Source organism: Chiloscyllium plagiosum, unplaced genomic scaffold, assembly GCF_037043375.1.
Source record: "Chiloscyllium plagiosum isolate Xiang-an unplaced genomic scaffold, Cpla_swu_hap1 HiC_scaffold_10, whole genome shotgun sequence".
NCBI lineage: Eukaryota > Metazoa > Chordata > Chondrichthyes > Orectolobiformes > Hemiscylliidae > Chiloscyllium > Chiloscyllium plagiosum.
In genome coordinates, this window is record NW_028270148.1 from 77,187,222 (window position 1) to 77,422,195 (window position 234,974).

Consider the following 234,974-nt stretch of genomic DNA (forward strand, 5'->3'; position numbering starts at 1 on the left):
TGGCAGGAAGCCTAGGGGTGATTTGTGTTTGGAAGATTTATCCAGTGCAAAGGAACTTTCCCCTTTTTGGAGGGATCAACAACCAGGATTTCAGATTTAAGGTAAATCTGGAATGTGAGGAAAAGCTTTCCACCTAGTGGATATTGTGACAGACTCGGTCTGTCTGTAAAGGTGCTCGAGGCAGGAACCCTCAAACATTCCAGTATTTCAATTGGTGTGTTTATGAAGCTAACGCATACAAGGTAATAGGCCATATGCTGGTAAATAGGATTTAAATAATTAGGTGGCTGAGTCTGCTGTGGTCAAAGGATTCTGAGACAGGATTTGGAAAGCATAGCTTGATTAGAGATAGCATAGATTCGTGAGCAGCAGGTCGTACCTCAAGTCTTATTGAATTCTTTGAGGATTCTTTGTGGCACGGTGGCTCAGTGGTTAGCACTGCTGCCTCACAGCTCCAGGGACCCAGGTTCGATCCTTGCCTTGGGTAACTGACTGGCTGTGTGGAGTTTGCACATTCTCCCCATGTCTGCATGGGTTTCCTCCAACAATCCAAAGATGTGCAGATTAGGTGAATTGGTCATGCTAAATTTTGTCCATAATCAGGGGTGAATATGGGGAATTGGTCTGGGTGGGCCATTCTTTGGAGGGTCGGTATGGACTTGTTGGGCCGAAAGGCCTGTTTCCATATTGTAGCTAATTTAATCTAATCGATGTGACAAAACACATTAAAGAGAGAGCAGTGTATGTGGACTTTAGCAAGATTCCCCCTGATATGCCTCCTTACTTTCTGAATGAGCCTGGGATACAGGGGAAATTTGGTTGTCTGGATACAGAATTGGCTGTCCACAGAAGACAGGGTAGTAAAAAGATTCAGCCTGGAGTTTGTTGACCAGTGGTATTCTGCAGGGATCGAGTTTGGGATCTCTACTTTATGACTTTTATAAATGACTTGGATGAGGATATGGAAGGGTGGGTTAGTAAGTTTGCCGATGACCTGAAGATTGGTGGAGTTGTGAATAGTGTGGAGGACTATTGTAGGTTGCAACAGGACATTGACAGGATGCAGTTTTTGGTTTGGAATGAGTCTGGTAAGGTGAATTGGGAAAATGGGAGCAGAGCCAATCTTGACACAGGGCATCTAGGTGAATCAAACCTGAGATGGTATTTAGTATTTGGGCAGGGAGGTGGGCAATAGGGGAGAAGCTGGCCTTAGTTTCCCGTGTAAATCAATGTTATAAAATTTGAAGATTTGAGTAAACTTAAGAGTTTCCCTCTCGTCCACTATCATTAATGCTGCTTTTCAATTCCTGTTCCCTTACAACAGACAAAGTGGAGAAATCCAGGAGAGGAAATTGTGTAATATTGAATATAATATAAAGAAGGCTAATCTGACCTTTTAAAAATACACACAGCAATTTGCAACATCGCCTTAAGTTACATTTTTTAAAATTCCTTTGTATAGCTTAATCCCTGGGTGATCTTCAGCCACCAGCCCTGTGGTTAACAGGGCAACATGCTGACCCACTGCATTACAGAAACTGATGCATTAGTCCACTGTAGAATTATAGAGGCCCAATGGAGCAGGAAAGGCTATTCAGACCATTGCACCCTCTGAAGAGCATCCCATAATATCCATATAACCCCACATTTACTTTGGCTTGCAATTTAGTAGAGCAATCCATCCACCCACCCTGCATACATTTGGACTGTGGGAGGAAACCGGATCAACCAATAGAAACTCTCACAGGCAGTCATCCAAAGCTGAAAGTGAATCCGAGGCAGCAGAGCTAACTACTGTGCAACCATGCTGCCATGTAGATTCATATAAATCAAAAAGGCAGATATGATGATGATGTGTTATCTCAGCACTGATCACAAACTGAAATATTTAGAATTCAATTAACCCTTGGAAAAACAATGGATCCCTTTACACATAGTCATAGAGGCTTCCCATAAACCTGAGGTACATCTGATCTGGTCCTGGGGATTTATCCACCTTTATGCATTTCAAGACGCCCAGCACCACATCCTTTGTAACATGGACACTTCTCAAGATATCACTATTTACTTCCCAAATTTCTCTTGTTTCCATAACCTTTTTGTGCAGTAAACACTTGTAAAATACTTGTTTGGTATATCCCCAATCTTATCCTGTTTCATATGTAGATTTCCTTGCTGATCTTTAAGGGTCCTTATTGTCTCCTTTGTTACTCTTTTTTTTCCTTAATGTATTTGTAGAATCTCTTGGATTTTTCTTAACCCCACTTGCAAAGCTTTATCATGTCCCCCTTTTGACCTCCTGATTTCCCTCTTGATGATACTTCTACCAGCCTTATAGTCTTCTCAGGAATCACTCAACCTCTGCTGTCTATACCTGACATATACTTTTTTCATGACCAGAGCCTCAATTTCTCTAGTCATCCAGCATTCCCTACACCTACCAGCCTTGCCCTTCTCTCTAATGGGACCATCGTGTCTCTAGTTTATTTCATTTTTGAAGGCTTTATCTGCAGTTTTTCTACTTGCCTGAAACTGTCATTGTAAAGGTAGCCCATGCTTGAAAGACATAAAATGGCTGACAGGGGTTAAAGAGAATAAGGTAGCCTGCTCCGGCATTAAGACTCAAAATGGCTAACAAGATAAAGAATAAACAGCCTGCTCTAACATTTAAGTGAAACATTATGGTACCTTTTGAACAGGGCCACTCCAAGGTGCAAGAAAGGCCCTACAGGCAATCATCCAAGAGTGTGTTAAGAGGATGTCTAAAGATAGACAAGTGATTGATCTCAGCCTCATTAATGAAAGGATATTGCACTAGTAAGTGAACTGCACTAGTTAGAACAAGGAGTGTAAATCTCAGTCCATGAATCAGCCAACCTAACTCATCAAGTATCTGTGAAAGTAACAGGTAAAGTTATTTTGTAGTAATTGGTTGTTTCTTTGAAGTTATTCATAATATTAAGAAATAGGTTCTAGTTAATGATTCTTCAGATAATCGTAGAGATAGATTTCAACATAAGCACGGACATAATCAAAGTGTAATAGAAGCATTAGGGGAAAACAATTTAAACATACAATCTGTTCTGCTATAACAAACTTGTTGCATTCTTGTGTGACCTTGTGTTGTAGAAAGTTGCACAAGAGAAATAATGAGGCCTCTGGGGAAAATCAGAGTTCAGGGCAAACCACCAAAAATAATAGGTTAAAAACCGAAACAAAATAACAGTTAGCCTAACACAAACAATAGCACAGTTTAAGTAAATGTCAAAGTTAAATTTCAATGAATAATACTTTAAGGGGTTTCAGAGTTTGCTGAGTTACAATACTGTGTTAAGACATGGACTGAGGGTTACCATCAATGTCATCATTACTTTCAAGTGCAGCTCTGGGTGCAGAGTTGCAACAAAAGAAAATGTTTAGTCCAGAAATGCGTGGTGTGGTTCATTTTCCTCAGACTGTTTCTTGGGGTTTGATTAAAAAAAGGCATTTAGTTTTTGCTGCTTTGCCATCTTTCTTCTATCATGAAGAAGCTGTTCATAGGCTGCCAGATAAGACTTTATGCCATAAACTGCTCTCCTGCTGCATTCTTCATTGTAGTCATTGCCTTCTAAGAGCTGCAACTGTTTGTGGACTTGCCTCAGGTCATTTTTATAAATGACCTGGAAGAGGGGTTAGAAGGTTGGGTGAGCAAGTTTGCGGATGATACGAAAGTCGGAGTTGTTGACAGTGAGGAAGGATGTGGCAGGTTACAGCAGGATATAGAGAAGCTGCAGAGCTGGGCAGAAAGGTGGCAAATGGAATTCAATGTAGCTAAGTGTGAGGTGATTCACTTTGGGAAGAATAACAAAAAGATGGGGTACTGGGCTAATGGTCGGATACTTGGTAGTGTGGATGAGCAGAGGGATCTTGGTGTCCATGTACACAGATCTCTGAAAGTTGCCACCCAGGTAAATAGTGCGGTGAGGAAGGCATATGGCGTACTGGCTTTTATTGGTAGAGGAATTGAGTTCCGGAGTCCTGAGGTCATGATGCAGTTGTATAAGACTCTGGTGCGGCCGCATCTGGAATATTGTGTGCAGTTTTGGTCGCCATACTATAGGAAGGACGTGGAGGCACTGGAACGGGTGCAGGGGATGTTGCCTGGTATGGAAGGAAGATCGTATGAGGAAAGACTGAGGCACTTGGGGCTGTTTTCATTAGAGAAAAGAAGGTTTAGGGGTGACTTGATTGAGGTGTACAAGATGATTAGGGGGTTAGATAGGGTTGACAGTGTGAACCTTTTCCCGCGTATGGAGTCGGGTATTACAAGGGGGCATAGCTTTAAATTAAGGGGGGGTAGATATAGGACTGAAGTTAGGGGTAGGTTCTTCACTCAGCGAGTCGTAAGTTCATGGAATGCCCTGCCAGTAGCAGTGGTGGACTCTCCCTCTTTATGGGCATTTAAGTGGGCATTGGATAGGTATATGGAGGATAGTGGGTTAGTATAGGTTAGGTGGGCTTGGATCGGCGCAACATCGAGGGCCAAAGGGCCTGTACTGCGCTGTATTCTTCTATGTTCTATGTTCTAAGACAAAAGAGAAATGGAATGTTCTCGTGGTGCTGCATCCTGGACTTCATCGTCTTCAGCTCGAGCTTCAATTTCCCCCACAACAACAAGGTGTAGATCGGTCTCCACTTCAAATCCAACCTGATTTCCAAGAGCAACATAATGTTCTTTGATTACTGGAAGCTCCACAGTTCAACACCTTTAAAAACGTGAAAAAAAATTGGGAGAAGCTTCTGCCAACCTCAGCCTCCAAAATGATGTCAATCGCATTTTTAATGTTAAAGCTCTTCCAAAATTAAAGATCACTGCCCACATTATCCTGCTCAGTAGCTGCCATCAGCTTCCTGAATGTGCGCCTAAATAATAAGCTTTAAGAGCTGCTATTGCATTCTGGTCCTTGGGTTCAATGACAGAGATTGTGTTCAGAGGTAGAAATAGCACTGTGGTGAACTTTGTGAAAATACGAATGGTGGGAGGATGGCTTGGTGCATTATCCAGAATGAGGAGAATTTTGAAATCCAGTTATATTCTTCTGCAATAACTTCTAAAAACATTCTCAAAAACATCAACAGTAAGGTCAAAAGAAAATTGCCATGTCATCCAACTTCTTTTGTGTGACCTGAAGTAAACACCTAGAGTGGTCTTAAGGTAACCAGGGATGGAATTGCATACAACCAGGGGGAATTCATGTTTTAAAAAGATCATTCTCCTATTCACCAATTGTGTTACAGTCAAATTGCATTGACAAAACACACGTTATAGGAGAATGACCTGGAGATATGCAAATTAATTAGTCTCAGGTAATGTTTTCCCCACCTCTAAAAAAAGATACTTGGTATGACCTGAATGAAATAGATTGGTCACAACTTATTAATCAAAAATGCTAACAGTAGAACTTTACACTTTATAAATAACTTTATAACAGAAATTAATATGAATCTTACAGTAGTTAGTTAAAAATCAACAGTCTTTTGTATTTTCTATATATGTAGTTTGAACAGTGGAAAATACAATGAATAACAGAATTTGAGCAATCCAAAGAGATAACAAGTCTGGGACAAACCAGAGGGAGTATAACCAGTAACTTTAAAATGCTAATTAGCAGGATGCATAGAAAGATCCCAAGGCCTGGGGATCACAATGTCTGTTAAACACCATGAGATCATGGGAATCTGAGGCTGCTCATAGGAATGCCCTTCATTGATTATGTGTTTCGTGGGTGTACTGAATAAGAGAAAGGAGGTAGTAACTGTATGGGATCATTGTAGCACACAATCACAAGTGTGATGAAAGAAGGTGCCTGGCATGAGACAGCACAAGATGAAGAGAGACCAAGTTAGTATCAGACATGAGAAAGCGCGAGACGAAGAGAGAATGGGAGAATCTCGGGTGTGAGAGTGCATGAAGAAGAGCGAGGCATAGACCTCAGGCATGAAAGGGTTGTGGGACAAAAAGATTAATACAAAGTTGAAAACCCTTGGGCAAAAGAAAAGTAATAACAACAGTATTAGAAGCAGCAGACAGTGTCAGAAGGAAGCCTGAGAAAATGGTAGAGAAGGACTGGAATAAAAACCCACGGTCCAGACCAATCCATTCTGCAGACAGTATTAAAAAGAAAGCTTTAATTAAGGATATGGAAAGCAATAGACAAATAATGAGGACTCTGAGTCAAAACAGAAAGCCTGGTGGCCAGGTTGGAAGAAAGGAAAGAGAAAAAAGGTGGCACAGTGGCTCAGTGTTTAGGACTGTTGCCAAACAGCGGCAGGGACCTGAGCTTGATTCCCGCTGTGTGGAGCTTGCACATTCTCCCCATATCTGTGTGGGTTTCCTCTTGAGCTCTGGTTTCCTCCCACAATCCAAAGATGTGCAGATTAAGTGAATTGGCCTTGCTAAATTGCCCATAGTGTTCAGGGATGTGTAAATTAGGTGAATTGGCCATGCTAAATTACCCATGGTGTTCAGGGATGTATAGATTAGGTGCATTAGTCTGGGGTAAAGTAGAAGGGAAATGGGTCCAGGTGGGTTACTCTTCGGAGGGTCAGTGTAGACTTGTTGGGCCTAAGGGCCTGTTTCCCACAATGTAGGAATTCTATATTCTGTTTAAACAGAATGCCAAAGGCACCAAAACCAGCTAAAACAGCTGCAGTGTTCAAAAGTAAAAAAAAGACAGAGAGGAATTCTGAAGTTCTGCACAGCGCTTGCTCAGTGAACCTTGTGGAAAGGTTAACTCTTTGTGGTCTGGTTTGAATGCATCTTTGTTTGGTTGCTAAATGCTGTCTTGTGCAATTTGTGTATTTTTGATCCCTGGAGCTCAAGATCTGGGGATATTCTGAAGTTAGTTTACATTTTGGGAATGTATGGTGATTTAAAAGTATGCTGTGCCTGTGTAAGTATAAGACATGTAGGTTAATATAATGGCTGCTTAAGAAACTATCAGTGGTTGTGCAAAGCAGAGGTCTATGACAAAATATCGATTTAAAAGGTTGGTTTGTAAAGTTTCGTAAAAATCCATTCTGCTTGATTTGGAATGGACACTTTCTTTAGAAATTGAGTTCATCTATGAAGTTATCTTACTGCTACTGGATGAAATAATCTGTAGATAGAGAACTGGAGGATTAACAAAACACAAATTATGGAAGTGTTCAATTGGGCTACTAAGGCAGAAAATAACCAGGGGAATATTTATGAAACTATCAGCAGTTGTTACAAGGAACACACACAGTTGGCTAAAGGGTGGGTGGGGTAGCTCAGAAGATGGAATGGGGATCTGAATTGGTGATGACCTTTGTCAAAATTAAACAGACACATGACTCTGTACCAGCATTAGGAGTCCTTGACCTGAAAAAGCCCTTTCACTTCTTTTGCACCTTGATACAACTCGGGAAGGCGATATTACACTCCCCACATGTATAGTCGAGTTCTTGGAAGCTGGCAAACTGAAAAAGTTTCAGACAGTCAGCAAGCCAAATGGGAAGCCACAGTGTTGGTAGGAGACAAGAATGTCAAAGTGGTTAAAGATAATTGAGAACCAACAAGCTATGTTAATCAGGAAGGAGAGACACATGATTGTATCCCCTTCTTGGAGGAAGAAGAAGAAAGACAGAGTAGAGTTAAGGAAGAGCCATTAGAGGGGCCAGATGTGAAATGCATGTTTGTAGATGGAGTGCAGAAGCATTATGATGGTGAGGCCTGGACAGGGTGGGCTGTAGTTAATTGGAAAGGAGAGCTTTTAGCAGGAGAAAGGATAGGAGGATGTCATTCTGCCCAGGTTGCCGAACTAAAACCTTTTACTGCTGCCTAGCAGTCAGGGAGAGGACAAAGGGTTAACATCTATACAGACTATAAGTATACCTTTAGTGTAGTCCATGACTATCTGATGGCATGGGCAAGGCGAGGCTATGTTACTTCAAGTGGTAATGTAATTCAGCATGAGACCCTAGTCAACAACTTTGTGGCTGCAGCTATTGAACCGAAGGAAGCAGAAGTAATTGAAGTAACAGCACACAAAAAGGTTTAGACACCAAAGCAGAGAGGGAGCAATTACATAGATAGTGCAGCAAAAGCAATGTTAGATCAAGAAGTGATAACGATAGCAGCTGTGAGACAGCAAGCAGTCAAAGATGATGAATGGAACATGATAAATTTACAAGCAGCAGCTAGATTAGATGAAAAAGCAGGATGGATTAAAGATGGAGCAGCATTAGGAGCAGATGATATTTAGAGAAAAGATGATAAGGTGGTAGCTCCCACATTCTGCCAACAGACCTTAAGCAATGTTTACCGCGGATTAGACCATGTAGGTAGGGATAAAATGATACATAAGACCATAAGACATAGGAGTGGAAGTAAGGCCATTCGGCCCATCGAGTCCACTCCGCCATTCAATCATGGCTGATGCGCATTTCAGCTCCACTTACCAGCGTTCTCCCCGTAGCCCTTAATTCCTCGAGACAACAAGAATCTATCAATCTCGGCCTTGAAGACATTTAGCGTCCCGGCTTCCACTGCACTCCGTGGCAATGAATTCCACAGGCCCACCATTCTCTGGCTGAAGAAATGTCTCCGCATTTCTGTTCTGAAATGACCCCCTCTAATTCTAAGGCTGTGTCCACGGGTCCTAGTCTCCTCGTTTAACTGAAACAATTTCCTAGCATCCACCTTTTCCAAGCCATGTATTATTTTGTACTCTCTATTAAGTCTCCCCTTAATCTTCTAAACTCCAACGAATACAATCCCAGTATCCTCAGCCATTCCTCATATGTTAGACCTGTCATTCCAGGGATCATCCGTGTGAATCTCCGCTGGACACGTTCCAGTGCCAGTATGCCCTTCCTGAGGTGTGGGGACCAAAACTGGACACAGTACTCCAAATAGGGCCTAACCAGAGCTTTATAAAGTCTTAGTAGTACATCTCTGCTTTTATATTTCAACCCTCTTGAGATAAGAGACAACATTGCATTCGCTTTCTTAATCACGGACTCAACCTGCATGCTAATATCTAACTACTGGTGGTGGAAAACAATGGGAAGAGATATAGTTAGATTTTGCTAGTGATGTGCGCAGACAGAACCAGGACAGGAAATGAAAATTAATGAGCCATCAGCCTCACCCACAGTGACCATGGGAACACAATCAAATAGATTTCATAAGACCACTCCCACAGTCAGAATAAAAAACATTGTCTACTCATGGTAAACCTATTTACCAGATGAGTAGAAGCTTACAGAACATTTGTGGCAAAAATATTGGCAATTGAAATAATACCCCTGTGGGGAGGGGTTTCCCCTACAGCCAGACTCAGACGAAGGGACCCAATTCACAGACAGGTACCTAAAGGAAACATGTAAACTCTTGGGAATAACACAAAAGTATCACATCCCCTACCATCCACAGAGCTCAGGTATGGTGGAGGGGATCAATGGAATGACACCAATTTTGAGGGCAGACACAGAGCTAACTACCACCAATTTGGACAGAGTTCTGTTACCTGGGCTATGTGGTACCATTCATGTGTGACACATTGTCCCTCTTGAAGGAGGTGGTATCTCAGAAATCAAAAGGTTCTTTACCACATTGATACCCAGGTAAGTACTGCCAAACTAGCTAATATAGCTGCAGTCTTAGAACATGTGGCCAATGACACCTCACATGCCCGAGGCAAGTTATATGCAGAATTGGTCACCATATGAGTCATGGCACTGGAGAACCAACTTGTTCTAAACTTGATATTAGACAAGAAAGGGAGTAAGTGTGCACTCATTGGAAAGGAGTGCTGTATGTACATCCTTGATAACTCGGGAGTAAATTACTCATTTGGTTGAACAAAAGAAATGAACAAACTCTAACAATCTCATATTCAACCCAATGGAGTTGGGCAATGTGGTGTCTGGGATTTCTGGGGATGCCCATTGTCCAGGGAATAGTAATTTTTATTGTCATAGTATATCTATGTTATCTTATTTATGACTTCAAATGTTTCATCTCCACAATAACGAAGATGATGATCACCGAAGTGCAACGGACCGAGAATGTGGCCCTACTACGCACCACCAAGCCAACAGACTACTCGTGCAATGATGAAAGAAAATGACCAGCTCATCAAACAATGGGAAAAGGATCGTCGATGCGACAGCGCCGAAAGAAGACTACTCATGGACTCTGATTTGGACTGTTAGTGAATAATGTCCCTCTGGCTATAATCTGGCCTAGGGCCAAAGGGGGAATCTAGAAGGGCAGCCCATGTTTGAAAGACATAAAATAGCTGACAAGGGTTAGATAGAATGAGACAGTCTGCTCCAGCAATAAGACATGAAATGACTGACAATAGATAAACAGAATAAACAGTCTGTTTTAACATGTAAGCGAAACACAATGATACCTTTGAACAGGGGTACTCCAAGGTCAACGAGGGGCCCTGCAAGCAACCATTCAAGACAGTTTGATAAGAGGATGCCTAAGGATAATGAGGCTGATTTCAGCCTCATTAATGAAAGAATGTTGTCCCATTAAGTGAACAGCACTAGTTAGAAAAGAAATTGTAAATCTCAGCCCATGAATCAGCTGACTTAAATCATCAAGCAACAGTGATAACAACAGCTAAAGTTATTTTGTAGTAATTAATTGTTTCTTTGAAGTTATTAACAATATTAAGAAATAGGTTCTAGCTATTCAGATAATCATAGATTTAAAAATAAGCATACACATACAACCAAAGGATAATCAAAGTATTAGTGGAAAAACATTTATACATAGATTTGAAAGTTAATTAGTCTCAGGAAACCCTTTCTTCTATCTCTAAAACAGATGCCTGTGATGCCCTAAATGAAATAGATTGGTTGCACTTTGTTAATCGCAAAGTGTTAACAGTTGAATTAGCGGTATAAGACCAGAGACCATAGAATGTCTGCAGTGTGGAAACAGACCATTAGGCTCAACACATCGACACTGATCCTCCGAAGAGCATCCCACCCAGACCCAGTCCCCTACCCTATCCCTGCAGCTCTACATTTCCCATGGCTAATCCATCCAACCAACACACTCCTGGACACTATGAGCAATTTAGCATGGCCAATCCACCCAGCCTTACACTTAACAACCAACTTTATAACAGAAATTGATATTACAAATCTTACAGCAGTTAGTTAAAACCAATCGTCTTTTGTATATTTTATATATATAATTGGGACAGAGGAAAATATAATGAATAACAAAGTTCAAGGAGGCCTTAGAGATAAGCAAGTTGGGGACAGAAGAGAAGGAATATAATCAGTAACTTTGGAATGCTAATTGACAGGATGCTTAGAAAGATCCCAAGGCCTGCTGATTACAATGCCCATTAAACACCAGGAGGTCATGGAAACCTGGGGCTGTCCATAGGCAAACTCATCATTGATTACATATTTCACAGGATTGGGTGTACAGAATAAGAGAGAACATAGTGATCATGCTGCATGGGATCATTGTAATAGGAAATGTATAAAAATGCTGTATTTCTCTGTAAAAATCAGAGTGTGGGTGTGTCATTGATCTCTCTTCTGATCTGATCCAAAGATTAAGGGAATAATTGTATTCTCATGTCGAGGCCAGATTCAGGGAAGATCCTTTGGCCCTCTCCCTACATTAACTGGTTTTTGATTGAATAAAGAAGTCGACCACTTGCCTGAATCCTGCCTGCCTCCTAATCTTTGTGCCCGGTTGGGAGGGACACTCCTACCACCAGTCATTGCACCCCCGGCTCCTATAATTTCCTCATTGCCTCTAACTGCAGCTCAATCTGATCCATGACAGGATTCACAACCAAACACACCTCCTGCAGACATAATCATCAGAAACACTAAAATTCTCCCTCATCTCCCACATCTGCCAGGAAGAGCACATCACTCCACTAAAGGCCATCTATGCATTTTAACAATCTTCAGACTGAGAAAATAGCACAGTTTTCTTGCTCCAAAAACACTGCTTTAAGATAACTTAGTACCTTTGTTTTATATTTTTAAAAAGTTTAATCAAGAGACAGATCTCAATATAAACATACATTAAAAAGCAACATCCTACTCTGTTGCAATTTTGCAAAAAAAATTAAGATTTATGTTTTATGAAACGTAAAATAAAAAAGTTAGCTGATCCCCACCTGTAACTAGTTCCAATAATAGACAATAGACAATAGGTGCAGGAGTAGGCCATTCAGTCCTTCGAGCCTGCACCGCCATTCAATATAATCATGGCTGATCATTCCTAATCAGTATCCTGTTCCTGCCTTATCTCCATAACCCTTGATTCCACTATCTTTGAGAGCTCTATTCAACTCTTTCTTAAATGAATCCAGAGAGTGGGCCTCCACTGCCCTCTGGGGCAGAGCATTCCACACAGCCACCACTCTCTGGGTGAAGAAGTTTCTCCTGAGCACTATCCTAAATGGTCTACCCCGTATTTTTAAGCTGTGTCCTCTGGTTCGGCACTCACCCATCAGTGGAAATATGTTTCCTACTGCCAGAGTGTCCAATCCTTTCATAATCTCATACATCTCAATCAGATCCCCTCTCAATCTTCGAAACTCAAGGGTGTACAAGCCCAGTCGCTTCAGTCTTTCAGTGTACGGTAATCCTGCCATTCCAGGAATTGCCCTCGTGAACCTACGCTGCACTTCCTCAATAGCCAGAATGTCTTTTCTCAAATTTGGAGACCAGAACTGCACACAGTACTCCAGGTGTGGTCTCACCAGGGCCCTGTACAGCTGCAGAAGCACCTCTTTGCTTCTATACTCAATTCCTCTTGTTATGAAGGCCAGCATGCTATTAGCCTTCTTCACTACCTGCTGTACCTGCATGCTTGCCTTCATTGACTGGTGTACAAGAACACCCAGATCTCTCTGTACTGCCCCTTTACATAAATTGATTCCATTGAGGTAGTAGTCTGCCTTCCTGTTCTTGCTACCAAAGTGGATAACCATACATTTATCCACATTAAACTGCATCTGCCATGCATCTGCCCACTCACCTAACTTTTCCAGGTCACCCTGTAATCTCCTAACATCCTCATCACATTTCACCCTGCCACCCAGCTTTGTATCATCAGCAAATTTGCTAATGTTATTGCTGATACCATCTTCTATATCATTAACATATATTGTAAAAAGCTGCCGTCCCAGCACGGATCCCTGCGGTACCCCACTGGTCACTGCCTGCCATTCCAAAATGGAGCCGTTTATCACTACCCTTTGTTTCCTATTAGCCAACCAATTTTCAATCCAATCTAGTACTTTGCCCCCAATACCATGCGCCCTAATTTTACTCACTAACCTCCTGTGTGGGACTTTATCAAAAGCTTTCTGAAAGTCCAGGTACACTACATCTACTGGATTTCCCTCGTCCAACTTCATAGTTACATCCTCAAAAAATTCAAGAAGATTAGTCAAGCATGATTTCCCCTTCATAAATCCATGCTGACTCTGTCCTATCCTGTTACTACTATCCAGATGTGCAGTAATTTCATCCTTTATAATAGACTCCAGCATCTTTCCCACCACTGAGGTCAGACTAACTGGTCTATAATTTCCTGCTTTCTCTCGCCCACCTTTCTTAAAAAGTGGTATAACATTAGCCACCCTCCAATCGTCAGGAACCGACCCCGAATCTATTGAACTGTGGAAAATAATCACCAACGCATCCACGATTTCCCAAGCCACCTCCTTCAGTACCCTGGGATGCAGACCATCAGGCCCCGGAGACTTATCAACCTTCAGACCTAACAGTCTCTCCAACACCAAATCCTGGCAAATATAAATTCCCATAAGTTCAGGTCCTTCAGCCACTGTTACCTCAGGGAGATTGCTTGTGTCTTCCCCAGTGAACACAGATCTGAAGTACCCATTTAATTCCTCTGCCATTTCTTTGTTCCTAGTAATATATTCCCCTGTTTCTGTCTTCAAGGGCCCAATTTTTGTCCTAACCATTTTTTTGCCTTTCACATACCTAAAAAAGCTTTTACTATCCTCCTTAATATTCTTGGCCAGTTTACCTTCGTACCTCATTTTTCCTCTGCGTATTTCCTTCTTAGTAATCCTCTGTAGCTCTTTAAAAGCTTCCCAGTCCTCAGTTTTCCCACTTATCTTAGCTATGTTATACTTTTTCTCTTTTAACTTTATATGTTTCTTTACTTCCCTCGTCAGCCACAGCCGCCCATGGATCTTTCTTCCTTTTAGGAATGAACTGATCCTGCAACTTCTGCATTATATACAGAAATATCCGTCATTGTTCCTCAACGGTCATCCCTGCTAAGATATTGCACCATTGAACTTTGGCCAGCTCCTCCCTCATAGCTCCATTGTTCCCTTTATTCAACAGAAGTACTGTCATTTCCGACTGTACCCTCTCCCTCTCAAATTGCAGATTGAAGCTTATTGTATTATGGTCACTACTTCCCAATGGCTCCTTCACTTCGAGGTCTCTGACCAATTCTGGTTCGTTACACAATACCAGATCCAGAATTGCCTTCTCCCTGGTCGGCTCCAGCACCAGCTGCTCTAAGAGGCACTCCACAAAGTCTCTTTCTTGAGGCCCAATACCATCCTGATTCTCCCAGTCTACCTGCATGTTAAAATCCCCCATAACAACTGTAGTGACATCTTTGCGACAGGCCAATTTCAGCTCCTGATTTAACTTACATCCGACATCCAGACTACTGTTTGGGGGCCTGTAGATGACTCCCAAGAGGGTCTTTTTACCCTTAGTATTTTGAAGCTCTATCCACACTGACTCTACATCCCCTGACTCTAGGTCCCCCCGCGCAAGGGACTGAATATCGTCCCTTACCAACAAGGCCACCCCACCCCCTCTGCCCGTCAGTATGTCCTTACGATAGCACATGTATCCTTGAATATTCATTTCCCAGGCCCTGTCCACTTGAAGCCACGTCTCAGTTATCCCCACAATATCGTATCTGCCAATTTCCAAAAAGAGCCTCAAGCTCATCCAGCTTTGTGCATTCATGTATAGTATTTTTAATTTGTTACTGCTCTCACCCTTCCCATCAACCCTTATTTCACTCAACCTTACAGCATGATGCCTTTCCGAGTTTTCTGCCTCATTGATACAGTTGTCTTTCTTGACTTCTCTATAATAAGGGCTGTCCAAGGTTAGCTGTGAAATTTCACTCTTTGCTTAATTTCCTTGGATAGAACTCCAATATCCAGAGATGCTTGTAACTTCAGGTGTAAGAATTCAGAGCTTCTGATAGGAAAAATGACTGGAACAGCTTCATTAGTCAATTTCAGCACTATTCATTTTGCTTTATGGTACAATAAGATGGCTGCTATATTTTGATAAATTAAGTTTGATACGTATAAAACTCAGAGACACAATTTTAAACCAGAATTCCACAGGGCAGGCTCTAGGAAAACATCACGAGAAAGAGAAAGTTCTCTGCTAAAGTGTGGTCGAGGAACTGTTAGTTTTGCTGAAAGAATCTAAGCAATCTGTGATTGCAATACTAGTGAGAGAAAAGCAGCCTTCACTTTTGCCTTGTCTAACAAATTATTTTTTACCAACTGAGTCTACCCATAAAAAGCAAACCCCAACTATTCAACTACAAAAGCTATAACAGCTGCCCAATGCTAATTTGCATGTTTTCAATCACTTCACCTCAAAGAGAAATCTTCAAACTAATTACAGGCATGCGAGGATATTTGACAAATCTTATTCTCATTAGTATCTGTTATCTACTTTTGATCTCTGCATCTGTATTTCATCTAATACTTATCTCCTTACAACTAGTAACTTGCAGCAATAAATATAAAGCTTTCCTCATGTTATTTCTAAATTGGAACAGGAAAAGACCTGTAGGCAGCTAATGGAGCTATATAAACTCTCTCTCTTTAAATACCATTTTGCAAACATGCTGGGTGTGGTTATGACAATGACCCAGGAACTTAAATGACATATATCAAATATTACTCTGCTTTTTTTAATGTCTGGGAATTACTGATTAATTTTCCAGTTTGTTTTAGTCCTTCACGAGGTATGAGCATTCTTTGGCAACGGTAGCTTTTGATACTCATTCTTAATTTCCCTTTGAGAAATTGATGGTGCATTAAAATGAGGTCATATGGGAAAATAGTTTGTGAAACACTACTTCACTTTGCATAAAAAATCAGCAAGTTCTATTGTTGAATGCTGAAACACTGAATTTAGGGATTTTATGTCCACATTGGTCCACACTGTTGATGGTTGTACAAGGAAAACAAAAGTTGCTACCCACCTGAAGACTACAAATTCCACTAAGTTGAAGTGGCCTCCAAGCGTTTTAGAATCATATACGATAGAAGAGGTTTTTTTGGCCCATTGAGTCTGCACCAACACATGAGAAACACCCGACCTTCAACTAAATCTCATTTACCAGCACTTAACCCATAGCCGATGACATGCCAAGTGCTCATCCAAGTATGTTTTAAAGAATGTGTGACAATTTGCCTCTACCACCTTTCCGGACACACGTTACAGGCCAACACGTTTCCACTTGTGACTGAGATAAATGGATGCTCGTTATGGTCTTTGTCTATGCCCCTCGATCTTGTACACCTCAAATAGATCACCCTTTAGTCTTTTCTGCTCCAATCAAGCCGATCCAACCTTTCCTCACAAATTAATGTCCTCTATATTCCCTCCAGTCCAATCACATCCCTCCAGTAATATGGTGATCAGAACTGCACACAATACTCTAGCTATGGTCTCAAAGTTCTACACAATTCCAACATGACTTCTCTGTTTTTGTAATCAACACCTCGATTGCTAAAGGCAAGTGTCCCATATGCCTTGTTTCTCCACCTTCAGAGATCTATGGAGGAATACACCAAGGTCCCTTTATTCCACAGACTCTCCTTGTGTCATGCAGCTTATTGAATACTTTCTTGTCAAATTACTCTTTCCAAAGTGTGCCACCTCATACATTTTAAGATTAAATTGTATCTGCCCATTTGACTATCCCAATTATATCATCTTGCACTCAAGACACTCAATGTCACTGTTAACCACCCGATCAATCTTTGTTTCATGTGCTCACTTACTATAAAAATTAATTACACAGTCATTTGTGTCATTTATATAAATGACAAATAATAGAGGATCCAGCACAGACCTCTCTGGTATGCCACTGGACACTGGCTTCCAGTTACTCAAGCAGCCTTCTGTCATCATCCTCTGTTTCGTATAACAGACAATTTTAAATCAAAGTCTTTTCCCTGGGGTCAGGGAGTCCAGAACTAGAGGGCATAGGTTTAGAGCGCAAGGGGAAAGATATAAAAGAGATTTTCACACAGAGGGGTGGTACGTGTATGAAAAGAGCTGTCAGAGGAAGTGATGGAGGCTGGTACAATTGCAACATTTAAGAGGCATTTGGATGGATATATGAATAGGAAGGGTTTGGAGGGATATGGGCCGGGTGCTGGCAGGTGGGACTAGATTGGGTTGGGATATCTGGTCAGCATGGGTTGGACCAAAGGGTTTGTTTCCATGCTGTACATCTCTATGAGTCTATGACTCTAACTACATCAATTGCACTAACGTCATCCACATGCCTGGTCACCTCCTCAAAAATATTCAAGCAGATTTGTTAGGCATTCCCTTCCTCTGACAAAGCCATGCTGACTCCCTGATCAATCTTTGTTTCTCCAAGCAGAGCTAAATGTTCTCCTTCAGAAGTTTCTCCAATAGTTTCCCTACCACTGATGTGAGATTCATTAGTCTGTCGTCTTATCATGACAACCTTTCTTAAATATCGAAACCACATTAGCTGTTCTCCAGTCCTCTGGCATTAACCCCATGGTTAGAGAGGAATCAAATATTTGGGTCAATGCTGTTGCAATCTCCTCCTTTTCAGCTTGGATCACAATTTATCTCAATCTGGAGATCTGCTCACCTTTAAGCCTGCCAAACCCTCCAATACATTTTCCTTCCCTATAATTACTTGATAGTAGGCTTTATGTGAGCATTTGGGAGCAGGCACAGCCAGAGTGAGGTTTGCACAAGTTAGTTTTCTTTTTGTTCATTCATGAGACAAGGGTTTCATTAATTTAGGTCAGCATTTATTGCCCATCCCTAATTCCCCAGAGGGCAGTTAAGAGTCAACTTCCCTTTGGAAGGGGGCTGTGTCCTCGATGGACAGGTGGCAACTGCACCAGAATTGTAGGAAGGTTTCAAGTGCTTTTGGAGTGGGTTTAAACTAATTTTGCAGGGGTGTATGTCCGGAGGAAAGTTTCAACAGGGGTAATGTTAGCTAAAATTAGAAGAGGCAGCAATGAGTCAGGAAGGCATAGACATTATAGGTGCCAGTTAAGACACAAGGGAGTTTGGCAAGGTTGGATAGTATTTACTTTAATGCAAGAACATTGACAGATAAAACATGGGAGCATGATATCACTGCTGTTGCTGAGAAATGGTTGAGAGAAGGCCGAGATTGGCAGCTCACTATTCCAGCATACTGGGTTTTTAGGCAATAAAATGACAGAGACAAAGAGGATGAAGGGTTGCAATTTTGATCAGGGGATCTATTACATCATTAAGGATGATGACATCTTAGTAACTGTTCAGAGATTGAAAGAATTAGTGATAACTCTTTCTGGAATAAATTGTTTCCTGAGATAAAAGGGATAAGGACAACCTGTTACAAAGGAATTAAAAGCACCATAACAATTCTTCCTTGGGAAAAGCAACATAAACAAACCGTTTTCTGTAAGAGAGGAAGTAACAGCTGCTTGATAGTTGGCTATTATATGCCACAAGGACATAGGATTGCCCTGCAGAAGAATTTAAAGGAGTTAACAGCAGTAGTCTGTGTTTTGAACTGATGGCTAACACCAAATGTGACAAGGAACAGAGAAGCCACTCCTGATAAGACGGCAAGTGATAGACTCAGTTGAAATTGTAGCTAAATTACACCATTAATCGGTAACGGCTGAGCTGGGAAGTGCAGCTTAATTTACATACTTGAGGGAACTTATTTTGTTTTAAAGTTGAAATAATTGTGTCAGCATTTGATTGTACATGGGTTTTATTTTAATAAGTAGTTTAATTAAAGGTAGCTTGTGGTAGTTTATGCACAAAGCCCTGAGTAGAAAAAAGGCAAAAACCAAAAAGGAGCAATCACACTGCTGGGAGTGTACTATAGGCTCCATTACAGTCTGAGAGAAAAACAAGAGCAGATATGTCGGCAAACTTCAGGAAAGTTAAATGTAATAGGCTAATGATAATAGGGGATTTCAACCTTCCCAACATTAATGATGGTAGTCAGCGTGAGAAGGAGCAGAATTTTTAAAATGCATCAAGGACAGTGTTTTAAGTCAGTACATTGAAGGCCATGCAAGGCTGGGGGGGGGGATGTAGCTGGGCAAGTAGCTGAAACCTTACAGATTTACAGATTACAGATTACAGATTACATTACAGTGTGGAAACAGGCCCTTCGGCCCAACAAGTCCACACCGACCCGCCGAAGCGAACCCACCCATACCCCTACATTTGCCCCTTACCTAACACTACGGGTAATTTAGCATGGCCAATTCACCTGACCCTGCACATCTTTGGACTGTGGGAGGAAACCGGAGCACCCGGAGGAAACCCACGCAGACACGGGGAGAACGTGCAAACTCCACACAGTCAGTCGCCTGAGGCGGGAATTGAACCCGGATCTCTGGCGCTGTGAGGCAACAGTGCTAACCACTGTGCCACCGTGCCGCCCACTGCCACCGTGCCGCCCACTGCCACCGTGCCGCCCACAAGCAGTTTTCAGGCAGCATACATAATCCTGTTGGACTCAGCACTATTATGGAAAAAGACAAGGATGGACCTGAAATCAAAAGTTCTCAACCTCAAAGCTTATTTTAATAAGATTAGATGGGATTTAGCCAGAATACTCAGGCAGCAGATAATTTCAGGTAGATCTCAATCTCAGAACAGTGGGATGCATTCAAGAAGGAAATATAGACAGTACAGTGACAATATGTTTTAAGTGAACAAAAAGGGTGAGACCATCAAAATTCTATGAATGCTGGATATCAAGAGATATTCATAGTCATAGAGATGTACAGCATGGAAACAGACCCCTCGGTCCAACCCTTCCATCGACCAGATATCCCAACCCAATCAAGTCCCACCTGCCAGCACCCGGCCCATATCCCTCCAAACCCTTCCTATTCATCTACCCATCCAAATGCCTTTTAAATGTTGCAAATTGTACCAGCCTCCACTACTTCCTCTGGCAGCTCATTCCATACACGTATCACTCTCTGTGTGAAAAAGTTGCTCCTTAGGTCTCTTTTATATCTTTCCCCTCTCACCCTAAACCTATGCCCTCTAGTTCTGGACTCCCCCACTCAGGGAAAAGACTTTGTTTATTTATCCTATTCATACCCCTCATGATTTTATAAACCTCTATAAGGTCACCCCTCAGCCTCCAACACTCCAGGGAAAACAGCCCCAGCCTGTTCAGCCTGTCCTTATAACTCAAATCCTCAGTATTGGGTTAAGAGAAAAGAAAGGCTTATTAGAGCTCAAAACAACAGAATCCCTGGAGGAGTATAGATGTGCATGAGGGAATTTGAAAAAGAGAGTTAAAAGGGGCATGAAAAGATACTGTTAGCTCAAATTAAGAAAAATTCTAAGATGTTTTACAGGTACATTAAAAAGGATAAGAATGGGAACAGTTGGATCCATTATGGACCACACTGATAATTTGTTGGTAGAACCAGAGGATGTAGATAGAGTTATAAATGAATACTTTGTGTTGGTATTCACTCGTTGGAAGACCACAAAAAGATAAGACTATCATTAAGTTTGATCCACCGTCCTATTATGGCTAATATATTTCTCAATTCCGTTTTCCTGCCATCCCTCCATAACGTTTGATCCCATTACTAACCAAGAACTTAACTCTCTCTGTCCGAAAAACACTCAATGAATTGGCCTCCATGGCCTCCTGAGGTAATGAATTCCACAGATCCACCACCCTTCAGTTGAAGAAATTCCTCCTCATCTCCGGGTGGCACAGGTGGGTGGCACGGTGGCACAGTGGCACAGTGGTTAGCTGTGCTGCCTCACAGTGCCAGAGTCCTGGGTTCAATTCCTGCCTCTGACTGTGTGGAGTTTGCACATTCTCCCGGTGTCTGCATGGGTTTCCTCCAGGTGCTCCGGTTTCCTCCCACAGTCCAAAGATGTGCAGGTTAGATGAATTGGCCATGCTAAATTGCCTGTAGTGTTAGGTGCAGGGGTAAATGTAGGGGAATGGGTCTGGGTGGGTGCGCTTCGGCGGGTCGGTGTGGACTTGTTGGGCCGAAGGATTAGATTAGATTACTTACACTGTAAGTAATCTAATCTAATCTAATTATCTCAGTTCTAACAGGTCATCCCTTCACTCTGAGGCTCTGGCCTTAGGTTCTAGTCTATCCGAATGGAGACATCTTTTCCATGTCTATCCAGACCTCTCAGTACTCTGTTTCAATGAGAACATCCTAATCCTTCTAAACTCCATCAAATACAGACTCAGAAGCCTCTACTATTCCTCATAATAAGCCCTTCACTCTTGTCAACCGCCTCTGGACCCACTCCAATGCCAGTAGGTACTATCCTTTGTAAGGAAGATTGAGAATCCTGCATAGTATATTGCCTGCTCAGTGCCATGGTGTGTGACACCTCTGACTGGCTTGAGAAGGAGGGGCAGGATCCAGCTGTTGTGGTCCATGTTGGGACTAACATCATAGGTAAGGCTAGGAAGAAGGGATTATTCAGGAACTGGGAACCAAATTAAAGAACAGGTCCTCAAAAGGGTCATTACCTCTGGATTAATGCCTGAGCCACGTGCAAATTGGCATAGGACGTGAGAATAAGGGAAGTAAACATGTGGCTAAAAGAATGGTGCAGGAAAGATGCTAGTGTCCCATGTCCTTTTCATGGGACACTAGCATCAGTATTGGAGTGGGAGGGATCTGTACCATTGGAATGGTTTCTATCTGAACCAAGCTGGGGCCAGTGTTCTAGCAAAAGGGTAAATGGGGTGGTCAACAGTACTTTTAACTAGGAAGTGGGGGGAAGGAAAGGGTAAAACTCTGAGAAGTATAATAACCAATGGGAAGCAACACTGCAGGTTAACATTTGTGGGGGTGGATTCAACTGCAATAAAAAGCATGAAACAAATGAAAAGACAGGAGAACTCAGCAGAGGTTATTAAGTCTTCAGCACACAAAACAGAGTGTTTGTAAAAGGTTAGGAATCACACTTCAAACACACTGGATAAATGGATAACAATAAGAAGAGAGAAGGTCTATACAGAATTGAAGGTATTGTATCTGAATGCGCACAGTGTACAAAATAAGGTAAATGAGCTTGTGGCGCAGATCAAAATTGGCAGGTAAGTTGTGGTGGGCATCATGGAGACGTGGTTGCAAGGAGATAAGGACTGGGAGTGAAATATCTAATGATATGCATCCTATCAAAAAGACAGGCAGAGGGGAAAGGGTTGCCTTGTTAGTAAAAAATTAGATTAGATTACTTACAGTGTGGAAACAGGTCCTTCGACCCAACAAGTCCACACCGACCCTCCAAAGAGCAACCCACCCAGACCCATTTATCCTTTCACCTAACACTATGGGCAATTTAGCATGGTCAATTCACTTAACCTGCACATTTTTGGACTGTGGGAGGAAACCGGAGCACCCGGAGGAAACCCACGCAGACACGGGGAGAATGTGCAAATTACACACAGACAGTTGACTGAGGCGGGATATGAACCCGGGTCTCTGGCGCTGTGAGGCAGCAGTGCTAACCTCTGTGCCACTGTGCCGCCCCAATTAAATTAAATTAATAGCAATAAAAGAAGTAGGATCAGATAATGTGGAATCTGAGTGGGTAGAGTTGAGGAACAAGAATAGTAAAAAAACATAATGAGAGTTATCCATAGGCCTCCAAACAGTAGTCAAGATATGGGCCATAGGACACACCAAGAGCATAGACAGAGAGAAGGTTCTAAGTGGTGCGCATGCTTAAAAGTGGATACATTTCCAGGGCCAGATGTAATATAGCCCAGATTTTTGAGTGTGGCAAGGGCATAAATAGGGGTGCTTGCAAAATGGTTAATTTTTCTCTGGCCATAGGAGAGGTGACAAAGGACTGGAGGACAACCAATATGGTATCACTATTCAAGCTAGTAATTAAGAATGAGTGATAAATGCTGCAAGTGGAAGTCACCATTGTCCTAGAGGAACATATAGGTTACTCTCTCATTAGAGAGCAATGATTGATAGTGAGGTTAACCTGGGGGTCATTACACCTCAGGTGAGCATTGAGACGATAAGGCTGAGAGTGGGGCCTTCATGGTGATCTCTGCCGTTGTGAGAATTGATACACAGTGATTCATCCTGCTCACACCATTCCTGACACACAAGAAAAGAATCAATTGTGTATGGTTCACCACTACATATATCTTATTCGCAATACGTTGGAATAAATTCAGCACAATTCATACCATAATCACAATATATGGAAAGAAGGTTGATACTGAGAAATTTTCACTCTGAGTTGTGTGGCTGCACACAATGGTTCCTTTGAATTATTGTTGTTGCATACTACAAAAATTAAAACAAGTAAATTCAACAAATTTTCAGTAAATTCCAAAAATTGCTCATGCTTCATTCTAAATATAAGGAATGAATATATGGAACAGAGGTGGCAAATGGAGTTTAATGTGCAAAAGTGTGAGGTGATTTACTTTGAAAGGAGAAATGGGAATGCAGATTATTGGGCTAATGGTAAGATTCTTGGTGGTGTAGATGAGCAGAGAGATCTCGGTGTCCAGGTACATACCCAGGTTGATGGGGTTGTTAAGAAGGCATGAGGTGTGTTAGCTTTTATTGGTAGAGGGATTGAGTTTTGAAACCGAGATCATTCTGCAGCTGTACAAAACTCTGATGCGGCCACATTTGGAATATTGCGTACAGTGTCGTCACTGCATTATAGGAAGGATGTGAAAGTTTTGTAAAGGGTTCAGAGGAGATTTACTAGGATGTTGCCTGGTATGGAGGAAAGTTCTTATGAGGAAAGGCTGAGGGTCTTGAGGCTGTTCTCGTTAGAGAGAAGAAGGTTTAGAGGTGACTTAATTGAGACATATAAAGCAATCAGAGGGTTAGATAGGTTGGACAATAAGAACCTTTTTCTTCAGATGGCGATGGCTAACATGAGGGGATATAGCTTTGAATTGAAGGGTGATAGATATAGGACAGATGTCAGAGGTAGTTCCTTTACTCAGAGAGTAATGGGGCATGGAATGCACTGCCTGCACCAGTAGTAGACTCGCCAACTTTAAGGGCATTTGGATAGGCATATGAACGAGAATGGAAAAGTGTAGGTTAGATGGGTTTCAAATTGATTTCACAGGTCGGTGCAACATCAATGGGCGAAGGGCCTGTACTGCGCTGTAATGTTCTACGTTCTATATATGGGGTGAGATTGATACAGTGTACTTCAGCAATGTTCAAACTCCATTTCTAATTTGTCTGTGTGTGTTGGGGGGGGGGGGGGGGTTGGGGGGGGTGTGGTGGTAAGTCTTGTTGCCGTGTTATTGAGCATCAAAACCCAATCAAACTAAATGGGGGCAGATTGGCACAGTACAGTTAAGTGCTGCTGACACCACATGCCAATTACATGAGATTGATTGAATTTCTTTTAACAATACACACATCTCAATGTCAACACAATCGATGAAACTTGATGCAGTTTGATTCAAGACTGTTCATACTTCTTTACCAATATATGGGAGAATGCTTATGCTGTGGGACACCAAACTACTGACCTCATTCCAAATATATATGATGTTATGCCTCACTCGGGTAACACACTGGAAATCAAGCCCCATCATTCCCAAAATGACCAAAAAAGTTAAAGATGTTAAAAATGGTGCAAATTTCCCCAATATGCTTGATCTTTAGGTTTAGGGTGGTGGAATGCACGGACCAAGTTTCTATTCTTACCAAGAATAACTATTTATTAAAAATAAAAAGAGTCAAGTCACAGAATAAACAATTATGAACCATTGGCATGTAACTTTACGCATTAAAACTCTAATCCCCTTATAAATTTCCCCTTGCATGCACACAGAGATACAGACAAAAATAAGAAATAATGAGTGTTAGGCAGAGAGAAAAACTGGAAAAGCAATTCAGTAATCTCTGTTCAGAGGATAGTTGAGATGATTCTTGTGCTGATTAAAATGTTGTTTCCAGTTTTCCTTTGTCGGATGGTACACGGGAATGGATAACACTTATAAAAGGTCTTTGACTCATTAATTAAATTTCACACTTTACAGCAACTGGAGAAAGAATAAACTGGTTATCTACAGGCTTGAAGTAGATTCTGCTGCAAAGAACAGACATAGCCCGAGCAGGTGGATATCTTATTGTTTCCTTGCTATCTTTATAGCCTAAGCTGTTCAGCTGATAATGAAGGCCTTTGTCATCAATAACTGCTCACTTGTGCATGACCAATTAGACACTTTTTGCTGACTTAATCTCTATTTGTACACTCTTGGCTCCAGATCACCAGCACATTACACATCAAAGAGTTGTTGTGTAAGTAGCACATACAATGTGTGTCAGGTTACTTGCTTTCAAAAACTGCAGTAATCCTTCAGCAATCCTGGACTTGAAAACAATTCTTTCCCCATTTTAACCACAATTGAAAATATAGAAAAATAAAAAGACATGGTCTTTACAATAGCAAACTTGATAAAAGGAGATTAATTACTAAACATAACTCATTTCCAAAACATGAGAGAAAAAGATCTAAATTTATACAGTACTTCTCCCAACCACTAGATGTCTCAAAAGGCTTTACAGTCAGTGAAGTATCTGAATTATTATTACTGTTGCAGGAAAGGTGGCAACATGTTTGCATACAGAGAAGTACCAGTGTACCATTGTCTAAAATAATGCCATATGGTTGTTTGTATCCTTCCAGATGGGGCCTTGGTTTAACATATCATCTAAAAGACCTCCAAAGGTACAGCACTCCCCCAGAACTATGCTTGTGTGTCTGTCTCAGATACTGTTCTGGAGTGGGATTTGAACCCAGAACTTGTGATTCAGAGTTGAGAATGCTGCTAAGTGAGCCATAACAACAACATGTATGAGGTGAGGGATGCCATCGACGTCCCTGCCGATTACACTTGCAGGAAGTGCACCCATCTCCAGCTCCTCCAAGACCGTGTTAGGGAACTGGAGCTGGAGTTGGATGAACTTCGGATCATTCGGGAGGCAGAGGGGGTCATAGATCAGAGTTATAGGGAAGTAGTAACTCCAAAGATGGCAGATAGATGGGTGACAGTGAGGGGGACTGGGAGGAAGCAGCCAGTGCAGGGACCTCCTGCGGCCATTCCCCTCAAGAACAAGTATACCGTTTTGGATACTTGTGGGGGGGATGACTTACCAGGGGTAAGTAACGGGGCTCAGGTCTCTGGCACGGAGCCTGTCCCCGTTACTCAGAAGGGAAGGGTGAAGAAGAGCAGAGCAGTAGTAATTGGGGACTCGATAGTTCGTGGCACAGATAGGCGGTTTTGTGGGAACGAGAGAGACTCACGTTTGGTATGTTGCCTCCCAGGTGCAAGGTTACGTGATGTCTCTGATCGTGTTTTCCGGGTCCTGGAGGGGGAGGGGGAGCAACCCGAAGTCGTGGTCCACATTGGCACCAACGACATAGGTAGGAGGAGTGCTGAGGATGTTAGACAGGCTTTCAGGGAGCTAGGTTGGAAGCTTGGAGTTAGAACAAACAGAGTTGTTGTCTCTGGTTTGTTACCCGTGCCACGTGATAGAGATTCGAGGAATAGGGAGAGAGAACAATTAAATGCGTGGCTTCAGGGATGGTGCAGGAGGGAGGGGTTCCAGTTTTTGGATAACTGGGGTTCTTTCTGGGGACGGTGGGACCTCTATAAACAGGATGGTCTACACCTGAACCTGAGGGGAACCAGTATCCTTGGGGGGAGGTTTGCTAGTGCTCTTGGGGGGGGTTTAAACTAACTCGGCAGGGGCATGGGAACCCAGATTGTAGCTTCAGGGTGCAGGGCCTGGAGTGTAGGGAGGTGAGGAACATGGCATCAATTTCCAAGGAGGGTGCCTGTAAACAGGGAAGTGGCTTGAAGTGTGTATACTTCAATGCAAGAAGTATACGAAATAAGGTAGGTGAACTTGCAGCGTTGGTTGGTACCTGGGACTTCGATGTTGTGGCTATTACGGAGACATGGCTAGAACAGGGACAGGATTGGCTGTTGCAGGTTCCGGGATTTAAATGTTTTAGTAGGGTCAGAGGTGGGGGTAAAAGAGGGGGAGGTGTGGCATTGCTTGTCAAAGATAGTATTACAGCGGTGGAAAGGACGATGGATGAGGACTTGCCATCTGAGGTAGTTTGGGCTGAGGTTAGGAATAGGAAAGGTGAGGTCACCCTGTTAGGAGTCTTTTACAGGCCTCCTAATAGTCCTAGAATCATTGAAGAAAGGATTGGGAAGGTGATTCAGGAGATGAGTGACAGTAATAGGGTGGTTGTTATGGGGGACTTTAACTTTCCTGATATTGATTGGGAAAGCTATAGCTCAAGTTCGTTAGATGGGTCAGTGTTTGTTCAATGTGTGCAGGAGAGTTTCCTGACACAATATGTAGACAGGCCAACAAGAGGTGAGGCCATACTGGATTTGGTTCTGGGTAACGAACCAGGCCAGGTGTTAGAATTAGAGGTAGGTGAGCACTTTGGGGATAGTGACCATAATTCGGTGATTTTTACACTCGTGATGGAGAGGGATAAGTGTGTACTACAGGGCAAGAATTATAGCTGGGGTAAGGGAAATTATGATGCGGTGAGGCATAACTTAGGATGTGTGGCTTGGAAAAGTAGACTCCAAGGCAAGAGTGTAAATGATATGTGGAAATTGTTCAAGGGGCAACTATTGAGTGTCCTTGATAATTATGTACCTGTCAGGCAGGAAGGAAAGGGTCGTGCGAGGGAGCCGTGGTTTAATAAGGAATTGGAATCCCTTGTTAAATGGAAGAGGGCGGCCTATCTCAAGATGAGACGTGAAGGTTCAATTGGGGCGATTGAGAGTTATAGGGTAGCCAGGAAGGACCTGAAGAGAGAGCTAAAAGCAGCAAGGAGGGGACATGAAAGGTCCTTAGTAGATAGGATTAGGGAAAACCCTAAGGCTTTCTATAGGTATGTTAGGAATAAAAGAATGACTAGGGTAGGAATAGGTCCAGTCAAGGATAGTAGGGGGAAGTTGCGTGTGGAGGCGGAAGAGATTGGGGAGACACTGAATGAATACTTTTCTTCAGTATTCACTCAGGAACAGGGCATTGTTGTCGATGAGAATACTGAGGCACAAATAAGTAGAATGGATGGCTTTGAGGTATGTAGAGAAGAGGTGTTGGAAATCCTGGAAAAGGTGAAAATAGATAAGTCCCCTGGGCCTGATGGCATTTATCCTAGGATTCTCTGGGAAGCAAGGGAGGAGATTGCAGAGCCATTGGCCTTGATTTTTATGTCCTCTTTGTCTACAGGAGTAGTCCCAGAAGACTGGAGGATAGCAAATGTGGTTCCCTTGTTCAAAAAGGGGAGTAGGGATAGCCCTAGTAACTATAGGCCGGTGAGTCTCACTTCTGTTGTGGGCAAAGTCTTAGAGAGAATTGTAAGGGATAGGATTTATGCACATCTGGATAGGAATAATGTGATCAAGGATAGTCAGCATGGTTTTGTGAAGGGCAAGTCGTGCCTCACAAACCTTATTGAATTCTTTGAAAAGGTGACGAAGGAGGTTGATGAGGGGAAAGCGGTAGATGTGGTATATATGTATTTTAGTAAGGCGTTTGATAAGGTTCCCCATGGTAGGCTACTGCAGAAAATACGGAGATATGGCATTGAGGGTGAGTTGGAGGTTTGGATTAGGAATTGGCTGGATGGAAGAAGACAGAGGGTAGTAGTTGATGGCAAAGTTTCTTCATGGAGTGCCGTCACTAGCGGTGTTCCGCAAGGATCTGTTTTGGGACCATTGCTGTTTGTCATTTTTATAAATGACCTGGAAGAGGGGTTAGAAGGTTGGGTGAGCAAGTTTGCGGATGATACGAAAGTCGGAGGAGTTGTTGACAGTGAGGAAGCATGTGGCAGGTTACAGCAGGATATAGAGAAGCTGCAGAGCTGGGCAGAAAGGTGGCAGATGGAATTCAATGTAGCTAAGTGCGAGGTGATTCACTTTGGGAAGAATAACAAAAAGATGGGGTACTGGGCTAATGGTCGGATACTTGGTAGTGTGGATGAGCAGAGGGATCTTGGTGTCCATGTACACAGATCTCTGAAAGTTGCCACCCAGGTAAATAGTGCGGTGAGGAAGGCATATGGCGTACTGGCTTTTATTGGTAGAGGAATTGAGTTCCGGAGTCCTGAGGTCATGATGCAGTTGTATAAGACTCTGGTACGGCCGCATCTGGAATATTGTGTGCAGTTTTGGTCGCCATACTATAGGAAGGATGTGGAGGCATTGGAACGGGTGCAGAGGAGGTTTACCAGGATGTTGCCTGGTATGGAAGGAAAATCGTATGAGGAAAGACTGAGGCACTTGGGGCTGTTTTCACTAGAGAAAAGAAGGTTTAGGGGTGACTTGATTGAGGTGTACAAGATGATTAGGGGGTTAGATAGGGTCGACAGTATGAACCTTTTCCCGCGTATTGAGTCGGGTATTACAAGGGGGCATAGCTTTAAATTAAGGGGGGGTAGATATAGGACTGATGTTAGGGATAGGTTCTTCACTCAGCGAGTCGTTAGTTCATGGAATGCCCTGCCAGTAACAGTGGTGGACTCTCCCTCTTTATGGGCATTTAAGAGGGCATTGGATAGGTATATGGAGGATAGTGGGTTAGTGTAGTTTAGGTGGGCTTGGATCGGCGCAACATCGAGGGCCCAAGGGCCTGTACTGCGCTGTATTCTTCTATGTTCTATGTTCTATGTTCTAACTAATATTGCTCAATTCACCTCTCACATTTCATACCCATTACATGACAGACAGGACTGATTAGCTTGGATGGCTGGTTTGCAGTCTACAGTGAAGCCAACAGCAGGGGTTCAATTCCCACACTGGCTGAGGTTAGCAAAGAAAACTTTCCTCTCAAAGTCTCCCCTTACCTGAGGTGTGGTGATCTTCACGTTAGACCATCAGTTATCTTTCTCTTCAATGAGAGAGCAGCGCTGTGGTTTGATGAGACTATGGTGGCTACTTACATACCTGACAAAGAGTTGATACAGCAGGATTCAAGAAATCTCAGATCTTAGCCCCAACATATTTGGAATGAGTTGTGATTTAGTAATCTTTTCATGACAATAATAGTGCTACAACCACTGTAAAGCATTTATATAAGCATTTTACACTATGGATACATTAAATGCATGTTCTGATCCCTGTAAAAACTTCTAATAACTTTCAAAAATTCGATCCTTCAGTTAATAGCTGAATGGATAATGGAAGATTTCATATTTGAAGATGTGTACAGTAATAAACAGACTAAAAATATGACTAAATAGCACTTTTGTTGGCAATTCATATTTTAAACTGTAAACATAACTTTTAAATACAATTGAATTGATCTATGAAGTACACATTACACATTAAGTAAACATTCAAATCTCCTAGAATCAGTCCAAAATGATTCTTTGCACCTGAGGGTTCACTTCTGATCTTTTCCCTTAGCAGCCTGGAAATTTAATTTCCAGAAATGTCTTTCATGGTGCAGTTGTTCATGGAAATGGTTACTTCTACCTGAAGCTACATAATTCTTCTAGTCTGGCAGTATCTATGGAGAGAAAACAGAATTAATGCTTTGAGTTTAGTGATCCTTCTTCAGAACTGCAGTACTACATGGCAAACCACTTACATTTTTGGCATCTCCTGAACATTGGCAGACTAACCTTAGCTGTGGGTAATTGGGGTATCTTAGATCCTTCTTAACTCAAAACTCAACCTTCATGGTAATGTGCATAGTGTCAGCTTTGTATGCAGTGAAAACTGCTAACTACCGGTAGTTACCGGTGGAAAGCAAGGTATCAGAAAAGATGTTGAGAGATTGAATTTAAGGTTATTTGGAAAAACTTAGTTTGATTAAAGATAGTCAGCATGACTTTGTGAGGAGCAGGTCATGCCTCACAAACCTTATTGAATTCTTTGAGGACATGACGAGACAAGTTGACAAAGGTCGAGCAGTGCATGTGGTGTATATAGATTTCAGTAAGTTATTTAATAAGGTTCTCCATGGTAGGCTCATTCAGAGAACTTAAGAGATATGGGATACAGGGAAACTTGGCTATCTAGATACAGAATTGGCTGGCTGAAAGAAAGCAAATGGTAGTGGATGGAAAGTATTCTGCCTAGAGGTTGTTGACCAGTGGTGTCCCGCAGGGATCTGTTGTTGGGCCTCGGCTCTTTGTAGTTTTAATAAATAACTTGGATGAAGAAGTGGAAGGTTGGGTTAGTAGTTGGTTGATGACATGAAGGTTGGTGGTCTTGTAGATAGTGTTGAGGGCTGTTGCAGGCTACAACATGACATTGACAGGATGCAGAGCTGGGCTGAGAGTGGCAGATGGAGTTCAACACAGATAAATGCAAAGTGATTCAGTTTGGAAGGTCGAATTTGAATGCTGAATTCAGGGTTAAAGACAGGATTCTTGGCAGTGTGGAGGAACAGGAGGATCTTGGGATCCATGTACATAGATCCATCAAAGTTTCTACTCAATTTAATGGGGTTGTTAAGAAGGCACATGGTGTTTTGACTTTCAGTAACGGGGGATTGAATTTAAGAGCCATGAGGTTTTGCTAGAGCCCTATAAAACCCTGGTTAGACCACACTTGGAATATTGTGTCCAGTTCTGGTCGCCTCATTATAGAAAAGATGTAGATGCTTTAGAGAGGGTGCAGAGGAGATTTACCAGGATGCTGCCTGGATGTGTCTTATGAAGAGAGGTTGAGTGAGCTCAGGCTTTTCATTCTGGAGAAAAGAAGGAAGAGAGGTGACTTGAAAGAGGTGTACAAAGTAATGAGTGGCATAGATAGAATAGATAGTCAGAGACCTTTCCCCAGAGCAGAAATGGTTGTCACAAGGGGGAATAATTTTAAGGTGATTGGAGGAAGGTATAAGGGAGATGTCAGAGTTAGGTTCTTTACACACAGAGTAGTGGATGCGTGGAATGTACTGCCAGCGGTAGATGTAGAGTCAGAGACAGTAGGGACATTTAAGGAACTGCTGGACAAGCACATGGACAGCAGTAAATTGAGGAGGTGTGTAGGTTAGGTTGATTTTAAATTAAGATAAATGCTTTGCACAACATCGTGTACCAAAGGGCCTGTACCATGCTGTACTGTTTAATGTTCTTGTCTTTAAATCCCAACTTTCCTTTATCTTAGCAGCATGTGGACAATTTAAAGTACAACTGTTTGCAAAGTGACTTTATCAGAACCCTTCCAAGACTTTAAAGAATCTCAGTATATCCACTGTTAGCAAATGGTGCCAAGGCAGCAGTCATCCTCCCGGTAAAGTAATCTGAGCCATCTTTAATCTTTAAAAGCCAAACCAACCAGCCTTGTGTCCAGCTAAACTTCAAAGCAAGTCGTATAACTCCTGTCATTTCAGCTTAAAAATACAGTTCGAACAGTGGCATTCTTATAAATCTCATCATTGAACCATGAGAAAATTTTACCTTTCTGTTTAAAAACCTACATTTATAATACTGTGAGCAAAAATGTATGCACACATTATTCAAAGAAATTCAGGATCAAGCACTGTTATTACCTTATCTTGTAGGTGGTACCAGTTATATGACTGAGTGAAATTCTCTTCAAATTTCCAATCTCCAAAAGGAATCAGCAATTCCCCGAGAAACACTTTCCGTTTGAGCATTGTACAGTGCCAAACAGAGACTTGAAGTGTCCTTGAGTCCAACTGCGATCTTTCAATATTATACTATGGTATACAAAATATAATATAAAATTTAAAAATTAAACAACTTGGCTAACTTGCTTTATAATAGCTAGTGACATTGAGTTTGGTGGTTTACTAAGTGATGCACCTATGTAAATGAAAATTATAAGTTCCAAAGGTGCATTGATAGATTAAACAAATGAGCAAAGCTATGGCAGATGAAATTTAATGTTAGGAAATGTGAAGGCATTCGTTTTGGATCCATGAAATATAGATTATAATATTTTCTAAATGCCAATCTAAATGTTAATTCCTGATGCCCAACTACTGATTCTTGGGGTATACTGCTAAATGCAACCTGCCAACCTCAACACTACCTCTATCTTATGAATTCCAGATTTGTGTATTACTTCTTATGTGGCACCTTACTGAATGCATTTTGAAAAGGTTATGTTTACAGCCACCTTAATTACCCAGAAATTATTCCAACCTAATTGCAGTATCTATGACATTACGTTAGCAATGTACAGGTAATTGCTTGCATCAAAGAATAGGACCAATAAAAGGGTTTATTTTTAAATGTTTTAGATCATTTCAATTCAAATCCCGTGATCACAATATAAGTCAGCCTCACTCCTCACTGTCTCCCTCCAGCACAATGCCTTGTCCATCACTACTTACTGTTCCCACAAACAAGAAAGAGCAGTGTGGTGAATAGGAGGAGAGCAATGGTGAGGTAAAGACTGGGGAAGTCGCTCCCTGGAAGTAGCAAGTGGATGGTGACTAGAGTAGGGAGATCAAGTGTAGTGCAAGTATTCCTTGGGCATACAATCATCAGTGGCTCTATAGGCGGAATGGAGACTGATCTTCAGTTCCAGACATATATCAATGACATCAACAACATAGACTGTAAGACCAGAGAAATAGAAATAAGAGTAGAAGGTTCTGCCTCTCAAACTTGATGCACCATTCAATAGAATAATGATTGATCTATCATGCTTGACATTTGTGGGTGGCACGGTGGCACAGTGGTTAGCACTGCTGCCTCACAGCGCCAGAGACCCGGGTTCAATTCCCGCCTCAGGCGACTGACTGTGTGGAGTTTGCACGTTCTCCCCGTGTCTGCGTGGGTTTCCTCCGAGTGCTCCGGTTTCCTCCCACAGTCCAAAGATGTGCAGGGTCAGGTGAATTGGCCATACTAAATTGCCCGTAGTGTTAGGTAAGGGGTAAATGTAGGAGTATGGGTGGGTTTCGCTTCGGCGGGTCGGTGTGCACTTGTTGGGCCGAAGGGCATGTTTCCACACTGTAATGTAATCTAATCTAACCTAATCTAATCCACTTCCAACACTCTATGGCAAGGAGTTCCAAAAACTCACAACTCTCAAAGAGAAAAAATTCCTTTACATCCCAGTCTTAAATTGGCTGAGATGATGCTCTCTGGTCGTAGACTCTCCTACGAGGGGGAACATCGTCTTACCATTTACACTGTGAAGACTGTTAAGAATTCTATACGTTTCAATGAGATCACCTTTCATTCTTCTAAACTCCAATGAATAAAGTCACAACCTGTTTAATGTTTGCTCATGTGGCAATCCCTCCATACTGGGGATTATACCTACCTTAAACAAGGTAGGCTGCTATCAATACTCCAGATGTGGTCTCACCAGTACCTTGTACAGTTGCAATCAGACTTTCCAACTCATACATTCTAACAGGCATGAAGTAAGAACCGACATTCATTATCTTTCCTGATTACCTGCTGTGCCTCTGTGTTGTTTTTTTGTGTTTCATACCCAAGTACTGTGTTGCAGCTTTCTGCTGTTTTTTTTCCTCCATTTAATTCTGTTCTTTTGTTCTCCCTTCCAAAGTGAACAATTTCACATTTTCCTACATTATAGTCCATTTGAAAACTTTTTGTTAGCTTACTTAACCTATCAATATCTCTCTGTAAACTCTGTATTCCTCTTGCAACCTACCTTTCTACTCATTTTTGTGTCATCAGCAAACTTAACTACAATACATTACATTCACTTCCTTTCTCCACATCATTAATATATAATAGTAAATAGCACTGATCCCTGTAGAACCCCACCGGTCACAGGTGACCAACCTAAAAATGAGCCTCTTATCCCCACTCACTTTTCCTGCCCATTCTCTAACCATGCCATTACCGCCAACACCACGGGTCTTATCTTATGACTTAACCTTTTGTGGAAGTCCCTAATACAACACAACTATTGGTTTTCCACCATCCACACTTGTTGAGACTTACTCAATAAACTCTAAAAAAAAAATTAGTCAGATATGATTTCCCTTTCATGAAGCCATGCTGACTGGTTGATGAGATTGATTTTCCAACTATTCATCTATTATTTCCTTAATAATTGATGCCAATACTTTTCCAACAATAGATGTTAAGCTAAATCAGCCCACAGTTACCTGCTTTCTGTCTCCCTCTCTTTTTGAAGTGTTGCAATGACAGTTTTCCAATCCTCTGTATTTCTGCAGAATCCATGATCTTTGGAAAATTACAACTAACGCATCCACTATCTCAGTAGCTACTCATTTAGGATCCTAGAATGCCAGTCATTAGCGTCAGGCAACTTAAGTGCGTTTAGCTCCATTAGTTTGTCTAATACTACTTCACTAATTCCTCTTCTGCATTCTTTAGTGTTCATGAGTGATGGAAAATATTTATTTAACTCTTCTGCCATTTCCTTGCTCCCCATATATGTCTCCCGAGATTCATTTTCTAAGGGGCCTACGCTCACTTTGACCACGCTCTCTTTCGTTTTATTTATTTAAAGAAACTCTTAATATCAGCTTTCATATTCCTCTCCAGTTTATCTCCTAGTTTATTTTCTCTGTCTTAGTCCTATTTTGCGAGATTCTTAATTTATCCTAGCCTTCGTGGTGATTATTGAGTTTTGCTATCTTATACACTTTCTTCATCAGCTTAATAGTCTCATTAACTTCCTTGGTTTTGGAATCAAGCAGGAGAGAGGATTTAAGAAACAATCCAGGTACCATTAAACTACTGGCTACATTCCACATTGTTAGAAAGAAGATAGCAGAGGAAATTTAAAGGGAAAATAGTGAAAAGTGCTCTGCTATGGACTGCTAACAATGGGGACTTTGATTACCCAAATAATGACTTAGGTCGGAACAATGTAAAGGATATCGCATGAAAGTGTGAAGAGCTTTTGAAAAGTGTACGGGAGAGGATTCTTGATCAGTTCTAAACTCCTCACCCCTCCAAACATTATAAATATAGGGTTCCCCTTTACTCACTTTCCACCCCACTAGCCTCCACATCAAACATATTACCCTCAAACACTACCACCAACTTCAATTAGACCCCAGCACCAAGAACATCTTCCCCTCCCAACTCCTCCCTGCCTTCCACAAGGACCATTCCCTTTGCCACTCCCTGGTTTGTGCCACACTCCCCACCAACATACCCCAATCCCCTGGTACCTACCCGTGTAAGTGAAAAAGATGCAACATCTGCCCCTACACCACTTCCCTCACCTCACAGAACATAGAACAGAACAACACAGTACAAGCCCTTCAGCCCTGGATGTTGTGCCAACCTTTTATCCTACTCTGAGATCAGACTAACCTACATACCTTTCATTGTACTATCTTCCATGTGGCTATCCAAGAGTTGCTTAAATGTCCCTAATGTATCTAACGCTACTGCCATTGTTGGCATTGCATTCCATGCACCCACCATTTAAAGAATTTAAATGGTTTAAGGAACCTACCTCTGACATCTCTCCTGAACCTTCCTCCAATCACCTTAAAATTATGCCCCCTCATGATAGCCATTTCTGCCACGGGAAAAAAGTCTCTGGCTCTCTATCCAGGGCCCCAAACAGTCCTTCCAGCTGAGACAGAGGTTCACCTGCATCTCCTCCAGCCTAGTCTACTGCATCCAGTGCTCCCAATGTGGTCTTCTCTACATCGGTGAGACCCAATGTAGATCGTTTTGCAGAGCATCCTCGCCAGGCCTGAAATGGCCAGCCTGACCTCCCAGTCACTGCCCATTTCTATTCCCCCTCCCATTCTACCTCCAACATGTCCATCCTCAGCTTCCTCCACTGCACAGTGAATCTAACCACAAATTGGAGGAACACACTTAATCTTCCACCTGGTCAGCCTAGAGCCTGGAGAACTTAAATTGAGTTCATGAGTATCAAACAATCTTCCCACCATCTCCCAGCTTCCTTTCCAGCCCTGTCTCCTCCCTTCCATTCCACATCCTCACCCTTTCTTCCAGCTACCAACTGGATTCATCCCTCCCAACAACCTGAAGAAGGGCTTATGCCCGAAACGTCGATTCTCCTGTTCCCTGGATGCTGCCTGACCTGCTGCACTTTTCCAGCAACACATTTTCAGCTCTGATCTCCAGCATCTGCAGACCTCACTTTCTCCTCCCAACAACCAACCAGGTCATACCCCCTACTTGTGTTCACCTATCAGTACCTCACTATTCTGATACTCTCCCCAACTCCCACTTTGTCTGTAGCTCCTGTACCCCCACATCTAGTCCTGAAGAAAGGTTATACCCAAAACGTTGACATCTCCACCTCCTGATGCAGTCTGGCTTGCTGTGTTCTTCCAGCTCCTGCCTGTCTACTTTGGATTCCAACATCTGCAGTTTTTTGTCTCTATCCCATACACTTAGACTGTGACCCCTGGTCTGGACTCTCTAGTATTCAGAATCATCCTTCTTGTGTTTGCCCTGTCCAGTTCTGTTAAAACTTTATAGGTTCCTGTAAGAACTACCCTTCATTCTTATAAACTCAGGGAATATAGTCCTAACTGATCTAATCTCTCTTCATATATCAATCCGGCTATCCAAGGAATCAATCTGGTAAACCTTCATTACACTCCCCCCATAGTGCAATGGAAAGAAAACTGCTAACTGAAAATGTTTAAATGAAGGAATATCCTATTATCATCAAGAAATGAATTACCCTTAATATTTCATTAAAAACTGGATTCACCGAGTTCTTCTTCACTGTGCTCTTCAACTTACTCTGAGGTGATTTGTCAGGAAGCAAATAGGTCTTCACATACCTAAAACAAAGCTCAGAATCACAAAGATGTAGCTTCAACAACTACACAATGTTCTTTGTTCCAATTTTTGGATTTTATCATTAATTACATTATTTCAAGATAGTCAAGGTGGGGAAGGAATCAGTCCAGAGTAACTTGGTTTTAAAAACTATTGAAAACATTAGCAAAGGAGAGAAGTTACCACTAAACAAAAGGATGAGACAGAACTTGAGAAAGAATTTCAAACCTGAAAATCAAGACATAGAATCATTATGAGTACAGTGAAGAAATGGACAAGGACAGAAAACACTTTTGGATGTTAGAGGTCCCAACAACAGTAGTTACATTGTTTGACAAAATAACAGGCCAGCAAATGTGAAGTGAGAAAAACTTTTACACAGCAAATGGTTACAATATGCAGTGCACTGCTTGGAAGAGTGCTGGAATCAAAGATATGAGGGAAAGCAGGGCATTGGCAGGAGGTAGTGGTGCTCATTTGAAGAGCTGGTGTCACCATTGTGGCCTGTGTCATGGAACAAAGGTGATATAATACTTAAAATGCACTTTATTCAGCCTACAGATTTGAGAAGACAAACCAGTCTCGGTTTTAAAATATTTATGGAAATGAACAGGCCTGATCCACAAGGAAAATTTCTAAACTCGGGCAAATTCAATTGTAATGATATTAGACAGGAACTTTAAAAAAAATGATTGGGGGAGAGGGATGTCTGGCAAGTGAGAGGTTTCCAAAAGTGAGATAACGAGAATTCAGGGCCATCATGTCCCTGTTAGTCTGAAAGGCAAGGCTGGCAGGAGTGCGAAACAGTGTATGACTAGAGACATTGAGGCTCTGGTCAAGAATAAGGAGGTATATGTCAGGTATGGACAGCTGGGATCAAGTGAATCCCTTAAATTATACAAGTGTACACTTAAAAGGGAAATCAGAAGGGCAAAAAGGGGATGTGAAATAGCTTTGGCAGATAGGGTAAAGGAGAATCCAAAGAGATTCTATAAGTATATTAAGGGCAAAACAGTAACTAGGGAGACAAAAGACCCCTCTTAAAAGATCAATAAGGTCGTCCATGTGTGGAGACCAGGAGATGGATGAAATTCTAAACATATGTTTCTTGTCAGTATTTACTGTGGAGAAAGACATAGAAGCTCAGGAACTCAGGGAAATAAATAATGAAAAGAGTCCACATGAAATAAAAGAAGGTGCTGGGAGTCTTAAGGATCTGATCAAATATATCCCAGGACACGATGGGAAGTTATGAAAGAAATTGCAGGGCCCTAGCAGAGACATCTGCAATATTGAAAGCTACGGGCAAGGTGCTGAAAGACTGGAGGGTGGCTATTGTTGTGCCATTATCTAAGAAAGTCTGCAAGGAAAAACCAGGTAACTCCAGACCAGTAGACTCACATCAGTGGTGGCTAAGTTATTGGTGGGGATTTTGAGATACAGAATCTGCATGCATTTGGAAAGACAAGGACTGGTTAGGGAGAGGGTCAGCATGGCTTTGTGCACAGGAAATTATGTCTCACAATTTGGATTGAGGTTTTTGAAGAGGTGACCAAGAAGATAGATGAAGACAGAGCAGTAGATTTTGTCTTCGTGGATTTTAGCAAGACCTTCAATAAGGTACTGCATGTTAGATTGATTAGTAAAGTTACATTTCATGGAATCCAGGGAGGGCTAGCCAATTGGATACAACATTGGTTTGATGATAGGAAACAGAGAGTGGAGGTAGGTGGTTTTGTTCAGACTGGAGGCCTGTGACCAGCTGCAAGGTTTGGTGCTGGATTGTCATTTATATAAACAGTTTGGATGAGAGTATAGGAGGAATGGTTAGTAACTGAATGGTTAGTAAGTTTGCACATGACACCAAAATTGGTGCTATAGTGGACAGTGAAGGAGGTTATCTAAGAGTACAAGGTGTCTTGATCAACTGGGCCAGTGACTGATGAATGGCAGGTGAAGTTTAATTCAAACAAATGAAAGATGTTGCATTTTGGTAAGACAAGCTAGTGCGGGACTTAAATAGTTAATGGTTGGGCCCGGGGTGTGTTCTTGAACAGATAGACCTAGGGATGCAGGTATATAGTTCTTTGAAAGTGGTGTCACAGGTAGACAGGGTGATGAAGATGGCATTTGGCATGTTTGCCTTCATCAGTCAGAGCACTGAGTAAAGCAGTTAGGCTGTCATATTACAGCTGTACAAGACATTGGTAAAGCCACATTTGGAGTACTACATATAATTCTGGTTGCCCTGCTATAGGAAGGATGTAATTAAACTGGAGAGGGTACAAAAAAGATGTACAAGGATATTACCAATACTGGAAGAATTGAGCTATAAGGAAAGAACAAACAACAAAGAAAATTACAGCACAGGAACAGGCCCTTTGGCCCTCCATACCTGCACCGATCTAGATCTGCTATCTCCCCCTATATCATTGGTGCCTCTACGCACCACAAAAACTTTGCTGTTCACTCTTCCTCCCCTCAGAACGTCCTGCAGCCGATCTGAGACATCCCTGACCCGTGCACCTGAGAGGCAACATACCATTTGGGAGTTTCGTTTTTGACCACAGAACAGTTGAATCTCCTATGACTATAGCCCTTCCATTCTTTTTCCCACCTTCTATACAGCATGAACCTGGCTACTGCTGACTTCCCCGGTGAGCCACCTCCCTAAACAGTTTCCAATACAAGTACACCTACTTTGGAGGGAGGTGACCACAGGGGACACATGGACTGCCTTCCTGCTCTTTCTCTGCATTTTGGTCACCCATTCCCTTTCTCCCTCAGCAATCCTAATCTGCGATCTGACCAATTCGCTAAACGTGCCACCCACGACCTCCTCAGCATCGTGGATGCTCCAAGGTGAGTCCATCTGCAGCTTTGGAGCCATCATACGGTCTAACAAGAGCTGCACTGAACACACTTGCTGTACGTGAAGGAGTCAGGGACATCAGCCACGTCCCTGAACTCCCACATTGAGCAAAAGGAGCATAACACGGGTCTGGTATCTCCTGCCATTTTTACCCTTAAGCTTAACTTAGTCCAACTATAATAGCAAATAACAGATAAATGAAATTTTTAAAAATTACTAATCACACCACTTACCAGTACACAATAAAAAAGAGAAAGACAAACCTTTCCTTATCAACATAACACAGTCTTTTTTTGGTTAGAGGAGATGGGCGGGTGAGAGGCACTACACATGTAGTGTGTTGGGTTTAGCCACTACCCAAATATATCAGTTCCCAGAGCGCAATTCGACCACTCTCACTCAGCTCCTCACTCTCACCGCTCCTGCTGCTGCTGCAAAATGGAGGATGCTGATTCCACAAGGTAAGTATTTAAATGGGAAAATTGCCTTCCTGGCAGCCCCTCGGTCCTCGCTCTCACTGTTCCTACTGCTGCTGCACAATGAGAGGCTGGAACGACTTTCCCTAGAGCATAGGAGGCTGAGGCATAGGCTTATTGGGGTGTATAAAATCATGAGGGACATAGTTTCCCCATTGTAAAGGAGACCACATTGTGAGCAGTGAATGCAGTAGACTCGATTGTGAGAAGTGGAGGTAAAGCACTGCTTCACAAGGAAGGTAAGTTTGGGCACTTGGATACTAAGGATGGAGGAGGTAAATGAGCAAGTGTTACACCTTCAGCAATTGCAGGGGAAGATGCCGTGGGGCTGTGGAAGTGGGAGTGAAGAAAGTGTGTACCTGGATGTCCCAGAAGGAATGGTCCCTGAGGAAGGCAGACAAGGGGGGGACTATATGAGGTGATGGAAATGGCTGCTAATGATTTTCTGCTTATGGATGCCGGTGGGATGGTAGGTAAAGACAAGGGGAACCCCTATTGCTGTTGTGAGAACGAAAAGAAAGGGTAAAGTCCAAAGTGCGCAAGATACATCGGATGTGGTTGAGGGCCATGTCAACAATGGTGCTGAGGAATCCTCAGTTGAGAAAGAGGGTGGATATTTCAGAGGCTCCCTTGTCAAAGTTGGTATAATCAGAACATATGCAACAGAAACGGAAGAACTGGGAGAAAGGAACAGAAACTTTACAGGAAGCAGGATGTATAGTTCAGGTAATTGTGGGAGTTGGTGGGATTATAGTGAGTATTGGTGGCCAGTATATCCCCAGAAATAGCCTTGGGTGACTGCCTGTGTGGAGTTTGCACAATCTCCTTTTGTCTGTGTGGGTTACCTCTGGGTGTTCTGGTTTCCTCCCACAGTCCAAAGATGTGTAGGGCAGGTGAATTGCTCATGCTAAATTGCTCATAGTGTTAGGTGCATTAGTTAGAAGGAAATGGATCTGGGGGGGTTACTCTTCAGAGGGTCGGTGTGGACTAGTTGGGCTGAAGGCCCTGTTTCCACAGTGTAGGGAATCTAATTTAAAAAAAGTTGAAGGGCCCTGTAACTATAACCTGTTTCTCACATTTTCCTGTAGTTTGCTTACATATCTGCTCCTCTCTCTCTCTGTAGCACAATCCAGCAAGTTAATCACACTTTTTTTTTAAAATTTCCGAGTTCTACCCAGAGTGGCTTCATTTGAAGATCCTTCCATAATGTCCTCCCTCATTACTGCAGTGATAGCTTCCCTTATTAATAATGCAATGATCCCACCTCTCTTTATTCCCTGCCTGAAATCTTTATACCCTGGAAAGTTGAGCTGCCAGTCTTGTCCTTCCTTCAACCACATCTCAGCAATTGCAACAATATTATATTTCCACATGCAGATCAATGTTCTAAGTACATCTGCCTTACCAGTCAAGCTCCAGCAAGAAAATTCAATTTAGCTTTCCGGACCTTTCATGTGTCTTATCCTCTCAATGTCTTCTCCACCTATTGCACTCTCCTAGCATTCCTTCTACATCGGATTGGACCTTGCTCCTGACTTTCTATCAGATCTGTGCCCCATCTCCCTGCCAAATAAATTTATACCTCCCCAACAGCATGAGAACATCTCACAGTAAGCAAGGATATTGGATCTGCCTCATAGTCCACCCTCCTACCCAGCTTTGAGTGATCTGCAAACTTCGATCTACTACATTTTATGTTCTCATCCAAATCATTAATGCATTTGTGAATAGCTAGAGCTCTAGCACTGATCATTACAGCAACCCATTAATTATTGGCTACCACTTGGAAATAGACACATTTATTTCTACTCATTGATTCCTATCTGCCAGCCATTCTTTATCTATGTTAGTATACTACCCCAAAACCCATGTGCTTTAGTTTTATATTCTAACCTCTTATGTTGGACCTTCAAAAGTCTTCTGAAAGTCCAAGTAAACCACATGCACTGGGTCCCCCTTCACGACTTGAAAAATTCCAGTAGATTCTTCAAGTTTTTCAAATGCTCTGCTAATTAAGCTTTTGAACTCTAGCATTCTCCCCATTACCGATGTCAAGCTAACTGGTCTGTAATTCCCTATTTTCTCTTCATTTTCCTTTTTATAAATAGTGAAGTTACATTAGCTACCTTCCAATCCATAGAAACTGTTCCAGATTTGAAAGAATCTCGAAAGATGACTACCAATTTAATCACTATTCCTGAAGCCACTTCCTTAAATAGTCTGTAATATAGATTGTTGGGCTCTGGCAGAACTGTCACATGTTGGAATCTTGTCTAATATCATCGGTTTTGATTTTTGTCATGTTGGCGTTTAACATCTTCATCACCATAGGCTGTCAAATGTTTTATGTCTTACTTGGCACATGTATGTGTGTATTTGTATGTATTTACAAATGAGAGGGACCGTATTGTGTATTTACAAATGAGAGGGACCGTATTGTTGAAGAGGAGAGTGTGAAACGGACTGGTAAGCTAGAAAAGATATTTGTTAGGAAGGAAGATGTGTTGGGCATTTTGAAAACCTTGAGGATGGACAAGTCCCCCAGGCCTGACGGGATATATCCTAGGATTATGTGGGAAGCAAGAGAGGAAATTGCAGAGCCGTTGGCAATGATCTTTTTGTCTTCACTGTCAACAGGGTGGTACCAGGGGACTGGAGAGTGGTGAATGTTGCGCCCCTGTTCAAAAAAGGGAATAGGGATAACCCTGGGAATTACAGGCCAGTCAGTCTTACTTCTGTGGTAGGCAAAGTAATGGAAAGGGTACTGAGGGATAGGATTTATGAGTATCTGGAAAGACACTGCTTGATTAGGGACAGCCAGCACGGATTTGTGAGGGGTAGGTCTTGCCTTACAAGTCTTATTGAATTCTTTGAGGAGGTGACCAAGTATGTGGATGAGGGTAGAGCAGTGGATGTAGTGTACATGGATTTTAGTAAGGCATTTGATACGGTTCCCCATGGTAGGCTTATGCGGAAAGTCAGGAGGCATGGATTAGAGGGATATTTGGCCAGTTGGATAGAAAACTGGCTAACCGGTTGAGTCAGAGAGTGGTGGCAGATGGAAAATATTCAGCCTGGAGCCCAGTTACAACTGGAGTTCCACAGGGATCAGTTCTGGGTCCTCTGCTATTTGTAATTTTTATTAATGACTTGGATGAGGGAGTCGAAGGGTGGGTCAGTAAATTTGCAGATGATACAAAGATTGGTGGAGTTGTGGATAGTGAGGAGGGCTGTTGTCGGCTGCAAAGGGACTTAGATATGATGCAGAGCTGGGCTGAGGAATGGCAGATGGAGTTCAACCCTGTCAAGTGTGAGGTTGTCCATTTTGGAAGGACAAATAAGAATGCGGAATACAGGGTTAACGGTAGGGTTCTTAGTAAGGTGGAGGAGCAGAGGGATCTTGGGGTCCATGTTCATAGATCTTTGAAAGTTGCCACTCAGGTGGATAGAGCTTGTAAGAAGGCCTATGGTGTATTAGCGTTCATTAGCAGAGGGATTGAATTCAAGAATCGTGAAGTGATGTTGCAGCTGTACAGGACCTTGGTTAGGCCACATTTGGAGTACTGTGTGCAGTTATGGTCGCCTCACTTTAGGAAAGATGTGGAAGCTTTGGAGAGGGTGCAGAGAAGATTTACCAGGATGTTGCCTGGAATGAGAATAGGTCGTACGAGGATAGGTTGAGAGTGCTAGGCCTTTTCTCATTGGAACGGCGAAGGATAAGGGGTGACTTGATAGAGGTTTATAAGATGATCAGAGGAATAGATAGAGTACATAGAACATAGAACATAGAAGAATACAGCGCAGTACAGGCCCTTGGGCCCTCGATGTTGCGCCGATCCAAGCCCACCTAAACTACACTAACCCACTATCCTCCATATACCTATCCAATGCCCTCTTAAATGCCCATAAAGAGGGAGAGTCCACCACTGTTACTGGCAGGGCATTCCATGAACTAACGACTCGCTGAGTGAAGAACCTACCCCTAACATCAGTCCTATATCTACCCCCCCTTAATTTAAAGCTATGCCCCCTTGTAATACCCGACTCAATACGCGGGAAAAGGTTCATACTGTCGACCCTATCTAACCCCCTAATCATCTTGTACACCTCAATCAAGTCACCCCTAAACCTTCTTTTCTCTAGTGAAAACAGCCCCAAGTGCCTCAGTCTTTCCTCATACGATTTTCCTTCCATACCAGGCAACATCCTGGTAAACCTCCTCTGCACCCGTTCCAATGCCTCCACATCCTTCCTATAGTATGGCGACCAAAACTGCACACAATATTCCAGATGCGGCCGTACCAGAGTCTTATACAACTGCATCATGACCTCAGGACTCCGGAACTCAATTCCTCTACCAATAAAAGCCAGTACGCCATATGCCTTCCTCACCGCACTATTTACCTGGGTGGCAACTTTCAGAGATCTGTGTACATGGACACCAAGATCCCTCTGCTCATCCACACTACCAAGTATCCGACCATTAGCCCAGTACCCCATCTTTTTGTTATTCTTCCCAAAGTGAATCACCTCGCACTTAGCTACATTGAATTCCATCTGCCACCTTTCTGCCCAGCTCTGCAGCTTCTCTATATCCTGCTGTAACCTGCCACATGCTTCCTCACTGTCAACAACTCCTCCGACTTTCGTATCATCCGCAAACTTGCTCACCCAACCTTCTAACCCCTCTTCCAGGTCATTTATAAAAATGACAAACAGCAATGGTCCCAAAACAGATCCTTGCGGAACACCGCTAGTGACGGCACTCCATGAAGAAACTTTGCCATCAACTACTACCCTCTGTCTTCTTCCATCCAGCCAATTCCTAATCCAAACCTCCAACTCACCCTCAATGCCATATCTCCGTATTTTCTGCAGTAGCCTACCATGGGGAACCTTATCAAACGCCTTACTAAAATACATATATACCACATCTACCGCTTTCCCCTCATCAACCTCCTTCGTCACCTTTTCAAAGAATTCAATAAGGTTTGTGAGGCACGACTTGCCCTTCACAAAACCATGCTGACTATCCTTGATCACATTATTCCTATCCAGATGTGCATAAATCCTATCCCTTACAATTCTCTCTAAGACTTTGCCCACAACAGAAGTGAGACTCACCGGCCTATAGTTACTAGGGCTATCCCTACTCCCCTTTTTGAACAAGGGAACCACATTTGCTATCCTCCAGTCTTCTGGGACTACTCCTGTAGACAAAGAGGACATAAAAATCAAGGCCAATGGCTCTGCAATCTCCTCCCTTGCTTCCCAGAGAATCCTAGGATAAATGCCATCAGGCCCAGGGGACTTATCTATTTTCACCTTTTCCAGGATTTCCAACACCTCTTCTCTACATACCTCAAAGCCATCCATTCTACTTATTTGTGACTCAGTATTCTCATCGACAACAATGCCCTGTTCCTGAGTAAATACTGAAGAAAAGTATTCATTCAGTGTCTCCCCAATCTCTTCCGCCTCCACACGCAACTTCCCCCTACTATCCTTGACTGGACCTATTCCTACCCTAGTCATTCTTTTATTCCTAACATACCTATAGAAAGCCTTAGGGTTTTCCCTAATCCTATCTACTAAGGACCTTTCATGTCCCCTCCTTGCTGCTTTTAGCTCTCTCTTCAGGTCCTGCCTGGCTACCCTATAACTCTCAATCGCCCCAATTGAACCTTCACGTCTCATCTTGAGATAGGCCGCCCTCTTCCATTTAACAAGGGATTCCAATTCCTTATTAAACCACGGCTCCCTCGCACGACCCTTTCCTTCCTGCCTGACAGGTACATAATTATCAAGGACACTCAATAGTTGCCCCTTGAACAAGTTCCACATATCATTTACACTCTTGCCTTGGAGTCTACTTTTCCAAGCCACACATCCTAAGTCATGCCTCACCGCATCATAATTTCCCTTACCCCAGCTATAATTCTTGCCCTGTAGTACACACTTATCCCTCTCCATCACGAGTGTAAAAATCACCGAATTATGGTCACTATCCCCAAAGTGCTCACCTACCTCTAATTCTAACACCTGGCCTGGTTCGTTACCCAGAACCAAATCCAGTATGGCCTCACCTCTTGTTGGCCTGTCTACATATTGTGTCAGGAAACTCTCCTGCACACATTGAACAAACACTGACCCATCTAACAAACTTGAGCTATAGCTTTCCCAATCAATATCAGGAAAGTTAAAGTCCCCCATAACAACCACCCTATTACTGTCACTCATCTCCTGAATCACCTTCCCAATCCTTTCTTCAATGATTCTAGGACTATTAGGAGGCCTGTAAAAGACTCCTAACAGGGTGACCTCACCTTTCCTATTCCTAACCTCAGCCCAAACTACCTCAGATGGCAAGTCCTCATCCATTGTCCTTTCCACCGCTGTAATACTATCTTTGACAAGCAATGCCACACCTCCCCCTCTTTTACCCCCACCTCTGACCCTACTAAAACATTTAAATCCCGGAACCTGCAACAGTCAGAAAGTAGACAGTCAGAAACTTTTTCCCCGGGTACAACAGAGTGTTACAAGGGGACATAAATTTAAGGTGAAGGGTGGAAGGTATAGGGGAGATGTCAGGGGTGGGTTCTTTACCCAGAGAGTGGTGGGGGCATGGAATGCGCTGCCTGTGGGAGTGGTAGAGTCAGAATCTTTGGTGACCTTTAAGCGGCAATTGGATAGGCACATGGATGGGTGCTTAAGCTAGGACAAATGTTCGGCACAACATCGTGGGCTGAAGGGCCTGTTCTATGCTGTATTGTTCTATTTTCTATGTTCTATCTATATTGCAAATAGTTCTGTCTGTACATTATGACCCATTTTCAGATATGGTCTCTTCAGGTGCCCTGAATAGACAGAACATGGCATGCCTGAAGTGTGCTTTACCCATTTGATAATTGGAGATTTTGTAAAGTAGTGGGTAACTGAGAGAAAATCATTACCAAGTATGGACAATAAATCCATTACAGTTTTGGACTTATGAACTGATGGAATCTATTGAGTATATAATGGGTTTTTACGTTGGTGTTTTCATAGTAACTGTGGCATGTCATTTTTAATTCCTTTATCTGTCTAACTTCATTCTCTCTCTCTCTCTCTCCTGAATCCAGCTCTGCTTAACTGCTCACTCCTTCCTCCAACAGCTCTTGCTTTCAGTATATATGTAATCTTTTCCTAGCTACTATCAGTTCTGAAGAAGGGTCAATGGGCTCAAACCTCGCCCAGATCAGCAAGCAACATACCTAGTCCAATCCCAAATCTACAACATCCTGCTGCAATCCAACCACACGGTCTATTATACAACATATACTTCAAGGTAACAGACAGGATGGTAAAAGAAGGGGGAATCATGCTGGTAGATTTCATTTTGAAGAATTGCGAAGTTATGTTGTAGTTGTACAGGACATTGGTGAGGTCTAACTTGGAGTATTGCATTCAGCTTTGATCACCTTGCTATAGGATGATATTAAACTGGAAAGAGTCCAGAAGAAGTTTACAAGGATGTTGCCAGGACTCAGGGTGACACGGTGGCTCAGTGGTTAGCACTGCCGCCTCATAGTGCCAGGGACCAAGGTTTGATTCCAGCCTTGGCGACTGTCTGTGTGGAATTTGCACATTCTCCCCATGTCTGCATGCGTTTCATTACATTTTACATTACCTTACATTACAGTGTGGAAACAGGCCCTTCGGCCCAACAAGTCCACACCGACCCGCCAAAGTGCACCCATCCAGACCCATTCCCCTACATTTACCCCTGCACCTAACACTACAGGCAATTTAGCATGGCCAATTCACCTAACCTGCACATTTTTGGACTGTGGGAGGAAACCGGAACACCCGGAGGAAACCCACGCAGACACGGGGAGAACGTGCAAACTCCACACAATCAGTCGGGAATTGAACCCGGGTCTCTGGCGCTGTGAGGCAGCAATGCCAACCACTGTGCCACCGTGCCACCCTCCGGATGCTCTGGTTTCCTCCCATGATCCAAAGATGTGCAGGGTAGGTGAATTGGCCATGCTAAATTGCCCATAGTGTTAGGTGCATTAGTCAGAGGGAAATGGGTTTGGATAGATTACTCTTTGGAGGGTTGGTATGGACTTTTTGGGCTGAAGGGAAGGATGTCGTGGAAATGTGGAACTTTTTCAAGGAACAGATACAACGTGTCCTTGATATGTATGTACCTGTCAGGCAGGAAAGAAATGGTCGTGTGAGGGAACCTTGGTTGACGAGGGAGGTTGAATGTCTTGTAAAGAGGAAGAAGGAGGCTTACATAAGGTTGAGGAAACAGGGTACAGACAGAACAGTGGAGGGATACAGGATAGCCAGAAGGGACCTGAAGAAAAGGATTAGGAGAGCTGAGAGAGGGCATGAAAAATCTTTGGCAGATAGGATCAAGGATAACCCAAAGGCATTTTATGCATATGTGAGAAACATGAGAATGACGAGAACGAGGGTAGGTCCGATCAAGGACAGTAGTGGGAGACTGTGTATTGAGTCGGAAGAGATAGGAGAGGTCTCGAATGAGTACTTTTCTTCAGTATTTACGAATGAGAGGGACCGTATTGTTGAAGAGGAGAGTGTGAAACGGACTGGTAAGCTAGAGGAGATACTTGTTAGGAAGGAAGGTGTGTTGGACATTTTGAACAACTTGAGGATAGACAAGTCCCCCGGGCCTGACGGATTATGTGGGAAGCAAGAGAGGATCATTGCCAACGGTAGCTGGCAATGATCTTTTCGGCTTCACTGTCAACGGGGGTGGTACCAGGGGGCTGGAGAGTGGCGAATGTTGCGCCCCTGTTCAAAAAAGGGAATAGGGATAACCCCGGGAATTACAGGCCAGTTAGTCTTACTTCGGTGGTAGGCAAAGTAATGGAAAGGGTACTGAGGGATAGGATTTATGAGTATCTGGAAAGACACTGCTTGATTAGGGACAGCCAGCACGGATTTGTGAAGGGTAGGTCTTGCCTTACAAGTCTTATTGAATTCTTTGAGGAGGTGACCAAGCATGTGGATGAGGGTAGAGCAGTGGATGTAGTATACATGGATTTTAGTCAGGCATTTGATAAGGTTCCCCATGGTAGGCTTATGCGGAAAGTCAGGAGGCATGGGATAGACTGAAATTTGGCCAATTGGATAGAAAACTGGCTAACCGGTCGAAGTCAGAGAGTGGTGGAAGATGGTAAATATTCAGCCTGGAGCCCAGTTACAACTGGAGTTCCGTAGGGACAGTTCTGGGTCCTCTGCTGTTTATAATTTTTATTAATGACTTGGATGAGGGAGTCGAAGGGTGGGTCAGTAAATTTGCAGATGATACGAAGATTGGTGGAGTCGTGGATAGTGAGGAGGGCTGTTGTCGGCTGCAAAGGGACTTAGATATGATGCAGAGCTGGGCTGAGGAATGGCAGATGGAGTTCAACCCTGCTAAGTGTGAGGTTGTCCATTTTGGAAGGACAAATAAGAATGCGGAATACAGGGTTAACGGTAGGGTTCTTAGTGAGGTGGAGGAACAGAGGGATCTTGGGGTCTATATTCATAGATCTTTGAAAGTTGCCACTCAGGTGGATAGAGCTTGTAAGAAGGCCTATGGTGTATTAGCGTTCATTAGCAGAGGGATTGAATTCAAGTGTCGTGAAGTGATGTTGCAACTGTACAGGACTTTGGTTAAGCCACATTTGGAGTACTGTGTGCAGTTATGGTCGCCTCACTTTAGGAAAGATGTGGAAGCTTTGGAGAGGGTGCAGAGAAGATTTACCAGGATGTTGCCTGGAATGGAGAATAGGTCGTACGAGGATAGTTGAGAGTGCTAGGCCTTTTCTCGTTGGAACGGCAAAGGATAAGGGGTGACTTGATAGAGGTTTATAAGATGATCAGAGGAATAGATAGAGTAGACAGTCAGAAACCTTTTCCCCGGGTACAACAGAGTGTTACAAGGGGACATAAATTTAAGGTGAAGGGTGGAAGGTATAGGGGAGATGTCAGGGGTGGGTTCTTTACCCAGAGAGTGGTGGGGGCATGGAATGCGCTGCCTGTGGGAGTGGTAGAGTCAGAATCTTTGGTGACTTTTAAGCGGCAATTGGATAGGTACATAGATGGGTGCTTAAGCTAGGACAAATGTTCGGCACAACATAGTGGGCCGAAGGGCCTGTTCTGTGCTGTATTGTTCTATGTTCTATGTTCTATGTTCTAAGGGCCTGTTTCCTCACTGCAGGGAATCTAATGTAATCTGACTCAAGGGACTGTGTTATAGGGAGAAGTTTGACAAGCTAGGACTTTTTCTTTAGAAGGTAGAAGACTGAGGGGGGTCTTTTAGAAGTGTATAAGATCATGAGAGGTATGGATAGGATGAATGCACTCAGTCTTTTTCCCAGGAATCAAGGACCAGAGGCCATTAATTTAAGTTTGGAGGAGAAAGAATAAATGGAAACCTGAGGGGCAATGCTTTTACACAGAGGGTGGTAAACATATGGAATGAGCTGCCATCAGAAGTGATTGAGGTAGGTATATTAACAACATTTAAAATGCAGTTGGACAACTACACGGGTAGGAAAGGTTTAGAAGGATATGGGTCAAGTGCAGGGAAATGGGGTTAGCGTGGATGGATATTTTGGTTGGAATGGAGCAGTCTCAGCGTAAGGGCCTATCTTCATGCTGTCGGACACTATAACTCTATGAAGTGATTCTCTGGGAAGACTAATATATGAAAGAGCAAAAATAAAGTCAGGTTTAGGAAGTGTAGATTAACAGAAACATATAGATTTCCTTATTGCCAATTATATGCCACATACACAAAACATGCCCCATACACAAATCTTTAAGTATTCACAAGTGGCCTAATAAAGTATTTCAAGAAGAGCTTTGATAGACAAGATAGTGGTCATGTCACTGGACTAGTAATCCATCAATCCAGGTCATTGTTTTGGGAACATTGCATTAAAACCCATCATGGCAGCTGATAGAATTTAACACTCTATAATAAATCTGAAATTCTAAGTTATTATCAGTAACAGTGGTCTTGAAATTATCAATGTTTAATACACATCTGACTCATGACATTTACCTAGTTCACCCTAAATGTGATTCCTGACTAACGTTAAACCGCCCTTTGAAATAACCTAGTAACATTGTTAATTCAGGGGAAATTTGGGATAGGTAACAAATTCAGAGATTAGAACACAGAACATGGAACTGTATAGCACAGGAGCGGGTCCTTCAGTTCCTGATGTTGTGCCAAACATGACGCCAAATTAAACTAATCCCTTCTGCCTGTCCTTTGTCCAAATTTCTCCATTCCTTGCATATTCATGTGCTTATCTAAAAGTCCCTTAAATGTCTATATTGTATTTGCCTTCAAGACGATCCTTGGCAGCACATTCCAGACTCCTACCACACTTCATGTAAAAAGCTTGCCCGTCACAGCTCCTTCGAACTTATCCCCTCACCTTAAATGCATGCTCCCTAATATTAGACATTGCAACTCTGGGAAAAAGATTCTGACTGTGAACTCTATCTGCGCATCTCATCATTTTATAGATTTCTATCAAGTCTCCCCTCAACCTCCACTACTCCACAGAAAACAACCTGAGTTTTTCTAGTCTCTCTTTATAGCTCATACACTCGCAGGCAACATCCTGGTAAACCTCTTCTGCATACTCTCCTAAGCCTCCACATCCTTCCTGTAATGAGGCAATCAGAATTGAACACAATCCTCTAAGCGTGGCCTAACCAAAGTCTTACAAAGCTGTAACATGAACCACATTTTGATACGGATTAGTGGAAAAACAATAGAAAGAACATCCCATTAATAAGTTTAAAGGGAGTTATAAAGCAGGGATGTGAATATCAGCATGACCGCTCTTTCAATAAGACAAGGACATGCAAAGCCTTTCTTCTGTAACATTGGCTCCTATTAGAAAAGATTATCTGGTCATTACCACCTGGCAGTGTGTAGAACTTCAAAGTTTGGCCGTCACATTTCTGATACTATAAAAATGTTTACATTTGAAATTTACTTAATTGGCTGTGAGGTAGTTTTGGGCAACCCTGAAGTCACAAAGGTTCCTGTATATATCAAAGTATTTTCTTTTTAATAAAAATCTTGATCGAGAAACAAGTACGTACGGGTTACATCGTTTTTTTTTCTCATCTCCATAAGCTAGTTTTTTGCATCCTTTAATGTAGATTTCCAGTGCCACAGCCTGAAAATTGTACCGTATACATAGCTCAATTTCACCAGTAACATTCACATTGTCCAAAGTCTCTGGTTCTGTGCACGTGCTGTTGATGCTGTATATGCTATCCTATGGGAACAATGAAAAACACATTACAAATCATGCCTTACAAATGCTTTTCTTGTCCTCGGTTTTGATTCTGATTCCTTGTTTTATTTTGAACCAGTGTGCTCTTCCTTTACTTTAATGACAAGTTGCATATTTTGTTAACTTTAATAATTCTGCAAATATCACTTCCATTATATTACTTAGAAATTATGACAGTAGCTGGACTATTGACCCCAACTAGCCTGTATCTATGTTCCTCCTCCACATGAAGATCAGACCTATTCCCAGATTCCTATTGCTTCACTTCAATCACCAACTTGGGTACTGATTTCACAAAATTTCAACCTCTGATATTTGATTAAATATAAGAAATATTGTACAAGGTCCTCTCATGCTGGACACTTCAATTACTAGAAACAACAGATTTCTCCCTTTACCCATTCTGGATGCTATACTTTGGGAAAGACATGATGACATTAGACAGAGTTAGAAATGATTTAGGAGAATGGTTCCAGGGATGAGATACTTCAACTTACCTGGATAGATTGAAGAATTTAGGATGTTTTCCTTGGAGAAGAGAGGTTTGATAAAGTATTCAAAATCATGTAGAGCCTGAAGAGAGGAGATAGGGAGAAACTCTTCCCGCTCATGAAAGGATCATGAATGAGAGGGCACAGATTTAAAGAAACTGCAACAATCGCAATGGCATTATAAAGAAAAACCTTTTTATGCTGCAAATGATTAAGGTATGACAAACACTTGCTAGTGTGGTGCAAGCTGCTTCAATTGAAACATTCAAAAAGGAATTAGTTAACTGAAAAAGGACTACACAGGGAAGACGGGAAAATAGTAATAGATGAATTGCTTATTTGGACAGCTAGGAGAAAGTGAGGACTGCAGATGCTGGAAATCAGAGCTTAAAAATGTGTTGCTGGAAAAGCGCAGCAGGTCAGGCAGCATCAAAGGAGCAAGAGAATCGACAATTTGGACAGCTGGCAAGATTTGACGGGCTGAATGTCTGTCTGCATTGTGATAATGATGTGATTCTGTAAACCTGTTTCATTTTTTCACAATTATAAGCACATCTTTGAAATCACTTCTTAATTTGCTCTGTTCTGTTGAAAACAGCCAAAGCTATTCAGCCTTTGTTTATTTTTGCATAACCCTATATCGGGTGCTATCCTAGAAAAACCTAATGGAGTGCCAATTTCATTATTCAAAGTCCTTTTCCTTTGTGAATACAGATGATATATATTCATCTAAGACCTGACCCATACACTCTGGCTGCAAGCCCCTTTGATCTCTAATAGGCCCCACTCTTTCCCTGGTAATCTTACATTTAATGTACCTTGGGATTTTCCTTAATCCTACCTGCCCCTCTTTGTCAGCTAATTTATTTTTCAATCACTCCCGTACTCACTATTCTTTTGAAGGGCCTCCCCTGTTTTTAATCAGCACTGCTGCCTCACAGCGCCAGGGACCCGGGTTCAATTCCTGCCTCAGGCAACTGTCTGTGTGGAGTTTGCACATTCTCCCCGTGTCTGCGTGGGTTTGCTCCGGTTTTCTCCCACAGTCCAAAAATGTGCAAGTTAGGTGAATTGGCCATGCTAAATTGTCCGTAGTGTTAGCTGAAGGGGTAAACATAGGGGAATGGGTCTGGGTGGGTTGCTCTTTGGAGGGGCGGTGTGGACTTGTTGGGCTGAAGGGCCTGTTTCCACGCTGTAAGTAATCTAATCTAAAAACCTAACATATGCTTCCTTCTTAACCACAGAATATTTACAGTCATAGATTCCAATAGCACAGAGACAGGCTCATCGGCCCAAATTGGTCAATGCTAAACAAACTGTCCATCCACGCTAACCCCATTTCCCTGCACTTGGCCCATATCTTTCTTATTCAAGTATTTGTCCAAATGACTTCTAATGTTGTTAATGTACCCGCCTCAATCACTTTTGCTGGTAGCTCATTCCACATGCGTACCACCCTCTGTGTAAAAATGTCACCCCTCAGGTTCCCTTTTATCCTTTCCCCTCTAACCTTAAACTGATGCCCTCTCATCCTCAATTCCCCAACCCTGGGCAAAAGACTCAGCACATTCCCCCATTCCATTCCTCTCATGATCTTATACACTCTATGAGATGCCCCCGCCCCACCACCTTAATAGCCTATGGTCTGAGAAAAGTTCTAGCTTGTCCAACCTCTTCACTATAACTCAGACCTCAAGTCCTGGCAACTTCCTTGTAAATTTCTTCTGCACTCCTTCCAGTTCAATAACATCCTTCCTATAGCAAGGTGACAAACATTTCTTGACATTCAGGGTTCGCTGGACTTTCTGTCCTTGCCCTTCACTCTTATGGGAACATGCTGGCCCTGAATTCTCATTATACTATTTTTAAAATACTCTTACTTTACAAATGTAGAGTAAAGTGGCTGCTTACAGCCTATGTTTGCCAGATATTGAAATTGATCTGCCCTAATTTAGAACAACTTCTCCACTATCCTTATCTCTTTCCATATGACTTTAAAACTTACAAACTTATGGTCACTATCCCCAAAATGCTCACCTACTGACCCTTCAACCACATAGCTCACTTAATTTCCAAGGATTAGGTCTAGTACTGCCCCATCTCTAGTTGGACTATCTATGTACTGGCACAAAATGTTCACCTGGATGTACTTTAAAAATTGCATCATATTTAATCGTTTCACACTAAGGTGATAGAACATAGAACATAGAATGTTACAGCGCAGCACAGGCCCTTCGGCCCTCGATGTTGCGTCGATCTGTGAAAATAATCTGATGCCCATCTAACCTATACCATTCCATTATTATCCATATGTATGTCCAATGCCCATTTAAATGTCCTTAACTTCGGTGTGTCTGCTACTGTTGCAGACAGGCTGTTCCACGCCCGTACAACTCTCTGAGTAAAGAAACTACCCATGATATCTGTCCTAAATCTATCACCCCTCTGCATCTTATCTATGTCCCTATCTAACCCACAACATCCTTCAGCACTATCTACAACTCTGCCAACCTTAGTGTCATCTGCAAATTTACTATCCCATCCTTCTAAGCTCACATCCATATCATTTATAAAGATGACAAACAGCAGTGGCCCCAAAACAGATCCTTGTGGCATACTACTGATAACTGAGCTCCAGGATGAACTTTTCCATCAACCACTAACCTCTGTCTTCTTTCAGCTAGCCAATTTCTGATCCAAACCGCTAAATCAACTTCAATCCTGAAACTCCTTATTTTGTGCAATAGCCTACCGTGTGAAACCTTATCAAACACTTTACTGAAGTCCACATACACCACATCAACTGCTTTATGTTCATCCACCCGTTTTTTCACCTTCTCGAATAACTCAATAAACTTAGTTAGGCATGACCTACCCTTCACAAAACCATGTTGACTAACCCTAATCAAATTGTTCCTTTCTAGATGATTATAAATCCTATCACTTATAACCTTTTCCAACACTTTTCCCACAACCAAAGTAAGGCCCTCTGGTCCTGACTCCACTTCTTAAACAAGGGAAAAGCATTTGCTATCCTCCAGTCTTCTGGCACGACTCCTGTTGACAATGATGACATAAAGATCAAAGCCAAAGGCTCTGCCATCTCCTCCCTGGCTTCCCAGAGAATCAGAGGACAAATCCCATCCGGCCCAGGGTTCTTATCTATTTTTAGATCTTCCAAAATTGTTAAAACTTCCTCTTTGTCAACCACAATTCCATCTTATCTAATATTAGATTATTTCTGTATTTCCGTATTCTCACTAACATTGCACTTTTCCCATGTGACTACTGACAAAAAGTATCCATTAAGCACTTCTCCTCTGTCCTCAGATTCCACAGACAACTTCCCACTACTGTCTTTGATTGGCCCTAATCTTACTCTATTAATTTCTTTATTCCTGATATACCTATAGAAGGCCTTAGGGTTTTCCTTGATCCTATCCGCCAACAACTCATGTCCCCTCTAGGCTCTTCTTAGCTCTCTCTTTGGATCTTTTCTGGCTAACTTGTAACTCTCAAGCCCTCTAACTGAGCCTTCAAGCCTCATCCTCACATAAGCCTTCTTCTTTCTAAGTTTGTGCGAAGATTTGTAGCTCGGGTGCTCGTTGTTGTGGTTCTGTTCGCCGAGCTGGAAGTTTTTGTTGCAAACGCTTCGTCCCCTGGCTAGGCGACATCATCAGTGCTTGGGAGCCTCCAGCGAAGCGCTTCTTTGATGTTTCCTCCGGTGTTTATAGTGGTCTGTCCCTGCCGCTTCCGGTTGTCAGTTTCAGCTGTCCGCTGTAGTGGTTGGTATATTGGGTCCAGGTCGATGTGTTTGTTGATGGAGTTTGTGGATGAATGCCATGCCTCTAGGAATTCCCTGGCTGTTCTCTGTCTGGCTTGCCCTATGATAGTAGTGTTGTCCCAGTCGAATTCATGTTGCTTGTTGTCTGCGTGTGTGGCTACTAAGGATAGCTGGTCGTGTCGTTTCGTGGCTAGTTGATGTTCATGTATGCGGATTGTTAGCTGTCTTCCTGTTTGTCCTATATAGTGTTTTGTGCAGTCCTTGCATGGTATTTTGTACACTACATTCGTTTTGCTCATGTTGGGTATCGGGTCCTTCGTTCTGGTGAGTTGTTGTCTGAGCGTGGCTGTTGGTTTGTGTGCCGTTATGAGTCCTAGGGGTCGCAGTAGTCTGGCTGTCAGTTCCGAGATGCTCCTGATGTATGGTAGCGTGGCTAGTCCTTTTGGTTGTGGTATGTCCTCGTTCTGTGGTCTTTCTCTTAGGCATCTGTTGATGAAGTTGCGCGGGTATCCGTTTTTGGCGAATACCTTGTATAGGTGTTCCTCTTCTTCTTTCTGCAGTCCTGGTGTACTGCAGTGTGTTGTGGCCCTTCTGAATAGTGCTGCAGCTTTGTTTGTGTGTGTTGGGGTGGTTACTTTCATAGTTTAGGACTTGGTCTGTGTGTGTGGCTTTCCTGTGTACCCTTGTAGTGAATTCTCCGTTTGGTGTTCTCTGTACCATCACGTCTAGGAATGGGAGTTGGCTATCCTTTTCTTCTTCTCTCGTGAATCGGATTCCTGTGAGTGTGGCGTTGATGATCCGGTGTGTTTTTTTTATTTCCGTGTTTTTAATGATTATAAACGTGTCATCGACATATCTGACCCAGAGTTTGGGTTGAATTTGTGGTAGGACTGTTTGTTCTAACCTTTGCATAACTGCCTCTGCTATGAGTCCCGAGATTGGTGATCCCATGGGTGTTCCGTTGATTTGTTCGTATATCTGGTTGTTGAATGTGAAGTGTGTTGTGAGGCACAAGTCCAGTAGTTTAAGTATGCCGTCTTAAACTACGTCACAGAACGAGGACATACCACAACCAAAAGGACTAGCCACACTACCATACATCAAGAGCCTCTCGGAACTGACAGCCAGACTACTGCGACCCCTAGGACTCATAACGGCACACAAACCAACAGCCACGCTCAGACAACAACTCACCAGAACGAAGGACCCGATACCCAACATGAGCAAAACGAATGTAGTGTACAAAATACCATGCAAGGACTGCACAAAACACTATATAGGACAAACAGGAAGACAGCTAACAATCCGCATACATGAACATCAACTAGCCACGAAACGACACGACCAGCTATCCTTAGTAGCCACACACGCAGACAACAAGCAACATGAATTCGACTGGGACAACACTACTATCATAGGGCAAGCCAGACAGAGAACAGCCAGGGAATTCCTAGAGGCATGGCATTCATCCACAAACTCCATCAACAAACACATCGACCTGGACCCAACATACCAACCACTACAGCGGACAGCTGAAACTGACAACCGGAAGCGGCAGGGACAGACCACTATAAACACCGGAGGAAACATCAAAGAAGCGCTTCACAGGAGGCTCCCAAGCACTGATGATGTCGCCTAGCCAGGGGACGAAGCGTTTGCAACAAAAACTTCCAGCTCGGCGAACAGAACCACAACTTCTTCTTTCTCTTGACAAGAGCTTCAACTTCTTTAGTAAACCACAGCTGCCTCGGTTGAACACTTCTTCCCTGTCTGACAGGTACATACTTATCAAGGACCCATAGCAGCTGTTCCTTGAATAAGCTTCACATTTCAAGTGTGTCCATCCCCTGCAATTTCCATCCTATGCATCCTAAATGTTGCCTAATCGCATCATAATTGCCTTTCCCCCAGTTATAACTATTTCCCTATACAATATATATACCTATCCCTGCACATTGCTATTGTAAACATAATCAAATTGTGGTCACTATTCTAAAGTGCTCACTTACCTCCAAACTAACACCTGGCTGGGTTCATTTCCCAGTACCAAATCCAATGTGGCATCGCCCTTTGCTGGTTTGTCGGCATACTGTGTCAGGAAACCCTCCTGCACACCTTGGACAAAAACTGATCCATCTCAACGACTTGAACAATAGTATTCCCTGTCAATATAGGAGAAGTTAAAGTCCCCATAGCAACTACCTTGTTACTCTCACTCCTATTGAGAATCATCTTTGCTATCTTTCCTCTGCATCCCTGGAACAATTCGGAAGCCTAAAGAAAACTTCCAACAGGGTTTCCTTTCTTTTCCTGTTTCTAACCTCAGCCCAAACTACCTCAGTGGATGAGTCCTCAAATGTTATCTCAGCTGCTGTAATACTACCCTTGATTAACAATGCCACAGCGGCCCCCCTTTTACCATCTTCTCTGTTCTTACTGAAACATTTAAATCCCGGAATCTGCAACAACCATTCCTGTCCCTCCTCTAGCCATGTCTCTGAAATGGCCATAACATCAAAATCCAAGGTATCAACCCATGCTGCAAGTTCACCCACCTTGGTCTGGATGCTCCTGACATTGAAGTACACACATTTCAAACCAACATCTTGATTGGCAGTGTCCTCTTGCAACCTAGTAAACTTTTCCCTGACCTCACTGCCCTCAACCTCCTGTACACTGGAACTACAATTCAGGTTTCCATCCCCCGAGTGATCTTAGTCAATGTTTGCAAAGTTGAAATTCCCAACAATTATCACCCTATTTCTCTCTCATCTTTCCGTGATTTGCCTACATATCTGTTCCTCTATCCTCCTCTTACTGTTGGGAGGCCTCTAGTCTAATCCCAGCAAAATAATCACAGCCTTTCTTATTTCTAAGATATACTCAGATGGGCTCATTTGAAAACCCCCTGGGATATCTTTCCTCATTACTGCTAATGGTGGTTTCCTTTATCAATAATGCAATGGCCCTATCTCTCTTACAGCTTCCCAATTTATGCCTGAAACCTTCAAACCCTGGAATGTTGAGTGCCAGTTCTGTCCTTCCTTCAACCATATAGAATCCCTACAGTGTGGAAACAGGCCATTCAGCCCTACAATTCCACACTGATTCTCTGAAGAGCATCCCACTCAGATTCACCTTCACCCAATCCCTTCTTTTTCCATATCTAATTCACCTAACCTACACATCCATGGCCACTATGGGGCAATTTAGCATGGCCAATCCATCTAACCTGCACATCTTTGGATTGTGGGAGGAAACCGGAGCACCCGGGGGAAACCCACACAGGCACAGGGAGAACGTGCAAACATTCGCCCGAGGCTGTAATTAAACCCAGCTCCTGGCACTAGCAGTATTAACCACTGAACCACTATGCTGCCCCTCAGTGATTGCAACAATATAATTCCCACGTGCTGATCAACACTAAGTTCATCCGCAGTCACGTTCCTTGCATTAAAATAGATATAACTTAGCTTTCCAGGTGTATCTGTGTGCCTTATCAAGCCCATGTCTTCTACTCCTGCTGGACTGTCCTTGCTCCCGACTTTATATCTTCTCTGTGCTCTTGTCAAATTAGTTTGAAACCTCCCCAACAACACGAACAAACCTCCCAGCAAGGATACTGGATCCATTCCAGTTCAGGTGAAACCTGTCAAGCTTGTACATCACATCTACCCTAGAAATCGTCCAAATAATCCAAAAAACTAAAGTCCTCACTTCTACACCATCCCTTTTAGCTACACCTACATCTGACCTATCTTCTTATTCGTATACTCAGTACCATGAGTATAGATATCTATAGAATCCATTTACCAGTCAAGGAAAGGCTGCCAGCATTCTCAAAGATCCATCCCACCCTAGCAATGTTTTTCTACAAACTTGACCATTGGGCAGAAGGTACAGAAGCTTGAAAACATGCACCAGCTGGTTTCGATACACTTTCTACCCTACTGTTGTTAGAATACTGAATGGACTCACAAACTCTTAACATTCGCCTGTACCTGTGTTTTTATTTTTGCCACTGTTTACCTATTGTTTACTTATCTATGCTACTTAACTCTGTGATTTGCCTGTATTTTTTCGCTGTGCCTCAGTACACGTGAAATTAAATTCAATCCAATTCAATTCAATGTGGTACTGGAAATAATTGGGAAATTGCAATCACAGCAGTCTTCCTCTTCATTTTACTACCTGTCTAAATTCGAACTGCAGGATCTAATTTCTTTTTTTAATCCATGTCATTAGCACCAACATATACCATGACTGCTGGGTGTAGACCCTCCCCCTTCAGAAAGTTTGGTAGCTGCTCTGAGACATTCCCAATCATAGCACCAGGGATGTTGACACTTATTGACAGTTCTGGGAAAGTTGGGGTTTAGGAACCCTCCATAGTAACAATCCTAAAGAGCACCCACCTATCCAAAAAGGATCCCTAAGGCAACCCCCTATCTGCCCGAGAAGCACATTTTCAGGGGTATCACGGATCTCCAAAGCCTTATAGCTAGTTAAAAGAAGTGCACTGAGGTCAGACCTGTTTTACCTAGTCTAATCCACACAGTCTAGGTTTCAGACCAAGAGAGACTCCAAAATCTGATTTTAGTGGATGCAGCTCATCAGTTAAATGGTCAAGTGTCTCGATCAAATGCACATGCATAAATTATGGATTATCCCCAATCCTGCTCTCATGAAAATTAGAAATGCCAGGTTTCAGGGCATCACTTAGACCTCGTAACACTTTACCACCATTTTGTTATGACAGACAGGGTTTCTATCACATTGAAAACCTGGGCCTTAATATTTCATATCCATCATAAACGTAGACCTCTCTTTTCTTTCTCTACTATTTGTCTGCCTCTGCAATTGTTTTAAATTTGATATGTCTCAACTTTTCTCAGTTCATGGAAAAGTCAGTATCAACTCTCTTTATCTTTCCACAGACGATGGTCAATCTAAATACAAGCAGCAATTTCTGTTTTTATTCTAGGTTTTTGGCATATTTATGATTTTCTATTTGCTACTGATAGTATTAAGCCAGCCATAATGACAATGCCATCTTAGATCAACAATTCCATGTTGGAACTGGAGAGGGAAAACAAAATAAATTGACTCGTGGTGGTAGGATCTATTGCATGGAGGTTTCATTGATATGCTATTAAAAAGATACAAAGAGAAGGAATATTTCTACATAATACTCAGAAAATGCACTGGATACTGAGAAAACTATGAGGCCTGGCAATGTTATGGTGATAGTATTGAAGTTTGTACTCCAAAAGTAGCCACATGCCTAGTCAAGAACAGTTACAGAGCACTGAGGAAAAATAGCCAGCTATGACTTGCCCACAAAGAACAAAATAAATTCGATCTGGCCATTTACTTCCATATTAACCAACTTTTGGTAATTAATTGACAGTGTTATCAGCATCACTTGGACAGCAATAACGTGCACGTAATGCTCAGTTTGTGCTTTGCCAGAGCTCCTGTCTTCATTAGACACTTGATCCAAATATGGACAAAAGAGTTGAATTAAGTCATGTTGTGCAGGGGCTGGTGTTGGACTAGGGTGGGCAAAGTCAGAAGTCACACGACACCAGGTTATAATCCAATGGATTTATTTCAGATCACACAAGCTTTTGGAGCTCAACTCCTTTCATTGCACTGCATCTGATGAAAGGGCTGCACTCCGAAAGCTTGTGCAATTTCAATTAAACTTGCTAGGCTTTAACTTGTTGTCGTGTGACTTCTGACTTTGTCCGCCTGAGGGAAGTGAGAGTGAGTGCCCTCGACATCGAATCATTGAATCTCAGCAGTGTGTCTACAGATTATTTGGCCCATGAAATCCATACCGACCATCCAAAGAGCATCCTACCCAGACCCAGTCTGCTGCTCTATCCCTGTAACCCTACATTCCCCAAGGCTAATCCTCCTAGCCTCCACATCATTGGACAATATGGGCAATTTAGAATGGCCAAGCCATGTAACCTGCACATCTTTGGACTCTGGGAGGAAACCGGAGCATCAGAGGAAACCCAGCAGACTCAGGGAGAATGTGCAAACTCCACACTGACAGTCACTGAAGTCTGGAATCAAACCCATCCCCTAACCCTGTGAGACAGCAATGCTGATTAAATTACTTACAGTGTGGAAACAGGCCCTTCGGCCCAACAAGTCCACACCGACCCGCCGAAGCGCAACCCACCCAGACCCATTCCCCTACATTTACCCCTGCACTTCACACTACGGGCAATTTAGCATGGAAAATTCACCTGACCTGCACATCTTTGAACTGTGGGAGGAAACCGGAGCACCCGGAGGAAACCCACGCAGACACGGGGAGAATGTACAAGCTCCACACAGTCAGTCGCCTGAGGCAGGAATTGAACCCGGGTCTCTGGCGCTGTGAGGCAACAGTACTAACCACTGTGCCATTGTGTTGCTCTGACATCAAGGAATACTAGCAGAGGTTGATGAGGGGAAAGCGGTAGATGTGGTATATATGGATTTTAGTAAGGCGTTTGATAAGGTTCCCCATGGTAGGCTACTGCAGAAAATACGGAGATATGGCATTGAGGGTGAGTTGGAGGTTTGGATTAGGAATTGGCTGGATGGAAGAAGACAGAGGGTAGTAGTTGATGGCAAAGTTTCTTCATGGAGTGCCGTCACTAGCGGTGTTCCGCAAGGATCTGTTTTGGGACCATTGCTGTTTGTCATTTTTATAAATGACCTGGAAGAGGGGTTAGAAGGTTGGGTGAGCAAGTTTGCGGATGATACGAAAGTCGGAGGAGTTGTTGACAGTGAGGAAGGATGTGGCAGGTTACAGCAGGATATAGAGAAGCTGCAGAGCTGGGCAGAAAGGTGGCAAATGGAATTCAATGTAGCTAAGTGTGAGGTGATTCACTTTGGGAAGAATAACAAAAAGATGGGGTACTGGGCTAATGGTCGGATATTTGGTAGTGTGGATGAGCAGAGGGATCTTGGTGTCCATGTACACAGATCTCTGAAAGTTGCCACCCAGGTAAATAGTGCGGTGAGGAAGGCATATGGCGTACTGGCCTTTATTGGTAGAGGAATTGAGTTCCGGAGTCCTGAGGTCATGATGCAGTTGTATAAGACTCTGGTGCGGCCGCATCCGGAATATTGTGTGCAGTTTTGGTCGCCATACTATAGGAAGGATGTGGAGGCACTGGAAAGGGTGCAGAGGAGGTTTACCAGGATGTTGCCTGGTATGGAAGGAAGATCGTATGAGGAAAGACTGAGACACTTGGGGCTGTTTTCATTAGAGAAAAGAAGGTTTAGGGGTGACTTGATTGAGGTGTACAAGATGATTAGGGGGTTAGATAGGGTTGACAGTGTGAACCTTTTCCCGCGTATGGAGTCGGGTATTACAAGGGGGCATAGCTTTAAATTAAGGGGGGGTAGATATAGGACAGAAGTTAGGGGTAGGTTCTTCACTCAGCGAGTCGTAAGTTCATGGAATGCCCTGCCAGTAGCAGTGGTGGACTCTCCCTCTTTATGGGCATTTAAGCGGGCATTGGATAGGTATATGGAGGATAGTGGGTTAGTATAGGTTATGTGGGCTTGGATCGGCGCAACATCGAGGGCCAAAGGGCCTGTACTGCGCTGTATTCTTCTATGTTCTATGTTCTATGTTCTAATTGTAGTCAACAGGAGTTATAGGGGAAATTCTCTAATGGGTGGAGTTGTGCCTAGCACAAGAAAAGATAGCTGTGATTGTTGGAGGGGCATTATCTTAGAGACAGGACACTGCTGCAGAAATTCATCAAGGTAGCATCCTATACTAAAAGCCCAACCAACTTCAGCAGTTTCAACAATGACCTTCCTGCCTTCAGCCAATGGAAGACAACATTCAGCACCCTTTGTGATTCCTTCAATACCAAACCAGTCCATGTCCATATGCAGCATGATGTGGGCAACATTCAGGGTTGGACTGATAAATGGTAACTGACAATAAGGCCATACAAGTGCCAGGCATTGGCCATGTCAAACAAGGGAGAACTTAACTATATCCCCTTGCAATTCAATGTCATTATGATCAATGAATCTACTATCAACATTCTGGGGATTGTCACTGATCACCATATAAATGCTGTTAAACTAGGTTTTTGGCTGGAATTTTAGAGGCATGTAACTCACTCCTTACTCCTCAAAGCCTCAGTACTATTGTTATAAAATCAAAAGAGTGTATGATCACTTTAAGACAGAAAACACTTTTCTGAGCTGAATGATTCGCGTGTATCATGTCTAGCTAACAGGCACAGAGAGTGCAGAATTGATAATATGTAACAGTCAGCTTGGGATTGTGTTTTAATGTTAAGGCAACCTGATTTTAATTTAACCAATTAATTTAAATTATGTCCAGGATACTAAAACCCAATTGAATGTGAATTTATTGTATTGACAACATCGGACCAATGAGAGGATACGATGTTGGTAGTATAGAAAGGTAAAGCATTTTGAAAAGAGTCAGAACTAATTGCCCATTGAACCAGAGAGCATCTGAAAGGGGTTTTCAAAACTCTTAAGGCAACATCTATTAAAGGTACCAAGAAATTTTACACAAAGACACTAACAATAAAAAGTAATCATGATTCGGAGATGCCAGTGTTGGACTGGGGTATACAAAGTTAAAAATCACACAACACCAGGTTATAGTCCAACAGGTTTAATTAGAAGCACACTAGCTTTCGGAGCGATGCTCCTTCATCACCTGATGAAGGAGCGTCGCTCCGAAAGCTAGTGTGCTTCCAATTAAACCTGTTGGACTATAACCTGGTGTTGTGTGATTTTTAAATAAAAAGTAAGATGACCCAGGGAGAAGACAGCAGAATCGGAAGGATGGAAGGAAGCAATAGATTCAGAAGACTGGAAGGAAGACAACATAAGAGGCTGTATGGACTTTGAAAGATTAAGTTGATTTAATGTTTAATAATTGTGTTATTAGAGCAGCACTATTATAGAGTGGGGCCAGAAAGTGATTTAGTTCAGAAGAACAGGAGCTTGGATCTATTTGTTAATAGATTTTGTTTAGTGTTCACGATTAGAGTTAGGAAAATAAATTGTTATTTCTTTTCTTTAAACAGTGGCAATCAGGGATTTTCTTTCACTCACTCACACGTTTAGCAGATTACAAAGTGATGCAAGCTTTTATGGGGTGTTAGTTTTAATTAGCAAAAGGGTTTGACTTCTGCATCACAACACTACCTATAAGGCACAAATGAAGACGTGCATTGGAATACTTCCCTCATGGCTGGATTAGGACAGCTCCAATATCCTCCAAGAAGCTTGGCACAAGCCAAAACAATGCAGCCAGCTGATTGTCTCCCCCATTCTCTACTTTTAACATTTACTCCTTCTATCATAGGTGCACCAATAGAAGCACTGACTCAAGGGAATTTAGAGACACGCAACAAACAGTGGCCTAGCCAGAGATGCTTGAATGCCATGAAATAACAAAAAAATATTAAGCCCACGAAGACTGCTTATTTTCTAAACAAGACCCTGGAGCTTCCATTGATATTAGTGTAAATATAGAAACATAGAGACTAGGAGCGGGAGGTGGGGAGCAAGTCATTCAACCTTTCAAGCCTCCTCTGCCGTTCAATATGATCATGGCTGATCCTCTTTCTCAATGCCATATTCCATTTTTTTCTCCATACCCTTGAATGCTTTTGGCCTTCAAAGTCTTCTATAGTAGACAATTCCACATGTTTCTTACCAGTGGAGTGAAGTTGAACATTTTCCTCATCTCAGTCCTAAATGGTTACCCCATATCCTGAGACTGTGTACAGTCTGTTCTGCTACAATAGCGGGTAGTTGTGTTCTTGTGTGATAGGAAATTGTGCAATAGAAATAACGGGGCTTATGGGAAAAATAGGGTTACGGATGAACAAACAAAAGTATCAGTAAAAGCCAAATCAAAATTAACAGTTAGCCTAACACAAATGATAGCACGGTCTAAGGAAATGGTAAAATCATATATTTAAATGGAATAATACAATAAATTTAACACTTTAAGGGGTTTCTGAGTTTGCTGAATTACAGTAATGAATGAAGACGTGGGCTGAGGGTCATCAACAGCATCATTACTTTCAGGTGCAGTTCTGGGTGCAGGGTTATGACGAAAGAAATTACTTAGTCCAGAAATGGATGGCCGTATTTCATTGTCCTCAGGCTGTTTCTTTGGGGTTGGCTTAAAAAAGGCACCTCGTTTTTGATGCTTTGCCATCTTTCTTCTTTCATGAAGAAGCTGTTCATAGGGTGCCAGATAAGACTTTATGCCACAAACTGCTGTCCTGCTGCATTCTGCATTGTAGTCATTGCCTTCTAAGAGCTGCAACTGCTTCTCAACTTCCCTCAGGATAGAAGACAAAAAGGAAGTGGAATGTTCTCATGGTGCTGCATCCTGGACTTCATCGTCTTCAGCTCGAGCTTCAATTTCCCCCACAACAACAAGCTGTTGTAGATCAGACTCCACTTAGAGTCATAGAGTCATAGAGCACAGAAACAGACCTTTTGGTCAACCCGTCCATGCCGACCAGATATCCTAAACCAATCTAGTCCTACCTGACAGCATCCAGCCCACATCCCTCCAAACCTTTCCTATTCATATACCCATCCAGATGCCTTTTAAATGTTGCAATTGCACAAGCCTCCACCACATCCTCTGGCAGCTCATTCCATACACGTACCACCCTCTGCATGAAAAAGTTGCCCCTTAGGTCTCTTTTATATCTTTCCCCTCTCAACCTAAACCTATGCCCTCTAATTCTGGACTCCCCCACCCCAGGGAAGAAGACTTTGTCTATTTAACATACTCATGCCCCTCATGATTTTATAAATCACTGTAAGGTCAACCTCAGACATCCCATGGAAAACAGCCCCAGCCTGTTTAGCCTCTCCTTTAGCTCAAATCCTCCAACCCTGGCAACATCCTTGTAAATCTTTTCTGTACCCTTTCAAGTTTCACAACATCCTTCTGATAGGAAAAAGACCAGAATTGCGCACAATATTCCAACAGTGGCCTAACCAATGTCCTGTACAGCCGCAACATGACCTCCCAACTCCTATACTCAATACTCTGACCAATAAAAGAATGCATACCAAACACCTTCTTCACTATCCTATCTACCTGCAACTCCACTTTCAAGGAGCTATAAACCTGCACTCCAAGGTCTATTTGTTCAGCAACACTCCCTAGGACCTTACCATCAAGTCCTGCTAAAATTTGTTTCCCAAAATGCAGCACCTCAGATTTATCTAAATTAAACTCCATCTGCCACTTCTCGGCCCATTGGCCCGTCTGATCAAGATCCCATTGTAATCTGAGGTAACATTCTTTGCTGTCCACTACACCTCCAATTTTGCTCACCCTTTCTAGCCCTCTGATTATCTTATATGTCTCAATTAAGTCACCTCTCAACCTTCTTCTCTCTAACAAAAATGAGCTCAAGTTCCTCAGCCTTTCCTCATAAGACTTTCCCTCCATACCAGGCAACATCCGAGGAAAACTCCTCTGAACCCTTTCCAAAATTTCCACATTCTTCATATAATGCGGTGACCAGAATTATATGCAATACTCCAAGTGCAGCCGCACCAGAGTTTTGGAGCACTGCAACATGACCTCATGGGTCCAAAACTCAAACCTTCTACAAATAAAGGCTAACACACCTTATGCCTTCTTAACTACCTTATCAACCTGGGTGGCAACTTTCAGGGATTTATGGACATGAACACCGAGATCTCTCTGCTCATCTACACTACCAGGAATCTTACCACTAGCCCAGCGCTCTTTATTCCTGTTGCTCCGTCCGAAGTGAATCATCTCACACTTTTCCACATCAAATTCCATTTGCTACCTCTCTGCCCAGCTCTGCAGCTTATCTATGCCCCTCTGTGACCTGCGACATCCTTTGGCATTATCCACAACTCCACCAACCTTAGTCTCATCTGCAAATTTCCCAATAACTCATCTGTCTACGTCCTCATCCAGGTCATTTATAAAAATGACATACAGCAGTGGTTCTAAAACAGATCCTTGCAGTACACCACTAGTAACTGAACTCCAGGATAAGCATTTCCCATCAACCACCATCCTCTGTCTTCTTTCAGTTAGCTAATTTCTGATCCAAACCACTAAATTACCCTCAATCCAATGCCTCCATATTTTGTGCAATAGCCTACCATGGGGAACCATATCAAATGTCTTACTGAAATCCATACAAACTACATCAACCAGTTTACCCTCATCTACCTGTTTGGTCACCTTCTCAAAGGAGAAAGTGAGGTCTGCAGATGCTGGAGATCAAAGTTGAAACTTTATTGCTGGAACAGCACAGCAGGTCAGGCAGCATCCAGGGTACAGGAGATTCGACGTTTCGGGCACAGGCCCTTCTTCAGGAAGAAGGGCCTGTGCCCGAAACGTCGAATCTCCTGTACCCTGGATGCTGCCTGACCTGCTGTGCTGTTCCAGCAATAAAGTTTCAACCACCTTCTCAAAGAACTCAATAAGGTTTGTGAGGCACGACCTACCCTTCACAAAACCGTGTTGACTATCCCTAATCAACCTATTCCTTTTTTGATGATTATAAATCCTATCACTTATAACCTTTTCCAACACTTTACCCACAACCGAGGTAAGGCTCACTGGGTTTTCTCTACTCCCCTTCTTGAACAAGGGTACACCATTTGCTATCCTCCAGTCTTCTGGCACTATTCCTGTAGACAATGACGACATAAGGATCAAAGCCAAAGGCTCTGCAATCTTCTCCTTAATCTTACTCTAGTCATTCTTTTATTTCTGACATACCTATAGAAAGTTTTAGGGTTTTATTGATCCTATCTGCCAATGACTTGTCATGTCCCCTCTTGTCCTTCTTCGCGCTCTCTATAGGTCTTTCCTGGCTAACTGGTAACTCTCAAGCCCCCTAACTGAGCCTTCACATTTCATCCTAACATAAGCCTTCTTCTTCCTCTTGACAAGAGATTTAGCTTCTTTAGTAAACCACGGGTCCTTAGCTCAACCACTTCCTCCCTGCCTTACAGGTACATACTTATCAAGGATACGCAGAAGCTGTTCCTTGAATAAGCTCCACATTTCAATTGTGCACATTCCCTGCAGTTTCTTTCCCCATCCTATGCGTCCTAAATCTTGTCTACTCGCATCATAATTGCATTTCCCCAGCTATAACTCTTGCCCTGTGGTATATACCTAGCCCTTTCCATCGCTAAAGTAAACACAACCAAATTGTGGTCACAACCTCAAATCTAACACCTGGCTGGGTTCATTACACACTACCAAATCCAATGTGGCCTCACCCCTTGTTGTCTATCTACATACTGTGTCAGAAAACCCTCCTGCACATATTGGACAAAAACTGATCCATCTAAAGTACTCGAATGATAGTATTTCCAGTCAATATTTGGACAGTTAAAAAACCCCTGTTACTCTCACTCCTATCCAGAATCATCTTTGTTATCCTTTCCTCTACATCTCTGAACAGGGTGACGTCTCCTTTCCTGTTTCTAACCTCAGTCCATACTACCTCATTAGATGAGTCCTCAAACATCCATTCTGCCACTGTAACACTGTCCTTAATTAACAAGGCCACGCCTTCCCCTCTTTTATCATCCTCTCTGGGTTCTTATTGATTTATCTAAATCCCAGAACCTGCAACAACCAAAATGTCCCTCCAAAATGGTCACAATATTGAAGTCCCAGGTACCAACCCATGCTGCAAGTTCACCCAACTTATTCTTAACGGTCCTGGCATTCAAGACATACTCCAAATCACCTTCCTGCTTGCCGGTGTACTCTTGCAACTTTGAAACCTTATTTCTGACCTCACTACTCTCAACCTCCTGGACACTGAAGCTACATTTAGATTCCCAACCCGATGCTGAATTAGTTTAAACCCTTTCAAAGAGTATAAGCAAACCACCCTGCCCCGGCAAGGATATTGGCACCCCTCTGTTTCGGGTGAAGACTATCCTGTTTGTAGAGGTCCCACCTACCCCAGAATAAGCCCCAATTATCCAGGTATCTGAAACCCTCCCTCCTCCATCATCCCTGTAGCCACATGTTCAACTCCTCTCTCTCCCTATTCCTCACCTCACTAGCACGTGGCATGAGTAACAAACCAGAAATAACAACTCTGTTTGTTCTACCTCTAAGATTCCACCCTAGCTCCCTGGATTTCTGCCTTAAATCCCCATCCCTTTTCCTACCTATATCGTTAGTGCCTATGTGGACTACAACTTGGGGCTGCTCCCCCTCCTCCTCAAGGATCTTGAAAACACGATACGAGACATCACAAACCCTGGCATCTGGGAGGCAACACACCAATTGTGAGAATCTCTCATTCCCACAGAACCTACTATCTTTCTCCCTAACTATGGAGTCCCTAGTAACTAATGCTCTGCTCCTCTCCCCCTTCCCTTCTGAGCAACAGGGACAGACTCTGTAAGTCATCCTCCCCAACATTTTTGAGTGCGAGCAGCAGCTGAGTTTAAACGAACCCGGAAGGCTACAGCTAAGGTGAGACAGTTTGTTTTAAAATTACTTACCGGTAGCGGGCAGCGGTGTTTTTTTTTCTCTTCACAGAAAGAGTGGGAGCAGCAGGGGGAAGTGATGACGACCAGAGGGGCAGCTGGAAGCTGGTGTAGCACAAGCTTACCTGGGTAGGTTTTATTTCCTATAAAAGCGCGCAGGAGAGAAACCCGAGACACTACAGAGGTAGTGCCTCCCACCCTCCCTCCTCCTCTAACCTAATAATAAGGCCCGTTGTGGTAAGTAGGTAAGTGCTGCATTTTGCTTGTTCTATTCTTTAGACCTATTTTTTTTTTTAAAAGGTTACTTTTAGAGGGATGGCAGTGAAGGCAGTGCAATGTTCCTCTTGCAACATGTTTGAGGTGAGGGATGCCATGGACGTCCCTGCTGATTACACTTGCAGGAAGTGCACCCATCTCCAGCTCCTCCAAGACCGTGTTAGGGAACTGGAGCTGGAGTTGGATGAACTTAGGATCATTCGGGAGGCAGAGGGGGTCATAGATCGGAGCTTTAGGGAAGTAGTAACTCCAAAGATTGCAGACAGATGGGTGACAGTGAGGGGGATTGGGAGGAAGCAGCCAGTGCAGGGACCCCCTTCGGCCGTTCCCATCAAGAACAAGTATACCGTTTTGGATACTTGTGGGGGGGGGGACTTACCAGGGGTAAGTAACGGGGCTCAGGCCTCTGGCACGGAGCCTGTCCCCGTTGCTCAGAAGGGAAGGGTGGAGAAGAGCAGAGCAATAGTTATTGGGGACTCGATAGTTCGGGGCACAGATAGGCGGTTCTGTGGGGGCGAGAGAGACTCACGTTTGGTATGTTGCCTCCCAAGTGCAAGGGTACGTGACGTCTCTGATCGTGTTTTCCAGGTCCTTAAGGGGGAGGGGGAGCAGCCCGAAGTCGTGGTCCACATTGGCACCAACGACATAGGTAGGAGGAGGGCTGAGGATGTTAGACAGGCTTTCAGGGAGCTAGGTTGGAAGCTCAGAGTTAGAACAAACAGAGTTGTTGTCTCTGGTTTGTTACCGGTGCCACGTGATAGAGAGTCAAGGAATAGGGAGAGAGAACAGTTAAATGCGTGGCTACAGGGATGGTGCAGGAGGGAGCGATTCCGGTATCTGGATAACTGGGGTTCTTTCTGGGGAAGGTGGGACCTCTATAAACAGGATGGTCTACACCTGAACCTGAGGGGCACCAGTATCCTTGGGGGGAGGTTTGCTAGTGCTCTTGGGGGGGGTTTAAACTAACTCTGCAGGGTCATGGGAACCTAGACTGTAGCTTTAGGGTGCAGGACCTGGAGTGTAGGGAGGTTAGGAACATGGCAAAGGAGGGTGCCTGTAAACAGGAAAGTGGCTTGAAGTGTGTATACTTCAATGCAAGAAGTATACGAAATAAGGTGGGTGAACTTGCAGCGTGGGTTGGTACCTGGGATTTCGATGTTGTGGCTATTACGGAGACATTGGTAGAACAGGGACAGGATTGGCTGTTGCAGGTTCCAGGGTTTAAATGTTTTAGTAGGGTCAGAGGTGGGGGTAAAAGAGGGGGAGGTGTGGCATTGCTTGTCAAAGATAGTATTACAGCGGTGGAAAGGAGGATGGATGAAGACTCGCCATCTGAGGTAGTTTGGGCTGAGGTTAGGAATAGGAAAGGTGAGGTCACCCTGTTAGGAGTTTTCTACAGGCCTCCTAATAGTCCTAGAAATGTAGAAGAAAGGATTGCGAGGATGATTCAGGAGAAGAGTGAAAGTAATAGGGTGGTTGTTATGGGGGACTTTAACTTTCCAGATATTGACTGGGAAAGCTATAGTTCGAGTTCGTTAGATGGGTTGGTGTTTGTCCAATGTGTGCAGGAGGGTTTCCTGACACAATATGTAGACAGGCCAACAAGAGGTGAGGCCATATTGGATTTGGTTCTGGGTAACGAACCAGGCCAGGTGTTAGAATTGGAGGTAGGTGAGCACTTTGGGGACAGTGACCACAATTCGGTGACTTTTACTCTAGTGATGGAGAGGGACAAGTGTGCACTGCAGGGCAAGAGTTATAGCTGGGGGCAGGGAAATTATGATGCGGTGAGGCACGACCTAGGATGCGTGGCTTGGAAAAGTAGGCTTCAAGGCATGGGCACAATTGATATGTGGAGCAACTATTGAATGTCCTTGATAAGTATGTACCTGTCAGGCAGGGAGGAAAGGGTCATATGAGGGAGCCATGGTTTAATAAGGAATTGGAATCCCTTGTTAAATGGAAGAGGGTGGCCTATGTAAAGATGAGGCGTGAAGGTTTAATTGGGGCGATTGAGAGTTATAAGGTAGCCAGGAAGGATCTGAAGAGAGAGCTAAGAGCAGCAAGGAGGGAACATGAAAAGTCCTTAGTTGGTAGGAGTAGGGAAAACCCTAAGGCTTTCTATCGGTATGTCAGGAATAAAAGAATGATTAGGTCCAGTCAAGGATAGTAGTGGGATGTTGCATGTGGAGACTGAAGAGATTGGGGAGACACTGAATGAATACTTTTCATCAGTATTCACTCAGGAACAGGACATTGTTGCCGATGTGAATATTGAGTCACAATTAATTAGAATAGATGGCTTTGAGGTATGTAGGGAAGAGGTGTTGGAAATTCTGGAAAGGGTGAAAATAGATAAGTCCCCTGGGCCTGATGGCATTTATCCTAGGATTCTCTGGGAAGCAAGGGAGGAGATTGCAGAGCCATTGGCCTTGATTTTTATGTCCTCGTTGTCTACAGGAATAGTGCCAGTAGACTGGAGGATAGCAAATGTGGTTCCCTTGTTCAAGAAGGGGAGTAGGGATAACCCTAGTAACTATAGGCCAGTGAGTCTCACTTCTGCTGTGGGCAAAGTCTTAGAGAGAATTGTAAGGGATAGGATTTATGAACATCTGGATAGGAATAATGTGATCAAGGATAGTCAGTATGGTTTTGCGAAGGGCAGGTCGTGCCTCACAAATCTTATTGAATTCTTTGAGAAGGTGACTAAGGAGGTAGACGAGGGGAAAGCGGTAGATGTGGTGTATATGGATTTTAGTAAGGCGTTTGATAAGGGCGGCACGGTGGCACAGTGGTTAGCACTGCTGCCTCACAGCGCCAGAGACCCGGGTTCAATTCCCGACTCAGGCGACTGACTGTGTGGAGTTTGCACGTTCTCCCTGTGTCTGCGTGGGTTTCCTCCGGGTGCTCCGGTTTCCGTCCCACAATCCAAAAATGTGTGGGTCAGGTGAATTGGCCATGCTAAATTGCCCGTAGTGTTAGGTTAAAGGGGTAAATGTAGGGGTATGGGTGGGTTGCGCTTCGGCGGGTCGGTGTGGACTTGTTGGGCCGAAGGGCCTGTTTCCACACTGTAAGTAATCTAATCTAATCTAATCTAATAAGGTTCCCCATGGTAGGCTACTGCAAAAAATACGGAGGTATGGCATTGAGGGTGAGTTGGAGGTTTGGATTAGGAATTGGCTGGCTGGAAGAAGACAGAGGGTAGTAGTTGATGGTAAAGGTTCATCTTGGAGTGCAGTTACTAGCGGTGTTCCGCAAGGATCTGTTTTGGGACCATTGCTGTTTGTCATTTTTATAAATGACCTGGAGGAGGGGCTAGAAGGTTGGGTGAGCAAGTTTGCGGATGATACGAAAGTCGGAGGAGTTGTTGACAGTGAGGAAGGATGTGGCAGGTTACAGCGGGATACAAGTTTCAGAGCTGGGCAGAAAGGTGGCAAATGGAGTTCAATGTAGGTAAGTGTGAGGTGATTCACTTTGGTAAGAGTAACAAAAAGACAGGGTACTGGGCTAATGGTCGGATACTTGATAGTGTGGATGAGCAGAGGGATCTTGGTGTCCATGTACACAGATCTCTGAAAGTTGCCACCCAGGTAAATAGTACGGTGAAGAAGGCATTTGGCGTACTGGCTTTTATTGGTAGAGGAATTGAGTTCCGGAGCCCTGAGGTCATGTTGCAGTTGTATAAGACTCTGGTGCAGCCGCATCTGGAGTATTGTGTGCAGTTTTGGTCGCCATACTATAGGAAGGATGTGGAGGCACTGGAACGGGTGCAGAGGAGGTTTACCAGGATGTTGCCTGGTATGGTAGGAAGATCGTATGAGGAAAGGCTGAGGCACTTGGGGCTGTTTTCATTGGAGAAAAGAAGGTTTAGGGGTGACTTGATAGAGGTGTACAAGATGATTAGGGGTTTAGATAGGGTTGACCATGAGAACCTTTTTCCACATATGGAGTCAGCTATTACGAGGGGACATAGCTTTAAATTAAGGGGTGGTAGGTATAGGACAGATGTTAGGGGTAGATTCTTTACTCAGCGAGTCGTGAGTTCATGGAATGCCCTGCCAGTAGCAGTGGTGGACTCTCCATCTTTATGGGCATTTAAACGGGCATTGGATAGGCATATGGAGGATAGTGGGCTAGTGTAGGTTAGGTGGGCTTGGATCGGTGCAACATCGAGGGCCAAAGGGCCTGTACTGCGCTGTATTTTTCTGTTTCAATGTTCTATAACAGTATCCAAAATGGTATACTTGTTATTAAGGGAAACGGTCATAGGGGATCCCTGCACTGTCTGCCAGTTCCCTTTCCGTCCCCTGATTGTAACCCATCTGCCTTTTTCTTGTACCTGAAGTGTGACTATCTCCCTGTAACTCCTCTCAATAACCCCCTCTGCCTCCTGAATGATCCGAAGTTCACCCAGTTCCCTAGCATGGCTTTCGAGGAGCTGGAGTTGGGTACATTTCCCGCAGATGAAGTCAGCACGGACACTAGTGGTGACCCATACCTCTCACATTCTGCAAAAAGAACATTCAACTGCCCTAATCTCCATTTCCATTATTCTAAATCCCCAGAGATTACTGAAAAATAGAGAAAAAAAAACTAGTTACCTTACCAATCTGGCGCACAGCATCTTTTTTTCATTAGAGGAGGGGGATGGGTGGGAGACACCACCTACATTTAGAGGGATATGGGCTAAGTGCTGGCAAATGGGGCTAGATTAGGTTAGGATATCTGGTGGGCATCGATAAGTTGCATCAAAGGGTCTGTTTCCGTGCTGTATATCTCTATGACTCCAAGTAATTTCTCCTCATCTGTGTTTTAAATTTACAACCTCTTATCCTAGAATTAAATTTACTACCTCTTATCTCTCATTCTAGACTGCCCCGCAAGAAGACTCATCTTCTTTCTGTCTACTTTGTCAACCCTTTTAGCATCTTATATAAGTCAATTGCATCACATTTTATTTTTCAAAACTCTAGACTATAAAGGCTTAAACTGCTCAATCTTTCTTCATAAGCCAATTCCAACCCCTCTGGAATCAATCCAGTGAATCTGCCCTGAACTGCTGCCAAGCCCTCCTCAAGCAAAGTGATTAAATTACATGCAATACTCCATGTTCAGTCTCCCCAAAGCCTCACACAGTTGCAGCAACATTCCCTACTCTTACACTCTATTCCTTCAGCAATAAATGTTAAAATTCTATCTGCCTTCTTTATTACCAGCTGCATCGACGCTTTAATTTTCGGCGATTCACACATGAGAACACCAGGGTCCCTCTGCACCAAAGTATCCTGAAGTTTCTCCCCATTTTGATAAGAAATTGCCTTTTTATTCTTTCAACTAAAATCCATTATCCATGTTAAACACCACCTGCCAAATTTTGACCCATTTGCCTAACATTTGCAAATGTCTTACTTCTTCATTGCAACTTACTGACCCACTTAGTTTAGTGCTATTTGCAAATCTGGCCTTGGTACCTTCTACCCTGAATCCAAATCACTCACAGAGTATATATAGTTGGGGCCTGAGGACTGAACCCTGTAGCATGTCACTAGTTACATTTTGCCAACCAGAGAAAGATCCACTTATCTCAACTCTCTCTGCTTTCTGTTAGTCAGTTAATCCTTTATCCAAGCTAATAAATTAGCACTAAACTGATTTACTCTTACCTTGTAAATTTTGTGCAGCTCCTTATCAAATGCCTTCTATACTACATCTACCAGATCTCCATTATCCACTTGTTGCTTCGAAGAACTCCAGCAAATTAGTCAAACATGATATACCTTCACAAAACCATGCAGACCCTGAGTGTTGACTCTTCAACTGTCCTGCTATAACTTTCTTAATAACGGATTCTAACAATTTCCCAATAACAGTTAAACTAACTGGTCTGCTGTTTCCTACTTCCTGTTCCCCTCCCTTTTTGAATAACTATGTTAATTAGCTCAAATGATAGAGCACTTGCTTTGCATGCGAGAGGTAGTGGGATTGATGCCCACATTCTCCACAATAGTTTGGGGCAGCACAGTGGCTCGATGGTTAGCATTGCTACCTCACAGTGCCAGGGACCAGGTTCGATTCCAGCCTCAGGTGACTGTCCGTGTGGAGTTTGCACATTCTCCCTGTGTCTGCATGGGTTTCCTCCGGGTGCTCTGGTTTCCTCCCACAATCCAAAGATGTTTAAGTCAGGTGAATTGGCCATGCTAAATTGCCCGCAGTGTTAGGTGCATTAGTCAGGGGGAAATGGGTCTGGGTGGGTTACTCTTTGGAGGGCTGGTGTGGATATTTTAAGCTGAATGGCCTGTTTCCACACTGTAGGGATTCTAATCTTCTAATCATTAGCATTTTCCCAATCCATCAGAACCATTCCCACATGCAGGAAATTTTGAAACATCATAACCAGTGATTCACAGTCTTTGCTGCCATTTCCATTAAGACCTGAGGATCAGGCCCTGGGGACTTGTCTGCCTTCAAGGCCAACAGTCTGCTCAGTACTTTTTCCCTGGTGATGATGATGATTATAAGCTCCCCCCTTTCTACAATGTCTACACTGACCATGACACCATTTCTGGTTGTTGGAAAATCCATCTGGCTCGCTAATGTCCTTCAGGGAAGTAAATGTGCTTTTCTCACCTGGTCTGATATACATGACTTGGAGATGCTGGTGTTGGACTCAGGTGGACAAAGTTGTGATAACCACCTGATGGAGGAGCGGTGTTCCAAAAGCTAGTGCTTCCAAATAAACCTGTTGGACTATAACCTGGTGTTGTGTGAGTTTTAACTTGGTCTGATCCACATGTGAGTCCAGACCCACAGCAAGTTGGATGACATTGAACTGTCCTCTGAAATGGCGTAGCAAGCCATTCAGTTGTAATAATCATTATGAAATTTCAATAAAGTAATCAAACTGGATGGACCACCTATCATCAACCCTAAGCCTCAAAAAATACAACAGCAGAAACAGTCCTACTGACCTTCGAAGTCCTCTTTACTAACATCTGAGGACTAGTGCCAGAATTGGGACAGCTGCCTCATTAGTCAAGCAAAAGCCTGACATATTCATACTCACGAAATCACACCTGACAGACAAGGTCCCAGAAAGCACCATCCCGGAATATATTCTGTCCTACTGGTAGGACTGATGCAGCAGAAGTGGTGGCACATTGACTCCAGACCTCTCAACGGCTTCAGGTTAAACACTGAGCAAGGAAACCTCCTGCTGATTACCATATATCATCCTCCATCAGCTGTTGAATAAATATTCCTCCCTTGGAGGAAGCACTTAGGGTAGCAAGGGTGAAAAATGTACAGTGGGTGAGAATTTCAATATCCAACACTAAGAGTGGTTTGGCACTGGAGAATATCCTCTATCACCATGTTAAATAGGACAGACCTCAAACAGATCTAGCAACTCATGTCCAGGCATTCATGAAGTGCTGTGAACCACAACAGCAGCAGAAGCATTGTCGAGCACAATCTGCAACCTCATTGTCTGCCATACCCCTATTCAACCATTATCTTTATGCCATTGAATCAACCCTTGTCCAATGGAGACTGCAGGAGGGCATGCCAGGAGCAGCACTAGGCATACTGAAAATTGAGGTGTCAACCTGGTGAAGCCATCAAACAAGACTACGTACATGACAAACAGCATAAGCAGCAAACGATATAGAGAGTTAAGTGATCCCACAGCCAAGGGATCATATCTAAGCTCTACAGTCCTATCACATCCAGTCATGAATGTGGTGGGCAATTAAGCAACTCACTGGCGGAGGAGGAGGCTCCCTAAATATCCTCATCCTCAATGATGGAAGAGCCCAACACATCAGTGCAAAAGATAAAACTGAAGCATTCATAGCAATCTTCAGCCAGAAGTGCCAAGTGGATGATCCATCTCTTCCTTCTACATTGAACCCATAGAATTTTATATGATTACAGATCCCAGTCTTTAGCCAATTTGATTCACTCCATGTGAAGTTGGAGGCATTGGATACTGCAAAAGGCTTTGACAACATTCCAGCTATAGTATTAAAGACTTGTGCTCCAGAACTTGCTGCTCCACTAGCCAACCTCTTCCAATACAGTTATAATAATGGCAGCTACTTGACAATGTGGAGAAATTGTTCAATAGTATACAAAAGGCAGGGCAAATCCAACCCAGCCAATTACCATCTCATCACTCGACACTTGATCATCAGTAAAGTGGTGTAAAATGTCAGCAACAGTGTAATCAAGCTGCACCTGCTCAACAATAACCTGTTCAGTAACACCTAGCTGGGGTTCCACCTAGGGTAGTCAGCTCCTAACCTTATCACACCCTTGGTCCAAACATGGACAAAAGAGCTGAATGTCAGAGATGAGGTGAAAGTGTAGTCCTTAACATCAAGGTAGCATTCAACCATGTGAGGCATCAAGAAGCCTTAGCAAAACTGGAATCAATGGGTATCAGAGGGCAAATTCTCCACTGTTTTGAATCATACTTGGCACATAAGAACTTGGTTGTAGTTGTATGAAGTCAGTATTCTCAGCACCAGGATATCTCTGCAGGAATTCCTCAAAGTAGTGACCCAGACCCGAACATCTCCAGCTGCTTCATCAATGACCTTCCCTCGATTATAAGGTCAGAAGTAAGAATGTTTGTTAATGATTGCACCAAGTTTGCTAATGTTTGCTAATGATTGCACCATCATTCGCAACTCCTCAGATACTAAAGCATTGCATGTTCAAATGTAACATGATCTGGATATTATCCAGGCTTGGACTGGCAAGTAACATTTGTGGCACACAAACAGTAGACAATGGCCTTCAATAAGAGCCAATCAATTCTCTGCCCCTTGACATTCAATGGTGTTACCATCACCATCTCTTCCACTATCAACATCCATGGAGTGCCTATTGACCAGAAACTCAACTGGAATCACCACATAAACAGAGTGGCTACAAGAGAGGTCAGAGATGAAGAATATTGCAGCAAGTAAAGTCACTTGACTCCCTTACGCTTGTCTACCACCTACACAACACAAGTCAGGAGTATGATGGAATACATCCTGCTTGCCTGAATTGGGACAGCTCCAATACCATTCAACTAACTTGACACTATCCAGTACAAAGCGACCTGCTTGATTGGCATTACACCCACAAGCATCCAGTCCCTCCACCTCCAGCGCACAGTAACAACAATGTGTACTATCTATAAGATGCATTGTAGAAATTCACCAAAGATCCTTAGAAAGCACCTTCCAAACCCACAACCATTTCCACCTAGAAGGACAAGGACAATAGTTACATCAGAACACCATCACTTGCAAGTTCCCCTCCAAGCCACTTACCACTGTGATTTGGAAACATATTGCTGTTCCTTCATATCGCTGAAAATCTCAGGGTATTGTGGGTCAACCTATACCATCAGTGGTTCAAGAAAGCATCACACCATGACATTCTCAAGGGAAACTAATGAACAGGCAATAATTGCTAACCAGCCAATGAACCGCACGACCCATGAGTGACCAAAACCCAAACACTACCTGTTACTATTGAGATGGTACTAGTGTCCTCCACTGTAAAATCTCAGTCAAAACATTGATTTAGTGTGTCTGCCATTTCTGTGTTTCCCACTATTAATTACCCAGTCTCATCCTCCAATGGACCAACATTCACTTTAGCGCTCTCTTCCCTTTGACATACTGCCTAGAAGCTTTTGTGTTTTGTTTTTATATTTTTGTGTTAGTTTCATAAGAAACATTTATAAGAATGTTTCAGAAGAAACAGTGGCACAGTGGTGGGAAGCTACATTGCTGCCTTACTGCAACAGAGACCTGGGTGTGATTCCAACATTGAGTGACTGTTCATGTGAAGTTTGCATGATCTCCCTGTGTCTGCATGGTTTCCATGGGTGCTCTAGTTATTTCCCATAATTCAAAGATGTGCAGGTTAGGTAGATTAGCCATGCTAAATTGCCCTCTAGTGTCCAGGGATGTGTACACTAGGTGGATTAGCCGCGGATAATACAGGGTTTGGGTGGGATACTCTTTGGAGCAGTGGGCAGACTAAATGGACCGAATGGCCTCTGTAGGAATTCTATGATAATTTAACTTGGCTTATTTTATTACTTTTGCATTAACCCTTTGTTGATTTTTAAAAGTTTCCTAATCCTCCAGCCTGCCACTGGCCTTTGCAATATTTTTGGCTGTATGCTATCTTCAACTTCCTTCCATAGTCATGGATTTTTGTTCCATCTCTCAAACTCTTGTGATTGACTAAGCATTATTGTTTTGGTGCCTTGTTGAATGCTGGGTGCGATATCTAGTTCTTCAATGCCTTTTCAGACATGGTTTTGGGAAATCTGAGTGGTTTGCTGGGCTATTTCGGAGACTGGTTAAGAACCAACTGCATCATATGGCTTTGGAGTCACACGTACACCAGGGAAGGTAAGGATAGAGGACTTTATCCCCAAAAGAGAATGAATGAACTGGGTGGGTTTTTATAAAATCTTGTTGTTTCATTGCCATCATAATTGAGACCAGCTTTTTGTTTAACTTCAGTTATAAACTGAATTTAAATTCCATTATCTGCTTCAGTGGGATTTTAACTTGTGACCCCAGAACACACCTTATTAATTGTTTGCAATATTTGCATGACAACTTTCTGAATTCTGCATTAATAATTACATCCATGTTCCTCCAAACATCAACATTTAGAAATTCTAAGCATTTTAAGGATTATACAAATAATCTGCTTCTCATAGTTTGCATTCTCACTGAGATTTATAAAAACAATAAACTCAAATACATTACTACCTGTCTTTTAGTCTAAATGACTAATATAGATAGTTAAGTGGCTACGGTCCAGCGCTGATGTAGCAAATTTTCAAAGATTGATGTAAGGTTAACTAACTTGTATTTCCTTGATTTTTCTCCTCTTTCCCTGAGTGAATCAGATTGATCTTTATGACAATCGTGGAGGATATCCTTACCAGAACTGGGGCGAGCTATGTTTTCAATCCAAATCTATTAATTGAATTCAAATTCACTCATTGCCATGGCAGAATTTGATTGCTATTTAATCGGATTGTTACATTTATCAACATCTAATTTGCTTGGATCATTCTACAATCTAAGAACTTTTGGAAAATCATAGAGCACTTACCATTAGGGCAGCACAATGGCTCAGTGCTTAGCACTGCTACCTCACAGCACCAATTCTCACCTCGGGTGACCCTCTGCGTAGAGTTTGCATTTCTCCCTATGTCTGTGCAGGTTTCCTCCCACAGTCCAAAGATGTGCAGGTCAGGTGAACTGGCCATGCTAAATTGCCCATAGTGTCAGGCACATTAGTCAGAGGTAGGGTAGGGGAATGGGTCTCGGTGGGTTACTCTTTGGAGGGTCAGTGTGGACTGTTGGGCTTCATTGAAGTATTATAAACTTATTATTTTAATCCAACTTACTCAAGCTCCTTATTAAGTCACAGATAAGATTTTTGCTGAATTATATTTCTTATAGGAATTAATTTTTATTCCTTTAAAATTTTGAATTGTTTATTTTAAGATTTATCACTTTTTACTCCTCACAATACATTTTACTCTACTTACCCAATCAATCTTAGCCATCTTTCCTTTCACATCTATGTAATTGCCTACAGGTTTTAGATACTCAGAAGACAATAAGTAAGCCAGAAGAATATTAGAATAATATTCAGAAGGCATGTGTGTTTCAAGAGGTCACCCCCAAGTACTAACCCACTGTGGTGTTTCATGTCGAGTATAAACCAGGCTTCTTCTTTTTGCACAGAGTTGACTTGATATATAATTGACTTCCTCTGTCTGCTGCAAATCCATTTCATGTAACGTTCCTCCATCTTTTTCATCTTGCTTGTTGACTTTGAGGAGACTTGCTGAGGTTGACAGCTGTCACACAATTGGAAAGATCTTTTAGTAGTGAGTTGGTTGAAAAGTACCTACATTGCAAAAATCTAAGATGGTTGAGTCAAAGTTCTCTAAACATTACCTGAATGAAATTACCCTTCTCTCTTAATATTTGGGCAGGTAAGATCTAATTGCTTTATGCAGAGATGCTATTAACTGTGGGGGTGCCTTGCTCTATGTGTTATCAGCAAAATCATACACTACTTTATAGAGGGAACAGGAAGAATTATTATTTTCTTACATTTAAAACTTAGGGAAGAAGCCCATTTTCTCCTACCTTACAAGAATGTCTACAAGAACTTGGCAAGATTCAGAATTCTTAAGAGATCAAGAATTGTTACACATAATCGAGCAGAAAATATTGGAAATGCTCAGGAGATCTGGTAGTATCTGTGGATTGAGGAACAGGGTAACATTTCTGGTCAAAGACTTATTATCAGAACTTCACCTATACGTTTTCATCACAAAGAGACTAGTAAAGGGAAAGACAGCACATTATCGACCTGAAGAAGGGTCATCTGACTGAAACTGTTAACTCTGATTTCTCTCCACAAATGCTGCCAGCCATGCTGAGCTTTTCCAGCAATTTCTGTTTTTGTTTCTGTCATTATCACACTATTCTTCTAAATAATCAATTGAGGAGTATGGTCTAGCTTTTCTTTTAAATTTCCCAGCATTGTTAAATGTTGTCAATGAGCTAACGACATAATTTATCCTGTACTCAAAGGAGACATGTTGAAGCATTACTTTGGCACTGCACTTCCAGGAGTTTGGTGCAACAACCTTAAAAATGCTAATATAGTTAAGATGGTATATGGCCTGAAGTGAATCTTGCCCTCTCATGCTATTTCCCTTCTAGGTAGTGGAGGTAATGGGATTTGAAGATGTCGTTGAATAAGCCTAAGTGAATTGCTGCAGTGCATTTTGTAGATTCTATGCATACTGCCATCATGTGTTGATTATGGAGGAATTGAACATTGAAAGTATGAACAGTGGGCCAATCAAGCGAGATGCTTTGTCCTGAATGATATTGAGCTCCTGGAGTATTGTTGCAGCTGCACTCATCCAAAAAACTGGGGAGTTTTCTATCACAATCCTAACTTGTGCCTTGGAAATAAAAGGCAATGTTTTGATGAGTCAGGAGTTTCTCACTTCAAAATTCCTAGCCTCTTGCCTGCTCTTGTAGTCACAGTATTTATATAGCTGGCACAGTTCTGTTTCTTGTAAATGGTCACCATCAAAATATTCATAGTGAGGGTTTCAGTGATGATAATGCCATTGAATATCAAGGTGGAAGAAATGGTCAGATCCCTACTTGTTGGAGATAGTGTTGCCTGGCATTTGTGTATCATTAATGTGGTTTGCCACATATCAGTTCAAGGCTAGCTGTTGTCTTGGTCTCGCTAAATATGACCTGATGAATGGGCAGCGCTTTGAAAGCTTGTGATTGCAAATAAACCTGTTGGACTATAACCTGGTGTTGTGCTACTTGTGACCTTGTCCACCCCAGTCCAATACTGATGCCTCCACATCATCGCCAAATATGAATGCAGATTGCTTCAATATTTAAGGAGTCACGAATCATGCTGAACATTGTGCAGCTATCAACAAATATGGCCATCCACCCCCTTCAGACCTTATAGTGGAACATTGATGAAGAATCTGAGTGTTGAGCTCAGAATACAATACTGAGGAACTCCTACAATGGGTCTGACATGAATGACTGTGGGGTGTTCAGGAGGCCCAGAGTTTTCCAGAACCAATTTTATTTCCAGGGGAGGAGAAAGGCACAGTGCTATAAGTGCTGTAATACATCCTCTGTTTGTCTCAGGAACCAGTGACATAGTAACAATGTTCTTTGAAATCTGCACCAGGTCTGACAATCTGTCGACCTCCAGAAACAACCAATGACCCAACTGGATCTGACCCATCAGTGACGAGGAACTCCCGAAATGCCTGACGATGTGAACAGACGGGGCCTGACATCCGACACTGGGGCCGTGACAATGAAGCAGCCAACCACCTACCGGCATCGCCTACCGGCACTTAGTGACCCAACTTCATGAAGTGGACTTGCACTCTACCCAGCCTTGTGCAGTCCCATCATCGAGGTCTGACCAAACCAAACCAAGAATAAACTCCTAAGTTACTGCTTGGAGTCAGTGGACGGGTCTGCATTCAAGAATTCAGTGGCCAACCTAAATGAGCATGCTACTATCGTCACAGACTTCATCAGTAAGTTCCAAAGAAGTTAATCTGAGTGCTCTCCAACCGGAAACCAATGGATGAATCATCTGAGGTGTTCAAGTCTCTCTGAGCTTCACAGGAAATCTACGTTTATATTGCAAAGCCATTGGGGAAGACAAAAGACAATACCAGATCAAAATAGAGTCCCAAAATAGAGTCGACTGTAGCAAGGTCTACATGATATAATGGGCTACAATGTGAAGTCAGGTAGAATTACTAACAACAATGCATCCCATCCTAATGAGTTCAATTGGCTAGAATGCCATATTTGACAGAAGGTCAATGAAAGGATGTCACTTGCCCCGCAAGCCTCAGGTGCACATGTACTCATAGCTGCAGATATCAGATCAACCTTCTTGACAGTAAACTCACTGAAAGTGACTGACCATGATGGAGTCCTGGCCATACACTCAGATCATGTGTGGACCAGCTGGCAGGAGCATTTGCAGAATCTTAGAATGCCTAAAGCATGGAAGCAGGTCATTTGGCCCACTGAGTCAACACCTACCCTCCAAAGAGCATCCCACCCAGACCAACTCTATTCCTATAACCCTGCATTTACCATGGCGAATCCCCCTAGCTTGCACATCCCTGGACACTATGTGCAATTAAGTATAGTCATAGAGTCATAGAGATGTACAGCATGGAAACAGACCCTAGAGTCCAACCCATCCATGCCGAATAGATATCCCAACCCAATCTAGTCCCACCTGCCAGCACCCAGCCCATATCCCTCAAAACCCTCCCTATTCATATACCCATCCAAATGCCTCCTAAATGTTGCAATTGTACCAACCTCCACCACTTCCTCTGGGAGCTCATTCCATACACGTACCACCCTCTGCGTGAAAATGTTGCCCCTTAGGTCTCTTTTATATCTTTCCCCTCTCACCCTAAACCTATGCCCTCTAGTTCTGCACTCCCCAACCCCAGAGAAAAGACTTTGCCTATTTATCCTATCCATGCCCCTCATAATTTTGTAAACCTCTATAAGGTCACCCCCCAGCCTCCGACGCTCCAGAGAAAACAGCTTCAGCTTGTTCAGCCTCTCCCCATAGCTCAAATCCTCCAACTCTGACAACATCGTTGTAAATCTTTTCTAAACCCTTTCAAGTTTCGCAACATCTTTCCGATAGGAAGGAGACCAGGATTGCACGCAAAATTCCAAAAGTGGCCTAACCAATGTCCTGTACAGCCGCAACATGACCTCCCAACTCCTGTACTCAATACTCTGACCAATAAAAGAAAGCATACCAAAAACCTTCTTCACTATTCTGTCTACCTGCGACTCCACTTTCAAGGAGCTATAAACCTGCACTCCAAGGTCTCTTTATTCAGCAACACTCCCTGCGACCTCACAATTGTGTGTATAAGTCCTGCTAAGATTTGCTTTCTCAAAATGCAGTACCTCGCATTTATCTGAATTAAACTCCATCTGCCACACTCAGCCTATTGGCCCATCTGATCAAGATCCTGTTGTAATCTAAGATAACCTTCTTCGCTTTCCACTGCACCTCCAATTTTGTTGTCATCTGCGAACTTACTAACTATACCTCTTATGCCAAAAAGTAGAGGACCCAGCACCGATCCTTGTAGCACTCCACTGGTCACAGGCGTCCAGTCTGAAAAACAACCCTCCACTACCACCCTCTGTCTTCTACCTTTGAGCCAGTTCTGTATCCAAATGGCAAGTTCTCCCTGTAATCCGTGAGATCTAACCTTCTCCCATGGGGAAACTTGTCGAACGCCTTACTGAAGTCCATATAGATCACATTTACTGCTCTGCCCTCATCAATACTCTTTGTTACTTCTTCAAAAAACTCAATCAAGTTTATGAGATATGATTTCCCATGCACAAAGCCATGTTGACTATCCCTAATCAGTCCTTGCCTTTCCAAATACATGTATATCCTGTCCCTCAGGATTCTATCCAACAACTTGCCCACCGCCGACGTCAGGCACACTGGTCCACAGTTCCCTGCCTTGTCCCTACCACCCTTCTTAAACAGTGGCACCACGTTAGCCAACCTCCAGTCTTCCAGCACCTTGCCTCAGCAAGAGGCCCAGCAATCACTTCCCTAGCTTCCCACAGAGTTCTAGGGTACACCTGATCAGGTCCTGGGGAGTTCTCTACCTTTGTGCATTTCAAGACATCCAACATTTCCTCCTCTGTAATCTTGACATTTTGCAAGGTGTCACCATCCAATTAGTTACTTTCTATATCTTCCATATCCTTTTCCACAGTAAATACTGATGCAAAATACACATTTAGTATCTCCCCTATTTTCTGCGGCTCCACACAAAGGCCTCCTTACTGATCTTTGAGGGGCCCTATTCTCTCCCTAGTTACCCTTTTGTCCTTAATGTATTTGTAAAAACCCTTTAGATTCTCCTTAATTCTATTTGCCAAAGCTATCTCATGTCCCCTTTTTGCCCTCCTGATTTCCCTCTTAAGTATACTCCTACTTCCTTTATACTCTTCTAAGGATTCACTCGATCTGTCCTGTCTATACCAGACATATGCTTCCTTCTTTTTCTTAACCAAACCCTCAATTTCTTTAGTCATCCAGCATTCCCTATACCTACCAGCCTTTCCTTTCACCCTGACAGGAATATACTTTCTATGGATTCTCATTATCTCATTTCTGAAGGCTTTCCATTTTCCTGCCGTCCCTTTACCTGCGAACATCTGCCCCCAATCAGCTTTTGAAAGTTCTTGCCTAATACTGTCAAAATTGGCCTTTCTCCAATTTAGAACTTTAACTTTTCAATCTAGTCTATTCTTTTCCATCATTATTTTAAATCTAATGGAATTATGGTCACTGGCTCCAAAGTGCTCCCCCACTGACACTTCAGTCACCTGCCCTGCCTTATTTCCCAAGAGTAGGTCAAGTTTTGCACTTTCTCGAGTAGGTCCATCTACATAATCCACCTAACCAACATATCTTTGGACTGTGGGAAGAAACCATAGCACCCAAAGGAAACTCTTGCAGACATAGGGAGAAGGTATGAACTCCATATAGCCATCTTTAAAATCTCCTTACTACAATGTGAGGTTCCCAGTTGAAAACCACTATCATCCCGATGCCAAAGAACAATCAGGCAACATGCTTTAATGACTACTGTCTGGTAGGTCCGACATCCATCATTAGGAAATGCTTTGATAAATTAATAATGGCACACATCATCTCCAGTTTCCAACTAAAATTGGCTGACCGTCGCAATCTCCCTGGAACATCTGGATAACAAGCATACCTAAATCAGACTCCTATTAATTGACTTTAGCTCTGCCTTCAACAGCATGATTTCAACCAAACTCATCTCCAAGTGCCAAGACCTAGGGCTCTGCTCCCCTCTCTGAAACTGAATTTTCTACTGTCTGACCCACAAACCATAATCAATAACATCTCCTCCACAGTAATCTTCAACACTGGTGCCCAACAAGGCTGCCTATTTAGCCTCTTATTATACTCTTTATATACTCATGACTGTGTGGCCAAATTCAACTCTTTCTCCATTTATAAAGTTGCTGATAACACCACAGTACAGAGTCGGATTTCAAATAATGACGAGACAGAGGACAAGAAACAGATTAAACAGCTTAGTGTCCTGGTATAAAGACAATAATCTCTCCTTCAATGTCAACAAAATGAAGGAGTGGTCTTCAACTTCAGGATGTGGAGTGGAGGGCACGCCCCTGTCTGTGTCAATGGTGGTGAGATTAGATTAGATTAGATTAGATTACAGTGTGGAAACAGGCCCTTCGGCCCAACAAGTCCAATTTAGCATGGCCAATTCACCTAACCTGCACATCTTTGGACTGTGGGAGGAAACCGGAGCACCCGGAGGAAACCCACGCAGATACGGGGAGAACGTGCAAACTCCACACAGTCAGTCGACTGAGGCTGGAATTGAACCCGGGTCTCTGATGCTGTGAGGCAGCAGTGCTAACCACTGTGCCACCGTGCCTCCCGTGAGGTGGAGGTGCTCGAATGCTTAAGTTCCGAGGAGTATCACCAAAAATCTATTCTGCTCCATCCTCATTGATGCTGCAGTCAAGAAAGCACACCAATGCCTCGACTTGCTCAGGAGGCTAAGGTAATTCAGCACATCCGCGATGACTCTTTTATTGATGCACCATGGGAAGCATACTATCTAGATATGTCATAGTTTGATATGGCAACTGCTCTGCTCAAGACTGCAAGACGCTAGAGACCTGTGAATGCAAACAATTAGATTAGATTACTTACAGTGTGGAAACAGGCCCTTCGGCCCAACAAGTCCACACCGACCCGCCGAAGCACAACCCACACACCCATCCCCCTACATTTACCCCTTCACCTAACACTACGGGCAATTTAGCATGGCCAATTCACCTAACCTGCACATTTTTGGACTGTGGGAGGAAACCGGAGCACCCGGAGGAAACCCACGCAGACACGGGGAGAATGTGCAAACTCCACACAGTCAGTCGCCTGAGGCGGGAATTGAACCCGGGTCTCTGGCGCTGTGAGGCAGCAATGCTAACCACTATGCCACCATGCTGCCCCAATCCGTCACAAAAACCAGCCTTCCTTCTATTGATTCCGTCTCACTTCCTGCTGCCTCAGGAAAACAGCAAAAATAATCAAGGGCTCCTCCCCCTTCCCATTATATTCTCTTCCATCCTCTTCATGTACCAACAGATTCAAGAATAAAATCTTCCCAGCTGTTATCATACTTCCGAACAGATTTGACCTTTCTCTGTAGTTGTAACACTATATTTTGCATTCTTTTCTATTACCCTGATGTACTTACTCAAGGCATGATTTGTCTGGTTAGCATGCAAACAATACTTTTCACTGTATCTCATTACATGTGACAATAATAAATCAAATCAAAGGTAACTGTGCCAGATGCTGGACCGGAAACTGAAGACTGCAGGAATGGAAGACAATTTTCTCCCTGTAGCTGTGAAGGTCACTGCAGCACTGAACATTTATGTGACTGGCTTCTTCCATAAAGTGACAGGTGACCTGTGTGGGATCTTCCAATTGTACACCCACAAATGCATCAGGACAATCTGCACAAGGTCACACTGGTTCATTTTGCTCCCTCAAGTGAAGGACAATGCAGTATAATTCGGTAACATAGTTGGATTCCCCAACTGCAGGGTGATCACAATGCTGTGGTATTCATCAACAAGAAGAGGTCCCATTAAATTGATGTGCAGGAGACCTTTAATCACCATTTAATCACTTCCTGGAGGTGTGTACACCTTGTATGTTTGAGGATGCAGGAGTTTGGAAGGCTAGTAACTGGGGGCAAGGGATGAACACTGCAACCATGACTCATGTCACCATTGTGCATGCCCTGGCTGGTGTGGAACCCAAGTTTAATTCTGCCAATGCCTCAAGCAGGGCCACATGGAACAGAGTACAGAGTGCTTGAAGATGCAGTTCGCTAATTGGGCAGGACCAGGAGGCCTTCCAGTACATAGAACATAGAAGAATACAGCGCAGTACAGGCCCTTTGGCCCTCGATGTTGCGCCGATCCAAGCCCACCTAACCTATACTAACCCACTATCCTCCATATACCTATCCAATGCCCGCTTAAATGCCCATAAAGAGGGAGAGTCCACCACTGCTACTGGCAGGGCATTCCATGAACTTACGACTCGCTGAGTGAAGAACCTACCCCTAACTTCAGTCCTATATCTACCCCCACTTAATTTAAAGCTATGCCCCCTTGTAATACCCGACTCCATACGCGGGAAAAGGTTCACACTGTCAACCCTATCTAACCCCCTAATCATCTTGTACACTTCAATCAAGTCACCCCTAAACCTTCTTTTCTCTAATGAAAACAGCCCCAAGTGTCTCAGTCTTTCCTCATACGATCTTCCTTCCATACCAGGCAACATCCTGGTAAACCTCCTCTGCACCCGTTCCAGTGCCTCCACATCCTTCCTATAGTATGGCGACCAAAACTGCACACAATATTCCAGATGCGGCCGCACCAGAGTCTTATACAACTGCATCATGACCTCAGGACTCCGGAACTCAATTCCTCTACCAATAAAAGCCATTACGCCATATGCCTTCCTCACCGCACTATTTACCTGGGTGGCAACTTTCAGAGATCTGTGTACATGGACACCAAGATCCCTCTGCTCATCCACACTACCAAGTATCCGACCATTAGCCCAGTACCCCATCTTTTTGTTATTCTTCCCAAAGTGAATCACCTCACACTTAGCTACATTGAATTCCATTTGCCACCTTTCTGCCCAGCTCTGCAGCTTCTCTATATCCTGCTGTAACCTGCCACATCCTTCCTCACTGTCAACAACTCCTCTGACTTTCATATCATCCGCAAACTTGCTCACCCAACCTTTTAACCCCTCTTCCAGGTCATTTATAAAAATGACAAACAGCAATGGTCCCAAAACAGATCCTTGCGGAACACCGCTAGTGACGGCACTCCATGAAGAAACTTTGCCATCAACTACTACCCTCTGTCTTCTTCCATCCAGCCAATTCCTAATCCAAACCTCCAACTCACCCTCAATGCCATATCTCCGTATTTTCTGTAGTAGCCTACCATGGGGAACCTTATCAAACGCCTTACTAAAATCCATATATACCACATCTACCGCTTTCCCCTCATCAACCTCCTTCGTCACCTTTTCAAAGAATTCAATAAGGTTTGTGAGGCACGACCTGCCCTTCACAAAACCATGCTGACTATCCTTGATCACATTATGCCTATCCAGATGTGCATAAATCCTATCCCTTACAATTCTCTCTAAGACTTTGCCCACAACAGAAGTGAGACTCACCGGCCTATAGTTACTAGGGTTATCCCTACTCCCCTTTTTGAACAAGGGAACCACATTTGCTATCCTCCAGTCTTCTGGCACTACTCCTGTAGACAAAGAGGACATAAAAATCAAGGCCAATGGCTCTGCAATCTCCTCCCTTGCTTCCTAGAGAATCCTAGGATAAATGCCATCAGGCCCAGGGGACTTATCTATTTTCACCTTTTCCAGGATTTCCAACACCTCTTCTCTACATACCTCAAAGCCATCCATTCTACTTATTTGTGACTCAGTATTCACATCGACGACAATGCCCTGTTCCTGAGTAAATACTGAAGAAAAGTATTCATTCAGTGTCTCCCCAATCTCTTCCGCCTCCACACGCAACTTCCCACTACTATCCTTGACTGGACCTATTCTTACCCTAGTCATTCTTTTATTCCTAACATACCTATAGAAAGCCTTAGGGTTTTCCCTAATCCTACCGACTAAGGACCTTTCATGTCCTCTCCTTGCTGCTCTTAGCTCTCTCTTCAGGTCCTTCCTGGCTACCCTATAACTCTCAATCGCCCCAATTGAACCTTCACGTCTCATCTTGAGATAGGCTGCCCTCTTCCATTTAACAAGGGATTCCAATTCCTTATTAAACCACGGCTCCCTCGCACGACCCTTTCCTCCCTGCCTGACAGGTACATAATTATCAAGGACACTCAATAGTTGCTCCTTGAACAAGCTCCACATATCATTTACACTCTTGCCTTGGAGTCTACTTTTCCAAGCCACACATCCTAAGTCATGCCTCACCGCATCATAATTTCCCTGACCCCAGCTATAACTCTTGCCCTGTAGTACACACTTATCCCTCTCCATCACGAGAGTAAAAATCACCGAATTATGGTCACTATCCCCAAAGTGCTCACCTACCTCTAATTCTAACACCTGACCTGGTTCGTTACCCAGAACCAAATCCAGTATGGCCTCACCTCTTGTTGGCCTGTCTACATATTGTGTCAGGAAACTCTCCTGCACACATTGAACAAACACTGACCCATCTAACAAACTTGAGCTATAGCTTTCCCAATCAATATCAGGAAAGTTAAAGTCCCCCATAACAACCACCCTATTACTGTCACTCATCTCCTGAATCACCTACCCTATCCTTTCTTCAATGATTCTAGGACTATTAGGAGGCCTGTAAAAGACTCCTAACAGGGTGACCTCACCTTTCCTATTCCTAACCTCAGCCCAAACTACCTCAGATGGCAAGTCCTCATCCATCGTCCTTTCCACCACTGTAATACTATCTTTGACAAGCAATGCCACACCTCCCCCTCTTTTACCCCCACCTCTGACCCTACTAAAACATTTAAATCCTGGAACCTGCAACAGCCAATCCTGTCCCTGTTCTAGCCATGTCTCCGTAATAGCCACAACATCGAAGTCCCAGGTACCAACCCACGCTGCAAGTTCACCTACCTTATTTCGTATACTTCTTGCATTGAAGTATACACACATCAAGCCACTTTCCTGTTTACAGGCACCCTCCTTTGAAATTGATGCCATGTTCCTAACCTCCCTACACTCCAGGCCCTGCACCCTGAAGCTACAATCTGGGTTCCCATGCCCCTGCAGAGTTAGTTTAAACCCCCCCCAAAAGCACTAGCAAACCTCCCCCCAAGGATACTGGTGCCCCTCAGGTTCAGGTGTAGACCATACTGTTTATAGAGGTCCCACCGTCCCCAGAAAGAACCCCAGTTATCCAAAAACCGGAATCCCTCCCTCCTGCACCATCCCTGTAGCCACGCATTTAAGTGTTCTCTTTCCCTATTCCTCGAATCTCTATCACGTGGCACGGGTAACAAACCAGAGACAACAACTCTGTTCGTTCTAACTCTGAGCTTCCAACCTAGCTCCCTGAAAGCCTGTCTAACATCCTCGGCACTCCTCCTACCTATGTCGTTGGTGCCAATATGGACCACGACTTCGGGCTGCTCCCCCTCCCCCTCCAGGACCCGGAAAACACGATCAGAGACATCACGTACCCTTGCACCTGGGAGGCAACATACCAAACGTGAGTCTCTCTCGTTCCCACAAAACCGCCTATCTGTGCCCCGAACTATCGAGTCCCCAATTACTACTGCTCTGCTCTTCTTCACCCTTCCCTTCTGAGTAACGGGGACAGGCTCCGTGCCAGAGACCTGAGCCCCGTTACTTACCCCTGGTAAGTCATCCCCCCCACAAGTATCCAAAACGGTATACTTGTTCTTGAGGGGAACGGCCGCAGGGGGTCCCTGCACTGGCTGCTTCCTCCCAGTCCCCCTCACTGTCACCCATCTATCTGCCATCTTTGGAGTTACTACTTCCCTATAACTCTGATCTATGACCCCCTCTGCCTCCCGAATGATCCGAAGTTCAACCAACTCCAGCTCCAGTTCCCTAACACGGTCTTGGAGGAGCTGGAGATGGGTGCACTTCCTGCAAGTGTAATCGGCAGGGACGTCGATGGCATCCCTCACCTCATACAGTCTGAACAGAGTTTACTAGATCATCTTGGTGTGCTGTGACTTACACAATTGCAGCAGTTAATGAGGTGATATCCTGGATGCAGAAGAATTGGGAAAGTGGACCAATCATCCAAGGATGACAAGAATATTGGGTTAGGGAAGCCAATGTCGACAATGACAGAGCTCAGCTGCAACTGGCACTACATTGTCTCCTGCTTCAAACAGATGAGAATGGGGTGCAGCACACAATTGTTGACAATAAAGTAACCTTTGGTCATGATGCTGAAACCTAGTTTTCAATATGAGGATGAAGTTCAGCCTCTGTTGGCTTTGTTTGTGTTCCCTTTTGTTTTCAGTAAATAAAGGCTCACATTTGACTCCGAAAACGTGACATCTGACTTAGCCAAAAAAAGTAAGATTCACCCCATTGTGTCCTTTTCTGGTTACCAAACTTGTAGAATGATATAAAGGCATTGGAAAGAGTACATAAAAGATTCATGAGAATTGTACCAGTAATTAAGAATTTCAGTTATGCAAGCAGATTGGAGAATCTGGAGGCAGATTTGTTGAGGCCAGATTTGTTAGGTGTATTAAAACTTCTGAGAGATCGAGACAGAATAGATAACAAAAAAATCCCACTGATATAAGGATCAAGAATAAGACATTTAAGGAAACTGGTAAAAGAAGCAGTGGAAAAATGAGAAGAAACTTTCATACAGTGAATGGTAAAGATCTGGAATGAACTTCCTGCATAAATGGTGGAAACAAATTCAACTGAGCAATTCAAGAAAAGGGATTGGAATTATTATCTGAAAATGAAGAATGTACAGCACTACAAGAAGAAGGTGGGGAAGTGGAATTAGGTTGCATTGCTCAGTCAGACAGTCAGAATAGATGTGACAAGCCAACTTCTGTAATCATTCTGTGATTCTGTTGGGCTGACAATTAAATCTTTTACATTGCTCACTTTTGAACCTAATATGGCCCATTCTCTTGTTGATTCGGACAAACTACTTCGAAAATCTATCCTGGACACAGAACAAATTCCAACATGAATTGCAGATGCTGGAAATCTAAAATAGAAACATAAATTGCTGGTGAAACTCAACAGGTCTGTCAGCATCTGTGGAGAGAGAAACAAAGTTAATATTTCAAGTCCAGTGTCCCTTGTCCAGAAAAAGTGACAAAATGACCCTTCCACATAAACATACCAGAAAAATCTGAGGACAGGGAGCGGGTTAGAATTCAGCAAAACAGGACAAAAAGTTAATCAAAATAGAATGTAAGAGTAAACTTGTGAGAAACTAAAAACGCACTGTGAAAGATTCTATAGATATGTGAAGAGAAAAAGATTAGTGAAGACAAACCAAGGATCTAATGAGGATGAAATTGAAAAAAAATCAGTATTAGTAAAAAGAGATGCTCGAGAAATTAAATGTGTAAAGGCGGCCCTAACCTCGAGGCCTGATAGTCTGCATCCAAGAATATAAAAGCTGGTCACCTTTAGAAATTCTGGAGAATTTGGAGCAGTCCCGTCTGATTAATGGGAGGGGGAGGGAATTTAACCCCACTATTTAAAAAAAGGAAGAAGACAAAAAGAAAGACAGAACATTAAAGACCCATTAGCCTAACATCAGTAGTGGGAGAAAAAGGCAGTTTTAAAAGATGTTATAACAGTTGGACAGTGTTAATGGGATCTGATTCTGGATTAGTGGTGCTGGAAGAGCACAGCAGTTCAGGCAGCATCCGAGGAGCAGTAAAATTGATGTTTTGGGCAAAAGCCCTTCATCAGGAATACAGGCAGAGAGCCTGAAGGGTGGAGAGATAAGTGAGAGGAGGGTGGGGATAGGGAGAAAGTAGCATAGCGTACAATAGGTGAGTGGGGGAGGGGATGAAGGGGGGGAGGGTGGAGTGGATAGGTGGAAAAGAAGATAGGCAGGTAGGACAAGTCATGGGGACAGTGCTGAGCTGGAAGTTTGGAACTGGGGTGAGCTGGGGCAAGGGAAAATGAGGAAACTGTTGAAGTCCACATTGATGCCCTGGGGTTGAAGTGTTCCGAGGCGGAAGATGAGGTGTTCTTCCTCCAGGCGTCTGGTGGTGAGGGAGTGGCGGTGAAGGAGGCCCAGGACCTCCATGTCCTCGGCAGAGTGGGAGGGGGAGTTGAAATGTTGGGCCATGGGGCGATTTGGTTGATTGGTGCTGGTGTCTCGGAGATGTTCCCTAAAGCGCTCTGCTAGGAGGTGCCCAGTCTCCCCAATGTAGAGGAGACCGCATCGGGAGCAACGGATACAATAAATGACATTAGTGGATGTGCAGGTAAAACTTTGATGGATGTGGAAGGCTCCTTTAGGGCCTTGGATAGAGGTAAGGGAGGAGGTGTGGGCACAGGTTTTACAGTTCCTGCGGTGGCAGGGGAAAGTGCCAGGATGGGAGGGTGGGTCGTAGGGGGGCGTGGACCTGACCAGGTAGTCACGGAGGGAACGGTCTTTGCGGAAGGCGGAAAGGAGTGGGGAGGGAAATATATCCCTGGTGATGGGGTCTTTTTGGAGGTGGCGGAAATGTCGGCGGATGATTTGGTTTATGCGAAGGTTTGTAGGGTGGAAGGTGAGCACCAGGGGCATTCTGTCCTTGTTACGGTTGGAGGGGTGGGGTCTGAGGGCAAAGGTGCGGGATGTGGACAAGATGCGTTGGAGGGCATCTTCAACCACGTGGGAAGGGAAATTGTGGTCTCTAAAGAAGGAGGCCATCTGGTATGTTCTGTGGTAGAACTGGTCCTCCTGGGAGCAGATACGGCGGAGGCGGAGGAATTGGGAAAACGGGATGGCATTTTTGCAGGAGGTAGGATGGGGAGAGGTGTAATCCAGGTAGCTGTGGGAGTCGGTAGGTTTGTAAAAAATGTCGGTGACAAGTTGGTCGTCATTAATGGAGATAAAGAGGTCCAGGAAGGGGAGGGAGGTGTCAGAAATGGTCCAGGTAAATTTAAGGTCAGGGTGGAATGTGTTAGTGAAGTTGATGAATTGCTCAACCTCCTCGCGGGAGCATGAGGTGGTGCCAATGCAGTTATCAATGTAGTGGAGGAAGAGGTGGGGAGTGGTGCCGGTGTAATTACGGAAGATCGACTGTTCTACGTAGCCAACAAAGAGATAGGCATAGCTGGGGCTCATACGGGTGCCCATGGCGACCCCTTTGGTCTGGAGGAAGTGGGAGGATTCGAAGGAGAAATTGTTAAGGGTGACGAACCGTTCGGCCAAACAAATGAGAGTGTCGGTGGAAGGGTACTGTTGGGTATGTCGGGAGAAGAAAAAATGGAGGGCTTGGAGGCCCTGGTCATGGTGGATGGAGGTATAGAGGGATTGGATATCCATGGTGAAGATGAGGCGTTGGGGGCCAGTGAAACGGAAGTCTTGGAGGAGGTGGAGGGCATGGGTGGGGAGTTCCTAGACTAGGAGGGATAAGACAGTGTCGAGGTAGGTAGAAATGTGTTCAGTGGGGCAGGAGCATGCTGAGACAATGGGTCGGCCAGGGTGGTCAGGCTTGTGGATCTTGAGAAGGAGGTAGAACCGGGCAGTGCGGGGTTCCCAGACTATGAGGTTGGAAGCTGTGGGTGGGAGATCTCCTGAGGTGATGAGGTTCTGTATGGTCTGGGAGGTGATGGGCTTGGTGATGGGGGTGTGGGGTTATGGTCGAGGGGGCGGTAGGATGAGGTGTCCTTGAATTGGCGTTTGGCTTCACGGTGTAGAGGTCAGTGCGCCAGGCTACCACTGCGCCCCCTTTATCTGCTAGCTTGATGGTGAGGTCGGGATTGGGGCAGAGGGATTGGAGGGCTGCGCGTTGTGAGGGTGAAAGGTTAGAGTGGGGGAGGGGGGTAGACAGGTTGAGACGGTTTATGTCCCGGCGGCAGTTGGAGATGAAGAGGTCGAGGGTGGGTAATAGGCCAGCACGGGGTGTCCAGGTGGATGCAGTGTATTAGAGGTGGGCGAAGGGGTTCTCAGAAGGTAGGCCGGAGTCCTGATTGTGAAAGTAAGCTCGGAGGCGGAGGCAGCAGAAGAAGTGTTCGACGTCACGGCGTGTATTAAATTCATTGATGCGTGGATGGAGGGGGATGAAGGTGAGTCCTTTGCTGAGGACTGATCATTCGTCCTCAGTGAGGGGGATGTCCGGAGGGATGGTGAAAACTCGGCAGGCTGGGAGCTGGGACCCGGTGTGGGTGTGGAGCTGGGCGTGGGGGCGGAGCCTGTAACTGGAATGGGTGTGGTGGTGGGGGGAATGGGGGTGGAGTCATGAGCAGGTGTGGTGTTCCCCTCAGGGTTCTGGGGGGCGGGGATGGTGACAGGTAGGATCTGTGCGGGGCATGTCAGCAGAATGCAGGTGACTGGCGTTAATGGGATCTGACATGGGTTTAGGAAAAGGAAATCATGCTGAACTAGAGTTTGTTCAAGAGTCAGCTGTTAGGATGACAAGAGATATTGAGGCTTTGGCCAGATAAAAGAAGGAGGCATGGCTCAAGTACAGGCAGCTAGGATCAAGGGAATCCCCTGGATGGGATACAGGAGTTTACTAAAGAAGGAAATCAGGAGGGTGAAAAGGGGGAATGTGATAATCTTGGCTGAGAAGATGAGGATGAATCCAAAACGTTTTTTAAGTTTATTAAAACAAAAAGAATAACTAGAGAGAGAGAGAGTAGGATCCCTCAAGGACCAAAGTGGACATGTCTGTGTGAAACCACAGAAGATGGATGAGATCCTCAGTGAATATTTCTCCTTTGTATTTACTGTGGAGAAAGACATGAAGACATGAAAACTTGAAGAAGTTAGAGATGATATCCTGGGGACAGTCCATATTACAGTAGAGGAGGTGTTGGATGTATTATAATATATGAAGATGGATAAATCTCCTGGTTCTGACCATATATATATATATATCCAGGAACACTGCAAGAGGCTAGATAAGAAATTGTAGGGGCCCTGGCTGGTTTTTTTTGCATCATTGTTAAACATGGGTGAGGTCCTGGAAGACGGGCGGGTAGCGAACGTTGTGCCTTTCTTCAAGAAGGGCTGCAAAGAAAAACCTGGAAACTATAAGCCAGTAAACCGAACATATGTGGTAGGTACGTGACTTGAGAAGATTCTGAGCGGTAAGATATATATACCTTTGGAAAGACAGAGTTTAATTAGGAATAGTCAGTATGGATTTCTGCATGGGAGATCATGCCTCACAAACTTGTTAGTTTTTTGATAAGGTGACCAGGAAGGTTAACAGGACAGGCCAGTAGAAGTAGTTTATATGGATTTCAGTCAGGCCTTTGATAAGGTTCCACATAGTAAGCTGCTCTGGAAGGTGAAATCACATGGAGTCCATGGGGAGCTGGCAAATTGGACATACAATTGGCTTGGTGATAGGAAGCAGAGGGTAATAGTGGAAGGATGCTTGTCAGACTGGAAGCCTCTGACTTAGCAGAGTGCCTCAGAGGTCAGTGCTGAGCCCATTACTATTTGTTATTTATATCAATTATTAGGATGAGAATGTACAAGGCATGTTTAGTATGTTTGCAGATGACACCAAAATACATAGTATTGTGGGCAGTAAGGACGGTTATCAGAAATTTCAGCAGGACCTTGATCAGCTGGGGAAGTGAGCTGTAAAATGGCAAATGGAGTTTAGATTAGATTAGATTAGATTACTTAGATTAGATTAGATTAGATTACTTACAGTGTGGAAACAGGCCCTTCGGCCCCACAAGTCCACACCGACCCGCCGAAGCGCAACCCACCCATACCCCTACATTTACCCCTTTAACCTAACACTACGGGCAATTTAGCATGGCCAATTCACCTGACCCGCACATCTTTGGACTGTGGGAGGAAACCGGAGCACCCGGAGGAAACCCACGCAGACACGGAGAGAATGTGCAAACTCCACACAGTCAGTCGCCTGAGTCGGGAATTGAACCCGGGTCTACAGGCGCTGTGAGGCAGCAGTGCTAACCACTGGGCCACCGTGCCGCCCACAAATATAGATAAGTGTGAGGTCTTGCATTTTGGAAAGTCAAATCAAGGTTGGCCAGGAAACACTGTGATGTGTTGAAATGGCAGGCAACTGGAAGCTCGGTCACTTCTGTGGACAAAATGTAGGTGCTCTACAAAGCTGTCACCCGGCATGCGCTTCGTCTCCTCAGTGTCAAGGAGACCACATTGTGGGCAACAAATACAATAGACTAGATTGAGTGAAGTCACTGTTTCACCTGAAGCCTGGAGCTTTGGAAAGTGACGGAGGAGGAAGTAAATGAGCAGAGAAATACAGATACACAAATAAATCTGGATGTCCCTGTATACCAGTCAATGTAATAGGCAGGTGCACCAAACAAAAATACAAAGGCAAATGGCATGTTGCCCTTCATTGCAAGAAGATTTAGATGTAGGAATATCTTACTGCAGTTATGCAGAACATTGGTAAGACAGTTCTGGCTTCCCTATCTAACAGAGGATATACTTGGCAAAGAGGGAGTGTAGAAAAGGTTCACTATGCTGAAACCACAGCAGGACTGTCCTATGAGGAGAGTTGGTTCGACTGGACCTGGAGTTTAGAAGAACGCGATCTGATTGAAATGTATAAAATTCCAGGAGAAAGTCAGCACTGCAGACGGTGGAGATTAGAGTCAAGAGTGTGGTGCTGGAAAAGCATAACAGGTCAGGCAGCATCTGAGGAGCAGGAGAATTGATGTTTTGGACATAAGCCCTTCATCAGGAATGACAGAATGGCTAGGTAGTTTAGCTGTACGGAGGATATGTCCACTAGTTAGGGAATCCAGAATCAGTTTCAGGATGTGCAGTAAGCCATTTAGGACTGAGAAAAGGAAACATTTCTTCACTCTCCACAGGTGGTCAATCTGTAGAACTTGCTACGATAGGAGGCTTTCAGGGCTAGGTCAGTGAGTATATTCAATCAAGCAACTAATAAATTTTGAGATATTAAAGGCATCAAGGGTTGTGGAGAGAAAGCAAGAATATGGCATTGATCAGTCATAACCACATTGAATGGCAGAGCAGGCTGTGTATGACCGACTGACCTACTCCTGCTCCTAGTTTCAATGCTTCGGTTTTAAGTCAGGCATGTAATGGAATAATACTACTTGGCTGGATGATTGCAACTCAACAATGCTCAAGAAGTAAGACACCATCCAGAACAATCAGCCCACTTGACTGCCTCAGTAGCAAAAATTCACTCACTCCATCACCAATGCTTAAAAAGAGTAGTGCACACCACCTATAAAATGAACTGCAGATACCCACTATGGCTCCTTAGACAGCACCTTCTGAATCCATAACCATTATCATCTAGAAATACAAGGGTAGCAGATACTTGGGAAACATTGTCTTCTGCAAGTTTCTCTTGAAGCCCCTCACCATCTTGAATTGGAAATGTATCACCATTCCTTTAGTGTTGCTGGATACTTGGCCCCTAACAGTATTATGGAAGTACCTACATCGAAAAGACTGCAGTAATTTAAGAAGACAGACCACTATCATCTTCTGAAGGGTAACTAGGGACAGGCAGTAAATGCCAACAACATCCTCATCTAAGAAATAAAAAATCTTCTTGGTCTCCTGGAATTGTGCTTGTTCACCTGCTGGGCTGTTGGGAGGTTGGGTGGGAGGGGTCAAATTTTTCCAAACTTTTTCTCAGTATTTTTTAATTTGTCCTGTTTCTTGCAGGCTATTACTTGGCTGTAATGAAGATAGCAGCATGCTCAAATTATATGACACAGACTTGATGAATGAGTTAATATTTTCCTGTTTATTCTCATATTGGGTTACAAAGAAACTGTTAGGGTCTGACTTGCCTCTGGAGTAAACTACAATGAGATTTGAGCTGGAGAGATTTGATCAGACCTTCAATCTGGATTTACAGTGTCTAAATTAGTAGTGGAAATTTGCCCTAAGTTATTAAACTATCAATCCTAAATTGTGTTGCCATACCTTACAAGAGCTGGTTAAAGCTGTATCCGACTGACTTCTTCTGTCTTTCTTTAGTTCACCGGCTTCTGACCCATAATTTGCTGTAAGTAATTTGCTCTTCATCACATCTTCTTGGGACTTGGAGATTTCTAGAGAGACTCAAACATTAAAAATTAATATCGAAAGCATTCTCTTCTTTCAACTGAAACTACTAATCTCTTAAATACACACTATATTAAATACATTCACAGGATCCTAGGCCAGCATTTATTAATCAAAGGGCAGTTGAAAAGCTAGGTGCAACTGCCATTTGAGCTTTACTTGTCAACTGGCTGTAGTATTTTCAACATCCAGGCCTCTGTTTACCATTTAATTACATAAACGAACAGGAGTGGGGATAAGAATGTTCCTGCAGGGAGGCTGTGACAACAGTTCACACCATAGGAGGTCAGAAATAAAATAGGGAGTTGTTACACAATCAGTGTTAGTCAGGGGCAGGAAAAACATGCTTATAACAGGAAAAGTCCAATGATTGCTCGTACTCGAGAGAATTCCTATACCTTTATAATCTGTCAAAGAGTCCTTCCAGTTATGAAAAATTTGCTTATCTTTACCTTTCCTGCAGAATGTTTTTAGATTACATTACAGTGTGGAAACAGGCCCTTCGGCCCAACAAGTCCACACCAACCCACCGAAGCAAAACCCACCCATACCCCTACATTTACCCCTATACCTAACTGATAATTTTTGTGCTGTGTGAACTTCCCCCAATTTAATTTAAAGGGGTGGCACAGTACCAGTGATGTCTTTGTGTTGCTACATTCAAATGCTACTTGGCCCCGCTTTCCTTTGTGAAGCGATCTTCTACACTCCAAAATCTGGATTGAAACAGACATAAGTGCATAGGAAAAGTGTGGCAAATCCTCGATTGGTGTTCAAGACACTGGCGAACCTTGTTTGTGCTGGGAGACCTGGTTAAATTCATGCCTGGAAATCCCAAGTTATTTTGGAGTTGGAGACACTGAGTTTGGTTCAGAATTTTTTAGAATGTTCTAGTGGATTGCATGGTGGCAAATTCCTTTAAGATTACAATCTTAAAATGTGACAGGCCACAGATCTTTCTGGTTATTATTATTTGTGTGACCATTAGAACATTTTTGTTAAAAATCAATTTTCTTAAAAATTGTTTTTTCAACTGAGCCTGGATTTTTACTGTTGCAGTAGGTAGCTTGAGATGTCCTTGGATGGCAAGATCTTCTCTCCAGTGGTAGTTGCAGATACAGTGAGCCAGCTATTCCCAAAAATAGATCAGAGATGGCCGTAAGGGTGCCTGAGTACTAAGGTGAGCTGGCTAAATGGTATAATCTTCTGAGACTTTTTCCCAATTGCTCGGTTGCATTTCAGGCCCATCATAACCCCCTAATTCTTTTATACTTTTATGTTCTGGTATGACTAGATTCCAACTTATACTGCCCCCAAACAACTCGCAATAGCCCACTGTAGCCTTCAGTTCAACTCATGACGCTTTCATATCCATTCACCCAGTATACACTATGTTTGGTGAACCCCACAATAAAAATGGCATGTGTGAAACTGCTATGTTAAAAACCATCTAATCATAATTGTTTGGTAAAATGTGACATTTCTGCAACCTACAAAAGTGTCAATCAAACAGACGAATCAAGTTTCAATAATGTAAGCTTTAAGCACTTCACAACTCAACTTTGTGAAATAAACATTGAGACATTGACAAAAGAGATCACAAACTATTTATTATAATCAAATAAAGGTGTTAGTCAAGCCAAGTCAGCAGGTTTCTCTCCAGCTATGTAAACAACCTCATATTCATATAATCCTTTTACAAGTCCGGGCTCTGAGTCTACACCAGGAATAGGGGCAGAAATGCTAGAATTGGGTCTTACTGAGCACAAACAGCTGAGCCTAGATCTGGAATGCAGCATTACAGATTCTGGATCAGTGGTGCTGGAAGAGCACAGCAATTCAGGCAGCATCCGAGGACAGGCAAAATCGACGTTTCGGGCAAAAGCCCTTCATCAGGAATAAAGGCAGAGAGCCTGAAGCGTGGAGAGATAAGCTAGAGGAGGGTAGGGGTGGGGAGAGAGTAGCATAGAGTACAATAGGTCAGTGGGGAAGGAGATGAAGGTGATAGGTCAGGGAGGAGAGGGTGGAATGGAGAGGTGGAAAAGGAGCTGGGCAGGTTGGACAAGTCCGGACAGGTCAGGGGATCGAGGTGCGGGAGGTTAGAAGCTACGATGAAGTGGGGGAAGGGGAAATGAGGAAACTGTTGAAATCCACATTGATGCCCTTGGGTTGAAGTGTTCCGAGGCGGAAGATGAGGCGTTCTTCCTCCAGGCGTCTGGTGGTGAGGGAGCGGCGGTGGAGGAGGCCCAGCACCTCCATATCCTCGGCAGAGTGGGAGGGGGAGTTGAAATGTTGAGCCACAGGGCGATTTGGTTGATTGGTGCGGGTGTCTCGGAGATGTTCCCTAAAGCGCTCTGCTAGGAGGCGCCCAGTCTCCCCAATGTAGAGGAGACCGCATCGGGAGCAACGGATACAATAGATGATATTAGTGGATGTGCAGGTAAAACTTTGATGGATGTGGAAAGCTCCTTTGGGGCCTTAGATAGAGGTGAGGGAGGAGATGTGGGCGCAGGTTTTACAGTTCCTGCAGTGGCAGGGGAAAGTGCCAGGATGGGAGGGTGGGTCGTAGGGGGGCGTGGACCTGACCAGGTAGTCACGGAGGGAACGGTCTTTGCGGAAGGTGGAGAGGGGTGGGGAGGGAAATATATCCCTGGTGGTGGGGTCTGTTTGGAGGTGGCGGAAATGTCAGCGGATGATTTGGTTTATGCGAAGGTTGGTAGGGTGGAAGGTGAGCACCAGGGGCGTTCTGTCCTTGTTGTGGTTGGAGGGGTTGGGTCTGAGGGCGGAGGTGCGGGATGTGGATGAGATGCGTTGGAGGGCATCTTTAACCACGTGGGAAGGGAAATTGCGGTCTCTAAAGAAGGAGGCCATCTGGTGTGTTCTATGGTGGAACCGCTCCTCCTGGGAGCAGATACGGCGGAGGCGGAGGAATTGGGAATACGGGATGGCATTTTTGCAAGAGGTAGGGTGGGAAGAGGTGTAATCCAGGTAGCTGTGGGAGTCGGTGGGTTTGTAGAAGATGTCAGTGTCAAGTCGGTCGTCACTGATGGAGATGGAGAGGTCCAGGAAGGGGAGGGAGGTGTCAGAGATGGTCCAGGTAAATTTAAGGTCAGGGTGGAATGTGTTGGTGAAGTTGATGAATTGCTCAACCTCCTCGCGGGAGCACGAGGTGGCGCCAATGCAGTCATCAATGTAGCGGAGGAAGAGGTGGGGAGTGGTGCCGGGGTAATTACGGAAGATCAACTGCTCTACGTAGCCAACAAAGAGACAGGCATAGCTGGGGCCCATACGTGTGCCCATGGCTACCCCTTTGGTCTGGAGGAAGTGGGAGGATTCAAAGGAGAAATTGTTAAGGGTGAGGACCAGTTCGGCCAAACGAATGAGAGTGTACTGTTGGGTACTGTTGGGAACGTCTGGAGAGGAAAAAACGGAGGGCTTGCGGTCTCCTCTACATTGGGGAGACTGGGCGCCTCCTAGCAGAGCGCTTTAGGGAACATCTCCAAGACACCCGCACCAATCAACCAAATCGCCCAGTGGCTCAACATTTCAACTCCCCCTCCCACTCTGCCGAGGATATGGAGGTGCTGGGCCTCCTCCACCGCCACTCCCTCACCACCAGACGCCTGGAGGAAGAACGCCTCATCTTCCGCCTCGGAACACTTCAACCCAAGGGCATCAATGTGGATTTCAACAGTTTCCTCATTTCCCCTTCCCCCACTTCATCCTAGCTTTTAACCTCCCGCACCTCGATCCCCTGACCTGTCCAGACTTGTCCGACCTGCCCAGCTCCTTTTCCACCTATCCATTCCACCCTCTCCTCCCTGCCTATCACCTTCATCTCCTTCCCCACTGACCTATTGTACTCTATGCTACTCTCTCCCCACCCCCACCCTCCTCTAGCTTATCTCTCCACGCTTCAGGCTCTCTGCCTTTATTCCTGATGAAGGGCTTTTGCCCGAAACGTCGATTTTGCCTGTCCTCGGATGCTGCCTGAATTGCTGTGCTCTTCCAGCACCACTGATCCAGAATCTGGTTTCAAGCATCTGCAGTCATTGTTTTTACCAATGCAGCATTACAGCACACCCACAAATATACACCAAATTGTTTGATCAGTTTTCTAACTGCAGTGTTAGACAAAGAATCAAAACATACTTGCTCTAAAAAAATGTGCCAGTTTTGCAATTTGATGGTCTCAATGCATATCATGAAATGACATTTCACCTTCCCAGGATTCTCTACATATTTCAAAATTTTCCCTCCAGTCAACAGCCTGAACATTAAGCCAGGAATAGTGTAAGGACCATATAATTTCAAGGGTCTCTGAACCCATCAAGATGCTGGAATGGATCTAGTATCAAATTTATGTAAAATGAATGATCTCCAAGATAGCAGCGATGAGAAGCAAGTGAGGAGAATTCTGGGAGAAGTCAACTTGCTCATGGAGATGGGGATCATGAAGGACCTGGTGTCAAAGAATAGTCAAAAAGAATCATAGAGATAATGTTTCATGTCCATATGACTCAGAATATGATATCAGATTCAAAATGTTAACTCTGGTTCTCACTCTATTGATGCTGCCAGAGGTGCTGGGTTTCTCAAACACCGTTTGTTTTTGTTTCAGATTTCAAATATCAACAGTATTTTGCTTTTACTAAAGAATTATTGTTTCATTGAGTGACCAATAATTCTAGTCAATGAGCTCAAAAAAATTGCTGAAAGGAGCGAAACATTTAACCACTTCTAAGAAAGGAGTGTGAATAAACTAGAGATGTAACTTAATTTGCTTACGTTTGATGTGGCCAGTGAGCGACCAAAACAAGTTCTCCATTGATCTGGTGAATCCTTTTGAGTGCTTATCTTCCTAAGAGTCATCAAATCAGCTTTGATTAGTTGTGCAGTGCTGACAAAGTTCATTCAATTTAGCTCTTAACAGAACAATAACACCTTGGTTATGCGGTTCAATCACACGTCTTAGACAGGCCGATGCACCAACAAGTAAGATAATGAATGTCACCACCAAACACAGTATCATCCAACTGGAGTTACACAGACAGTGCATCCACCGAAATAGGCTTTGATAGATCATGACAGAGATTCAATGGATTGTTGCAATGGACAAGTATTAAATTGCCAAAACAAAAGTACAGGAAAGCCTTCCTTATTCATTCCGTAAACAACAAGTATTAGCAAATAAGCAAGATGAACTATTTTCTCTAGCAATTTAAAGTTGCAGCTGGGGTGCTTACGGTTGTGCTTAGAAAAGAATTGGTTGAAGCACTATGCTAAGTTGCTGGAGAAGTTTTAATGCTTTTGCTGATTACAGAAAAGCTGACTTTGCATTTGTGCAGTGATGGTTGTTGCAATGCTACTTCCTCATGCAATATGGTAAAAACAATGACTGCCGATGCTGGAAACCAGAGTTTAGATTAGAGTGGTGCTGGAAAAGCACATCAGTTCAGGCAGCATCCTGAACTGTTGAAGGGCTTTTGCCCGATTCCTGATGAAGGGCTTTTGCCCGAAACGTCGATTTTGCTGCTCCTCGGATGCTGCCTGAACTGCTGTGCTTTCCCAGCACCACTCTAATGTAACCTCATGCAATATGCTCAAGCAGAGGAGAAGAAAGCAGAAAGGGGTAACTCTGAGGGATGAGTAAAACAGTTCCATGGACAATGCAATGTGAAGACACCTCACACCAATTAGAAGTGATGTCAGAACTACAAGGGCTACCATTGTATTAAGGTTAGAGTTTGGTGGTTTGAGGGCACATCAAAAGTTTAAATACTCACTAGCCTGGAAAATATCATGATGTGTTCACCCTTTGTTCACTGTCTTGACACCTTCAAGACATACAACGGATGGCTGCTCAGAAATAAGAGATAATGCATCTACATGGTTTTTGACCCCCATCTGCAATCTCACCACGCAGGTCAGAGGATCCTCAATGAGATCCACTATATGGCATTAAACACTTTAAAAAACTTGTAAATTTTGTTGCTGAAATCACATGGGGTGGAGGGAGGAATCTGTATAGCAAGCATCCATGTTCAAAGTAATATGCTATTTCATCCACAACAACTCATTTTAGATTACTTACAGTGTGGAAACATGTCCTTCGGCTCAACAAGTCCACACCGACCCGCCGAAGCGCAACCCACCCAGACCCATTCCCCTACATTTAGTCCTTCACCTAACACTACAGGCAACTTAGCATGGCCAATTCGCCTAACCTGCACATTTTCTTTGGACTGTGGGAAGAAACCGGAGCACCCGAAGGAAACCCACACAGACACGGGGAGAATGTGCAAACTCCACACAGTCAGTCACCTGAGGCAGGAATTGAACCTGGGTCTCTGCCGCTGTGAAGCAGCAGTGCTAACCACTGTGCCACCATGCTGCCCAGGGTCTAACCACTAATTATGGAAACCATGCTGTGAGAAGGAAGGTAAGAGGAGAACGATGATGAAGAGGTGCAGCAGGAAAGGAAGAGACCACATACACCAGCTGCAATTGGATGGATTGAGACAAACTGCATTGTGAACTCAATTTCAGTTGAGAGGAATTCCCCTCCAAAACATGAATATTCTATCTTGTTATAATACATCCATTTCATAACCCCATGACAAAGTTCCCTTAGCCTACCTCAATCAATAAAGGTCAAAAGCAAGTGCCTTCACTACAGGTGGACAGGCAGATGGTACTGCGGAAATGGGGAGGCTGCAGAAGGATCTAGACAGTTTGGAAGAGTGGTCCAGGAAATGGCTGATGGAATTCAATGTGAGCAAATGCGAGGTCTTGCACTTTGGAAAAAAGAATACAAGCATGGACTACTTTCTAAATGGTGAGAAAATTCGTAAAGCCGAAGTACAGAGGGATCTGGGAGTGCTAGTTGAGGATTCTCTAAAGGTAAACATGCAGGTTGAGTCCGTGATTAAGAAAGCGAATGCAATGTTGTCAATTATCTCAAGAGGGTTGGAATATAAAAGCACTGCTGTGCTACTGAGACTTTATAAAGCTCTAGTTAGGCCCCATTTGGAGTACTGTGTCCAGTTTTGGTCCCCACACCTTAGGAAGGACATACTGGCACTGGAGCGTGTCCAGCAGAGATTCACACGGATGATCCCCGGAATAGTAGGTCTAACATATGAGGAACGGCTGAGGATCCTGGGATTGTATTCATTGGAGTTTAGAAGATTAAGGGGAGATCTAATAGAAACTTACAAGGTAATACATGACTTGGAGAGGGTGGACGCTAGGAAATTGTTTCCGTTAGGCGAGGAGACTAGGACCCGCGGACACAGCCTTAGAATTAGAGGGGGTAAATTCAGAACAGAAATGCGGAGACATTTCTTTAGCCAGAGAGTGGTGGGCCTGTGGAATTCATTGCTGCAGAGTGCAGTGGAGGCTGGGATGCTAAATGTCTTCAAGGCAGAAATTGATAAATTCTTGATGTCACAAGGAATTAAGGGCTACGGGGAGAATGCGGGTAAGTGGAGTTGAAATGCCCATCAGCCATGATTGAATGGCGGAGTGGACTCGATGGGCCGAATGGCCTTACTTACGCTCCTATGTCTTATAGTCTTATGGTCTTATGGTCTATAGCTTTACTCAGCAACACTTTGTACAAAAGAAAAAGAAACTAATCCCCGTCCATTCCTTTACTGTTCATCTTATGAGGAGAAAGTGAGAACTGCGGATGCTGGAGATCAGAGTTGAGAGTGTGGTGCTGGATAAGCAGAGGGCTGATGAAGGGCTTACGCCCTAAACATCGATTTTCTTGCTCCTCGGATACTGCCTGACCTGCTGTGCTTTTCCAGCACCACACTCTCGACAGTGTTCAGCTTATGAGCCTGGCCAAGTACTCTTACAAATTCCTCCCAAGTATGCATAGCTGGTGTTTGTCTTTCCTTGACAAACCCCTATGCACCATCTGCCTGTGGACTGTCCTAATGCATGTTCTAGCCACCTCTAGGACAGCCCGTCCCTACACCTCCCTGGAACGATGGTGCTCAGGGCTCATGGCCTTACGGCCCTCAGCCTGCCCCTACAAACTTTGTTGCTCTTGGTCCGCCCTGACAAACTTTCCAGACACCTCTAGGACAGCCTGTCCTATTCCCTCCTTTGGGATGACAGTGCTTACGATGGCCTACCCACCTCCCGGCTCTTTGGGCTGCCTACTCACCTCCTGCCCACCCTCCAGCTCTGGGGGTGACAGCTTTCGGGATGACCTATGAACCTCCCAGCTCACATAAGTGTCTGGCAGACCCATTGACACAGAAGACATTGCAGGTGTTAAAACCAACAAGCAAAAAAGCAGAGTCAATTGCTAAAAACATAATCCACTCCAGTACACAGAGTCCATTACCAGAAACAGAGTCCCCAACCAAAGGCAGAGTCCTCTCCAGTATGCAGAGTCCTCTCCTGAACACAGCAAATGCTCACCTCACAGCTCACACAGGTGTTCAGGCTCTACAGAGACCTGGCCCACACACAAAGGCCCAGGCCCACTCACAGAGGAACAGTTCATCTGGAAAGGTGCGGTTGACTCACAGGGGCTCAGTCCAAACACCAAAAAGTTAAAACACATGCAAAAAAGAAAGTGTAGATGCTTAAAAAAACAGACTGCAAGGGCTAAGGCCTGCCACAAAATCAGCATAGTCCTTTTCTCAAAATACAACACAAAGAAAAGATTAACACACAGGCTGCAAACAGCCAATTCCCTTGTGAAAACTCATGTACATCTGTGACACAATGGCTGTGTAGATCATCCAGTTCAGGAATGAGGTCCCCCAAAAACAAAAACTGACAGCAGTCTGTACTGGCTATAGCCAGCCAGCTCAGAGTCAGTCCTCAACGGAGGAGATTCTAATCTCCCGGTCATATTTTCTTTTTTTTAGGGGAAGATAAAATAATCGTGTAAACACAACCTCCAAAAAATCAGTGGGCCCTAAGTGAAATGGAAGTATACTCAAAGATCAAGAGAAGAGCGACAAAGACAGATTACAAAATACAGAGTGAGGATGTGGTTATATGGAATCTAAATAAGTTCCGTTTAGTAGCTAGATAAAGTGGGAAAGTGATTGAATTTCACCCTCATTAATGGGATTCAAATAGATGTTATTTCATTAAGAGTTAATTAGTACTGGAGAGTGCTTATACTGGAACGAGTAAAGATTTATTTAAAAATGAAACTTCAGTTTAAAATTCACTTACACCATGTAAATAGCAGAGGTTATAAACTGCAGTTCCAAGTCAGAGGAACTGTTGTTTTACCTCTCAGGCTGAAGTGAGAGAAGGGGTGTTCTCAATTTGTCAGCTGTGTTAAAGTAACTTTATATTAGAGTTGATTTTAAAATCTTTACAATTATTGGTAGAAATTAATATCCTTCCTAATCTGCCATATTAAAGTTTGTAAAGAATTTGGAAAAGTTCTTAATGAAAAGCAACTATATAGGTTACTGGTAAATAATGAGATGCAGCTGGCTAATGTTTGGAAAAGAAAAAAAAGTCAGATGATTCGATTCAATTAGATTAGATTCCCTACAGTGTGGAAACAGGCCCTTCGGTCCAACAAACCCACACTCCGAAGAGCAACCCACCCAGACCCATTCTCCTACATTCACCCCTGACTAATGCACCTAACACCATGGGCAATTTAGCATGGCCAATTCACCTGGCCTGCACATCTTTGGATTGTGGGAGGAAACCGGAGCACCTGGAGGATACCCACGCAGACATGGGGAGAATGTGCAAACTCCACACAGACAGTTACCCGAGAGGGGAATTGAACCCGGATCTCTGGTGCTGTGAGGCAGCAGTGCTAACCACTAAGCCACTGTGCCGCCCTGTGAGCTACCATACTGCCCAGTTGAGCCATGATGCATTGTAAGATTCCAAACAGAGCTGATGGAGGTATATGGTAAACATCAAGAGACTAAAGACAGACCTAAGGCTGTCCTTAGAGTTGTCCATCATTGATCACATGTTTACTGGATTGGATGTATAGATTTGGGGGAGGGGGGGGTGAGGTGTGGATGACATCAATGTATGTACTTATTAATGCAAAAGTTATAAAAATCTTGTATTTCACTAGAGAACTCAAAGCAGTCATTGTCCCTGATCTGAGCTGTAATTAAGAGGGCAACTGGGGCCCATGTGAAAGCCAGATATGGAGTGGTCTCTGGCCTCTCCCACATATGTGGTAATAGACGTCTGAACAAAGATTGCTTATGCTAAGGAACACTCCTCTTTGATATTTCTCCCTCAGACTCAAGAATTCCCACAGATTTGTGAGAAGAAATTCCTCATCTTTGTCTTAAAAGGGTGACCCCTCATTTTAAGTTTATGCTCTCCGGTCCTAGACTCTCCCACAAGGTGAAAGGATCTTTCTACATCTACCCTGTCAAGCCCACTAAGAATGTTACTATGTTTCAATATGGTCACTTCTCATTCTTATAAACTCAACTACCACAAGTCTAACCTACTTCAGCAAGGCATTTGATACTTCAGCAAGGCATTTGATAAGGTTCCCCATGGTAGGCTCATTCAGAAGGTCAGGAGGAATGGGATTCAGGGGAACATAGCTGTCTGGATACAGAATTGGCTGGCCAATAGAAGACAGCGAGTGGTAGTAGAAGGAAAATATTCTGCCTGGAAGTCTGTGGTGAGTGGTGTTCCACAGGGCTCTGTCCTTGGGCCTCTATTGTTTGTAATTTTTATTAATGACTTGGATGAGGTGATTGAAGGATGGGTCAGCAAGTTTGCAGATGACACAAAGGTTGGAGGTGTCGTTGACAGTATAGAGGGCTGTTGTAGGCTGCAGTGGGACATTGACAGGATGCAGAGATGGGCTGAGAAGTGGCAGATGGAGTTCAACCTGGATAAATGCGAGGTGATGCATTTTTGAATTTGAAAGCTGAATACAGGATTAAGAATAGGATTCTTGGCATTGTGGAGGAACAGAGGGATCTTGGGGTGCAGGTACATAGATCCCTTAAAATGGCCCCCAAGTGGATGGGGTTGTTAAGAAAGCATATGGTGTTTTGGCTTTCATTAACAGGGGTATTGAGTTTAAGAGTCGTGAGATCTTGTTGCAGCTCTATAAAACTTTGGTTAGACCGCACTTGGAATACTGCGTCCAGTTCTGGTCGTCCTATTATAAGAAAGATGTGGATGCTTTGGAGAGGGTTCAGAGGAGGTTTACCAGGATGCTGCCTGGACTGGAGGGCTTATCTTATGAGGAGAGGTTGACTGAGCTCGGACTTTTTTCATTGGAGAAAAGGAGGAGAAGAGGGGACATAATTGAGGTATACAAAATAATGAGAGGCATAGACAGAGTCGATAGCCAGAGACTATTTCCCAGGGCAGAAATGACTAACACGAGGGGTCATAGTTTTAAGCTGGTTGGAGGAAAGTATAGAGGGGATGTCAGAGGCAGGTTCTTTACACAGAGAGTTGTGAGAGCATGGAATGCGTTGCCAGCAGCAGTTGTGGAGGCAGGGTCATTGGGGACATTTAAGACACTCCTGGACATGCATATGGTCACAGAAATTTAAGGGTGCATACATGAGGATCAGCGGTCGGCACAACATCGTGGGCTGAAGGGCCTGTTCTGTGCTGTACTGTTCTATGTTCTATGTTCTATGTACTCAATCTCTTTTCAGAAGAATCACTCCATACTCGGGATCACTGCTGGCTCAGTGGTTAGCACTTTGCCTCACAGCGCTAGGGACACAGGTTCAATTCTGGTCTCAGGTGACTGTTTGCATCGAGTTTGCACATTCTCCTTGTGTCTGTGTGAGTCTCCTCCTGGTACTCCAGTTTCCTCCCAAAGTCCACAGATGTGCAGGTTAGGTGAATTAGTCCTGCTAAAGTGTCCATAGTAGCCAATGCTGTGTAGGCTAGGTGCATTAGTCAGGGGAAATGTAGAGTAATAGGGTAGAGGAATGGGTCTGGGTGGATACATTTTGGAGGAGCAGTGTGGACTTGTTGGGCTAATTTGCCTGTTTCCACAAAGTTGGGATTCTATGAATCTATGATTGCCTGCATTGCCAGTATTACTTTCCTTAGTTAAGGTGTGCAAAACTGTTCACAGTATTCCAGTAGGCCTAACGTGAACTGTATAGTTACAGCATTCCATGAGTCTTCCCTATTACCTGCTGAAATTGTATGCTAGCTTTTTGAGACTTACACACGAAGACTTCCAAATCCTTCTGTCCAAGAGCTTTCTGCAATCTTTCTCCATTTAAATAATACTCAGGCTTTTTGTTCTTCTCACCAAAGCGCATAACCTCACTTTTCCTGCAATACGCCACGGCTCCCAAGACTTTGCCCAACTGCTTAAAATGTCTAGATACCTCTGTGGACTCTCTAACATGGGGTGGCACGGTGGTGGTTCAGTGGTTAGTACTGCTGCCTCACAGCGCCAGGGACCTGGGTTCTAGTCTAGCCTTGGACGACTATTTGTGTGAGTTTGCACATTCTGCCCATGTCTGTGTGAATTTCCTCTGGATGCTCCGGTTTCCTCCACAATCCAAAGATGTGCAGGTTAGGTGACTTGGCCATGCTAAATTGCCCATAGTGTTCAGGGATGTGTAGGTTAGATGCATTAGTCAGGGGTAAATGTAGAGGAATGGGTTTGGGTGGGATACTCTTTGGAAGGTCGGTGTGGACTTTTTTTTTTAGATTACATTACAGTGTGGAAACAGGCCCTTCGGCCCAACAAGTCCACACCGACCCGCCGAAGCGAAACCCACCCATACCCCTACATTTACCCCTTACTTAACACTACGGGCAATTTAGTATGGCCAATTCACCTGACCCTGCACATCTTTGTGATGTGGGAGGAAACCGGAGCACCCGGAGGAAACCCACGCAGACACGGGGAGAACGTGCAAACTCCACACAGTCAGTCGCCTGAGGCGGGAATTGAACCCGGGTCTCTGGCGCTGTGAGGCAGCAGTGCTAACCACTGTGCCACCATGCCGCCCAAAGGGCCTGTTTCCACACTGGGGATTCTATGATCTTCACCACTTGCATTCCCACTTATTTTTGAGTCATCTGCAAACATAGTGACAGTACATTCACTTTCCTCATCCAAGTCATGAATATATCTTGTAAATAATTGTGGCTCCAGCATTGATCCCTGCAGAATTCCACTAGTTAAGATAGCCATCCTGAAAATGCCCCCGTTATCTGAATTCTCTGACTGCTATTACTTAGCCAATGTTTTATTTAGAGTGGATAGAGTATGGTGCTGGAAAAAGCACAGCAGTTCAGGCAGCATCTGAGGAGCAGGAGAGTTGATATTTCAGGCAGGACCCTTAATCAAGACTGGGGAGGAGGTCGGGGGCTAAGAAATAAATGGGGGTTGGGGCTGAGGGTAAAGTAGATGGGATAGCAATAGGTGATAGTGATAAGTCAGTGGGAAGGGTCGAGTAGATAGGTGAGAAGGAAGATGGACAAGTAGGTTAGGTCAAGAGGGCAATGCTCAGTTGGAGGGTTGGATTTGGGATAGGGTGAAGGGTTGGGGAGAGCTGATACCTCCTTCTATCACCCCTTCGACCATGACCCCGCCCCTCATCAGAATGTGTTGCTGGAAAAGTGCAGCAGGTCAGGTAGCATCCAAGGAGTCTTTAATTTCCGATATGGTTAGGAAGAACTGTTTGTTTAGTGTATGGATTCTTCTGTGGATGAAGAACAGTAGAGGTCCTTTGCAGGTCTGTAAGAGTGTTGTCCTGAGCTGGGGTAGGTCAAATTGCAGGGAATGTAGGTAGCAGCGCATGGCTGCAAGCGTGGAGCGAAGGATCCGGAGGGAGGTCTGTTGCTGGAGGCTTTGGAGTTGTTGTAGGTACTGGTTGTTCTTGGATGCTGCCTGACCTGCTGCGCTTTTCCAGCAACACATTTTCAGCTCTGATCTCCAGCATCTGCAGTCCTCACTTTCTCCCCGCCTCTCATCACCAATCCATCATCTCCAAGACCATCCACAATCTCATCACCTCAGGTGATCTCCCATCCAGAGCCTCCAACCTCATAATTCCCCATCCCCCACTACCTGGTTCTATCTCTTACCCAAAATCCACAAACCTGACTGCCCCAATCAACTGATTTGTCTCCACCTCCTCCAGCACTACTCAGCTCATCTCTGCTTATTTCAACTCTGTCCAGTCCCCCTTGGTCTAGGAACTCCCCATATACTTTTGAGGCATTATCCACACCCTCCACCTCCTCCATGGACTTTCAATTCCCCAGCCACCAACACCTCATCTTCATCATGGACATCCAGTCCCTCCTCATTATGAGATAACAAGAATCCAGAGAAAGTATATTCTTGTCAGGGTGAAAGGAAAGGCTGGTAGGTATAAGGAATGCTGAATGACTAAAGAAATTGAGGATTTGGTTAAGAAAAAGAAGGAAGCATATGTCAGGTATAGACAGGAGAGATTGAGTGAATCCTTAGAAGAGTATAAAGAAAGTAGGAGTATACTTAAGAGGGAAATCAGGGAGGCAAAACAGGGACATGAGATAGCTTTGCCAAATAGAATTAAGGAGAATCTAAAGGGTTTTTACAAATATATTAAGGATAAAAGGGTAACTAGGGAGAGAATAGGGACCCTCAAAGATCAGCAAGGCGGCCTTTGTGTGGAGCCACAGAAAATGGGGGAGATACTAAATGAATATTTTGCGTCAGTATTTACTGTGGAAAAGGATATGGAAGATATAGACTGTAGGGAAATAGATGGTGACATCTTGCAAAATGTCCAGATTACAAAGGAGGAAGTGCTGGATGTCTTGAAATGGTTAAAGGTGGATAAATCCCCAGGACCTGATCAGGTGTACCCGAGAACTCTATGGGAAGCTACAGAAGTGATTGCTGGGCCTCTTGCTGAGATATTTGTATCATCGATAGTCACAGGTGAGGTGCCGGAAGACTGGAGGTTGGCAAATGTGGTGCCACTGTTTAAGAAGGGCGGTAAAGACAAGCCAGGGAACTATAGACCAGTGAGCCTGACCTCGGTGGTGGGCAAGTTGTTGGAGGGAACCCTGAGGGATAGGATGTACATGTATTTGGAAAGGCAAGGACTGATTAGGGATAGTCAACATGGCTTTGTGCATGGGAAATCATGTCTCACAAACTTGATTGAGTTTTTTGAAGAAGTAACAAAGAAGATTGATGAGGGCAGAGCAGTAGATGTGATCTATATGGACTTCAGCAAGGCGTTCGACAAGGTTCCCCATGGGAGACTGATTAGCAAGGTTAGATCTCATGGAATACAGGGAGAACTAGCCATTTGGATACAGAACTGGCTCAAAGGTAGAAGACAGAGGGTGGTGGTGGAGGATTGTTTTTCAGACTGGAGGCCTGTGACCAGTGGAGTGCCACAAGGATTGGTGCTCGGCCCTCTACTTTTTGTTATTTACATAAATGATTTGGATGCGAGCTTAAGAGGTACGGTTAGTAAGTTTGCAGATGACACCAAAATTGGAGGTGTAGTGGACAGCGAAGAGGGTTACCTCAGATTACAACAGGATCTTGACCAGATAGGCCAATGGGCTAAGAAGTGGCAGATGGAGTTTAATTCAGATAAATGTGAGGTGCTGCATTTTGGGAAAGCAAATCTTAGCAGGACCTATAAACTTAATGCTGGAAATGTGTTGCTGGAAAAGCGCAGCAGGTCAGGCAGCATCCAGGGAACAGGAGAATCGACGTTTCGGGCATAAGCCCTTCTTCAGGAATTCCTGAAGAAGGGCTTATGCCCGAAACGTCGATTCTCCTGTTCCCTGGATGCTGCCTGACCTGCTGCGCTTTTCCAGCAACACATTTCCAGCTCTGATCTCCAGCATCTGCAGACCTCACTTTCTCCTCAAAGATTATAAACTTAATGGTAAGGTCCTAGGGAGTGTTGCTGAACAAACAGACCTTAGAGTGCAGGTTCATAGCTCCTTGAAAGTGGAGTCACAGGTAGATAGGATAGTGAAGAAGGCGTTTAGTATGCTTTCCTTTATTGGTCAAAATATTGAGTACAGGAGTTGGGAGGTCATGTTGCGGCTGTACAGGACATTGGTTAGGCCACTGTTGGAATATTGCATGCAATTCTGGTCTCCTTCCTATCAGAAAGATGTTGTGAAACTTGAAAGGGTTCAGAAAAGATTTACAAGGATGTTGCCAGGGTTTGTGGATCTGAGCTACAGGGAGAGGTTGAACAGACTGGGGCTGTTTTCCCTGAAGCGTCGGAGGCTGAGGGGCGACCTCATAGAGGTTTACAAAATTATGAGGGGCATGGATAGGATAAATAGACTAAGTCTTTTCCCTGGAATCAGGGAGTCCAGAACTAGAGGGCATAGGTTTAGAACCTATAACCACACTGCCTCAACATTGAATTCACCAGTTTCAAAATCTCTCCAGCACCCCACCCCATCTTGGATCCAACCCTCCATCTCAGCATCAAGCTTACCTAGCTGTCCATCTTCCTTCCCATCTGTCCACTCCACCCTTCCCATTGAATTATCACAATCACCTCCTATCGCCATCCCACCTACTTTCCCCAGCCCCACACCCATTTATTTCTCAGCTCCCTTCCCCCTCCCCAGGCCTGATGAAGGGTCCTCCCCAAAACATTGACTCTCCTGCGGCTCAGATGCTGCCTAACCTGTGTGCTTTTCTCAGTGTGGCACTCTATCTATTCTGACTCTCCAGCATCTGCAGTTCTCACTATCTTCTAGTTACTGCAATCCTTTATTTATGCTAACACACTACCTCCAATATGAGGGGCTCTTAGCTTATTAAGTAACCCAATATGTGGTGCCTTATCAAATGTCTTTTGAAACTCCACATATATTACATCCCCTTTCATTTTAAGACTATTCATATGAGTTCTAGACCATGCAGCAAACTGAAACTAAAACAATCTCTTAGTACTTATGCAGTAAGCCCATTCAAAATCTTGAGATTATCTTTTATTTTTCTAAACTTCCAAAAAAAAAGGGCACAATTTACTCATCCTTTCATTGTTGGTCTCTCAGACAAAAGTGTTGTCTTTTGTCATGAACCTTTAATGCATTATCTCCAGTGCAAGTACGTTCTTTCTTAAGTAAGAAGAACAAACATATACAAGTATATTCCAGATATGCTGCCATAAAAAAACATCTGTAATTACAAGACTTCTTGAAATAAAGGCCAACATGCTATTTGTCTTCCTAACTGCATTTTGTACCTGAAGGCTAACTTTTCAGCATGAATATATCCAAATCTCTCTAAACAGTGACATTGAAAGATTCATGCCTCTTAAGAAATGCCCTGCTTTTCTATTCTTATGACGATCTTTTTGCAGCCTTTGTGTTTTCCCCAAAACATACATTTCCATCTTGCGTTACATTGTTAGCAAACATAATTACATTACTTTGTTCAAGACACTCATATCAATTGCAAATAGTTAAAGTGCTAAGACTGATCCTTTTGGCATTCACAGCCTGCCAAATTTAAAATACCTAATTTAATCCTACTCTTTGATTCTGACCTTTAACCAATCATCTATCCATGTGAAGATATTTTTCACCCAACTCCACAAAGTCTTCAAATAAGATGCTGGAGATCTGAAACAAAAACAGGAATTGCTTGTGAAACTCAGCAGGTCTAGCAGCATATCTGCAGAAAAAGCAGAACTAATGTTTCAAGTCTAGTACCTTTTCATCACAACAAGTCTACAGAACAGTTCTGATGAAGAGTCACCGGACTCAAAACATTTACTCTGCTTTCTTCCCACAATCCTGCCAGACCTGCTAAGTTTTCCCAGCAATCTTTGTTTTTGTTCCTTGCGCCCTTATCATGTCTATTAATTGTTTGCGTGGCACCTAATCAAACAGCTTTTGGAAATCCCAATATTCCAATCCCTCCATATAGATCTTAGACTAGATTACCTACAGTATGGAAACAGGCCCAACAAGTCCACACCGGTTCCCCAAAGAGTAACCCACCCAGATCCATTCCCCTGCCGTAAATTTACCCCTGACTAATGTGCCTAACAATATGAGCAATTTACCATGGCCAATTCACCTGACCTGCACATCTTTGGATTGTGGGAGAAAACCAAAGCAACCAGAAGAAACCCACGCAACACAGGGAAAATATGCAAACTCCACACAGACAGTCACCCAAGACAGGAATCGAACCTGGGTCCCTGGCACTGTGAGGCAGCAGAGCTAACCACTGAGCTACCATACAGCCACTAGTTTGTTAGAACCTCTTTGTTATATCCTCAAAAAACTGTAAGAAGTTTGTAAAACATAATTTCACTTTTTGAGAATGATGTTGACTTTATCCAATCATGCAATGCTTCAGTGCATATTTAAGACTTGCTTAAAAATAGGTTCCAGCACTTACCCAAAGTTTAATATCAAGTTAACTGGTTTATAGTTCACTGTTTTTTTTCTATCTCATATCTTGAATAGTGGTGTAACATTTACTAACATCCAGCCTGATAAGACTAATCTAAAATATAGGGAATTTTGGAAAATTGTGTCCAGCCCATCTACTATCTCTGTTGCTACCTCTTCTAGAATTCTGGGATATAAGGATTTGTCAGATTCTAGCTTTTTAAGCTTGTTCAATGCTTTTTCTCTGACATTAATTCCTTCAGTGGCCTTGATTGCACTTTTATTTTGGTATGCAAGTTGTGTTTTCTCCTTTGAAGACAGACAAATTAGTTGTTCACTTTCTTTACTATTGCCGCATTCCCAATTACCATTTCTCCTGTTTCTGCTTATATGGGATCTATGTTTAGTTTAGCAACTCTCTTCCTATTTATATATTGATAAAAATTCTTACAACCAATCTTTTTGTATTTATGGGTAATTTGCACTCATATATCAGTTTTCCCTTTCTAACCAATATTTTAGCTGTCCTTCTGAGGAAGGGTCACTCAACCTGAAATAGGTAAAAACAATGACTGCAGATGCTGGAAACCAGATTCTGGATTAGTGGTGCTGGAAGAGCACAGAAGTTCAGGCAGCATCCGAGGAGCAGTAAAATCAATGTTTCGGGCAAAAACTGCTCCTCGGATGCTGCCTGAACTGCTGTGCTCTTCCAGCACCACTAATCCAGACTCAACCTGAAATGTTAACTCTGATTTCTTTACATAGATGATGCCAAACCTGCTGAGCAGTTCCAGCAATTTCTGTTTGCATTTTTTCTATCCTTTCTTGGTTTCTAAAGCAATACAATTGCTACTATTCTTTGTAACATCATAAGCTTTTACTTTTAATTTAATATTATCCTTAACTCCATTATAAGTAAGATATTTTATTGGTATGTGACAAGAAATACCAAACATTGATTGGATTAGTCTGTTCACAAATGAAAGGGTGTCTGATAAATGGGAGGCTTTCAAGTGTAATAATGACAGTTCAGAGTCATTATGTTTCTGTTAGAGTAAAAGGTAAGGCTTGTAGGACTAGAGAACAATCGATGAATAAAGATATCGAGGTTCTAGTCAAGAATAAAAAATGAAGCATATATTAGATATAAACAATTGGGTTCAAATTAATTACTTGGACAGTATAAAGAGTGTGAGGTATTCTTCCGAGGGAGATCAGGAAGGCAAAAAAGAGCATATGAGATAGCCTTGGCACATAAGGTTAAGGATAATCCAAAAAGATTCTACGACTACGTTAAGAGCAAGAGTACAACCGGACAGACAGTATGTCCCCTTAAAGATCAAAGACTTTATCTTTGCGTTGAACCTCAAGAGATGGGAGAGATATTACATGAACATTTTGCATCAGCTTTTATTATGGAAAAGAAATGGAGGCTAAAGAACTCAGGGAAATAAATGTTGATATTATGAAAACAATTCACACCACAGAAGAGGAAGTGCTGGAGGTCTTAAAATAGTTAAAGGAGGATAAATCTCTAGGGCCTGATCTAGTGCACCCAGGACTTTGTGGGAGGTTAAGCAAGAAATTTCAGAGCACCTTGCAGAAATATTTGTATCATCTACAAATATGGGTGAGGTGCTGAATGACTGGAGAGTGGCTAATGCTGTGCCTGTGAACTGTAGACCTGAGAGTCTGACTTCAGTGGTGGGTAAGTAGTTGGAAGTGATTCCGAAAAATTGGACTTATATGCATTTGGAGATTAGGCATAGTCAGCATGGTTTTGTCCAAGGGAAATTGTGTCTCACAAACTTGAATCCTTTTTTGAGGAAGTAACCAAGAAAATTGACAAGGGCAGAGTGATAGATATTGTTTACTTGGGCGTTAGTAAAGCCTTTGACAAGATTCTGCATGGTAGATTAATTAGTAAGTTAGATCACATGGGATTCAAAGTGAGCTTGCTAAGTGGATACAAAATTGGCTCAAAGACAGGAGGTGGAGAATGATGATGGAGGTTTGTTTTTTGGACTGCAGACCTGTGACCAGCGGTATTCCATAAGGATCAGTGATGGGTCCACTTTTATTCATCTTTTATATTCATCTATTATTTAGATGAGAAGATAGAAAGCGGCACAGTATGGGCGGCACGGTGGCACAGTGCTGCCTCAGAGCGCCAGAGACCCGGGTTCAATTCCCGACTCAGGCGACTGACTGTGTGGAGTTTGCACATTCTCCCCGTGTCTGTGTGGGTTTCCTCTGGGTGCTCCGGTTTCCTCCCACAGTCGATAAATGTGTAGGTTAGGTGTATTGGTCATGCTAAATTGCCTGTAGTGTTAGGTGCAGGGGTAAATGTAGGGGAATGGGTCTGGATGGGTGCGCTTTGGTGGGTCGGTGTGGACTTGTTGGGCCGAAGGGCCTGTTTCCACACTGTAAGTAATCTAATCTAATCTAAAAAAGCATGGTTAGTAGGTTTGTGGATGGCACCAAGATTGGTGATATAATGGACATTGAAAAAGACTTTTTTTTTAGAGCAGAGGAGTCTGAGGGTGGATCTTTTAGAAGTGTGTGAGATCATGAGAGGCATGGATAGGGTGAATGCACTCAGTCTTTTTCCCCAGAGTTGAGGCATCACAGACCAGTGCAGGCATCAGTTTAAGGTTAGAGGGGAATGAATAAATGGGAACATGACGGACAACTCTTTTAACATAGAGGGTGGTACACGTATGGAATGTGCTGCAATAAGAGGTTGAGGTGGTACATTAACAACATTTTAAAGACATTTGGATAAATACATGAATAGGAAAGATTTAGAAGATATGGGCCAAGTGAAGGGAAATGGGGTTAGTGTGGATGGACATTTTGGTTGGCATGGACCAGTTTGCACTGAAGGACCTGTCTCTATGTTGGAGGACTCTATGGCTCTATGATTGTTAAACTCTATAAAGTGGAAGGGGAGTAGACTACCACCATAAAGTGATATATGAAGAACAGAAGCAAATGGAATTGAGAAAAGAACAAGAATACTAACATGTAGTCAGAGAATATACTTGTAAACTATGCAGTCAAGTACCTGAAAGTTCCTGCAAAAGTCACCTTATTAAACTACCATGGTGCACAGCTACACAGAGATTTTCATGGGCCACACATTAAAATAAAACATCTGTGGCCTCCAATCAGCATTTATTTTTACATGGTCATGCATTACCAAATCCAGATCAGCCACACAAAACAGAGAACATTTTAGAAGGAGGAGAGAAAATGCAAGCTGGCAGAGTAAGGAGTAATGGCTCTGAATAATGAAAGTTTCTAGTTTATCAAAATACATTTGCCACACAAGTTTGACATTACCTTTAAAAGTTCCACAGGCGGAGGAGTAGGAGGTACAATGGCAATATTACTGAAAGAGAAAACATAGTCAGATTTTCAGTTCTCTAACAATATTACAAAGCTACCTTATTGGCATAATACAATTTTAATAGAATTTTATAAATCATATCCCTTATTCAGTCTTTACTAATTCTGTATGTTGTTGGAAAATTTGCAGCCAACTCTGATAATGAATGGGTTTCAATGTGATTCATCCAAATTTGTTCTCATCAAATATTATAAATTCTTGGCGTGGTACATTAATTAAAAATGTAGTCAGATGACAGAACTTTTTGACACAAATAGACTATTTAACTTCAATTTTAGGAAAAGGCTGACATTTTCTAGCAAACTAGATGTTAGAAGTGAGTAATTCAATGTCAATATTTAACTGTTGTATTTGACATCACTTGCACTCACTCACCGGTGTTTCTATTTTGTTAGATCTTCCCTGAAGCTACCCTGCTTGGAATTTCACTTTTCCCAACCTCACACTGAAAGACTACATTAAAGGAAGAGAGAACAAAGATGTTCTAGATATGAGACAAAGCAGGGAATTAGCCAACAGCAAATTCAGTGAAAAAATTCAATATAACACAAAATATCAGAAAATGGATGATATCAACTTATTGCTGTTTGACATTTGTGGTTCACCAGCGTATTCTGAATGATGATTAAGCATGAACAATAAATTCTGATCTTATCCTCCATATCTCAAGGATAAATTAAAACAAAACAAAACTAGCTATCAAAATAGAACTTTAAAGGAGCTTTTTGTTTAGTTTCGTTAAATCTGGGTCAAGATTAGAGTGGTGCTGGAAAAGCACACCAGGTCAGGCAGCATCTGAGGAGCAGGAAAATCGATGTTTCAAGCAAAAGCCCTTCATCGGGAATGAGGCAGGGAGCCTCCGGAGTGGCGGCTCCTGATGAAGGGCTTTTGCCCGAAAAGTCAATTTTCCTGCTCCTCAGATGTGGCCTGACCTGCTGTGCTTTTCCAGCACCACTCTAATCTAGATTCTGATCTGCAGTCCTCACTTTCGCCTTCGTTAAATCTGGGTCGAGTAAACAATCATTGCTAGGTCAAAGTGTGAATTTGCTAGAAGAAAGTGAGGACTGCAGATGCTGGAGATCAGAGCTGAAAATGTGTTGCTGGAAAAGCGCAGCAGGTCAGGCAGCATCCAAGGAGCAGGAGAATCGACATTTTGGGCATGCCCGAAACGTCGATTCTCCTGCTCCTTAGATGCTGCCTGACCTGCTGCGCTTTTCCAGCAACACATTTTCAGCAAAGTGTGAATTTGCTAAAGCTAGAGAATGTATTTATCTATTCCTCTACTATGAAGCCAATCTCGCTCAGCACTTTCAACATATATTATATTCAAGTCAGTGTGGTAGAACTGTGGCTTAGATGATAGCACAAAATGAGCGATAATGCAGCAAAAGTTTGATATTCAGTTCCAATTGAGATTTTTGTACATTTGTACATTTGGATGAGAATGTACAAGGCATTTTTAGTATGTTTGCAGATGACACTAAAGTAGGCGGTATTATGCACAGTAGAAAGGTTATCAGAAATTGCAGCAGGACTATGACCAGCTGGGGAAGTGCACCAAGAAATGGCAAATGGAGTTTAATATAGATAGGTGTGAGATCTTGCATTTTGGAAAGTCAAATCAAGGGAGAAATTTCATGGTGAATGGTAGGGTCTTAAGGAGTGTAGTGGAACAGGGGGATCTTGGAGTTCAGGTGCACAGTTCTCTGAAACTGGAGTCACAGGTAGACAGGGCAGTGAAGGCAGCTTCTGGCACATGAACCTTCATCATTCAGGGCATTGAGTACAGAAGTTGAAAAATTATGTTGCAGTTGTACAGGATATTGGTGAGGCCACACTTGGAGTATTGTGTTCAGTTTTGGTTACCTTGTTGTAGGAAGGATGTTATTAAACTGGAAAGAGTGCAAAGAAATTCACAAGAATGTTGCCAGGACTCAACAGTCTGAGTTATAGAAGAGGTTGGACAAGCTAGGTATTTTTTTCTTTAGAGTGTAGGAGACAGAGGGGGAATCTTACAGAAGTGTATAAGATCATAAGAGGCATGGATAGGGTGAATGCGCTCAGTCTTTTTTACAGGGTTTGGGAATTGAGGATGAGAGGGCATCAATTTAAGGTTAGAGGGGAAAGAATAAAAAGGGAACATGAGGAGCAACTTTTTTTTACACAGAAGGTGGTATACATATGGAATGAATTGCCAGTGGAAGTTGTTGAGGCAGGTACATTAACAATATTGAAAAGGAATTTGGACAATACATGGATAGGAATGGTTTAGAAGGATAGTCCTGCAAATTCTTTGTGACATCCTCTCCAATTTCCTTCCCACCTACTTTTGTTTCATCCACGTAGAGTCCTACAGCGCAGAAACAGGCCCTTCGGCCCAAACTGGTTCATGCTGACCAAAATATCCATCCACACTAAGCCCATTTCCTGTACTTGTCCCATATCCTTTTAAACCTTTCCTATCAAAATGTAATACCTCACATTTATCCAAATTAAACTCCATTTGCCACTCTTCAGCCCAACTGATCCAATTGATCATAATGTTAGATAATCTTCTTCACTGTCCAATCTTGGTGTCAACCACAAACTTATTAACAATGTTTTCCACATTCTCATCTAGATCATTTATATAAATTACAAATAAAAGTGGACCCAGCACTGATCCCTGTGGAACACTGCTGGTCACAGGTCTCCAGTCCGAAAAACAACTCTCTACCCTGTCTCTTGTCATTAAGCCAATTTTGTATCCAATTAGCAAGCTCACCCTGAATCCCATGTGATATAACTTTACTAATTAATCTATCATGTAGAACATGTCAACGGCTTTACTAAAGTCCAGGTAAACGATGTCTACCACTCTGCCTTCATCAGTCTTCTTGGTTACTTCCTCAAAAGAAAACTCAATCAAGGTGTTGGGGTGTTGAAAAAATATTAAGGTAGATAAGACTCCAGAGTCTAATGGTATCTTTAAGAAAAATCATCAAGATCTATCATGATAGGCTGCTCCAGAAGATTAAATCACAATGGGATCCATGCAGAATTGGTAAGTTGGTACAAAATTGGCTTGATAACAGAAGACAGAGTGTAGCTGTGGAAGCATGTTTTTCTGACTGGTGACCAGAGATGTTCTGCAAGAATCACTGCTGGGACCATTGTTGTTTTAATTTATGTAAATAATTTGAATGAAATTGTAGGTGGCCTGATCAGTAAGTTTATAGATGGCATGAAAATTGGTGGAACTGTGGACAGTACAGAAGGTTGTCAAAGGATAAAGCAGGACATAGAACACTTGAAAAGCTGGGGGAAGAAATGGCAGATGGAACTTAATCCAGACAAGTGTAAGGTGATAGACTTTGAGCAGTCAAATGTAAGAGGAATGTATATAGTAAATGGCAGAACCCTCAGGAGCATTGATATACAGAGGGATCTTGAGGTGCAAGTCCATAGTTCCCTCAAAGTGGCAACACAACTGGATAAGGTGGCACAGAAGGGGTATGGCATGCTAGCCTTCATCAGTTGGGGCACTGAATATTAAAGTTGGCAAGTCATGTTGCAGTTGCATAAAACTTTAGTGAGGTCACATTTGGAGTACTGAATGAGGTTTCAGTCACCACACTCTAGGAAGGATGTGGAGGCTTTGGAGAGAATGCAAAAAAGGTTTACCTGGATGTTGCCTGGATATTAACTATAAGGAGAAGTTAAATAAATTTGGATTGTTTTCATAGAGCATCTGAGGCTACGGGGCAATCTGGGAAAAGTATATAAAATCATGAGAGGCATGAATAGGATGGATAGCCAGAGTCTTTCTCTCACAATGGAAATGTCAAATACTAGGGGACATAGGTTTAAGGTGAGAGGAGGCGAGTTTAAAGGAGATATTGGAGGTTGGTAACAGACTGCCAGGAGATGTAGTAAAAGCAGATGCCACAGCAATATTTAAGAGGCATTTAGACAGACACATGAACATGCAGTGAACAGAGGGCAGGCAGGCAGAATTAATTTAGAATGGCATCATGGTTGGCAGAGACTAATACCAATTTTTTTCAAATGCTCCCTTTCACGACTTGCTTGATTTGCGAACATTTTTGGGAAATGAATTGTGTCCTCTTTTGTGAAGACAGAAACATTTAATTGTTATGCCATTACTTTGTTCCCCATTATAATTTCCCCCATTTATTACTGTAAAAGACCTACATGTCTTCACTAATCTTTTGCTCTTCACATATTTAGAGAAGATTTTACAGTCAGTTTTATGCTCCTTGCAGGTTCATTTTCATACTGTATTTTCCTTCTCTTGATCAACCTTTCTGTCCTCTTTTGTTGAATTCTAAATTGCTCCCAGTCCTCAGGCTTGCTGCTTTTTCTGGCAATGCATGTCAGAAAATAGAGGTCTGCAACACAGAAAATGTCCTTTGGACCACTGTGTCTATGCTGACCAAAAACACACACCTAACTATTCCAACAAGTGCACATTTTAATTCCTCTTAAAAATTATGAGGGTTTCTGCTTTGACTACCTTTATTAGGCGAGAGAAAGTGAGGGCTGCAGATGCTGGAGATCAGAGCTGAAAATGTGTTGCTGGAAAAGCGCAGCAGATCAGGCAGCATCCAAGGAACAGGAGAATCGACGTTTCGGGCATAAGCCCTTCTCCTGATGAAAGGCTTTTGCTCGAAATGTTGATTTTTCTGCTCCTCGGATGCTGCCTGACCTGCTTTGCTTTTCAAGCACCAAAATCTCTCTTTGGATCTAATACTATCCCTAATTTCTTTTGTGTGCTATAATTGAGCAACCTTTCCTGTTTAATTTTTTTGCATCAGAAAAGAATGGATAATTGCAGTAATTCATGCTTAATGTGCTTAAACATTAGTTATTGCCTATCCACTGCCAAAGCTTTTTACTAAGGTTTTATGGTTATCCATAAGTTAAAGCGGAATCTAATCTTTCAAATGTTTCATTGTTAACTATCCAGATAAGTGAGTTGGAACCCTTCGATATCTCTGACTTTAGCTCAGAGTTAAAGACATTTTCAAAGGGTTCTACCTGCCAGGTAATTGTCCATTGAAAGTTTACATTTTCTGAGAAATTCCCAGGAAGTAAATCCATCAGGATTTTGAGGGGACACATGGTATTTCTTTCAAGATAAATGAAAACTGAAAGAACTGAGCATGCTGTAAATCAGAAACATAAACAGAAATTCTGAGGAAGGGTAACTGGACTTGAAATATTAACTCTGATTTCTCTTCACATATGCTGCCAATCCTGCTAAGCTTTTCAGAAATTTCTGTTTTTATTTCTTTCGAGGTGTTGCTCTCAAACATGAGGGAAAAATACTGTAATATACAACCTCTACTATGGAATCTCACTCATGCATTCTCAAATGATCAAGACTCCAACTTTAAAAATGATCACATGAACTTCCAACAATAGCCAGCTTCCCACTAAACTCTAATTCCTTTTGACCAGTGAAGAGGAAATCCAAAACAGTTCTGAACCAATAGAAGGGATTTCGTTTATCAAGTTGTGCGGGTATTTTAAAGTTAAGGGAAGGCATTTAAGTGCATAAAATGTAAGAATTGAATCAGTTGTTCTTTGCAAATCAACTGCTTCATGAATGAAGACAAAAATGAATTGTGACTATGGTGGTCGATTATTTTACAAAATAATCTCAGGAGTCTTGAGAAACAAGTCAACAATCATTTATTGAATCAACGTTGGGATAATTCACCCCATAAAAGATTCCAAGGTGGGGTGGTGCCTTAATTTTAGATAACAAATCTGGGCAAGTGGTTGAAGTATCAGTGCAGAAGCATTTTGTTGAGGGTAATCATAACTTCATTTAATTCAAGATATTTATGGAAAAGAACAAAAATGGGCCTGCAATCAAAGTTGTCAAAAGGGGGAAGATTGATTTTCACAAGATCAGTTATGATTTGGCTAGGGTGGATTGGGAACAAATACTTTCAGGTAAATCTGTTTCAGAACAGTAGGATGCACTGAGAAAGGAAATATGGAAAGTATAGGGCCAACATATTCCAATAAAGACCATTAAATTCTGTGAACCTGAGATATTGAATAACTTACAGTATTAGTTTAAGAGAAAAAGGGAGGTTGATGGCAGGTACTCAGGGTTTAAAGCAGCAGAAGCCCTAGAGAAGTATAAAATGTTTCCAAGGGACCTTAAAATTTTAAGTCATTTTCCAAGTACATTAAGGGTAAAAGTCTATTATGGAAAAGAGTAAGACCCATTCAGGACCATTTTAGTAATTCATGCATGGAGCAGGCTACTGACAAAATGCAGATAAACAGGATTAGTGTTTAATCTGCACAGACATAGAGTCATAGAGTTGTATAGTATGGAAACAAATATTTCTGGCAAAGTCATCCATGCTGACCACAAATCCTAAATTAATCCAGTCCCATTTGCCAGCACTTGGCCCATTTCCCTCCAAACTTTTCCTATTCGTATACCCATCTAGATGCCTTTTGAATGTCGTACTTATACAAGCCTCCACCACCTCCTCTGGCATTCCATACACACACCACCCTCTGTGTGAAAAAGTTGCCCCTTAGGTCCCTTTTAAAACCTTTGCCTCTCACCTTAAACCTATGCCTTCTAGTTTTGGACTCTCCCACCCGGGCAAAAGACCTTGGCTATTTACCCTATTTATGTCTCTCATGATTTAATAAACCTCAATAAGATTACACCTCAGCCTCCGATGCTCCAGGGAAAATCACTCCAGCCTGTTCAGCCTCTCCCTTTAGCTCAAACTCTCCAACCCCAGCAAAATCCTTATAAATCTTTTCTGAATCCTTTCACATTTCACAACATTCTTCCTAAAGCACAGAGACCAGAATTCCATCAGTATTCCAGAAGTGGCCTAACCAATATCCTGTATAGCCATAACATGACCTCCCAACTCCTATACTCAATGCACTGACCAATAAAGGCAAGGATACCAAACACCTTCTTTCTTTTCCTATCTATCTGCGACTCTATTTTCAATAAATTATGAACCTGCACTCCAGAATCTCTTTGTTTGGCAACACTTCCCAGGACCTTAACATTAAGTGTATAAGTCCTGCTCTGATTTGCTTTTCCAAAACGCAGCACCTCACATTTATCTAAATTAAACTCCATCTGTCACTCCTCAGCTCACCAGCCAAGGTAACCTGCTTTGCTGTCCACTACACCACCAATTTTGGTGTCATCTGCAAATTTACCAGACATACATCTGATGTTCTCATCCAAATTAATTAAATAAATGATGAAAAGCAGTGGATTCATCACCGATTCTGTGACCTGATACTTTAAGGAAATAGTGCACATGCATACTAGTGCATATCCTCGGATCGTCCACACTTCTCAGGGTTTTATCATTCTTCACCTGCCTTGTTTGTCCTATCTGAATGCATCACCTCACATTTATTCTGTGACCGCTGGTCACAGGCCTCCAGTCTGAAAAACAATCCTCCACCAACTGTCTCTACCTTTGAGTCAGTTCTGTATCCAAATGTTTAGTTCTTCCTGTATTCCATGTGATTTAACCTTGTTATTCAGTCTAAGATGGAACTTTGTCAAATGCCTCATTGAAATCTATGTATCTCACGTTTACCGCTCTGCCCTCATCAATCCCCATCATTACTTCTTCAAAAAATTCAAATAAGTCAGTGAGACATGATTTCCCACGCTCAAATCCATGTTGACAATCCCTAATCAGTCCTTGCCTTTCCAAGTACATGTAAATCCTGTCCCTCAGGATCCCCTCCAATAAGTTGCCCACCACTGATGTCAGACTCACTGGTCTATAGTTCCCCAGCTTTTCTGTGCCACCTTTCTCAAATATTAATCAACCTTCAGTCCTGTGGCACTACACTTTTGGCTATTGATGATACAAATATCCCAGCAATGGGCCTAGCAATCACTCCCTGACTCATTCCTTTGCCCAACTGCACCAGTCTCAGACTGATCTCTTTTCTCACCATTTCCCTGGCCTCACCTCCTCCCAAAGTAGTTTAAATCCTCTGAAGCAACTCTAGCAAATGTCAAACCGATATATTAGTCCCTTCTATCCCAGAAGAGATTCCAGTGATTCAAGAATGTGAATCTTTCTCCCCTATACCAGCTCCTCAGCCACACATTCATCTGCTCTTTTCCTATTCTTACTCCCACTAGTTCATGACACTGGGAGTATTCCAGACGCTACTAACCACAAGGACCTATTTTTTAGCTTCCTGTCTAGCTTTCTATATTCTCTCCTCAGAACCCCTGTATGACTCTATGACTCTATAAATGTGAGGTGATGCATTCATATGGGACAAACAAGGCATGGGAATATATGAAGAATGGTAGAACCCTGGGAATACCGAGGATCCGAGGAACCAAAGTATGCATGTACACTAGTTCCTTAAAGTATCAGGACAGCTAGATAATGTGATTAAAAGGCATTTTGAGATACTTATATTTATTAGCAGAGGAATAGATTTTAAGAAGTTATCCTTGAACTGTACAAAACTGTGGTTAGGTGATAACTAGTGTTGTGTGCTATTCTGGAATTCACATTACAGGAGAGATTTAATAGCAATGGAAAGGGTGCAGAGTTATGAAGAAAGATTGGACTGGCTGGAGTTGTTTTCCTTAGGGCAGAGAAGATTGAAAGGGAACAAGATTGAGATGTGTATAATTTAAGGGGCACAGATGGAGTAGGCAGGAAAACCTTTCCCCCTCAATAGATGGATCAATGACCAGGGGCATAGATTAGGTTAGATTACATTACATTACAGTGTGGAAACAGGCACTTCGGCCCAACAAGTCCACACCGACCCGCCGAAGCGTAACCCACCCATACCCCTTACCTAACACTACGGGTAATTTAGCATAGCCAATTCACCTAACCTGCACATCTTTGGACTGTGGGAGGAAACCAGAGCACCCGGAGGAAACCCACGCAGACACGGGGAGAATGTGCAAACTCCACACAGTCAGTCACCTGAGGCGGGAATTGAACCTGGGTCTCTGGCGCTGTGAGGCAGCAGTGCTAACCACTGTGCCACCGTGCCACCCACGACTTAAGATAAGGGGCAGAAGTTTTAGAGGGAACATAGTGGGTGGAAGGAATCTGGAACTCTTTGCCTTAAGGGTAGAGACAGAAACCCTCATGGCATTTAAGAGGCACTTAGGTGTGCACTGGTGATGCCAAGGCATACAAGGATTTGGGCCAAGTGCTGGAAAATGGGATTAGAATAATTAGGTGGTTGTTTTTGACCAGCACTGATTCTGTGGGCCGAAAGGCCTTTTTCTGCAATGTAGATCTCTAAGACTCTATGATCCAGCAAGCTTTCTCAGTGCGATGCTGCAAGTTCACCAACACCTTACATACCAACTTCCACACTTAGAGCGGAAGAGAGACAATCATGTTTTTTGCTTTGATTTACAATGTGCAGATGTCTATACCATTTTTAACAACTTTCAACTGGCATAGCTACCTTCAATAATTTTGTACATAGTTACCTCATGGAATTTCTGTCCCTGGATCCCTGTAAAGAGTACCTTTTATGTTACTTCTCTTTGTACTTCCTACCAAAATGTATCACTGCACACTCTTTTGCATTAATTTTCATGTCATGCATCCAGCCATATCACAAACATGTCTACATCAACTTGACATCTATCATATCCTTCTCAGTTCCTAATACTTCCAATGTTTATGTTGTCCAAAAATTTTGAAATTGTGCCATGCTTGCTCAAGTTTAAGTTGATAAAATACTATAAGAAATACAACAGCCTTGCCACCAACTCCTATAAATCTCTACAATAAGCTTTCTTCCTGTTGGAGAAACAATCATTTATGCCTACTCTCTGGTCCTTGTCACTTTAGTCTCGGGTACTACCCTTGAATCAAAGTAGGATTGGAAGACTACAGCCAACACCTCCACCTAATACTTTCCTGAGTATCCTTGTTTATATCCATTTGGTAGTAGTAATGTTTCAACTTTGAAGCTAGTGCGTTTTAATACCACTCTTTTACCAATTGGCAACTATTCCAAAATCTCCATGCTATCGTCTTTAGTATTGCTGGAAAATAAACTTGTACTCTTGATTTTGTTTTGTCTTATTCAACAGAACAGAATCAAAGAATACCCAATTTTCAAAGGGAATGAAAGTTTACACTAAATGAGAAGAGAATGCTGATTAGTTGGCAAGTGAACTCTGATTGGTAGAGGCAATTGTTTCAACTTTTGTTTCAATTCAAACCAGACGAGTCAAGAAATTTCAATGAGAAATGGGCACCAGGAGACATTAATCCCCAAAGCACCTTTTTGGTTAAAAAAAAGTGTACTATGTGGATGTGGTTTTCCTGTTTGCAAAGCAACGCAGAGCCTACATGTGAGCATAGTTAATTTCAATCAAATGTAACTAAACTACAGTGCAAACCCAATCAATAATCTTAAATTTGTTGTCAGTATAATCCTTAGCAAAATTGGAATGGTTAGCAGATGTCCAATTGGGATTCATATCTAATGTTGAGAACTTTGCTAGCATGGGGAGATTGGACAATTACAATTAACTGAAGGCACACTCTGTTTGTTGCAATCTGCTAGTCATTGGCCTACACCAACCTACTTATCACACCAGCACTGAAATCCATATACAAGAAGAACCTCGATTATCTGGCATTCGATTATCCAAACATTGGTTTATCCGGCAGTATCGCAAGCTTCCGATGCTTAGCTAAACAATGTTATCTGGCATTCAATTATCCAGATTTCGATTAACTGAACAAAATACTCCCCACTCGTGTCCTTTGGATAATGGAGGTTCTTTTGTGTTCATATTTGTGTCGGAGGTAGAAGATCTTCTTGGCTTGAAGTCAGAATCTTATTAGTGGTGAATACCATGGTTTCTGTACAATTGTACATGTGAAACAGCATTCTTACCCTTGCTGAGATAGCCTGGGCACTTTTCAGAGCTGAAAATTGCTTCCTTAGGTTCCTTCATTAATTTGCATTATATACAGTGAGCAAAAAAAACACAGAAAATGCTGGAGAAACTCAACTGGTCTCACAGCATTTGCAGAGAGAGAGACATGATTCAACTCCGATATGGGGCAGCTCAGGGCTCAGTGGTAAGCCCTGATTCAAATCTTGGATGACTACCCGTGTGGAGTTTACATGTTCTCCCCATGTCTGTGTGGGTTTCCACCGGGTGCTCTGGTTTCCTCCCACAGTCCAAAGATGTGCAGGTCAGGTGGACTGGCCATGCTAAATTACACCGTGGTGTCCAAGGATGTGCAGGTTAAGGGAAACTGGTCATGGTAATGCGGGGTTACAGAGATAGGGTGGGGGTTGGGTCTGGGTGGGATGCTCTTTGAAGAATCGGTGTAGATTTAATGGGCACAATGGCTTCTTTCCACAATGTAAGGATTCCATAATTCTATGACTTCTTCAGAACTGTAATGGGGCTGGAAAATGATGTGTTTTATTTGTTTGACAGAAGCAAAGGACAGACAGGAACAGATGGTGTTGAGTCCCTGTGCGAAAGAAAAGCGACGTTGCTAATTATGGTGAAAGAGAAGTTAAGATGTAAAATGGATGTAAATTGACATGTGAAAGAGAGAAAGTGGATCCTCTTTGCTGACAGCAAAGTCAAGATGACACAAATAAGACAAGGCCATTGTTGGTGCAGTGGAGAGGGGGTGCCAGAGGACAGACGTTAAGTGGTCAGGCTTTGAAATTGTTGAATTCAGCATGGTTGAAAAGTACCTAAGTGGAGACTGAAATGTTGCTCCCTGAGCTTGTATTGTTCTTTGTTGTATGATTGCAACAGGCCTAGAACATAAATGTTAGTGTGAGAGCAAAGTGGTTTATTGAAATGGAAGGTGGGTATCATTCCTACAGACAAAGCAGAGCAGTTCTGCAAAGCAGTCACTTCATCTGCATTTGGCCAGTGTAAAGGGGATCACATTATGAGCAAAAGGTGCAGCAAACTAGATGAAAAGAAATAGAAGTAGAACACTGCTTACCTGGAAGGATGTTTGGGGCCTTAGATGGTGAGGAGGGAGGAGGTGAATGGGCAAGAGTTACACCTCCTGAGATTGCACAGGAAGGTGCAATGGGAGAAATGCGAAAGTGTTGGGAGTGATGAAGGAGTGTTCTAGGTATCACTGAGGGAATGATCCCTGCAGAATGATGACAGTGGAAGGGAGGGACAGATGTATTTGGTGTTGGAAATTGGAAGCAAAGCTGATTAATTTTTCCAATTCTGGTTAAGAACAGGAAGCAACTCCAATGATATCATGATGTATCAGAGAAATAGTTATGGCTGCCCCTAAGCAGAACTGGCACAAGGAATGTTCCACATAACTTACAAAGAGATCTATGCAGGTACCCATATCCATATCTGACTTGAGAGTAAGCTTAGTCAATGGAGAAATTGTTCAAAGTGAGAACAAACTCAGACAGGCGAAGAAGGGTGGTGGTGGATGGAGACTGTGCAGGACACTTTTCAAGTAAGAAGCAAAGAGCCTTCAGATCATACTGATGTGAAATTGATGTGCAAAGGGATTGTACATCCATGGTGAAGAGGCAGCAGCTAGGACCAAACAACTTGAAATTGTGGAACCAATGTAAAGCATTAAAAGAATCATGAATCTAAGTAGGGAGAGAATGAACAAGAAGAGTACAAATACAGTCAAGATAGGAAGAAACAGAAGTGCAGGAACCAGCTGAAATTGTGGCTTTGCCAGGGCAGTCATGTCTGTAAATTTTGGGAAGGAAGTACAAGTGTGTAGTTGGGGGACCAGCAGGTGGGAAGCTGTGGAAGGGAGATTAAATCAGTTTCAGTACTAGAATCAACTCGATGCTTAGTGTTGGTATCTTGATCAAAGGCAGATAGAATAAAGTGTTTCAGAGTTGGCACACAAACTCTGGCAGGTAGAGATTAGCATGCTAGATGACATTACATGACTCTTATCGATAGGTTTGGTGACAAAGTCAGGATTGGACCTGAGAGGACTGAGGGCAGCAAGTTCAGATGAAGACAGGGTGAGAGATGCAAAAAATTTAAGGACATCAATATATCAGTAGTACTCAATGAAGAGATCATGTACAGGTAAAAGGCCAGAGGGAAGGGTCCAGGTGGAGATGAAGTATTGGAGACTGGTGAAAGGTTCTATGTGGCACTGAGAAGACACTTGCATTGAGATGGGGGCATTAAAGGATAAAGCTAGGTTCTTTGCTAAGCAGAGAGAGAGCTAAGAGTGGACATGTTCCATGAGCATGGATCACAGGAGGTGGTGGGAGCAGCTGTCAGAGGAATTTTACGTCTGTAATTTTGTTTGGATTTGAAAGATTAAGGATAGAACTTCGTGGGCGGCACGGTGGCACAGTGGTTAGCACTGCTGCCTCACAGTGCCAGAGACCCGGGTTCAATTCCCGCCTCAGGCGACCGACTGTGTGGAGTTTGCACATTCTCCCCGTGTCTGCGTGGGTTTCCTCTGGGTGCTCCGGTTTCTTCCCACACTCCAAAAATGTGCAGGTTAGGTGAATTGGCCATGCTAAATTGCCTGTAGTGTTAGGTGCAGGGGTAAATGTAGGGGAATGGGTCTGGGTGGGTGCGCTTCGGCGGGTCGGTGTGGACTTGTTGGGCCGAAGGGCCTGTTTCCACACTGTAAGTAATCTAATCTAATCTAATCTAATGTAAACTTCAGCTGGCATCCATGTGGGCTAAAGCAGAGTCAGGGACAGTGACTAAGAAAGTAGATGTGACTGTGAAAACAAATGTTTTATCCAACACTAGTTAAGAAATAGAAATCAATGAAGGTGAACTGGCCAAAAGATTAAAACAGAAATCCTGTCTGAGAGAAGGGCAGAATTTCAAGGTATTGTTTCCTCTGGAATTGGAAAAATTGATCAGTTTTGTTTCCAATTTCCATCTTTCTCTCACTTACACCTGGTATATATCTAACTCCTCATTCCCCTTCACTTCAAAAGCCCTCTTGAATGCCTCAATTGAACCTGCTTTCTTTTTAAAAGTCACTGAGGAAATCATATCAAATGCCATTTTTATAAAGTATGTTACATTTAGAAAGGACTAGTTCTCTGCTGCAACTGTTCTATTGCTTGGATTATGCAATTTAACAACCTGTTAGGTGTTATTAACATCTAACTCATACTTGAATATCAAATTCTCCCCAGACTCTTTCAACATCAATTTTCACAAACACCAAGCACATACAGTATAGATATGAAACCGGTTAAGACCAGCAGTGTAAAATGGGCTGATAGCTAATTGGCTGTCAGATTTTCATGAGAAATTAATTTGGCACTGTTTAAAACATGGACATTGACACATTCAATTCATGTGCTCTGTCAGTATGGTTTCTCCGCTGTACTAAGTTTCTGAATGCAGCATATAATCTGAACCCTCCTATAGTTTTCATTATAAACTACTGGTTGAATGTTGTGTTATGAAGTTAAAGGTGTGTACTGTACCTTTAAGAGAGAGTGAACACTATTCTGAACTGAAGGATTACAAGCACCTGTGTCTATGACTAGATGGCAGTCCCAGAGTATACTGGAAAATTGAAAATATGTAATATTTGGCTGTGAAATGGATACATGAGTTTTGGTTGCTGTCTTGACAACAATGTGAATTTAACCAATCTGTTTAAATTATGCCCCAGGATACTAAAACCCAATCAAGGTTGAATTTATTGTTTTGACACAAGACTACCCAGGGAATTCAGCAGCCGGAAGAGTAAAGTCACAAAAGATGTGACTTTTGCTGTGTGGTTCTGAAATTAAGTTGATGTAATTTTAATAAGTGTCTTATTGGTACAGTATATTGTTATAGAGTTGGAAGCAGGTAATAAGCAGTTAAGAGAAAGGAGAGCTTACAGATGTGAATAGTTGTTGTTTAATGTTCACTTTTAGAATTAAAAAATAAATTGATGTAATTTTCTTTAAATAGTGGAGTTTAACAGATTACAAGGTGAGGTGAGGATCCTGGGTATTTTGGCTTTTATTAACAGGGGGATTGAGTTTAAGAGTTGTGAGGTTTTGCTGCAGCATTATAAAACCCTTTATAGACCACGCTTGGAATATTGTGTCCAGTTCCTAGCTTCATTGTAGGAAGGATGTAGATACTTTAGAGAGGGCGCAGAGACTTATCAGGATGCTGCCTGGATTGGAGGGCTTTTCCAATAAGAAAGATTAAGTCAGCTAGGGCTTTTCACACTGAGAAAAGAAGGAAGTGAGGTGACTTGATAGAGATGTATAGGTAATGAGAGGCATAGATAAAGTAGATAGCCAGAGACTTTTCCCCAGGACAGAAATGGCTGTCACAAGGGATCATAATTTTAAGTTGATTGGCAGGAGGTATAGGGGAGATGTCAGAGGTAAGTTCTTTACACAGAGAGTGGTGGGTGTGTGTAATGCACTGCCAGCAGTGGTAGTTGAGACATTAGTGACATTTAAGAGACTACTGGACAAGCACATGGATGGCAATAAATTGAGGGGTGTGTAGATTAGGTTGATCTTAGATTAAGATAAACGGCTTGGCACAATATAGTGGGCCAAAGAGCCTGTACTGTGCTGTATTGTTCTATGTTCTTGTTGAGATGCGTACCCATTTAGACATTATTTCTCCAAAGAATGCATCACAAACATCTTACCTCAGTGTTTGAAAAGTCTGTAACAGCTTCTCACTAACTGTTTCATGTTTACCTATACAACAGCAAAAGCAAAAACAAAAGAATAAAAACAACAGTAAAACTAATGGGCATGGTCATTATTGTAAATTGTTCAATGATGAATGAAAATTGTGATTGTCTTTTGTTTACTGAGGGACTTTTGAAGATGCCATCACTCAGATGAGATGTTAAACAAAAGCTCTGTCTGCTCCATCAGATAGATACAACTTTGAAAAGGGGCACGGGGTTATCATGAGTGCCCTAGCCAATACTGGTTCCTCAATCAAAATCTCAGTGTCTATTCAGTATTATGTTGTTGTTTGTGGGAGCTTGCTGTGCAGAAAAAAACATTTCCAGAAATCACTTCAGAGTGTTAACAGGTGTTGCTCTGTGCATTAGTAATTAGCAATTAGTGCCCTGTAATTAATACTCCAACATGTTGAACACCACATAGACAAAGCACAGAGAATACATTCTGGGTGGAGGTGTTAAATGTTCATCACTATCAGTGGCTTGGTTACACCATTACTGAATCCTGAAGAACATGTCTGCCAGACTTGGGTCTGAAGGAAAAAACAAGGGAGAAATACTTTACTAGGTTGTGTTTTCACGAATCTACCTGTTACAGGTCTATCTGCCCATGACAATGATGATGTAAGTGATTACCACTTAGTCAATTAAATGTAAGATAAAGCCCAAAGACTAAGACCAAGTGATGTTGAATTTTTTGGAGGGCTGTTACCATGAGGCTTAAAATAGCTTGTTGGATCTTAACAAACTTGCCACATTGATTGCCTATCCCATCCCTATTGTGTCTCCCTCACCTGATTTTCATGCTCTTCGCATAACAATTTATCATTTAGCAACTGTCTTTCAAAATATGACATCCCTTGTGCTCCATCTTTAGAATATCACAGTGCATCTGGACGCTAACTTTCCAAAGCTGCTCTGCTCTTGAAGAAGGTTTCCACAAGATATTGGAGAAGGGGAAAATGGCATCATGATTCACAAAGAGGAACCTGAAAGCCCTGGTGGACAGGACGGTGCAAAGGAGGACTACCCTCTTCCGAGAGGGTTGCTAGAAAACTCTGCACGACCAGACCCTGCCAGCCTCATCTAAGGTCATTGCCTGAGTCAGTGCAATCTCCAGGGCATGGAGAAATGGCCAGCTGTGCAGCCAAAAGGTCAATGACCATCTCCACTCTACCTGGATAAGTGCCCCATTCTTCCATCTATCATTTCTCCACTCACTCTCTCTCATTCACAGTCCATAACACTTTCATTATTCCTTGCAACACCTTGTTTTTCTCAATCTCTCTCCTCAGCCTCCATGCTGTTAACCTTGTATGCCCTCTGTACTGTCTCCTCAGTGCAATGCTACATCTCATCACCTTTCCTGCACATGCATCAGTACTAGCATTTGTGCCTCTTACTGTCATCTCACTAATTTTCCAAATTATTTGCATTGCAGCAGAAGATAACCCATAACAGGGCAGAAGCCAGATGAGTGGACGGATGTCCAACATCAAGCTCCTTACCCTCAAGGGGAGAATCTTGACCCTTCCAGAGGGATTGTTCCTGCAGGGCTGTTGTAACATTCACATCATGTCAAATGAGTAAGAAGCACTTTGCATGCCACAGCCACTCACCCATTAACCCGGCTATCACTCTCAGTCATTGGATGCCATTTCTAACCATTGACTGCAAAACCTTCTCTCTTTTGACTTGCAGGTTCTGCAAGATTGCTCTCAACAGTATCAATGTGTCCAGTTCCAGCTCTGACAAGAAGATCATCGACATTTCTAGCCCATCCAACACAAACACCTCTGAGTCACTCCATCAAAGTTGCAGGGCTAACAGTCTCTACATCAATCCAGCCCAGCTGCAGAATCTCATACTGCACTTAGACTTAATGGGAAGGTGAGAAAGAAGAAAATGTATTGAATGCATTTTGGTTGAACAGGTGAAGAAAGCTGGTTTATTTTTCAAAATCTGTGCATAAATGTCATTGATGGTAACTTCTTTGCATCTACATGTGCTTTTCAATATCTCCATGTAGGTGCCCAATATACTGTCATACCATCTAGCAGCATAGAATCATCGAGTCATAGCGATGTACAGAATGGAAACAGACCCTTCGAGCCAACTCATCCATGCCCACCAGATATCCCAACCCAATCTAGTCCCACCCGCCAGCATCCGGCTCATATCCCTCCAACCTGTCCTATTCATATACCCATTCAGATGCCTTTTAAATGTTACTACTGTACTAGCCTCCACCATGTCCTCTGGCAGCTCATTCCAGACACATACCACCCTCTGTGTGAAAACGTTGCTCCTTAGGTCTCTTTTATATCTTTCCCCTCTCACCCTAGTTCTGGAATCCCCCACTCCAAGGAAAAAACTTTGTCTATTTATCCTAACCATGCCTAGGGGTTCGGGTACATAATTCTTTGAACATTTGCATCACATATGGATAAGGTAGTTAAGAAGGTGCTGAGCACGCTTGCCTTCATTGCTCAGACCTTTGAATGTAGGAGTTAGAACGTTATGTTGAGGTTGTACAGGACATTGGCGAGGCCTCTTCTGGAGTACTATGTCCAAGTCTGGCTGCCATGTTATAAGAAGGATATTAGTAAGCTGGAGAGGCTTGATGCAGTGCAACAAGCCTCAGATGTTGGCCAGGGAAGTGGCAGGCAACTAGAAGCTCTGGGTCTTTTTTGCGGACAGAACGTAGGTGTTCTGCAAAATGGTCACCCATTTCCATACATTGATTCCTCAATGTATACAAGACCATATTATGAGCAGCGAATACAGTAGACTAGATTATGTGAAGTGCAGCTGCTACACCTGGAAGATGTTGGGGCTCTTGGATACTGAGGAGGGAGGAAATAACTGGACAAGTTTTATAGCTTCTGCGGTCACAGGGCACGTACATATCCAAGTACATATCTGCTTTTTGGTCCCTACTCAGCCATACTCTTCCTTTTACCACCCTTTCCCTAGAAATATGGCCATAGAAGATTTTGGGACACCTCTTCATGTTGGCTTCCAGTCTTCTCTTACTTGCTTTTGCTTCTCCCCTCTGAGTTGAAACTTTATTGCTGGAACAGCACAGCAGGTCAGGCAGCATCCAGGGAACAGGAGATTCGACGTTTCGGGCACAGGCCCTTCTTCAGGAATTCCCTACCATCATTCTGAATCTTACGATACAATGACCATTGCTTCCTAAATATTCCCCAACTGACACTAAATCCACTTAGTCCACCTCATTTCTAAGAATTAGATCTAAATGTGCATCCTTTCTTGAAAACTAGACTAGAAAATTACTGCGCTCCCGCATGCAATCCAGGAATACTTACCTCCCGCAGCTCTGTACACTAGATCATAGAATCCCTATGGTGTCAAAACAGGCCATTTGGCCCATCAAGTTCACACTGACTGTCCAAAGACCATCCCACCCAGACCCATCTCAACCCTAGGACCCTGCATTTCCCCATGGCTAAACTACGTAGCCTGCACATCTCAGGATACTATGAACAAGTTAGCATGGCCAATCCACATAACCTGCACATCTTTGGACTGTGGGAGGAAACCAGAGCACCCAAAGAAAACTCACGCAGACATGGGGAGAATGTACAAACACCACACAGACAATCACCTGAGAGTGGAATCAACCTGGGTCTGTGGTGCTGTCTGGTCAATGCTTGGGTAATGGAAGTCTCCCATTATAACTACACTATAATGTTAGCAGCTCTCTGTAATTTCCTTATACATTTGTTCTTCTACATCTTGTCCATTAGTTAGTGGTCTATAGAATACACCCAGTAATGTGATTGTATCTTTTTTTGTTCCTTAGGTTTAGCTAAATAGATTTTCAGCTTGGACCCCCAGGTCATCCTTTCTCCAGCATTGCAATGTGCTCCTCAACAAATACTGCTCCTGCTCCTACTTTCCTCCCTTTTCTATCTTTTTTGAACACCTTATATCTAGGAATATTTAACACCCAGTTTTGTCCTTCCTCAAGCCAGGTCTCTACTATCACTACAACATCAAAATTCTACATAACAATCTGCACTATAACTCCCTATCTTATTTACTATACATCATGCATTCACATACATGCACAATTAGCCTTGACTTTTTCCTTCCTCACTCTCACTTAATTTAACAACTTGCTGTCTATGTTAGTGCCAGTTGCACATCTTATATACTTTGTGAACCCTGGTCTTCTCCTCTACTATTCTCACTTGATATCCCCCCTGCCAAATTACTTTAAAGCTTTCCCGAAAGTATTATCAAAATGCCTTGCAAGGAATTCAGTCCCAGCTCTATTCAGGTGCAACCCATCCAGCCTGTACACTTGCCATCATCCCAAGGGCCAGTCCCACATTCATCTGCCTTCATCGATTTCTGCACACACTTCATATGGCACTGGGAGTAAACCAGGAATTACTACGTGAGGTGCTGCTTGCTAATCTTCTACATAGCTTCTGAAATTTTGATTGCTGGACCACATTCTCCTTCCTCCCCAAGTCATTGGTACCAATGTGGACCTTAATCTCTGTTTCTGGATTAGTGGTGCTGGAAGAGCACAGCAGTTCAGGCAGCATCCAAGGAGCAGTAAAATCGATGTTTCGGGCAAAAACCCTTCATCAAGAACCCTTACCCCAAAAGAATGTTCTGCAGCCACTGTGTGACACCCTGGTGCGACCTGGCACCAGGGAGGCAAAATACCATGCTGGGGTTAGGTTGACAACCACAAAAACGCCTATACGTTCTCCTAATTAATAAATCCTCTATTACTATTGCTCCTCCTTTCCTTCTTCCTGTCCAGAAAGCCCCACACAGTGCAATAAATGTAACTCTGGCTTCTCTCTCCTGAGAAATCTGTGTCCCCATCAGCTTCCAAAATGGAAAATCAATTTCTGAGCAGGATGCCACGGACTCTTGCAGTGCCTGCCAGTTTTGCATGGACTACTTGACCATCTTCCTTCTTCCAGGCTCTTAAGCTACAGTGTGACTACCTCTCTGAATGTAACTCTCAGTCTCAATGTGCCACAGTGTCTCCAGATGTTGTTCAAGCTCTGAAATGTGAAGCTCAAGTTTCTGCAGATGGAAGAACTCCCTGCACATTTGGTTGTTTTGGACCTCAGTAGAGTCCTAAAAGAAATCCATGGATCAGATGTTGCTGAAATGGCAATGGAGGACGAGGTGGCAGAGACATTAGTTTCCTAAAAGCGAATAAAAATCAGTTATTAGCAAGAACCAGATCAGATTCCTTTGAGGAAAATCAAAGAATTAAGGGTGGAAACTGTGGAGACATTGACCACGATCTCTCAATTTCCTCAGACTTACAATTAGTGCCAGAGGACTTGAAAAATTCCCATTCTTATTTTTAAAAATCCCACTTAAGTAACCCGTTTGAGTTTTTCAATGAAGTAACAGAAGGTTGACCAGAGCAACACAATTGATGTGGAGTTGAATGATCTTCCAGTAGGTGTTTTGAAAGGCTTGCCAGCAAAATAAACCATGGGATCACAATGACAGTGGCAACACTGAGTAACAAGCACTAAGAACTGAAGTGAATAATTGCTTTTCATATCAGAAAAAAGTATCTTTGCTTTGATATATTATTGACCTAAACTTAAACAAATCTGAAACAAGGCTTAAGTGTACAAGACCAAATCTCAAAAGGAAGATAGATGGAAACCTGAAGGAAATAACTTGCAAGGCATTGATTACGTAAAAGTGACTGGATTGCACTGCATGAATTTGATGGTCCAAAACACTCTATGATACTGGAATTATAGTTCTCCTAACGAGTGTACTTATTTTTCTGCTATTAATGTTTGTTGTTCAAACATCTCACGACTAATGTTGAGAGATGTAGGCATTTAGCAGTAGTGCTACAAATACCTTTCTTCTGCTGAAACTTCTTCGCTCTTTCCTCAATGAACCATTCTCCAGATTTCTCCTTCATTTGTCTGAAATATAGAATCAGTATAATTTATTTTAAAAATAGAACTTCAGTTCCTGCAGAGCAGGTCAGTTTTGATGACATGGAATTCAATCTGGTTAAGTGTACTTGGGGTGGACAAACAAGGCAAGGGAATACATTATGAATGGTAGGGCCCTGAGAAGTACCGAGGATCAGAGGAATTTTGCTGTGTGCAAATGCTTTGGATCCTTAAGGTATCAGGACAGTGGATAAAGTGTTTATGACGATACACTGGATACTTGCTTTTATTAGCTGATGCCCAGAGTTTAAGAGCAGGGAGGTTATGCTGGAACTGTATTGGTTAGGTCATAGCTAGAGAATTGTGCATAGTTCTGGATCCATATGATAGGTTGGATGTGATAGCACTGGAAAAGACACAGAGATTTTGCAGGATGTTGCCTGGGCTGGAAAGTTTCAGTTATGGACAGAATGGGGTTGTTTTCCTTAGAGTACAGGAGATTAAAGGAGATGTGACTGGAATGTATAAAATTACGAGGGGCATAGATAGGGTCAACAAGAAGAAACTTTCCCCTTGCTGGAGAGATCAATGACTAGAGGGCATGGATTTAAGGTAAGGCACATACGGTTTCGAGGAGATGTTAGTGGCATGGCAGGTATCTGGAACTCACTGTCTGTAAAGGTGGTAGAGGGAGAAACCTACACAACATTTAAGATGTAGTTTGATGTGCATTGATGATGCCAAGGCATACAAGGCTATGAGCCAACTGCTGGAAAATGGGTTTGTTTCTGGACTGAAGATCTCTGTGACCTCATTACATTCAGGGAGATATGTTCCAGTAAATAAAGTGAAATTACCTTCAAGGCAATGTAGTTGCAAGGAAGAATTTGTCAAGTGAAACCCTTAATGAGATAAATAATATCAAAAACTTATTTCTTTAAAAATGTAGTGGGTAAGCAGTACTCTCGCTTCACACTTGGGGATCTATTACATTACCTAGCAGATGTGCTGTCTTTCAAATGAACACTGCATGCTTTCTCAAGTGGATACAAAAGATCCAATAGCACAATTGACAGAAAAAAGTTGGGGGGGGAGGGGGGGAGGGGGGGGGGGGGGATTGTGCTGATGCCGTGGACAAAATAAACAACATCACTGAAGCAACAGAAAGTGAGGACTGCATATGCTGGAGATCAGAGTTGAGGGTGTGGTGCTGGAAAGACACAACAAGTCAGGCAGCATCCGAGGAGCAGAAAAATCAATTATGAAGGGCGTATGCCCATAATGTCAATTTTCCTGCTCCTCGGATGCTGCCTGACCTGCTGTGTCATTCCAGCACCACACTCTCAGTATCACTAAAGAAGGTCATCTGGTTACCAAATTGCAAGTATCTTGCGACTATGACTACATCTCATAGAACATAGAACATTACTGTGCAGTACAGGCGCTTCAGCTCTGGTTATTGCGCTGACCTATTCAACCAATCTGAAGCCTATCTATCCTATATTATTCCATTTTCATCCATATGTTTATCCAATGACCATTTAAATGCACTTTGAGTTGGCGAGTCTATTACTGTTGGAGGCAGTGCGTTCCATGCCCCTGCTACTCTGAGTAAAGAAACTACCTTTGATATCTGTCCTATATCGATCACCCCTTAACTTAAAACTATGTCCCCTCATGCTAGCCATCATCATCCGAGGAAAAAGGTTCTCACTGTCCACCCTATCTAACCCTCTGATATGTCGCAGTTAAGTCACCTCTGAACCTTCTTCTCTCTAATGAAAACAGCCTCAAGTCCCTCAGCCTTTCCTCATCAGATCGTTCCTCCATACCAGACAAAATCCTAGTAAACCTCCTCTGAACCCTTTACAAAGCTTCCACATCCTTCCTATAATGCAGTGACGACACTGTATAGAAGCAAAGAGGTTCTTCTGCAGCTGTACAGGGCCCTGGTGAGACCACACCTGGAGTACTGAGGGCAGTTCTGGTCTCCAAATTTGAGGAAAGACATTCTGGCTATTGAGGGAGTGCAGTGTAGATTCACGAGGTCAATTCCTGGAATGGCGGGATTACCTTACACTGAAAGACTGGAGCGACTGGGCTTGTATACCCTTGAGTTTAGAAGACTGAGAGGCGATCTGATTGAGACATATAAGATTATTAAAAGATTGGACACTCTGGAGGTAGGAAACATGTTTCCGCTGATGGATGAGTGCCGAACCAGAGGACACAGCTTAAAAATACGGGGTAGACCATTTAGAACAGAGATGAGGAGAAACTTCTTCACCCAGAGAGTGGTGGCTGTGTGGAATGCTCTGCCCCAGAGGGCAGTGAAGGCCCAGTCTCTGGATTTATTTAAGAAAGAGTTGGATAGAGCTCTCAAGGATTATGGAATCAAGGGTTATGGAGATAAGGCAGGAACAGGATACTGATTAAGGATGATCAACCATGATCATATTGAATGGTGGTGCAGGCTCGAAGGGCAGAATGGCCTACTCCTGCACCTATTGTCTATTGCCTATTGAATCCTTAAAAGAGTATAAAGGCAGTAGGAGTATACTTAAGAGGGAAATCAGGAGGGCAAAAAGGGGACATGAGATAGCTTTGGCAAATAAAATTAAGGAGAATCCAAAGGATTTTTACAAATACATTAAGGACAAAAGGGTAACTAGGGAGAGAATAGGGCCCCTCAAAGATCAGCAAGGTGGCCTTTGTGTGGAGCCGCAGAAAATGGGGAGAATGTAGGGAAATAGATAGTGACATCTTGAAAAAATGTCCGTATTACAAAGGAAGAAGTGTTGGATGTTTTGAAACACATGTAGATGGATAAATTCCCAGGACGGGATCAGGTGTACCCTAGAACTCTGCGGGAAGCTAGGGAAGTGATTGTTGGGCCTCTTGCTGACATGTTTGTATCATCGATAGTCACAGGTGAGGTGCTGGAAGACTGGAGGTTGGCAAACGTGGTGCTACTGTTTAAGAAGGGTGGTCAGGACAAGTCAGGGAACAATAGACGTCAGTGGTGGGCAAGTTGTTGGAGGGAATGTACATGCATTTGGAAAGGCAAGGACTGATTAGAGATAGTCAACATGACTTTGTGCACAGGAAATCATGTCTCATTGCGTTTTCTGAAGAAGTAACGAAGAGGATTGATGAGGGCACAGTGGTAGATGTGATCTATATGGACTTCAGTCAGGCGTTCGACAAGGTTCCCCATGGGAGACTGATTAGCAAGGTTAGATCTCATGGAATACAGGGAGAACTAGCCATTTGGATACTGAACTGGCTCAAAGATAGAAGACAAAGGGTGGTGGTGGAGGGTTGTTTTCAGACTGGAGGCCTGTGACCAGTGGAGTGCCACAAGAATCGGTGCCGGGTCCACTACTTTTCATCATATATATAAATGATTTGGATGTGAACATAAGAGGTATAGTTAATAAGTTTACAGATGACACCAAAATTGGACGTGTAGTGGACAGCGAAGATGTCAACAGGATCTTGATCAGATGGGCCTATGGGCTGAGAAGTGGCAGATGGAGTTTAATTCAGATAAATGCGAGGTGCTGCAGTTTGGAAAAGCAAATCTTAGCAGGATTTATACACTTAATAGTAAGGTCCTAGGGAGTGTTGCTGAACAAAGAGACCTTGAAGTGCAGGTTTATAGCTCCTTGAAAATGAAGTCACAGATATGTAGGATAGTGAAGAAGGCATTTGATATGCTTTCCTTTATCGGTCAGAGTATTGAGTACAGGAGTTGAGAGGTCATTTGCGGCTGTACAAGACATTGGTAAGGCCACTGTTGGAATATTGTGTGCAATTCTGGTCTCCTTCCTATCAGAAAGATGTTGTGAAACTTGAAAGGGTTCAGAAAAGACTTACAAGGGTGTTGCCAGGGTTGGAGGATTTGAGCTATGGGGAGAGGCTGAACAGCTGGGTCTGTTTTCCCTGGAGCGTTGGACGATAAGGGGTGACCTTATTGAGGTTTCTAAAATTATGAGGGGCATAGATAGGATAAATAGACAAAGTCTTTTCCCTGGCGTGGTGGAGTCCAGAACTAGAGGGCATAGGTTTAGGGTGAGAGGCGAAAGATATAAAAGAGACCTAAGGTGCAACTTTTTAATGCAGAAGGTGGTATGTGTATGGAATGAGCTGCCAGAGGAAGTGGTGGAGGCTGGTACAATTGCAACATTTAAAAGGCATTTGGATGGGTATATGAATAGGAAGGGTTTGGAGGGATATGGGCCGGGTGTGACAGGTGGGACTAGATTGGGTTGGGATGTCTGGTCGGCATGGACGGGTTGGACCGAAGGGTGTGTTTCTGAAGAATATTTACTTTTTTCTTAAAGACTTTCCTAAACATTCAATTATTCCTTAACTTTAAAGAGAATAAAACTTCAACACAGCTTCCCAGTCCAGCAGCTTTCCAACAGACTTCTGCCATAAAAAAAAACAGTCCAAACCAGTTCAATCCATGGTTTGTTTTCCTTTTTCAACATTCTCTGTGGTTCTCATCCCTTGATTTACTACGTATTGCATGACAAAAGAGTGCTGCAAATTTCAAAAACATTATGAGATTCTGGATTAATACTCAATGTCAAAGTAAATTTTCAAAGTCAATGAAAATATTTTTGGATCACATTGTAGAGGCAGCATGAACTCAGGCAGCACACAAAAGATGAAAGACGTTAAGAAATTTCCACCAACCAGGAATATTGCTGAATTTCAAAGATTTATGGGTATAGTGAATTTGGTAGCTTTCAGTTGTAAAGGCAGGGACTTCCTTTTCTTTGTGCCATAGCAGGCACTTTGTAAGTTGAAAAACCTCTACAGTTCTGCACTCTCTGATTTATGGTTTTGAAGGGCTCATCCCCACTCTGCCTTTCTCAGCTTGTCTGGAGCCCGCTGCATTCCAGAAAGTTATTGGGTTAGGAAGACTGAAACTCAGTGATCACCAGAAATCCATATTCTCAATGGAGTTTCAGTCTTTGAACTGTTTTGATGACTTTCCCCTTCCAATTCAATTGTGCAGCTGGCTGAACATCCTTCATTTGCTATTCTCTAATACTGCTAAGTTTTAATTCAAGTATTTTCTTTGCCGCTTATCATCATTTTCATGGTATGATCACTGCTTAGCATCATTTAGGATTATCGATAGAATCATAACACTAGAACTCCAAACAGGTGGACCGCTCTGGCAATACTACTCTGAAATGAGCCATAACAAAAGGGAAAGTGATTTTCTTCAATTACCTAAACATCCTTTTATTATTACTACCTATAAATTAACAGGGGGAGAGAAACAGACAGACAGATAAAATCTATCTTTTTACCCCAAGCTTTCTGAGGTCTTTTCTTCCATAGACAGATTCAAGTATACTGATAAAGAAAAATTTCAGTCCAGAAGTTGTTGCTAGGTAACCATTAAGACCATAAGACCACAAGACCATAAGACATAGGAATGGAAGTCAGGCCATTCGGCCCATCAAGTCCACTCCGCCATTCTGGGTGACACGGTGGCACAGTGGTTAGCACTGCTGCCTCACAGCGCCAGAAACCCGGGTTCAATTCCCGCCTCAGGCGACTGACTGTGTGGAGTTTGCACGTTCTCCCCGTGTCAGCGTGGGTTTCCTCCGGGTGCTCCGGTTTCCTCCCACAGTCCAAAGATTTGTAGGTCAGGTGAATTGGCCATGCTAAATTGCCCGTAGTATTAGGTAAGGGGTATGGGTGGGTTACGCTTCGGCGGGGCGGTGTGGACTTGTTGGGCCGAAGAGCCTGTTTCCACACTGTAATGTAATCTAAATCTAATCTTAATCATGGCTGATGGGCATTTCAACTCCACTTACCCGCATTCTCCCCGTAGCCCTTAATTCCTTGTGATATCAAGAATTTATCAATCTCGGCCTTGAAGCCATTTAGCGTCCCAGCCTCCACTGCACTCCGCGGCAATGAATTCCACAGGCCCACCACTCTCTGGCTGAAGAAATGTCTCTGCATTTCTGTTCTGAATTTACCCCCTTTAATTCTAAGGCTGTGCCCACGGGTCCTAGTCTCCTCACCTAACGGAAACAATTTCTTAGTGTCCACCCTTTCCAAGCCATGTATTATCTTATAAGTTTCTATTAGATCTCCCCTTAACCTTCTAAACTCCAATGAATACAATCCCAGGATCCTCAGCCGTTCCACGGACCTGCCATTCCAGGGATCATCCGTGTGAATCTCCGCTGAACACGCTCCAGTGCCAGTATGTCCCTCCTGAGGTGTGGGGCCCAAAATTGGACACAGTACTCCAACGCAGAGTGATTAATGCCATAAAATACTGAAGATCCATCTCTTAACTCTCTTAGAAGCTTAGCTGCCTTCTCTCCACAAAGTCTGACTTTTTGTAAAGGGTAGGTGATCCATGCAACACCAGGTTATAGTCCAACTGGTTTACAGAGGAACCTCAATTAGTAAAGAAGGCGTTTGGTATGCTTTCCTTTATTGGTCAGAATATTGAGTACAGGAGTTGGGAGGTCATGTGGCGGCTGCACAGGACATTGGTTAGGCCACTGTTGGAATATTGCATGCAATTCTGGTCTCCTTCCTATCAGAAAGATGTTGTGAAACTTGAAAGGATTCAGAAAAGATTTACAAGGATGTTGCCAGGGTTGGAGGATTATAGAGGTTATAGAGGTTTACAAAATTATGAGGGGCATGGATAGGATAAATAGATAAAGTCTTTTCCCTGGGGTTGGGGAGTCCAGAACTAGAGGGCATAGGTTTAGGGTGAGAGGGGAAAGATATAAAAGAGACCTAAGGGGCAATGTTTTCACGCAGAGGGTGGTATGTGTATGGAATGAACTGCCAGAGGATGTGGTGGTGGCTGGTACAATTGCAACATTTAAGAGGCATTTGGATGGGCATATGAATAGGAAGGGTTTGGAGGGATATGGGTCGGGCACTGGCAGGTGGGACTAGATTGGGTTGGGATATCTGGTCGGCATGGATGGGTTGGACCGAAGGGTCTGTTTCCATGCTGTACATCTCAATGACGCTATGACTCTATCTGAAGGACACCTGCGGAGAGTATTTCATTCGATTATTTGAATTCCGGATTATCAAATGCCGGATAACATAGTTTAGCCAAGCACTGGGACCTTGCAATCTTGCCAGATAATCTGATATTTGGATAATTGAATGCTGGATAATTGAGGTTCCTCTGCATTTGGAGACACTAGCTTTCGAAGCGCTGCTTCTTTATCAGGTGGTTGTAAATCACGATCGTAAGATCTTATGATCCTGCTCCACAACCACCTGATGAAGAAGCAGTGCTTCAAAAGCTAGTGCCTCCAAATAAGCCTGTTGGACTATAAACTGGTGTTGTGTGATTTTTAACTTTGTCCACCTCAGTCCAACACAGGCTCCTCCAAATCATAGGTGAACCACAGTACACTTCAACGTTGTGGTTCTGTTCGCCGAGCTGGGAATTTGTGTTGCAGACGTTTCGTCCCCTGTCAAGGTGACATCCTCAGTGCTTGGGAGCCTCCTGTGAAGCGCTTCTGTGATCTTTCCTTCGGCATTTGTAGTGGTTTGAATCCGGATTCAAATACCGGAGCACCCAAGCTACAAATCTTCTCACAAACTTTGTACACTTCAACCTTCGGACTTTGCAGTGCCCAAAAATTACATGGTAAACCCTCTTCAACCCAAAAATTATCCAAATGTTTCTTTAAAAATCTGCCAATGGACCATTTATTTCCAACACCATGAGCTCAAGACATTCTAGGGCTGATAATTTATTCCCAATAAACTAAATACATAAGCATGTTACAGCAGTGCTTTACTACCATCTTTTCCCATCAAGTTTTAGTTGCATGTATTCTGAGAGCATTGTAACACAGCAACTGAACATCTGTGTAAGAAACTATTATCAATGTACACGTATAGTTGGTGCTTTACTCCACACTGACCACGTAACTACTTATCAGCACTCACATTAATGAAGGGAAACATATCCTGCATGGAATAGGATGCTTTCCCGACACTAGGGTGTAGGCAGAACTCACATTTACTCTATTTTTAAAAAAATACCATGGAGAATAATACTTTGACATTATAATGTGTCCAAGAACAAAACCACTCAGATAAAATTTGTTAATAGATGGTAGTCCCCTCCATTAATGGACTAAAAACACATCAGGACTACTTCACTGGCTGTGCACTATGTTGCAAGTCTTCAAACTGTGCAAAATACAATATAAGTGCACGTTCTCTCTCAGTCTTCAATCTTGTGTCAATGCTGAAAAAAAACTTTAGGATTCTTAACTATTGAATGAAAAACAGACAAATTTACCATCCGTGTCATCACAATACTTGCAAGGTTATGTTGACACCAGAAGTGGAAGAAATGGGAAAGGTAAAGGAAATGGTTTATGCAAAAATGCTCAGTAACATCATTCTCTTTTAGGAGCTAACCCAAGTTGGAATGTCTTAAAGCAGTCCATTCCCCAACAGCACTGCCAACTCTGGTTAGTCGAATTCCTATAGGTTAAGTCACATGATATTCTGATCATTGACATTATATTACATCCAACATGGCATCTGAGCAAATATCAACACAATCTAATGCAATTGCAACAATTACTTTTCTTGTGTGTAAATTGGGAAAACAGGAAGTCTGGGCACAACTGTGTTGCAGAGAATGCATCAGATATATGTTTTCACAACTTGTAGGTCAAAGTATGTTATCCACATTTGGTTACACAAAGCCATGTAACATTTTGAGAAGTTGGATTTTATGAATTTGTGATCCAAGCTGGTATTGCTGGGATTTTTATGCTGCAGTTTGTTATAGACCTGAGAAAGGGAAGTTAGACTCAGACCTCAAGAACCCTAGAGCCTACATAAGTCTGTCTCTCTTTCTTATTGTCTGATTTTAAAAAACCTTAAAAACTCTGAAAAGAAGAATTTCTAAATCAAGTAAAGACCTAGGTCCAACTGACTGGCCACTGAAGTGATGATTTTCTATTGCACTGTGGCCAATAGGAAAATTATGTCATTGCCAAAAACCAAACGAACTGTGAAATATTCACCACATTCCACACTCATCACTTCAACTGCTGATCCACCAATTTTCTTCTTTTGTGCTTCTGTTTTCTATCTATAATTAGATTAGATTAGATTAGATTAGATTACTTTACAGTGTGGAAACAGGCCCTTCGGCCCAACAAGTCCACACCGACCCGCCGAAGCGTAACCCACCCCTACCCCTACATTTACCCCTTACCTAACACTACGGACAACTTAGCATGGCCAATTCACCTGACCTGCACATCTTTGGACTGTGGGAGGAAACCGGAGCACCCGGAGGAAACCTACGCAGACACGGGGAGAACATGCAAACTCCACACAGTCAGTCGCCTAAGGCGGGAATTGAACCCGGGTCTCTGGCACTGCGAGGCAGCAGTGCTAACCACTGTGCCACCGTGCCGCCCACTAATATTTCAGCAGAGCCGTCTTTCATATATTCTGTTTGTGAATTAATGTGTACAGGTCTGGATTTAAAGGGGATTTCATTTGTTTTATAATAGCTAATAATCCATTTGTCCACTTGTTAACAGTGTGTTTATAATAATCTTTTTTGTTTATTGATCAAACCAAGCATGAGTATCTTTAGTCCTAGATAGCAGTCAGGCAAATGAACCATTTTGGTGATTCAACTGGCTATTTATATAGGAGTGGCAGCTCGAGGAACAGTGTGGCTTCATTCCCACTGCACTCTTTCCATCAGTCTACAGAGGGAACATGGCTATTTGTGGAAGCTGATCCAGCTGACACAGTGCAAAATATGACCATAGTTTTAGAAGTTCTTACCTGTGAGCTTGACACACCATGCATCTCCACACATTATTCTTTTTATACACACAGCATTCATGGCACACTTTGTGACTGCAATAGCTACACACCACACCAACTTTAAATACCAATCCTAGGGTTGTCTGACATCGAGCACAGGATCGGTTGCTAAATGCCTGCCGAGAGATTTTTGTCCCATTCCGCCAAATTTCTTGATATTCAGACTTTAACTTTCTGCACAAAAAAAAGTGGTATTTTCATTGGCACAAAGTAACCACAGACATTACTTTTCTCAAAGGTCAAAGCAACAGAGTGAGCAGTCAGTTTTACAAAGACAAAATAAAGAAGAATACAGCATAAGAACAGGCCTTTCAGTACACCAAGACTGTGCTGACACACTATGTCTTTCCAAAATAAAAACGTTTTCCTTCCACAAGGTCCTGTGCCTCTTAAAAATCGCTATTGTATCCATCTTCTAGAGGTTAATTCAAGGTACTTACCATTCACTGCATTTTAAAAAAATAATTTGTCTTTCACATCTTTAAACTTACCACTTTTTACTTAAACCAAGGTTTCCTAGTAATTGGCATTTCTACCCTGGGAAAATAAACTCCATTGCATTGTAGTAAGGCAAATCAAGGTAGGATTCATACATTTAATGTTAGGATCCGAGGGAGAGTTATTGAACAAAGAGAGTGCAAGTTTATAGTTTATTGAAAGTGGAGTTGCAGGTAGACAGGATGGTGAAGAAGGCGATTGGTACCACTTGTCTTTATTGATTAGTGCACTGAGTATAGGAATTGGGAGGTCATGTTGCATCTGTACAAAACATTGGTTAGGTCTCTTTTGGAATACTGTGTTCCATTCTAGTCTCCTTACTATAGGAAAGATGTTGTGAAACTTTAAAGAGTACAGAAAAGGTTTATAAGGATGTTGCCAGGGTTGGAGGGTTTGAGTTATAGGGCAAGGCTGAATAGCCAGGGGCTATTTTTCCTGGAGTGTCAGAAGCTGAGTGGTGACCTCATAGAGGTTTATAAAATAATGAGGGGAATGGATAGGCTGGATGGCAAAGGTCTTTTCCCCATTGTAAAGGTGCCCAAAACTAGAAGGCATAGGTTTCAGGTTGGAAGGGAAAGATTTAAAATGGGCCTAAGGGGCAATCTTTTCATGCAGAGAGTGGTGCATGTGTGGAATGAGCTGCCAGAGGAATTGGTGGAGGCTGATACAATTAAATCATTTAAAAGGTATCTGAATGGATACATGAATAGGAAGAGTTTAGAGTGCTATGGACTAAATGCTGGCAAATTAGATTAGATTTATTCAGGATATCTGGGCGGCATGGACAAGTTAGAATGAAGGATTTGTTTTCATGCTGTACATCTCTCTAACTTTGATATGGTATGGTGGTTCAATGGTTAGCTCTGCTGCCTCAGAGCGCCAGGGATCTGGGTTTGATTCCGCTCTTGGACAACTGTCTGTGTGGAGTTTGTACATTCTCCCTGTGTCTGTGTGGATTTTCACTAAGTGCTCTGGTTTCTTCCCACAGTCCAAAGATTAGGTAAGATGGACTGACCATGCTAATTTTCCCATAGTGTCCATGTACAGGCTAGGTGGATTAGCCATGGGCAATGCAGGGTTATAGGGATGGTCTAGGTAGGATGATCTTTGGAGGGCAGATATGGACTTAATGGACGAATGGCCTGCTTCTACACTGTAGGGATTCTATGACTATGCTTTCTGTCTATGCCTCACATGATTTTGTAAACACCTATCAAGTCGATTTTCAAGTGAAACAAACCAACTTTGTACAATCTTTATCCGCTTTATGGTAGTGTGGATCTATATGCCTAGATCCTTCTGCATATTGATGCTACTAAGGGTTTTGACATTTATTATCAGCTTCCCTCCTGCATTAGATCTCCCAAAATGCCTCAGCCCATATCTGTCCAGGTGAAACTCCATATGCCACTTCTCCACCCAAGTCTCCAGCCTATCTATATCCTTCTGTATCCTCTGGCAATGCCTCTTAGTGTCTACAACTCCAAAATCTTTGTGTTGTCCAAGAACTTTCTAATCACCTCAATTACATTCGCCACCAAATCATTGATATATATTACAGACAACAGGGAACTCAGCATTGATCTCTGCAGAACACCACTGGTCAGAGCTCGCCAGTCAGAAAACCATCCTCCCTCCGCTACTCTCTGTCTTCTATAACCAAGCCATAACTAAGTCTGTATCTATCTTTGAAGCTCACCATGGATCCCATATGGGGGGTGGAGGGGGGGTTTGGTGGCTCAATGGTTAGCACTGCTGCTTCACAGTGCCAGGATCCTGGGTTTGATTCTGAGGTAACTGTGCAAACTTCTCACAGGCAGTGTCCCCATATCTGGGTGGGTTTCATTCGGGTGCTCTGGTTTTCTTCCACAGTCCAAAGATTTGCAGATTAGGTGAACTGGCCATGTTAAATTGCCCCAGTGCCCAGGGATGTGCAGGCTAGGTGGATTAGCCATTCAATGTGCAGGGTTCAGGGATAAGGTGATGGTGGTGGTGTTGGGTATGAACTCAATGGGCTGAATGGCCTCCTTCCACATTGTAGGGATTCCATGATTCTATGTGACCTCATCTTTTGTATTAGTCTATCATGAGGGACTCTATCAAAGCTTTGCTAAAGTTCATTTAGATAATAGATTAGATTACTTACAGTGTGGAAACAAGCCCTTCGACCCAACAAGTTCACACCGACCCTCCAAAGAGCAAACCAACCAGACCCATTCCCTACATTTACCCCTTCACTACGATCAATTTAGCATGGCCAATTCACCTAACCTGCACATCTTTGGACTGTGGAAGGAAACCCACGCAGACACGGGGAGAATGTGCAAACTCCACACAGACAGTTGTCTGAGGTGGGAATTGAACCCAGGTCTCTGGTGCTGTGAGGCAGCAGTGCTAACCACTGTGTCACCATGCCACCCTAATATGTACTACCACCCTGCTCTCATCACTCATCTTTGTCACTTCCTCAAAAACTTCAAATCAGGTTTGTGTAACATGACCTTCCCGGCACATGCTGCCAATTACTAATAAGTCCATGTTTTCTAAATGTGGGTTAATCCTATCTCTCAAAATCTTCTCCAATAATTTCCTTACCACTGCTGTAAAGCTCAATGCCTTACAATTTCCCAGATTATTCTTGTTGCCCTTTTTAAACAAAGGTACATCATTGGCCATCCTGCAGTCCTCTGGTACCTCTCATGTGACCTCTCATGCAAAGATTTCATACAAAGCAGAGGCAATTTCCTCACCTGTCTCCCACCACATTCTGGGATAGATTCTATAGGTCTTGGGGACTTATCTACTTAATGTGCTTTAATCACCCAACACCTTTTTTACTTTTTATATTGATAAAGTCCCGAATATCAACATACCCCTCCCAACATGTCCTTCTCCTTTGTAAAAACCAATGCAAAATATCAGTAAGGATCCCATCCACTTCCTCTGACTCCAGACAAATTCCTTCCTTTGTCCTAGAGTTTACCTATCTTTTCCCTAACTATCCTCTAGGTCCATAAAACATCTTAGGTTTTCCCTTAATTCTGTCTGCCAAAGACATGGCCCCTTTTAGCCATCTTAATTCCTTGCTTGTGTACTTCCCTACTAGGGCTGCATGGTGGCACAGTGGTTACCACTGCAGCCTCACAGAGCTAGAGACCCGGGTTCAATTCCTGCCTCAGGCAACTGTCTGTGTGGAGTTTGCACATTACCCCATGTCTGCGTGGACCCGCTCCAGTTTCCTCCCACAATCCAAAGATATGCAGGTTAGGTGAATTGGCCACGCTAAATTGTCCGCAGTGTTAGGTGGAGTGGAATGGGTCTGGTTGGGTTGCTGTTCGGAACATTGGTTTGGGCTTGTTGGGCCGAAGGGCCTGTTTCCATACTGTAAGTAATCTAATCTACTATCCCTGTATTCCTCTGGCTTCAGTTTTGTAAACCTTACATTTGCTTCATTTATATTTTCAACTAAACTCTTAATTTTTCTTCTCATCTAAGGTTCCCAAATCTTGCCATTCTTATCCTTCTACTTTCACAGGAACATGCTGGTCCTAAACTCTAATCAAGTGCTCTCCAAAGAATTCCACATGACAAATGACAGTCATTTTGCCTGATGAAGGACCAGCACTCCAAATAGTGGCTGCTCATCCTCCCTCTCTGTAATGCAACTCCTCCACCTCTTTAACATCCCTTTCTGATTTAATTTGAGCCTTTCAGAGTTCCAGACATAGAGAGTTGTCCAGAAAAATCTTCAATTTCCCAGGCAATTCCTTTCGTGCGTGTGCTGATGGAGATATTTCAATACAAAGAATATTACAAACAAGTCGGATGAACTAAGGGCACTGACAAGACCCATGGCAACATGATGACTTTGCAAAATCAGAAACCTGGCTAAAGGAGGGGCAAATCTGGCAGCTCAATATCTCAGAATATAGATTTTTCATGCAAGATAGAGTGGGTGGCAAAAAAGGAGGGGGAAGTCTAGCATTATTGGTTAAAGAATCAATTGCAGTTGTGAGAAAATATGATATGCTAAATGAAGCTTTTTGGGTTGAGCTTAGGAATAAAAAAGGGGTAGTCACACTACCAGTATACTCCAGACCCCCAAATAATGGAAGGAAAATAGAAGAACAAATACGAAGACAAATTTCTGCATGTTGGAATAAGACAGCAGTAATAAATCAGAGACTTTATTTCAATAACAACTGGGTTTCGAACAATAAGGGGCATTGATGGTGAAAAATTTGTGCGTTATATCCAGAAAAGCTTTTTTTTAAAACAATACATGACAAGCCCAAAGAGAGGAGATGCGATTCTGGATTTAATTTTGGAAAATGAAAGTGGCCAAGCGGGTAAAGTGAAAGTAGATGATCATATTGGGGATAATTACCACAATTAGGGTAGATTTAGTATTAATATGGAAAAGAGATGAATACCCCAATAAAAGATTTTAACTGGGGAAAGATAAACTTTACAAAAGTGATTTGACTGAGGTGAACTTGACAGGACTGCTAAAGGATAAATCAATGGTAAACCAGTGGGAGACAATAAAAAGTGAGATCCTTGCAGCACAAAACATACGTATCCCTCAAAAAATAAGAATGGTACTACCAAGTATTATGGTTGACTAGAAAAATACAGGGGAAGATTAAACAAAAAAAGAAAGCTGATGATAGTCACAAAAGATTTAACATTGAAAATAGCCTAGAGTAGTGTAGAAAGTACAGGGAACAAGTTAAAAATGGAATTACAGAAATCAAATAAAAAGAATATTAGCAAGCAAGATAAAGGAAACCCAAAGATGGTTTACCAGTATGTAAAATGCAAAAGAATAGCTAAGGGAAATATGGGACCTATCAAAGATGAGATGGGGAACTTCTGTGAAAATGCAGAGGATATGGGAGGAACTTTTATTTTTCTTTGTCTCTGTATTCACAAAGTGATGATGAGGATATAGTAATCCAAGAGGAGCAATGTGACATTTTGGACAAAATAATCAAAATGAGAGAGAACGTGTTAGAGGAGTTCAAAACCTTGAAAGTGGATAAGTCATAAGGGAGGGATGGATTGTTCCCCAAGATGTTGAAGGAGGTCAGGGCGGAAATAGCAGATGATTGAGGAGTATTCTCCAATCTTCATTAGAGATCGGTGAGGTGCTGAAGGACTGCAGGAATACAAATGTGGTTCCGTTGTTTAAGAAGGGTATAAAGGAAACAATTATAGGCCAGTTATCTTACTTCTGTGGTAGGCAGATTGTTGGAATCAAGCCTGAGAAATCGGACAATCAGTCACTTAGAAAGGAATGGACTACTCAGAGATAGTCAGAATGGCTTTGTTAAAGGAAGGTCATGCCTTACAAATTCGATTGAATTCTTTAATGAAGTGACAAGGAAGGTCGATGAGAGTAGTGCTGTTGCCTACATGGATGTTGCCTACATGGACTTTAATACAGAATTTGACAACATGGCCACATGGCAGACTGATTTAAAAAAAGTAAAAACCTGGGGATATATGGTAATGTGTCGAATTGGATCCAATGTTGGCTTAGCAACAGGAAACAATAGTCAATGGCTGCCCTTGCGAATGGAATGCTATTTCAAGTGATGCTGCACCGGGCTCAGTAGTAGGACCTTGCCATTTGATTTATACATTAATGATTTGGAGTTGAATGTGGGGGCACAACTGGGACACAAACATTGGCTGTGTAGAGGACAGCTGTAAACCCCAAAATGATGGGTTGATGGAGTAGATGGGAAAGTGGCAGATGGAGTTAAACATAGAATCCCTACAGAAATAGGCCCTTCGGCCCAGCAAGTCCACACCGACTCTCCGAACAGTATCCCACTCAAACCCAGTCCCCATTACTACATTTACCCCTGACTAATGCATCAAACCTGCACATCTCTGAACACTATGGGCAATTTAGCATGGTCAATTCACCTACCTGCACATCTTTAGGTTGTGCAAGGAAACCGGAACTCCCGGAGGAAACCTCCACAGACACTGGGAGAATGTGCAAACTCCACACAGCCTGAGGCTGGAATCAAATCCGGTTCCCTGGTGCCGTGAGGCACCAGTGCTAACCACTGAGTCACCGTGCCACCCCGATAAGTGATAAGCGTGAAGTAATGTATTTAAGGAGGTCAAATAACAAAAAGGAATATATGAGAGGGTTAGGTGAAGTGAGAGATCTTGACATGCAATTGTACAGGTCCCTAAAGATAGCAGTATAGGTAGATAAGGTTGTAAAGAAGACACATGAAATGTTGTCTTTCACTGGCAGAGGTATAGAATACAAAAGTAGGGATATAATAATGAAATTGTAAAAGATATAAAATACTGGTGAGGCCACAACTGTTCTGGTCACTACATTACAGGAAGGACATTATTGCTCTGGAGGGAGTGTAGAGAAGATTTACTAGAATGTTGCCAGGAGAATTTTAGCTAAGAGGAGAGATTAAAGGTGTTTCCCTTGGACCCGCGAAGGCCAAGGGGTGACATGATTGAGGTATACAAATTTGTGAGATAGAGTAGGCAGAAGGAACCTGTTTTCCTTGGCAGAGTTCAAAAACCAGGGATCAGAGATTCAAGAAAGGTGGCAAAAGGATTAGAGCATACAAGAGACAAAAGTACTTCATGCAGAGGTTGTTGGGTGTCTGGAATTCACTGCCTGAGTTGATGGTGAACTCTTTTAAAAAGTATCTGGATTGGCACCTTAAGTGCTGTATATTGAAGGGCAGTGGGCAGGAAGATGGGATTAGAAAGGGTCTCTGAATGTCTTCCGACCAACATGGATAAGATGGGCTGAATGGTCCCCTTTTGTGCTGTATCATTACTATGGTTCTGTGGTTCTATGGGTGTTTGCAGTGTACAAATTGGCTGCCAAATATTCTATTTTATACTCATTTTGACACTGAATGTACTTCAGAAAATACAAAATTGTTTGTAAAATGCTTCAAGACATTAACCAAACCACTAAAAAGCACTGGCGTTAAACCATTTGATTGATGTTAGTCTGATCAATATTTCCCATGAAACACCTTCAACAGCAATGGTATTTTATTTGGTCAATATAATCATATAACGCTGTTTTGCGATCAATATCTGGACTCTAAATGTCGTTTTCTCCAAAATTCATCATAATTCTAAACTTCCTTTTAGATATTCCAGTAATAGGCCCTTCACTGTAGCACTGAAACTTCTCTTTGAATGGATCATTAAAAATATTTTATGTTGCTCACCTTATCCGCTCTTCTTCAGCTTTACGTAGCTTTTCATCCCGCTGAAGGACTTCCAGCACATTCTCACGTTCTAGATTTTTGAGGGATTTGATATCCACCTCCATTTCCATTCTTACGTCTATCCAATTTCAAGTGTCACTATTGTTTGATAGTTTAGTGCCACAAATTTGTGTGCAAATCACGGCAGCTTCCCAGACCAACAGGTTGAGAGAAAATTTTCTGAACTGCGTAGATTCAATAGGTTCTTAATGTTGCATTGCATTTTTGGCTTGACAGTTTGCTATTAAACTTATCACCACTGTATTCCCATTTTTTCATACGTTCCCATTATCACTTCATTAAACAATTTTAACCTTTTTCTTTCAGATTGATGCACTCAAAATTATTCTCTTTTCAGTCATTCATCAAGCTAAACATTGATTCTGGGACTGCACTTCTCCATCAGGATTACTTGCTTGAACACAGTGAAGTGCAACGTTCTTCGAGTAACATCCGACTTCAAACACACAGCATTGTCTTGAATCATAAGTAGCTTTAGACCTTATAAAAGAGTAAGCAAATGTCAGCCTGTTTACTCTAATCACTATTATTGAATTGAACATGTGTCTTATCTCAGATTATGCTTTCATGGCACTACTCAACAGGAACTTTGTATACTTTACTTGTACTCACCATTCTTTCGTTAGATATTAATGGATTAGAAAACTGGATAGCCATTGATTGTGCCAGTGTAAATTTATATCTTATGGCTAGTTATAGTTAACTTTGAATTGTCACTGTTTATTCAAAACAGTCTTAACATAGAACAATACAGCGCAGAACAGGCCCTTTGGCCCTCAATGTTGCGCTGACCTATGAACTAATCTAAGCCCATCACCCTGGACTATCCCATCATTATCCATATGTTTATCCAAGGACTGTTTAAATGCCCCTAAAGTGGCTGAGTTAACTACATTGGCAGGCAGGGTATTCCATACCATTACCACTCTGAGTAAGAACCTGCCTCTAACATCTGTCTTAAATCTATCACCCCTCAATTTGCAGTTATGCCTCTTTGTACAAGCAGATGTCATCATCCTAAAAAAAAGACTCTCACTGTCCACCCGATCTAATCCTCTGATCATCTTGTATGTCTCTATTAAATCACCTCTTAGACTTCTTCTCTCCAACGGGAACAGACCCAGGTCCCTCAGCCTTTCCTCATAAGACCTTCACTTCAGACCAGGCAACATCCTGGTAAATCTCCTCTGCACCTTTTCCAATGCTTCCACATCCTTCCAATAATGGGGCAGTACTGCACACAATACTCCAAATGAGGCCGCATTAGCATTTTCGAGGAGAAAGTGAGGACTGCAGATGCTGGAGATCATAGCTGAAAATGTGTTGCTGGAAAAGCGCAGCAGGTCAGGCAGCATCCAAGGAGCAGGAGAATCAACGTTTCGGGCATGAGTCCTTATTCACACTACCAAGAATATTTCCAGTGACCCAGTATTCTGCCTTCCTGTTATTCTTCTCAAAGTTGTCTCTACAGCCCTTCTTGAACAAGGACACAACATTCGCAATCCTCCAGTCCTCTGGTACTAAACTTGTAGACAATGACAACTTAAAGATCAAGGCCAAAGGCTCGGCCATCTCCTTCCTAGCTTCCCAGAGAATTCTCGGAAAAATCCCATCCAGCCTAGGGGATTTATCTACTTTCACACCTTCTAGAATTGATAACACCTCCTCTTTACTAATCTCAATCCTTTCAAGTCTAATAGCCCATATGTCAGTCTTCTCCTGTACAATATTCTCCTTTCTCGGAGTGAAAACAGATGAGAAAAATTCATTTAGCATCTCTCCGATCTCTACAGGGTCCCACTTATGTCTTTGACAGGCCCCATTTCTACCCTCATCATCCTTTTATTCTTCACATATCCATAGAAAGCTTTAAGGTTCTCTTTTATTCCACCTGCTAAAGACTGCTCATGACCCCTCCTTGCTCTTCTAACTCTCTCTTTATATCCTTCCTAGCTGCTCTGTAACTCTCCATCGCCTCATCTGAACCATCTCGCTTCAATGTCAATAAGCCTCCCCCTTCTGCTTAACAACAGATAGAATTTCTTTAGTAAACCACGGTTCCATTACTTTATCACTTCCTCCCTGCCTGGCAGGGACATACCTATCAAAGATACACAATATCTGTTCCTTAAAACCAGCTCCACATTTCAATTGTCTCCATCCCCTCCATTTTGCTGCCCCATTCTCTGCCTCCTAAGTCTTGCCTAATCGCATTATAATTCTCCTTCCTCCATCTATAACTCTTGCCCTGTGGCATGTACCTGTCCCTTTCTTTTGAGAAACTAAATGTAACCAAATTATGGTCACTCTCTCCAAAGTGCTCACCTCTCACTAAATCAAACACTTGGCCTGGTTTATTACCAAGTACCAGATCCAGTGTGGCCTCCCCTCTTGTTGGCCCTTTGACATACTGTGTCAGGAAACCCTCCTGCACCAGTTGGACAAAAACTGGTCCATCCGACGTACCAGAGTTATAGCATTTCCAGTCAATATTGGGGAAGTTAAAGTCCCCATAATGACCACCCTGTTCCTTTTACTCCTGCCCAGAATCAATTTGCCAATCCTCTCATCCACATTCCTGGAACTTTGCAGAGGCCTTTAAAAAACTCCCAGCAGTGTGACCTCTCCTCTCCTGTTTCTAACCTTAGCCCATACCACCTCAGTAGACAAGCCTTCATCAAAAGTTCTTGCAGCCACCGTTATACCGTCCTTGACTAACAAAGCCACACCTCCTCCTCTTTCACCACCTTCCCTGATCTTAATGAAAGATCTAATCCCTGGAAGCTGCAACATCCATTCCTGATCTTGATCTATCCATTCCTCAGTAATGGCTACAATATTGAAGTCCCAGCTCAATATTGTAAGCTCACATACCTTATTCCTGATACTCCTGGCATTGAAATAGACACACTTCAAACCAGCTTACTGTCTTCCAGCACACTCCTGTGACCGTGAAATCCTGTCCATTTCCTCCCTACTCTCATTCTCCTGTGTACTGGAATACAACACAGGATCCCATCCACCTGTTGAGCTAGTTTAAACCCACCCGAATAGCAAATTTCCCACCCAGGATATTAGTACCCCTCTGGTTCAAGTGAAGACCGTCCTGTTGTAGAGGTCCCACCTTCCCCAGAATGAGCCCCAATTATCCATAAATCTGAAACCCTCCCTCCTGCACCACCTCTGCAGCCACATGTTCAGCTGATATTTCTTCCTGTTCTTTGCCTCGCTATCACATGGCTTGGGTAACAACCCAGAGATAACAACTCTGTTTGTTCTCATTCTTAACTTCCACCCTAGCTCCCTGAAATCCTGCCTTACATCCCTATCCCCCTTTCTATCTATGTCTTTGATATCTATGGACCACGACTTGGGGCTGGTCACCCTCTCCCTTCAGGATCCCAAAGACATGATCCAAGACATCACGGTCCCTGGAACCTGGGAGGCAACACACCAACCGTGAGTCTCTTTCACTCCCAACAAACCTTCTATCTGACCCTCTAACTATTGAGTCCCCAATGACAAACACCCTCCTCCTTTCCCTCCTTCCCTTCTGTCTAACAGGGACAGACTCTGTGCCAGAGACCTGCACTACAGTGCATGCCCCTCGTGGGCGGCACGGTGGCACGTGGGCGGCACGGTGGCACAGTGGTTAGCACTGCTGCCTCACAGCGCCGGAGACCCAGGTTCAATTTCCGCCTCAGGTGACTGACTGTGTGGAGTTTGCACATTCTCCCCGTGTCTGCGTGGGTTTCCTCCGGGTGCTCCGGTTTCCTCCCACAGTCCAAAGATGTGCAGGTCAGGTGAATTGGCCATGCTAATTTGCCCGTAGTGTTAGGTAAGGGGTAAATGTAGGGGTATGGGTGCGTTGCGCTTCGGCGGGTCAGTGTGGACCTGTTGGGCCAAAGGGTCTGTTTCCACACTGTAATGTAATGTAATGTAATCTAATCTAATCTAAATCATCCCCTCCAACGGTATCCAAAATGGCATATTTGTTTTTCAGGGGAACTACCACAGGGGATCCCTGCACTTACTCTTTCCCCCTTCTAACAGTTACCTAGCTTGTTTCATGCCTAGTAGTAACTACTTCCCTGTAATTCTTATCTGTCACAGACTCTGCCTCCCGAATGATCCAAAGTTCATCCAACCCCCGCTCCAGTTCCCTAACGCAGTCTTCGAGGAGCAAATGTTGGGTGCACTTCCTTCAGATGTACTTGGATGGGACACTAATGGTGTACTTCACCATTATGCAGGAGGAACATTCCTCTCCCTGCATTGTCACCTCTGCTAGTTCCCTTATCAGAAAGTTAAAAAAAAAGAAGAGACGCTTACCTGATGTGTTCCTGGTGTATAAGGTTAGAGGAGGTGGATGGGTGGGATGCCGTACAAGGTTAGGATCTCAGCTTTAGAAAACACTCACTTACATAGCCAAGGGGAAAAAAAAGTCTACCTTTCCCAAAAACCTCTGCTCTCTGAGGTGCTGCTGCCACCTTTCCTGACAGGCCCCTGGTCCAAGCTCCCACTCTTCCTGATGCTGGCAACTGAAATGGAGGCTCTGATGCTCAAGGTAAGCTTTTAAAGTTTTAAATCAGTGACTCACCTTTCCCAAAAGTGGAGCAAGGTCAATTTTGATGGTACTAGACAGGAACTTCAAAGAGTTAATAGACAGGAACTTCAAAGAGACTGTTCACAGGTAAAGAGACATCTGGCAAGGGGGAGACTTTTGAAACTAAAATAACAAGAGTTCAGGGCCAACATGTTCCTGCTACTGTGAAGAGCAGTGCTGGCAGGAGTAGGGAACACGTGAGATATTGAGGATCTGGTCGAGAAAAAGGAGGAGACTTATGTCAGATATAAGCAGCTGGGATAAAGTCTGGAAGAATAATTAAGAGGGAAATCAGGAGGGCAAAAAGGGGACGTGAGATAGCTTTGGCAGATAAGGTAAAGGAGAATCCAAAGAGATTCTACAAGTATATTAAGGGCAAAAGAATAACAAGGGAGAGATTAGAGCTCCTTAAACATCAACAAGGTCATCTATATATAGAGCCACAGGAGATGGGTCAGTTCTTAAGTGAATATTTTTCATCAGTATTTATCATGGAGAAAGACATGGAAGCTAAGGAACTCATGGAAATAAAACATGATGTCTTGAAAAGACTCCTTATTAAAGAAGCAGAGGTGCTGGAGGTCTTAAAATGCATAAAGGTGGGTAAATTCCGAGACCTGATCAAGGGTGTACCAGATATTTGTGGGAAGTTAGGGAATAAATTGCTGGGCTTCTAACAAAAACATTTGTATCATCGACAGCCATGGGTGAGGTGTCAGAAGACTGGAGGGTGGTTAAATGTTGTGTCATTATTTAAGAAAGGCTGCAAGGAAAATCTTTGCAAGGAACTACAGACAGGTGAGCCTTACATCAGTAGTGGGTAAGTTGTTGGAGGGGATCCTGTGAGACAGGACCTACATGCATTTGGAAGGCAGAGGGGCATAAGAACATAAGAACTAGGAGCAGGAGTAAGCCATCTGGCCTTTCAAGCCTGCTCTACTATTCAATACGATTATAGCTGATCTTTTTGTGACCTCAGTTCCTCTTACCCAGTCTCTCACTATCAACCTTAATTACTTCATTGTTAAGAAAACATCTATCTTAGCTTTAAAAACATTTACTGAATTAGTGTGAACTACTCCACTGAGCAGGGAATTCCATAGATTCACAACCCACTGGGTGAAGAAGTTCCTTCTCAATTCAGTTTTAAATCTGCTTGCCCTAATTTTGAGGTTATGCCCTCTTGTCCTAGTTTCATCTGCCAGTGGAAACATCCTCTCTACATCAATCTTATCTATTCCTTTCATAATTTTATATGTTTCTATAAATTCCTCCCTCGTTCTTCTAAGTTCCAATGAATATCATCCCAGTCTGCTCATTTTCTCCTCATAAGCTAACTCCCTCAAATCCCGAATTAACCTCGTGATCCTCCTTTGCACCCCCTCTAGTGCCAGTGCATCCTTTTTCAAGTAAGGAGACCAAAACCACATGCAGTACTCCAGGTGTGGCCTCACTAGCTCCCTACACAGCTGCAACATAACTTCCCTACTTTTAAACTTAACCCGTTTAGCAATGAAGGCCAAAATTCCATTTGTCTTCCTAATTACCTGCAGACCAACCTTCTGTGATTCATGCACAAGGACTCTCAGGTCCCTCTGCATAGCAGCATCCTGCAACATTTTACTATTCAAGTCATAGTCCTTTTTACTGTTACTCCAATCAAAACAGATGACTTCGCATTTATGAACATTGTATTCCATCTGCCAGACCTTTGCCCACTCACTTAACGTATCTATGTTCCTCTGGAAAGTTTCACAGTCCTCTGCACACTTTGGTCTGCTATTCATCTTTGTGTCATCTGCAAACTTAGACATACTACATGTGGTCCCCAACTCCAAATAATTTATGTAACTTGTGAATAATTGTGGTCCTGACACTGATCCCTGAGGCACACCACTAGTTACTGATTGCCAACCAGATATTATCCCCACTCTCTGTTTCCTGTTAGTTAACGAATCCATTATCCATGCTAACACTGTACCTGTAAAGCCATGCATATTTATTTTATGCAGCAACCTCTTGTGCAGCACCTTGGCAAAAGCCTTTTTGAAATCGAGGCACGCCATATCTACACCGCCCTCCGCCACCCAACCCCATCCAACTCCGCCCCATCCTGTCCCCGTCCAATACCGCCCCGCCCCCGTCCAACACCGCCCCACACTCTGCCCCAGAACTCAGTCCAACACCGGCCCCCCAACCCTATCCAACACCGGCCCCCCTGTCCCCTCTCCGGGGCAGCCAGACTGTACACCAACAACAAGGCCGCTGCTGCAGGTGCCTTTATGGGGTGAGTCTCCAAATACTACACACACACAAACTTTTATTGCAACTTTTCGAGAGGTTCCACGTTTGCCCTGTACAGGACAATGGTATCTGGGGAAGGGCGGGGGTGGGGGTGGGTGGGGGGGGGGGGGGGGGGGGGGGGTGGGGGCCGGGGGGGAGGTTAGGGTACACACATCTGTAGAACTCCAGGGAAACTGTGGGGAGAGAGAAAGGGTGGGAGGTCAGTCATTTGGAGACGGTGCCTATTTAATCACTGTAAACAAAAGACGCGATCACTGTTAGAAACACGTCTTTGATGTAATGTTTCTATCGGGCCCTCAAGATCTCCTTTGGATAATCCAATTTTCAGATAATTGGTATTCAGATAATCGAGGTTCCTCTGTATATACTTTGGCTGAGCACTTTGAAAAATTGCTTTAAAAGTCCTCCACTGCTCGTCAACTGTCCCACCATAAACTCTTTGTTTCCAGTCTACTTTAGCCAAGTCCTCCCTCATCCTATTCTAGTCTCCTTTGTTTAAGCACAGGACTCTGGTATTGGACTTTACCTTCACACTCTCCATCTGTATTCTAAATTCAACCATACTTTGATCACCATCCAGGCAAATGTGAGGTGATGCATTTTGGGAAGTCTAATTCTTGAGGAAATTATACAGTAAATGGAAGAGCCTTGGGAAAAGTTGATGAGCAGAGAGATCTGGGAGTTCAGGTCCATTGTACCCTGAAAGTTGCTGCACAGGTGGATAAAGTGGTCAAGAAGGCATATGGTATGCTTGCATTCATCAGACAGGGTACTGAGTATAAGAGCTGGCAGGTCATGCTAAAATTGTACATGACGTTGGTTAGGCCGCATTTAGAATACTGTGTACGGTTCTGGTTGCCATATTACCAAAAGGATGTGGATGCTTTGGAGAGGGTGCAGAGAGGTTTACAAGGATGTTGCCTGGTATGAAAGGTGAACATAGAACATAGAACATTACAGCGCAGTACAGGCCCTTCAGCCCTCAATGTTGTGCTGCCCTGTCATACTAATCTGAAGCCCATCCCACCTACACTATTCCATGTACGTCCATGTGCCTGTCCAATGATGATTTAAATGCACTTAAACTTGGCGAATCTACTACCATTGCAGGCAAAGCATTCCATACCCTTACTACTCTCTGAGTAAAGAAGGTGCTAGATATGAAGAGATGTTGAGTAGGTTAGGTTTGTTTTCATTAGAAAAAAGGTGAGGGGGGACCTGATTGAGGTCTACAAAATCATGAAGGGTATAGATAAGGTATATAGAGATAAGCTTTTTCCCAGGTTGAAAGATTCAATAATGAGAGGTCACGCTTTCAAGGTGAGAGGTGAAAAGTTTAAGGGGGATACACGTGGCAAGTACTTTACACAGAAGTGGTAGGTGCCTGGAACACGTTGCCTGCAGAGGTAGGAGAGGCAGCCACAATGGATTCATTTAAGATACTTCTGGACGATGCATGAGTAGGTGGGGAGCAGAGAGATACAGATGCTTAGAAATTGGGTGACAGGTTTAGACAGTAGATTTGGATCAGCTCAGACTTGGAGGGTCCAAGAGCCTGTTCCTGAGCTGTAAATTTTCTTTGTTCTTCTATGTTCTTCTTGTTCACTCCTTCCAAGAGGATCCGTAACTATGAGGTCATTAATTATTCTTATCTCATTACACAGGACCAGATTTAGGATAGCTTCCTCCCTTGTCGGCCCACTACATACTGTTCAAGAAAAATATCGTGGATACACTCGACAAACTCCTCAAGGCTACCCTGACAGAGCTGGTTCGACCAATGAGCATCTAGATTAAAATACCTCATGATAATTTATCTGTTTACTGCGCACCTCAATGTGATATTATTATTTGGAGGACTATCGACTACGCCTATCAGTGATTTTTTTCTTCTTAGAATTTCTAATTCCCACCCAAATGGATTCAATATTATTCTCCATAGAACCTGTATCATCTCTCAGCATCACCCTGATGTTGTCCTTGAATATCAGTGCTACACCACCTCCCTTACCTTCCTGTCTGTCCTTCTGAATAGTCTGATACCCTTCGATATTTAACTCACAGTCATAACCATTCTGTAACCATGTCTCTGTAATGGCTACAAATCATATTCATTCGCAATGATTTGTGCCATTAATTCATCAAGCTTGTTATGAATGCTACGAGCATTGTGGAGAAGGTTATCAAAGATCAACTGGATCTTCTCATTGGGCCAAGAATGGCAGATGGAGTTTAATTCAGATAAATGCAAGGTGTTGCATTTTGGTAATATAAACCAGGGCAGGACGTGCACAGTTAATTGTAGTGCCCTGGGTATGTTGTCAAACAGAGAAACCTATGAGTGCAGGGGCATAGTTCCTTGAAAGTGGCATCACAGGTAGAGAGGATGGTGAAGGCAACATTTGGCACACGCCTTTGTTGGTCAGAACACTGAGTACAGGTGTTTGGACTTCATGTTACAACTGTACTAGATATTGGTAAAGCCACATTTGGAGTATTGCGTGCAAATCGGGTCACCCTGCTACAGAAAAACTGTTACTGAACTCGAAAGAGTGCAAAACTTTTACTGGGATATCACCGAGCCTGGAAGGTTTGAGTTATAAAGAGAGGCTGGATAGGCTGAGACGTTTTCCCTGGAATGAGGAAGGCTGAGGGGTGACCTTGAAGAGATTTATAAAATCATGAGGGGCATGGATAGGTGAATAGCCAAGGTCTTTTCCCTTGGGTGAGTCCAGAACTAGAGGAATAGGTTTCAGGTGAGAAGGAAAAGATTTGAAAGATATCTAAGGGGCAACTTTTTTACACACAGGGTGGTGCGTATGTGGGAATCGGTTTAGCTCATTTGGCTGGATTTTTTTTTGCAAAGCAGTGTGATGCCAACAGCGTGGATTCAATTCCCATCACCGGTTTGAGGTTGCCATGAAGGACTCTCCTTCTTAATCTCTTTCTTTGCCTGAGGTCTGGTGACCCTCAAGTTAAATCACTACCAGTCGCTTCTCCCTAATGAGAAAGCAACCCCTATGGTCTGGTAAGACTATGGCGACACAACAAAATTTTGATGTGCATATAGAACAAGCTGCCGAGGAAGTGTTTGAGTTGGGTACAATTACAACATTGTAATGACATTCAGACAGGTACTTGGATCAGAAAGATTTCGAGGGCCAAATTCAGGTAAATAGGATTAGTTCAGTTTAGGAAGCCTCATTGGCATGGCCGAATTGTGCTGAAGGGCTGTTTCCATGCTGTGCAACTCTCTGAGACTATGCTGACATATGATATATTTCTAAACTAAAACCTTTATTCCCTGCTATTCATATATCTGTCAATATGTCTCTTAAATATTGCTATTGTACCCACCTCCACCACTTCTTCTGGCAGCGCACTCCAGGAATTTACCACCCTCTGTGTAAAAAACTTACATCTTACATCTCCTTTAAACATACCCCCTTCTACCTTAATCTTATGTCCCCTATGAATTGACATTTCTACCCTGTAAAAGAGACTCCAACTATACATTCTATCAATATCTCTCATAATTTTGTAAACTTCTATCAGGTCACTTCTCAGACCCTGACATTCAAGTGAAAACAAACTGAGTTTGTCCAATCTCTTCTCAAAGCTTCTACGCTCCCAATCAGGCAACATCCTGGTAAACTATTTCTGCACATTCTCCAAAGCCACCACGTCCTTCTGATTGTGCGGTGACCAGAACTATCTGTATATGGAATATTCCAAAGGCCTAACTAAAGTTCAATACAGCTTCAAAGTGACTTTCCAGTTTTTATACACTTATGACCCAAACGATTAAAGCAAGCATGCTCTACTTCTTCTGGATCACCTTATCTTTTATTGACTTGTGTAGCCACTTTCAGGGAACTGTGAACCTTACACATAGATCCCTCTGTATGTTAGTGCATCTAAGGGTTCTGTCATTTACTGTACACTGCCATTCTGCATTAGAGTCTCCAAAATGCATCACCTCACATTTTCCAGTTTAAACTCCATCTGCCATTTCTCCACCCAATATATAATAATGCAATGTATAAATTACAAGTAAAAGGGGTCTCAGGACCGGTTGCTGTGGGACACTGTTGGGCCACAGATCTCCAAACAGAAAAATATCCTTCCACTGCTCCTCTATCTCTTCTAAAACTGAACCAGTCATGCAACCATTTTACCAGCTTACTACCAGAAGATGTGACTTCATATTCTGTATCTGCCTGCCATGTGGGACCTTATCAAAAGTGTTGTGAAAGTCCATGTGGACATTATCACCCTATCCTCATCAATTATGTTTGTCACTTCCTCAAAAAAACTCAATCAGTTTTGTGAGACTTCCCTGCACAAGCCATGCTGCCTATCACTAATAAGTCCATACTTGCCCAAATGTGAATAAATCCTGTCCCAAGAATCTTCAATAATTTCTCTACCACTGATGTAAGGCTCACTGGCCTGTAATTTTCCAGATTAATCCCTTCTTAAACAAAGGAACACCACTGATATTTTCCAGTCATCAGAGACCTTTCCTGTGATGAGAGAGGAAAAAAATTTTCTGTAGAAGGTCCCAGCATTTGCTTCCCTTAGCCTTGTAGGATGGATCCCATCTGGGGACCTGTCTCCCTTAGTGCTTTTCAAAACACCCAACACATCTTTTTTATATTTACATGCCCTAGAATATCAACATACCCCTTCCAAGATTCACCATACACGATGCCTTTCTCCTTTGTGAATACCGATGCAAAGTACTCATTCAGGACCTCACCCATTTATGGAGGCTTAGCATCATACAGCACAGAAACAGGCCCTATAGCCCAATTTGTCCATGTTGACCAGTTTTCTAAACTGAACCACTTCCATTTGCCTACATTTGGCCCATATCCCTCTAAATCTTTCCTATACATGAACCTGTTCAAATGTCTTTTAAATGTTGTAATTGTATTCACCTCTAAGACTTCCTCATACACATATACACATGACCCTTCCTCTGGCTCCTCACACAATTTCCCTTCTTTGTCCTTGAATGGACCTACTCTTTTCCTAGCTATCTTACCCTACCTTACTTCGTTAAAAATGACACAATATCAGGTTATAGTCCAACCAGGTTTATTTGGAAGAGAAAGTGAGGTCTGCAGATGCTGGAGATCAAAGTTGAAACTTTATTGCTGGAACAGCACAGCAGGTCAGGCAGCATCCAGGGAACAGGAGATTCGACGTTTCGGGCACAGGCCCTTCTTCAGGAATGAGCAGAGAGTGTTCAGCAGGAGAAGATAAAAGGTAGGGAGGAGGGACTTGGAGGAGGGGAGTTGGAAATGTGATAGGTGGAAAGAGGTCAAGGTGAGGGTGATAGGTCGGAGTAGGATGGAGGCGGAAAGGTCAAGAAGAAGACTGCAGGTCAGGAAGGCGGTGCCGGGCTGGAAGGATCCGGCTGAGACAAGGTGGGGGGAGGGGGGATGAAGAAACTGGTGAAGTCCAAGTTCATCCCCTGCGGTTGGAGGGTTCCCAGTCGGAAGATAAGACGCTCCTCCTCCGACCGTCGGGTTGTTGTGGTTTGGCGGTGGATGAGTCCAATGACCTGCATATCCTCGGTGGAGTGGGAGGGGGAGTTGAAATGCTGTGCCACAGGTTGGTTGGGTTGGTTCGTCCGGGTGGCCCAGAGGTGCTCTCTGAATCGCTCCGCAAGTAGGCGGCCTGTCTCCCCAATATAGAGGAGGCCACACCGGCTGCAGCGGATGCAGTAGATGATGTGGGTGGAGGTGCAGGTGAATCTGTGGCGGATATGGAAGTTTCCCTTGGGGCCTTGGAGAGAAGTGAGGGGGGAGGTGTGGGCGCAAGTGTTGCACCTCCTGCGGTTGCAAGGGAAGGTGCCGGGAGTGGTGGTTGGGTCGGTGGGGGGTGTGGATCTGACAAGGGAGTCGCGGAGGGAGTGGTCTCTACGGAAAGCTGATAGGGGAGGGGAGGGAAATATGTCCTTGGTGCTGGGGTCTGTTTGGAGGTGGCGGAAGTGACGGCGGATGATGCGCTGTACATGGAGATTGGTGGGGTGGTAGGTGAGGACCAGTGGGGTTCTGTCCTGGTGGCGGTTGGAGGGGCGGGGCTCAAGGGCGGAGGAGCGGGAAGTGGAGGAGATGCGGTGGAGGGCACCGTCGACCACGTCGGGGGGGAAATTGCGGTCCTTGAAGAAGGAGGCCATCTGTGTTGTACGTATTTTGAACTGGTCCTCCTGGGAGCAGATGCGGCGGAGACGAAGGAATTGGGAGAATGGGATGGCGTTTTTACAGGGGGCAGGATGGGAGGAGGTGTAGTCCAGGTAGCTGTGGGAGTCGGTTGGTTTGTAGTAGATGTCCGTGTTGATTCGGTCGTCTGAGATAGAAACAGAAAGGTCTAGGAAGGGGAGGGAGGAGTCCGAGACTGTCCAGGTGAATTTGAGGTCGGGGTGGAAGGTGTTAGTGTAGTGGATGAACTGTTCAACCTCCTCATGGGAGCACGAGGTAGCGCCGATACAGTCATCAATGTAGCGAAGAAAAAGATGGGGGGCGGGGCCAGTGTAGTTGCGGAAGATGGATTGTTGGAAGCACTACCTTTTGAGGTGCTGCCTCTTCACAACCAGTTGGTGAACAGGCAGCACCTCAAAAGCTAGTGTTTTCGAATAAACCTGTTGGACTATAACCTGGTGTTGTGTGATTTTAACTTTGTTCACCCCTGTCCAATACTGGCACCTCCAAATCATGACAAGTTCGCTTTGAGCAGCTTGAAAATGAACTGTTTCTGAATCTTGTTGTACATTTCAGTTTCTATCCGCACTATTTCAGATAGACTGGCAAGCAATATTAAAACATTAAAAACAATGCAGTCACAGTTCACTTGTAAGATATGTATATGTTCTTACTTTTCAAATAGTTGCATTTCTAAAAGAAGGGCATTCAATCCATTGAGTCCATCCTAAATATCAGACGGCAATTTAGTTGGTCTCACAATACCAGTTCATTCCCAGTAGCCCTGCAATTTTTCTCTTCCTCTTGGAAGTTACAATTGAATCTGCCAGTCCTCCAAGGCTGACATTCCTGTCACTGCATACCAGGTACTGAACCCTCAGGAACCCCACTCTATACTTTCCTCAAGTTTTAAAACTTACTATTCAACATTTCTCTTTATTTCTTGTCAGTCAAAACAATTTTGTATTTATATTACCACTGTCCCTTTGATCCCATGAGTTCAACTTTGCTGGCAAACTTATTATGACGTACTATCAACATCTTTTGGAGGTCCTCATTGCCCGCAACAACAGAAATACCCTTATCAACACTCTTCAACACTTCATCAAAAAGCAAATAAAAATGGTTAAATGTAATTTGGTCTTAATAAATTCAGACTGGCTTTCCTTAATTAGTCTGGACTTGTCCAAATGACCATTACATTTTTGTGTTAGTTTATTGTTTCTAAAATGTTCCCCACTACCCAAACTGGTGTGTAGTTCCTCAGTGTATCCATACACACTATTTGTTTTGAGCAAAAATGAAACATTTACAATTTGACAGCCCTCTGACTGCTACACTAAATGAGGATTGGAAGACCATGCCAATATCTCTGCAATTTCTATATTCCTCTATGAGCACCTCCAGATGGGTTCATCCAGACTTTGTCAACTTTAAATCAGCACTCTAATTTTTCATCATGATATCAAGTTTTACTGCAATCAGTACCTCAGCCATCTCTTCATATTATGTGACAGTAGCAGCAACTTTTTCATTCATAAAAGACAGGCAAAGTATTCAAAGTAGAGCAAACACAACTGGGGAGACAAAACGCAGGCTAGGTAACTGCTTTGCAAAACATTCATGCTCGGTCTACAAAAATGGCTCAGAACTTCCTGTTGCCTGCCACTTCAACACACCACATGTTCCCTGGCTGACATCTATGTCTCAGGTTTACTGTAGTGCTACAGTGGAGCTCACCATGAACTGGAAGAAATGCATCCCATTTCATGTTTGGGGACCCAAATTTAGGGCCTAAGCACTTCTCCTATATCCTTACCCCAAACCCTCACACACCAAGCCTTGTCATCACATGGTGTGCTACCACAAACATCCCATTTGTCAGCCACTAATGATCCCCATTAGTAGCTATTGATTCTCCCAGGCTGACATTTACCCATTCCTTTGTTTACCCAGTTGTTTTTTTCTCTCTCTCTCTCTCTCTCTCTCTGGGCTCCAACCCCATCTATTGCTTAATCATGCACCCACCCTCATTGCATCTTCAGCATATATATATATATATATATATACACCTTTTCCTTACTAAAATCAGATCTGAAAAAGGGTCACTAGACTGAAAACATGCATTTTGCTTTCTCTCCACAGATGCTGCCTGACATGCTGAGTTTTTCCTGCAATTTCTGGGGGGGTTTCTGATTCCCAGCAACTGCAGTTCTTTGGTTTCCTTTGTTCAAAATTTCATAGTTTTGCACATTCAATATTTTGCTATACAATTGAGAACTGTCATAAAATCTGCAATAAATATGCAACTTATTTCTAATACCCAGCTTAACATGTGGTAAACATGGATTACTGTGATAAAAGGCCTCACTGCTCAGATGCAGATGCAGTCAAGACCAATCCACAGATTTCTCAGTAACCCAGCAGACACTACTGGCACAGTCTGTTTGATCACTCTTCTTTCCAAGTTCGCCGGACTCCAAAAACTGCACCCCAGTACTAACTTGCTAACATAGCTTTTCATCACTGGCTAAATTCGCCGATTCAAAAACTGCCCAGCTTTTCTCTGATCTCTAGTCTTACTCAATTACATCAAGAAAATACTGCTTGGAACTTTTCACTAGTTACTCACAACAATCTAATTGGGAACGCCACTACTTCCACATAATTGGGTTCACTATTAATGGGTTTAGATAAACTGTGACATCAACTGACAAAGTTTCAGGATAATCAAAATTATTTTGGTCAGGGCCAATCTGACATCTCACTACTTGGGAATGGTGTACCTCAACTTTAGTTCAGCTCCAAAATCACACATCTTAAAATCTTGAGTAGATAGCACTTGGAGCTAATATAATTTTTCACATCAGGCCATGCATGAAATGTGTTTTAACAGTTCAGGGCAGCTCCCACCAGACATGGTCCAACAGCACAAAGGTGGGAAAGTATAAGAACACCAGTACCCATCATCTTGATAAAATCAGGGCATTCCATTGGTTGACACACGACAATATAATAGAGGATGTCTAGTAGGATAATCTTACAGCTTCTGGCCTCTCCATAAATCATAGAATGGTGACAGCATAGGAGGTGGAGGAGGAGGAGCAGGAGAAGGAGGAGGAGGTGAGGACTGAAGATGCTGGAGAGCAGAATCAAAATGTGTAGCGCTGGAAAAGCACAGGATGTCAGGCAGCATTCGAGGAGCAGGGAAATCAACATTTCAGGCATAAACCCTCCATCAGGAATGTGGAGGGGCAAGGGGGCTGACAGATAAATAAGAGGGGGTGGTGGGGCTGGGGGGAAGGTAGCTGGGAAGGCAATAGGTAGATGCAGGTGGGGGGTGATGGTGATAGTTTAGAGTGGAGAGTGGAGCAGATAGGTGGAAAGGAAGATGGACAGGTAGGACAGTTCAAAGAGGATGGTGTCGAGATAGAGGGTTGGATCTGAGATAAGGTAGGAGAGGGGAGATGAGGAAACAGGTGAAATTGATGTTGATGCCATTCGTTGGAGGGTCACAGGCCAATTTGGCCATCAAGTCTGTGCTGACTCTGAAAGACCTATTCACAAAGTGAATAATAATCTAATCTTTTTTGAATGACTTGATTCAACTGACTTGCACTATATTTTTAGGCAGTAGATTTCAAACTCTAACATGATGTCTGAGAAAGTTTTTCTTACGTTACCACTGTTTCTTTTGTCAACTACCTTAAAAGGTACCCTCAGAATCTTGATGCTTCCATCAATGGAGCAGTTTCTATCTATTCTACCAGGACCCCCTCATGATTTTGAGCACCCTCATCAATTCGCTCTCAACCTTCCCTTCTCCAAGGTACACAGTGTCAACTTCTTCAAATGTATTTACATGATTAAAGATCCCCATCTCTGAAATCACTCTTGTGAATCTTTTCTGCACTTTCTACAGTGTCTTCATACTCTTCCAGATCTGGAAGCAATGTTCCATTTATGGCAAAGCAGTATTCCACAGATATTTAACACAGCCTCCTTGTTTTTATACTCAATGCCCCAATTAATGAAGCCTTGAGGCCAAATGCTTTATTAACCTTTCTCTCAACCTGCTACCTTTATTCACATATACACCTCTATCCTCTGCTCCTGCATCCTCTAGAATTGTGCCCTTTATTTCATAATATCTGCCTGCATTCTTCCTACCATGAATCACTTCACACGCTTATGGATGCCCCAGGACCAGCCTGCCATCAACATATCAACAACTAGTTGTGTTCAATTGATCAGGGTGATTGAGCCCTGATCGATCGATTGGTGGACATTGAAGAGTCTCCCAAAAGGGCGTGACGACTTTTAAGTATAAGCATCGTTGCAACACCACCCTCAGAAGTGGTAACTCGAGAACAACCACCATGAAGGGAAGATACCCCTGAGACCAGCAGGAGAAAAATGCCAGACGATCACTGCCATGTGGGTCAAAGCCAAGATCTAATGTGTTATATGATCATGCAGAGTTAGGTTAAAGCACAAGATAGTTGATTAAATAGTGTTAGTATAAAGTGTTAGTTTGTATTGTATTTTATTATTATAATATTGACTCACAGTTTCTTTGCTAGAAATAAGAGTTAATACACACTGTGTGGCAGGCTCAACACCTTCATTGGTCAGTGCACTGAATATAGGAGTTGAGTGTCATGTTGTGGCTGTACAGGATATGATATAGAGATGCTAATATTGGACTGGAGTGGAGAAGTCAGAAGTCACACATCATCAGATTATAGTCCAATAGGTTTATTTAAAATCACGAGCTTTCAGAGCACAGCTGATGAAGGATCAGCGCTGCAAAAGCTTGTGATTTTAAATAAGCCTGTTGGACTATATTCTTTGGTGCTGTGTGACTTCTGATTTTATAGAGGGCACTTTCAGAATACTGTGATCAATTCTGGTCTCCCTGCTATAGGAACGATGTTGTTAAACCTGAAAAGGTTTGGAAAAGATTTACAAAGACGTTGCCAGGATTGGAGAGCTCTAGGGAGAGGCTGAATAGGCTGGGGCTTTTTCCTCCTGGAGCACTAAAGGCTGAGTGGTGGTCTTATAGAAGTTTATAAAATCATGAGGGGCATGAATAGGGTCAGTAGCCAAGGTCTTTCTCCCTGTGTAGGGGAGGCCAAAGAGGGCACAATTTTAAAGTGAGAGGGGAAAGATTTAAATTGGACCTGAGAGGCAACTTGTTCATGCGGAGAGTGGTGGAGACAGGTACAATTATAACAGTTTAAAGACATCTGAATGGGTACATGAAAATGAAGGGCTAAAAGGATGCTGGTAAATGGTCCTGGATCAGTTTAGGATATCTGGTCAGCATGGATCTGGAATTGGAAGGAAGGGTCTGTTTCTGAGCTGTACAACTCTAAGACACTTAAGGTGCATACTCTACCCCTACTTGCATGTGTCCTATTTTCCAGAAAGTGGAATAATAAAATACAAATTAGACAAATTCAATTGCACATTTAGAGCTGGAGACCACCCAAATTCCCACACAAAACAAGTGCCAAAGCACTTGTTAGATGAGCTAACTGGCATTTCTGAACAAAAGCACATCAAATATTGAAGGTGCCAACAGCTCTAGGAGTTAGTCTTTACTGATCAAAACCTATCAAATATGGGTTATTCATTTCTAGACATGGTCCTTTCGACAATACAAATTAACTGAAACCTTTTCATTATATAAAGTGCACAGCCATACTGCAATCAACATGAATAAACTTCATGGGTCCTGAGAGATTATTTTGCAGGATATTCATGCTTGGTAAACATTTGCCCAAATCTTTGTTTCCAGAATAGAGAGGTGATGAATCTCAGGAAGTGTGCATCAGCATTGTGCAGAACTCTTGATGCGTATTTATACATGAATAATAGCAGAGAAAGTTTAAATATCTAATGGGCTGATTCCCTGCTTCCAAAGAATTTCTGCAAACACCTTGAGAAAGGTGATGCTGAGCTGCCTTCTTAAATGGCTGGAGTTAAGAAATCAGTAAGAATCCCTACAGTGCAGAGGCCATTGGGCCTATCAAGTCCTTTCCCACCACCCATAGACTTTCCCAACCAAACCCAAAGCCCCCATCCTATCCCCGCAACCTCACATTGGTCATGGCTAATCCACCTTGCCAGGACATCCCTGCACAACATGAGGCAATTTAACACAGCTAATCCACCGAACCTGCATATCTTCAGGCTGTGCAAGGAAACCAAAATACCTGGCAAAAACCCACACAGACAAGCGCAGAATGTGCAAATTCCACATAGTCACCCAAATCTGGAACCAAGGTCCCTGATCCTGAGAGGCAGTAGTGTTATCCATTGAGCCACCACACTGCCCCTGTCCATGATACCGAATGTTGCCGAGAAAGGAGTTCAGAGTTTGACCCAGTAGCAATAAAGGAACAGCAGTATAGTTCCAAATCAGGATGGCATATGGCTTGCAGGGGAGCTAGAAGGTTGTGTGCTTAAGTGCATCTGCTGCATTTTGTTTTTCTAGGCAGTACAGATTGTGTGTTCATAAGGGCTGCCAAAAGAGCTTTGATATGCAGTGCAATTTGTAGGTTCTACACACTGTAACCACTTTGTGTCAGTGATGAGGAGTAAATGTTGAAGGTGGAAGATGGGATCTTAATCAGCTGCCTTGACCTGAATGGTGTTGAGATTTTTGACTGCCATTGGAGATGCACCCATCAAGGTGATGGAGAGTACTTGATCACACTCTTGTGACTTGTAGATGAAGGACAGGCTCTGAGGAGACAGCTGAATCACTCAACAATGAACATGCTCTCATATGGCCAATGATGGAAGAAAGATCATTGATGAAGAAGCTGAATATGCTGGACCTAGAACACTACCCTGAGAAACTGGGCCAGACAGAGGGGTAGTGTTTCCTGATTAATAAGAAATGCAATTAAATTAATAGTAAGAAACAAAGTAGGAATAGATGGTATAGAATCCATGTGGGTAGCATTGAGGAACCGCAAAGGTAAAAAAGCCATAATTGGAGTTATGTACAAGCCTCCAAACAGTAGTCAGGAGCTGGATCAGGAAATAGAAAAGATGGCAATAGGAAAGACAAAGTTACAGTGATCATGGGGCATTTCAATATGCATGTGGGCTGGGAAAATCAGGTTGGTAGTGGATTGCAAGAAAAGGAATTTGTGGAATGTCTTCGAGCTGCTTTTTGGAGCAGCTAGTGGTAGGGCCCACTAGGGAACAGGCAGTACTGGATTTAGTGCTGTGTAACAAGGCAGGCTTGATAAGGGAGCTTAAGGTGAAAGCACCCTGAGGAGGCAGTAATCATAATATGATTGAATTTACTCTGTAAATTGAGAGGGAGAAGATAGGATCAGAGGTAACTGTATTATAGCAGAACAAAGACAGAGGCATAAGGAAGGAGCTGGATAGAATTGACTGGGAGAGGAGCTTAGCAGGAAAGACAGTGGGACAGCAATGGCAGGAGTTTCTGGGAGAATTCAGGAAGCTTCATCCCGAGGTAAAAGACACATGGGTACAGGAAGGATGAGACAACCATGGCTGACTAGGGAAGTCAAGGATAGCATAAAAGCAAAACAGAAAGCATATAATTTGGTAAAGGAGAGTGGGAAATCAGAGGATTAGTAAGTTTCCAAAGACCTACTGAAGGCAACAAAAAAAGAAATAATGATAGAGAAGATTAAATATGAGGGTAAGCTAACCAGTAAAATAAAGGAAGACTGTAAAAGTTCCTTTAGATATATTAAGGGCAAAAGAGAGTCAAATGTGGACATTGTACTCTCATTTTTAAATGACGCTGAAGAGGTAGAGGTGGGGAATAAGGAAATGGCTGAGGAACTGAATAGTTACTTCGTGTCAGTTTCACAGTGAAAAACATGAGTAATATCCTAAAAGTTTAAGAGAGTGAGAGTTGAATATGGTGGTCATCATCAAGGAGAAGGTGCTAGAAAAACTGAATGGCCTGAAGGATCATTTGGACTACACCCCAATGTTCTAAGGGCAAAAAACGATATTAGAGATGTTAGTGGTGATCTTTCCAGAAAAACTGGAGTCAGGGAGGGTCACAGAGGACTGGAAAATTGCTAATGTGACACCCCTGTTTAAAAGGGAAGTAAAGCAAAAGATGGAAAATTACAGATCGATTCATCTAAACTTGGTAGTCGGTAAGATCCTGGAATCCATTGTGAAGAATGAGATTTCTGAATACTTGGAAGTATATGGTAAAATAGGGCAAAGTCAGCATGGTTTCATGAAGTGGAGGTGATTTCTGACAAATCTGCTAGAATTCTTTGAGAAAGTAATGAGCAGGTTAACCAAGGGGAGCCAATGGATGTTATCTACCTGGACTTTAAGAAGGCCTTTAACAAAGTGGCGCAGAGGTGGCTGATGAGTAAGATAAGGACCCATCGTGTCAGAGGCAAGGAGCTAGCATGGATAGAATCTTGGCTGTCTGACAGAAAACATAGAGTGGGGATAAAAGGGTCTTTCTCAGGATGGCAGCCGATGACAAGTGGTGTTCCACAAGGCTCTGTGTTGGGACCACAACTTTTCACTTTATACATTAATGATCTAGATGAAGGAACTAGCATTCTGGCTAAGTTTGCAGATGATACAAACATAGGTAGAAGGACAGGTAGCATTGAGCTGGCAGGGAGGCTACAGAAAGTTTTTGACAGATTAGGAGAGTGGGCAAAGAAGTGGCGGATAGAGTATAATGTGGGAAAGTGTGAGGAAGAATAGAGGCATGGACTATTTTCTGAATGGGGAGTAAACTCAGAAGTCTCAAGGCAACTTGCAGATTGAGTCAGTCGTTAAGAAGGCAAATGCAATGATGTCATTTATTTTGAGAGGACTTGAATATAAAAATAGGGATGTACTTTTGAGGCTCTATAAAGCTCTGATCAGACCACACATGGAGTATCGTGTGCAGTTTTGGTACACATATCTCAGGAAGGATGTACAGGCTCAGGAGCATGTTCAGAGGAGGTTCATAAGAATGGTCCCAGGAATGGAAAACTTAACATATGAGGAATGTTTGAGGACTCTGGGTCTATACTCAATGGAATTTAGAAGAATGAGAGGGGATCTAATAGAAACTTACAGAATACTGAATGATCTGGACAGAGTGGATTTGGGAAGTTGTTTCCATTAGTAGGAGAGACAAGGACCCAAGACCGCAGGCTAAAAGTAAAGCGAAGCTCCTTTAGAACAGAGATAAGGAAAAACTTCATTAGCCAGTGAGTGGTGAATTTGTGGAATTCATTGCCACATAGGACTGTGGAGGCCAGATCATTGAACATATTTAAGACAGTGATAGATAAGTTCTTAATTGCCAAGGAGATCAAAGATCACGGGGAGAAAGTGGGAAAATGGGGTTGAAAAACCTATCAGCCATGATCAAATGGTGGAGCAGACTCAATGGGCTGAATGCACTAATTTTTCCTTCTATGTCTTATGGTTTTCCACAGTTCAAGTCCCCCTGTGCAGAGGTGTGTAACAACATCCCTGAACAGGTTGATTAGAAAATATCTACTCTGTGAAACTTTTAGAGAAATACCCTACAAAAGACGTGATTTCCCACCACTAATCAAAACCAATTTGTGCTCGACGTGACTTTTCAAGTTGTGGAGAGGTTTCCCCCCTCCTCTGCACTGAGCCCCTTGATACCTCACTCAGTGATATGCTGCCTTGATATCAAGTCTCCCTCACCTCATCTTTTTTCAATTCATTCACGGGATGTGAGCATCGCTGGCTAGACCAGCATTTATTGCCTATCCTTGATTGTCTAGAGGAGGGCAATCAAGTACGTTACCGTACCAGATTCTTTTAATGACAATTGACAGTGGTTACATGGTAGCCATTAGGCCAGGTCTTTATTCCAGAATTGCTTTTTACTGAATTCAAATTTTACCATTTGCCATGGTAGAATTCAAGTCCCGGAACTTAGCCTGGGATTCTGGATTGCTCGTCCACTACATTGCCCCAACTTTGGAATTCAGCTGCTTTGTCTATGTTTGGATCAAGGCTGCAATGAGATCAGGAGTTGGGTCAGAACCCAACGACTGCCAATGAGCAGTTTACTGCTAAATAATGATACTTTCTGCCATCACTTCCCTGATAAATTGAAAGTCAATCAATGTGGCAATAATTGACTGAGTTTAATTTGTGCTGCTTATTTTGCAAACAGAGCAAACCCACGCAATTTTCCACATTTCCCAATAGATGCTGGTGTTGCAACTGGATTAACACCAGAACATTACTAGGATCCACTCCCTTTGCAGTTCCAGTATCCAGTTGCTTCAATGTTTCTTAATACCATGTGGAGTGAACCAAGTTGCCCATGACTAGCAGCTGTGATGCTAGGGACTTCAGGAGGAAACTTGGGCTCGATAAGAATAAGAAATAGGTGGTGTAAACCTTTCATCTTCAATTATCGCCTCAAGCTCGCGACGCCTTCAACAAGATCATGGATCATAGTTCAATATTCCCCCGCTAGTGTAAACATCTTCTCAACAGCTAAGAGAATGGGAGAACTACAGATGCTGAAGAGTCAGAGTCAAAAGGTGTGGTGCTGGAAAAGCACAGCAGGTCAGGCAGCATTCAAAAGCAGGAGAGTCAATGTTTTGGGCATAAGCCCTTCGTTAGAATCTTGCATATTTTAAAACGATCATTCCTCATTGTCCTAAACTGTAATGAATAAAGACCTAACCCTGTTTAGCTGTTCTTGATAAGTCAACCCCAGGAATCAGCCCAGTGAATCTGTTTTGAACCACTTCCAATGACAATACATCCTTTCTTAAATACAGTGATGCAAAACTATATAAAATATCCCTTATCAACATCCTATGCAGTTGTAACAAGATTCTCCTAGTTTAAAACTCTGATCCCCACGTAATGAAGGCCAAAATTCCATTTATATCCTTAATTACTTGCTGCACCTGCATGCTAATGTTGTGTTTCATGCACAAGAACATCAAGATCCCTCTGAACTTTTTGGTCTCTCTCTCTCTGTACTTAAATAATAGTCCACCTTCCTACCAAAGTGCATGACCTTACACTTTCCTTCTTTAAATGCCATCTGCCAAGTTTTTGCCCACGCACTCAGCTTATCGATATCCACTTGCCCTTATCACAACATGTCCTTTCACCTATTTCATACAAGTATTTAGCTAAATACCTGAGTAAATAATTAACTACCGTCTGATAAACTGACAACACCCCCAGTCAGACCAGACTACATCTTGAACGGGTTTTGGACTGGGGACAAATGCGAGCAGTCGGCGGCTTGCAAGCTCAACCAGACAGGTGAAAGCCCCTGCATTGATCTACTGCAGGCCCTTCATAAAAAGACAATAATGGTTAACTACATTTCTTTTTTTTCCCAATCTATTCTATGAATATGCTTTGTACCTAAAATGACACGGTATGAGGCAACATTGTAAAGTTTTCTCTTCTGTGCTTGAGTACACATGACAATAAAAGTCACTCCCAGTGATAATAAACCCAATTCGAATTCTATTCTTAGAAGGAGATTGTTCAATTTATCAAATATATGTCAGAACATGTAACATTAAACAGTGCAGCAGAGGAACAGGCCATTTGGCCTGGCCCGTCAATACTAACTATGATGCTATTCTAAATCAATCCTATCTGCCTGCACATGGTCTGTATCCCTCTATTCTCTGCCTGTTCATGCGCCTCTTAAACTTTGCTATTGTATCAGTTTCTACCACCGCCCATGGCACATTCCAGGCATCTACTCCCTCTGTGTAAAAAAACTTTCCTCACACATTTCCTTTAAACATTTCCCTTCTCACCTTAAACCTATGTCCCCTAGTATATGACATTTCCACTCTGGGAAAGAGACCCTGACAATACACCCTATCAATGTGTCTTATAGTTTTATAATCTCCAAGTTTGTCCAACCTTTTCTTACAGCTAAGGTTCTTACAATCTTTTTCTTACAATCCAGGCAATGTCCTGGTAAATCCCTTCTCCACCTTCTCCAAAGCCTCCACATCCTTTGTGGTGTGGCAACCAGAATAGTGCACAGTACTCCAAATGTAACCTGAACAAAATCTCATACAAGTGCAGTATGACTTGTCAACATTTATACTCAATGATGAAGGGAAGTATGCCATATGCCTTCCTTAACTTGTGTTACGACTTTCAGGGAGCTATGGACTCGAACCTAAAGATCCCTCTATATATCAACGCTCCTAAGAGTCTGGCTATCTACAGTCTATTTGCCTTTTACATCCTCCTCCTCCAACTTCCAAAATGCATCACCTCACACTTGTCCAGATTACACTGTCGGCACAGAAATCTAGTCAGCCCGAATCACCCCCTTTTGTCTCAAAACTCTAAGTGTTTGCTTCAGGAGCTTTCCAGCCAGAGTGCTTAGTCTGACAACTAAAATAAGGAGTGTGGAGATGGAAAAAACACAGCAAGTCATGCAGCATCAGAGGAGCAGGGCAGTCGATGCTTCAGGGCAGAACATTTCATCAGGACTGGTAAAACGTTCCAGGCTGAAACATTGACTCCTCTGCTCCTCTGATACTGCTTGACCTGCTGTGTTTTTTCCACCTTCATACTCCATCATCTCTGAGTTTCTGCTGCCATGCAGAATAAAAAATTACTGTGTAAATTTAAGAAGCTGTCATTTGACAGAATTTTGTCAGGCGAGCAGGGAATAGTTACAAATTGTACGCAGTCCTCACTATCTCTAAGTAAAATAGGGATATAACTAACAGTTTCTGTTGCATCTCCATGTCAACAAAGGCCCAATCAATCAGCATTCTCTTCCCATGCTATGTGTATTAGTGTCCCTTTATTCAAATCTCATCCTTGCATCCTATTGCCTGATGAGTGCAACATGAAAAGCTTTGACTTGTTGTCTCCCTTCAACAATCCAAGTTCTGTACTACCAAGCAACCTTTTAAGTACACATGTTTCATCAACAGTCCAATTTGGAAAGTCTTGCAAATGCTGATGTTGCAAAGTTTATAAATACTAAATGTAGATTTAATATGTTTGCTATTTTTGCAGATATGTCTTTAACACAAACACATGGTACTAAGCAGCTGTGCAAAAACAATGTAGCACAAGCAGATGAAGCAATTTGTCAATTAGAATTTCTACCCTGCCAAGTCCAGACTTCAGTCTAGAATATTTCACATTATATTGAGCATGTGTTTTAATTGCATATTTTATTTATTTTCTGGGTGGAAGTGTGAAAGAGGCAGGAAAAAGAACACTTGTGAGCAATATCCTGTTCAAACTTTCAGAATGCAATGGGCAAACTCTTACTATCTTTAAAATGTTTAGGTGTTGGGACTAATTCCTGACTCCACTGTTGTCAGATGGTGTCATTATCTTCTTTAACTTAATGAGGGGTTCCCACAATATTTCCTATCCAATTAAGAACAGGCGGCCATATCAAACAGCCCACAGGACTGAAAGCCCCATGGACAGAGGTGAGCACTGCTGACACAGGTAGAGGGCCACAAATATAGCTCAAAACAGAGAGACATTCTGAAGCATGGTAGAAAATTCAAAATGAATAATCCCACAGTTATCAGGGCCATCACAGCACCTTCAAATGGTTGCCAGTGATTGTGAGGTTCTCATCCAAATAGCTCTGCAACTGACGAAAATGAGAAATCAATAGTCCTTCAATCTGCTCCTAAGAGGCTGCCTCCAGGTCTCTAGCAGCAATTACGTAGAGGCCTAGCATGTTCTGGAAATGGTCCCAGTCTGACTTAAAGCCTCAATTGCACTAATTGGCTGTTTCCTTCTGTGGAGTAAGCTTACTGAGGCAGGGACATACTGAGAACAGATCTGTGCACAAATTGTAATTATTCCCTGCTTGCCTGACAAAACTCTGTCCAATGGCAGTTTTTTAACTTTACACAATAATTTTTTATTCTGCACGGCAGTAGAAATAATGGATGAAATTTTAATTTTACAGCTCCACACACAGTACATGCTCACTAACAGGCCAAAAGCAGTTTATAATTGGACTGGGCTTTGCCCCGGCTTTCTAACACAAAAAGCTTAAGCATTTCATTTCCATGTTTCCCAAACAATTACAAAAGGTGGGTAAATGTTGTGCTGTATCTGTCAAAGGAAGACTTTACACTGCAAAAGATGCCAGTAGAGGTTAGAATGGCAAAATTTTCAACAACCACAATAATGAAAACGGGACGTGGGATGCTTGTATCCAAGTCTGACTCAGATACTGAAATGAGATCGTATTTCTCACTTAATTTCATACCAAGCAGGTTTGGATGGAAGTGGCTGAGGAAATTAATTGCAGTAGGATGGGGTGCAGGCAGCCTAAATATAGTGCATAGGAGGTTACAGAACTTCAGGACAGTGCAGAGGAATAGCTTAGCACTTTCAGAACAATTCCTCAGATTCTAACTTTCCCAGCATTTTCTGAACAGACCTACTCAGGCTGACACACCTAGAAATTCCAGTCATCCTTCCTCAAGGCACTTCCACAAATCCTCACCTTAACAATGGTACATCCTCTCACATAGACTGGGCAGATGATGTAAAGTTGATAGCACAGTTGTCTATAGTCAACAGGAACTTGCCCTGGGAATCCTCAATATTGACACTGGATGTCTATGAAGTCTCATGGCATCAGACCAAACATAGACAAAGAACCTCTGCTCATTACCAACTGCTGCTCATCCTCAGCCAAGAAATCAGTATTTCTCCACATTGGGCACCATTCTGGAGAAGCACTGACAGTCATAATGGCACATGGTATCCTCTGTGTGTGCATCTTCAACATCCATTACCAAGAGTGGCTCCATAACACCATTATTGACTAAGCTATTATAGTGCTAAAGGACATGGGGGCAGCAATGACTTAGTCGAAAGTCACTGGGCTAACAACACAGGACACCAGGCCAATGTTCTAGGGATATCGGTTGAACCCAAGAATGACAGATTTAAAAATTTATATTCAGTGAAATCTGGAATAAAGAACTAGCCTAATGGCAACCACTATCCATTGTCATAAAAATCCATATAGTTTACTAATATCCTTTAGGGAAGGAAATCTGTCATCTTGACCTGGTCTAATCTACAAGTAATGTTAGACCCAAAGCACTGTGGATGAGTCTTAATTACCCTCTGGGCAATAAATTGCTGGATTTGCCAATGACACTCAGATTGTACAAATGAGTATTTTAAAAAATATCTGTTCGACTGGATCTGTAGCAGTTAGTGAGAAAGATAACAAGAGAGAAAAATCTACTGTGTCTCATCCTCACCAATCTACTTATACCAGATGTACCTATCAATGGCAATCTCGTTAGAAGGAGTGACCACTGTGGAGGCAAAACCCAAAGCTTCACAGAGTCGATGTCCTGCATCATGCTGCATAGCTAAAATGGGATAAATTTCAAACAGAATCAGCAACTCATCATCCATCAGCTGCTGTGGGCCATCAGCAGCAAAAGAGCTGTATCAACTACACTCAGTAACCACATGGCCTGACACTTTAGCAAGCCAGAGGAGCAACCTGGTACGTCGAAGACTGCAGGAAGGCATGCCAGAGGTTCACCAAACAAACCTAGAACTCATGGGTCAATCCAGTGAAGATACAGCACAAGACAACCTCTATGCCAAATAGCAGAACCAGCGATCCAATAAATAGTTAGCAATGCCACAACCATATCCAAACTCTACAAGTCCTGCCAATTCCATAGTGAATGGTGGCAGACAATCAAATAACTAATAGGAGGATGTTCCATAAATATCCTTATCTGCAATGATAATGGACCCCAGTACATCAGTGCAAAATTCAAGATTTGAGACTTTTGCAATCATCTTGGGCGGCACGGTGGCACAGTGGTTAGCACTGCTGCCTCACAGCGCCAGAGACCCGGGTTCAATTCCCGCCTCAGGCGACTGACTGTGTGGAGTTTGCATGTTCTCCCCGTGTCTGCGTGGGTTTCCTCCGGGTGCTCCGGTTTCCTCCCACAGTCCAAAGATGTGCAGGTCAGGTGAATTGGCCATGCTAAATTGCCTGTAGTAATAGGTAAGGGGTAAATGTAGGGGTATGGGTGTGTTGCGCTTCGGCGGGTCGGTGTGGACTTGTTGGGCCGAAGGGCCTGTTTCCACACTGTAAGTAATCTAATCTAATCTTCAGCCAGAAGTTGGATAACCCATCTCAACATCCCTCTGAAGCCCCCACCATTACAGATGCCAGTCTTCCGGCAATTCAATTAATTCCATGTCACATCGAAAATATAGGTGGAGTTGTTGAATACAACAGAGACTATGGGACCTGTCAACATTCAATCAATAGTACTGAAGATTTATGCTCTAAAACTAACCATGCCCCTAACCAAGCTGCTCCAGCTACAATAGATCTACCCAAAGATGTGGATCTCCTGTCCAAAAACTAGAACAAATCTAATGTGGCCGACTGCCATTTAACTGAGTATTCCATCAAGGCAAACTGATGGAAGGGGTTATCAACAGTGCAGTCAAGGGACACTTGCCCAATAGTAACATGTTCACAGCTACTCAATTTGGGTGCTGCAAGGGGCACTCAACTCCTGACCTCATTACAACCCTGACCCAAGCATGGGCAAAAGAAACAAACTCCAAAGAATGCCTATCCTTGATATCATGACAGCATTTGACAGAGTATTTGACAGAGTAATGATCCTTATCAAAACTGAAGTCAATGAATCAGGGGGAAAATTCTCCATTGGTTGGAGTCATACTCAGCACAAAAGGAAGATGTCTGTAGTTGCTCAGTCTTAGGACATTAGTGCAGGGGTTTCTCAGGGTAATGTCCCAGGTCCAACTATTTTAGTTGTTTCATCAATGACCTTCCCTCAATCGCAAGATCAGAAATGGGGTTGTTCATGAAAATACAACATTCAGCACATTCACCATTCCTAAGATACTGAAGCAACCTATGTCCATACACTTAACGTATGAGGAACATTTGAGGACTCTGGGACGATACGTGATGGAGTTTAGAAGGATGAGGGAGGATCTGATTGAAACTTACAGAATACTGAACAGTCTGGTCTAAGTGGACATTGGGAAGATGTTTCCATTGGGAGGAGAGACAAGGACCTGACACCACAGCCATCTCTTTAGAATGGAGATAGGGAGAAATTTCTTTAGCCAGAGAGTGGTGAATCTGTGGAATTCATTGCCACAGAGGGCTGTGGAGGCCAGGTCATTGAGTATATTTAAGAGAAAGATAGATAAGTTCTTGACTGCCAAAGGGATCAAAGATCATGGGGAGAAAGTGAGAAAACAGGTTGATCAAATGGCAGGGCAGACTCGATGGGCTGAATGGCCTAATTTCTGCTCCTATGGTCTTATGCAGCAAGACTTGGACAATAATTTGGCTTGGGATGTCAAGTGGTAAGGAACATTTGTTCTATACAAGTATCACACATTCACCACCTCCAACAAGAGAGTCTAACCATCTTCCCTTGACATTCAATGGCATCATCAACACTGAATTCTACTTTTTATGCCAATCATTATCATGGGAGTTACCACTGACTGAAACATAATTTAACCAGCTACATAAATACAGTGGCTCCAAGAGGAGGTCAGAAAGTAAGAATTCGGCAGCAAGTAGTACATCTCCTGTCTCCCCAGTGCCTGTCCACCATCTAAAAAATCACAAGTCAGGATAGTACTGAAATTGTCGCTATCAGCTTGGATGGGTGAAACTCTAACAATTCTCAAGAAACCTATACCAATCAGAACAAAGCAGCCAATTGATTTGTAACCCATCCACTTAGTCCTCTCACAACTGAGACATAGTGGCAGCTTGTACCATCCACAAGATGCATTGCAGAAACTTACTCAAGCTTGTTTGACAGCATCTTCTAAATATGTACCCTCTCCCACCTAGAAGGACAAGGGTATGGGACGTCCCTGGTGCTCACCTTCCACCCTACCAACCTTTGCATAAACCAAATCATCCGCCGACATTTCCGCCACCTCCAAACAGACCCCACCACCAGGGATATATTTCCCTCCCCACCCCTTTCCGCCTTCCGCAAAGACCATTCCCTCCGTGACTACCTGGTCAGGTCCACGCCTCCCTACAACTCACCCTCCCATCCTGGCACTTTCCCCTGTCACCGCAGGAACTGTAAAACCTGCGCCCACACCTCCTCCCTCACCTCTTTCCAAGGCCCTAAAGGAGCCTTCCACATCCATCAAAGTTTTACTTGCACATCCACTAATATCATTTATTGTATCCGTTGCTCCCGATGCGGTCTCCTCTACATTGGGGAGACTGGGCACCTCCTAGCAGAGCGCTTTAGGGAACATCTCTGGGACACCCGCACCAATCAATCACACTGCCCCATGGCCCAACATTTCAACTCCCCCTCCCACTCTGCCAAGGACATGGAGGTCCTGGGCCTCCTTCACCACCACTCCCTCACCACCAGGCGCCTGGAGGAAGAACGCCTCATCTTCCGCCTCGGAACATTTCAACCCCAGGGCATCAATGTGGGCTTCAATAGTTTCCTCATTTCCCCTTCCCCACCTCACCCTAGTTCTAAACTTCCAGCTCAGCACTGTCCCCATGACTTGTCCGGACTTGTCCTACCTGCCTATCTCCTATTCCACCTATCCATTCCCCCCTCCTCCCTGACCTATCACCTTCATCCCCTCCCCCACTCACCCATTGTGCTCTATGCTACTTTCTCCCCACCCCCACCTTCCTCTAGTTTATCTCTCCACGCTCCAGGCTCACTGCCTTTATTCCTGATGAAGGGCTTTTGCCCGAAACGTCGATTTCGAAGCTCCTTGGATGCTGCCTGAACTGCTGTGCTCTTCCAGCACCACTAATCCAGAAAAGGGTATGAGAATGCATGGGAACAAATGTATAGGAACTTCACAACCTGCAAGTTCCCCTCCAAACTAAATACCCTCCTGCCTTGGAACTGTATTGCTGCTCCTTACCAGGAACATCCCCATCCCATGAAGAAATGAAACAAAAAAAATCTGCCAACTCCACTCAGTCTAGTCTTCATGTGATTCCAGTTGAACTCTGAATGCTCTCATAGCAACTATGCAATTAGTCATGAAAATAACTGTTAATATTCACACAGCAAGAATAAATTTTAGACAGCACAACCACAATTGGTTCAAACCAGTCTCCAACTTCTGTGTTGGAAAGGATTCAATAATGGCAACACCCTATGTTGATAATGATCAAGCCTTATGCAAAACCGAGGGCAAAGGAGAGGGGCGTTCAGAAGGGGAGAGAAAGAACCCATTTTAAATTAATGGTTTTTAAAACTCTCAGACCATGTAATTACAGTATTTAAGGAGGATACATTTCCCTGTTTGTCAGAATATCAAAATATTTATCTGATGACTTTCCTCTCTTGGTAAAATAGGCTAAATGCAATGTTATAATCAAAATTTAGTACATTTGATGCATCCTATGCTTTTTTCCCCATACTCCAAGAGAACAAAAACTTTTCCTTTAAAAAGTGAAATTCTTATCAAAATTATCACCAAGCATCAAAAGTTTATGAGTTACTCTTGAAACAATCCAGTCTCCTACAGACTATTCATCAATTTGGGAATCAAATAGAATTGCCATTTGTTTCCAAACTGAACATATTACTTTTCTCCCATCCTTTTGGATGCTACATAGGTAAAACCAGCTCTTATTTCACAATGGCCTGGAAACCTCGTAAACAATATGTATGAAGCACTCAGCATTCTCAGGCTGAAAGTTATCATAGAAACATACAATGGTTAAAGAACAGCACTTAAGTTTACCTGTTGCATGATACCTAGTTCTGTTCCAAGATTCCGTTTCACAAGTAATCTTGTTACAACTACATTTTTCTTTTAAAATGGCACAAAACTCAAAAAACTCACAAGAAGAACAAAACAGCTATGTGGTTACCCATCACTTTGAACTGCTCAACTATTTCTTGGCTTCCGTTTGCATTTAGGTACTCACTGAATTCTTATAACCACAGGCCACAGCACCAATATTTTGATGCTAGAAAACTACACTGAAAGCTGCAAGCAAGATAAAAATAAACCATCAACAGCTCTTAAATTCAATATGCAGAAGGCAATTCTTTGAGGGTCACCTCTGTGGCGAGAATAGTTAATATTCTAACATGCATGTGAATTGACAACGCTCAAGTGTTCAGTTAAAGGCAACACTTCTTTAAAGAGTATGTCTATTAATTAACAAATGCAATTCTATAAAAACATGACTGAAACTGCATGATCTCTGCACTGAAATTATATTATATATTTTCTACATTAAGTCTAATCAAATCAGTAAAACTTGCATTTGTGTGACTGGCAGCAGTAACCTGGAGCTTAAGTTTAATTTTAATTTTAATTTACAATTTGAAATAAAATGGGGGCATCCTACTGAAGCCTCAAAATTAGTCATCATAAAAACTGATGGCAGAAACCAAGAAGCAGCATTTTTCACATAGAAAAGCAACATGAAGCTAGGGTTTAGTAAACAGTCATTCAAGCCAAGATGCAAAGGAAATTATCAAAAAATGCAATCAAAGAGGATGAGATTAAGTGCTGATCTCGGCTGCTTGCAGAAAGGCGTTTGTTTTCTGTGTGTTTGTGCGAGACAGAGAGGGAGAGAGAGAGAGACTATAATTTAACCATGGTAATCTGATTTTTATGCATAATTGTTTGTTGGTGGTTAAATGTTTGTGTTTGTTTCCCCAGAGCTCAAGATCCTGGGGTGTTTTGATTTTATTTTGCCCTGTAAGAATTTAAGCTAGTTATTTTTAACAGGTTTTACAAAGAACTGCTAGTGATTAGTGCATTCTGCAGGTGCATTCTTTAGAATGGTTTAGGCAGAACGAATGAGAATAGATTGTTTTTGTTAATTAGTTGAAACTAAAGAAGTTTAGAGATTGTTAGATTGGTAAGGGACGATTGCAAGTTGTAGAGTTGGGGAATTTTTATTGTAGGTGCTATTAGACTTGTATGGCATTAGGGACTGAATTGTGAGACCAGATGTAATAGATTAGCTGGACTGAAATATATGTCAGGATGTATAAAGGGACTGCAGTTGGAATTTTGGTTAAGGAATTTCCAGTAGTAAAACACGATTTCTAAAAGCTTTCTGAAAAATGGGAAAGAAGAACTAAGGATTTATTAACTAAGTGGCCGAAAGAGGGTGCTTTTGATATAAATAGGTGCGGTGAAGTGGAAGGGTTGTTTAAGGATTACAGACCTAAGGATAAATCAAAAAAGAGAATATTGAAGAGGGAATAGGAGTTAAAACTTTTAAGGCTGTTTGGAATTGTAGAGGAGGATTGAGAAAACTTTTCACGGGGTTGCCAGAGAGCAGAACAAGCAGCTTTTGGAAACAAAGACTTTGGAAGAGAAAATCTCCACGTGCTCGGTACAGTACAAAAAGCCCTCCAGTATGGGGGTCCAGCAGGGGTCTACATCTATATATCTCAGGTTGGAAGACTTGGGGCAATTGGCCCCCCCACACCCACCCCATTTAGATGAAGAGAATGTAACACACTGTCCTGCAATAAGGGAGACAATAGAGATAGAGGGGGAATTAGATTTGGATGAAACTTACCCAGAACAGAATGTGTTAAAAATAAAACAAGAGGCAGGACAGGTGAGATGGCAAACAGAATTAGAACCTTTACAACTAGAAAAAGAGAGATTGCAAGGTGAAATTCAGACATTATGCCTGTTAAGAGAACAGAGAGACTGTGAGGCACATCTAAATTATTCCAGGAATGTTGTGCAGAGATAGGGAGAGAGTGATGGGGGTGGGGAGCAGAGGAGGCAGTAACACGGGCAAGGAGGTATGAGGAAATACAAGTTGATGAAGGAGCGACGCTCTGAAAGCTAGTGTGCTTCCAATTAAACTTGTTGGACTATAATGTGTGATTTTCAAGTTAGGTTAGAATTGGTATCTGATGAGGAATTACAATGTAGCGATTTTATTAAGGGAAAGAAGCTCCCACAGGGGGTGATGCTGCCATTGTTTATAAAAGGAGGGAGACAGCCACAATACGTTCCTTGGGGAACCCAGGATCTGGAAAGGCTGAGAAATGTGTTGCCCAGTTTACATGATGGGAAAGTGGATTAGAGCCTTTGAAGATGAAACCACAGGACAGTTGTTGGCTGTGGGAGACTTGAAGGCACTGCTAATACAGATGGTGGGACTCCCAAAATTAAGAGACTGAGCTCAACTGAAGAATGTTGCGGACAATCTGATGCTTGATGGTACTGGGTTTGATTGAGTAAGACAAAGGGTATGACAGGCCCTTAGATTGTAACCTGCCTAAGGTTGATCCCAAAGCCTTGAGAGGGGATTCTCTGGGAGATACTGAAAACCCAGCAGCCTATTTGGAAAACCAGTTTAAAAGGTGGAGGCTTGAAACAAAGCAAGTTGTGGAATGTAGTCAACTGTTAACTGCAATTTTCTGGACTGCTACTGTCGAGGCAATGCCCCTCAAGTCAAATCTAAGCCAGAGGAGGTAGTGGGTCTAACGTCCGTGGCCCGCCAGGAATTCAGAGGTCACGTAGTCCATTCAGTCGTAAAATACCAGAAAACAAAAAGAAGCTGGCTGAACAGCAGGAGGAGGTGGCAAAGACAGTTGACACAAATGCAGCTAGGGGAACTTAAAAAGTCAGAGAGAGTGAAATCCGAGCTGCTGTTACCAGAAACTACAGGGTTGATTGGCACTAATGAAATGAAATGCAAGGCATGTTGGTCCAGGACGAACCCTCTCCCGTCACCTGGCAAGGGCCAGACAACCCCATGCTGAGGGCGGCACAGTGGCTCAGTGGTTAACACTGTTGCCTCACAGCGTCAGGGGCCTGGGTTCAATTCCAACCTTGGGCAACTGTGTGGAGTTTGCATATTCTCCCTGGGTGCTCCGGTTTCCTCCCACAGTCCAAAGATGTGCAGGTTAGGTGAATTGGCCACACTAAATTGCCCATAGTGTTCAGGGATGTGTAGGCTAGGGGTAAATATAGAGAAAGGGAATAGGTCTGGGTGGGTTACTCTTCGGAGGGTTGGAGTGGACCTGTTGGGCCGAAGGGCCTGTTTCCACACTGTAGGGAATCTAATCTAATCCAATCTAATCTCATAGCTGTTTATGGAGGAACTTTACCGCAGATACCATGCCAAGGGCAATATATAATTAACTAACAGCCTAGACAAAACTGGGGTCTCCAAGGACAGGGACAAAGAGGTGGGGGCTACAGGGTAGGGTGAGAAGTCAGATTCAGAGAGATCAGGAGAAGTGTTTGGGGGTGTAATCGACGAGGCCATTTGAAGAGAGATTGCCTATATTGGCCCCGGCCCTTCTGGCCCCAGGGAAAACCTATGAGTCAGGCATGTCTGGCTGTCCTGCCACAACTCCCTACTGGCCCGATGGGGCCTGCAAATCATATAGGGTGTGTCAGGGTTGCCCAGAGAACCGAAGTGGGAAGGGGCTATACCCTACGATGACATGGGAGGTTGAACAGAAACCTATTTTACAGGTTAGCATAGAAGGTCGGTCGACGCCTATGATGATAGATACTGGAGTTACATATGCTTGCGCCCAACCACAGTATGCCTCCCACCTTCCCATGCCCGGTAAATTTATTAAGACTGTAGAGTTCTCGGGTAGACTGTGGTTGACAAGGTTTACAGCTCCAGTAAGTTTACAAATAGATAGTAAAGTGGTCGTTTTGCCTTTATTAGTCTCTAAGGGGATACCAATTAATTTGCTAGGTAGGGACGTTTTATTGAAGTTAGAATTAGAATTGGAATGTACTCAAAAGGGATTTAGTGTAGACAGAGTGAATTCTCAGTTGGTGTTGCAGGGTGCCAGGGAGGCCAATGTATATTGGATAGGCAACATAGATGGTTATATTTGGGAAAAATGGAGGAAAGGTGCTTTGGTTTTACTGCCTTTGGCTGAGCCACCCTAGTCTGAACTGCATTGTACAGTGATTTTTGATTAGACTCTGCGTGAAGTCTTAGGGAAGCGGTGGCACTGTGAGTTTGTCACCCCACAGCATTTACAGAGTATAGCTATAGCTTAAGGAAGCGAAGGGGCTTCTGGAAGGGCAATGGGGCTCCCATACAACAATATCAGCAGATTGTCGAGTTGACGACCGCATTGATGAATGCCTGCAACATTAGCTATTATACAGTGTCAGGTGCACAAGATAGGTGGTGATTTGGTGGTCAAGGGTAATCAGGCAGCAGATGAAGTGGCTGGGTTGGCTTCTGGGTGTGCTTCAGCTGTCATTGCACCCCAGGTGTGTTTAGATCTGGATCCAACCATTGCAATGCAAGGTGAGGCGATCTTAGCTGAGCAGGTGTTGTGGGAACAAAGGGGGGCCAAGCATAATCAGGAAGGCCTTTGGAGCACAGAGGAAGGCATGTGGGTGGCACCTACCCCTTTGTTGACCATTCTTATCTCAGAGGCACATGGGTTGGATCACTGTGCTTGAGGCGAAGTACTGAGGAAGATAATGAGGGATGGATTTTGGTCACCTTACTTGCAGGATTTGGTGGTTTACATATTATCGCAATGTGATGTTTGTGCTCAACTAATGTCAGAAAGAGGATAGCGACCCCTATAGGGCATATACCTGCACCTGAGGAGCCATTTAGGCATTTGGTGGTCAACTATGTGGACATGATAAGGACGGTGAGAATGCAGTGATATATGTTGGTGGTCATTGACAGGTTTAGTAGATGGGTAGAAGCAAACCCATCAAGAGATTCAGGGGCAAGCGTTGTTATGAAGTTTTTAACAATTGAAGTTATTCCAAGGTTTGGCATACCATCTGAGATCAATTCGGATAATGGGTCGGCCTTTATCCAGAAGGTGGTTAAGTTGGTGCAGCAGACTTTGTGGATTAAACAGTGGTTTGGCTGTGCATATCATCGCAGGGTATGGTGGAATGGATTAGTCCTTTGGAAGCTGAGTTGAACATAATTTGTGCAAGTACCTATTGTACCTGGGTCAATGTGCTGCTGCTGGCATTAATGGGCTACCATGACTAACCACATGACTAACTTGGCACCGCATGAAATGCTTACCGGTAGACCCCTGCCAGTGCCTGAGTGAAGGGGTCCATTTGACGTGCCTAGCTTAGAACGATTGGAACTTGAACTTAGGCAGTACATGCAACAGCTAACTATGATTCATGAGTCTATCCACACACAGGAAATACTGAGGGAGCCAGTGTCTGGTGACTGGAAGGCCTACTGGACCTGGGGATCAAGTGTATGTATGGCTTTTCCAGAGAAAGTGGAACAAGCCGAGGAGAGAGGGTCCCTTTACGGTAACCAGGGCATCATCTACTGCTGTTACAATGGTGGGTCAATCTGCATGATATCATCTTAATCACTGTACAAGGGTGCCCCCACAGGCACAGATTAACTCCAGGATTGAGGTATGTGAAGCCTGAGAAGGGTCGCAATGGTTGAAAGGGCGTGTTGGGGCCCATTACTCCTTTATGTGGCCTTGAGTAGTCGGTGAGTGAGGCTTGTGGGGATGCTGGTGCTTCCGAGGCCGTCAGTGATGCATTCGTGGAAGGACACCTTTCTCCTGCCTGTGTTGCTAAGGACGGGTTGGGGGAGATCACTGAGGCCTCTTCCCCAGTCCTGAACCTTTCTGCTCCTATGCTGACTTGGGGTCCATCGATTTGGCGGACCTGGCGGATCTTGCTTGGTACTGCCAATGCCTTATTACAACCAACTTTGCATGGCCCTAAATGGGGGTATGTCCCTAATCCAACATTACACGTTGTTGGTATAGGTTGGCCAAGGCGTTTCCCCAATGTGTTCAAGGCCCAATGCGATTGCCGCGGGCTGGGAGTTGCTTATCCTTGCCATTGGTGTTGGCAAGACTGCTGAGTAGATTAGTTATATTTATTACAATCAGCAGGGATTTATTAATTACTCTGATGATGCCCTCTCCGTGTTGGGTGAGCAATTGAATGCAACTGGTCGGACGGCGTGGCAGACTCAGCAGGCTGGTTGTTGGCTGAGAAAGGTGGGGTTTGTGTGTTGTTTGGGAAGTATCGCTGTACCTTTATTCCCAATAACACTAGCCAAGAGGAATCTTTTACTCAGGGAATAGGTAAGCTACGTACTTACAAAGGAGCTTGAGAAGAATATAGGATATGGCCATCAGGTTTTTGCCTGGTTGGATGGTGTTTTGGGTAAACTGGGGGCTTGGTTCACTAAGATTGTGATTGTTGCGGGTTTTGCATTGCTTGTTGTTGCCTTTGTCTTTTGCTGTGCTCTTCCTCTTGTTCAGTCTTTTTTAGTGTGGCTTGCTGTACAACAATTCCCTGTTGTTTCAGTGGACTCTGGCCCGGTGACATCTTCCACTACGGTTTGGCCACTCTGCTTCAATGATCTGACATCTGCTGTGGTGCTGAAGCCGTGTTCGAATGGAGATGCCTGACTTGCATGTGTTACATGCGTGTTTGGATTGTGCAGGGTCTTTGGGTCTTTTTTCCTGTTCCTGTTATTGTGGGATGGGTTTTTGGCCTGTGACTCCAGGTGCGAAGGGAGAACCCTTTGAGGATTGGACCCTAGAAATTGTTAAGGCCCCTTTTGGGGCTCTGTCGATCGATTTGGCCTTTGTGCGTCCTGCCTTCTTGTATTCTTTCTCTGTATAACACCTTTTGGTCTCAAAGGGGAGCATATATGGAAGTTATTATGGCAGTAATGTAGTTAACTTAGTGTTGTAATGTATGCACAGGATCATGTTACAGGGCTCCAGTAAAAAATAATGGTGATGCATTGTGATAGGTTAGTTAAATTACTGGGAGATGAGGTAATGCTGAAGATGATGTTTTAATGTGATAGGTTAAGTGTGATGGAGGGAACCAGTGCGGCAGACAATGATTAGTTTAGGAAGACATAGCAAGCCAGCATGATTGGCTACGCTAATATTATCCGATAAGCGCGGGACCAACAAATTGTATAAACTGGAGAAGAACAAAGAAATTGTGGGCAGCCAGGGAAGACATTTTTCTGGCTGCCACAGCTTTGATTTTGCAAGATTAAAGTTTAATTTCATGACGGATTTTCTGTGTCTCCTGATGATATTTTATAGAACATTGAGTAATTCTTCCACAACAACCTATGCCTCTCAATTTTATACAGTTCAATCACAGCATCCCTACAGTGTGGAAGCACGCCATTCAGCCCACTGAGTCCACACCGATTCTCACAAAAGCATCCATCCCACCTAGATCCACCGCTATCCTATCCCTGTAACCCTGCATACTCCATGCCAAATCCACGTAATGTATAATGTGGAGGTGCCAGTGTTGGACTGGGGTGGACAAAGTCAGAAGTGACATGCAGCGCTCCCAAATCTTATGATTTCAAATAAACCTGTTGGACTATAACCAGGTGTCATGTGACTTATGGCTTTGTCCACCTAACCTGAAACCCTTTATTAGCATTTATCATGGCTAATCCACCTGGCCAGCACATCCCTGAACATATTTAGCATGGCCAATCCACTTAACCTGCACATCTTTGAGAAGTTGGAGGAAACTCTCTCAGACACAGACAGCATTGTGCTCAGTCATGTTTAGATTCCCTACAGTGTGGAAACAGGCCCTTCGGCCCAAGAAGTCCACACCGACCCTCCGAAGAGTAACCCATCCAGACCCATTTCTCTCTGACTAACGCACCTAACACTATGGACAATTTAGCACCTGACCTGCACATCTTTGGAATGTGGGAAGAAACCGGAGCACCTAGAGAAACCTACGCAGACACGGGGAGAATGTGCAAAATCCACACAGTTGCCCAAGGCTGGAATCAAACCTGGGACCCTGGCGCTGTGAGGCAGCAGTGCTAACCACTAAGCCACCGTGCTACCCATAAGTCAATCTCTCCTATAATATGAATTATAGAACCACACACATATCCTAGCTGTGGTCTAGCCAACATTTTTTACAGTTAGAACAAAGAACAAAGAAAATTTACAGCCCAGGAACAGGCCCTTCAGCCCTCCAAGCCTGAGCCGAACCAAATCCACTGATTAAACCTGTTGCTCAATTCCTAAGCATCTGTATCCCTCTGCTCCCCGCCTACTCATGCATCTGTCCAGATGCATCTTAAATGAATCTACCATGCCTGTCTCTACTACCTCCGCTGGCAATGCGTTCCAGGCATCTACCACCCTCTGTGTAAAGTACTTGCCGCGTGTATCCCCCTTAAACTTTTCACCTCTCACCTTGAAAGTGTGACCTCTTGTTATTGAATCCTTTACCCTGGGGAGAAGTTTATCTCTATCTACCCTGTCTATATCCTTCATGATTTTGTAGACCTCAATCTCCTTTTTTTCTAATGAAAAATCTAACCTACTCACTTTCTCTTCATAGCTAGCACCTTTATTACCAGGCAACATCCTCATACATCTTCTCTGCACCTCTCCAAAGCGATGGCATCCTTCTGGTAATGTGGCGACTTGAACTGTACACAGTATTCCAAATGCGACGTGTACAATTTTAACATGACCTGCCAACTCTTATACTCAATACCCCATCCAATGAAGGCAAGCATACCATACGCCTTCTTGACCACTCTATCCACTTATGCAGCAACCCTCAGGGTACAATGGACCTGAACTCCCAGATCTCTCAGTTCATCAATTTTTCCCAAGGCTCTTCCTTTTACTGTATAATTCGCTCTAGAATTAGACTTCCCAAAATGCATCACCTCGCATTTTCCTGGATTGAACTCCATCTGCCACTTCTCTGCCCAAATCTCCAGTCTATTTACATTCTCCTGTATTCTTTGACAGTCCTCTATGCTTTCTGCTACTCCACCAATCTTCGTGTCATCTGCAAACTTGCTGATCATACCAACAGTGCCCTCTTCCAGATCATTTATGTATATCACAAGCAACAGTGGCCCCAGCACTGATCCCTGTGTAACACCATTGATCACCTTTCTCCCTTCAACTACTACTCTCTGTCTCCTGTTGCTCAACCAGTTCTTTATCCACCTAGCTAGAACGCCCTGCCCACCATGTGACTTCACTTTCTCTATCAGTTTACCATGGGGAACCTTATCAAACACCTTACTAAAGCCCATTTTATGACATCTACAGCCCTTCCTTCACCTATCAACTTGGTCACTTCCTCAAAGAACTCTATTAAGTTGGTAAGGCACGATCTCCCCTGCACAAAACCATGTTGCCTAACACTGATAAGCCCATTCTTTTCCAAATATAAATAGATTTTATTCCTCAGTACCTTCTCCAGCAACTTTCCCACCACTGATGTCAGGCTCACTGGTCTGTAGTTACCGGAATATCCCTACTACCCTTCTTGTACAGGGGGACAACAAGAGCAACATTCCAGTCCTCTGGCACCTCACCTGTGTTTAAAGATGTTACAAAGATATCTGTCAGGGCCCCAGTTATTTCCTCTCTCGCCTCCCTCAGCAGCCTGGGATAGATCCCATCTGGTCCTGGGGATAATAACCTCTAGCCTACCCAATATATCTTCCCTACTTATGTCAACGTGATCCAGAGTAATCAAATTCCTATCTCTAATCTCAACATTCATCATGTCCCTCTCCTCAGTGAACACTGATGCAAAGTAGTCATTCAGAATCTCAACCATTCTCTCAGGTTCAACACACAGCCTTCCTTTAGTGGACCAATCCTTTCCCTAGTTACCCACTTGCTTCTTATATAAAAATAAAAGGTATTCAGTATGTCAATAGTGATGACGAGGGAAGGGGCCATATTGGACCTAGTGTTGGGGAATGAGTCAGGCCAGGTGGTAGAACTTGTGGTGGGAGATTTCTTTGGGAACAATTACCACAATTCTGTAAGTTTTTAGTTCTAGCACAAACTCCCTTCTCTTAAATTATATGCCTCAGCTAATGAAGGCAAATATCATGTATTTTATCCTATGCATGAACCACTTTATCTACCTGTCTCACTACCTTAAGGGTGGTGGAGGATAATCCTTCCTGCTGTTTAACATAGTGTTCAATTCGGCATTGCACTTCAAAATGGCAACACTCCATCTAATTAGTGTTACATTCCAGTTTACATCATGATTTCACTACCTGTGATGGCACTGGTGAACATTAAGTAGATATATGCAAAACCTTTTCCAAGATGTGGTTCAGAGCATTTCCAACCAGAAGTGGGCACACAGGATACTTCAAAGGTCTCATAGGATTCAAAATCTGGGTGCTAAAAAGTCTTACTGTACCTCTCAAGGATTTTGAAGGAGAAGAAAGAGGGTGCAAGGAATTAAGAGAGGTGGTGTTCAAAGGTGGAGAAAGTACCAAATGAAGGCATTGGTGAGAAGCAACTGAGGAAGATTCTGGGAGAAGTCACTTCAGTCATGACTGTGAAGTGGATCATGGAAATAAGCTTAGCTGCTAAGGAATCAAGTTTGTACACTGAGTGTGTAGTACCTGAGGAAAGATTTTTTTTGTAGTTTTATCTGCTAGAAACAGAGAGTGGGATTGAGAGATGTGAATTTGGTGACTAGAGGGTGAGGTGGTGTGATCAGTTCCTGGATTGTTGGCTGTAGTTCATTTAGTTGATTTAGTTGATCAGATTCAAAATGGCGGAGAACACGGCCCATGGAGTGCTCCTCATACAATGTGTGGGAAATCAGGGATACTTCCAGTGTCTAGGCTGACTATATATGCAATAAGTATGTTCAGCTGCAACTTCTGATTTGCCACATAGAGTGCCTGGAGCTGTGAATGGACTCAGTATGGTGCATCCACGAAGCTGAGTGTCATGGATAGCATGTTTAGCGAGCTGGACACACCAATAAGGAAATCAGGAGGGCGAAAAGGGGGCACGAGATAGCTTTGGATGAGAAGGTTAAGGTGAATCCAAAGAGATTTTTAAGTATATTAAAGGGAAATGAACTAGAGAGAGAATAGGACCCCTCAAGGTCCAAAGTGGACATGTATGTGTGGAACCGCAGGAGATGGGTGAGGTCCTCAATGAATATTTCTCTACTGTGTTTACCATGGAGAAAGCCATGAAGACTTGGTAACTTGGGGAAGTTAGTGGTGATATCTTAGGAACAGTGGTATTGGATATATTAGAATGTATGAAGGTGGTTAAATCTCCTGGTCCGGAACACATATATCCAAGAACACTGGAAGAGGCTAGAGAAGACTCAATGAGGTCCTGAAACAGTGAAGGGTCGCGAATAAGGAGTTGAAGAAGGGCTGCAAAGAGAAACCTGGGAACTATAGACCAGTAAGCTTAATATCTGTAGTGTTAAGCTTACTTGAGAAGATTCTGAGGGATGAGATAAAAATGCATTTGTAAAGACAGGGTTTGATTTGGAGTAGTCAGCATGTGTGTGGGAGATCATGCCTCACAAATTTGTTCAAGTTCTTTGATGAATATGTTTAGAGTGAGAGGGGAAAATTTAAAAGAGATCTAAGGGGCAACATTTTCAAGAAGAGAGTGGTGTGTGTATGGAATGAGCAGTTAAAGGAAGTGGTGGAGGCTGGTACAATTACACTATTTAAAAGGCATTTGGATAGGTATATGAGTAAGAAGGGTTTAAATGGATATGGGTGAAATGCTGGCAAGTGGGACTAGATTAAAAAGCACACAACACCAGGTTATAGTCCAACAGGTTTAGCTGGAAGCACTAGCTTTCAGAGCGTTGCTGAAAGCTAGTGCTTCCAATTAAACCTGTTGGACTACAACCTGGTGTTGTGTGATTTTTAACTTTGCACACCCCAGTCCAACACCATATCAGGACTAGATTAGTTTAGGATATCTGGTCGGCATGGATGAGTTGGACCAAAGGGTCTGTTTCCATGCTGTACATCTCTATGACTCAAAGTGACCAAGAAGGTTGTTGAGTGTAGGGCGGTAGACATAGTTTATACGGATTTCAGTAAGGTCTTTGATAAAGTTCCACATAGTAGCTTGCTCTGGAAGGTCAGAATCCAGGTGGACCTGGTAAATTGGATACACCATTGGCTTGACGGTAGAAGCAGAGGGTAATAGTGGAAGGATGCTTGTCGGACTGGAAGCCTGTGACCAGTGGTGCATCTCAGGAGTCGGCTCTGGGCCCATTGCTGTTTGTTTTCTATATCAATGATTTGGATGAGAGTGTACAAGACATGATTAGTAAGTTTGCAGATGACACTAAACTAGGTGGTATTGTGGTCAGTTAGGAAGATTATCAGAAATTGCAATAGGACCTTGATCAACTGCGGAAGTGGGCCAAGAAATGGCAAATGGTGCTGAATATAGGTAAGTGAGAGGTATTGAGTTTTGGAAAGTCAAACCAAAGTAGGAGTTTCATGGTGAATGTAAGACCTTAAGGAATGTAGTGGAACAGAAGGACCTTGGGGTTTAGGTGCACAGTTCTCTGAAAGTGGAGTCACAGGTAGATAAGGCAGTGAAGAAGGCTTTTGGCACACTGGCCTTAACTTTTTATGCAACAGGAAATTGACCAGCTCCAATGGAATAGTGAACAGGATTAAATGAAATAGGAGCAGAACTTGGTCATTCGGTCCTGAAATTTCTCCACAGAAGTCAGTATCCTGTTACCAAGCCACCCTTTATTTACACATGGAAAGTCCTTGTCACTGATCCAGCTCCCTCAGAGTCAGCTCTCAGAGTGAACAGAACCTCTGACACTCCTATTTATTTTTTTTACCTCTTGTTTATTTTTATCTTTTCTGTTTTTTTTCTTTTTTTTCAACACTGCTGCCTAACTGTGGTAGTGCTTATTTTTCTCCAGCACCCATGTTGTGTGTGTGCAGGAGTGAGACACAGTGAAAGACACAAGGTGCACAAATCTTTATTCAATTTCCACCACCAGGAAGAAAAGAAACAACCAAATGGCCACACATTGGTCTTTATCAGTCAGAAAGTTATGGTCCATTTGTACAGGATGACGAGGCCGTAATTGGAGTGTTGTGTTCAGTTTCGGTCACCTTGCCATAGGAAGGATGTTTTTAAACTGGAAAGAGTGCAGAAGACATTTACAAGAATATTGCCAGGACTCAAGGGTCTGAGTTAAAGAAATAGGTTGGACAAGCAAGGACTTTATTCTTTAGAATGGAATAGATGGAGGGGTTGATTTTATATAAGTATGTAAGATCATGAGAAGCATGAAGTGGGTGAATGCACTCAGTCTTTTTCCCAGGGTTAGAGAATCAAGGACTAGATGGCATCAGCCTAAGGTGAGGGGGAAAGAATAAAAGAAAACCGGACAGGCAACTTTGTTACACAGACAGTGGTACACATATGCAATGAGCTGCAAGCGGAAGAGGGTGAGATGAGTACATTAACAACATTTAAAAGGCATTTCAACAAATACATGAATAGTAAAGGTTTAGAAGGATATGGGCTGAAAATGTGTTGCTGGAAAAGCGCAGCAGGTCAGGCAGCATCCAAGGAACTGGAGAATCGACGTTTTGGGCATAAGCCCTTCTTCAGGAATGATTCTTGGATGCTGCCTGACCTGCTGCGCTTTTCCAGCAACATATTTTCAGCTCTGATCTCCAGCATCTGCAGCCCTCACTTTCTCCTCTTAGAAGGATATGGGCCAAGTCCAAAGAAATGGGTTAGACTCGATCAACATTTTGGTCGGCATGACTGATTTGGGCAGAAATGCCTATCTCTTTGCTGTGAACATAGGAGATATAGTTCGTAAATTTGCAGATGACACCAAAATTGGAGGTTTAGTGGACAGCGAGAAGGTTATCTTGGAGTACAATGGGATCTTGATCAGATGGGCCAATGGGCTGAGGAGTGACAAATGGAGGATAATTTAGATAAAGGCAAGATGCTGCACTTTGGAAAAGCAAATCAGAGCAGGACTTATACACTTAATGATAAGATCCTAGAGAGTGCTACTGAACAAACAGACCTTGGAGTGCACATTCATAGTTCCTTGGAAGTAGAATTAGGTAGATAGGATAGTGAAAAAGACATTTGGTATGCTTTGCTTTATTAGTCAGAGCATTGAGCATAGGATTTGGGAGGTCAATTCCGGTCTCCTTCCTATTGGTAGTATGTTGTGAAACTTGAAAGGGTTCAGAAAAAATTTACAAGGATGTTGCCAGGGTTGGAGGAGTGTCAGAGGCTGAAGCGAACTATCCTTGTTGTGGTTGGGGGGAGCGGTTCGAGGGCTGTGTTGTGGGGAAATGGAGGAGATGCAATTGAGGACATTGTGGATAACAGGGGAGGGGAAATTACAGTCCTGGAAGTAGGAGGATATCTGGAATATTCTGAATGGAATCACTTATCCTGGGAGCAGATACAACAGAGTTGGAGGAATTGGGATTAAGGAGTCACTTTTTACAAGGTAGCTGTGGGAATTGGTGGGTTTGAAGTAGATGTCAATGTTAAGTCGGTTGCCAGAAACGGAGAGGTCCAGGAAGGGAAGGGAGGTGTCAGAGATGGTCCATATGAATTTGAGGTCAGGGTGGATGGTACTGGTGTAGTAGATGAACTGTTCAAGCTCCTTGTGGGAGCACAAGGCTGCACTAATACAGTCATTGATATAGTGGAGGAAAAAGTGAGGGATGGTGTTGAGAGATTGAGATGGTTAATGTTGCGACAGCAGTTGGAGATGAAGAACAGTTGTTGCAAGTGATGAATAAATATGTCCCTCTGAGACAGGCAAGAAGTGGTAAGATAAAGGAACCTTGGATGACGAGAGCGGTGGAGCTTCTCGTCAAAAGGAAAAAGGTAGCTTACATAAGGTGGAGGAAGCTAGGGTCAAGCTCAGCTCTACAGGATTTTAAGCAGGCGAGGAAGGAGCTTAAAAATGGTCTGAGGAGAGCCAGGAGGGGGCACGAGAAAGGCTTGGCAGAACAGATTAGGGAGAACACAAAGGCATTTTACACTTATGTGAGGAATAAGAGAATGGTCAAAGAAAGAGTATGGCCGATCAGGGATAGCATAGGGAATTTGTGTGTGGAGTCTGAGGAGGTAGGGGAAGCCCTAAATGAGTTTTTTGCTTCTGTCTTTACGAAAGAAACAAACTTTGTAATGAATGAAACCTTTGAAGAACAGGTGTGTATGCTAAAATGGATAGAGATAGAGGAAGCTGATGCGCTGAAAATTTTGTCAAACATTAAGATTGACAAGTCGCCAGGCCCGGAACAGATTTGTCCTCGGCTGCTTTGGGAAATGAGAAATGCAATTGCTTCGCCACTTGCGAAGATCTTTTCATCCTCGCTCTCCGCTGGGCCTGAGGACTGGAGAGAGGCAAATGTAATTCCTCTCTTCAAGAAAGGAAATAGGGGAATCCCCGGCAATTACAGACCAGTAAGTCTCACATCTGTCATCTGCAAGGTGTTAGAAAGGATTCTGAGGGATAGGATTTATGACCATCTGGAAGAGCATGGCTTGATTAAATGCAGTCAACACGGCTTTTATGAGGGGCAAGTCATGCCTTACAAACCTTATCAAGTTCTTTGAGGATGTGACTAGAAAAGTTGATGAGGTGGTGCATATGGACCTCAGCAAGGCATTTGATAAGGTTCCCCATGGTAGGCTCATTCAGAAGGTCAGGAGGAATGGAAACATAGCTGTCTGGATGCAGAATTGGCTGGCCAACAGAAGACAGCGAGTGGTAGAAGAAGGAAAATATTCTGCGTGTAAGTCTGTGGTGAGTGGTGTTCCACAGGGCTCTGTCCTTGGGCCTCTATTGTTTGTAATTTTTATCAATGACTTGGATGAGGGGATTGAAGGATGGATCAGCAAGTTTGCAGACGACACAAAGGTTGGAGGTATCGTTGACAGTATAGAGGGCTGTTGTAGGCTGCAGCGGGACATTGACAGGATGCAGAGATGGGCTGAGAGGTGGCAGATGGAGTTCAACCTGGATAAATGCGAGGTGATGCATTTTGGAAGGTCGAATTTGAAAGCTGAGTACAGGATTAAGAATAGGATTCTTGGCAGTGTGGAGATCTTGGGGTGCAGGTACATAGATCCCTTAAAATGGCCACCCAAGTGGACAGGGTTGTTAAGAAAGCATATGGTGTTTTGGCTTTCATTAACAGGGGTATTGAGTTTAAGAGTTGTGAGATCTTGTTGCAGTTCTATAAAACTTTGGTTAGACCGCACTTGGAATACTGCGTCCAGTTCTGGGTCGCCCTATTATAAGAAAGATGTGGATGCTTTGGAGAGGGTTCAGAGGAGGTTTACCAGGATGCTGCCTGGACTGAAGGGCTTATCTTATGAGGAGAGGTTGACTGAGCTCGGACTTTTTTCATTGGAGAAAAGGAGGAGAAGAGGGGACCTAATTGAGGTACACAAGATAATGAGAGGCATAGATAGAATCGATAGCCAGAGACTATTTCCCAGGGCAGAAATGACTAACACGAGGGGTCATAGTTTTAAGCTGGTTGGAGGAAAGTATAGAGGGGATGTCAGAGGCGGGTTCTTTACACAGAGAGTTGAGAGAGCATGGAATGAGTTTCCAGCAGCAGTTGTGGAGGCAGGGTCATTGGGGACATTTAAGAGACTCCTGGACATGCATATGGTCACAGAAATTTAAGGGTGCATACATGAGGATCAGTGGTCGGCACAACATCGTGGGCTGAAGGGCCTGTTCTGTGCTGTACTGTTCTATGTTCTATGTTCTAAGTCAAGGAAAGGGAGGAAGCCAGCATGTTGGTGTCCAAAAAGATGGAGTTTGTTGGAGGCAAGAGAAGTGTGGTTGGGAGTCATGATCGAAAAAGTGGCACGGAGGCGGAGGTGACGGAAAAAGAGTTCAACATTGCAGCGCGGAAAGAATTCATTGACATATAGCTACGATGGAATGGAGATGAGTCCTTTGCTGAGGTCTGACCATTTGTCCTCTGGGGTTATAGTAAACACCCGGCGGGGCTTAAGGCTGAGGCTGAGTGGGGAGCTGGAGTTAGGAGTGGGTTGAAGACTGTCTCTGGAGTGAGAGTATGAGAGAGAGAGGTCATGTGATTAATGGTGATGTCAGCAGTCACACAACAAGTAGCATCCATGGAGGCAACGTGGTTGACAGCCTCAGTGGAAGTGACATTGGTGGCGTTCGTGGTGACGGAATTGATATGATCGATGCCACCTGTGGGGGCGGAAGTGATGTTGTTGACGGCGTTCGCAGAAGAGGCAAGGTCGGAGACATTGGCGGCATGGTCGGCTGTGGCCATGGGAGAGGTATGGTTGGCACAGACCGTGGAAGCGTTCCCTCGTTAGGTTCACACTCCCCACCAAACCCCTCTCCACACCTCGAACCTTTCTCTGTTGCCGTCTGAAGTGCAAAACCTGTGCCCTCACCTGTGTCCAAGGCCCCCAAGGGTCATTCCAAATCCGACAGAGATTTACTTGCAAATCCTCAAACCTCATTTACTGCATCTGGTGAACCCAGATGAGAGATTGAGCACAAACTCGTGCAAGGGTTCAGGGAATATCTCTGGTCTGTACACACCAAACAACGCAACCTTCCCGAAGTCATCCATTTCTGGCTGAGAGCAAGAATCCAGCGTGGTATATTGTTACCATGGTGCCAAGATCAAAGATATCTGAGTAGCCCCAGGATATTTTGAGAAGGGAGGGTGAGAGGCCAGAGGCTGTGATCCATACTGATACTAATGATATCGGCAGAAAGAGATGAGGTCCTGCAAAGATAGTTCAAGGAATTAGGTAGAAAGTTAAAATGCAGGAGCTCTCAGATTCTAATCTCAGGATTACCTCTTGTGCCACACGCTAATGAGACTCAGAATAGGAAGACAGCAAAGTTTAAATATGTGGCTAAATTGCTGGTTTAAGAGGGAGGGCTTCAGGTATGTAGATCATTGGGATGTCTTCTGGGACACGTGGACTGTAAAAGCAGAATGGGTTGCACCGAAACAGTAAGATCTGTTCGTGAAACCTTGGAGGGTTTAAATTAGTATTTAGGGGTGGTGTGGGAGGATTGGAGGATTCTAGAGTATTAGGTCAGCAGGTAAAATGACCAAGGAGGAGTCAGAGACTGAGGCCAATAAAGGTAAGAGAAAGAACAGACAGGAATAGGTTACTGAACATGGCAGGGCTGGCAATCTTAAGTGTATTTGTTTTAATGCAAGGAAAATGCCAGGTAAGGCAGATGAACTTCGAACTTGGATTAATATATACAACTATGATGTTGTAGGTATTACAGAACTTGATTGAGAGAGGGACAAGATTGGAAGCATAACATTCCAGAGTTTAGGTGTTTCAGTCGGGATAGAAAGGGATGTAAAAGATGTGGGATAGTTGCATTATCAATAAGGGAGAATATCACAGCAATCCAAGCAAGAACACCTTGGAGGGTTCATCCAGAGAAGTCTTATAGATAGAGGTCAGGAACAGGAAGGTTGCAAGCACTTTGATGGAATGATATTATAGGCTTCCGAACAGCCAGCCAGAGATAGAAGAATAGATATGTGAACAGATTATGGAAAAATCTGAAAATAAGGGGCTTGATATGGTGGGTGATTTTAACTTGCCCTCTGTTGACTGGAACTCACTTAGGGGAGAAAGTGAGGACTGCAGATGCTGGAGATCAGAGCTGAAAATGTGGTGCTGGAAAAGCACAGCAGGTCAGGCAGCATCCAAGGAACAGGAGAAGGGCTTATGCCCAAAACGTCGATTCTCCTGTTCCTTGGATGCTGCCTGACCTGCTGCGCTTTTCCAGCAACACATTTTAAGCTCTGGAACTCACTTAGTGCCAGGGGCTTGGATTAGGGGGAGCTTATTAGGTTTTGAAATATGTAAATAGTCCAACTAGGGAAGAGGCTGAATTAGACCTGGTATTGGTGAATGAGTCTGGCCAGGTGATCAAGTTTCAGTAGGGGAGTATTTTGGAAGCAGTGACCCTAATTCTGTAATTTTCAAGTTACTTATGGAAGGAGAACAGTAGACCTCGGGTGAAAATATTAAATTGGGGAAGGCTAACTACCACAATATGAGACAGGAACTAGGGAATGTAGATTGGGAGCAGCTGTTTAAGGGTAAATCCAAATCTGTCATGTGGGAATCTTTTAAATGATAGTTGATTCGGGTTCAGGACCAGCATGTCCCTGTGAAAACGAAAGACAAAGATTCAGGAACTTTGGACAAGAGAAATTGAGAGTGTAGTCAAAAAGAAAAAGGAGGCATACATAAGATTTAGAAAAATTAAGACAGAAACAGCCCTCAAAGAATATAAAGATGGCAGGAGAGAACTTAAACAATGAATTAGGAGGGCTCAAAGGGGTCATAAAATGTCTTTGGCAAAGATTAAGGAAATACACTCTCGGGAGCAAGAATGTAGATAGTTAAAGGGTACATCACTCAAGACAAAGGAGGGAATTTATATGTGGCACTGGAGCAAGGTCCTTTATGAATACTTTGCATCAGTATTCACAAAAGAGAACTGGTGAATGGTGAGTCGTGGAAGCCTTATATTGATATTCTAGGGCTTGTCAATATTAAAAAGCTGGTGGTGTAGGGTGTTTTAATGTAGACAGTCTCCAGGACCTGATGGGATTTATCCCAGAATGTTGTGTGAGGCAGGTGAGGAAATTACCTGTGCCTTGTATAAAATCTTTATTTCCTCTTTAGATATAGGGGTGGACTGTACCTGGCCAGAAATAGAATGGCCCATGTTTGTTAACACAAAATGACTGATAAGTGGAAAGCAGAATTAAACAGCAGAATTTAAAACTAAATGGTGGACAAAGCAAAACAGTCTGCTCACACACACAGTAAAACATAAGATACCATAGAACAAACCATTCCAAGGATAATAAAAAGGATCCAGCCTGTTCCCATTCGAAACAGTTCTGACAAGACTACCTAAGGTCCAATAAATGAGTAACTCCAGCCACACTAAATGAAAAAGTAATTCTCCCAGTAAATGAACAAACACCAGTTGGCAGATAATAGACAATAGGTGCAGGAGTAGGCCATTCTGCCCTTCGAGCCTGCACCACCATTCAATATGATCATGGCTGATCATCCTTAATCAGTATCCTGTTCCTGCCTTATCTCCATAACCCTTGATTCCACTATCCTTGAGAGCTCTATCCAACTCTTTCTTAAATAAATCCAGAGACTGGGGCAGAGCATTCCACAAAGCCACCACTCTCTGGCTGAAGAAGTTTCTCCTCATCTCTGTCCTAAATGGTCTACCCCGTATTTTTAAGCTGTGTCCTCTGGTTTGGCACTCACCCATCAGCGGAAACATGATTCCTGCCTCCAGAGTATTCAATTCTTTAATAATCTTATATGTCTCAATCAGATTCCCTCTCAGTCTTCTAAACTCAAGGGTATACAAGCCCAGTCGCTCGAGTCTTTCAGCGTAAGGTAGTCCCGCCATTTCAGGAATTGACCTTGTGAACCTACGCTGCACTCCCTCAATAGCCAGAATGTCTTTCCTCAAATTTGGAGACCAGAACTGCACACAGTACTCCAGGTGTGGTCTCACCAGGGCCCTGTACAGCCCTGTACGGCCCTGTACAGCTGCAGAAGAACCTCTTTGCTTCTAATGATATGGCCCATTATCTCCCTAAAACGGCTGAAGATGCAACAGCTCAAGTTATCTTATTGTACTTAGTTTCTTGAAATAACTCAGATTATTAAGACATAGCTTCTAATAAATAGTCAGCATCATGAGGGTAGTTTTCAGCATAAAAAATAGGTATATATATAACTAAAGCATAAAGGAAAAAAGCATTTAAACCTAGAAGTGAGGATTAGTTAGCATTAGGAAAAGACTTCTCTTTTACCCAGAACAAAATAGATTGCTCACAGCCCATTAATCAAAACCTTGACACTAGAAGTACTGTATTATTTTAACATCATGAGACATAGGAGCAGAAATTAAGGCATTCAGCCCATCAAGTCTGCACCCCATTCAATCATGGCTAGTAACCCCACTCAACCCCACTCGTCCACTCTCTCCCCGTAACCCTTGATACTCAAGAGCCTACCTACCTACTATTTGACACTTTATAACTAATGTTAGAACAAATCAATATTACAAATCTTTCAAGTATGTTAAAACTGTCTTTTGTATTTTTACACATATAATTAGGACAGTGGAAAATGAGGAGTAACTGAATTTGATAAAATAGAATACAATGAATAACAGAATTTAAGCTGCCCTTAGAGATAAGTCAGGTCGGTAAAAACAATGACTGCAGATGCTGGATACCAGATTCTGGAGTAGAGTGGTGCTGGAAAAGCACAGCAGTTCAGGCAGCATCCGAGAAGCAGGAAAATCAAAGTTCGGGCAAACCCCTTCATCAGGAAACCCAACGTATTCCTGACGAAGGGCTTTTGCCCGAAACGTCGGTTTTCCTGCACCTCGGATGCTGCCTGAACTGCTGTGCTTTTCCAGCACCACTCTACTCCAGAATCTTAGAGATAAGTCAGCCTGAGACAGACCCAAAAGAGTACTTTGGAATGTGCATTTCAAGATCCCAAGCCTTGCGATTATAGTAGGTAAAACAGGGTAAAACACTGTTAAACACTGTGAGATCATGGGAACCTGGGGTTGTCCATCGGAATGCTCATTGTTGATTAGGTGTCTCACAGGATTGCATGTACGAAGTAAGAGGAAGGAACATAGTGATCACGTTGTATGTGATTGTTAACAGAAAATGTATAATAAATGCAACATTTTATTGTAAAATTAGAGTGTATCGTGGATCTTCTTTCCGAGGCCAGTTTCAGGGGAATATCCTGTGTCCCTCTCCCTATATTGACCAGGTTATGCTCGAATACTCATTTTCCACTTGCCTGAATCCTGCTAGTCTCCTGAGATTTCATCCCCAGTCTAGGGTTATGATCCTGGCAGCATATTCCAGACTCTGACCACTCTTTGTATAAAACCCTTGCCCCTTACATTTCCTTTGAACTTTCCCCCCTCACCTTAAATCATGTCCCCTAGTTTTAGATATTTCAACTGGGGAAAAGATTCTGACTGTCAACCTTATCTATGTGTGGGTTTCCTCCAGGTGCTCCAGTTTCCTCCCACAATCACAAAGTTGCGCAGGTTAGGTGAACTGGCCACACTAAATTACCCATAGTGTTCAGGGAAGTGTAGGCTAGGTGCATTTGTCAGGGGTAAATATAGGTTAGGGAAATGGGTCTACATGGGTAACTCTTCAGCGGGTCGGTGTGGACTTGTTGGGCCGAAGGGCCTGTTTCCACACTATAGGGGATAGTAATTCTAATTCTATGCATCTCATAATTTTATAGATTTCTTTCAAGTCTTCCCACAGCCTCCACTGCTCCAGAGAAACTACTTGAGTTTTTCTAACCTCCCCTTATACGTCATACCCTCTATTTCAGGTAGCATCCTGGTAACTTTCTTCTGCACCCTCTCCAAAGCATCCACGTCCCCTGTAATGTGGCAACCAGAACTGAACACAAACCTGTTAAGTGTGGCCTAACCACAAGTCTTATAAAACTGCAATATGAGATCCTGATATTTTTCCTGAACATTTGATCTCCTAAAGTGCAGCATCTCACACCTACCCGAATTAAACCCCTTCTACCATTTCTCTGGCCATACCTGCAACTGATCTGTATCCCACCGTACCGCTCTTTGTATCGTCTGCAAACTTACTTACCCACCCATCTACATTCTCATCCAAGTCATTTATATATGTCACAAACAGCAGAGGTCCCATTACGGATCCCTGTGGAACACCACTAATCATGGACCTCCAGCCTGAAATTTATCCTTCCTTATATGGGCAAGCCAATTCTGAATCCACACAGACAAGTCACTAGGGATCCCATGCATCTTAATCTTCTGGATGAGAGCACCATAAGAGTCCTCATCAAAAGCTTTATTAAACTTCACGAGACAACATCCACTGCTCCACTCAAATCGATCAACTTTGTCACCTCCTTGAAAATTCAATTAAGTTAGTAAGACATGACCTGCCCTGCACAAAGCCCTGTGCTGACTATCCCTAATCAGTCCATGCTTTTACAAATACACGTAAATCCTACCCTTAAGTATTCTCTCCACTAGTTTTCCAAATCCATCTCGGCCCAACACCTACACCTCCATATCATTGGTACATTAAAAAAAAAGGATATCTAGGGAGAAGGTTAGGATAAAGGAGGAAACTTTATGTCAGTATTCACCCAAGAGAAGGATATGGAGGATAATGAGGTTTGTGTGGAGCATGCTAATATGCTACAGCATTTTGAGATCATTGTTTCAGCATGACCTGAGACTACTCCATGAGTTACCTGGTTATAACATGGCTCTTCTTGTCAGGGAGCTGTCCTGACCTGGTAAAGTGCAAAAGGTATTCTCAAGCCCTGGATACAGTGAGTACTCCTTGTCACGGAGCAGCCAGCCTCTAGTTTGACTTGACATTGCATATGAAATTTTTTTAAAGTTTAGTTTCTGAAGCCCCAAACCAAATGTGATAATGATCATATAATAGTTTTTTGGTCAATTTGGGTGAGCAATAAATATATGTCCCATCATTTCATTTGTTGAAAGGGTTGGAATAGAGATTGTTCATCTTTTAAGGTATATCTGTGCAATCTGCTGTTGTATGTTAATAGAAACTAGTTTATTCCTTACCTATACATATTATAAGTCCATGCAAAATCTCTGAAGTCATCACAGAAAGTGATGTTACACTCACTCTTCTGGAGTTCCACCTTTTATCTGTCACACCTTTTAAATACTACAGCATTGATTAGATTAGATTACTTACAGTGTGCAAACAGGCCCTTCAGCCCAATAAGTCCACACTGACCCTCCGAAGAGCAACCCATCCAGACCCATTCCCCTACATTTACCCCTTCACCTAACACTATGGGCAATTTAGCATGACCAATACACCTAACCTACACATTTTTGGACTGTGGGAGGAAACCGGAGCATCCGGAGGAAACCCACGCAGACACAGGGAGAATGTGCAAACTCCACACAGACAGTTGCCTGAGGCAGGAATTGAACCCAGGTATCTGGCGCTGTGAGGCAGCAGTGCTAACCACTGTGCCACCGTGCCGTCCCCGATTAATATTATCAACAAAAATAATTCACAAATCAATAGCTTTAAGTTCTGTAACAACATTCTCCAACAGGTAGATCAACTACTATATCTGGCATTTCAATTTAATAAGTTTAGAACACAATTGGAGATTGTTTATTTGTTTATTTGATTTTGAGTCAGAAGCAGTCAGGATAGACCCCAGCAGAACTAAAAAAGATAAAAATAAACAAGTGGGTCCAGAAGATCCAGGAGAACATCCAGAGAAATGCATAAACTATATAGTTTCAGCAAACTTTCGCATGGCTGCAGAAGGCTGTAAAGAGTTCAGTGGTTTTGAAGGGGGTAAAGAAAATTCATCTGGGATAAGGTAGTCTGAGAGAAAACCTTTTTTTAGAAAGGCTAAAAAAAATAAAAAAAATTATTAATAAAAAAATTAAGAGAGGTCAAGGAAGGACATGTAGATTTCAAAAGAGAGAATGGGCAAGAGCCAGAAATGGAATAAGCCAAAACCTTCCTTGCTGAATTGGATTGGAACCAGGGCAATTCCCTCCCATGCAGATTAACTGATTGTGAGAGAGAGGACCCCAACGTAGCCACAGGACAAAACAATAGAAAGTAGCCAGCTTCATGTGAACCAGGGTGTCCCACAGGTCTTGGGACAGAATCCGGACTGGCCCATTCCTGCTGTTGCTGAATTAGGGCAATATGGTGAAATTGTTACCTCGTAAACAAGATGACACTGACAACTACACAAAAGGCAGTGTGTGCTGCTGATAACTCTCAGGCATCCAAAACTAGTACTAAGTTGATACTTAGCCAGAAGTGTTAGAAATAGTAGAGGCTGAAAGAGAGGCAGCCAACATGTGGCTAGCAAAATCCTCTCTCCCAGGGATAAATAAGGGCACTGAAACCTCCCAGACCAAAATTGAAAGTGTACAACTACCAAAATTATCAAAGAAACTATTATCTGGTCTTTATCACATTTCTGTTTTGGGACCTCAGAAACTAAACTTTAGAAGAATTTCACAAGCAATGTCAAGTCAAACTAAAGGGTGGCTGCTCAGTGACAAGGAGTACTCGCTATACTTCAGGCTTGAGAATACCTTTTGCACTTAACTCCAACAAGAAGAGACATGTTGCAACCAGATAAATCATGGGGTAAACTAATGGCATCCTGAAACATTGATTGCTCTGAAGACCCCACTAGTAGTCACCAGAGTAAAAGATTTCAGATTCAGATTCTGTCCTTAATAATGTTGTATTATGAAGACAAAATTCTTTCCACCGTGTCCTCAGTGGCCACCTTGAATGATGTAGGAGAAAAAACAGAGGAGGTGCAAGTAAAGAAAGAACAAGTGTACCTTTACGAGACACGGTCATGACATCATCACTGTATCATATTCCCAGGGTAAAAAGATTTCATACTCCATCACTTCAGATCACTTGAAGTATGACATTCCACTGGAAACACATGCCTGTTTTGTAACTTAATAGCTTAAAAATTGCCCAGAAACTGTGGTCCCTGAAGGCTGTCATGTTCATACACAGTAGTTAGCTCTAATAAATATGTTGGGTTCTTCAATGCCTCGATATCCATGCTCAGTTAGGGGAGATAACGTAAGCATTGCCCATCAGATAAAACACCCTATTGGAGAGATGCTCATAACTTGGTCATCCAGATCCCGGGACAGCTGCAACGCAATAACCTCCCACATTAAAAGACTCCACAGTGCAGGCTGTTACCACCAGCTGTACTCAGCAAAAAGCATTCTTCAAGAGGCTGCTAGAAGAGGAAACATTGGTCGAAGTGTCCGCCTCCATTCCTCCTCTCCTTCTGCTAGGAGGGTGAATAGCCAAGGTCTTTTTCTCAGGGAAGGGGAGTCCAAACCTTGAGGCTATAGGTCTAAAGTAGAAGGGAAAGATTTAAAAGACATTTTGATGGGTACGTGAATGGGAAGGGTTTAGAGAGATATGGGCAAAATGCTGCAAATGGGACTAGGTTAATTTGGGAAATCTGGTTGGCATGGAAGAGTTGAATCAAAGGGTCTGGTTCCCGTGCTGTACAACTCAGTGACTCTGTGACTCTATAAAAGAAAGGTAGGGTGCATTAACACAACATTGCTCTATGCAAACTGTCTCTGAACATTTCAGACTCTGGAGACTCTGTAAAAATCCTCTAATATTGTTTCTCCCCTTCTCTTCACTTCCACCACTTCCACTTTCTGACCCTCTTTTAGAGATATCCCATCTAATTTTTATTATGGATAATATTTTCCATTTCTGGTGATGACTACGTGAATCTACTTTATATCCTCTCAAGTATGGTTGCATCTTTATTGTAGTACAGTGACCAGAATGGTATACCGTGCTCCAGTTACTTGTCTCTTATATTATTATGCCAAAACTGCTCTTACATTCTATGCTTAAACTCATATCTCACTTGCCTTCTTATCTAATTTATTTGTACTGCTTTTGGGAATCTGTGCACAGGCTGTTCAGGTTCCCCCTGGTCCTTTACCCTTCCCACTATTCGACCATTTACCTTTCCTTTCTAATCAGCTTGTTCAGGGATGTTATTATACACCTTTGGAGCAGGTGGGTCTTGAATCCAGGCCTTCTGGTCCAGGGATATGGACACCACCACTGTGCCGTAAGGACACTCCAAGCATTCTCAGGCAGGCCTCCATCAAAGTTGTAACAAGGCTTGATTCTGTTTGGCTTCCGAGATCAGATGTTTTCAAACTAGTATATTTTACCATTTATTGTGTATTCCCTTGCATTTGTTTGTTCTCCTCAAATACAAGAATCATATGTCATTGGAGGAATTATTTTCACTTTTCTACCAACATGGTCAAATCATACCTTCCTGCAATCTCCAGATTTCTTTCCCATTATCAGCAATGCAACCAACCTTTGTACCATCTGAAACTCCCCAAATTAGGTTTTACCACTCTTAAAACTTTGACGAAGGTCAGTCGGATGAATGCAACAGAACTCCATAGGAGATTGCCTACTAGTCATATGCAAATCGGTTGACTGTATCCTTTGCCTTATGCAACACCGCCACTTGTCCTTTAATCCTAAGAACCCCTACCTTACTGACCAGTCAAACATATGCAACTTTGTCAGAAGTCTTGCTACACTCATGTAGATGACATCAAATGTGCTCTCAGTGGATACTCCCCCAAAACCTTTAATCTAGTTAGTCAATTATGACCTCCTCATGACAAATGTATGTTGAACATTCAAGGCCTTACTAAATGACTTGTTATTAGAGGTTTTTTTTCAATAATTTGCCCACCAATGTTACAGTGACTATCTTTCCTCACTTTTAAAACAATGGTGCAATATTAGCACTCCTGAAGTGCATCTGTAGCCAAAGCAATTAGAAAATGATGGTCAGAGACTCCATGATTTGCTCCCATGTTTGAGTATCTGGATTAGTGGTACTGAAAGAGCACAGCAGTTCAGCTAGCATCTGAGGAGCAGTAAAATCAACGTTTCGGGCAAAAGCCCTTCACCAGGAATACAGGCAGAGTGCCTGAAGAGTGGAGAGATAAATGAGAGGAGGGTGGGGGTGGGGAGAAAGTAGCAAAGAGTACAATAGGTGAGTGGGGGAGGGGATGAAGGTGATAGGTCAAGGAGGAGGGTGGAGTGGATAGCTGGAAAAGAAGGTAGGCAGGTAGGACAAGTTATGGGGACAGTGCTGAGCTGGAAGTTTAGAACTGGGGTGAGGTGGAGGAAGGGGAAATGAGGAAACTGTTGAAGTCCACATTGATGCCCTGGGGCTGAAGTGTTCCGAGGCAGAAGATGAGGCGTTCTTCCTCCAGGCGTCTGGTGGTGAGGGACCTGCGGTGAAGGAGGCCCAGGACCTCCATGTCCTCGGCAGAGTGGAAGAAGGAGTTGAAATGTTGGGCCACAGGGCAGTGTGGTTGATTGGTGTGGATGTCCCAGAGATGTTCCCTAAAGTGCTCTGTTAGGAGGCGTCCAGTCTCCCCAATGTAGAGGAGATCGCATCGGGAGCAACGGATACAATAAATGATATTGGTGGATGTGCAGGTAAAACCTTGATGGATGTGGAAGGCTCCTTTAGGGCCTTGGATGGAGGTGAGGGAGGAAGTGTGGGCACAGGTTTTGCAATTCCTGCGGTGGCAGGGGAAGGTGCCAGGATGGGAGGGTGGGTTGTAGAGGGGCGTGGACCTCACCAGGTAGTCATGGAGGGAATGGACTTCGCGGAAAGCAGAAAGGGGTGGGGAGGGAAACATATCCCTGGTGGTGGGGTCCGTTTGGAGGTGGCGGAAATGTCGGCAGATGATTTGGTTTATGCGAAGGTTGGTAGGGTGGAAGGTGAGCACCAGGGGCGTTCTGTCCATGTTACGGTTGGAGGGGTGGGGTCTGAGGGCGGAGGTGCGGGATGTGGACGAGATGCGATGGAGGGCATCGTTAACCACGTGGGAAGGAAAATTGAGGTCTCTAAAGGAGGAGGCCATCTGGTGTGTTCTGTGGTGGAACTGATCCTCCTGGGAACAAATACGGTAGAGGCGGAGGAATTGGGAATACAGGATGGCATTTTTGCAGGAGGTAGGATGGGAAGAGGGGTAATCCAGGTAGCTGTGGGAGTCGGTGGGTTTGTAAAAAATGTCGGTGTCAAGTTGGTCGTCATTAATGGAGATGGAGGGGTCCAGGAAGGGGAGGGAGGTGTCAGAAATGGTCCAGGTAAATTTAAGGTCAGGGTGGGATGTGTTGGTGAAGTTGATGAATTGCTCAACCTCCTCGTGGGAGCACAAGGTGGCCCCAATGCAGTCATCAATATAGTGGAGGAAGATGTTGGGAGTGGTGCCGGTGTAATTACGGAAGATGGACTGTTCTACGTAGCCAACAAAGAGACAGGCATAGCTGGGGCCCATACGGGTGCCCATGGCTACCCCTTTAGTCTGGAGGAAGTGGGAGGATTCAAAGGAGAAATTGTTAAGGGTGAGGACCAGTCCGGCCAAACGAATGAGAGTGTCGATGGAAGGCTACTTTTGGGGACCGTCGGGAGAAGAAGAAATGGAGGGCTTGGAGGCCCTGGTCATGGCGGATGGAGATTAGAGGGATTGGATATCCATGGTGGAGATGAGGTATTGGGGGCCGGGGAAACGGAAGTCTTGGAGGAGGTGGAGGGTGTGGGTGGTGTCTCGAATGTATGTGGGGAGTTCCTGGACTAGGGGGGATAGGACAGTGTCGAGGTAGATAGAAATGAGTTCAATGGGGCAGGAGCATGCTGAGACAATGGGTCGGACAGGGTGGTCAGGCTTGTGGGTCTTGGGAAGGAGGTAGAACCGAGCAGTGCAGGGTTCCCGGACTATGAGTTGGAAGCTGTGGGTGGGAGATCTCCTGAGGTGATGAGGTTCTCTATGGTCTGGGAGACTCACCTTCATCCCCTCCACCCACGCATCAATGAATTTAATACACACCGTGACGTCGAACACTTCTTCCACCGTCTCCGCCTCTGAGCTTACATTCACAATCAGGACTCCCGCCCACCTTCCAAGGACCCCTTCGCCCACCTCCAACACACTGCATCCACCTGGATACCCCGCGCTGGCCTATTACCAGCCCTCGACCTCTTTATTTCCAACTGCCGCCGGGACATTAACCGCCTCAACCTGTCTACCCCCGCCCCCACTCCAACATCTCACCTTCACAACCCGCAGCCCTCCAATCCCTCTGCTCCAATCCCGACCTCACCATCAAGCCAGCAGATAAAGGGGGTGCAGTGGTAGTCTGGCGCACTGACCTTTACATTGCTGAAGCCAGACGCCAACTCGAGGACACTTCTTCCTACCGTCCCCTCAACCATGACCCCACGCCCCCATCACCAAACCATAGTCGCCCGAGGCTAGAATTGAACGAGGGTCTCTGGTGCTCTGAGCCACCGTGCTGCCTTTCTGGACTACAATGCTGCCTTTCTTTTATTATACTGGCCTCGACTTTCATTTATTCCTGTTGTTTCTCAGTTAATACCTTCCTTCAAAAACATTTTAAAATTATGAATGAATAAACATACCATTTTGCTGTGGTGTCAGTGATTTGATTTGTGCACCCAATCAGCAGTTGTTAAACTAGGATTCCCTTCTCTCTGTTCAGTTAAAGCTGAAGAAAATATCCTTATAAACTATAAACCTTGAAGAAGAACCTTACAAACTATGAACAAGAAAAATAAAGAAGCACCTCTCAGGCTATGCATTGAATTCCCACAGAGCACTAAATTTCCAGTACACATTCAATCATGCTCTACCTCTCTATGTACGTGCCTTCTTCTAACTGCTCAAGTGAAGCATATTGACTTGCATTTTTAACAGTCCCTTTCTTAATTAGAGTTGCGCTCCCACATCATACTCTACTTCCCACCTTTTTACCCACAAAGCTAATCTAACAATACCTTTTTGTGACCTTTTAGGATAGGATCTATTCCTATTTAGAAGAAAATGGGCTTATCAGTAATGGCAGCATGGTTTTGTGCAGGGAAGGTCATGTCTTACAACCTTAATAGAATCCTTTGAGGAGGTGACAAACTTGATTGATGGGGGAAAGGTTGTAGATGTTATAAACATGGACTTCAGTAAGGCGTTTGATAAGGTTTCACATGGTAGGGTGATAGAGAAGGTGAAGTCGCATGGGGTCCAGGACATTCTAGCTAGATGGGTAGAGAACTGGCTGGGCAACAGGAGACAGAGACTAGTAGTAGAAGGGAGTTTCTCAAAATGGATACCTGTGACTACTGGTGTCCCATAAGGATCCGTGCTGGGACCACTGTTGTTTGTGAATATATATTAATGATGTGGAGAAAGGTATCGGTTGCCTGATTAGCAAGTTTGCAGATGACACCAAGATTAGTGGAGTAGTAGATAGTGAAGGGGACTGTCGGAGAATACAGTAGAATACAAATAGGTTGGAGAGATGGGCAGATAAATGGTAGGTGGAGTACAATCCAGGCAAATGTGAGGTGATGCATTTTGGAAGATCCAATTCAAGAGCGAACTATACAATAAGTGGAAAAGTCCGGGGGAAATTGACATACAGAGAGATCTGGGCGTTCAGGTCCATTGTTCCCTGTGGGTGGCAACACAGGCCAGTAAAGTGGTCAATAAGGCATACAGCATGCTTTCCTTCATTGGACGGGGTACTGAGTACAAGAGTTGGCAGATCATGTTACAATTGCATAATACTTTGGTTCAGCCACATTTGGAATACAGCAATCAGTTCTGGTCGCCACATTACCAAAAGGATGTGGCTGCTTTGGAGATGGTGCAGAGGAGGTTCACCAGGATGTTGCCTGTTATGGAGGGCGCTAGCTATAAAGAGAGGTTGAATAGATTAAGATTATTTTCATTAGAACAACAGAGGTTGAGGGTGCCCTGATTGAGGTCTACAAAATCATGAGAGGTAAAGACAGGGTGGATAGCAAGAAGCTTTCTCCCCAGAGTGCGGAATTCAATTACTAGGGGTCACAAATTCAAAGTGAGAGGGGAAAAGTTTAGGGGAGATATGCATAGAATGTCCTTTACACAGAGGGTGGTAGGGGCCTGGAACGCATTGCCAGAGGAGGAGGTAGAGGTGGGAATGATAGCGTCATTTAAGATGTATCTAGATAAGATACATGAATGGGCAGGGAGCAAAGGGATACAGATAGAGTCATAGAGATGTACAGCATGGAAACAGACCCTTCGGTCCAACCTGTCCATGCCGACCAGATATCCTAACCCAATCTAGTCTCACCTGCCAGCACCCGGCCCATATCCCTACAAACCCTTCCTATTCATATACACATCCAAATGCCTCTTAAATGTTGCAATTGTACCAGCCTCCACCACATCCTCTGGCAGCTCATTCTATATACGTACCACCCTCTGCGTGAAAAGGTTGCCCCTTAAGTCTCTCTTATATCTTTCCCCTCTCACCCTAAGCCTATGCCCTCTAGTTCTGGACTCCCTGACCCCAGGGAAAAGACTTTGTCTATTTATCCTATCCATGCCCCTCAATTTTGTAAACCTCTATAAGGTCACCCCTCAGCCTCTGACGCTCCAGGGAAAACTGCCCCAGCCTGTTTAGCCTCTCCCTGTAGCTCAAATTCTCCAACCCTGGCAACATCCTTGTAAATCTTTTCTGAACCCTTTCAAGTTTCACAACATCTTTCCGATAGGAAGGAGACCAGAATTGCACACAATATTCCAACAGTGGCCTAACCAATGTCCTGTACAGCTGCAACATGACCTTCCAACTCCTGTACTCAATACTCTGACCAATAAAGGAAAGCATACCAAACGCCTTTAGATCTTTAGAAAATAGGCGGCAATTTTATATAGAGGATCTGGATCGGTGCAGGCTTGGAGGGCCGAAGGGACTGTTCTTGTGCTGTAGTTTTCCTGGTTCTATTTATTCTTTGACCTCACTGCGTCCTCTTGCCAGCTTATTTTCAACTTATTACATCTTTGTTAACAAATTTGACAACCATACCTTATATTCTTTGAGTCATTTGCACAAACTGTATTAAGTTGAGGCAGCAGCACTGATTCCCATAGTCCACCACTCATTGCACCTTGTCAACATGAAAAAGGCCCAATAACATATTTTCTGCTTCCTGTTAGCCAGGTAATTGTCAATCCATGCAAATATGCTACACCGTTCACCATGAGCTTTTATTTTCCACAATAACCTTTAATGTGGTACCTTAACACTCGCCTTCTGGAAATCCAAGTACTGGTTCCCCTTTATCTTCAGCACTTTATCTTATACAGTCAGAGTTGTGGAGGTTTAAAGCATGGAGGCAAGCCCTTTGGCTCAACTTGTCCATGCCACCCAGTTTTTCACAATTAATCTAGTCCCATTGCTGCGTTTGGTCCATATCCCTCCATACCTATACCATCCATGTACCTACCCAAACGTTTCTTAAAGGGCAAAACTGTACTCGTTTCCACCAATACTTCAGGCAGCCCATCCCAGACACCACCCTCTGTGAAAAAAATTGCTCCTCAGGACTCTGTTGTATCTCACCCCTCTCACCTTAAACCTATGCCCCCTAGTTCTGGACTCCCCTATCATGGGGAAATGCTTTCACTGTATACCTTATCTATACCTCTCGTGACTTTATAGACTTCAAGTCTCCTACACTGCAGGGAAAAAAAAATGTCCCAGCCTATTCAGCCTCTCCTTATAACTCAAACCTTACAGCCTAGGTGGGAACCTAGTAAATCCTTTCTGCACGCTTCCTGGTTTAATAACTTCCTGTATAGTAGGGTGACCAAAACTGCACCCAGTAGTCCAAGGAACTCCACCTATCTCCTCCAAGAACTCCAATAGATTAGATTGGAGTTCCCTTTAACACAACAATGCTGACTCTGCCTGATTATCTTGAATTTAGCTCCATGCCCTGCTCTAACTTCTTTTATAACCAGGTTCTAACATTTCTATTTGACAGAGGTTAAGCTAGTTGACCTGCAGATTCTGACATTCTGTCTCTTGTCCTTTTTGAATAAATTCACAACTTTTGAATCTAATAGGAATGTTCTCAAATCCAAGAAAACAGGTTTGGAAATTTAAAGCCAACACATCAACTATCTGATGAGGCACTTCTTTTAAGACCCTAGGAGAAAGTTCATCAGAAGACAGGTACTTGTCAGCACAAACAACCCCAGCAATTTATTCAGTATCAGTTTTCTGATTAGTGTGACTTTTAATGAGTTCCTTCCTCCCTCCCTTCCATTTTCTGGATGTTACTTCTTTATAGTAAATACTGATGCAAAATACATTTTCAATTCAACTTCTATTGCTTTATTTTCCATTACTAATTCTCCAGTCTGACTTTCTATAAGGAGAAAGTGAGGACCGCAGGTGCTGGTGCTCAGAGTTGGGAGTGTAGTACTGGAAAAGCACAGCAGGTCAGGCAGATGGCAAAGAGGCAAAACAAAAATGGGAAGTGGCAGGTCTTGGCAGCATCTGTGGAAAGTGAAATGGAGTTAATATCTCAAAGCCAGTGACCTTTTATCAAAATGGTCAGTTCTGACAAAGGGACATGTCCCAACAGCCATAATCTGGCCTAGGGCCAAAGGGGGGATCTGTAAGTTCAGCCCATGAATGAAAGACACAAGTGGATGCCAAGGTTTAGATAGACTGAGACAGCATGCTCCAGCATTAAAACACAAAATAGTCGACGAGAGATAAACAGGATAAATAGTGGAACATAATGGTACCTTTGAACAGGACCACTCCAAGTCCAGCAAGGTGCATTGCGAGCAATCATCTAAGACAGTTTTATAAGAAGATGCTTAATGACAGACAAATGATTGATTCCAGACTCATTTATAAGAGGATGTTATCTCAATAACTGACCAGCAACAGTGAGAACAAAGGGTGTAAATCTCAGCCCATGAACCAGCCAACCTAACTCATCAAGTAGGTGTGAAAACAACAGCAAAAGGTATTTTATAGTAATTGGTAGTTTCTTTGAAGTTATTCACAATATTAGGATATAGATTCTTCATAGTTTCATAGCTTTATAGTAATAGAAGCAGAGTAGGCCAATTGGCCCATCAAATCTACTCTGTAATTCATTAAGATCTCAGCTCATCCTTCTTGCATTATCCCCATCACCCTTAATACCCCAACCATGCAAAAACCCATCAAATTGTGTCTTGAATACATTTCATGAAGCTGCCACTATTGCATCCTTGGGCACAGAATTCCATAGATTCACTAGTCTCTGTGAAAAGCAGTTTAACATAGAACATCGAACAGTACAGGCACTTTGGCCCTTGATGCTGTGCTGACCTTTCATCCTGCTCAAACTAATGTACATACCCTTCAATTTACTATCATCCATGTGCCTATCCAAGAGTCACTTATGTGTTCCTAACATATCTGACTCCACTACCACTGCTGGCAGAGTATTCCACGCACCCACCACTCTGTGTAAAGAATTAACCTCTGACATCTCCCCTGAACCTACCTCCAATCACATTAAAATTCTGCCCCTTTGGGATAGCCATTTCTGCTCTGGGCAAAAAAAGTATCTTGACGATTGACTCTCATGATCTTATACACCTCTATCAAGTCACCTCTCAATCTTCTTTGCTCCAATGAGAAACCTTACTTCATAAGACATGCCCTCCAGTCAACGCAACATACCAGTAAATCTCCTCTGCACCCTCTCTAAAGCTTTCACATACTTCCTACAATGAGGCAACCAGAACTGAACACAATATTCCAAGTGTGGTCTAACCAGGACTCTGTAGAGCTGCAGCATAACTTCACGGCTCTTAAACTCAATCCTCCCCCCGCTAATAAAAGTCAACACATCATATGTCTTCTTAACAACCATATCAACATGGGTGGCAACTTTGAGGGATCTATGGACATAGGCCCTGTTCCTCCACACTGCCAAGAATCCTGCCTTTAACCCTGTAAACTGCTTTCAAATTTGACCTTCCAAAATGGAACACTTCACACTTTTCCAGGTTGAACTCCATCTGCCACTTCTAACCCCAGCTCTGCATCCTGTAAATGTCTCATTGCAATCTACAACAGCCCTCCACACTATCCACAAATCCACTGACCTTCATGCCATCAGCAAACTTACTAACCCACCCTTTCACCTCCACATCTAAGTCATTTATAAAAATCACAGAGGTCCCATATCAGATCCCTGCGGAACACTAGTGGTCATCGAGCTCCAGGCTGAATACTTTCCATCTACTACCTACGGGCCAGCCAATTCTATATTCAGACAGTCAAATTTCCCTGTATCCCATGCCTCTTTACTTCCTGAATGAGCCAGGCATGGGGAACCTTAGCAAAAGCCAAAGTAAGATCCATACACACCACATCCACTGCTCTACCTTCATCAATGTGCTTTTTCACATCCTCAAAGAATTCAATAAGGCTTGTGAGGTATAATCTGCCCTTCATAAAGCCATGCTGACTATCTCTAATCAAGCTATGCTTTTCCAAATAATCATAAATCCTATCTCTCAGAATCCTCTACAATAATTTGCTCACCACTAACATAAGACTGATTGGTCTGTAATTTCCAGGGTTATCCCTATTCCCTTTCTTGAACAAGGGAATAACTCTTGCCAGCCTCCAATCAGCTGGCATGACTCTAGTGGACAGTGAAGATGCAAAGATCATTGCCAAAGATGCAGCAGTCTCTTCCCTCACTTCCCATAATTACCTTGGGTATTTCCTGTCTGGCCCAGGGGA

At 43.2% G+C, this 234,974-nt stretch overlaps 1 protein-coding gene across 5 annotated transcripts; it reads right to left on the reverse strand.

Moving 5' to 3' along the window:
* Nucleotides 1–30,066: 30,066 nt before the first annotated feature.
* Nucleotides 30,067–198,643, reverse strand: sytl3 (synaptotagmin-like 3). 5 transcript variants are annotated; one of them, XM_087991471.1, is made up of 13 exons: nucleotides 198,524–198,643; nucleotides 165,533–166,072; nucleotides 157,755–157,970; nucleotides 147,862–147,929; nucleotides 141,925–141,976; nucleotides 126,187–126,235; nucleotides 109,261–109,333; nucleotides 104,332–104,459; nucleotides 84,619–84,786; nucleotides 53,581–53,759; nucleotides 37,997–38,099; nucleotides 32,886–33,056; nucleotides 30,067–30,896 (listed from the first exon to the last, which is right to left on the reverse strand). In XM_087991471.1, exons 2-13 carry the CDS (start codon nucleotides 165,640–165,642, stop codon nucleotides 30,882–30,884), a joined length of 1,332 nt encoding a protein of 443 aa, XP_087847597.1. In that variant the 5' UTR covers nucleotides 165,643–166,072; nucleotides 198,524–198,643; the 3' UTR covers nucleotides 30,067–30,881. The 5 variants fall into 5 exon arrangements, 4 of the variants coding, with proteins under 4 accessions (XP_087847597.1, XP_043552111.1, XP_087847599.1 ...); XR_015758473.1 differs by lacking the exon at nucleotides 37,997–38,099; XM_043696176.2 differs by lacking the exon at nucleotides 84,619–84,786.
* Nucleotides 198,644–234,974: the final 36,331 nt, after the last annotated feature.

What these genes read in the sequence shown, in the direction of transcription:
- sytl3 (XM_087991471.1), bottom strand. Translation starts at nt 165,642, where the DNA reads ATGGAAATGGAGGTGGATATCAAATCCCTCAAAAATCTAGAACGTGAG. An exon ending in GCTGAAGAAGAGCGGATAAG is followed by an intron (nt 157,971 to 165,532) that starts GTGAGCAACATA and finishes TTTTTTGTGCAG; the next exon opens with AAAGTTAAAGTCTGAATATC. An exon ending in ATGGTGTGTCAAGCTCACAG is followed by an intron (nt 147,930 to 157,754) that starts GTAAGAACTTCT and finishes TCTATATTTCAG; the next exon opens with ACAAATGAAGGAGAAATCTG.